Source organism: Alexandromys fortis, unplaced genomic scaffold (genome assembly GCF_014885135.2).
Source record: "Alexandromys fortis isolate MF-2015 unplaced genomic scaffold, M_Fortis_MF-2015_v1.1 scaffold_56, whole genome shotgun sequence".
Classification (NCBI taxonomy): domain Eukaryota; kingdom Metazoa; phylum Chordata; class Mammalia; order Rodentia; family Cricetidae; genus Alexandromys; species Alexandromys fortis.
Genome location: NW_026067935.1, coordinates 5,549,959 through 5,797,414, shown reverse-complemented (window position 1 = coordinate 5,797,414; position 247,456 = coordinate 5,549,959). Strand labels below are relative to the sequence as shown.

Genomic DNA, 247,456 nt, shown 5'->3' with positions numbered 1-247,456 from the left:
TGCCAGGGACTGTGGGGGCTCAGGGGCAGGTGAGGAAGAGCACCCAGGGACTGGGGGGGGGCTCAGGGGCAGGTGGGGAAGAGACCCAGGTATGAGGGAGGAGGCTCAGGACCCTCCTGGTAAGTGGAGTCCAAACAGGACAAAGATGGGTGGATGGGTACGTGCAGCTCTCTGGTGGCACTGTGCCCAGCTCTATTCTCAGGACACACCCAAATTCACTGTCACGTGTCCCTGTTCTTTGTTCTCATTGACGTTTGGCACCCTTGCTGTTGGCCTCTCCCCGAGTCTGTTAGCTGTGGAGCTGTCTCTGAAGGCCACAGACTGCCAATCTTCCCTGCCTTACCTGTTTCATGACCCTCTGGGACTCAGTGACAGCCTCACCCCGCATCCATCAGAAGAGTCTGCAGGCTGGCTTCCATGGCTGTGTGACCTTGGGCCGGTTGTTTAACCCCTCTGAGCCTCTAGGACTCCATCTACTTTATCTAAGAATGCAAAAGCAAAGTCTCATCTATTGTCAGGGCTAGTGTTCAGGCCACGTGTGTGTCCTTGCGAGAGGCCCATGAGGGCCCAGTCCTGCCCTAGAAAAGGTCAGTTCAATGGGGCTTGGACTAAGAGGCCTGTGGTACCCCAGAAAGAAACCATTTGTCTTCACGCCCTAGCGGCTTGGCCTTTCCCTCTGACAGCGGTGAGTTCTCCCTGCAAAGCATCCAGGGAAGAATTCCAGGCACCTTCCCTCTCCTAAAGGGGTGTGTGTATGTGGCACATGTCAGGAGCACCCCACTTACCCTTCCTGTGACATATTTGTGTCCCCCATCATTTTCTTGCCTCCAAACTTCCCTCTTCAATGTTGGAAGTGTTGGATCCACTCCCAGCTCCTGCTTCAGAACCTTGAGGTCTGGAGCAGAGTGTGGCACGCTGGGCCGTCGCTGGCCTGCTTCACCCCTCGCTGCAGTGCTGGTTAGATGGGGTGCTCAGACAGTGACAAACCTCATTTCTAGCCCCCCACAAGATCCTCGGCAGCTGCGGCTGAGCCAGCTCAGCTCACAGAATCTACGGAAGCTGTTGCCCTTTTCTTGCCTCTGACATCTCCAGACCATGTGGCCTCGGGAGGAGTAAGTGCTGGCAGCTCACAGAATCTACGGAAGCTGTTGCCCTTTTCTTGCCTCTGACATCTCCAGACCATGTGGCCTCGGGAGGAGTAAGTGCTGGCAGGACCGGCTTTCAGTGAGCAGCAGCCCCAGGCCTGTGGCTGTGGGTCCCATAGGTCAGAAGTCATGGCCACAGTCACCTGCGTGGGCGTTCATTTGGCATTTGACATTTGGCATGAGGCTGGGCTTTTCCTGCCCATTGGTGTCCATGCCTCTTCAGTGTTACCCAGCAGAGTTTGGGTCCTTCCATGTGCTGGTATAGGGAATTTTCCAGAAGTCAGCCTGCATTGTCTTGAAAGAGTCACTGATGGAGGAAGTCTCTGTTCAGGGTGAATGGGTCAGAAGTCAGGACTGCAGGAGGCGAGGGCTCAGGCCTGCATCAGAGACAGCAATACAAATGTCACTGTCAGATTTAAAAGTCAAAAACAAATGTGGACAATTAAAAAAAGCCACGAGGTATCAAAAGATTTTATATTAAAAGATTTTATTATAAATTATGTGCCCATGTGTGTCTGTGTGTAGGCTTATGCACACTGAGTGCAGGAACCCATGGAGGCCAGAAGAGGGCGTTAATCTGAAATTGAGTTACAGGTGTTGCCAACAGTCCAATGTGGGTGGCGGGATTTAAACTCTGGTCCTCTTTCAAAAGTGTGATGTGCTCACCCACTTCTCCAGCCTGATATCCAAGTTTAAAGCAAAGCCAGGGTCTGTTGTACAATGTTACTTTAACTAGGCAAAGGTGTGCTACATTGGCTTGTGCCGCCTTTGTTTAACTACATAAAGATGTGTTACATTCGTTTGTGCTGTGTTTGTTTAACTATGTAAAGATGCATTACTTTTTCACCTTGCCTGCCTAAGGCACCTGGTTGGTCTAATAAAAAGCTGAGCAGCCAATAGCTAGACAGTAGAAGGATAGGTGGGGCTGGTGGGCAGACAGAATAAATAGGAGGAGAGAAGGAGGGAGAAAGAGAGAGATGCCCAGGGCTAGTCAGCCAGGCAGCTGCCAGTCAGACACAGAGGAAGCAGTGAAAGCAGGATATACAGAAAGAAAGAAAGGTTAAAAACAAAAACAAAAACCTTCAGGCAAAACGTAGATGAAGAGAAACAGACTAAATTAAGTTATAAGAGCTAGCAGAAAATGGGCCTAAGCTAAGGCTGAGCATTCATAACTAAGAAGTCTCCATGTCTCTCATGATTTGGGAGATGGTTGGTGGCCCAAAAGAAAGCCTGGTACACTGGTCCTTAACTTGTACTCAGCTCACCTTCAGTGGCTTCCAGAAGGTTCTTTGGGGCTGTTGAAAGTTTGAGGGCAGGACTTTTTCTAGCGAGCCAGTGGTATCCAGTGAGCTCCAGCACACAGCACTGGGGAAGGCCATACTTTCACATTCCGGAGAGGACTGTCAGCAACTTTATCCTGTGGAATTCAGTGACAGAGACCCATTCCTGGTCACGGGGCCCCTGGCTGAAGTTTCTTGTGGGTCCCATTCAGGCAGCCAAAGCCCCAGGTTCATTCCTAGATGACATAGACATGGGCCGCATGCTTTTCTAGCAAGAGTTCATCCTGCCACGCCACTGTGACAGCCTCTGGGGGCACCCTGCTCTCTGCCACAGGGCCTTGCATCCTGCTGTTCCCTCTACCTGGATTTCTGCTCAAGTGTCACCTTGTCGTCTGGGAGGCCCTCCCTGATTGACCGGCACAACCACCTCTGGTTATTCCCGCTGGTGGTACCTTTGTTGAGCCCTAGCCTGGTGTATCTCCCTGGTTCACTGAGCAGATCTGAGGAGAGGCGGCTGCACCTGAGTCCAGGTCTAGGCACACCTACAGGCCAGAGGACTTGGAGGACAAACCTCCAGGGGCCACTCTGAAGCTGGGGGTCTCTCCCTCTGTACAGCAGATGTGTCAGAGATCTACTTGCCCTGGTCGCTTGCCCCCTATGCTGTGTGCCAGCCTACCCAGTAATCTGCAGGTGTCTGGGATCCTGTGTCCAGATGCAAGACTGGAGGCAGGGTGATGGGATGCCCTCCAGTCCCTGCCAGAAAGGCAGAATGGGAGCCGTGGGTTCAGCTCCTGTGGGAGATAAAGCGGGACAGGGTGGGCAGAGTTCTGTCCCTGAATAAGACTGTTTAGAGCAGTGGTTCTCAGCCTGTGGGTTGAGACCCTGGGGGGAAGGGGTCAAATGACCCTTTCACAGGGGTCACCTAAGTTCAGGTGTTTACATTATGATTCATAACAGTAGCAAAATTAAAGTTATAAAGTAGCAATGAAAATAATTTCCACATGAGGAACTGTATTAAAGAGTCAGCATTAGGAAGGCTGAGAATCGGGTTTTAGAGAAACCCGGCAAAAGCAGGTGTTGGGGGCTTCTGGAAGTACACACACACACACACACACACACACACACACTTCCCCACCCCCCAGCTTCCTAACCATCTCCGTGCCTCCACTTTCTCCAGAAAATGGAGATCAAAGGCAAGCATGCTTTCACAGGCAGACTTGGAGAATTAAACACAGTGGTGGGGAGAAGGGCCAGGTACAGCCATCTACACACCAGGTGTCCTTCATTACCTGGCCCCAAGTGGCCCCGGGCTTCCCTACCCAGACACATACACAGAGGACTCAGGTGGTCCCTAGGGCAGATCTTGATCCTGGGTCCTTTGAGTAGACAGCCCCCACTGTAAGTGTCCCCCTCCCCCACTACCCCCTGCCGGTTGCTGAAGGTGCTTTTTCTCGGAGACCCAGGCCAGGTGAGGGAACCTGCATTGGCCCCGCGGGTGGCTCAGCGTTCTTGCTGAGTTGGCTGTGGACTCAAGTCAGCATTTAACACCACCAGGGTGGGATGGTGGTGCCTTCTGCAGGCTGGGGGACCTTGCAGTCCTCACCCTGCCCTGACCGGGTGGGTGGCCGGGGCGGGAGCAAGAGGCACAGCAGGAGGAGGGCGGGGAGGGGGCGGCGCCTGGGAAAGGAGGCTCAGCTGGCGGCTGGAGGCGGTTGCCTCGGGAGCGGGTCTTAGCTGGAGCTGCAGGCCGTAGCCTCCTTGTCTCCCCTCCGGTCCAGTGGTGGCGGGGACCCGAGCTGCTGGGGCCCGCACTCCGCGCCCGCCAGTCATGGTGGGTCACCTGCATCTGCAGGCCATGGGGGACACGCGGGAGCAGAGCCGCGACGGCTTGCTGGACAGTCCCGACTCGGGACTGCCCCCCAGTCCCAGTCCTAGCCCGCCCTTCTACGCCCTGTCGCCGGGCACCCTGGAAGCCCGTGCCACCACCGAACCCCCAGGACCCAATGAGGCGCCAGCGGTAAGACGTGGGGACCCGGCAATGGGAGGGCCATGCAAAAGCCAACATGGTCTCCTCCCTCCTGAGGCGGACTGGAGTTGCACCGGACTCACCAGGACCTGTAGGCTGGGAGTTTCAGGGTGGGTGCTGGTGGGCTAAGTACTGAGTAATGTCCTGGAACCCCCAAAGTCTACCATCTACAAAGGGGCCTGTTGTGGCCCTCTGTCCGTAGGTCCTATCTGTGCTGCCGCTGCTGCCGCCGCTGCTGCCACTGCCACTGTCTCCTGCCCTGTTGACCCATCCCAGGGCTGCTAAATGGAGACATTTTTGAAAACGCAGCTAGCTCTGCCTTGAAAGCCTTCAGGGACTTTGTCTCGTGGGTTGTAGAAGTGGAAGTGTTCTCGGAGCTGCGACTTTAGGGGCTGCTGGACCCGCTTTGCCTGGATTGCTCTGGGGATGGGGCAGAAGGAACAACTTGAAGAAAGGACGGCTGAACACAGTGGCATGACCACGTCTGTGGCTTGATGGTCTCCACTGGGTGTGCTAAAACCTTTCCCGCCAAGGTGTGTGGAGCACAGGGAGCATTTGAGGCTCTTTAAACAATCAATGCCCAGCCTGCTTTCCCCTCCAGGCACTGACCTAGTCCAGGGCACAGTTTGGGTATCTAAACTTTTATTTAACTCTCCCCAAGTGACTCAAGCATGCAGGGAAGTTGGAAGCTTATCTTGAATTGAATTTGCGTCTCTCTTTGGGGGGTGTGGGGGGGTGGTCAAGGTCTTTCAGAGCAAATCCTAGTGAGCAATGCTGTCCTCAGGAACCTTGGAGACAGGCCAGCAGTGTTCCTGCAGCCGTGGGTTACCTGGTGTGGGCTGCGTGGCGGGGAAGAAATCCCAGGGCATATTCTGAGGGAGATCAGAAAGAAGGGAGCGGGAAGATGTTGCTCCAATTCTGGGTGACCCAGAAACCTCCTTCTGCACGGAGCTCTGGATGCTTCCCATGCCTTCTGGGCCAGCCATAGGCGCTGTGAGAACAGCAAGCCGGGCTCGTTAGCCTGGCTCTGCAGCTGTTACTGTTTCCTTTGCTGGCTAAGTAGGTGCCAGCTACGGAGCTGTACTGCCATGCTCTGTGACTTTGCCTGGGCAGGGAGACCCGGGGCCGCTGGAGCCCAGATAATGAAGGACACCTGGTGTGTGGATGTCATTTTCCTCAGGGATGGCTCTCCCCACCAACGTGTTTAATCCTTGCAGTCGGCCAGTGAGTGCTTACATGCCTCTGGTCTCCATTTTCTGGAGGAAGCTGAGGCACAGAAAATGGTTAGGAAGTTGCCCAAAGCTGCCCAGAACCACCTGGTTCCAGTGTGCATGTAAACCCGTCCTGGTTTTCACTGCAAGGCGAATTAACGGCTTTTATGTTTTTAAACAGAAAAACAAAGCGTGTAGCTACAGGGTCGAGGTGCTGCTTTTCATAGCGAGAGGAAGTTGTAGCCCTGGCAACCTTGCCTCAGGTTTGGGGCCCCAGTTGTGGCCCCGCCCATCCGTCCATCTACCAGTCACCACCCACCAGGATGCCCATCTCCTTGAGATCTCCTTCCTTCTGTACTATATGGTTTAATGGCCACCCTGTTCCCCTGCTTGGGCAACTCCTAGGCCCAGGTCTAGGCAGGCTGACAATTGCCAATCAATTGATTGATCTGCTGTGTGGGATAAAAGAAGGCTGCCCATGACTTGGGGCCCTAGTTTCAATTGTGCGAGGAAGAGGCTGTGGGAAGGAGGTCACATGCCCCGGCTCCCTCCCAGCCTTAGTGTCATGGTGAAGAACTGTCATTCTAGTGGGGGGGGGTACAGCCACCGCCTTCGTTGTGCAGCACAGCGCCGGGAGAGATGGCAGCCGTGTGGGGTGACTACCACAGACAGGCAGGTCGGGAATGGTGCCTCAAAAAACCAGAGTGAACCAGGGAGCGGAGTCTAGTCATCCGGGGCTGAGATGGATCTTAGTCTAAGAGGGTGGCCTGTACCGATGTCCTGTGGCAGAATGTGGAAATCAAGAGAAGTCTAGCTCCAGCCCTGTTAGCTGAGGCTGGGAACTGATGCTCTGGTTTTTTAAAATAGGTTTGTGTCTTTTCAGTTCCATGAGCCCCCCGGACCCCGGATTAGAAACCTCAGGCAGGGATGTGACTGAAAAGTGGGTGCATGGGGTACAGAAGTGGCCTTGTGTGTGTGTTGGGGGTGCTGTCCTCCCAGGTGGCTCCTGGAGAACAAGAGGCATTGATTGGAATGGGGGCTGCTTGGCTGCTACCTTCACCCCAGAAATGCTCAGCCATCCAGACAGGGCTAGATGAAAACAGACTGACCCTAGCTCTGCCACTCTGGGCTCCAAGCTGGACTTCTGCACCAGGTGATAACATCGGGTGCCCCCACTCCCTGAATTCCATCACAGCTGTGGTGCGTGGGGCAGGTATTCAGGGAGCCAGGTCCCCCTGGTTGAGGACAGACAGGCTCCCAGCACTGACAAGGAGTTCGGGCCACTACCCCATAAACCCCCCCCCCCCCCCCCCCCGGTTTTATTGCCCTCAGAGGACTGCAGGTGGTTTTCAGGATCTGACCCAGGGGCCTCTCTGGGTGTTAGGTGTTTGCTTAGACACCCCCCCCCCCCTCATGTGGAGGTCAGGCTCACTGCTGAATGACAGGAGGTGACAAGAGGCAGCGTGGGGATTCGCTGCCTGGGAGACTCCACCTCCCCATTCTCTCCTGGTTGATTCATGAGGAAGTCTAGGTTCAGCAGTGCCGGGTAGACTGTGCTTCTGACGTCACTCTGGACTATCCAGAGGGGCGGGCTTCCTCCTCCCAGGTGGGTGCAGAGCTGGGCTCTAGTCCAAGTAGAGCGGGAAGGACATGATATGGGTGTCACTCTTAAGGCCTCTGCCCTTTCATTTCTGTGAAGGCTGGTGTGAAGTGAGGGGGCTGGTGCCTGGAGTCAGGAAGGATGGGTGGACAATGGACAGATGGACAGATTGAAGGGAAAACGGGAATGGAGATGGATGGACGGAACGGACAATGGATCGATAGGCATAGGGGACAGGGCTCAACAGAGCCATGGTCTAGGTGAGGTGTCTGTGCGGGCTCTTGTGGAAGGAAGCCAGTATGGGAGGTTAGTGGGTGGAGTCTGTTTGCAGAGGCAATAGGGGAGGCAGGCAGATCTGCCGGGGCCTCCTTCCACCTGGCTGTCCTTCACCTCTCTCCAGAGCCCAGCCCCCACGGTTGGGGCACCTGCCTAGAAAAGTCTCACCTGGAGTGTGAAGAGCAGACAGGACACACCCTGACAGGTGTCAAGGGAACCGAAAGCAGCCACCTTCTGGGGAAAGCACCACAGATAGGACTGGCTGGGAAGGTGCACAAACAGGTGGTTTAAACTATGCAGGCCACACTACCAGACAAGGCCTAAGGAGGGCGCTCTCTGACTGGTGAAGATGGTGAAGTTTATTCCTGGCTTCCAGTGGTAATCCATCAATCTAGTGACAATCTGTGGCTTCTGCTGGGAACCTTTGGCTAGGGTAATCTGTGGTACTCTAGCTTGAGATGTCCCCATCTTCACCCAACTCTGGTCTTGTGTCTCTGTTTCTAAGGACGCCAGCCATCCAGTTAGTGCCCACCCTATCCCGGGGCGACCTCACGCCTCTAGAGACCCCATGTCGGCTAGAGGTTTCATCCATAGCAGGGGATTTGGAACTCAACTATCCTTGTGGGGACAGTCAGCACCACCAGTTTTCTGGCTTGCGGTGGGGACCCATCGTGGGGACCTCTCCTAATTGCTCTCATGACTGTTTCCCAGGTTGTGCTTCGGTTATCTGCAGCCTAAGTTAGGCCCTGAGGCTTCAGGACCCCTTGGGGGTCTCCTGACTTCTCCTAAGCAGGTGGCATTTTCTGCCTAGTGTGGCAGACTGGAGGGAGAAAAAGCTCCACTGCCCACCGGCCATCAACTGCCCTGGTCTCTTGCGGGGAGGACAGGAACTTGGGCTGCTATGGCCTCTTAGCTTCCTTTCCTCCTGGGCCAAGGTTAGAGTCAACCCAAGCCCATCACTGGAGCTCCTGGTCGCAAACATATTTGACACACAGCTAATGACAATTAGAGCTTGGGAGGATGAGACAGGAGGATTGCTGGGCGTTCCAGGCTTGGTCGACAGAGTGAGACTTAGTTCAAAACAAACGAGAAGCTGCCGAAGGTGTCTTGCAGAAACCCATGTAACCCCTTGTAAAGTATCCACGTGGGACTGTGGGAGGGGGGTGGCACAGCCACGGAGGTCCTGGCTGTCTGGTCCCTCCAGCAGCAGCTAGTGGGGCGTTCCTCTTCCTCACTGATGGGTGTTTATTGGTCTAATGATTTCCATGGGCTATGGTGCTATTTTGGCCCTGTGGCTGTACCCAGGGTCTTGTTCACCTAGGCCAGCACACTGTCACGTGGGGCTGTCTCTGTATTGTACCTAGCTCTCTGCCACAGCACAGTATCGCACTCCCTGTGGCTTTGGGTTTTCCCAGGGCGCCAAGGCTTTCCCATGTCGCTACACCTCCAGTCAGCCATGTTTACATGGGCTGGGCAGTCAGTGACCATTATTCTCAAAACTTCAGCCCTGGTCTCTACTCTACCCCCATCTGCCCAGATGACCAGTAGTTAGCCAGCTGCTCTGGGAAAGGGGAGGCTAGGGTCACGGCCAGCAAGTGGGGGTTGGGGGGGCGTGTTGGAGTTGGTAGAAGATGGTATGGGGGAGGATTGACCTCTGCCCTCAGCCTTCCTTCCCATCTATCCTGTGTCCCAGAGCTGCCAGAGGACGCTGAAACCTAAGGGACTGGCCAGCCTTCAGCCCAAGTGTAGGTTCTACACGCAGTTTCACAGTTCAGGTCACAGGCGCACACTGAAGCCCTGCAAGCTGTAATGGGAAGACTCAGATTTACCTTGTGTGTTTATGTGCGCCATGTACATGTCCAGTGCTCACAGAGACCAGTAAGGGGCACTGTTTGTGAACCACCATGTGGATGCTGGGATCTGGGTCCCCTCCAGAAACAACAGTATGTGCTCTTAACTACTGAGCCAACCTGCAGCGTCTTGGACAATCACTTTAGAAGAGAACAGGGCCCTGATCCCTGGAAAGTCACCTTTCTGGGGCTTTCTGTGCTCCAGGAAGCCTACTGAGGCAGATACTGTGGTGTGAAGACCGCAGTGCATATAAAACCTCAGGATACCTGCCCACCCTGCATGCCCCAAGGGTGCTAGAGCCCCCCACCTCCAGTCACCATGGGGCTGTAACCCAGCTTCTAGGGGGGACACTGTCTTCCACCCAACACAGCTGGGTTTTTCCCGTGGGCTCTGCAGGCCAGCTGGAAGGTGAGACATTCTCAAAACAACTCTTAGTCAGGGTTTTGACTGCAGAAATCTACAGGAGGTGGCTAGTGGCTGCCACCCAGTTCCCTTCCCTTCCAGACCTAGAACCCTTGGTAGACCCCTTGGGTATGTTATGGCCAGCTGCCGTGTCCCCAGTGGGCATCTGGGCTCTGTTCTCTCTCTCAGTGTCTGCACTCCCTGGGGGCAGCTGAACTGTTTTTCCAGTGGGGCCTTTTGGAGAGCAGTACCCCCTTCCTCCATTTGAACTGGGGAGCAGTACCCCCCTCCTCCATTTGAACGGGGAGCAGAGCACCCCCCCCCCGCCTCCTCCATCTGAACTGGGCTTTATGTTCGACTGACCGAGTCACGTGGGAAGTCTGACTGAAATGGGGCTGCACAGGTAGCAGTGTTGGGTCCCCTCTTTTTCCATCTTTCTCCAGGTTCTCTCTGTGCACCCGAGGTTGGCCTTTAACTCTTGAACCTCATGACACCACCTTCTGAGTGCTGGGGTTACAGGTGCGCCACCCATTTATGGGGTTCTGGAGATGGAACACAAGGTCTCACACAGCCTCTAATGCCTGAGCTAGTGCCCCAGTCCATTGGCTGATTTTTTGTTGTTGGTTTTATTTTTTGATTACAGGTGAATCAAGCAGGGGCAATGGTCCCCTGGTAGCAGGCTCACTCGGTGTTTTAGGCTCTGCAATGCTCTGTACCATGTAGAATACACCCACCTCTCTGAACTGAATGCTTAGTTCTTCAGCCTTAGCCTGGGTGCATGTTCTCCCTCCTCAGCAGTCACATGGGACCCCGTGCTGTGCCCAGGGCACGACAGTTCCTCGGCAAACTTACCTTGTACGTGTGGGGGACGCCAAGCTACAAACAGCCTCTCTGGTATTATTCCCATAAACACCTCATCTGGGAGTTTGTGACGGGGTCAGTGATGAAGTCACTCGATACCGAGGTTGCCTGGGGTCCCCTGGGAGCTGGGTGCATCCACCTGACCCAGGAGCTATCTATCCCACCTGGGTGCCCATGCCCCACCCTCATGGGGTCACGCAGACAGGGATGTGGGGATGTCTGTCCGTCTGACCCCCTGTTCTCAGTACTGGGGGTAGTGTATAAATCATGACCCCCCCATTTCTTCACATAGGCCACTTCCCTCTTCCAAAGTCCCCCAGCCCAGGAGATGAGGCCCCGTCTGATGCCTGTATTCTTTGGAGAGAGCATCAAGGTGGACCCTGAACCTGCGCATGAAATCCGGTGAGTTGGCCAAGAATCAGGTGGGTGGGTCCTCTCTAAGGGGTCCTGCCTGTGAGGGCAGAGCAGCCAGTTTGGGGCTCAACAACTCTTACCCTCTGGTGCTGCCATGCCCCCCCAAGGCCTTCTTGGATCACTGACTGGTCCCTCTGAATGGTGGCATCACCCACCAGCCAGGGCTGTGGGAACCTTCATAGGCTTTCCAACATAACAAAGTTGGGAGTAGACCACGGGAGGCACCTGCTTTCTTTTCCCATGTGACCTTACCCATAGTTAGCCTCTGCCCCCCCAAATACTCCAACATAGATATCCCTCCATGGTGACAATCCAGGGCCACAAAGCCACTGCCTAAACAGCATCCATCATCCCAATCATGTCCTTTTTAGTCTCCTTCCAACCCCCAATTTAGGGTCCAGCTGGGACTTTGACCCTTCACAGTCAAGGTCAAAAAGAGGGTTCTGTGTAAGGCTAGCCCACCGAGGCTGGTAGGCTAACCACCTTCGTTACCTACTGTCCTCCCCAGCTGCAACTCTGAGGTCACCTACGCCTCAGAGAGGTACTTCTGCGACAAGATCTTCTACGCTCCGGTGCCTACAGTCACAGCCTACAGTGAGACCATAGTGGCGGCACCCAACTGCACGTGGCGCAGCTACCGCAGCCAGCTGACCCTGGAGCCACGCCCACGTGCCCTGCGGTTCGGAAGCACGGCAATCATCTTCCCCAAGCTGGCCCGCAGCTCTTTCCGCACCACGCTGCACTGCAGCCTCGGCCAGCCACGCCACTGGTTCTCCTCCAGCCTGCAGCTGCAATGGTGTGGGGAGGCCGTGCCCAGTTCCCACAGCCTCGAAGTACTCTGAGGAGCCCAGGGTTGGTGGGAGAGGAGCGGAGTCTGGGAGAGGTCCTGGAAAGACGGACAGATGGATGGGGGCTCGGCCTGGAACCTGGGCCCTGTGGTCTGGACCAGCGAGCATGAGGCTGCTTCTGGCAGTCTGTCCCCACCACAAGCTGGGCTGACTGTGCCTCAGCTCCAGCCTGGAGGAGTCTGAATGCATCTTTCATTACCTTTTATAGCTGCCAGGCTGTATGGCTTCGGGAGCAGGGCCAAGCATGTCCTGGTGTGCCCTTGAGGCAGAGACAGCCCTGTGTACCACAGGACACGGGACCCAGCCTCAGTAGTGGCCCAACTCCCAACCTCCTTCTCAAAGAGGAGCGTTTCCAAAACAGGCCATTCAAACGTGCTCATCCCTGCCGAGAACCCTAGGTGCGGAGGGCTGAGCTGGCTTCCCTTGGGCTGAATTGGCAAAGACTGTGGCCTCTGGCTGCCCAGACCACATCCTTCGCTATGCAGGGTACTACCCTCCAGGGCAGCCCCAAGTGTCCTTACAAGACACATTCCCAACTAGCTTTCTGGCGGGTGCCCAAGGAGGCTTCAAGGCTAATGATGGGACATTGCCAACACCTGCCTATGGCTGGCTCTGGTTGAGGTTCTGAGCCATGCTGTGGATTCGAGAGGAAGTGTGTCAGCTCCTGTTGGCCTTCATTCTCACCCAGGACGGATCCTCCCGTGACAGCATGGTTTCTGAGTACCAGGCTCACCCTTCACCCTTGCATCTATGGTGTTGGGAAAGAGAGCCTTGATTTTGCCAAACAACCTGGGGCTGGCCCATGGTGCCCAGGCTAAAATGATCCCCCATTTTAAGTCCATAGAGGTAAAGATGTCCCTTTGGCCTCAAGTGTCCAGTAGCTGGAAACCTACCCGCTGTCCCTGTGGTGGCTCAGTGGAGGGAAGGGACACCCTTCGTGGGGCAAACAGAACTCAAATGGCTGACAGATTCCCGTCTATATAGCTTATCAGAGAGGGGCACAAGTTGTTGGTGACTTATCTTAATAAAACATACACAGCCAGGAGGATGCCTTCAGTTTGAGGTGCCCTGGGGCGGGGGAGGGGAAGCCCACCTTTCCTCCCACTAGCACTGCTCTCTGAAGGACCCTGGCTCCCCTGCTCCTGGGGGACAGAGAGGACCCATGGTCTCTGTATGTGCCAGCCTGGCCTCTGGCTAGGCAAGGGCCGTATCAACAATCTACGGTCACAAGTCCTAACTGGCTTTCCACACTGATGGCTCTCATCTGTTTGAGAATATAGGGGTCCCCAGGCTTCCAGCTTAAAATTTGGGGAGCTTGGAGAAGCCCTACACCCCAAGTTCCCCCTCAGCAGATTACCTGTCCTGTAGTCCCCAGGGGACCTGGAGATGGGGAGAGGTGCCAGGTCTGGATAGTTCCTGTCCCAGCCCTTGGGGCTCTCCACCCAAAGGTCATGTTCCCAGTTGCCCTGCCCTAGGGTGCTTTGTGTTGGGCCTTTCACCCGGCCTTGCAGTACCAGGAAGGGGAAGACCCTGTAGTGGCCCTGCGGTGGCACCTGCCCCCAGGGTGCTAAGGTTGGCAATAATTGGAAAGTGTTGGGAGGCACCTTTTTATTTATTTTTTTTTTGAGATCTGGCCGACTTGAATTTTGGGCTGACCTTGAACTCAGAGATCTGCCTGCCTCTGCCTCCTAAGTGTCGGGATTAAAGCTTGTGCCACCACGCCCAGTTTGCAGCTAACTTTTTTCACGCTGCAAAATGGGGGGAAATCTGCAGCACCCTTACCTGGAGTCAATTTGAATCCCATTTCCGCCAGCCAGACTCATGTCCTGCCTGGCCTCCTGCAGACACCCCACTTCCTCCGTGGGCAGGATGGAGAATCTTGGTCCCGAGCCCAGGACTATTGGGGACACTTTTCTCCTTTTGTCCATTTACCTTGTTATCACAGTCCCCACAAGAAGCAGAGAGAAAGTGCCCAGGAAGGGTGTGGGCTGGGAATTCAAGAGGTTCTGATGGAGGTGACAGGTGGGTCCTCAGAGCTCCCTGGAGAATCTATACCAATTGAGTGAGGCTTCTTTGTTGGCCATCTTAGCTTCATCTGGCATGGCCTCAGATCCCTGGACCAGCTGCCAAGGATGAGGGACATGTCGTCCTACACAAGCCACGAGTGGCTTTCTCCGCTCACACTGGCACCCCGTGCACCCAGCTGACAGAGCGTATTGCCACTGAGTGGAGCACTCTGCTTCAGCCATCACCACGGGTGTTCTACAGAAGGGCAGGCCACTGGAGAGACACCCCATCGCTAGCGGCTGCTTCAGAGCTTCTCAGCACAACCCCGCGCCCTTGCGTCCTGCCGACCTACCTTGTAGAGTGTTCCATGCCAAGCTTGACCCAGTCCTTTCCCACCACCCTCACCGCTGTCGCCCAAACCAATTTAAAGAACCAGCCATGGCCTTCCTCACACATTCCCGGTCCCCACCCTGGTTTCCAAGTGTCTCTGGCTAGGCCGCACCTCACTCTGCTCAGATGGGCTGTGTCCGCCACAGCTCTGCCTCTCTCTTGAAGGCTGTCATTTCCAGGAAGTGCCCCTGACTGGCCTGGTCTGTGTGTTCCTGAGTCAAGTCCAAGGAACCGGGCATGGCATCCAACCTGTGGGCAGAGCTCCCCTTTGGGGAAGGGGTCACGTTATAGCTGATGTCATGTAGGAATACATCTCTTTGTATTATGAGAGCCAGAGAACATGGGGGTTTCTAGAGCAGGGTGTGCCCCAGCTGGACTTCATAGTGTCATCTTCCTGGGATGAGAAGTCACATGAGCCTCCATTTTAAAGACAGAGTGAGGACAAGCTACTCACAGGAGACAAAGACTCGAAAGGCATACAGAAGCCACAAGCTCTGCCTCCACATTGTCTGGGCCTCTCAGAAACAGACAAGGAAGAGACACAGTTTCATGTCTGAGAGGCAGAGATGGGGCTGGGCTCAGACCAGCTAGCTCTATTTGGTGGCCGACAAGGTGGTCTGACAAAGCAACCTGCCTAGCCTAGTGGAGCTGGTTATGTCCAGGGTGAGGCCCTACAGCGCCACCTGCTTGCTGGCTTTTGTATTGCAGCCTGGACACAGGCTGAGCCCTACCAAGGCTCCTATGTTCTGGCTGGCATAGTACAGGCCTGCATGTGACTCCCAGGTTTCTGCTCATGACTGTTCCTGTAGTTCACAGATAAACTCAGGGCAACTTGGAGCCCCTGGAGGATGCAAATGCCTCTCCCCACCCCAGCTTAGATATCCCAGGTAGCTGGCACCGGGTGCTTGGGGTGCACTGGGGAGGTGGTCCTGGGGTCAGCAATACCCACCTCCTGTTGTCCACTTCCTCTTTCCACTCCCTTCAGCCTTCCCAGCTACACCTCTGCCCAGGGCAGGTGTGGCAGGTATGGCAGGTATGGCTGCTTTGGATTCCCAGGCTGCCCCCCGCTATGGAATCTCTTTCCTTCTGGCAGACCCACTCACCCACCAGTAGAACCAAGGTGGGCTTCCTTCTGGATGTCTGTCACAGCATCCTCGGCTGCCTGGGTTCGGAGTTGAGGTTTGGGAGAAGGCTGACTCCTTTAGTGTAAGGCAGACACCCTGGCAGGTGTGTAGTGCAAGGCAGGGCTGAGCTCACGGCTCTGCCCAATGTGTAAACTCTCTTTGAGTGGATGGCCTCTGGTGACTCCAGCCAGCACCATCCGCAGGCTATGGTATGAGAGGCGCCCAAACCTGTCATCTACATGGGTAGGCCAAGGGAGTTCAACCCAGGTCAGTGCTGGGAAGTTGAAAGCTAAGAAGGCCTCTTCCCTTGAGTTAATTAGGCAGTGGGTGCCAGAGGCCTAGCATCCCATCCCTTCCCTTGGGAAGTCCCTCAAACCAGTTCTGGAGACAGGTGAAGCGGACAGGTAGAGGTCAGCTGGACCGGTTGGTATCGCACGTAGGGCTCTGCTGTGCAGAGGGCATGTGTGGGCGTGAGGGGCGCCAGGCTGCAGGCTCAAGGCTACAGCAAAACACACATCTCCGTGTGAAGTCCGGAAGCCCCCTTGGCCCTGCTGTGGGAGGGAACTACCAATGGTTGGTTTTCATGCCACCGTGTCACAAATCCTCACCTAAAAAACTGTCCTGATGGTTTGGATGTGGCGAAGCCGACCATGATGGTGGGTGGCACCTTCAGGCAGCAGTCAGATAAGGAGCCTTCGTCAGGAAAAAGGTCATCTCGCCCTTTGCTCCCCACATGGCTTTGCCTTCTCTGGCTGACCTGAGAACTGGAGTTTCTAAGCTTGCATCATGCAATAGGGACCAGCAGACTCCAGAAACCTTCCTGGCTCCCAGATGCCAGGCTGGTACTATGGATGCACGCCACCTTGTGGACTCGGTGACTAAGGGGTGTCACCCCTGCCCCAAGTGAGAAGCAAGCTGTTCCGGGACATTCGAAATGTTGAGGCATTCAGGATCTGGCTCTTGTTACGATTTTAAAGCTAACTTAAGGAGCCAGAGAGATGGTTCAGTGGTCAAGGCATTGGCTGCTCTTCTAGAGGACCTGGGTTCTGCTCCCGGCACCCACAATGGTGGCTCATAGCACCCGTAACTCCAGTCTGATCTCTCTGGTACCAGGTAAGCACATGGTGCACAGATGTATATATGGATCAAACATCAATGCATATAGAAAAATAATACAAATATTTTTTAAAAAGCTTATTCTTAATAAATTCTGATATCTATATATACAGATAGATATCAGAATTTATATACACACACATATATACATACAGAATATATATACATATAGAAAGATAGAAAAGAAAGGAAGGAGGGATAGAAAGGGAGAGGGACAGGATGAGAGAGTGTGTGCACAGTGGATCTCAACCAGTGGTCATGACCCCTTTGGGGGTTGAACAATCACAGGGGTCATATACCAGATATCCTGCATATCAGATATTTACGAGTCATAAAAATAGCAAAATTACAGTTATGAAGTAGCCACGAAAATAATCTTATAGGTAGGGTCACCACAACATGAGGAACTATATTAAAGGGCTGCAGCATTAGGAAGGCTGAGAGCCACTGGTCTAGAGGACACTGACTGAAACAGACCACCAAGGTGGCGACATGGCTCTTTTGAGCCTTTTAATGCTAAACCCAAATAAAGATGTAGGGTCAGTCATTTTGGTTAAGCCAAAAAAAAAAAAACCAACAACAACAACAACAACAAACTAACACCAACACAATGGGCCAGAAAAATAAAATAGTTCATACCAAGAAACAAGAGTCGCCTAGGACACCCTCACCACAGGTGTGACAGACACACCCTTGTCGCAGATGTAATGCTGGACATTTACACTCATAAGCAAGAACACTAGAAACCTCACTAAGGACAAGGACCCCATGCCTACTTTAAGATAGTAATCTTCTCCATGTAAATGATGTGTGTACGCTGTCACTATGAGTGAGAACACCTGCCACCTTCACAAGCATCCACCCAAGGCTCCCATTGCAGGTGTGAATGTCTGACACTCACCACAGGTGTGAACATCCCACAACCTTATCACAGACTCAACTACTCAACCCCCCCTCCACGCAGTGCAAACACCGCATGCTGTCAACACAAGTGTGAACACTCCATGCCCTTACTCCAAGCACAAACGCCCCACAGTCACCGTGGTGTGAACACCTAGCAGCTTCTGCACAGGTATGAACACCCCTGTACAACCACCATGGGTGTAAATACCCAATGGTGGCTTGCCCATAGCCGCGAACACTGGATGCCCTCTGGTGGCACTCTACCTGGGGTGCTACGGTCGTTCCGCCCCACTGTCCAGTGAGAAGCAGAGTGGAAGCTTTGTAACTTGAGTATAATTTGCTTTTTAATTGGAACAACATGTGTAAATGACAGAATGCCGCCGTGCACAGATGGCGGCCACAGAATATGCATCAAGTCCATTCTGCCCAAGGAAGGGAGGAGGGAGGGTGCAGGGCTGTGTGCCGGCGCCCCTGCCCCCCAGTCCTGCGTATAGTGGGGTCACCGCCTTGGCCGGCACACGCCTCTGGAACGGTAAGCAGAGGCCAAAGCGCAGCAGCAGTAACACGAGAGTCTCCTTCCTTGTGTGAAACGTCTGAATTAACTCATTGAAGGTATCAAAAATATACCCTGTAAGCCAACACCATTTACACCTGCCTTCCCTCCATCGCCACAGCGACGACGGCCGGAACGGTCCAGTTCCAACAAACATCCGTGCCCCAGGCCACGCATGGACCCTTGTGCACCCACCTGTTTGATGGGTTCCCAGTCTTGTGGGCTGGGTGGCCTTTGGGGGGACTGCGATGACAGCACTGGGGCAGGATAAGCTGGGAACGTTTGTCCAGAGCGCAAGCGAGCGGCTGGGGGCAGAGGGAGGGGCGGGGCCACGAGCTCAGCTTAGACTTTGGTTCCAAATGCGTTAAGGGGCGAGGCAGTGGCGTGGAGGTGCCTGGTCATCCTGCGTTGGGTCCCCGCTGCCCCAGATGCATGCGTGCAACTGACACATGATCGCTGTACCCCCGCCGGGCCCTCTGTTCTCCGCTCCTGTGCACTCCCCTCTCAAGCACCAGGTAAACATCCCCTGAGTAAGGTCACTGCGCAGGGCCAGCCCAGGGCGGGAGTCTTAGTTAAGGCTTTAGACAGGCAGGATGCCAGCTCTGGATGGACAGATGGGTGGACGGACAGATGGACGCGCAGGCAGACTCAGGGGCTCCTTCCTCAGTGGGGAGAGTCGACAGCTGCCTGCTCCATGCTGGGCTGCTTCTGCCTCCTGCAGGGACCTGGCACTGCTCCCCTCCAACTTAGAGTCACTCGCTGTCCGAGAGTGTCTCATACTGTGAACACAGCAGTGGCTTGGGCTCCTCGTCCCAGGCGTGGTGGGGACCAGCCAGGGGCCCACTGCCTGCGGCCAGACCGGGTGGGGGCGGGGAGGCCATGACACCTGCCTGGAGCCGCATAATCAAAGGGTTGTAGGGGAAAGGCGTGGACCCTGTGGGAAAGATGAGAGCACTGGAGAGGGCTCTGTGAGCAGCGTAACCACCCCGGGACCCTGCTGCCATACCAGGAGCCAGAGCCTGGGTCTCCTGGGCTGGCACCATGCAACCCTATCCCTTTGCCTCTTCACTGCACAGTCCTGCCACCTTTGGCTTAGACTGTGTAACCTTTCCATTTCTCCCTCTGGTCTGCCTTCCACTGCCTTCTGCTTTCCTGCCAAAACCCTACAGTGCTTGATAGGCATAAAAGGATGCCAGGCTCCTCTGCAGAACTGGTCTGGCCGGCTGTGCGGATCCTCTGATCTGTTGCTTCCTACACCCTTCCTAGCTAGGGGGGCCAGAAGACCACCTCTCCTGGGTGGCCGCCTTACCCCTTGTCTACACCCTACCCTGCAGACACGCACCTGCAGATGAGGGCCGGTCCTCCCACACCCGGTTGGTGAGGGGTGTTCGGCGATTGCAGTCCCCTTCTGAGTGTACTGAGGAGACAGAAGGTGGCCGGTCTCCGGACCCCAGGCCTGGGGCTGGGGACTTGGCTTTTCGGCTGCTGGGTCTGCCAGAAACCTTGGCTTTCCCGCCACCACCTGCAGGGGACAAAGTCCGGAGGGGATGAGTTAGATGGTGCTGACAGCAAGATACCCACACCAACACTGAGGAGGGGCAGTGGGTGGGGGACTTTAGCCTTGGGGAACCACCTGCCTCCTAGGGCTCCTAGACAGGAAGCTAGTGTGAGAAGCCCTGAGCCGGGAGACTAAGAGTTCACCAGATGGCCCAATAGAGGAACATTTTAAGGAAGGTTGGTGACTACCCTTCTAGGTGCCCCTCCAGGACTGTACCCCCTCAGTGAGAAGCATCAGATCTTGGCTGAATGACATACACTGCCCAAGATGGCCCTGGGCTATGCTAGACCTGAAGGCCTCTACTGAGAGGTCCAGACCTCAAGGCTGACCTGACTCCCGAAGCAGACAGCCGAGCACCTCTTTGGTTGTGCCCTTGCTTGGGGACGGCAAATGCTAACAGGCATTGGCCAAGTGGGAGCTGACCGTGTGCTGTCTGACCTTGAGGGGTCACATGCACACTAGACTCCTCCCAACACATGGTGGGCCTGGCCACTGCCATCCCTGACCACGCAGCAGCGGAGGAGGGGGTGGGACGTGGGTAGCAGTGTGAGCACGGGAGAAGCAGCAGTGCTGGGGCCGAGGGGGCGCCCTCCACAACATGGGGTGTCAGACCAGTTCTGGATTAGCAAACTAGATGTCAAACACGCACAAAAATAAGGCTCCCAAGCTCGAGGAGGGAGGTGAGAGGATTAACGACACCGGGGTGGGGAGGGACACAGCCGGGCGGGCGGGGGCAGGCCTGCAGACCTGGCGAGGTGAGTGCGTGGTCACTCCGTCCGTCAGCAGTGGTTATGGGCATAGCGGCAGCGGGCAGGCTGGCACTGGCATTCAGAGGGTTAAAAGCATTGGCGCCGAGCGGCGGGGGCTCTTCCCACTGATCATATTTACCCATGAGTGCCTTTCTAATAATGGCCTCTAGCCCCATGTTGGTGCTGGCGTGTTCTTGCACCGCCTGGCTTCTACAGGTCATAAGGCCTGGGAGAGAGACAGACAGACACACGGGGGCCGGGACCAGGGAGCCAGAGGGCGCGAGAGAGAAAGGGGAGGGAAGAGAGAGAGACACAGTGAGACACAACTGCAGTGTTGTTCATCCCGCCCGCCCGCCCGCCACTCTGCTGGGTATTGAAACTGCTTCTGACGGTCCCTGCAGCTCATGGCTGCTCCAGGGAGGGGGTCTGGGGCAGCTAGAGGATCCCCAGCCCCATTCCTACTCTGTCCTCAGGAAATCAGAAGTCTTCTCTTTACCCCAATGCCAGCTGAGGCTGTTTACTTAATTTTGACTACAGTGGGTGGCCTAAGAGGAGGCTGTCAAGCCAGAGCTAGGTGCTAGGGACGAGGGGAGTGGGGTAGAGATCCAGCCATGGTGTTCTGGAGGGTGGATTCCAGCAAGGACGTGGGGAGGGAAGGTGACCAGAGGACCCCCTGCGCTCCCCCCTTTCCTCAAGGGGGTTAGGGACCTCAGTTTGCCTGATCCCCCAAGCTGGGCTTGCCTCCCCTGCCCCATCTCTCCCCATAGGAGCCAGAGGAGAAAGGTATAGAGCTGGGCACAAGGGATGGGGTCACAGCCATGCAGTTATGTGCGTGCGAGGACAGGGCAGCGCTAGACAGGTGTAGGGCCACTCCACCTGAGCCTCTGCAAACCCTCTTTATCTGGCCCCTCCCTCCCTCCCTCCCTCTCATGAACTGTGCTCTGGGATGTTTTGCAAATGCCAGGCTGGGCAGACTCAGGATGCTTCCAGAACCTCTTGAGGGCTGGAGCCTGATTAGCAGGCCTGGAACCACAGCCACTTAGGAGGATAACAAGCTTGAGCTAGCCTAGTCTACAGAGTGAGTTTAGTCCAATCAGTGCTAGCCTGCACAATTTAGAGATAACTGACTCAGAGTAAAAAGGAGTAAGAGGATGGACAGATGGTCACTCAGGGTCAGGACACTTGCTGGGGAAGTACAAGGTCCTTGCTTCTATTCAAATGCCAAAAGAAATCCTTAAAATCCAGACAAACAGAGAACAATGGAATAACCAACAACCACCAAACCAACCTCACCCCAAACTAAACAAACCAAACCAAAACCCCCAAATCGTTACCAACAACAATAAAACCACGAACAACAACAACAAAACCTTATCTGCAGGATTCCCAGCCTAGGCCACAGGCCATTCCGTGGAGTCCTGTGAACCTCCAGGCTGCCTGAGCCTAGTGAAAAACCGCAGGGCCCAATATGCTAGCAAGTCCCTGGTTTGTAAACTAGCCAGGCTCCTGAGAATGGGAGGGGCAGTCACTTTCACAACCCCACTCCAGGGTGACTCTTGGCTCCCTCTCCTTCACTAGCATTTCAGGCAAGCTTGGGGCCAGGGCCACTCACAGCAACAGGTATCTTCCCTCAGGGCCAAGTTACCAAAAACAAAAACAAAACAAAAACAAAAGTGACCTTCCCAACAGAGGTAAACATTAAAAAACACAACCCCAAATAAACAAGCCCCACCTACTCCTCCATATCCAGAAGAAGGCGGAGGGGGACAGGGGAGCAGGGTGTCGAGCTCAGGGCTCAATGGCACTGGGCACAAGCATGACTTTCCCCATTTATCTCTGGCAGGATATCAGTGTTACCGGCCAGGCCTGGAAGCATGTCTTGGAGAACTAACATTTAAGGGAAATTTATGAGTAGGTACACACACATACATGCGTGCGTGTGTGTACTTGTGTTTGTGTATGAGACAACTAAATTAGGCTTTAGTACAAATCACTCACTGTATTGCCCTATGAATTTCTTTATGTACATATACCTGGGTGTCTAGCATCTATATCAACATTTAGAACACTCTAGAAACATTCATTTCCAACCAATTATTGCCTTGATTGAAATTTCCTTCTGCCTGGGGCTCAGCAAAGTAACCAGTATGTTTCTGGGCATGCGACATTCCCTGCCAGAACCCGTCCTCCCTTCCGCTTTGCGGCTCCTATGGTCCTCTGCAAATGTCCCCACGGATGTGTCTGACCACCTTGTTTGCAGGGCCCAAGGCTCCACACCCCTTGTTCCTCTGGCATGGAGTGCATGTCTCCACAGACGACCCTGGGCCTCACTCAGTCCCCTTCAGGTGTCACCAAGCCCATTTGGTCCCACCCAGTTTTTTTCACAGGAACAATAGAATTATAGCCATGGAGACCCTGGCCAGGAGCCTGGAGCTCCCCCCTCAAGACAATCTAAGTCCCAAGCACCGTAAAGAGAGCCTGCAATTTCTGCCACAAACTGTGAGTTCGACACCCATTTCCGTTATGTATCCTCATTTGATTTCAAGGCTGAAGCTCCCCCATGGAATCCCCAAATGGAGACTTTAGTATGAAGGATGCCTGTGTACATTCAAAGTTCAGTCCACCTGGTTCACATCTGATGACACTCTCCAGCCCCAGCAAATGCGCAGGTGTTTCCAGGTGATGTGTACCTGACCACTGGAGGAACCCTGACCTTAAACCCCAGAAACTCCTCACATGGGGAAGACTCTAGGCAGCGGAGGCTGGCCGGCCTGCTGTGTCACTCTGGGTCCACTGACCCGGGAAGCGGGGTCAAATTTGACCCCGAACCAGCAGTTGGGGAAGAGAGCTTGCTATGCAGACACGCGGGAGGGTTACCTGCTCCTGTGATGGCGGGCATGTTGAAGATTTCCGTCCCAGGCTGGCCAATGTCTAGAGCAGGGTGACAAGGTAGGCAAGGTCTGAGTTCACCGGTTCTGGGAGATCTGCACCCTACCTGTCCCCTGTGCAGTCTGAGCTGAGCATCTGGACACAACCAGGGACCTAGTAAGCTCCAGGCTGAGTCTGCCAGTTGGCTACCAACTAGGCCTGTGCTACCAGCACGGGCTTCTATAGTCAAGCTCCGGAAGGGGAGAGCCTTGCCCATCTGTCCAAGCCACCCAGGAAGGGAACTACTGCTGGGAGGGGATGGTGCAAAGCCCTCACTTGTGTTTTCAGTGCATTTTCCTAAGCATCTGGTCCATGTGACCCTGAGCTAAGGATAAAGGTCCTTGTCCACCCACGTCAGTCCTGGTGAATGGCGCCCTGTCTGTGGCATGATCCTGGAGCAATGTGCTGTGTTCCCTGGCACTCGGGTATTTGCACAGGCTTTACTGAGCGCCTACAGCGTGCAGGGTATTATTGTCGCACTACATACCGAGCCAGTTAGTACTGGCAGAATGTAGGCTCCTCTGGGGTGGGGCTTAGAGTATTAGCTTCCTCCCAGTGCCAGTCCCAGCCCTGGCTTCCCCTTACTGTATTCTGGCTCGTTCCGGTTGTGGGTGTTGAGTTTCTTGTTGATCTCCTGTTTCTTCGACTTCACCATGGCGGAGTTGCTCTCAGTCAGCTTACTGAAGAAGGCTGGCGGCTGGGTGGTGTTGCCTGGAGACTTGGAGCCCATTCTGAGAGAGCATGAGATGCCCGGGGTCAATAGGCTGGCCACTGCCCTAGCAAGCCTTTAGCAAGAGGGAGCTCAGCTTGCCACTTGAGTCACAGTGAGGTGCTATAAAGACCAACCATTTCCCCATTCCAGGCCTGCTGGGATCCATACTTAGCCTTGGTTTGGGGTAGCTTGTGAGCGTCCAAGGTGTTCTATGAGTTGCCCCAAGAACCTCTTGCAGCCAGTTTTGACACAAGAAGCCCCAAGGACACACGCTCCCTGAGGCTGGAAGCCTGTCCACTGTGTCCCCATTCACCCCTACCCTGTCTGGCCTGGCTTAGTTTACTCTCAAATCCTCAGCATGAATTAGGCTGAGATCCTAGATGGGTCAGAGTGCTGCCACTGAGTCCCATGATGGTTTTTCAGCCTGCTGAGCTGTGAAGGGGCTAACAGCCGCCGCAGTAGAGGGCTAAGGCCCTGGTGTACATAGAACTGAAACTGCCGCCTCCGGGCAGGGTTTGTGCCCTGGGTACCTGGGCTCGCCCGGCTCCCCGTCCCGATACAGCAGTGGGTATGCAGTACTCCGAGGGTGTCCTGGCTCGGTCAAGCCCTCTGGTGGGGACACGGGTTCAATGCCATCCTCGCTGCTGCCCAGAACTGATGTTTTGCTGGGTTCTGGGGACCTAATGGAGACAGCATCAGCTGAGGGTAGAGCTCTTCCCAGTAAAGGGGACACCCCACTGCCCACAGCAGGGCTCCACTATAAGGTAAAGCCCTACGTGTTTCCCTGTGAATGGCCAGAGGGTGGCAGCTAAGATATGGAGTCCCCTGGGCTGCTGAGACTGGTCCGTTGGAGGAGCTTTTGATTTTTGTTTATTTTTGAGTCGGGGACTTGCTGTGCAGTCCAGGCTGGCCTGACTCTGCGTCCCCAGAGCCCCATCACCTGTGCTTAGCGGTGTGTGCCACCATGCCAGGCTGTCCAGGGTGTTCTGACCCTGAGACACCCATGCCAGAACCTCACTGTTCCCGAGATCCCACGGCCTATACGCAGGCCTCTCGGAGGCCTCGCTCTGGTCCTGAGCCAAAGGCCCACCTATTCCCATGCCCGGAGCACCAACCCAGCCAAGGTAAGAGTGTATGCGTGTACACGGTACGGGATGGCAACTCGCTTCTCTATGCCTCAGTTTCCCCACCTGCTCAATGCTGAGTGATATGTCTGATCCCTGGCTGAGTTGGTGTATATGGGGTACACAGCTGGCACCCTACTTTGTGCTGGTTCTGGGACTTTAGTGAGCTTTTACTACCCTGAACATCAGTTTCCCATCAACCCAACACCCCGTTGAGCTCAGCCCCACCCCACTGTCCCTCAGTAGGCATCTAACGCAGATGTGAGTATATCCTCACCTCTTGCCCCCTTCACTGTGCGGGGATCCCCGGGCTGGGGTGCCATGTTCAGGGGGTGGGAGGTAGAGGTCGCTAGGCGGGCGGCGGAGATCCAGGACAGGGCAGCTGGCTCCAGGGAAAGAGTAGAGAGGGGCGGGCAGGGGGCCACTGAGCTGCTGCGGGTGGTGACGCGTGTAGTCCTGTGTGATGACCTCCTGCGGAGAGGGGGCAGTTCAGGGGCCAGCCTGGGAGGGTAGGCAGAACCCTGATGCGGACTTGTCTCCTGAGTAAGTGTCCCCATGTGGCCTTATGGTGATGGCCCCAAAGGACTGGGTGTGCTGGCCACTGCATGGTTAGCACCTGTCTGACTCTGGGATGTCACCCTCATACCCACTTGCTCTCCCAGCGGCAGGGACAGAGACAGGCACTTACACTGATGTGCTGAGCCAGGGTGACCACCCTCTGGTGACCTTTGATGCCTGGGGCAGTCTGGAGGAGTGGGCTGGATGAGGGTTGGCTCTCGGGCAGTGGCCGCAGATGTGGGAGGTGGGCAGTGTCCCCACTGAGCTTCATGGGGCCTGAGGACACAAGAGAGCTGTCAGGGGCTGGGGACAGCTTGGGGTCGCACCTCAGTTTCCCCACCTGACGCTCTCCTGGGTGTCACCTGGCTGCTTGTGTCGCAGATCCCCCTCCAAGTGGCTCTTCTCTAGCTCCTCCAATGGTTTGGAGAGCCCCTTGTCATGGGTCAGGCTGGGCGAGCTCACAGGGCTAATGGGTTCCACCCCATCAGGGCTGTAGCCAGCTCCACCGTGGTAACCTGTAACAAGCGGGCTGGAGTCAGAATGCGGCATGGGCCTGGGCTGAGGTGCTGGCTGTCTCCCAGCCACTCCTCCAGATTGGCTGGGCCTTAGGATGGAAGGACATGGTATCAGCCTAGGGGTGGCCAGAGAGGCACAGACACACCCAAAGGACTGTGGGAGTCTGGCTTGGGCAGTGGGGCTAGGGTGAGGAAAACAGACTGGTGGTGGTGAAGAAATGGGAGGGCGCATGTGTACAGGGGTGGGGTGGGGGCTCAGACTGGACTAGCCCTGGGTCCCCTGCCTCCTCTGACCCAGCGCATAGAACCTCATTCTCTCTGGGCTGGATGCTGGCGTGGGAAGGAGAGGGTGGACACCCAGCCTTCCTGGACAGCCTTCGCCCTCTTCTCTCCCACCTTATTCCCTGCCTTAACTTCCTCCATGAACAGGGGCAGCAGTCAGCTGTAGCCCCCACATCCCCACCCCCCTAAACGAAGGTGCAGGTGGTGGCAGGAGATGGGAGGCGAATCGGAGTCCAAACCACAGATCCATTCATTAAAGGAAAAAAGGCGAAAAAATCCAAAAAGAAAAAAGAAAAAGGAAAAAAAAAAAAAACAACAAAACCAAAAAAACTCATGATGAAAGGATGTGCAGATGAGTGCCCCGTGCGGGCTGGAGTCACCACAGCGTGTGAACGACGAGGACGAGCTCAAAACAAAATACCAAAACCAACCAAAAAAGGGGAGGAAAAATTAAAAGCAAAGATCTGAAAATATCTTTAGGCCACAGATGGGGTAGGCAGGCGGCGGGCCGGAAGTCTTACCGTCGCCTGGGGAGTCGTTGGCCAGCGAACCTCCTTCTCGCGGCCCCCTTTCGTGAGCAATTTGACGCGTGATTATTGCGTCTATGAACGTGGCCGCTGTCAGGGTGGTCTTACCCAGAGAACGGAGTTCCAATTCCTGGATGGAAAAGGGTTTACTTTGAGTCTTTTCTCGGTGCAGATCTGAGGCCGAGGCAGGCGCCGGCGGGTCCGGACTGGCATGGTGGGGTGCAAGGCTCTTTGCTGGGGTGCGGGCGATGGCTGTGTGGCTGGAGCTGGGGGGTGCTAGGGATCGGGGCTCAGAGCTCTTGCTGGGTGAGGAGGAAGGCTCCCGGGCTGGGGGCTTGGCGAGGAAGGCATGACCAGTGTCCACACGGGGCCGCTCAGGCCGGGTAACCCGCGAAGTTTCCTTGGGTAACAGGACGGGCTCCATGAGGGTAGGGTAGACCCCTTCAAGGGTGCCACCGAGTGGGCAGTGGGTAGCAGGTGGGAATGTGGCAGCTGGGCGGACAGGTGACGAGGTGGAAGTGGACCTGGAAGGGAGAGAAAGAAAGGTTCAGAGAGCGTTGGCCACCCCCTCGGAGCCCCTGCCGATGACTAATAGATGCTCGCACTCTGAGACTCCCAAATAAGCCTGCCCTCCTGACTGACCTATGCTGGCCCATTCAGTCCCTCTTGCCCAAAGCTTTTCACTGAGTTCCTACCAGGCACCAAGTACCATCCCAACCCTGAGAATTCAGCACCAATTAAGGCAAGGATGCCAGAGCTTCTGAGAAGACAGCACCCATACAGGAAAAGACAGACTATTCTTTCCCAAGGATGGCCACTGCCGCACGGCCAGATGCGATGGAGGTGAGCAGAGGGCAGAAGCCCAAGCAGGAGGCGCTCCTAGAAGCTGGCACAGATGCATAGCCTCTCAGCAGCAAAGCACACGAGCCAGGGGACATGGGACTGGTATCCCGGGCAGCACCAGCACTGCAGCTCCACTAAGCCCCCTGTTCCCTTTTCTTCAAATTGGTCCTCCTGAGCCTGATATACTAAGTACCACCAACTGACTCATGCTCACAGCCCATCCGTCCGTCCACTCACCCACCGTCCACACTGCATCCATCTGCTCACCTCTCCATCACATCTACCCATCCATTCATCCATCTCCCACCCACCTGCTCACATATGCACCATCCAGCTGCCCATCATCCACCCGCCCACATGCCGGCCCACTCAGCTGCTCATTCATCTATGTTTGCCTACCTGTCCATCACTCTGCTCTCATCCACCCATCCATCCACTTACCACCTACCCATCCATTCATCTGCCTCCCCTCCAACCCATCCATTCATCCACCTGACCCATCCATCTGCCTGCATTCCCACATATTCATCCATCTACCCATTTGCCCACTCATCAGCTTGCCATCCACCCATCCATCCACCCACCCACCCACCCACCCACCCACCCATCCATCCCTCCCCCTGCCACGCAGTTAGCCATCATTCTTGCTCTGTCCACCCATATACACCTGTCTACCCAAAGCATGCTCTATCCACCATACTCTGCCCAGCTACCTGTACATCTCATCTACCCACCGCATACCCTTCTCTGAGCCATCCTCCACCTGCCTCAGCACCACCCATCTACCCAACTCTCTCATAACATTCTTGCCAATACATTCCTCCACCCACCTACCAATCCTGCCGTCTGCTCGACTCTCTACCCATCTGCCCATCCACACAATCCCCTCCCACTCAGCGCATCCATCTGTGTGCCCTCCCCCCAGGCTTGTTTCCCCCCGGTGCCAACCTGGCCCACCTCAGGACCGTGGGCGTGCTGGGTTCCACGGAGGTGACCACGCCCTTCATGCTCGTGTTGTGCAGCACACTGGGCCTCTGCTGCAAGGCGTCCTGGGTCCGGGGGGAGATGGGCGAGTGCTGGTGGGTGTGGGAGGCGGGGCGGCTGCTGCCCCCAGCCCCGCTGCTCTGCTCCGTACCTGGTGACAGGCCGCCGAGTCAGGGGGCAGGCCCAGGTGGCCCATGAGGACCTGGGGGTGGGGCGGGGTCTGGGGTGCCCTACCGGGTCTCCAGATGGGTGCATGCTCCACTGTCGTGGTAGAGGTGAGGATGGATTTGTCTCGTTCTCGCTCACGGTCCCGTTCCCGTTCCCGCTCTGACGAGGATGTGGCAGTTGGTTTAGCCAGGTGAGTGGGGCCTCCTGGAAACCCCAAGGTCAGAGTCTGAGCTAGAGCCCAGTGGGTGAGCATTTACCCAGGGAGCAAAGGAATGAGGCACGTACCCACCCACCCACTTGGTAGGCGCACCTGGGGACAGCGGTGAACTGCTGTGGCGGCTGCTGAAGGGTGGGGGCGCCGTGGGGAGGTAGGCAAGGCGGTCGATGGCGGTGGCAGGGGTGCCTGGCGTTGGTGGCACCAGCACGGGCAGGTGTGGCACTTGGGACAGGTCGATAATACCTGTGGGGGGGGATGTCAGTTGTAGGAGCCTGGCCGCCTTGGCACGTAGTACCTCTCAACCAACATTTCCTGAGCCAAAGCACTGCCTCCCCCTTGCAGACAGCCCTGTCCTACAGTCAGCTCCCTGCATTCAGGCCTCACCCCCACAGCCCCCAGAGTGGCTTCAGGATCTACAATGTCATCTTTGAACAAACCTAACAAAGGGACCCGGGCTGTTTGAAGACTCTAGGAATCAGTGCTCCAAACAGCCTCAGACTTTCTTTTCTCTTTCTTTTCTGTGATTTGTATTGAGAGCATATCACGTAGCCCAGGTTAGCCTCAAACTCTACGTAGCTGAGGCTGGCCTTGAACTCCTGATCCTCCTGCTTCTAACCTCCTGAGTTTTTAAGAGTAGAGGTGGGCAATACCACACTCCCAGCCTGTGTTCTCATCTCTCGGATGCTGAAAGATCATGCACACGGGCCCACGTCAAGGCCCATGTGCACGACAGCAAGAGATGCCGCTACTCACACTGTTGCTAGATGTGAACTGATACGAGAAACATCGCCCCTCTTCCCCCAAGTCCACCCAGCCAACCGCCGCACTCGGTGGCATCCACGTGGCCCGTTCTGCTCACCTTGTATAGTGCAGGATACACAGAGACACTAGTATCTTTTGCACACCACAGCACAGGAAGGCACAGGACAAGGCCCTGAAGAACAGTCCTAGGCCACTTACCTCGTGGGCCAGCGGCATAATTGAGGGCCAGCGAGGACTCTCGTGGCGACAGACCCCTCAGCATATCAGCGCGCTGGGCCATGGCAGAGGCAGCATTGTGGTGCATTTGCTGCGAGGTGATGTAGTCATTGATGATGGTCTGGCGGTTCTCCAGGGCCGCGGTGTCAGGGTAGCCGCGGATGAGGTAAGGTGGGTACAGGTGTGGGTAGGCGGGGCTGGGGGCTAGGTGCCGGGGCAGGTAGTAGGCCGCGGCTGCTGGGGAGAGAGGGAGGGTCAGGTGCCCGTGCCTGACTTTGTGCTCCCTTTCCCCGTGCACCCACATGCCACGCAAACGTGCACACAGAGCTTAAGACACGCTCCCTGATTGTGTGGGGTGTCTGCTGTCAAGGCTGTGAGAACCACTCCCAATATACATATCAAAATATAGGTCTTGACACCCAAACAACGGAGCCATGAAAATGGCTGTGCATCATGGCACACACTGGAGCCCTCATTTAAGACACCTGCAAAGCACAAGTAAGTCCTGCAGGAAAAGAAGCCCACTGAGAAACAGGAGACCCAGCCTGACCCCTAGAACCTGCTGGTGATCTCAGAGCTAAGCCTACCCCACCTCCCTCCAGATCCTGAATGTCCTACCCGGGGAATTATGACCGCCACACCTGCAGGCCTAGGGTACCCACCTGCATCCAAATGGATCCCTCGGGGTATGGAGGCGGGGTCAAAGGCCAGCGGGATGTGGCTGCGGTACAGGTCCACACCACTAACACCGCGGAGCAAGTGTTCATAGGGGGAGATGGGGTGGGGGTGGTGCTCGGGCACAGTGCTGTGTGGGGACTTGGCGATCTCCCGGGGTGTCGATGTCAGCTTCCGGTCCTGGGATGCCTTGCTGGACAGAAGGCTGCCTGTGGGGACAGGTCAACTGGTCTCAGCCTTAGAGGAGAGCCACTGGGCTATGCTGGCCTCTGTGTGACTTAGGAAAACATCGATTCTCCCCATCACTGCTCATTCATTCATGTCATCAGCCTGAATTCTCCATGGGCTGGCAGTGCCCATGATGAGAAGAGGGATCACCCCAAGAACAAAGCAGACAAGATCGCCGAACCCCGAGGAGCCACTGTCACAGGTAAGAGACGGATGACAAGGAAGGGAGCACTGGCTGGAGGTGGCACAGCCTCCCCAGGCTCTGACATTTGAACAGGGTGACGAGGGCTACCACATGCAAAAGCTGCATGTGTGGAAGGAGCTGAGAATGGCAGGGGAAGTCAAGGAGGGGGATGGGCTGAAAGAATCAGAAGTAGAGTGAAAGAGGGGACCCACATATGGCGTTTAGACCACTAAAGAATGGGAACGTTTCATTTAAACTATTACTATTGTAAATGTTGTGTGTGTGCACATGAGTGTAAGTACACACAGGCCATGATATGTGCGTATGTGGGGGGAGGAGGGAGGGATGGGGGTCAGAAGACAGCTTTAAACGTCCCCACTTTCTGTCATGGCTGAGACGGGGACTGCCCTTCAGGGGCTGTGGCCTTCAGGAGATTCTATCTTGGCCTTCCATCTCATTGCAAAGCATGAGGATTGTCGCGCCCACCCTCGACCAGCAAGGAAAACGCAACACCCGGAGCTCTTCTTGCAGCAGTTTTCAGGACTTTATTCACAGTAATCTTTTCCCTTCCCTCTTTCCCTCTCTCTCTCTAGGCAAACCTCTCCCAGCACTTAAGTAGGCATGGGCTGCCAACCCCGAACTGCCAGGTGGGCACTGCCCATAGGTTCACGCATATGCAGGCAGCTGATAATCACTGCGTGATCATAGCATAGGTCAGGCCTTAGCCATCTCAGGAGTTGATTATACATCTCCATCAGGTGTGACACCATGCAGCTCGCTACAGAGGACTGCAGTTGTGCTGAGTGTGCCTGGCTTATGTGGGTGCAGGGAGTTTGAACTCAGGTCCTCATGCTTGTGCAGCAAGTACTTTAGCCACTGAGCCTCTCCTCAGCCTTAATGGAAATTGTTTTAAAAAGGTTGGTAAGAGGGAGCAAAGAGGCTATGTATGCCGTGTGGAGGCAGGGCAGTAGACAGACTGGCTGTGGCAGGAGCCAGTGGCTGGCAACCTGTGGGAGCGTTACTCACCTTCCTGAAGACGTGGCGTGGGCTCCCGCGTAGTCACAGGTGAGCCACGTGGCAGGTGGCTGGTGAAGGGCGCCCCATGGTCTTCGTAGGTCAGTGGGCTTTGCCGTGGCTTGCCTAAATCAGGCACGACGACTGGGGCTCCACGTGTGATGGAGCCTCCTGCACTGCTGCTGGTCCCTGACCGGCTCTTTAGACTCTCTTCGTAGCAGGCACGCTCCAGTGCTCGGGCGTCGGCCATCATGTCCAGCGGATGCAGGGCAGGAAAGGGCCGGCCGGGACTGCCGATGATGGAACGCACATCGTGTTTTTTGGTGCCAGTGGAGGGTGGCCCAGAGTCGTACTTGAGCGGTGTGCCCTAGGAAGAGGGTGCAGGTCTGTACTGGCTGCCCGGCTGCTGCCCTTCCTGTACTTCTTTCTGCACAGGACAGGGTGGTGTCTTGGAGCCTGGCTGCAGCCCCAGAGCCGCCCACTGATCCAGCCAGAGGGAGGCCAACTGTGGGTGAACACAACCTTCCTCACCCTGTGGACCTCCACCATCCTGTAACACTACAGAAGTGTAAGCCAGGCGCACCTGTGACCCCAGGCTGCAGCTCCAGTACATTCACTATTGGGGCTCAGAGGGCACCATGGAGAAGGGAACTGTGCGCTGGACATCATGGAGACGATCCTATGGCCCTCGCCAGGCTGGAAATACTGGGCACAGTTAGGCCCCAGATCTCAATTTCTACTCAGTGTTTTTGATATTGTTGAACTTTAAAATTTTGGGGAAGGGTATTAAGCCTGAGTATTGCTTTGTCTAGGGTAGCCTCGAACTTAAAATCCTCCTGGCTCAGCCTCCCAAGTGTTGGAATTCAGCAGGGCCCAGTATTTTGGTTAATGTTCTAAAAGAGGGTGGCACCTTGATGTTCAAAAGAATTCTCTAGAACCATTCTAGTCCGCCGCTGGGTGTCCTTGGCATCAGGTGACAGTCCCTCCCTAGATGCCTTTGCCCGGCTGCTTTGCCTTTCTCTTTCCCATCAAGCCATGGCCATGGGTGGGACAGTGGCTCTAGGGGTGGGACCAGTTCCCCAGGGAGCCTCTTGGTGCGCAATGTGCAGGTGGAGATGGTGAGAGTTAGGGGTTCATGACTTGGGTTTCACAAATGCCATCAGCCACCCAGAGCAAGCTGCCAATCTCTCTGGGCCTTAATTTATGCACCAATGCCACGGGGTCAGTATGAGCGCATCCTCAGGCTCCTCCTATGTGCTCCTAATACCTGGGTGATGGAACCCTCCTTGAGAGGCCGTGGGGCCAGGGGCAGTTCAGGTGTGCGGCGCAGCTCCTCTCGCGGGATCTCATGGATAGAGCGGCCCGCCTCCTTCACAGTCGCTACCACACCCTCGTGAGCTGGCTTCAGCTTCAGGGGACCCAGAGGGTCCAGGGGCCGGGTCTTGTAGGGCTCGGTCAGGTCCCGCGGTGGGGGTGGGGGTGGGGGTGTGCCCTCTCGCTTCAAGAGCTTGGCCTCCCGACGTAAGTAGTCCTCCTGGGCCTCCACATATGACCGCGGGATTCCTGCCAGGCAGACAGCATTGACTCTCCATGGCCTTGCCTGGCTCAGTCTGGGGGCTCCCCATGCCTAGATCTAGACTGCCTGAGTTCAAACCCTCTTTTCCTGTGTGACCTTGGGTATACATACTGACTTCTCTGAGCCTATTTCTTCATATGAAGTGAGGGCACTAACTGAAACCACACTGTGAGGCTCATCACAGAGACAGAGCTGAAGAGTCATTCAGTCTGAGCCTCTCCAAGCGCAGCAGCTGTAGTGACTCCACATGCATGGGGGAGGCGCGTTCCCTGTTCCCAAACTCCCAGCCTCTATCACCCTGTGCACAGAATTGCACCAAGGGACAGGGGTAGGGGTGGGGGTGTACCTTGTGTGATGGAGCCTCGGATGTGATGTTGCTCCTTGAGATGGGGGCTGTGCTGCTCGGGGATGGCACGGCCCATGAGTCCTGGAGAGGGAAGGGATGGTGTTACTTACCATAAGGTGTCCAGAGGGCTGGGGGTCACCAACACCAGTCTCCTCCTTCATGACATAAGACCCAGCAAGTAAGCGTCCCTTTCCCTGGCCCTGCTCTACTCTAGGCTGAGTCTCAGTTTCTCGGTCAACACTGGGCCAACATCGAAAGGCTCCCTCCAGGAATGTCAAGATGTCACCTTTCCACCCCAGCCTGGGTGTCTGGGAGGCTCCTGGGACAGCAGGCCACTTACCCTCGATGCTGGCTGAGGTGATGGTCCTGCCCACACGGCCCTCCATCATATCATATGTGCGCTTAGGGGCGGCAGTTTCATGGGGTGGACCCGAGCTGCTCCTGCCGTCTTCCTTGGAGCACTGTGACACGGATATACCACCTGGGACAAGAAAGAACATACAGTGTGGGGTGGCTGTAGGGTGCTGGCACCACAGGCATGGGGTTTGGCCTGCAAACAGGTAGAGCAAGGAGGAGGCCCTGCCATCCCACTGCTGGGAGGCAGGCTGGCTGAGCCTATGAGACCCTGGAACCAGCTCAATTGAAAACTGAGAGCAGGGTGGTGCGGCCCACTGTTGTGTTGGTGGGTGTGCATCTGTGCCCATGGGTATATCCTCACATTAACAAAAACACATCAACACAGTTTGTGTACACAAGGAAGCTCCCATAAGCTTCTGTGTAGCTGCGTGTGCACAGATGTGTGTGACCACGTGAAGCCATTTTACACTAGCATGCCCAGCAGTGAGTGGCTTTGCTTCAGTAACTTGGGATATTCTGAGACACGGGAGGTCACAAGGAGAAGGCTGGCAGCTGGAGCAGGAAAGAAGACGCACCCTGAACTGCTTCAGACCCACTGGGCCTGGAAAGGACAGAGGGCATCCAAATCTCCACACAGACAGGCTAGGTCACAATCTGAGGCTGTGGAGGCTCCCAAGCTGTGACTCAGGGCTCGGACTAGGACCTCTGTCAGACAGCTCTATCATCACCAGGGGCTGTCAGAAGGACATGCAGCTGGCACTGCAGTCCTGGTCCCAAGACTGTGCTCCGCAGGCAGGTACCAAAGCCACACGGGCCCACTTGTACCTCCAGGACTAAGAGGCTGTGGGGCTCAAGGAATAGAGAAGCTGGCAGGTCCCAGACCTGCAGTTGGTAGTACAGGGGATGGGTACCTGGCCATTGGGAGATACTTCCTCAGGCATAGGTTCAAATCTCGGGCTGCACTGGCCACTTTGTATGGCCAGAGAGCAGTGTGTCACGGCTCTGCCACAGGTTTTCCCTGTCATGGCTCTTAAAACTGCTCCCAGCTTTCCCAGCCTATGCTGGGGAAGCCACCAAGGCCAGCCCTGACCTGGGTGGTATGCCTGCAGGACAGGAAGTCACTCCCTAACTGCTTCCCGGTATTACCTTAGCTCTACCTGCGGCTAAAGATACCTCTACAAGCTCCACAGCTCCTCGCTAACCAGAGCTGCCTTGTCCCTCCAGGGCCAGTACTATCTCCTCATATGGAAGTATATCTATCTCCTCAACCTGTGAAGCCTACCTAGAGTAGCATAGCACCAGCTCCAAAGGCACCTGCCTGCCTTCCACCCTACCTGCCAGGACCTCCGCCTTTCAACTAAGTGTAGACATGCCACAACTGGCTGTCTGGGGATGCATCTGGCGTCCCAGCTTCATGCCTCCTAACCAACACTGGGTTTCCAGCATAGCCCTTGCAGGGGCATCCCGAGCTGGCAGACAGGTACTGTCTGGTGTGTTCTTGTTCCCAGTCTCCTTTTTATGTCTGTCTTGAAAACAGAGAGCCTGGAAATGGAAAGAAAGGGGGACAGGCACAGCCACCCCACCTAACTACCACTGCCTCATGGCTGTCTGTGGTCTATACTGACCTTCATAGGACAGAACGTGGCCCTTCTTGCCCTCATAGATGACATGGCCTTTGGGCAGGGTGTCCTCTCGTGCCCGGTCAAGCCGACTTGGGCTGTCCTCCCCGACGATCCTGCTGATGGTTCCCTTGTAAAGGACATCAGCTGGCGTGCCCTACAGGGAGAAGAGGGATGAATACCCAGATCTGTGGGTGACTCTCACCACCCACGACTCACTCCGCCACCCTGCGAAGCATGGCAGAACACAGAGACAGACCCTCACTCAGCACTGATGCCGGCGTCCCTCGTCACTGGCTTCTTAGTGCCAGCGCTGTTGCTGTTGTGAACACCCTTCCATAGAAACTATCAATAGTATTACACTGCTTCATAGAGACAAGGTCTCTCTTTCTATAGTTCAGGTTAGCCTGGAATGCACCATCCTCCTGCCTCAGCCTTCCGAGAGCTGGGACGACAGGTCTGAGCCACCACATTAGGCTAGATGCTATTACTCTATCTACTTCAAATATGGAAACTGAGGTATGGAGCAGTTATGATCACTCAGGAAGCTTTAACCAGCCGCTATTGACTCAATACTCCTGCACCCTCTGTCTACCCTAGATGCCACCTGGTGTCCCTGAGGACAAGTCTGACCAACTAAGAAACACTGATTTAGAGCAGGTAAGCTCCCCACCAGAAGTGTCAAACCAACAGAATTCAGTCTCGTGGGGTAGGATCCACCTTAGGTGACTTCTGTGAACATGAACGGGGTCACTGGTGTAGCTCTGGAGCCGGACCTGATAACAGGTCACTTCGCTTTTCTGAGAATTCGTTGACATCCACATAACGAGGACTCTGGTTTGGTTCTCAGAGACCCCAACAGAGTGCCCCCAAATCCTGAGCTCTCTCCTGCTGAGTAGTCCCCATGGGGTAGGAGCAGGATGGGCTGATTCTGGGAGCCTCCCCTTACTCAGAGTCTGGTTTTCTAAAGCATCTGATGGGTGCTTGCCAGGCCAGGTGTATGTTAAAAAAAAAAAAAAAACCCAGACAGGCTCTGGGGAAAAGGGAGGCTCTGCTGTCTGGGGGCTCCGAGCATGGCAGGACTGGCCTCTGAGGACAGAAATACAGACAGACTGTGGTTTTGTTCTGCAGAACCAACTGGACAAAATCCAAAGAACATGGGGAGCCACCATGACCCACTCAGCCTGCTCCAAAACCTGAGCGCAATCCTGGGAGCTGAGCAGAACATGGGACGGACGGCATGACCTTGGGCTCCAGGGTAGCCAGACAACAGCGGGGTGCATAGTCTCTACCTGCCCCCCATGTGGGTCCTATCAACACCTTTGCACTGACTCTGTCCCAAAGAGACAGGCCCCAGAGCACAGATCTCTCTCCCTTTAATCAGTGGAAAGGGTCTCCAGCCTTCGAGAGCCAGCACCCTCTGACCTGGCCCGGAAGTTCTGCATGCTGACCTTGTGACCTTGCTGACCTATGACCTCCTTGGAATAACTCTCCTGGTGATAATATTTTTCTCAGAGGGGAAACTGAGTCAGGGAGGGTCACTGGTGCCAGAGCATATGGCCGAATTTTTGCCCCTCAGCTTCTGCTCTTTGCCTTCAAAAGCCCTTGATTTCCGAACAGACTCCAGGGAAAGCCTGGGGCATCAAAGTCTGTCCCGGTATTGAGTTGAAAGGACACTATGGTGGGCAGCCTTGAGGCTGGAAGCCCTCTGAGGGGGTGTGCTTGACCACGCCCAGTGGTACTACATGTGATATGCCAGGAGTCAGCTGCCGACCCTACTTCATGTGCTTCTTCTGGCCATGCTAGCTGACATCACTTGCCTCTTCCTGGCCCTGGGGACTTTCTGAGTCCAGGCACTTCACTGTATTGTGACTCCTGACACTCTGGTCACCCTGCCTGTATCCCTATCTGTGGCTGGTTTCTGCCGCACCTAACTGCCTGAGATGTGACATTTGTTCTGTTTATCTCCCTAGACCTGCCCCCACCCCCGCACAGCAGCCATTCAGTCTAGCATCTCCCTAGACCTGCCCCCACCCACGCACAGCGGCCATTCAGTCCAGCATCTCTCATCTGCTCAGAGATCATCCCATCCCAATCCGTTCTCTCTGCCTGCACCACCCTGCCCCTAGCACCTACATGGGTGATAGAGCCACGGTAGCTGGGGCCGTCTGCGGCCCGCGTACTGGGGAGGCCCTTGGTGATGCTCCCACTGGCGGTGGAGCCCAGTGCTGTCCCTGGAAAATGAAAGACACAGTTCTTAGGGTCCCAAGTCTGAAAGTCACCCAACTATCCCCTTCAGTGTCTCAAGGGTAAAGAGACAGCCATGAAGTGAGCTTTCGGGGTCTCTAGGAGCTGAAGATGGTTGGCTGGGTCTTACCTCTCAGCACAGAGGTCTCCTGAGCAGTGGGTACTCCCAGACTCTCAGGTGGCCCAGTCTGACCCCGTGGGGACAGCTGTTCCTGCTTCACTCCACTGAATGGGGCTGGGGAGACAATACACAGAGGTCTCAGGCTGCCCCTTCCACCGGACTCCCTAGGCCAAGACTGCCCACCCCTCAGCAGAGGTCACAGGAGCCAAAGGGTCATAGGCACTCACCCAGCTTCTTAGGGTCCACAGCAAGAGGCAGCCCCATGGTGAGAGGGCCCATGGGGGCCTTGGCATGCTCTGAGTGGGGCACTCGAAGCTGCACAGACATTCCCTGCCAGGGCAAGGGAACAGGTCACAGCCAGACTCAGACTCAGGGAGAGCCCTGCCTAGGACCTGAGGATATACTGGTCAGGGACATGGCTCTGGCCCTCTCAGGTACAGGGCTGCGGACAGACCGACACCGCGATGCTCACATAAAGGACACAGACCGACACTGCGATGCTCACATAAAGGACACAGTGCGAATGCTTGTAGGGCAGGCAGGCCGGCCGCAAAGGCAATCAAAGCTTACCACACGACACTCTACAGCCTCTGCAGCTACAGCTCCCCACTTAATAGGGTGAACTGAGACCCAGAGATGCTGAGTCATTTGCCTGAGGCCCAACAGTGGAATGCACAGCCTCATCCAGACAGCCCCATCGGCTGGTCTAAGCAGCAGGCCTGAGTGCCAGTCACCACCCAGCACCATGGCTTGAAAGCTCCGGATGATGAGGAGGCCCGGCCCAAGAGGCACTCACCTGGGAGATGGCACCTAGCTGCCTCTCAAGTACGCCGGGATGCTTGGCAGAGGAGATGAGGGGTGGGGGATTAGAGATGGGGGGACGTGGTAGGACAGGCCGGACACTGTCGTGGAGGTTCAAAGGCAGTGAGTGACCTGCAAGGAAACATTAAGTTTATACGGATGCACCTCCACATGCTTCTGCTTCAGTGACCTGAGCCCTCCACTGGAACCCTAACGTCCTGGACCTTCCCTCCACACCTGCACCCCCACCTCCTGTTCCACATCCAGGCCTCTAAGCCAGCGCTGCATTTCCACTCCTTCCCTAGGATTCGCCTCCTTACAGGGGTCAAAGGGGCTTTTCCAAAGCCAGCAGACCAGACCATCCCCTCCCTACGCCATGAGCCTACGATGGCTCCCCACAACCTCTAGGAGAGTCACCTACAGCACGGATTTCAGGGTCATGTGACTGGGGGTCCCTGGGTTGGCTGGGTGGTGACTCTGCTGTGACAGCTTGATCTGGTGCCAAGAGCCTCTACTCTCTGGCCTTTTGCAGATGTTATTCCTCTTGCCGGGCATGCCTGTCCCACTCTCCAATCTCCCTTGGTACACTCATCCTTCAGGGTCAGCTCTACCTGGGCTCGCCCCTGCTGATGCTGATCTTTGTGGCCGGGTTCCTTTTAATGGTAGTGAGGCTCTCCAACTGTTCTCACGGCATGTCAACAACCAAGGCCACCCCCCACCCTCCCACCAATACCCTCAGGCTTAGTCACTGGTGGAAAGTATCGCCCATGCTAGGCCTCCCTGTTGCCAGCTCAAGCACCTCCCATGGCTCCCTATGGTCATCAAGATAGTATGGTAGCTTTCCCAAGTCTCAGGGGGTCCCCAGCTTCCCAGTACTGAGCAGGCCAAATCTGCAGCCTGGTCTCATCTGACTAGGACCCTTCACTATGCAGTCCTGTGCCAGCGCCAAGAGCTGGTTGCCACTGACTGCAGAGACACAATTAGCGGTGTCATTACTCACCGGGAGGCGTGTAGGAGAAGGCAGAGGGGTCTGGGACGTGCGGGGAAGTCTTGATCACTTCCCGTGGAGGGATGGGGAAGGGCAGGCCCGATGTCCAGCGTGGGGGCTCAGTAGATAGCTTCGGGCCTTCAGTAGGGAAGGCCGGAAAGAAAGAGGGTTTCTCTGCTGAGAGAGCGAGGAAGTAGGCAGTCAGGGAATGCTCTGCCATCCTTGTGCCTTGCGGCCCCACTGGCCAGCTATGATAGAACTCCAAACCACAGGGGCACAGGGATACGGTAGGGCAGGTGTGCTGCCATGCATGTCCCCATGACACTTGCTTGGTATGGGACTGGCTCACTGCATGGGCCACAGGGCTCTGGGATTGATAGTCCATCTGTGGCAGGCAAGAGGGCTTGTAAGACGCCCTCAGGCAGGGTGGCACTCACTACTTCGGTCATCTCCATCCACAGAGTTATCATCCATAGCAGAGCTGAAGAGGCACACCAGAGGGCCTGTGACAGAGGGCTAATCTTTGCTTCAGGGCTCCCTGCAAATGCCACCAGCTGGGTGCACAGGACCAAGGTGATGGATCAGGCTGGCTGATCAGAGACGGCAATGGACGTGGCTGCAGCAGCCGCTCCAGCCGACCACTGGTGCAGAGGCTGTCCGCATACCAGCCATCTACTATATGCTGGTCACTGGGCTGCGCCCCAGCCAGGCATTGATAAGCCTATATGGGTGCATACAGGGGACAGTGAGCAATCAGACCGAGACCAGTGATGAAAGAGACCTCTCCAGTCAACTGAAACTCGCATGGCTACAAACAGCAGCAAAAAGTAGCACTCTACGGGATGACACAGTCAGTTTGTCCCTTCACCCTCCTGATGAGAAGACTGAGGCCCTAGCTGCTGAGTGCAGGAGAGAGCTGGGAACGCAGGCAGCTGGCGGCAGCCCAAGACCTGTGCCTGTCACGGACATACCCTGTGACTCTTGGGTCCTGGATGCTCAGAGTCAGGTCAGCACTCACCAAGGCTCCACAAGTTCTCGTATTAGCTGCAATGTGTTCTAAACTGCAAGCCCTAGTTGAATACATTCTGGGAATCACAACCCACCCAGAAATTGTGGCGGACAGGAGCCCCAGCCTCAGAAGAGGATGAACTTGAGCTACCCCCACATAATCCTAGATTATACTGAAGGTAAGATGTGGCAAAAGCAGAAGTCCAAGTGTTACGGCCCAAATCTCCCCTTAGGGAAGGTTGAACTCCCCTTGAACTCAAACCCCGGGGAGGTGATGGCTACAGAAGAATTGGCAGGGGATTCACATCCTCTACCATCAGGAAGTTCAAACACTTGGTGTCCTGGCTCCCTATGTACCTTGGCTGCCCTGTCTAGCTTGGCTCTGAAGAGCTAGGGGACAGAGATGAAGTCGCAGGCTGGAGGGAAATGGGGTCAGACCCAGTCAATGCAGGCAGGTGGCTAAGAGCCAGGATGGACAACCTGTTCCTCCAGCAGGGCCTAGGGATCCCGAGAGACCTTCCTGGCCTGGAGGTTCCCTGCTGGAGCCAGGACAGAAAGCTGGCTTCCTGAATGTTGGGTTCATGTGTCTCCTGGGGAGCAGAGCTATGGCCAGACACAGAGAGACAGAGCCTGCCGCCAGGTGCAATGTTCCCCAGGGAGGAGCCTAGGAAACAAGGCAGCCTTGGCCCCATGGATGGGCCCAGAACCAGCCTCAGGGACCATGGGCTGCTGGCTGTTTTCCCAGGGTCTGGGGCCCCAACTCAGCAGGACCTGACTGGCCCTGGGTGGCTTCAGCCCTACTCTTCCACAGCTGTCTAGCCTGAGCCCGACCAGTGAGTCTCCCTTCCCCCTACTGCCACTCCAGGTTGTCATTCTGAGTCTGGCTGGCTTCTCACAACACACTTAGCCCCTTAAAACCCACCGGTCACTGTAGTGTGTTCCGGCCCCAGCTCCAAACAGACAGACACCTCTGTCCTCATACCCCATGGGTCATCACTACATCCCGCTGGCTTGGCCTCAGGAACAAACGCAAGCCTCCCCTTCCTCCCACGTCCAAGGCCACCTGTCACGTCCAGGCTGCCCCAGAGCTGTTGGGAGGAGTGCTTCAGCCTGCCTCCCACCCTTGCCCTACTCCCGTCCGCGCTTTCTCAACAAGAAATCAGGCACTGATTTTTTTTCCCCAAAAAAAAACCCTAATCAGATGCCGCCGACCCCCCCACCCCAGCACAGTCGCTCAAAGCCATTCTCCACCGTAGCCACACAGTCTAGACCCCATTTCTCTCTGACTCTTCTGCCAGCCACAACCTCCTTCAGCAATTCTTAGGCCCTGAAGGATCTTTTCCCGTCATCCCCTACCCCCGCCTTGCCTTGCCAGATCCTTGCTGGACACACAGCCCAGACTGTCCTGCCCCTGGCCTGCCCCACTTGTTTCTCATGCCTGCCACCGCCAGCTTAGGCAGCGACTTTACCTCCCTCTGACAACCCTAGTACAATGTCCAAGCGCCACGGAGCCCTGATGGATACCACCCATTCCTTGTACGAAAGGCTCTGCAGTATGTGCTGAAGATGAAGGGGTGCGGACAGTGGGCAAGCCATGTGTTAGCCAGGGAGTCTAGCCAGTCCAGCTCAGGTCAGCCCTGCTCTTGTTCCAGAACAGAGATCCCCACAGTTCCCTCAGGGAGCCCAAAGATCACATGCAAACTGATTCACACCAAGGAGGAGCTGGCTACATATATGTTCGCATGTACATATCTGCATGTGTGCGTGCGGGCACACATACATATACCAGGAGTCACCAGTACTAGACTGCCTCTGGTTTCTCAAGAGCCCCCAACCCAAGCTGTTTCTGGAGCTTGTGGCTAAGCCCTGTGATGTGCTACCTTATCTATGTGCCTCCCCAGCCTGGCCCGCACAGCCACGGGCGCTGAGTAGAGAGAGGGCTGTCCCTCATTTTCAGCACACCCATGTTCAACACTCACCCTCTTTCTCGGTAGGAGGTACCGGGCTCCGGCTCTTGCCACGTGGACTTCCTCCCGACTGCTGAGACACGTCACCCTCTGGCTGTAGGTGTTGCGTGGGTGGAGGCACAGGGGGAGCTGGCTTTGGGGGTACTGTGTCCTCCCGAGTGGGTTCATGGACCTTGGTGACCTGCTGGGGGGTATAGGGCAGGCATGATCATCCCAGCCCCATGTCAGAGGCTGACAGGTTGGGGAGTGGCCGTGTACGGCCAGCACGAAAGCCAGGTACAGAAAAGCAGCCACATAATTAAAGTCTCCATGTAGAGGCAGAAAGAGTCTTAACATCAGATATAGGGGTCACCACCACCAAAGAAGGGCCTGTTTCATCTGCCCAGAGCTAGATGTGTACTGGGATCCACTCTACCTGACACCCTACATCACTGGGAATCGGGAGTAAGAAATGGCCATGTGGGCTTTGGGGGGGGGGGGCCCGCTAACAGTGAGACCGGCACACATGTCCAACATCAAAATGCCTAACAGAGAGGCCAGCTTGGATCTCCATGAACTCCTGCCTTCAACGGAAAGGCCAAGCCTAAAATCTCAAAAGGGAAATGGCCGAAGAGACGACAGTCAGCCAAGTGTCTTTGGAAAACGGCACGTTTCCAAAGGCCACAAAGACAGACCTGACAGAGCCAGGGCATTAGTTGGCTGAGGTGTCGTTGGGGTCTGGGGGCTTGCTGGCAACAGCTGCCTGCCTGGGACATGGGAGAACCTCTGGAGGGCGATTGATCAGATTAGCCTTCCCGATAGATCTCCCATCTCCTCCCAGCCTCCCTACCCTACCAAGAGTCCTGTGTCTAGAGTCCCATCTCTGGGAGCACCTGGCCTGGGAAAAGCTCCCACCCGCACTACTGAGCACACAGAAGTCAAGGTCAAAGTGGGCTACCTGGATGCAGGGTTCACTCACAATAGGGGGGATGGCGGCCGCTCGCTGCTTCAGCTGCTTCAGGTCCAGCGGCTTCTGGGGCGAGGTACTGGCCCGGGGATCGCCGGCTGGGGTAAGGAGGCTGGGCCTTGGTGACAGCAGCCTGGGGAGGGACAAGCGTCAGGTCAGGCTGGAGCATCAGCCACAGGCTCTCGGAGGGCCTTCCTGGGAAAAGGGGCTGTCCTGCGTCCATGGCTTCTCCTTTGAGTCCTAGAAGGTGGGGCCCGCCAGCGAGGCCCTTAGCCGAGGTCTAGGTGCCCCGTCAGCATACACTGCTGGGCAGCAACACTCCTCTGGCCCCCACACACCACTGTTCCAACGTGGCCTCGGGGCAAAGAGACAGCTGAAAAGTCCTAACGGGCGCCTAGGCCACAGGGGCCCTCAGGGAGTGGCCAGAAGGACACAGACTCAACCGGATCAGGGTGGAGGGACACGGAGAGATTCCCTGGAGATTATTCTCGGCTGGGCCCTGGGAAGGGGCTGAGGACTCCACTAATTGGAGCCTGTGTCTGCTGGGCCCAAGTATGGCTCTGGGCTCAGTCCTGTCTAGTGATGGGGGCTGAGCTATGGGCTACAGCCCTAGAATTAGGACAGAGGACAAATTTGGGGTGGGTCCTTGAAATCACTACGGTCTGTGTGCCCCTGGGTACTGTGGCTAGCCTGACTCCAGCCACATGAAGACACACAAGCTGGAACTTTAGCCTTTGGGGTGAGAACTGCTGACAGCCGGGGCATGGTTAGAGCCGCAGGGGGCAGGGCAGAGGAGAGCATGCTGCCATCCACAGATGGAGGGGCACAGGCTCTGCTGTGACAGGACACGCATGCGACAGGCCCTGCGGGTAGCAGCCTACTGCCCGCATCTGCCACACGCTCAGCCAAGCGGGGAGAGCAGACAGGATGACGCCTGCTGAAGCTGCCTGAGGCGAACAGGGGGGACAGGAAGAACAGGTCACCCTGAGTCCTCCAGCCCTCCTGTCCCACCTGTCCACACCCATGGCAGGGGCTCCTCTGCTGCTGTCTTCACCAGACACTTGGCCCCTGTCACATCTGGCTCCATCCTGATATTTACCAGCATATCCCGATATCCCGTCATTCACTTGTCCCTAGCCACCCCCCCCCACACACACACACTTGGTATTTCGAGACAGGGTTTCTCTGTTTAACAGCCCTGGCTGTCCTGGAATTTCTTTGTAGACCAGGCTGTCCTTGAACTCGGACATCTGCCAGCCTCTGCCACCTAAGTACCGGGATTAAAAGTGTGCGCCACCACCACCCAGTTGTGCCTAGCCATTTTAATGGCCAGCTTTGGTAAACTTAAACTGAAATAAAATACTGCACCGGCTTAGGAAGATGAATGGACAACTCCTCTAAAGGTCATGCCCAGACTGAGTATGGTGGCAAGACACCTGTCATCCCAGCACTGGGGAGTCTGGGCAGAAGATTCTACAAGCTCAAGGCCAACCTGGGCTACGTAGTGTGACCCACTTACAAAACACAAAAAAACAAAATCAAGGCTACACCCACTAAATCCACACTGAGCTAAATCATACTCAAGAGGAATGAAGACACGCACCCCAGAGCAACCCACTCATGAGTGTACCTGACAAACTGCTTAAGCCACACAGATATGCACAGACTAGAGCCATCTAAATCACGGAGCCCTGACCCTCATCCCCCAACAGAAGAGCCCCCCAAAACACAGTGCAAGAGAGGTCGGACACAGTGGCCATATCCCGTTCCCTTCAGAGGACACTGGACCAGAGCATCAGTGGAGCACAGCTGGGAAGGGGGTCGAGTCTCCTCTAGGGCGATGGCCTGATCCGTAGTGACACTGTGAGACACTGAAGACACCAGTATCGCAAGACTGTGCGCTGTACGTGGCATGCTGTTGAGCACGCTGTCACAGCTTTCTGGGGCTACAAAGAGGAAGGTGGGCTGTGATGGAGGGGACCACCATGACACAGCCCTTGTTTCCCAGGAGCGGTAAAATCTGGGGAGCACCGTGTTCCCTCCATCTGTGTACAAGTAGAAAACAGTTCCAAGTTCTGGTGCTGGCTGAAACTTGGACCTCTGTGTGTGTGCAAATCCATCTCTGCAGAGACGCAAGCTGTGATGCTAGTATGTGACGGTATGTGCCTGGGAGCCAAGGAACCACGTGCCTCAGTTTCCCCATTCTCTCCAGGCAGGCATAAAGCTATAACAGTATCCCAGAGCTGGAGAGATAGCTCAGAGAAGCAGGGTTTGGGCCCCAGCACCCAGCTCCTAACAGGCCTCAATTCAGCACCAGAAGATTCCATGCCCTCTTCTGGCCACTGTCCTCTGTGGTGCCTGCATGAATGTGGTACACGTATGCTCAGGCCGGTGTACAGACACACATAAATACACAGACAGGAGAGATGGCTCGGTGGTGCACTGCTCTTGACTGAAGTTTGATTCCCAGAACCCATGTCAGGGGGCTTACAACTGCCTGTAACTCCGGCTCCAGGGATCAGATGACCTCTGGCCTTCGCATGGTACCAGAACTCATGTGCATATACTACACATGGGCACATAACTGAAAGTAATAAATCTTAAAAAAAAAAAAAAGAGCTCTGACAATTTCTGTCCCTGAGACAAAAAACCCATTGGTCCCCACACTCCCTACTCCAGGGCTCTGTGAAACCACTGAACATTGGCTCAGATGGCACAGGGCCTTTGTGCTGGCTCTCCTGTGCTCAGATGGCTTCCCCTCCACCCTTCACTAAGACCAATGACCACCTGCAAGCGCTGCCTCCTTCAGAAGGCTCACACACACCATCCTTTCTTCTCACCTCACCAGCCTCACTAGAACTGAGCACTCGGTAACTAGGGCCCTGTTAGTCCTGCGCCCGGTACCTTCAGGAGCCGCCCAGTACACGCTGCACCAAACACCACAGGCCTGGCCCCTGGGTCCAGGGTCGGACAACAAAGCAACTCTCGGGATACATCTGTGCCTACTGCAGGCGGGGAAAACGACCTGGGTGGGGGCGGGGTGCTTTCCAAGGCCAAACCCTGCTGGAAAGCACCAGGCTCCTCCTCTGGAGGTGAGGGGACTGCAATCCAAGCCTCCTGGCAAACTCCAGGCCAAGCTCTCCCAGAGAAGCCGGAGTCAGGCCGGACGGGCTCACCCGGAGTTTACAGACAGCAACCCAGGCTGGTGGGCCGGCCGATGCCCTCATTCTCCTGCCATCCCTGACCTTCCATGGCGTGGCTGGTGAAGGACCGGTGGTAAGCTTCTATCCAGGAAGTCTAGCTGCTCCCTGAGAGCACAGGTGAGCCCCAGGGCAGCGGACTGTAGATCCCACAGGGCCTGACCAGCCAGGTGTCCTGAGTTCCAGCCCGGAAGTTAAACAGCAAGCAAGAAAGCCACCAAGCACCAGAAAGGGAGGAAAGGCCACTCACTACTGGCTGGTGCTACAGGAGACGGGACTGGGACTGAGGGAGCACCAGCCTAACCAGGGCCTACACAAGTCTGAGGAGGAGGCTAGTATTCAGGGTGGCGCCCCCCAGGCCCAGTTCTGTGACCTATGAGCCTACCGTCCAGACACTGCAGGAGGATGCTGGTGCTACCTGCGGCTTTGTGGCACTCTCACCTCAGTAGAGACCCTGGTGGTACTGAAGCTGACACAGGGCCATGTGTCCCCCACTGTGCCTGACAGGACACGGGGCACTCAGAAACCCGCCGGTCAGCTTCTGCTGACCATCTGTTGCCCATCTGCTGTATGTGGGCCCTACCAGTGGAGTCCTCGGGGAACACGTAAGGCCCACAAAGCATCCACTTCAGATCTACCAGTCCCAAGGGGAAAGGAGAGCCAGGGGAAGCAGGAAAGGCCCTGTGTGGGCCGGTCTGAAGGTCATGGTCTCCTCCTTTGCTCTGCCGGAATTTTTCAGAGACTTGAGAGAAGAGAAAACAGACTTTGCTGTTTGCAGTCAAAATAAACAGAGCACACTGCCTCATCACAAAACATCTCCTGCAGCTGCCCAGAGGCGGGTGGGGCCATCCAAATGTGATCAGGGAAGGGTTCCAGGCCTGCCCTTGAGTGCCCAGATGGTCCCACCTAAAATACTGTGCCCCTGGGGCAGGGAGGATCCAATCAGAATGCTCCCCAAAGACCAGTTATCACTTCATGGTCAGGGGCCTCCAATGTCTGGGCCCTTAATGGGATCATGTCAATCACTGCCCCTACTGCTGGCATCTTCTCTGCCATCACTGGAGGACCTGGTTCACTTGCTCCTACCCCGGGCCTTTGCAACAACTGTTCCAGCCACAGAAGGGAAGAACTGGGTCCCTCCCTATGTCCCAGACCTAACCCAGGGCCCTGTGCATGAGACCTGGTTGGGCAGCTATGCTGATGCTATCAGAGAGAGACTGGCATCCTTGAAGGAAGTAGGAATTTGGACAAAGAGGCGGCTGGGATCAGAGTGCTGTGTCTACAAGCCAAGGGCTCCAGGGAACCATCAGCAGTGAAAGATGCTGGATGGGTAATTCTCAAAACACCTGGACGTGGACCTTCTGCCTCCACTACTGATTCTTCCAGCCACCAGGTCCAGTTCACAGCTGGACACCAACACCACCACTAGCACATTCTGCCCCTGAGCCTTCTATGGCCACCTCACTTCTAGATCTCAGCTCCAGCGTACCCCAAACGGGTCTTCCTTCCACTGCTCCCTTCTAGAATGAATTCCCTGGTGTTGCTCTGATAAGAATGGTTTCCATAGGCTCGTATCCATAGCTTGACTGCTTAATTCTTAAGGAGTATTCCTACTGGAAAGGATTAGAAGGAGGTGTGGCCTTGTTAGAGGAAGTATGTCACTGGGGGTGGGCTTTAAGGTTTCAAAGGCTGAGCCAGGTTCAGGCTCAGTATCAAGTCTGTGTGTGTGTGTGTGTGTGTGTGTGTGTGTGTGTGTGTCTGTCTGTCTGTCTGTCTGTCTGCCTGCCTATGGAGAAGGATGAAGCGCTCAACTACTTCTCCAGCACCATGCCTGCCATGCTTGCTGCCATGATCCCCACCTTGATGAACGATATGGACCATACTCCTAAAACTGTAATCAAGCCCCCAATTAAATATGTTCTGTTCTAAGAGTTGCCTTGGTCATGCTGCCTCTTCGTAGTGATATAATAGTGACTAAGACACCTCCACTTCTGGTCTCAGTCTCGTGTTGGTCCCCACAAACCAGCCACAGACTTCAAGGCAGGCAGGGCCACCTGTGTTGTCTTGGCAGATGGGGGTGCTCCCTGTGTTCTCTTGGCAGATGGGGGGGTGCTCCCTCTGTAGGCAGAACACACAAGGACCAAAGCTCACAGCAAGGACTGTCCAAGGTTCTCACCTGCCCTTGTCACCTCCCTCAGGCTCGTCCACCTCATCAGCGCTGCAGGTGGCACTGGAGTCACTGTCCTGGGGGGCACCCGAGCTGGAACTCTTGGTTGCAGTAGCCTTGCTTCCAGCCTCTTCCACCTTGAGTGGTGGCTCAGACACAGTCTCGACGGCCTCTGTGCCCTTGGCCTTGTCCTCGGGCTCCTCCTCAGCCTCCTCCTTGTGGTCACTCTTCACACTCCTCGGCGGCTCCTCAGGGGCCTCGGGCTCCTCTGCCTTTCCCACATCGATCACCTCTTCCCCCTCAGATTTCTGCTCCTTGGCATCCTCTGTCTGAGGAACTGCAGCCACCTGGTCTTCTTGTTCGTCCTCGGGAACAGCAGCCGTGGGTGCGGCAGGTGACGGGGGAGCTACTGGGGATGGTGGACTACTGGCATCAGGGGCTGGGCAGGGCTCAGTGGGGGCCGTTGCAGGTTCTTCTGGCGGAGGGATGGGTGGCTGGGTGGTAGCAGGCAATGCCTCAGTGCTGGTGGGCTTGGGCCCATTTTGCCCAGTGTCCTTGGTAGCCTCCATGCGTGGGGAAGGGACACTCTCAGTATCAGAGCTGTTGTTGACAGCGGCTATATGCAGAGGAAAAGCAGAGGGGGATGAGCTGCTATGTGGGAGGTGACAGTACTCCCAAAGAATACCAGAACAGCCCCGGGTTCCTATACACCTAGGTGAGCCTTGTCTCTCCCACATCCCTAAAGACCCTTCCCGGGCTGCCCAACCTGCAACTTCAGCTTCTCCTTCCTCTGTTCATAGACTGGCCAACCCGACCCCTGGTCTCTCCAAAAGTGAGTGCCCCTACAGGGCCAGTCCAAGGACAGCCTCAAAACAGGCCTTCATCTAGATCTGAAGACATAATCTGACCTCCATTCGGCTCAGGGCCCAACTTTTGGTACTCCCATGGGAAACTCAGGGCTTCTCTCAAGCTTCAGTTTTCCCATCCACAGGACAGGGAACCAAATGGCCATGGAGGCCAGAGAGCAACTGAATAGGCCCAGGGACCATAAGTCCATCACAGCATGGCTGACAACGTAAGGACAATACAAGACCATTGCATAGGAACGCCTCGAAGGAGCATGCCCACTGCTCCGCGGGTTTTCCACACTGTGTGTGTGTGTGTGTGTGTGTGTGTGTGTGTGTGTGTGTGTGTATACACGCCCGTTGGACTAAAGCACCAGAGACCCAGCTGCAGCCCTGACTCCATAGCTTTTCTCATCTTTGGGTCTCATGTCCCTCCATTTTCTGTAAAACAGACACCTGGGAACAAGGCTGGGGACAGAACAGGGAAAAGGACCTGGAGCAAACCCAAGAGAGCAGGGCACGCTGACCATAGCACGGGAACAGACACTGCACAGAAAAATGCAGAGGGCAAAGCAGCACACAGCGAGGCACAGGGAGAGAGACATATGATCTCGGACACCCCACTGTCCCTGCACCCCAGCTCAGCCACAGCCACATTCTTACCTGGGCCACTGCACTCCCCCACTCTGGGAACATCATTGCCAGAGGACTGTAAGGCTGGAAAGAGAGTTAGAGAAGGGTTAGAATTGAGGTGGCAATAATCCTGTGGAAAGGGAAGGGGTGTGGCTGACAGAGGGCAGGGGGCCCACAGCAGTTTCCACAGGACCTCCTTGCTCAGCTCCCAACGGAGGTCTTGGCCACCCACAGCTACGGTGACCTGCAGCAGCCCGCACAGGCAAGGTATGTCCGTCCAGGGTCAACAGAGCCCTGGCCAAGTGTCAGGGACACAACCCAACAGGAGTTTCTGTGGCCTCCAGCCTTGTCAGTCAGTCCCCAGGCTCTTTCGTTTGTCAGTGACTTTGGAGTCTAGAGAAGGACACCCCTCCCAGAAATGGTGTCAGTAACATCAACAGGGAACTGGCCATGGGCATGCAGGGCATGTGACCCTCAGAAACCTTAAGATTGGGGTACTCCTTAGCACACTGACAGGAATGGAAACAGACACAGAGAGGTAATCAAGCTGCCTGGGCCACAGAGTGCATCTGACCTCTGGGCTTCCTCCTCACGACCCAACAACAGGACACAGGAGGCTGAGGCCACTGAAGTCCTGTGTACAAGCAGACGGGCCCCTCTTGTCTGTGGGTGTCTACTACTCGCTGTCAGGCATGTCCACACCAGCAGCCCTCAGTCAGGCAGGGGCTGTGACAGCTGTGGCTGGGCCCCACCCTAAGTACTTCCCAAGTACTAGGAAGGAGTAGCTAAAGGCTCCGCTCTGCAGGGGGCCAGAGACACCGACTGGGTACTCAGAATCTGACACAATGGGCACTTCATAGCCCCTGACGGAAAGAGCACAGGCCCCTTCCCCTGGATGGAGGTCACAGAGCATAGGTCTGGGACCAAGCTGCCAAACCAGGTCTCAGGAGCCCCGGAGTGACTTCTTCACTCCTCAGTCTCCGGTGCTCATGGTGTCACTGCCTCCTTGGGCTATGGAGACAGAGATGAGCCTATGACTCCCATGACCATTACCACACAAGGAGGTTCAACTGGTTCCTGTCCTGCAAGGGCAGGGCCTCACACAAATACTTGCTAGACCTAAGTCACATCATGGTCCCCAGGAGGGTGTTTCCCCACACTGAAGATAGGCCCAGTGCCCTTGGGTGTGAGAAGCTAGCTGGAGCCTTCCACACTGCTGTCCCAGGAATTCCCAGATGATAAGAGAGGCCTCAGAAAGTCTGGCCCTGCTCCTAAGGAGGTTGTGACCTCCCCCTCCCCCAGTATCTGGGGCTCAGTCACTCCCTACTCTTGCAGGCAGTTCTGTCTCAACAGTGGCCCCTCCATGCTATGTCCACCTTGCTCACGAGGATGACTGGGAAGGCATTCAATAAAGGACTCGGGCCTTTGTCACCAGCCTAGGGCCCAGTCTGGGTGCTGAGAGGACTCGTGGCCTGGCCGCCCGGGGTCACTCCAGGCCCGATGGTGAAAGCATGTGAACTATGGGGAGGCGAAAGCGAGAAGCCTAGTCAGGGCTCCTCTGTGGTCAACCCCAGGCCTGGCCCAGGGAACCAGGAAATGCTCAGGAAGACAGACACAGAACGGGGTGTGCATATATGTCCACTCCCTCCCCTCTGAGGAGAGCAACTTCACCTTCCGTCTCTTCGGCCAGCTCTTCCTCGTTGGCACTGGCACCAGATGCCTCCATCTCCTCGTCCTCGGCGGCAGGTGGGAAGGCCGTCTCCTCATTTGCTGCCGCTGGGGTCTTCTTTTTCTTCCTCCGTGCATTCCTCTCCTTCTCCTGGGACAGAACAGCAGTGGTCAAGGCTGGAAGCGAAACATGCCTGCGGCCCAGTCAAAGCTACCAGGGCAGGGAACCTGGCTGCGTGGCTGTACAGGCAACCTTCCCACTCGGCCCATCAGAGTGGCCACACAGGCTAGGGCTATTTTTATCATAGAGGCTTCATAGTGCTGTGTGTCCCAGTGGGACACTGGGCACGGGCTGGGCCAGCATGGGAAGGCCACAGTGTCACAGTGCACACTCAGGGCACCGTGGTTGGTAGAGTAACTGTGAATACAGACTCAGCGAACACAACAGGGCCCCTGCCCTCAAAGCCAGTGACACACGCTAAAGGACTCGGGACTGACCAGGGGCCACGGCGGGACTAGACAGGGATAAAGAGGGCACAAGGCCAAGTCAGCTGGACGGGTGATCTGGTTTCTAATGGAAGGTGACACTTGGAGTGCAGGTCTGAGCACAGAGGCATCCAGGCAAGGTCCTGGGGTGGGGATGACCATCTTCAGTCTTGCCTTTCCCCAGCCCAGCAGGGCCCAGCTTTTCTCTCCCAGCAGGGGGGCATTTAACATCTCCTCCAGGCTGAACTTGTGTGCCCTACCCCGAGCTGGGCACAAGTCCAGAACAGACAAGGCTTCTCTAGGCTTGGTGTGCAAAACAGAGTCAGTGCACAAACAGGTCTCAAACTGACCAGGATTGCCTGTGGGGGACACTCTGCATCTACCATGCTGCAAACCTGGTCTGGTATAAGGGAAAGGGTGTGGTCTGAGGGGCCAGTGGCACCCCTGGTTCTCACTGACACCATCCAAAGGGAGTCCAGGTGGGGCCTTCACAGATACAGTCACTGAGGAACAGACTAAGTGGGAAGAGGGGTGTGGAGGGCAGAGACACAACGCAACTGAGGATCTTCTCGGGGAGAAGACTGAAGACAGGAGAGGGGAACACAGACCAAAAAAGGACAACGTCAGTAGCTGGTGAGAGACAACAGTTCTGCTTGTCTGGCTGGTGACATTCTGTCCTGGAAATACAGCACACCCATGCTCTGGGGCGAGGGCCTGCTGTCTCCACTGCCACGGAGCACAAGGCTCTGAGGTACAGACGTGCCATCCGAAGTCCCAGATACAAGGATCCTGGGACACAAGAACAAAAGGGGAAATGCGTGCTGCCCGCTCATCACCACCTTTAGGCTTGTCCTGACTACACACAGACCTCATGGGACATCTGCCCTGCCACCCACACCCACACAGGGCCTGGTCTTGGCACCTCCCAAGAGGCCCAGGCTCCAGTCTGCGGGCACAAGGATGTTGTGGCATGTGGCTGGGGATCCCCTTCCTTTGTCTATCTTTAGCAACAGGAACTAGGCACCAGGTTGCAGGGATACTCACAGGAAACGGGAGCTCATTGGCCCGCCAGAGCCATGGGTAGACGACACAGCACACCCTGTGTTTTTAGAGCCTATGGAAAACCCAGCCATAACCTCAGCACCAAGCGGCTGGTAGGTAGGCCCGTGAAAGTGACATGTTGGAGATACAAACACAAATTATACCTGGCATTTACTAAGTACTCGGAATCTGCAAGGCGTACAGTCACTTGACTGCACAGAGCTACCCTGCCAATCAGGGTGTGTCGCCCCTGCTTCTAAGACTCCAGGCATTCCCTAACACCTGGACTGGGCCCTCCATCTCTAGTCCTGCCACTCTGCACGATCTCAGTCTGCTTCTCCAGCCCCCATGCCGGCCCCAGGGACTTTGCACAGGCCGTTCCCTGCCTCAACACCCTTTCCCCTGATCATGGACACTCACTTCCTCAAATCTTTGCTCCAACGTCATCTCCCCAGAGGCCCTTTCTGATCTCCCTGGGGGAATTAACCAATGCCCTCCAACCCTCACTCTCTCTAGATCCCTGCCTCAGTAGTTTTTGACCAGACTTAACTCCTCATCAACTGGGCCTCTGCCTGCTTCGCTCCCACACGTGGAGTAGAGCCAGGCACTCCATAACCATGTCATTACACAAACAATCCTCAGAGACAATGACAGCTACTCGGCAAGGCAAAGCTCAGAGCTAAGGAGGGCTGCCTGCTAGAGTTCAAGTACATCCCTGCCCGGAGCGTCTCCCAGCAGCCACAGAGAGAAGATTGCAGAAGGAAGCCAGGCCAGCAGGGCCGAGACCCAGATGACACACTGAGCAACCTGGAGGCCGAGCCCTGAGGGCCAGGACACAGACAGAAGGGCAGCCTTCGGCCACATGGAGGGGGAGGGAGACCTCAGAGAGGACAAGGCTGCCAAATATTACATAACCTGCGACACAGGGCTCCGCCCAAGCTCCCGTTTCCTGATGAGTCTCCAGCAGCCATGTGCAGGTCAGGCCTGGGGTGAGCGGGAGGGGACACCCACTGACCTCCTGTCTCCCTGCCCCCACTCCCTGGGTGGCCAAGGGTATGTGCCTTCCTGCACTCAGATGGTGCTGGGCCAGCAGCCACTTAGGACTCAAAGGTACAAATGACCCTCTTGTTCTTGTGATTTTCCTTTTCAGACAGTGTCCTATAGCTCAGGTTAGCCCTGAACTCCTAATCTTCCTGCATCAAGCCAGCTGCGTGCTGGGACTATGGACACGGACCATGCCCAGCCTGACCACTGTCTAGGGGCAGCCGGATGTTGAAGGAGCGGGAAGCAGACAGCCCATGTCAGGGGTTTCTACAAAGGCCAGTTCACATACTCGCACAATGGGGTGCTTGCCCTGGACTGGGTTATCTGCTCTTAAGGTTGGCTGGGGAGGGAATCAGGCAGCTTCTATAGGCAGCCACCAGGGCAGCTACCTGAAAAAGACAAAACCAGGGACAAGGACCCCCTTCCCGAGCACCTTCTCAGCTCAGTAGCTCACCCCACAATCAAGTAGCTAGTTCCTTCGGAAACTCCAGCCACTAACTCTGTCCTACTCAGTGACCTGGGCCAAATGCTGGACTTTCCACAGTGGACGGCACTGGCTCCTCACATACTCTCCAGTAGGTGCTTCCCCCGTCCTTGTTTTATTTATTACACAGGTGCAATGAGGCCTGGAGGCCAAGCCGTGTGCCCTGAGCACCAGCCACAGGACAGCAGAGCCAGGGAACAGACCCACCGGCCACAAGCCCACTCTACTTTGGAGAGAGTAGCTCAATGCACGCATGCACGTGTCCATCTGGGATAGGCACAGGACACTTAGAAGACACCTGTACCCTGAGCCTTCTGTCATCAGCACCCCAAGACTGGCAAGTCGTCTCACGGCCCCTTCTAAGAACTGCACTGAAACTTCTGAGGAAGAGCCCCCTCCCCAGAGTCCTCGGAGTCTATTGTTATCCCTCCCATTTTAGTCAGAGAAACTGAGGCACAGAGAGGACAAGACACTTGTCCAAAGCCACACAGCCTACAAGTGACAGACCTTAGATTCACACACACAGGTCTCCTGGGCAGTGTCTATCAGCACACAGTCCTTAGTGGCCATAGCTGCACAGTGACTGCAAGGGCCTCACATAGCCAGAGGACAGGGTTGAGACATAAGTGGTAAGGAGTATAACTCACAGCAAGAGGCAGGAAGCCCCCACGAAGTACTTCCCCTCCACAGGCACCTCCGTTCTGACCCACAAGACCACCTGCAGTCCCTCACCTTCTGCTAGGGTCACACAGGTGCCCAACTCACAAGCTCAGATCTAGCTTCTCTCTCTAATCCACTGGGTACTCAGGTCCCACTGTCCCAATGGGGATCCCTGGGGGTAGAGGGAAAAGTCCCCGGGGAACGTGAAGAGTTGGGCGGTCATACACTCAGAAGAACCTGAAGTGGAAGCCATGGACCATGAGGACGGCCACTGCAGCCCTAGTGGGCTTCCGCACGGGGCCAGAGGAGAGCTCTGGTGGGCTGCCGCTATCTCTGTAGCATGCCATGCCGTGGTACTGCCATGCAACCTGCTCTGGGCCTCAGCAGGCTGCAGGAAGAGCAATGCATCTTCAGTTGTGTGGAAGTCCGCATGACTTTAAACCCATGGAAGGATGGATGCAAGGCCCTCCTAAGCCTCTGACCACAAGGGACGTTGAAGGCAGGGGTGGCTGTACACTTCTACTTAGGTGGCTAAAGAGCCTCGCCAGGCACCAGTTTTTCCAGCCCTAAGATGATGACGATCACAAGTGTGTCCAAGATGAGAGAGAGAATAGAGGGATGGCGAGAAGGCAGTGAGGTCTCCCCAAGGCCTTCCTGGCCGTGGCTGCCAAAGATATCCTACATGTACCTCGCAGTTTTCAGTGTGGGATGCGTCTGGCCCCACGTCCTCCTCCGGACTCTGAGTCTTGGGACCCTTTCTCTTTCGCTGTAACCCTAATGCCCAGGGGCAGCCAAGCAGAAGCCAAACTGCTTACTTAGGGCTCTTTGGCCTCTGGGTCTCCAACCCAGGGCCCAGCCCACCCGTACCTCCCCATGCAGGCGCCAGGCAGCCAGGGGCCACAGAGGGAGGCCTGGCTGTCCACAGTCCCCAGGGAGCCCAGCCCAGGAGTTCTGGCCCAAACTCACCATCTTTAGCTTGTGCTGCTGAAGGATCTCATCCAGGTTCTGCCTCTTCTTGTAGTTGAAGTAGAAGTTCTTACACTGGGACACGGTCTTGGATCCCACCATGCGGGCGATGGCTGACCAGTTCCTCCCATGTTCCAGGAGGCCTGTGGGTGGAAGACAGGTGAGGGCTCATGCCAGTCCAAGACCAAGGAGCACAGAGCACGGACAGGGATCAGGGAAATGACGACGGTGACAGGCATGGCCCCAAGTGAGGCCTCGTTTAAGATTCTAGGGGGCAGAACACAGAAGTCCCCCTCCCCCCCGTCTTTCCCTCCCCCATTGGGCGGGAGCTATGGTGACCCAGCCCCGACTCTGCACAGCTGCAGAGAGGCCTCAGGAGAGCGAGGCTGTTTTCCGGTCTCACCGTAGGTGAAGGGGAAAAAAGCAGTGGGAGAGCAGGAGCTGGAGCAGGGCCAAGCTGAGGAAGGGAGCAGGGTGAGCTTGGGCCCTCACACCTAAGGGGCCACACCAGACTCGGGGCCCACCTGGCCTGGCCGAGCTCAGCAGCCAAGGATGAATCTTTCTCAGACCACACGGGGAAGAAACTCCAGCTCGCAGGCCTGCCCAGCCCACCAAGGCCACAGACCTCCCTGCCCACGAGTTCCGAGCTCCATATGGAGTGGCGTACACCGTTCAGCTCTGAGGCCACAAACCCTGAGCTGGAAGGCTATTTGGACCCTCTGTTCACACCTCAGCAACCTTCAGTGGGCCCCAGCTTCCCTGAAGGCAAAGCTGGCCACTTTCCCATGGCAGTGACAGAACCTGCCCCTGGGGGTGGAGGTTAGGCGGAATGACAGCGCCGGAACCACTCTGTAATAACGCTCAGATGCTTTCCCATCACTGGGCTTCAATCATTTTCCTCTACACAAGTCAAGTTCAAGCTCAACACCGGGCTGTAACCGTAACTGCTGGGGGGAAAACAAGGGGGAGGGTGGACACAATGACTATCCACCCTTACCCACCCCCTCATTCAAACCCCAGTTGGTGGTGGCTTACAAACAAAGGAAACAGCAAAACCCCACCAGCAAGTGGCCCCCTAGGTCTGCATAGTATTGAATGAAGTCTGTCTTGCCCTGCCCCCACACTCTGGTCCAGACTGGGACTGTGAGTTTCCCACCCACCTCAACCCAGCTCAGAAGTGGGTCTGAAGCCTCCGCTTCCCACTGTAGCAGCCTTAAGGGCCCCATGGTATGGAGGAGGCACCGGACAGCCAGGCCACCTGCTGGCCTGCAGTGACCACAAGAGCCACGTGGCTCCATAGCTGCTTCTCAGGGATCCTCAAGGACAGGAGGCAGGGAGGGCCAGGGCTCAGGATCAAGTGTAACTCAGCCCCTGACCTTTCCCTCCACCCGCGCCAGCAGCAGCTGCCACTTCCAGAACCTGGCGGCTGGGGCTGCGTTTATTTATATTTCCCGAGCGCGGGCCAGGAGGGCCCGGCAAACACGTCAGGCTGCGAGGGATCGCAGGCCGGGAACCCCAGGGCAGGTCTCCATTTGGAACTGTTGGGGGTGGGGTGACCCTGGGGAACAGACATTTCCAAATTCAGTTAAGTCAACAAGGAGTTGGGCAGCTGGGTCCCTTAACTAACTCAGCTTATAGAAGTAAGAAACGGACAGGGTGGGGGATGACACTCAGCTGTTCCTGAACACATGTGGTCATCAAGGATCACTGGGCAGAGGTGTTGGGGAGCCCCTCCCAGAGCATGCCACACAGTCCTGGGAAGACACAAGCTTCCTCACGCTGGGGTGCCGTACACAGCAGCATTTCACACCCACAATGTGAACTCAGCCTAGCTGTTCTGTCTACCCCGGGGAACCCTTCTGAGAATGCCCCAGTCAAGCCTGGAGCCCAGATGAGTGCAGCCTCCTTCTAGGAGACCGTGGCTGCACCTAGAAAGGCAAGAAGAGGCACCAGGGAAAGAGGAGCTGTGGCCACGGGTTCAAAATTCCAAGTCCCCCCCACCACACTTCCAGCCACAATTTCCCGTAGCCTCATCAAAGTCACTGTCACCAATCAACCCCACCCTCCAGCCTGATCCCCAGCCAGGGGCCACTCACATCCTCTCATCTGCGTCTCCCCCTCGGCCAAGTTTTCTGGAAACATCCGGCTAGAAGGATGCTCCAGGGAGTGGAGCGGTGATCAGGAGGCTGTGGCAGCAAGGCTGCTTAGGGCTTCTTGCTGATATGCCCTGGCTGTAGCTCCGATCACATCCTCAGGAGCAGTGAGGGTGAGAGCAGGCACTGGGGGCGGGAGCTGCTCACCGCCCCACGGGACCCAGGACTCCTCCAGCCGCTGCCACCAGCTGCCTCAGTGAGTAGAGCGGTGCCCTTCCCGCTTGGGAGGGGGGTGAGGGCAACGACAGCGGGAAGTTGTCAGTTCTGTACGCTGGGTTTCTCTGTGCCAGGCGTCACCAGTGTGCACGCGGCATCCGCAGTTCTTCCAGGCACCAGTGTTCTCAGGGAGGACACTTGGGGAGGGTGCTGGCGGGGAGCCCCCAGACCCACCAAGCCACATGAAATCCAAAGCCCTGGGCAGGACGAACCGGACAGCTGTGTCCCTAAGCGGCCGGGCTGTGGGACCCAGGGCTCCGTGCTGAGCTCTTCTTGCTGCCTGACCCAGCGAGCCGCGTCAGGACTGAATGTGACCTCCAGACGCAGCAGGCGGGGGCGGGCGGGGGCCGGGCACAGGCCCAGGTTCGGCTGGGCGGGCCAACTGGCATAGGCTCCCTCCCTCTCTCCCCATCCGTGGCAGCGTCAGCAGCGGTAAGAACAGACTGAGGGATCCAGAAAAACAGAGCTCCCACCCCCGGCAGGCAGGGAGCAAGCAGCCTCTTCCGGCCGCCCGCCAGCCAGCCTTCCCCGCCAGCCAGCCGGTTCCACCTGCGGTCGCACCCCCCTTCCTCACAGGCCCCCAAAGCCTGGACCAGCCTCCCAGAGGGCTGTGGGTAGCCAGGGCTGGCTAGCTTTCTATGGGGTTGGGGGTTGGGGACTTGGAATCTGCTTGGGAGTACTCTGACACCACCAACCATTTGGGGTGGGGGAAGGACCTGGGGGCCCTGGCTGTCTCCTACATCCTCTCTTCCCCGAGAGCACCTGCTGCAAGGTCCCAACAGCTCTCTGGAGGACAAGACAACCGAGCTGCTTCTACAGCAGCATCCGGTCAGGCTGACTTCCACAGCCAGCTCGTCCCTCTAGCCCTTGCCCTTCCATCCTGCTCTAGAAGCCCAGAGGACAGGGACAGGCAGCTCGGAGCTTTCCTGTATCCCTGGCCCTGTGTGCTCAGTCACATCCCAGGCCAGCTGGCGGAGAGATCCCCAGACTGCTGAGAACCCAGGTCTTTCCCATGGAATCCCACTGTGCTCCACAGGGGAACTCCAAAGGGGGCCTATGAGAGCATGCCCCCTGTGGAAATGTCAGTGTGTTCCTGGAAGGAAACCCAAAGGCTCCTATCCCAAGGTTGAGGAGCTCCAGAAAACAGACAGTTCTACTGCTCCCAACCACGAGAAGGTCCCAGGACATTTGCATGTGTCCAGGAAGCATTCTGGGCCCTGCCGCTGGCCCTCAGAGGGGTGTTTCATCTCCATAGCATCGACTCCCCCAGACCAGCTCCTCTGCTGCACCCTTCCACCTATGGGAGCTGGGGCTGCAAGAGACACTCAAGAAAAGAACAAAGCTCTAGACACCCGAGTGTCTGAGTCTGGGACCCATGATCCCAGTGTCTGAGGCTGTGGTCAGGCCTGGGGAGTCCTGAGTTGGCTCAAGTGTCCCCAACACTGGGCGCAGTGGCCCCACGTGCTCAGTGCGACTGCTGCTCCAGTCTGCCTTGCGGTCTCGGGTTCTCCCACTCCACCTCTAATTTCTAAGGAAGGAGTTAAGAGGCAGCTACTTAGGAAGTGAAATTGGCCAAGACAGGAAGTGAGGCAGGGGGCCTGAGGCAGGGCCTGAAGCTGGCAGAGACTGAAGGAGCCCAATAGCCACAGCGGGGAGGAGGAAATGGTGGCCATGGTGACCCTTTCTCATGTGCCACCTGGGGCCCATAAAGTGCTCCAGTGGCTCAGGGGCTGTGACTGTCCCAGTCTGGATCCCCCGCACAGGGGTCTGTGTGTAAGCATCCAAGTGCCTCTCCTTCCATGTGTGTCTTGGGAACATTGTAGAACGCTCACCTCAACAGCACATGGGAGGACTGACTCTCCCATAGTCCCCCAGCTCCTCCCAGGAAGAAGCTTAGGAGGTTACCCCACCCCAACTCCTAACCTCACAGCAAAACAAAGCCTTCCCAGAGCAAGAAGTGAGAGAAACACTCTCCCTGTCTGTCCTGGTCCTCCAGCCACATCCTTCTTCAAGAAGTGTTGACACTGTGCTGGACGCAAGGGATGTGTGGTCTCTGAGCGCCAGTATCAGCTGCACAGGCGCTCAGAGACCTCCAGTGTGCCTTGTGGGGCATAGGGAGTCCTGTGGGGGCATCAGGGGATGACCTCCCCCTTGAACCTGCCCTAGCCACCTTCTCATCCTCCAGTCTGCTTAGACCCACCTCACACCTGAGATCCCAGCGCTTCTACTTGCCAATTACCACTACAACAGAGGTACTCTATACCATGCCAGACACTTGTGAGCTAGTCAAAAGGGCGTCACCACCTAAGGCCATCTGCCCACTTCCAGAGCCACAGGAATACCCTGTCTCGAGTGCCTTGGCCGGCTACACACCTGGGGAGGGATGTCTCAGAGGCATACTCCTCAACCATGCCGCTTTCTCATGGGCAAAGCAGAAACTAATTGTTCATGGGAACATGGGGTCACTACCTGTCTCTTCCTGACAAGGAGTCGGATGCTGGCCCAGAGTGAGGGACGGCAGGAGCTGACCACATCTCCTTTAGGACACTGATGAGGGGCGAGAGTCTGGCAATACCTGAGTGCACACGGAAGGAGCCCTGCTCTCTCCATGGGAATCATCACAACACAATAGGCCAAGAACCTCCAGACATGCTCCTCCAGGACCACCTCCATCCTGCCTATGGAGAGCTCATCCCCTCACATCATCTGCTCACGTGGGCAACCCCAGCCCTGCACTCGTGGCCTCTGAACTCAGCGTACCAGCCACTGGCTGGGCACACTTGACCAGGCTACCTCACTGCTGTGCACAGGGCGCCCTAGGAGATACACAGTGTATTCTTGGAACAGTCAGTCTGGCCTGGCATTGGGGACAGCATGAACTTTGATAGAACAATGGCTAAGCACCTCCCCACCAGGTCTAGGTACTCAACTGTGAAAACACTGAGACTGGACCACATCCACCGGCAGGCAGGGCTCACATGGCAGGGTGCCTGTTGAGCAGAGCTGGTAGGAGACACTCACCTCCACTGCCTGCTCTGGAAACAATATGCAGTGCCCTGGTCTAAGCACTGTAGGGGCTCCCTATCCTCCAACCACTGGGTCTGCCCAGGATCAGAACTCCAGGACAGATTAATGTCTCCCTGGGGAACTTGAGGACATTGGCCCAGCCCTGCAGGCCCCTCCTTCCCACTGTGGCCCTTGTCCCTGAGTATAAGGGATTCCTTAGGAGGCAGCTTCCTGTTCAGGTTCAGGCTCCACCTAGCATGAGCCCAGGAGGGCAGCCCCCTCAGCACATACACCACACAGAGACGCTGGTTGCCAGATTCCAGTTCTATCCATTCTCTTCAAATAATAGCCAAACACCCCAACCCCACCATTGTCATCAAAGTCACTGCAGCTGTCCACTGCTGCCTGTCACGTGCTCATTGTCTGGGTTCCTAATCGTCTCACTAGAGTGCACTGCTCCCTACACAGGGCTATCTGCTCCACTGGCTGCCCTCCCTCCCTTCCTTCCTTCATTACTTGGAAAAACAGTAGCCCTGGGGACCAACCGATTTACTCTCCTCACCACTCAGTCTTGCTCGGCAACTCGAGAGCCTGGGTTCCAATCCCAGATGCCCACTTCTCAGCTACGTGATCTTGGGTAACACACTCAACATCTCTGGGCCTCTTTCTTTATCTGCATAACAGCAGCTGCCTCAGAGCAGAAGTGAGATGAAGAGCCTTCCTCCATGGTAAGCTTGCCCTCCACTTGTGGCTCGACAACTCCAGCCCGTGGGCTGACCTGCAGTCTGCCACACTGAGTACCCACCGTATACCAAGGACTGCACACGTCTGGCTCCTTCCACCTTGGTGGGAAACCTGGAAGGCAGATCTGCCTGCCTCTTTTTAGATAAAGAGCAGATAAACTGAAGCCGAAGTGTGGAGGCCACCAGACCAAGGAGCTGCAGAGGTAAGGGGTGGGGTACAGGCCAATATGCCTAAGGCATCAGGATCTGATACCAAGGCATCAGAAGGTTAACTATTCACTATTTTTTGATCAATAAAGTCACATGGATGTGGCTGGGCTGAACAATGCTCCCAATGTAAGTTTTGTATCTACCCAGAAGTTATGCATAGGGAAAAGGGCCTGTGGAAGCAACAGAGTGAACACAGGGCAAGACGGCTGTTCTGATGGGTCGGGCTCACAAGAAGGAAAGCTGTGTCTAGGTGCGGTGACACACTTCAGTAGTAGCTCTCAGGAGGCAGGGGTGGGAACTTCTGCAAGTTCAAGGCTTGCCCAGGCTACAAAGAGAGCCAGTCTGAAAGGAGGGAAGGAAGGAGGGAGGGAGGGAGGGAGGGAGGGAGGGAGGGAGGGAGGGAGGGAGGGAATCTGGATATATGGAGAGAGAGGTGGCCAGGCCATGAGAGGAGGAGGCCAGTCCTGTGAGGTCATCACCTTAAGTGGGTGCAGAACCTTCCCTGGGGCCTTAGAAGGAACATGACCCTGCCCCCACTTCGACTTGACACCTCTAGCCCCGAGTAAAGGAGAGAAACAACTCCCATTGTGTTGGAGTCTGCAACTAGTCACAGAGATGAAGAAAGTGAGTGGTCGGAGATCACACACACAGGAAGTCCAACTGAGTTTGTCTTAGGGCTGAGTTCTTCTGCAGCTGTCCTTCACAGCTGGGCTACGAAGGATGCTCGGTGGTCTGAGGACACCTGGCTGCTTACCTGCCTGGGTTCCCCCAGGGCCTGGATCACTGTAGGCTCTTACCCCACACTGGGCCAAGGATGGGTAAGTACCATCTGCCTGGGACACAGCTTGGCGGGGGTCATTTTCCTCTATGAGCTGTCAGCACTCTCTCAGCAGGGTGCTCTGGAACATTCTTAGCCTCTCACCCCCACAGGCAGTGGAAAAGGAGCTACCACGGGCTGTGCGCACCTGCCTCCCCGCCCCCGCCTCCGGAACAGCCATCAGCAGCCACTGTGAGCAGGCATAATTGTCCAGATTGCTGTAATTCACAGCAGCAGCCCGCGCTGGCGCTCACGGCGCTATTTCAAATGTCACTGAGCAGGGCCGGTGCACATGGGCCCCAGGATCACTGGGGACAAGCTCTCGGCCCTCCCTGCAGGCCCTAACCTTGAGACAGTGGCATCAGGGCGCCCCATCCCAGCTGGTGAGTCATCCCACCCTCCTCCCACCTCCTGATCTGCCCTTCCAAAAGGAAGAGAGAGCGAGCAGCCTCCTGGTGTCAGGCAACAACAGCTATGAGCCGATGACATAGAGAATATGGAGGGATGTGGGGGAAGGAGGGCACCTCCCCGAGCAACTGCATGGTCAGTATGCTGAGCCCCACATGTGGACAAAAGCAAAGGCGGTCACATGACGTCCACAGCAGCGTGCACAGCCCAAGGCAGGGACAACCCACCACTCTGTCACCAGGTGAGCCCACAGGCAAAGTGTGTGGAGGGGGGAGGGGTGTCACACTCCATGTGGTTCACGTAGCCCTACAGCCTTCATAGTTTTATGAGGAACTCTGAACACAGTGTTAAGTGAGTGCAGCCAGGCGTAAGGACTACAGCGGCAGGAATCATTCCTGTAAGTGTCAGGGCGAAATGACTTCCAGCCACAGACCGGAAGTCCATTAGTGCTGCCTCACCCTTGGAGTGATGGGCAGGAGGGACCGATAATTGGTATGGGATTTCCATCTAGGGTGTGGGAAGTTGTAGCACGCCATTGTGGGTCTTTGTAGGTGCGTTTTGTTTCGCTGTTTGTTTGAGACAGGGTCTCATGGTGCCCATGCTGGCTTCCCACTCGCTACATAACCTAGGGTGACACTGAACTCATGATCCTCCTGCCTCTGCCTCCCAAGTGCTGGGATGGCAGGCGTGCACCACCATGCCCAGGTTAACAGACTGCTTTTCAGTGGTCAAGTCTGTTACACATACTTTTCAGAGATTAAACCAAGGGAATCGGACCATTACGTAAAGACTCTTTAGAATTCATACCACAAACCACAACGTAGACATGCACACACAAAAAAACCAAAGAACTGGCAACATGGCCCCTCTGGGGTGACGTGTATATGCACCCAGCCGGCTAGAGACACTGTCACAGAGTCCCATGAACAGACTCCCACACTGTGCTTTCTGAGCAACGGTCCTGCCCCCAGGCCACGTCCACCTTGGCTAAGAGAGGGTGCAGGCCAGCAAAGACGCAGGTCCAAGTGAAGAATCAGGATCACTAAGAGCATCCTCCTGCGCTCAGGTGGTATGGACACTCCTACTGACCCTCAGCAAACCCGACGAGTGAGGACCAGGGCCACAGGTGGCGGTGGTAGCGGCTTTGTTAAAACTCCAGAAGAAAGCAATTGGTTCGCATTGCCCACACCACAGACTGAACAGCTACCTCGGTCATAGGGCAGGGCCTAGGCAGAGGCAGGGCAGGGGCAGAGCGTGAAGGGTGAGAGGCCTGGGCTAGCTTCTGATCCTCAGTGTATCACTTCTGGATCTATGGGAGACCTTCAGCCTCAGCTCCTTATCCATGATAAGACGCAGGGACAGGAGCGACTTCTCAGAGAGGAGTCAGGGTAAAAGATGGCTGGCAACTAAGGCAGGAGCCAACTGCGGTGCCACACTCAAGTAAGCAGGTAGCTTTGTGTCTCTCAGAATACACAGGGGAAGTAGGGACAGATGCTCACAGCTGCTAGCTCTGGGACCGTCGGTAAAAGTTGCCTATCCTGAGACCCTTAATGCCTGGCTTTCACTCTTGCAGCCATCCTGGATGGCACTCCTATCTTAGGAATAGGTAAACTGAGGCTCAGAGATAGGTCACCAAGCTGGAAAGTGAAGGCCTCAGCCATGCTGAATGTAGTTTCGGGGAGCTTTCGATAATGTTACCAGGGCCTCAGGGGTATCCTCTCAAAGGCTGGGTTCTAGTGTCAGGGCTCAGAGAGAGGCTGGCGATAGGGGTCTTATTTAGCCAGCAGGGTGGAACCGCAAGGTGACAATCTTAGAGGGTATGATGGCCTAGCCCAGCATGTCACAAGGTCACAAGCAGCTTAACACCAGTTCAGGTGACCCCTTGAATTCAGATGACCCCCCCTGAATTTGATGTAGATAATTCCATGACTGTCCCCACGGCTGTAGCCCCACACACTGCAGAACACATTACAAAAAACCCAGGCACAAACTCCAAATGTTCACAGAGCCCAAACCTGCACACAGCATGGGAGTCCTTGGGGCCCCGTATGAGAGCCACGTGCACACTTGTGTGATGACAAGAAGACCTGAGTGCCACTGGCGCTGTGGCCCTGTCTTGACAGCCAGCGAACTGCCACTCCACCAGGACCTAGTTCAACCACTGTCGCTGGCGACTCACGCACTCAGCCTGCAGGCTCCTGAGCCGTTCTAATTTCAGGTACACCCTTGCCCACCACTCACAGAACACACCCAAACTCTAACAGATCCAACTGGGGCTCTTGAGCCCCTGATCCAGGCCAAATGCATCAGTAGTCTTGCATGGCACTCTGGTGCCTGGGACAAACTCAGGCACACGGCACAGCATCACGGCACCTTACCTTTCTTGGCTGTCTCCATCTCTTCCTCAGTCCAGCGAGAACTCTCGTTCATCTCCATGGTAGCTGAAAGGGAGAAAGGCAATTGGTGGAAGCCCCATAGATTGCTTTCCCTGCAGTTGGCTCTGAGCCAGCAGAGGCCTAATTCAGCTATCCCTTAACATAGTGCCTAATCCTCATGCTAGGGAGCCGGGTGCTAAGCACAGGTAACCACACAGTGCACTGTGGAGAGGTGATCTGCTATCCACACTTGTAGACAAGGACACTGAGGTGCCTAGGGACTGGACCACGGCTTCTATCTCCACATGCACTTTGCTAGGAAGGGAGTGGCCCACCTGGGGACGTGGTCACAAGGGTAAGAGAGATGATGCGCAGGAACTGCAGGTAGACAGGGGCACCACTGTGCATAGCAGGCATGTCACGCCTCCTTGGGTGCGACCTTCTTAGAATCTAGAATCTAGATACCCAAAGCCTACTCCAACCATGACCATCAAAAATAGCTCCTCAGCATTTGCCCAAGACCCACGAGCGACATTGGGACTCCGAGTGTGCTGATGACTGTTACAGTCTTCCCAGTTTGTCAGAACACAATGAGGTACCTCAGGAGGGACAGTCAGGCACACGTGGGGCAAAGTGGCCTTGTTTGAACTACACACTACTCTCCATCCGCTACACAGGCGGCCTGCCCAGAGCCCAGCTACGAGTCCCTACTGGCAGGGGAGAGTTGGGAACCCTATACAAACTGAGGGACAGAGAGTCCAGCAAGCAGATCAAGGCCTCATGACAATCTCTCCATTCCTGCTGCTGAGCCCTGCTATCTCATGGACCTCACAGGATTCCGCTTCCAATGGCACCCCCAAGGAAAGATAATTCTGGAGCACTGAGAGATGCCCATGGTGTGTTTTCTACCCTTCAGCTTCATCCTAGCATAGGCCAGGCCCTACAGGACTCTCCTGCACATGAGGTGTGCCTCTGGAACACTGCTACCCAGTGGCAGCTGACACAGGATCCGTGATCAGTGGGGCTGAGATTGAACCCCAATTATATCAGCGATGTGGGTAAGGAACACTGCCCTAGTAGTTCATATAATTTATGAAGTAAAGGCCCAAACCAACTCTCTTGGTTTGAGGAGTGAGGACTTAGCACAGATCCAGGGAGCCCCTAGTAGGGTCCATGAAAAACAAAACAGGGTCTCACTATCATTCCATCTGGGAAGAGACCCAGGAAGCCAAGATGACCTGCAGCAGAGGGTGGACATGCACTGCTGCCCCTGGTGGCTACCCATGGAACTGCAGCTCAGCTCTGTCTATTGGCCCTCTTTTTAGCAAGAAGAGACAGGATTTAAAAGCCCTTCTAGGTCAGAAAGGAGAACCAAGACCCACAAAGGAAGGTACAGGTACCGCCAAGAAACTGTCCTCTTAGCAGGTAAATTCACCCAGCTCATTACCACCCAAGGAAATGGCCACACGGCTCAATCTTCTGATTTAAGACAACAAATGGGGCCCAGGTGGGGGAGGGGTGAATGTTACAGCCTCTTCCGGGTCCTAAATTCTGCCCGTGTCCAGGCTACTGGAATCTCTAATGTTCTTTTTGGGTGTAGCAGTGAGAGAATGAATGCCCCAGGTCACAGTGAGCTCAGCAGGCAAACGCTTAGACCTGAACTCCAACCACAGCGACCCACAGTTCACTCCAACTTCAAGGAATCCTAGCAGGAATCTCCCTGTGTCCCAGCTCTTCCCAGCCTCTCCTAGTTCCCAGGCCTTGCTTACCCAGCTCTGAATTCTGCTGAGGGGCAGCAGCCTCCTCATGGTTGGCCTCGTTAGCCATGGAGCGGGTGATGCGGCCTTTGCGGCGGCCTTGGCTGTTGGCAGTTTTGCGGCCTTTGGAGGTCACAGTCTCTTTCTCATCGTTGTCCTCCCCAGAAGTGTCATCTGTCTTCTCCCTGCAGTCATGGAGGGGAGACCAGCATGCATCAGCTAGGGCTGAAAACCTCAGGACAACTGGAAGAGACCTTTGGGTCTCTCTCTCAGAGCTGGTGAAAGGGAAGAGGTGATGCCGGCCAAAAGAGGGCACTGTGGGCAGGCAATGCAGTGGGCAGGCAGCCCCCTGGAACGCTACCTTAGCATCAGAAGGGCAGCGGGAGGCTCTACAGGTCTGGGGGGGGGGCGCAATTGTTGGGTAGTCCGTCATTTGACTCCACAAATCACCAGTGGGACTCACTGACACCACACAGGGGGTCCTATTCGAGGCCTTTGAGACTCTCTACAGTCTCTTCACTAGCCAGAGGACTTAATTCTGCATCCCTACAGAGCAGTCTACCAGGGTTCCCAGCACTGCATGCCTGGGGAATAGCAGTCCAGCCCTAGCTCTCTGTGTGTGCGTGTGTGCTGGGGTTGGGGGGTGTGAGGGCGTGTCACATGACCTGGGCACCCAGCTTCTCAGAAGCAACTGGGGCAGATTTATCGCCTCTGTCACCCATTCATCTTCCTGAAAGACGCTAGCTGGAGCCGTGGAGACAGGGAAGGGGGAGGCACTGATCCGCACAGGCCCATCACAGGCACCTGCGGCCCCTCCACCTTCTCCCCCAGCTTGGAGTTGTCAGGTGCTAATGGGAGTGACTATGGTGGTGGGGGCTGCCAGATGCTTGCATCCCTGTGTCCTCCCGAGGCTCTTCAGCCCACTCTCCCTCTTGGATCTCAGGGGCTTTTAGAGGCCAGGCTGAGCGCCAAAGTGGCTGTCTGGATTTACGAGTCCAGGAGCAGGGCTCAAATGAGCAATCAGTCTTCTAGGTCTCTGGGGGGCTGCAGAGAGGGCGGGGGATGGAAGGAGCAGGGGCTGAGGTTTCCGGGAGGAGCAGCCTGGGAGAACTGACTAGGGCTCCAAACTGGCGCCAGGCACCGCTCCCCAGGGCCCAGGTGTGAGCGGAGCAGCTGCAGGGCCTTACTTGCTGAGCTCCTCTTTCTCGTTATCCACATCCTGCTTCTCCTCCTCCTTGTCGGTCTCCTTCTCCTTCTCCTTCTCCTCCTTCTCCTCCTGGCTGCTCCGTGCCATCTGCTGCTGCTGTTGCTGCTGCTGCTGCTGCTGTTGCTGCTGCTGCTGCTACAGCCCAGGGAGCAGAGGCAGGAGGGAAAACGGGAGACAGGTGAAGCTGGGGAAGGGAGGGACGGTGAACACAGAGGCCGGGGCAGCTGGGAAACCAGCCAAGTGGGAGAGGCAGGAGTCAGAGGGAAGCGAGAAATGCACCGTGCCCTGACACAGGGGCTCAATTCCTGGCTTCTCCACTAAGCCCAGTGGATTGACACCTGCAGAAAGGCCTGGAGTGGGGACAGTAGGCAGGGTGCAGGCGGGCACGCCGATACAAGGTGTGGAGAGAGAAGGCAGGAAGGCGGTCCTCTTCGCCTCCATTGTTCCTTCCTGGCAGGAAAACACAGCCGTCCACATGGCTCTAGGCCTTGTCTTTTGCGGGACTAGGCTACACAGCGGATAGACAGGGACATCGCGGCAATACTGGTACGAAGAGCAAGAGCCTGACTTGTACAGTTATCATGTGCTCTTGAGGCTACACTGTTATTCTGGATCCCCAGAGTCACCCTCCCCACCACCAAGAACCCCATGTTCTCAGAGAGGAGGGGCCAGGGCAGCCATGCATGACTGCTGACTCCTCAGCTGGGCACCAGATGTCTGTCAGCCAGTCCGGGCCCTGCTTTCAGATCCTACCCCTTCATGAGGCTCAGGAAAGACGCCTCATTCTGGCTGACAGAGCTCCCTGAAGCTGGCACTGAATGGGCTTTTGTCAGTTCAACAGTGTCCCTTTTACATGCGCTCAAGGTGAGTGCCATGGAAACCAGGGGTCTGAACTCAAGGAGATGGAAGGCAGGAAGAATTTCTGTGCCTGGCCTGCACTTCACAGGTGTCCGCACATGGGGCCTGAGCTGTCTCCTACAGGCATGTGGTACCCAAGCCACTCAGCTGTATCTCCCACCCCTACACACAGGGGCTGCGGTCCAGTGTCTTTGGGGGCTAGGGGAGAGCGCTGGAACCGAGTCTAGGAACTAGACCTCACTGCCCAGGGCAAGAACCTTAAGAGGTGTTCCTGCAGCCCGGTCTGAGCCCTGTGGATAGGAGTGACAGAAGATTCACTTTTATGCATAACAGTCCCTTGGCCTGAATGAAGCCGTGTGCTTGGCCCCTACTGGCTCCTGGGAGACTTGAAGCGGGTGCTGGATCCCTCTGACTAGCTGCTTGAGGTTGGTGAATCACAGGCTGGTTGGCAGCACCAGCCTAGGGATCTTGGGCTTGCAGTGATCACATGGGCAGCTGTAAGCTGTGGTTCTTGGTGCCCGAAGGCTGCTAGACCCTAACCTCACCAAGATCACCATGATCCCTGGCTAGAGGCAGCATCAATATCTGAAATTCCCCAGCTTAGTCAGAAGCAGTGGAATACACCTGTAACCCCAACACCTGGGAAGTAGAGACAAAAGGATTGCAGCCCAAGCTACATAGTGAGATCCTGTCTCAAAATAAAACCATTCGAACAAAAATAAAATCAATTCCCAGGTTGCTCCAGGACATTTCCAAGTTGCAGACTGGAACCTTAGACTGACTGGCAAGTTCTTCTCTAATGGCTGGTGAAAGGACTTCAGGCTGAACCCCTAGGTTCCAAGGCAACCAGCTTGGTGTTGCCACTGTGTGAACAAATGGGAATGCCATATGACAATAAAGCTTTAGTTACAAAAGCAAGTGAGAGGCCGATTTGACTGTAGGCTGACTCTAGGCTAACCCTGAGGCTCCCTATATTCACCTAGTCCCTTGCAAGTCTACTGCTGGAGTCCTCAGATCAGAGTGATGGAAAACTTCAGGCTGTTTGTATCCCATGGCAAAAGGGATGCCTCAGGAGACTTCAACCTCAGCTTGGAGATCAAATGCCACCATCCGCCATGACTCCCAAGCTTGCAGTAGTAGCAAGTAACAATTTATCAGTTATGGTCAGGGTAGCCATATATGTCCCCCACCCCCAGATCACAACACTATGGACACCCTGAAAGGCTCTACAGTGAGTTGCAGGTGTCCAGATCTGCTAGAAAACTTTTTTTTTCCAGAAAAATGACAGCTGTAAGGATAGATGCCAGCTGACAACGTGCCTAGGATGAGACTGTATCCTCATGTCACCTTTGAGCTTCTTGTTCTTCCCAACAACCCTGATATTACACCTGTTCCAAGGATGAGAACAAGACACAGAAGTCAAGCAACCCATCTGAGGTCACAGAGCACTCCCAGCAGAGCCTACAGCCAGACGGGACCTCCAGCACAGCCCCGGGGACTCTGGGTTCCTCCAAGTGGAGCTGTGGCACCTACTTTATTCCTATCTCAAACAAACCCTTGTCTACAATGGAACACCAAGGCCCCCAAAGTGTGGCGCCCACCCCTACAGAGCATGCTCTGAAGACGATGAGCCCAAGAGTGAAGTGTTCCGAGGGACAGCAAAGTAAGACCTTCAAGGGGCACACGCAGCCCTGCCTGGCATGTATCCCCAAGACCCCCGTGTGTGAGGAAGTAGGCCTGGTAAGACCCAGCCTCTGCACCGAGTCTTCAGTTTTGTGGTAGCCAAGACCAAAGGAAGGCATTTGGGATGCCCTGGGTTCCATCCCAGCACTAAGTTTAAACTTGACAATTCACAGCCATACTGACACACATTCATTCATTCATTCATTCATTCATTCATTCAACAAACACTGTACTACCAAGAACTGACAAACAAAACGCCCCAGCAACTGAGCCCTGAAGGCTTCCCTGTGCAGGGAAGGGAACCTGAGGGGTTGGGTCGGGTGGGTGAACAGGAATGGGGCGTGGGACCAGAGGAGAGGAAGTGCAGCAGCTGGGTGTACCCCATCCCTCCCTCCCAGGGACACACAGCAGATGCAGGCTCAGCCCTCAGAGGTGTGCTGAAGCCATCTGAGTTTGTGGAATACTGAGGGTCAAGCATGAAGCATGGCCACCTTGTCATTAACAGAAACGTACGCCTTGTGGTTGGTGTGAGACGGAGCGGGGAGGAGTGTTACTGTTTTGTTTTGAAGACAGGGCCTCATTTTGTAGCCATAGTTAGCCTGGAATTAGCCTGGAATTTGCTTTGTAGACCAGACTAGCCTCAAAATCAGAGACAGCCTGCTTCTCCCTCCCAGGTGCTAGGCTAAAGGTGTGTGCCACACCAGGTCAGAGGTCAGCGTTTAAACAGGCATGTGGCCACCGTGGGCCAGCCGGCCTTAGGACTGTCAGGTTCCCAGCACTAGCTGTTCACACTCTCCTGAGCTATCTGCTGGGACACACTTTCACCCGGGCTAGCCGAGTGCTGGAGCCGTGTGCTGCATATCCCCAGCCCTAAAGGTCCCATTTTAAATCAACTGGGGGCTGGGGTGGGACCTGGTGGGCGTGCTGGCTGGTTTGGCACAAGCTTGAGTCACTTAGGAAGAGGGGATCTCAATTGAGAACATTAGAATGGCTTGTGGTGCATTTTCTTGATGACAACGTAGGAGGACCTAGGTCACTGTGGGCAGTGCCGCTCCAGGATAGTGGTCCTGGATGCTATAAAAAAGCAGGCTGAACAAGCCAGGGAGAGCAAGCCAGTAAGCAGCATTCCTCCATGGCCTCTGCTTCAGTTCCTGACTCCAGGTTCCTATCTTGAGTTTCTGCCCTGACTTCCCTCAGAGATAGACTGTGCAAATGAACTGTAAAGCTGAAATAAATCTGTTTCTCCCAAAGTTGTTTTTGGTCATGGTGTTTATTACAGCACCAGAAATCCTCACTGGGACAGTGGGCAAAGAAAGGCGCTTGCTGTGTAAGTATAAGGACCTGAGTTCAGATCCCAGTACCAACATCAAAAGCTGCACATAGCTGTGTGCACCTTTAACCATAGTGCTAGCGGGGAGGGAACGACACAGATGACTGGGGTTTGCTGACCACCAGCCCAGTTCCAGGTTAAGTGGAGACCCTGTCCCATGGAAATGGAACAGAATAACAGAGGGTACACCTCTCATTCTGCACGAATGCACACGCATATGTGCGTACATATGTGTATGTACACACGTACACACACACTTCTAAGCAGCCCTGCTACCAAAATAAAATCTGACCTGGGACATCCATTCTGGGTCTACCTCCACACATTAGCTTGCTCCCATTCCCCTTTTGCCTTCAGAAGAGGTCACTTGGAGTCCCTTCATGGGGTCTTTGCACTCACTGTGCCCTTTGCCAGGCCAGTTCCTTCTTATTGCTCAAGTCTGGCCTCATGTGCCTTCTAGAGAAGCCCTTGGGGCCAGATCCCTGAAAGCTACCCTTGCTCATGTGGGCCCAGGACTTGAGCAGTCTTCCACACCACCTCAAAGCTGACGTCCAGAGACCTCATGTGTCTTGCTCAGAGTCACATCATCAAAACAGACCCAAACATGCAGGCCTTCCCCCGTGGGCGACTCCCAGTGCTACCGATCTGGTATGCAGTAAAGGGTCATGTCTGTCCGAGAGATGGATGGTGTCCAAGTAGCACCCACACTCCCACCTCCAACGTGGTCAGTTTGGGTAGTGGGAAGAGCTGAGTCTTCTGTGTTGTGTGGGTCCTGGCCCAGGCAAAGGTCTTGAACCTTTTATCATTTCCCACAGAAGTGACCCAGCTTGTTCTACCCACAGGGCACAGCCTCTCCAGCCTCCTGGGCTCCCCAAATGCCAGCACTGAGCAGATTCCCTTCTTGGCAAGGAGCTGGGCAGGAAATCAGGGATGTCTGCTCAGCTGGCCCTAAATTGGCACGGGTCTGCCTTGCCCAGAACACACTCAATGAAGCAGCTACCCAGCCTGCCACAGGCCCTAGGCTGGAGGCCTTCTACTAAGGTCTGAGACACAAGCACATTCCCAACCAAATGGCCTAGCTAAGGGCACCATGGTTCGGTCTGACCCACGGGCCCTGGTCATCAACCCCTGGTGACCTCACAGGCAAGGAGCAGCTAGCTGGTCCTCAAAGAGTGATACCATACACTGGCCAGCCTGTCTGGTGCTGCCCTGGAATAGCCTGCTGGTCATACTGTTCCTGGCCAGGCAACCTGGGCCCTGCCTGGGAACAAGGTCAGCTGCCCCTTGGCAAGCAACCAGAAAGAAGCGTGTGGGTGGGGAGGAAAGGTGGATGGAGGTGAGATGGGGACAAAGAGGAGGTGACACAGGGTCACAAAGACAAGGATAGACAGGAAGGCAGACAGAGAGCAGGAAACAGGGCCAGACAGAAAGGGAAAAGATGAGAGCCCAGAGCGGAAGCCATGCACAGAGGCAGAGAGTGAGTAGCATGTGTGGCCAAGGCCGGGAGGAGCAGTGTGACAGAGGGTGAGAGGGGCAATCGACAGAACACTATGAGCCAGGATGTGAGGGCTGACATCAGTGAGGATGAAGAGCCTCTGCCACCAATGTCCCCCTCACTCAAGAGGGGCTGGCCTAGAAGTCAGGAGTCCAGGACAGACTTTTCCTAACTGTAGAAAACCGCCCCAGAAGACCTAGCTAGTCTACCCTTGGGGACACGCCTGCTCAGTCACAGGTCCCTCACAACATCTGCAGGCTCCGGGTTTAGGATGGAGAGACCACAGTGGTTGTGACAGTACAGCTGTGACTCTCCTGGGCAGATCTGGGCGAGGGACCAGGAGTGGCCATCAGACCACTACCCGGTCAATGGGGCAGCTCGGGGAAGGTGCCAGAGAATGGTCCGAAGAACGAGTGAGGAGGTCACTGTCCCCAGAGCCTTCCTCACCCTGGGCAGAGACCAGAGAAGCTTCTGGAATGGGAGCCACCTTGTTAGCTAAGCAGTAAGGTGAGCCTGCCACTCCAAATGGCTAGCTACACTCCTCGCCCACGGGAAGCTGAGGTCAAGGAAAGCCTCACTTTCTCGGCCAGAATAAAGGCAAGCACTGCCTGGGTGGGCTGAGAACTGAATGTCACTGGTGGTCACTGCTGGTATCCAATGGCTTCCGTGAGGACTTTATAACCTATAGGTTTTGTCTGTTTGCTTGGGTTGTTTTTGCTGTTTGTTTGTTTTTTTGGTTTGGTTTGGTTTTTTTTTTTTTTTTTTGCTGTTTTTGGTTTTGGTTTTTCGAGACAGGATTTTTCTCTCTGTAGCTTTAGAGACTGTCCTGAAATTTGCTCTGTAGACCAGGCTGGCCTCAAATTCACAGAAACCCACCTACCTGCCTCTGCCTCCCGAGTGCTGGGATTAAGGGAATGTACCACCAATGCCCGGCTACCACTATGTTTTTTAAGTGTGACCACTGAACAAGTACTGACACAGGGCTGGTGGGGTCCAGACAGGGAAGGGCTGGCTGTCAGGTTCAGGTCAGCAGGGATGCCTGAGGGCAGGTGGAGGACACTAACAAGGTAAATACCTCCTCTTGACCTGGCCACACAGCCCTGCAGGGAAGTGCTTGTTACCCTGTCCTTAGCCATCTCAGCCCGTGTACAGACACTACAGAAAGGGTCCTGAGGGTACCTGAGGCTCTCTGTTTGGGTGCTAGTTCCTAGGGCTGAGGTTCTCAGAGTCACTAACAGCAAGTTCTGAAGAACCCGAGAGCTTTGGCTTGGACAAGCTGGCCACCAAAGGAGGGAATAAATCTGAGAGTCCACTCTCCACAGACATCCATCCCAGCGTGTTCAGAGGGGTATGGGTGCTAGATACCCAGGTGTCCCCAGGCAGAGATGGAAAGAGCATGTGGGGAGGGGGAGGGGATCATGGGACACCTGCGTGGGCTAGGAAATGTCACTTTCCAAGGTGGTATGCAGGATGTGGAGCGTGGAGAGGGGGAGGACCACTGGCACCTTAGCCATCTGGGAAGTCCCACCTGGTGTCTTGTCTACCTTGAAGCTCTTCCCTGGAGAATCTGAGAGAAGGAATGGCTTGCTGGAATCCCAGTGTGTTCCTGAACATATGGACTCCCCTAGAATGGTAGTTCTCAAAGCCTAGCATCATCCAGTAAGCATTTAGTACATGCCCTGATGAGCACACACATCTGTGCACCAATCAGCCACCTCCGGGGAGCCCTCTGCATGGCACTGCTGTGCTGAGATGCAGAATGGTCACTTGTGGCGTCCCTAAGCAACAGTGTGGCTTGAAGTCACAGGAACCACACCAGGACCACAGCATCTACAAACAGGGGCCGCCCCAGCCAATGGATGTGCAGAGATGAGGAACAGTGTGAGGGGGGAGACCAAGATGGCAAAGAAATGGACAGAGAGAGATGGCTTAGCAGCTCCTGGAGGCACCAGAGGGAACAGGGACCAAAGAGCAGATAGAGACAGAAGCAGCCGCAGCACAGGCACACTGGGCGGGGCCACCCTGAGGTGGGAGCAGGTTTCTGCCCTCAGCCGTTTCAGGGCATATCACCACAGCAAAGAGCCCAGTTAACACAGTCCCTAGAGTTCACAGCTCAGCAGTAGAACTTAACATGATGCATTAGCCATGTTCCCTATTCTTTCCATTGTCACTATGGCTACGACACCTCTCACCATCATGGTCACCATCATCACCATCACCACCATCGCCAAAACCAGCATCATCACTGTGGTGGCTTAAATGAAATGTTCCCCATACTCTCAAGCATTTGAACACTTGGGTCCCGAGTTGGCAGCACTGTTTAGGGAGGCATGGGAGGTGTGGCCTTATGAGAGGAAGTGTGTCACCAGCTTTGAGGTTTAAAAGTCACCCACTGCCCCTGGTTTGTTCTCTCTGCTTGGTGCTTGTGGTTCGAGATGTGAGGCCTTGGCTTCCGGCTCCTGTCACCATGCCTGCAATTTGCTGCCACACCTCTCTGCCACGATGGACTCTTAACCCTCTGGACAGTAAGCCCAAGCAAACGTGTTCTTCTGTAAGCTGCCTTGGCAATGGTATTTTTATCACAGCTACAGAAAAGACAATCACCGCCATCACCATCATCACCAACACCATCATCAACCACTATCACCAAAGCCCCATGATCACCAAACCCATCATCTCCAGCAGCAGCAGCAGCACTACCACCACGGCAGGCAGCAGCACCCCCTCTACTTTCTACAGCTAGGAATTGATATTTAAACAGGGTCCCATGTCTCCATAGACCCAAAGCCTCCCAACCTCACCATGCCTTCTACTTGATAGCTAACTGACCTTTTGTCTGTTAGTCTAGAACATTCCTGGACACAGCAGCAAGACCTACAGCATACCCACTGCTCTGTGCCACACAGCTGTGGAGTCACACATCTGTCAGAAGTATGAGTAGGCCAGCCCATCGTGGGCACATAAAATGAGCTGGAAATCCATAGCCACAGACCAAGTCCTGGGTGTTTCACTGAGTGTGCACATACGAGTGTGTTTGTATCTGTGTGCACATATACATGGAAGCCAGATGAAAACCTCAGGTTGCTCAAGAACTGTCCACCTTGTATTTGAGACTGGGTCTCTCTTTAGGACCTGCAGCTTGTTGATTAGATAGGTGGGCTGGCCAGCAAGTCACGGGTCCCTATCTCCACCTCTCTTCCACTAGAAACATTACAAGCATGTGCTACAGTACCCAGCTTTTGGTGTGAGTTCTAAGGACGAAACCCAGTTCTGACGCTTACACGGCAGGGACTTTACCAGCTAGCCAGGCAGTCTTTCTGGGGTGTTCCACTTTACCGACTCGCCAGGCACTCTCTTTCTGGGGTGTTTCACTTGTCTCAGCAGACTGGCCTCCCGGACTGTACTCTGCTTAAGTGAACTGGAAAGCACCTGTTTTGTGAGGCAGTAGCCCCTACTCTTGATGGTCCAGCCCAATGTGCCAGGGGACCTGGCCTGGGAGAGGAAGATAGCCAGCACATAGCATCTCTCCACCTCCCAAACACCACAGCCACAGAATCCAGGGACCCATGCACTGCCTGTATTTACTTAACCTCTTCCAGAGGTCAGCCAATTTTTCCTAAAGGTGGACAGTGACGTAGGCTATGCAGTAATGGCTGTGTGCCAATAAAGCTTTATTTACACAGAGGCAGCGAGCAGAACTGCAAGCTGCTGGCACTCTAGGCTCACTTGAGACACCAAGGCATGAAACGGGCATGGTGACAACTGGGTAGTTCTCCCCTCAAATATCCATTAGTGAAGAAGCAGAGTTATGAATGTTTGGTGGTTCACCCCATTGTCCCGGGCAGTCTAGACTCTGAAATAGTGCTCCCCACCTTAGAAACTTTTGTGTGCATGGGTCTCTTTTCTGCACATATATCTCAGTACCATATATGTACCTGATATCCATGGAGACCAGAAAAAAATGAACCCCTGGGACAGATGCCGTGAGCCACCATGAGGATCCTCTCTAAGAGCAACCAGTGCCTGCCTGCCTGCCTTCCTGCCTTCCTTCCTTCCTTCCTTCCTTCCTTCCTTCCTTCCTTCCTTCCTTCTTTCTTGACAAGATGTGTCTGTGTGATCTTTGCTGCCCTGGAACTCTGGAGACCAGGCGGCCTCAAATTCATAGAAACCCACCTTCCTCCCAAGTGTTAGGATTAAAGGCATGCACCACCACGCCAGGCTGCAGTCAGTGTTCTTAACTGCTGAATCATCTCTCCAATCCTGAAATGTGGCCTTTTAGCCATAAGGACTATGGACGGATAAGCCATGCGCCAGGGATGACCCAGCTAAGACAGAAGCAGCAGTTTGTTCCCCAAATGCACTGCCAATATCTCTCTTCAAGTCAGATGCCATAAAGGGAACCCTAACTGTATGGTTTCAATCATGTGGGACCCTACAGTGCAGTGGCCCAGGCCCCAAAGCCAAGCAACCCAGATCATCTCTTACCTGACTTTTGCCTCGGCGCCGGTAACTCCGCCTCACCAAACTCTTGTAGTTTTCATTCTTCTTGGTCAGGTAGTAATAAAGAACACACTCGGCTACTGTCTGTGGGACAGAGAGAAGACTCTGAGGAGCACGCAGGGTGAAAAGATTCAGAATAGTAGCCAGGCGTCAAAAGCCCGAGTTCAAATCCTAGTTCCTCCAATGACAAGCTGGGTGACCCTGGCCAATCTCAGCTTGTGTGTGATGACCACACTGATCAAGCTACTAACGTCGGTTACTCTGAATGAGAAACACACAGGACAGAGCCCGGCATGGAGAGACGGTAGAGAGTTATGGGTTATCAACATAGGTCCTGTCCTTGCAGCTGTAACAGGGCTGGCATCCCAACAGCTCAGCTACCATGAAGGCTTCAGGCACATACAGCTCCACAAACCCAGCCTTTGCCACACATGGCCCTGTGCTTACTCCCCGACACCTGGAGTCCAGAACAACCTCCCCCAGAACTTCGGCATCAGAGACAAGAAGCAAAACTGGATGTGTGTAGTGGCGGTTGTGCCTGAGATATCCATTCCTATATCAAGACAAAGACCATGAGGACTGTGGGGTGGGACAGACCCCACCTGCCTATACATCAGGTCACCCCTGGAATGAGCCATGAACAGACACTGTGCCCCCAGGGTCCCCCAAGCCAACTCTTGCCCACACCCATGGCCCAGCAGAGAAACTGCCCTTCAGCCCAGGGAGGCTAAACTTCCTCCTGGTCTGACAGCGAGTGGTGAGATGACAAGTCTGACCTGGATGTCAACCGCATTTGCTGTCACACTGCCTGGGCCTACTGGGCATTAGCAGGAACCTTGTGTCCTAGAGGTTCGGGCCAGCCTCATCTAGGCCCTCTGAGTGCCTCTTCCCCTCAGAGTCCCATCCTCTTCCCTCCCCCGCAGCCTTGCTCAACCTCCAATTTTGAGCCACCCTGACTCTATGGAGCCCTAGCCTTAACCTAGGACTGTTGGGTCGCCCACACCCAGCAGGACACGTCACCAGCCAGGTAGGCCATTTATAGGGCTGATTTCCAACACTGGTTCTTCAGGTACTGGATCCCAAAGGGTCCTAGAACATAACACCCCCCACGGCTGATGTCAGGAATGGTCATTGCATTTGAAAATGGCTGTCTGGATCCCATGTCCCACCTCCCACCAGCTGCCAGGAGACCTGGGACTCAGGCCAAGGGGCCAGCCAGGGTGGCTGGTGGGCATCCCATTGCTGAGGGACTAGACACATAAACTGTGGCCCTCAAGGGTTGGCCATGGTAGTCTAAGGTGCTGGGCCTACAGAAGCAACTCCAGCACAGAGCCAATGCTGCTACGTGCCCACGCTAAGGGCTGTCCATGTGCCATCAGCCAGCCTAGTGTTTGAGTGAAGGCCACATAACTGCCCTCGGGTGACAGTTGTCAATGTGACTCCTTGTCAACAGGAGGCAGAGCTAGAACAGAGTGCTCGAGGCTCAGGTTTGGGGGACGGGTGGGGTTCAAACATCAATCTGCAAGAATGTTTATTCAGAATGATAGAGACACTTTAGCCGCACACTGGAAGTATCTGGACTGTTAGGAAGCCCACAATACTCATGGACTCAGAAGGTCATTCCGGAAACACAGTCCTGGATGCAGGCCATACCTGGCCACAAGGCCTCAGCTGGAACGTGGCAAAACTCTCTAAACTGGCGCCTATCCCTGTGTACTGGGCAAATGGCTGTGTGATGCCAGTCCCCACAGCTCTGCCGCCTGGGACTGAAGCCCGAGGCTCCTCCCCATCCCGGGTGGGGCCTGCATGGCTTTTCCCCCTGAGGAAGGAGGCAGAGGCAAGAAAAAAGATGGAGCTGGCCAGGGAGACAGAGGAGGAGCATGCACTCCACCCAGCGCAGATACCGGCCCTGGGGAATGGATGGCGAGCTGGCTTAGTACCTAGCACTGCCAGCCAGGAATGGACGGACACTCACCTTTCTCTCCAGGAATGAGGCGATCAGGCCAAAGTTCTTGGGGTGCTGCATGAACCTGGGGGGCAGGGGAAGGGGGAAGAGAGACAGGCATTGAGGCTAGGCGAGACTGAGGGAGGTCCCGCAAGACAACCAAGTGCTGAAAGTGCCCGGGCGCCTGCCACCCCAGCCTGGCTTGGCGGGCGCCGCCCCGCTAGCAGATCTTCAGGGCGTGGGAAGGGCTGTGGGGCAGGGACCAGGGTCCAGGGCGTTCCTCTGAGTGACTCACTGGCTGTAATGCCTTTGAAAATACATTTGTTTGTCTTGCCGCAGGCTTCCAGGAAAAATGAGGACACGGCATTCAGCTTGCCAGTGGGGTCCCCCCCACAGATCTGCTTTTGTGTCTTTCCCCAGCTGGGTCTGAGAAGCTGGGCCTAGCTCAGCCCGGCCTAACTCAGCCTACGCCAAGCCTGCCTGAATGAGGCCAGGCCAGCCAGGCGATAAGGCCTCCGGAGTGCTGGAGCAGAGCCTCGGATGCCCAGGAAAAGCCAAAAGTGGCTAGAGCCACAGGGGGTGGCGGGAACTGGCGCCAAGCCACCAGCTTCCTGTGAAGACTGAACATTACTGGGAAAGCCAGCCAGCTGAAATGTCAGGGCCAGGCAGCCGTGGGGGTAGGGACAGGGTCAAGGCCCGCTCACACTCAGGGGTGCTGAGTGGCGTCACTGGGCCTGTCCCCTAGTCTCCAACAACTTGCCACCACCCGGTATCTCCTGGGGCAGAAATGGCTGCCAGCAGTACCAGGCTAGTTCCCACCAGAGCCTAGCCTGTGTTGGGCTGCCCCGCCTGGCCTCCAGGTGGCTGGGCACAAGGCCAGAGGCCTCTCCCGCTCCCCCCGCCAGACACTGGGGAATCCGGAAGGGCCTCTTAGCTCTTCCCAAGGAAGCCATGGTAGCAGGGCGGCAGGATGGCGGGCTACCCTGCCAGGGCTCCGCCCACCCAGGTGGCAGGCAAGCCTGGGGCACCTACCACTCTTGCCCTGCCCCTATACCTTCTATAGGGTTTCCTCTGGCAGTAATAGGCCCCAGGACACCAGGAACCAAACCTAAGACACTTTAGGGCACTTATCCCTCTCCCCGTCATCAGTTCACTGGAGACAGGTTAGAGTCAGGATTGATGACACAATCTGCAACCCAGCAACTCAAGCGGCTGAGGCAGGTGGACAATCAGACTGGGGTAAAGTGAGTTCCAAACCAAACAGGGCAATTTAGTAAGACCTCATCTCCAAAGTATAAAAGAAAAAATTAAGCCGTGAGGCTCAGAGGTCCTCAGAGGTGGGCATACATGAAGTCCTGGGTCCAGCCTGGCACTGGGCACATCATGCCACTGCCGAGGGGGCATTTGTGGGGTTCTACTAATCACAGGTTAATAAGGCACCAAAAGGAAGTCAACCGTAGCAGCACATAACTAGATTACCAGTACTATGGGCTGAGGCAAGAAGTTTCAGAGTTCAAAGCCAGCCTGCGTTGCATAAAGGCAGGCCATAGTGGCTCATGTTGTGATCCCAGCATTCAGGAGGCCGAGGCAGGAGGGTCGAGACCAGTGAGTCTGAAGCCAGTCTGAGCTATGAGACTCTGTCTTAAAAACAAAGCAACAACCACCGAAAAACAACCAGACAACAAAAGTTCTACACAGACCATCTGGGCCTATGGAAAACCATATTTGGTATGGCCGTGTGACTATCCCCCAAATAACACCTGAGTAATGACTGTTCATGTGGACTTAGATTACATCTGTTGTTGTGACCAACCCTGAAATAAGAATGGGGACACACAGGCCTTAGGCAAATCATAAGGGACATAAGGGACAGGGTGTCCAGAGTTTTTTGTGTTGGGGCAGAAGTAGCAGCCAGCAATACCAGGCCGGTTCCCACCAAAGCCCGGCCTCTGTTAGGCTGCCCTGCCATGGAACCCTCACGGGCACTAAGAGAGCACTATATGGCCATGTCCATTTTACACAGGAGGAAACTGAGGCTGGACGGAGACTGGCTTGTGCAGGGTCAAGCTGCTGTTAAGCGGTAGAGCATCTGCCATCAGCACCTTGGCAGGTGAGGCCTCCACAAAGGCTAGGACCCTCCAAAGACCCACTTAGTATGGCAGCGTCCTGCACAGACAGAAGATAGATCCAAAGTAGATACCGGCTATGGAGGATCAGAGTAAATCACTATACCTGAAGAGGAATGGTTCGGCCACACAAACACCCACACAGTGCTCATCCACTAAAATAGCAAGCCCAGCAGGGGACCTGGACACACAGGGCCTCAGTCACCTCAGGACCCAGGACTGTCCAGACCAAGGACTAGATGCCCGCGGGAGCAGCTCCTCGGGGTACATCCCCTGCTGACCTGTACTAGGGATAGGAGACCTACTCTATCAGCCCTCTGAGAATGTTTTGTGTTCCCGTGGCCAAATGCCACTCTGCAGCCACTCTCCAAGCCCTGTGCAGCCAACAAGAATGATCTGGAGCGGGGCAGTCTATTGTTGTACAGCGCCCTTCATAGGGCAGGTACAGTCTGACCCTAGACAATGGCTCCCGAGCAGGCATAAAGACAAAGGCCTCTCTGGAAGGAAAGCAGGTCAGCCACTCCGCTCAATGAATGACCGCTGCACAAGAACCTCGCTCCCAACAGGCCCTCCTGGGCAACATGCGGGCCTCCGTCCCCACTTCACTTTCTCCTTTCCTGCCTCCCGTCCTGGTCCTCTCTCTGAGGAGGGCTTAGGACACTGTTCCAAATAACATACCATGAGACCCACCACCCCTTCCAGGGCCCCCGAAGAATGTCTCTTTCTGCCTAGAGACCACCCCTCGGGTCCTCGCCGTGGGCTGAACTGGGCTTCCTCTACCCAGCAGCTCCACACTCATCCCCCTGAAACTGTTACCCAGAAACCTCCTGATGTTCCTTTTTTTTTTTTCCCCCATTTCTGAGACAAGATTTTTCTGCATAGCCCTGGCTGCCCTGGAACTTGCTTTGTACACCAAGCTGGCCTCTAACTCAGAGATCTACCTGCCTCTGTGTTCCTAGTGTAATCCTCTAGTGTCAGGATTAAAGGTGTGGCCACCACACCCAGCTGAGCTTCATCTCCTACCACCCCTGGTTCCTGCCCTGGATTATCAGTCTGTCCATTCCAGCTGGACAGCTGCAGCCTGCCTCTGCTATGCAGCTCTGTGCCCGTGAAGTGTCGTCACTTCTCTGCGCCTATGTGGGGGGAACTGCCTGACTCAAGGCTGTGGAGAAGGAAGAGGAAAAAAGGACATAGTTCCCATGGAGATGGAAGCAGAGATAAGAGGCTAAGGACCCCAGGATACCACTGGAGCAGGGAGAGTTCCAGACAGACTGTCCCTGTGGCTAGGGTGTGAGGACAGAGAAGACGCAGGCAAGGCTCCCAGGCAGCCATGGAGGGCACTCACTTCTCACGGAACGTGTCCCTCTCCTGCTCACTCCACATGTTGGTAACCTGGCGGTCCTTGTACACCTTCATGGGATCGTCCATGAGGCCATTCATGTTGATGAACTTGATCCTCTGCTGGTCTGCATCGTATAACATGGGCGGGATCACTGCCAGCTGACGCATCTGCTTCTCCAGGTTCTGCAGCAGAGCAGAGGGTGGGGTCAGAGGGCAAGTGAAGGACCTAGCAGGTAAGGAGCTAGCATCCTGGGCCTTGGACATTTCTGGGGTGGGGGATGAATTAAGAGCCAGCAGTGGCTGGCGCTGGTGAGGATTTAGAGGCGTGGGATGGCAGGAAGGCAGAGCTATAAATTCAGTACAGAGTATGAGGCCTCATCTGCAGCAGCAGAACCCATGAAACTCGGGGCCACGAAGGCAGTGTAATAAAACACGGTGAGGGCAGGGACGGGGCACGGCCCAGCCCGGCTCCATGCACTCACGGGGTGGCACATGCCTGGTTCAGAGCCAGGAATCCAGGGCACAGCACAGGCATGCAGAGAGCCTAGCCACCTACCTGCCAAGTACTCACAACCAGCATCCCCTGGGGACTCAGCCTGCCCTGCCTTTCTGTGGCTGCTCATCCACCCGTGTTGGGGAAATGCCACTGACTGCTGAATGTCTCCTGACCAGCACTTTCTGGTTCTGAACCAGACTCTGCCTCCAGCCTTCTCTGGGAATGTCTCCCCCAAGGGGTGGCAGCAGCAGCACTCTTGTGTGTCTAGGACCCAGGGAAGGGTACAGTGTGTGCGTGGACAGAGACACCTTCCTGCTTCCAGAGGAAATGAAAGCCGTGTCCACGTCCTAGAGCTGCTGGTGAAGCCGCCACATCAGTGCAACAGGTACTGGACCCAGCCACATGGTCGCCAGCCAGCTCCAGGGCTGCAGCTGGTGGCTTTTCGAGGTCTGCTTTCTGTCCCCAAGAGGAGGAAGGTTTTCTTACAAAACTATGGCAAAAGGACATCCCTTCAAGACCAGGCATCTGGGCATCTTACATTGTGCTGGGGTGCCCGCCCCAAGCCAGTCAGGCTGCTAGGTGCTTGGGGCTGTCACCGCGCACAAGGAGACAACTTAAATAGCCATCTGTGGTGCATGGGCGGGGACTAGGCTCAGAGAACAGCCACAAAGGTGTCACCAACTGCCCTGTCCAGCACCTCATTTTAGTGTCCATGTAAACAGCCTCAAGGGGTTCAAAGGGGATGGGGTGCTCTGGCCACATCTACCTGTGAGCAAAGCCACTGGGAAGGAAGCAAGGGTTCTGGGACATGGCATTCTGGGTCTACTGTGGCGCTGGCCATTGGGGACAAATGTCATACTGGACACTTGGTCCAGAGACCAGAAGGGGGCAGGCCCTGAGAAGGTGATTATAGGTGGAGTCACCAATACTGGCACTAATGTCCAGGTGCTCCGGGGAAGACCACAGGACAACAGGCTGGAAGACAGGCTCCTATAGGATGGTCCTCAGCTGCTCCACCTCATCCCACTTCCAGGCTCACCTGCTACTTCTGCCAAGGTCAGTCAACAGAAGGCATGAAATGTGGCAGTGGGAGAAGAGTGAGGGCTACCTATCCCTATCCACCACCCCAGCCTTCTCATGTCCCTTCTGGGCACCAGGGGTTGCAGGTTAGTGAATTTCCTCAACTCTGTCCTGCCAGGTCATCTTCCAGTTTGCTGGCATCTCTATCAACTCTGCACTCTGGGGGACAGGCACGGCCTGGCAAGGCCACTGGTTACTAGTGTGCCCACAACACCCAACACTGGTTCTAACATGTGCCTACCACCAGACTCTGGACTGAAAGGCTCAGGGTGGCTTCCCTTCCTGTTGGCACCTGCCTGCTGTGGCATGAAACACATGTAAGGGACACGCAGAGACAGTGGGGTACCTATGGCATCATAGTGAACTCACCTCCTGCTCAGATAAGCCATCAATGATCTCGGAAACCTCGTGTTCACTGCGGGCAGCTGACATGGAGAGCCCGCTGCCACGCTGGCCCACTCTGCTGGAGACCAGAGAGACATAGTTAGGGTCAGCCCTCCTACTGAGAGGCTAGGCTGGGTACAGGGGGCAGAACATTCTGGAGGGTAAGCGTGGGAAGTTAGGGCTAGGTCTCCCACCTCATAGGCCTGGAGCCCCTCAGGAATGCCAACCCCTGAGGCTACGGGATAGCAGCCCACCTCCCATGAACCAATCTAATAAGGGACAGCAACCCACCAGGAGCCCAGTGTTGTCTCCAGCCTGAGGGCCAGGTGCAGGTCTCTGGGCCTCAGGTCAGTTCCCAAAACCTATGCTGCCATGGGTGGGTGAGACAGGCCTGATGAACCTATGAATGCAGGTGACCACTACCTAGCCTCATTCACTGAGAACAGCCCGCCCAGGTTGTGGCTTCAGTAGGGACAGGCACACAGCTAGGAGTTGAGTGAAGCCACCCACCAACCACCCTAGCTGAGTCTCATTCAGCAGCTTCAGGGGTGTGGGATAGAAGGAGAGGACAGCAGGGAGACACTCATGAGTGTCTGGGCCCAGCAGGTGCTAAGAAGGAACCCTAGCTCTAACCAGGAAGCCCTGTGGTGTTGCTGTGACACAGGCCACCAGGGGCCCAAATGGGCCAGCACAGCACTCAGCTCCACATGCACTTGCCTCACATGTATTTTCTTACATGGGCTCACCTCAGTGCCCTCACTTTCACACGCACTCAGTCCTGCATGTGTTCTAACATGGGCTCATTTCTTCACCCTCACACCCTCACCCCTGCACACGCCATCTCTGTGGCACCCTCACTTCTGCATGCACTTGCCCCTGCATGTGGTCCCTCTCTAACATGGGCTCCTCTCTTCACCCTCACCCCTGAATGCACCACCTCTGTGGAGGGAGCCCTTACTTCTGCATGCGTTCTTGCAGCTCCCGCTGCTTGCGGATCTCCGGGAACTGTTTCTCGTAGTACTCCCGCACCTTGCTCTCCTTGGCCCTCCTCCGTGGATTGTTCTCAATGCGCTCTACCTTCTTCTCCCATGCCTCCATGAGCTGGTCATAGCGCTGGCAGAAGCGCTGTTCCTGAGGGAGCACGGACAAAGAGCAGAACGTTGGTGAGGACCAGAGACTGCCCGCTGTACTCACACCGACAGACGGGGGATGGACAGGCTCACTTTGTCACATCACAGAGCTCGTGGCCCCTGGAAAGCCATGGGTGCCCCATGAATGCTATGGCCACTCCTTCCCCAGAGCCGGGTCTCCTCATCTGACTTGGAAGCCACCAGGCCCACCAAGTTCTTATCTCAGTCACACAACCAAATGAGAAACAGCCCTGGACCAAAAGGCCGGGCTCATGCCCTCTGCTCACACCGGCCACCATGGACCCTGCACAGTTCAAGCGGGGTCCTACTACTTCAGGAAGTTGTCCTGGGCAGCATGGCTCTGTAGAGCTCTTATGGCCCAGGAAAGAAAGGTATTCCCAGGGAGCATCCACTTTCTGGTAGTTCTTCCTCCATCATCCAAACCTAAGAACCCAAACCCTAGGAGACATTGAAAAGAAGGCTCTGCCCTCCTCCACATATCTCCCAACCAGTCAGAGCACAGCCACATGCCCTCTGTAGATCCAAGAGAATCATTTAAAAACCCCACCTCTAGCAGTCACAGGAGGACCGGAGACATGGTCACATAGCAACCCGGTATGTTCTTGTGCTCCAATGCTACCACAGTATGTTTAACCTTTGACCAGAGCACCCTGTGCCCGTGGCTCAACAAGAGGTGAACGATAGCCTGGGGTGTGGGACCCGCAGCAGAGGGAATGGGGGTGGACACCACCAGTCCAGTCTAGGCCTCTTAGCTCCCACCAAGGTGCCCAGGGGAAGAAGAGAGAACACTCTACAGAGACCAGAGGATGGAGACAGCGGTGGATGCCAGAGCTGAGGTCAGTCAGGAGCCAGCAGAGGGCCAGGGCTGTAGCAGACAAACAACAGGGCCCCAAGACCTCATAAATATCCCACGTGTTCCACAGCCCCAGGTACCAGCACAAAGTTTCAAGCAGCTCCCCTGGAGGAAGCTCTGTCTAAAACAGGACTCTCGAGGTCTAACCACATGTGCCTGCTACAGTCTGTGTCTGCATCTACTAGGGAATGTGTGCACCTGGTCCAGGGCGTGTCCAGGGACAGCAGGATACCATCCACAGGGAAGGAGGCTTCGCCAGGGGAAGAGGCAGACCTCTGTCAGCCTGCCTGATGGGAACATGGAACATGGCCGACAGGCCTCCAGTACACTTGTTCCGACAGGAAGGAGTGAAGCAGGCTCCTCTCTGGGTAGGAACCGGCCCCAGCCCTGAGGTCTGACTCGACAAGGCGAGTAAGCAGAGCTTTGTGGGGAGGCCCACGGCCCAGCTCTCCAGACCTTGCTGGAAAATGAGAACGCTCTCTGTGTCCCTTCCTGGTGCTGCGGCATGGAGGCCTCCTGTCCGTAAGCTGGGCCAGGTGGGCCGCAAAGCCCAGGACTCGGGGGCTTCTCCTTATCTCTAAAAAAGCAGTCCCCTCCCTCCACAGCCCCAATCACAGAGAGTTTCCTTATGACCCCAAGCCCACCCCAGATTCTCCTCCACCTCACTGGCTCCTTGCAGGAGCCACAGGGACCTCTGATATGGGACATCAGGGCAGACTGCAACGAGCACGTAGCGGTGACAAGGTGCGACGGCAGGAGCCTTCTCACCACAGCAGCAAGGCCCTTCCCTTCCTACCTGCCCTCACGCAGCAGAGATCTGCACACGACTTCCTGCCCTTTCTTGCTCCTTGCATCTAGACATGGCCACTCCTCCTCTGCTGCCCAGGACCCCTTCCTCACCTGAGCTTATCTGAAACTCGTTTTGTCGCCCTTGAATTCAGGGCAAGCCCTGCCTACCCAGGTGGATCTGAACACAGACTCAGGAACCAGGCAGCCAGACACCAACCCAAACCTGACTACTTCTCAGCTTTGTGACACGGGGTAAGTGCCTTAGCCATTCTGTCTCAGCTCCCCTGCCTGACACACAAGGCTAGGAAGACAAATCCACCTCAGTGCCTGCAGCTGAAGGCATCTAACTGGTGACCACCCTCCTCTTCACCCACAGTTTGGACTCGAGCATCAGCAGCCGCTTCAGTGTAAGTAGGGCCCAGCTGCCACCTCCTGTCGACTACGTACCCGCAGGCTCCAGGCACCACTGAGTAGCCCCGCCACACCAGTACCAGTAATACCAGTAGTACCAGGCCGGCCTGACTGAGGAAGGAGGTGGGGACCACCCCGCAGCCCCGTCTGACACGGCTTCAGGAAGGGTCAAGTGCAGCTGAGCAGAGCCTTGAGGCCAGCCTCCGCCCTGCCTGCCTCCACCGCTCTCCTCACCAGCCTCACTTCCCCACTGTCTCCCAGCAGCCCCAGGCTTGAATGGTTTATTTAACTTTATTTTTTATATGCATTGATATGAAGGTGTCAGATCCCCTTCAACTGGATCTTCAGACAGTTGTGAGCTGCCATGTGGGTGCTGGGAATTGAACCTGGGTCCTCTGGAAGAGCAATCAGTGCTCCTAACCACTGAGCCATCTCTCCAGCCCCCCCCCCAAGCTTGAATGGAATAGATGATATCCAGTCAAAGCCTGACGCTGGTTCAGTGCCTAACCATGGCCCGCATGCAGAGAGCCCAGGAAGGGCACCGTTCCCCAGCTCAGGACCACAGGACAGACACTGACTGTGTAGACATCCTGATGCAGGGAGCTGAAGGCACCACTCTGATGTTGACCCCACAAACTTCTTAGCTTCACAGTTCTGGCACTGTGCAAGTAGGCATGATGATAGGGTGTCGCTCTGCCTGGCAGCTTAGCCGAAGACAGGGACCTGGCCTCCATCCCTTAACCCTGGTCTCCCGCGGGTCAAAGTGCAGCTGCTCAGGGCTCCTTACACTGCACGCCCTGCTTCAGGAAGCAGGACCACCGCCCACCACCACAGACCAGGGGCCTGCTGCTTTCCAAGGGTTGCTTTTTGACCTGGCTGGGGATGGGGAAGGTTCATTTCTCAGGGCCCTCCTGCCTCCATCTCTCCCTAAAATCTCCCTGGGCACAAAAGTCCATGATGGGTATATTTTAGAGTGAATTGAAGACTCCCTTCTTGGGGCTGAAAAGATGGTTCAGCAGTTAAGAGCACTGGCTGCTCTTCCATAAGACCAGGGTTCAATTCCAAGCACTCACATGGCAGCTCACAACTGTCTGTAACTCCTGTTCCAGGGGATCTGACACTCTCACACAAATATAGATGATATACAGATATACAAATAAAAAAGAAAAAGAAAAAAGAAAAAAAAAGACTCCCTTCTGAGCTTCATTGGCTCCCCATTCCAAGCACTGGGAAAGGGGTTAGGAGCCCTAAGCCCCCATCACCACAGCAGCCAACTCTATGGCTCATCTACAGCATTCTGTTATAACCCAGACAGCCATTCCAACAGCTGTAGAGCCAACAAGGACCTCGGGGTCTGACTAGCCTGGCCTGAAGAGGCCCTGACTCTGGGATGGCCATGGGGGCACAGGGCCTCATCCACTACACCAATGGGAAAGAGGGGTTAGGGATGGGGATTTGGAGAAGGGCAGAATAGAAGCAGGACACCGCTGCCCACGGTGTTGAGGAGACCGAACAGGACTCACTGCTTTCATATGGCATGGAGGAGACAGGACAGAAAGGGACTCACTCACACACTGCTTGCATGTGTATGGAGGAGACAGGATAGGACTCACCCACTGCTTGCGCGCGTGGTTCCTCCGTTTGAAGTACAAGATCAGCTTCTTCCGCATTGCCTGGTTTCTGGAGAGCACAGACAAGGGTCAGAGATGGCAGCTCTCAGCTTGTCCTCAGTCAGATGAGAGCCCGGTTTGCCCCACAGAGCTCATAGTTCCCATCCCTCAGTCCCGACACATGCCAACCTGCATCATCCTTGTCTCCTGAGTCAGCAACGGGTACCAACCAACCAAGTTTAACCCCTGGGCCCCTTGCCGCCCGGAGGCAAACAAGTCATTGGCCTGGGGACCCTGTCCTGTGAGTGGCTAAAGGCATCAAGGGGTCTCCAGCTCAACACAGACAGACAGCTTCCACTCAGCACAGAGCAAGCAGCCTGAGCACACAGGCTCCACAAGGTTCTGCAAGTACTACTGAGGAAAGGGGTGGGGAATTCCAAGGAGAGAAAAAGAGGGGCGGAGACGTGAGGAGAAGGACAGGAGAGGGAAACTGGGAGAAGGAAGAGAGAGAAGAGAGGAGATCAGAGATTTACCTCAGAATGGACAAAGATTTGGAAAATGGAGATAGAGGGTAGAAAAAAGACATAGGCAGGCAGGAGGGTTCAGACTGCAAAGAGGGAACACAAATCCTGAGGGAAGGCACAGCAGCCATGGCATACAGGACTCTGCCCACCCTACCCCACCACTGAGCATCAGAGACCCCCTACTCCCCATAACCCTACTACACTGAGCTAGGTGCCGTGACCAACGTCTGGGTCCTGTGGGAGACACAGAGAGGCCTTGGGAACTGAGCTTGCCCTCTCTAACCCGGGCTCATAGCTACATCACTTTTCTGGTGAGGGACCCCCAACTTCCCCATAGTGCCAGCGTGTCCCCAAGCCACCAAGAGCTTCCACTACTGGGAGTCACCTTGGAGTGAAAGCCTAGAGGTCCCAGGCCTGTGATCACAGATATGGCTCGGTTGGTAGAATGCTTGCCTAGCAAGTACAAGGCCCTGGGTTCAATTCCCAGCACCACATGAAATGGGAGCAGTGGTCCACACCTGTAACCTCATTATTTGGGAGATAGAGGCAGAGGATCGAAGGTTTAATTACTCTCCACCGTGTAGAGAGTTTGAGAAGATTCTGGACTGAAGGAAAGCAAGAGTAAAAGGCGACAAGAGGTGTGGGGGGGAGGAATGCAGCCACCTCCTCCTCCTCCTGGAAGAACGGAACCACCACCAATCCTGATGCAGTGGTGTACAAAAAAGAAAAAAGAAAGACACAAACTTCTGCGGAGAGACAGGGGAGTCAGCAGCCTGCTGATAACAGACACGAAAGGGGTTGAGGGTACCTGGGCTCCAGGGCTTGGCAGGACAAGGTGAGGTTCAGGGAGGGTGTGACCCCACCTTTGCCCAACATGTGCCTGGTTAAGCTGAGGACCAGGTGTTAGAAAGCCCTTGCGTACTGTGACAAAGGAGACCAGCCTAAACCAATGTGGGGCAAAGCAACATGACTGTCTGAGGTCACCAGGCGAGGAACCTCCTTCTAAGTGTCAAGTTGGGAGCGTAGGCCCCTTGCATCTATCCCAGCCCCCAAGCCTGGTCTGGACTCCAAATCCCAGCAGGCCAGGTCCTGACCCCTTCCTGGGGGTGGAGTAAGGACCACTCCCCAGGGTATTTAACTGAGCCCCCAAAAGAGGAACACATGGTTCCTTCTCCTTCCTCCCGGCTTCCTGGTTTCCCCTCGGGGCCACCCGAGAGCACAGAACTCCTATTAAACCTGGATATTTCTTAATTTGGCTTGTTTTGATTTGGCTTGATTGGGAATTTTGTATCGGCAGGGAGCTCACGTTAAGAAATATTCCTAACACTAAGCCTGAGACCTGAGGACCAAGGCTGCTCTGGCAGAGACTGAGTAGGCACACAAAGCCAGTGACTTGGGAACACCAGGAGGCCGCTAACCCAGGCTGGGTGGTGGCTATGCAGCCTCACCCTGCTCTGAGACTCATCTGCCATCCAGTCATGGATGCTCCTGATGGTCTCACAGTGCCTGGTGGCCTCCTGCACGGCCCTCTGCCAGCATGACTTGGGGCCGCCTTCCCTCTGCTAGCAGTTCGAGAGATCCAAGCCCCTAAGGCCAGCCTCCCAGTCCAGGTGGCAGGTTCCCTGGCATTAGCTTGGCAGCTACTGACACTCTCCAGGGCAAGGCAGAGGAGGCAAGAGGCGCACAGGTGACCTCCACAGGTCTGAAATCACCCACACCAGGAAGCCAAGCATGAAATTAACTTGAAAGTCACGGCCAGGCATGCAGGCAGAGAAATTAAAATGACAGGGGCCAGGTCCCCAGGGAAGGGAGCCTTCCCACCTCAGCAATTACAGCAGACAGTCAAGGAGCAGTGGCAGCTCTGCTCCCTGGGTGGCAGAGCTCCCCACCAACCCCTCGATCAATCTCACTGTCCTTGTCACAGCTGTCACATCCCACACGAGAACTGAGCTTGCCTGTCTCCCCATCTCAAGTGGGGGCCCGTTCACGGCTGTCTCCCAGGAACAAACAGTGCCTGGCGTGGATCAGGTATAGAGACATATTTGGTGAATGAGGATTGAGTGAATGAGGAAATGTTTGGTGAATGAGGACTGCATGAATTAGGAGTAACCGTCTCTATGGTCAGGGACTCAGAACAAAACCTCCAACACCCCTCCATGTGCGGGGTCCAGATGTCAACTTGGGTGAGGGTATTAACTCAGTGGGTCCTCAGTGGCCCCCAGGGCTAGTCCCACCTTACAGATGGTGAGACAAGAGGCCCTGCTCTCAGCACCCACACAAGGCAGATCTTGGCTTTCCAAGTTTCCTACCTGCCACGTGCCAAACCAGACACCAACCTATGGCACTCTTGGCCTGCACACCTCCCAGTGAAGGGCCACTCTGACAACACTGTTTTATGCAGGGTTTGTCTGTCTATCCGGCTAACCTCAACCTCACTCTCTCAGCCTCCTGAGTGCTGGGATCACAGGCACACCCCTGACCTGACACCACTCGGTCCACTTTATCAGAACTGAGTCTCCACAGAGATGTGACGCCAAAGGTCCTGGCTCCTCCTTCAGGGCATTCTCATTTGCCCTAGTGACCCCACCCCCCACCCCTAGGGAGCTGAGCGTTCTGGCTCTTTCTCACCCAATTAGGCAGTAGCCCCAAAGGCCCCCAGGCCTCAGCCAGGACCTTATCCTGCAGGCCTGGGAGCTCCTGACACTTCACCTGGGTAACACGCCTACTGTCTTCCCAGCAGTTTCCGGGCCCTGAGTCTCATCATGTCACTGAGCAAGCCACCCCTCTGGGAACAGCCTCAGTCCAGAAGAGACTACCCACACCTTCAGAACTTGGTGCACCCCTCCCTGCCTACTGTACCCACTCCAATGCTATGAGCTACTGGGACAGCCCATCCCCCATGCGTGAGAAATATCCAGAGAGGTAAGGGGCAGGGATAGGACAAGGGAGGGTCTTTGACCAGGAAGAAACAAAGAGACACCAAGATCCCCGAGTGATGCTGTGTGGTTAGACCCATGTTGATCGGCTCACACCTCTGTGGTCTAGTAAAAGCCAATCAGACTTTAAAGGTGAACTGTATGAAAACTCTGTTCAAAAGCTATTTAAAAAAAAAAAAAAAAAAAAAAAAAAGGTCAGGCGGTGGCGGCACACACCTTTAATCCCAGCACTCAGGAGACAGAGATGGAGGCCAGCCTGGTCTACAGAGTGCATTCCAAGACAACCAGGGCTACACAGAGAAACCCTGTCTTGAAAAAAAAAAAATCAACAACAAAAAACAGTAACAAAAGCAAACAGATGCCAGGAACCCTGTGTTCCAGTCCCAGGCTTCATTATCCCTCAGATTCAACAACAGGCCACACAGGGCAGCAGGATTGGTCAACAGAGCCAATGGCCCCATCTGAAGTCCCTTGGTCCCCAGTGAGCAATGGTACTGTTTTACCAGTCAAGACGCGGCTTTACGGTATCACATATTGCCCAGTCCTGAGCTGGGAACCATGGACGCCAGGCCCTAACCCTCCATACCTCACTGCCCACAGCTCTTCAGGGCTTTCCCACGGTGTCCCGGGCCCTTTCTCCCAGTGGCCATCAGGGTGAACCTGAAGATAAACCTCCCAGCACAGCGCGTCCCACAGTAAAGGCCACGTCTTTGCAGATGATGACCAAGCTGGGAGGATAAGAAGCACCCTCCTGGGCCTGACTGATCCTGCCTGTGGCTGCGGCAGTCTGTGGTCTCAACAAGCTCAGCACAGCCCCAGGACCTCTGTGCTTCCCATCTGCCTGGATGCTCCACACGGCCCAGCAGCTGCTCAGCCTTCAGCCGGCACATCCTGCCCCAGGTCTGCTAGCGTCTCTTTCCCCTCTCCTATGACTCCATTTCCTCTCTTCTCAGGACTCCTTCACAGCGAAAGATTATGTGCATTTAACAGCACAGGGCTGAAATGGGCAACGGTGGCCATGATGTTAAAGGCACCTACGTCAAGCCTCAGCGCTCCAAGCTCATAATACACTCACATATGAACTTGCCAAACAGAAAACTGACTGTATTTAAGAAAGTTCACTCCATCAGAGCTATATTTTGATTAATACCTAGAATTGTGCGGAGGGGTGGTCACCCCAACCAGTGTAGACTCTAGACCAAAGCCCCCCTCCCATTTCTTCCTTCTTTGTGTCTTCAAGTTTGTTTGTTTAAAGCCACTGGGGTCTTACTTTGTAGCCTGGTTACTTTTTACTCACCAACCTCATACCTCAGCCTTGAGAGCACTGGGCACGCAGGTCTATGGCACCATGCCCAGACAGATTCAGTGCCTAATAGAGCCACAGGGGCATCTAAGAAACCCATTCCATTTCTACCCTGGTAAGTGAAGTCACAGTTTAGCTATGGCCAACATCACCTGTACTGCCCAGGACACACACCTCTATGGCTTGAATCCATGGCTGTTTCCACAACTTGGAACATTCCATGATTCTCCCTACAAACATCACATACTTTAAGCAATACAAGCTATACAAAATCATTGGCCAGTTATACAACTGTCAGCTGCATCATCTGTGTATGCCAGCAAATCCTGGAATCCCAGAACTAAGGAGGCTCCAGTTTAGCCAGGAGACCTTGTCCACCCACTGAGACATTGGCCCAATTCATCCTGCCAGGCAGTGGTAGCACACGCCTTTAATACCAGCACATGGGAGGCAGAGGCAGGTGGATCTCTGTGAGTTCGAGGCCAGCCTGGGCTACAAGAGCTAGTTCTAGGACAGGCACCAAAGCTACACAGAGAAACCCTGTCTCAAAAAAACAAAAAGAGAAACCCACTCCAGGAGTGCCAGGGCATAAAAGTTGGCCTGGGCAAGCCTCAAGTGAGCAGAGGATTTCTTGGTTACCGAACCCCTTCCTTTCCTCTGCTGCTCAGAAAAACCAAAGCAGGGAATAGGCCCATGTTGTCCAGACTCCACGGGGTGGGAATAGAACTCGGTGACATCAGCAAGTGAATGAATGAATGGGTGAATGAGTGCGTGAATAAATAAATGAATGTCCCAGAAGCCAGGCTTGGTGGTACCTGCCCCCCACCCGCCGTGACCCCAAAGCAACTATGACAAGCCCCTCCAATGGCCTGTCACCATCCCTCTTCTGCAGCCCCTTTCCCATTGAGGACCAACCAGCTGGGCAGGACCCACACAAAGGAGAAGCAGGACGATTCAGCCCTGGGCAGTGAAGGGACCCAAGCCAACAGAGACAACCATGGCAGCAGCTGGGCCCAACACTGCAGGGCCAGTGCAGGGCCCACAGGGTCAGTACTCCAGGAGACACAAAAGGTTGGCCAAGGTGTGACCACATACAACTCCAGAAGCCACACAGGGACCTCCTAGAACCCATCATCCGTGACATGAGAACCAAGAGGGACACTAGCTTCCTGAACACTGACCAGATCGCTGTATCGCCTATCGAGTCCACCAAGCCACACTGAGGCCACCAGTCAACCACCCATGTAGGCCTACTATTCCAATCATCCCTCACACCCTCACCTCCTGCCCTCCCCAGACCTGACACCACCATGTGCTCTGGATGATGAGAGGCCTCTCTCCTCCACAGCCCACTGATGGGAGTCACTCCCATTAAAGCAACGCACAAAGTAGGCCTCCTGCCAGGAGTCCTACCTTCCCCCAGCATAAGGACAGCAGCCATCCAACACCAGCAGAGCCTGGCATCCCTGCTGCACCCCACTATATGACACCTAAGAGACATGGCTCAGGAGGCCTCTGAAATAAAGCTTACAGTTGCTTCAGGCACGAGTGTGCTCCACAGAAGTCCACAGCTAACGCTTCCCCATGCCTAGCCTGTCTCCTGACACCACAGATTCCTGCCTCCAGTCTCTGTTCCCAACCTGCCACTCCTTCTGCCCCAGGACTGCTCTGAGCCCTAGCTTGGGCTTGGCTCAACTGGGGACTTCCACCCAGACTGCCTACTGGTATCCTGATCCCCAGAACTGGCTGGTCCACGGCAGCAGTGACTCACATTTTGATGTTTTCATGGTACTGGCGTGTGTCGGACGGCTGGTTGTACAGTGGCTGTAGGAGAAGAAAGAAGTTTATCAGAGATGGATGGAGTGAGTGACAGAGTGGCGTGGGGCTAATGTCACCAGCCAGAACCCAGACCATGCACCCTCAATCCCAGTAGCTGTCTGCTGGCTGGATAATCAAGGCTACAGAGAAACAGAGGATCTGGCCAGAAAAAGGCTGAAAACTGTGTTATCAGGCCCGGTTGCAGGCCCATCCTAGGCAAAGTAGTTTATCTGCAAGATGCTTAGGGTTGGCTTAGTATTTAGATCACCATGGAAACCCACAGCCGTAGTGCTAACAAGGCCTTTTTCCTGGACCACAAAGACCAAAACAAACCAAGAGTGGGAAGCTGAGGGCAGCGGGTGGCAGACACAGACAGATACACACCCTCTGCAGAGCCCAGCTCCAACTGCCAAGAAGTGACCTCTCCCCAGTGGCCTGAGATGCCAGACACCCATGAATACTGGGTCATGTACACGTGTGCACACAGTGGCAACAATGGCAGTAGATATAAATCCGAGAAACATGGAAGGAACATAGGTGGGCCTCATGCTGAAGACACCATAGGCTCCCTCAGCAGGGACCCACGAGCCAGGGCCACCTACATGGGAGAACGGAGTTTCAAGAGCAAAGCAAGGGCAGTGTACAGTCATGGGACCCACCATGGGTCAGAAGCTGCACCAATGGTCTGTGTCCTCCATGCAATGGCTTCCTCTGTCCACACAGCCTGCTGGAGGGACATGGAGAGGCCACAGATAGAAGGGGGATCTGCCCACTACCTCCCCAAAGGTCTCTGCTGGCTTCCAGATTGTAGAGCCAAGGCCACAGGTGTCTAGCTACAGAGTGATCGCTCACAGTGCGCCCACTGCACAGATGGGAAGCCTGAGGACAATGGCAAACATGCCCACAGCCTGAACTCCACCCTACTCCCCCGGCTGCATCCTGCCCCTGCCTCCTTCCATGCCCTTTCCTTACTATACATCCACACCTACAAGAACCTTGTCAAGTCCTGGGTTCCTGGGCAAGACAGAGACACATAAGGATCTGTGGGAGAATTTCCACAGGTGGCAGACACAGCACTAGATCAGTGTGAGAACCACACCAGCCTCCTGCCCCTGATAGACCCCTACCGCTCAGAGACAAGGCCTGTCACCTGCACCCAGGCCAGCATCAAAAACACCAATTCTCATATCCTATGGCAACTCACCAGGGGCTCAAACAATCAGGCTCACTGCTCTCCTGGTGATAAGAGACCATGGACCAGCACCTCCTATGGGCGCACAGCCTGAAATGGGGAAGCATTCCTCGTCTAGGAGGGGAAAAATGGATAAAGCAACAAGAGGACCAGCAGTCAGACTCACTGCAGAACTGCCCAGAGGGGAGGAGGGGGCTGACAGCGATGAATGAAGAAGGTTGCAAGGCCACATCTCAGGAGCCAGGGGCCCTATGAAGATGCTCTTTCCTGGCACTCAGGGTAGCAGCACCTGATCCTCTGTGTCCCCCGAATGCCAATAAAACAAAAGCCAATGTGAGTGGGCATTGCTTAAGAGCTCGGGCTCCAGGGACAGATAAGGCTGGATGTCCTCATGTAGAAAATGGGTACAGAGCAGAGGACCCACCTCACAGGATGTGCGAATAGCCCAGAACATTCCAGATGTACTGACAGGTTTGCCATTGTTTGGGTTTAAAGATGGTGAGCTGCCTTACTGGGGCAGGAAGGGGTGGAGGCTATGGTCACTGACCCCATGGGGCAGCGAGCAAAACGTGTTCCCAGCGTGCAAGGACAAAGGGAACACCCACGCCCAAGAGGGCAACAGGGGACAGACCCCAATCCGTCTTCTGGGGAGTGAGGACAAAGCTGTGGCCCTAGGCACTGAGGGGCTCGGCTGCCCCAGTGAACACCTTTTAGAGAAGCCACCAACGGAGTGCAGCGCTGGGACAACACCCTCAGGCCATCCTCACAGAGGACTGGACCCAGGGAGGGACAAGGACAGCGGGTGGCTGGCACTCTGCTGCAGCAAGGACATGCCTGCCCTCCCCATTAAAGACAATGGTCACAGCTGCACAGTGGAGCGCTGGCCAGCTGTGGGCGTAAACACCCTGCAGCCTGGCTGCAAACCAGCTCTGGGGTGACCAAGCTTGTAAGAGATTGAGTGACAGCCCAGCCCACAAGGACACTGGGCTCTCAGAATAATGCGCCTCAGAGCAGGAAGGAAGCAAGTGACTCAGCTATGCAGAGGGGAGGCCCCAGCATCTCTCCACCACCTCCCACCTGGTCGGCCTGGTCCCTGCACAGCACAGGGCCCTCTTGGGATACACTGAGCTGTAGGAGTCATGGACACAATGCCTACACAGATCTCTAAACTGTACCCTGACTCTCAAGGCAGAGACCCTGAAGCCCCCACCTCCCTCTCCTCTCTTTCTCCCTCTGGGACACAGGGCAAGATGATTACTACCTTGTCATTGCTGTGCCAAGGTTCCCGGATGTATTCAGTAGCTGAAGACGGTCTGACTGTCCTGATTTAACTTTGTCAACCTGACACTACCTAGGGTCATCTTGAGAGGAAAACCTGTCCCCTATAGAGGAGACTGCTAACTGATGCAGAAAGGCCCAACCCACTGTGGTCAGCATCACTCCCGAGGCAAGTGGTCCTGGGTGTGTATGGCTAAACAGGAACTTGTGAGAACGCCAAAAAAGCCAAAAGAATGTTCCTCCGTGTTTTCTGCTTCAAGCTCCTACCTGAGTCCCTGCCCTGACTTCCCTCAAGGATAGATTGTGTCATATAAGCTGAAATAAACCCTTGCCACCCCTAAGCTGCTTTTGGTCCAAGTATTTTATCTTAGCACCAGATTCATGGTGGCCCAAGTGACCAAAGTCTAACCAACCACCAGCACCCTGGGAGGCCAGTACAATGTTAGCCTTGCACACACATGGCAGCAGCCCCATGAAGACCTGGCCACACTCACAGGGGACACACATCTTCCCAGTGAGGGGGGGGGGGATATGTTGGGCAAAGCACCACGCTTCCTGAGCCTCTTCCAGAAAATAAGGTGGAATACCCAGAGACCTAGCACAGCAAGTGCCCACTAGCAGGTGCCCCCACCAGTCCAGATACCAACACCTCCAGGAACCAACTGCTACAAGCATTAAGCACAAAGGTCATGGACCCCTTCCTGGATTATGTCCTCAGGCCCGACACATACAAACACACACGCACAAACATACACACACCTGGTCCCTGAAATCGATCAGAAATAAAGAGGAAAGAATGGCAGAAAAGAGAGACAGGCGAGATGCACTCACTGGTGGGAATACACAGTGGGACAGCCACCTTAGAAACCAGCCAGGAACTTCCATAGGAGAAAAACAACAACACAGGTGCCAGCTATTCTACTCCTAGGCACAGACTCAAGAAAGACAAACGCTGCTTGCTCCTGCTTTTGTGGTGTGGCTTCATTCCCAGAAGACGAAAACAACAAAAGGTCACCCAACGTCATCAACTGAGGACGGAAAGATAAAATGCAGTCCAGAAACAATGGAATATGCTGCAGTTCTGAAAAGGGATGAAGGGCTGCTGCTGGCGACAGGGTAGACGAGGAAAGTGCCAACAGTGTAGGAGAACACGAGCACCCGATGCTGGGGCTGGGGGAGGCAGAAAGGAGGGAGAACAAAAGGCCATGGGGCTGCATGGCTCCATTCAGGGCTCCAGAAGGACCAAGAGCAGTGACAGGGCTCCTTTGGACCACAACACACAACTGAAAGGCTGAACTGTGCAGCGGGCGGCACAGATCGGTGACGAGTGTATGAAGAAAGCGAGAGACCCAGTGGTGGCACAGCAGCACAGGTCCCAGGTGCAGGATGGGGTCCCAGAGCCCACCACAGGCAGTACAGGAGCTCTGCCCCCATCTGTCTGCTCCAGATTCTTTAGGAATAGACTGTGTTAGGGTGCAGCATGGACCCAGCCAGGAGGTCCCCTCCCCCAGCCTTCAGCAAGAACACAGTGCCCTTGACTCATGTGTGCCCCGTGTCCTTGCACACACCACAGACCCACATCCACCCCATGCACCAATGCACCAGCAACACCTGCCACCTGCAGCCGATGTGATCCAATGCTGTACCACCGGGTGCAGGTTTAGGCAGTAGGGGGCAGCCCCTTCTGCACCACCCCCTCCATCAGTTCCCCTGAGGCTGGGCTGATTCCCACCCTGCTACGACACAGTTGAGACCAGCAGGACGATGATAATAATCATTGCAGTCATGGTCACCCTTTCCACCACAGGCAGGCACTGTCTCAGGCAGAAGCACTGAGACGTCAAGAGTCTTACAGAGGGTTACATAGCCATCAAGCTCAAAGAAGGGAATCCAGACTAGTCAACCACTGCATGGGCTCTGATGCGGGGCTAGAGTGGCGAGCCAGCTTCAGGCTTCAGAGGCAGGGACAGGCTCACTGCCCAGCAGCCACTCAGTTATCTGTCAGCATCCTTATCAGGAGGTGTTGCTTCCTGCCTCCCTCTGGGGACAGTGCTGGGCAGGACATGACTTCCCCCTCCTCCTTCACCCACCCAACACCTGCTGCCAGACCCCATTCTTCCATCCCACTCCTCCCAGCCTGCCCAGCCAAGCCACCAGCTCACCAGCTCCACCTGGGGCCCCAGCCCTTCCAGGATCCGATGTGCAGCTTCTGCTTTCTTCTGCAGGGCAAAGAGAAGAGTGGAATTAAAAGAGGACTCGGGGCAGACTGGTACCAGTGCCTCTGGAACGCCCAATCTGCATGAAGGATCCCCATTAACCCTGTAGGAGTCCCTGGGCCCTCCCAGGCTGGCCCCAGCTAGGGGTCTGACCAAGGCTAATTAGGCTACAGCCTCACCCGCTACCTTCTGCCAGGCTTGGATGCCTCGAGAGTCTGCTGACCTCAGAGCCAGTGCAGTGGAAGGGGATAACGGAGCCGTCTAGGATCCCGTCTCACAATAGAATGATTATTTCTGGCCTATGTCCCCTCCCTTCACAAACCAGGACTCATTAGGAAAACAGAAGCGTGCTGCAGAGAGCCCCATGGCTGCTGTGGGGGCACCCCTCAATAGGCTGGATCTCGTCTCCTCAGGCCAATGCATGAAGACAACATTGTGCCTCTGTCTGGCTGTCTGCCCAGACTGGGACCACCAGGACCAACTCACAGGAAGCGGGGAGTGAATGGGGGGGCACAGGGGCTGGAATAGGGGATACAGAAGCGGCTGGAGAAGCCTGAACCCATGTACCAGAAACCAGGCAGGTGTTGAAAGAAATTTGGGGTGCTATAGAAGTCACCATCATTACCCGAGAGCTGTACCCCGCAGAACCAGCTGAGGCTAGACAACCTCAACCTACCAGCACCCAGCAGGGGCAGTGGGCTGTGGGTGGGCTTCAGCTGACAACTAGTCTGACCTCTGCCAAGAGCTAAAGCCCAGCTAACCAGGAACAACACCCCATTCTTGAATCCTCTGTGCCAATCTGGGACCCAAAGACCAACAACCTCAGGGTGTGGCCAGGGCACAAGATCAGGGGGCTGAGCTAGCACTGGTTCGGCTACGGTATCTTGGTGTGTATCGTAAAGCTCTGTGGAAAACAGCAGGAACTGTTCTGGTAAAAGGGGTGGCACCAAACACAGAGAAGCCCCCAGGAACTGTGCTTCACACAGCTGGAGCAGGATCTTGGATCTGGGGGTTCTAGGCAACCCTGTGCCCTATAAACCATACCCACTAAGGTGGTAGACCCACAACTTGTACAAGGGGCTGAGGGGCAAATCTGCTGTCCTCGGGGACAGGGGACACCCAGGAATGGTGGCTGGGAACACAGAGGCAGTGACATACACTCACCACCCCAACTCTCACACACTCCCTCCCTCACCATCTTCTGCCACCCTGGGAGCTGAAGCTACCCTTCCCCAGATAAGACGGCTGGGGGTCCTGACCTATGGCCCTGCTTATCCCCAGCACTCCAGGTCTCGACACTGCAGGCCCTCCTGCTTCTTCCCTGCTTGCCATGCTGTCCCAGCCACCTGCCAGGCTCTTCCATCCAGACAAGCCTCAACGTCCCCAAATCCAAGACTACACTACCCTCATCTGACCTTATGCCTGGTTTGCCTGCACACTAGACAGGGACAGTCACGGGATGGGGGCTCCAGGGAGGTACCTGCCAGGTTCACCCCCCTGATCAGGATAAGGCAGCAGCCTAATCAACCAGGCTTCACTGAACCCCTCCCACCTGCTTCAGAACAGGACCACAGGGCTCTCAGTGGACCTACAGTGGCCTGCCTTCCCAGGTCATCTCCTAGCCGGGCTCCCCAGCCACCTCACCACACTGGCACACAACAGGCACTCAGCTGCCACCCCAACACCAGCCCTGGCATACAGCAAGTCCTTAACAGCATTACCTGTCACCCTTATGTGGAGACGAGGCCAGGTCACTGCAGATGCTGGTACACACTCATTAGAGCTGAACCAGCTCACCCAAGGGTGATTAGGGCAACCCGGAGGTCTAATAGGCCAGCTTCAGACTGCAGATGCCTGTTGGCCAGGAGGTCTGAGGTCACAGGGACACAATCCAATCAAGGAAGGTAAACCAGCACTGGATCTGGCCCAGCCCCTGAGCCAGCTCTGACTACAAGCACACCTTGGGCAGCCTGGCCACCAGGACAGAGCATTAGAGGCAGGTCCTTGTCCTGCCTCTTTGTGGGAAGGAAGGGGGATTAAAATTTAATCCTATTGATCCCAGGGAGCTAGGCCCTGCCATTCCTCAGGGGAAGCTGGGGAGGTAAGGCCAGCTCCAGGCCTAGCCCAGGCAGAAGAACAACAGGAGTATTATAGGTGGTACGTTCCCTGCCAAGCCCTGCTGTGCCTGGCTGTGATGCAGCCCTCAGCGAGTACAAAAGCAGGAACAGGGAGGTGTTCTTGATTAGAGAGAAAATGCAGAGAGACCTCACTTGAAGCAGGAAAGCTGAGCCAAGGGAGCAGGAAGGTAGCCTCAGGGACATGTGTCCATTTGTCCAATGGATGGCTGGAGAGAGCCACTTCTCTGATCACCTCTCCTTGAGCCAGTTCAATTTTAGTTCTTTGTCCCAGCCCCAAATCTAAACAGCTGTGCAATCTCAGGCAAGGCCCCTGCCCTCTCTGAGCCCCAGGATCTTCCTTAGCAATAAAGAACTCCTACCTACTTCCTACAGAACCCGAGGCACGAGCCTAACCTACCCAGGTCCCTCTGGCTTTGGTTCCCTACTCTCAGATACAGAGTTGGAAGCAGTCCAAAGGTCTCCAGAGAATCAGCCAATCAGAGGGCTCCAGAGGGGTAGAGACACAGGAGCATCCCTTCCGCCCACCAGGTGTCAGATGGCAGCAGCTCACTAGCAAAGCAGAGGGGACTGTGGCACAGAGGCCCAGGCTGAGAATCAAACCCAAGCATGGTTCAAATCTCATGTCTACCACATCCCAGCTGTGTGGCTCTGAACAGGTCACTCCCCACGCCCCCCTCGCCCGTCTGAGCCTACCACGCACACCTTCCTAGGACTGGCCAGGCAGCTAACTATCAGTATAAAGATATTGCTATCACCAAGTGTGTCACTGGATCTGCTGAGCATGTGGCAGGTGACAGCACATCTCTGGGACCAGCTGGTCCCTCACTCTCCTCTCGCCTGACACCTATGCTGTGCAGTGTCCTCTCCACCCATCTGCTCCTGAAGGGCATACCCGGTTCTCGTCGTAGATGATCTGGACCAGGCTGCGGTGCTTTGATTCTATGGGTGGTGGTGACACCGGCTTCTCGGGCTCGGGCGGCTTGGCGGCCTCCTCCTCCAACTGTTGCTGTGGGGAAGGGGACAGTGTGAGCGGTACAGGCCGGAAGCCGAGGCGCTGTTCCCCCCCTTGCCCGCAGCCACACACAGGAAGTCAGGCTGATCGCCATTTCCTGTGAGTCACCCAGGGACTCTGTGCCCTCCTTGGCCAGACTCCCTGGGCTGTGCATCCAGTTTGGACCAGACTTTCTGGGTCCAAATCCTGCCCTGGAGATGGAGCGGGGATGGGGGTGGGGGGAGGTGCACTCTTCCTCAATTCTCCCCTGGGCTGCAATGAGGACTAATGAGGCCACGCAGGTGGAACACTGCTGAATTTGCAAGGGGCAGCCCCTCTTACTCACTACCACCACACTGCGAGCTCCACGGCTCCAGGAGATGCTGCAGAAAGAGTAAAGCCCTCAGCCTGGAACACTACTTCTGACCCTTACAACCACGCAACCTTGGGGTGCTACATGTCTCTGAACCTTCCAGTCCTCCCTTGGGAATGAAGATACCCTAAACTTCTGAAGGCTCAAGCAGGAGGTATGAGGAGAGTGCTGGGGGAGGCAGAAAGAAGACTCGCCAGACAGAGCTTTCCATCACACCATGACCACCACCATCATGGCCACACCATGACCACCGTCATCATGGTCACACCATCATCAGTATCATGATCATCTTCATCACCATGATCAACACCATCATTGCTACCACCAATACAACTACAACCACCACCATCATCACCATCCCCATCATCACCATTATAGCCACCATTCCCACAATCGTCACCACCATTATTATCATTACCACCATGATCATAACCACTGCCACCATGGCCATCAACATCATCACCACCACCCATCACTATCACTAAGACCACCATCACCAACATCACCATTGCTACCACCATGATCACTATCATCAACATCATCATCATCGTTACTATCAAAATCATTATGGTACCACTCTCACCACTACCATCATACTTATCACCACCCTCACCCATCACTACCATCATCATCATCACCACCATCTTTATTACCATCCCAACTATCACCATCATCAGCACCTCCTCCTCCACCACCACCATCATCATCATCACCATCATCATGATCATTGCCATCACCATCACCACCACCACATCATCATCATCACCATCATCATCACCACCACCACCACCATCACCACCACCATCATCGTCACCAGCACAGGCCTGTGTCTTCGCACTGGACCTCTCCTTCATTCCCTCATACCTGCCTTCCCTTCCTGTTGCTGCTGTCAGCTTTGCCTCAAAGAGAGAAACCAAAATCAAAGAGTTCAAGGCACAGACCTCAAGCTACACAAGAGGCTCATTAATGCCTGCTGTGATGACCTATAAAAGGAGCCATGGATGCTATTGGAGCATGCTCCATTCTGCCTGTGTGCACACATAAAGCTGGCATGTTCAGTCACATAGGAGCAGAGGTTCATGGCCCCAACAGGGAGAAGATGAGGCAGGAACAGTGAGCACTGAGCCAGATGAGCCAAGCTGCTTTAGTCCTACAGTGACCCCTGGTGGTGGCTCTCACATTCTAGCCCAAAATTGAAACCAGGGAACCTAACAAGCAGGAAGTTCCTCCCCAGGAACCAGAAGAAAACACTAAGACAGCACACCTCTCAAGCCTGAGGTCAGACCTTAGTCCCATCACTCTGGGCTCCAGAGTCACTGCACCCCTCTGGCCCTCAGTGTCTCGTTCAGTGTGGCCTGGCAGGGACGCTGCAGAGTTCTCCATCGGCCTGGCATGGCTGACCTGACTGTACCAGGACCCAGCCTTACCCTGGGATTCTGAGCCACCATCTTGGGAGCCCTCACTGCCCTGCTCCCAGATTCCACTCATCTCCTCATGCAAGGAACAGCCTAAGGCTCCTTCTCCACCCTGGGCAGTTAGAGGTGCCTCTTCCAGGAAGCCTTGGTCCCCAACAGGCTCTGGACTCTGCTGGAGTTCAGGTGTGTTAGCCTGATGTGCCCAGTCCAGGGGCTTCTAGACACGTCCCCCAAAACCAGCAAACCACGTGGCTGAGGGCACCTGGGGATGTGGCCCTTGGTCCCTGCCTCCACTGGAGTCCCCCTCCCGTCCTCACTACTCACCTGCTTCTTCTTCAGCTTGGAGATCTGCTGCTCCACCATGGTGATCTCACGGTCCACGCGGTCCATGTTCTGGATCAATTCCTCCTTGGACAGCCGAGATGGAGCCAGATCCAGCTCGGGATCAGCGTGAGGCGGACTGGGGGGTGACACAGGCTCCAGCTTGCCCGCCAAGCTACGGTCCTGTAGGTGGACAGTAGCAGAGTGTGTGTGTTCACCCAAGTGACCCCGACACCTCTTTTCCAGCCATGACTTCAGGCTGTAGCACACCAACTTCCTATTCCAAGCAACCACAACTCTGTATGTGAAGGCTGCCTTCTTGTCTGGTCCTGGCCACCCTTCCCATGGCATGTTCTCTAAAGGCAAAACCGAGGAGGCTGCCGTGTCACCTGAGCAACATCAGTCTCTACCACCTCCTCCTGGTCGTATCCCTCCTATTCCCCCAAGAGAAACAAGACCAACAGTGACCCCTGGGCCCAGCTCCACACGCTCTCCACAGACGCATGAGAGTGTATGCAGGCCTGAACTGGAGCATCAGTCAGCTCTTCAGAAAGCACACCGTCACAGCACACAGGAGCACCATCACAGCACACAGGAGCACCGTCACAGCACACAGGAGCACTGTCACAGCACACAGGAGCACTGTCACAGCACACAGGAGCAGCGGAGTTGGAACCTGGGTGGGGCTCTAGGTTTGCTAAGCGAGCATCTACCACAGAACTATTACCTAAGTCATTTTTTACTTTCAATCTTTTCAAGATTTGTTTTATTTTATGAATGTTTTTCCACATGTATGTATATGTACCACATGCATGCCTAGTCCCTCTGGAGGTCAAAGGAGGGGTCGGAACCCTTGGAGCTGAGGGTATAAACAGTTGTGAGTCACAAATCCTCCTAGCTGCTGAGCCTTCTCTCCCTGCTGCCCAGGACATCCCTTAACTTGAGATCATCCTGGCTCAGCCTCTCCCACCCAGGGATGCCGGTCCTGTGCTCTTTTTCACTGTGGGAACCTTTCATCGGGGAACTCCTCCCTGAGGCTGAACTGTGTACCTCACACATGGCCCTGCACCTGGCTCCTCCACGGTTTCCTCTGTTCTCTAGCTGGAGTCAGGGACCACCCAGGCTGAACCGGATGCTCTGGGAACAAAGGGGTCAGGAAAACCGCCCAGTTCTCTTCTATATAACACTGGGCTCAGATCCCAGGCCTACTCTATAGGACTCAGCTCTGTGACCTCGGATAGTGCGTGGGTGCTGTCTGCCTCAGTGTCCTATCTGTACAATGGGGAGAGAGAGACAGCAGTAATTTCACCTCCTCAGGGAGTTGTGAGCCTTGGTGCATCCAAAATGTCAGCCCGGAGTCTGGCACAGTTACCTCTGAACAGCACAGGCAAGAAAACTGTCCCTACCCTGGCTTCCAGCAAGGCCAGCCGCACCCTGCTCCCCTCTAGGCCAAGGCAGCAGCTGTTGGCAGACATGGCCAGGCAAAGCCAGCGGCTGCTCCCCACCCCCACGCAGCTGCACTCTACGGACACAGGACGCTTTATTCCTGGGAACAACTGCAGCCTGGGCAACCAGGTGCCCCACCTACCCCCACCCCTACCACTCCTGCGACTAGAAAGGCCTGCAACTCCTATGTGTCCCCCTCCTTAGGGGTCTCCGTCTCTATTAGCTCGCTCCCATCCCAGCACTTTGCCCCTGGCCTCATGCGGCCAACTAAAACATGAGGACAGAGGGACACGGCTACACTGGAGACTCCAGGCCCTCCTCCCAACAGAATCCTCCAGAGATCTGTCTCAATATTCATCTCAAAACAGAAGGTGATGGCAAGTATGATCCTGAGCCAGTGACCACATCATCCTCTTTGCTGTTCCCCACAAGCAGAAAGGGGGGGGGGGGAAGAAACCTGAAACCATGGACCAAACTCCTTGCAGTGCAGGATGGGTTCCAAAGCCAAGCCATCGACACAAGGCTCTGTCTGACGCAGCACACTTAGAAGACGCAGCAAAACACCAGCCATGCACTTCCTGAACCTAGCCCATACCCCCCACCATGCACACACACACAGCAGGTCCCTGTCCCTGATCTAAACACTCCCACATAATAGGCCACAAGAACAAAGGCCATGGACTGTGAAACACAATCACAGAAACATCCAGAGGCGGGGAGAATCCACCCACCAAGACCGTCTACAGGGCTGGGAAAAGCCATTCGAATGACTCCTTCACAGACGTAGGGATCTTTCCAGGAGGATGACAGATGGGGTGGGGATCGACACCCTGACCAGTAGAAACTATCCCACTGCTTCCTCAACAGATGCAGACCAGTGCCCAGCATGCCAAGATACACTAAGGGCAGCTGGCAGGGCAGCCTCTAAATGTTAGGTGACTTTGCTTGTTCACCCTCCCGAGGACAGACAAGCCCTGAACTCAACAAGAAACCAGGTGGCAGTTTAGTTCTCTCCCCAGACTCTCCCCAGTCCGTCAGTCATCTGTCTGTTGTCAGTCAGAGTCTCCCCAGCCAGGCAGCCAGACTCCACCGAGTCAGTCACTCTGCCTTGTCCCATGCCTAGGCAGAAAGCTTCAAGGGAGCAGTAAGACATGTTCGGTTTCTGACATAAAGACCTGTCACAAAAGGCCTGGGAAGGGGAACCCAGGGCTGATTTCTTCCAGTTCCAACAGAGGTCTGTGGCCAGCCAAGCCAGACACAGCAGCAGGTTCCAGACCAGAGTCAGGGGAACAACAGAAGTGGTTGGAACTGCGGAGCAGGGAAGGTGGGCTTGCTCTCTGCCGGTCTTGAACCTACAGGGGGTGTGGGGTGGGATACTCAGAGTCACACGCTGTCCCTCAAGCACTCTAAGAAGCATGGACCATGGTGATGGCAACCACCTGGGCTGAGTTCAGCCTGAAGCTACCAAACCTGAATTTCATTACAGGTGCCAGAGTTTGTGCTTGTGCTGGTGTCCCAAGTCCCAACAACCCAAGGACCTTTCCAAGAAGGTTCTCAGTGACATACTGAAGTCCCCTAAAACAAAGCTCAATGAACTCCCAAACACTGGGAAGACTAAGCAGGAGGGCACTGCCAAACAGTGGGGAGCCAGACACTCCCTGCAAACCCTGCTCCTGCCTCCAGCTGGACTCCACACAAACCACGTTTGCGTTTGCGCTGAAGAGCCGTACATTCCATCCACACCCACCCAGTCCCCCTGGAGCCTGGCTCCAGCCCAGCCGGGGCCCAGGCAGGGGAGAGAGCAACAGATGGTGGGATAGAGACAGGGACACACAACCAGGCAGAGAGGCGAAGCAGAGACCCGAAAGGGGGTGTATGCTGGCTAGCTTTACGTCAACTCGATGCAAGTTATAGTCATCTAAAAAAGGACTGTTGATTGAGGAAATGCCTCCCTCCGTAAGATCGGCTGAATACGAATCTGTGGGGCATTTTCTTAATTAGTGATTGATGGGGGAGGGCCCAGCCGTTGTGGATACTGCCGTCCCTGGACTGATAGTCCTAGGTTATATGAGAAATCAGGCTGAGCAAGTCATGGGAAGCAAGCCAGTAAGCAGCACTCCTCCATGGCCTCTGTATCAGGCCCAGCCTCCATCTTCCTGTCCTGCTTGTTCTTATTCTAACCTCATGTGATGATGAAGAGCGATGTGGACCCATAAATCGAATAAACCCTTTCATCCTCAAGTGTTTCATCACAGCCACAGAAACTGTAAGACAGGGTAACAGGAACATCTGAGCCACAAGTGGCCTCACTGGGTGACTGTGAGGACAAGATCCTCAGAAGAGCCCGAGGCTAGGACTGGGACAGCTGGTGACAGCAAAGAATGACAGTTTCCCATGGATATAAAACCCAGAGCTGGTCCTGGGACTCCCACCTGCTACCCAGTCATGGAGGCCATGCACAGCCCCTTCTCCTGCCCGGGAGAGCGAGCTCAGGGGCTCTACGATGGGGAGGAAGAGCCTCTCCCCAGGAGCTGCCTACCTGAGTCCCATCCCCCAATTCTAGCTCTCAGCCTAGTTCCAAACAGGAAGACCTTGGCACGTGACAGATTCTGTAGACACTCAGTGCCAGCCTTTCATCCTTGCAGCCTTCCTGAGCATACCTTCTCCTGCTGGCCCCATACAGGACCCCGCCTAGCCTGTGGATGCTTGACTCACCCTCTTTGGGTACAAGGCAGCGAGAAAGACCTCACCCTACTGCCCCAAATGGCCACTCTCCCTCTCAAGCCTAGTCCCTAGCCGCCGCCACGCCCATAGTGGTCAGATGTCCCTCCCAGCTTCCTGGCAGCACTAAAGGACATGGAGACACCTAGACTGTCAAACACAGAACAGGAAATGGCCATCATAGTGGCACTAGTCACAGGACTCAGGATCTGTGGGGGGAGAAGGGATAGACAGAGGGTACAAGTGGGTGGACGGACAAATGGAGCAGCAATGGGGGGGGCAATATGGCAACAGAGCATGTGCGGAGGCTGGATGGTAACTGGACCGAGCAGGTGGGAGGTGGGAGGTGGACAGACAAAGGCACGGCAGAAGGGGAAGGATGGAGAGAAGGGGGCAAGCACAGGGTAAAAGGGATGGTGGGAGGGAGGGAATAACATTTGGGCAAAAGAGATGCAGGAGAACAGAAGTTGGAGCGAGCAGGTCACCACAGCACAGAGCTGGAGGACAGCCCAGTGGCCACACCTGTCCCAAGTCCAGACTCAGTATGGTCAGAAGAGTTCTGTGCCAAGGAGACGTCACAACATCCCATCAGGGGCTCCCAAACAGCTTTGGGTACCCACTGCTACCAGTCCAGCAAGCCTTTGAAGGAAACACAGGGGAACCAGGCACACAACAGCCAGTGTCAGAGTCTAGGGGTGGGGCCGGGTCAGGTTTGAGAAACCACAAAGATGAGCAGGAGGCTGGCCTGGAGAGACAATGTCAGGGCTTGGCCACATCAGACCTCTTGGCCATTTGAAAAAGAGCTGAACTTTCCTGCCTGGGAAAGGAGCTCTGGGACCCAGACAGCTCCATGCTGTCCTCACAGGACCCAGTGGTGGAGTGGGCACAAGCAGGCAGCAGGGGCAGGTGAGACAGGCCACTGCCAGTTAAGGTAAGTGATGATGCCCCAGAGCAACTTAGGCCAACACAGGCTAGACAGTGGCTAGACCTGGCGTCTGCGTGGCAGGATATGGGTGCTGGCAACAGGATGAGTGGGTAGAAGAGAAAGCGGAGAAGGGGGTTCTGGAGCAGCAGAGAGAAAGAGAGCTGCCTGAGGTAGGCGAGTGTCAGTCTGTAACTGACAGACGTCTGTCTGTACCTTCCAGGGATAGTTTGGGTGGGTAATAAGAACTACCTCAGTGAAGTGAAGCGAAGCCCATGTACATCCCCCTAAGATCCCAGGTACCTGTCTGCCTCAAGTCACCAGAAAAGGTCACAGTAACCAATCAGCGCAGGGCTGGGGGAAATGGGCCAAGAACATTCCAGAGCTCATGCCAGTGCCTTTACTCTGCTACAGAGGCTGGAGTTTGGCCCCGTCACCTGGTCCAGCCTTTAGGGGTGTGTGCAAGGCTCACAGCTGAACCCTCTATCCAGCTGGCCCGAGTCATCTACTACAGGGCCTGACTAACAGGAGCAAGAGAGGCTCAGAGAGGCCCTAAGCCCGGGGCAGCACAGCAACAGCGTGGGGACAAGAAAACAGACAGAAGACTTAGATCAAGTCCGGCCCAGAGTCACAGGCCTGTCATGGGAGCTACATGCAATGCCTGCCTGGGCTATAAAGTAAGTTCTAGACCAGCCTGATTTAGCAAGACCCTATTTAGGAAAACTAAAAACAAACAGAAAAAATAAACAGGGCTGAAGAGACAGCTTCGTGGGTAGAGTGCTGGCCTAACAGAACAACAGCGGACAGCGCCAAGCTCCACCCCCAGCACAGCCGGGTGGGTGAACACACAGGACGGGGCTGAGAGGAGGACCACGACCTCACAGAGTACGAGGCGTCTCCACAGAGACAGGGCCCACCCTGACTCTGCTCTGGGGCTCCTCAGGCCCACGTGGCTGCAGATGTAGACCCGTCTAGCCTACCTAGTACCCAAGAAGCCAGTTGGACCTGGGCGGCAGCAGTGTTGTCTGTCAGTTACCAGAGGCCCTCAACTCCAGGCCCTGACATGTCAGGTACCACCCCCCGCTCCGTCCTGTCTCATGGTCAGGAACACTAGAGTCCCCTTCCCCAGTGTTCAAACATGGGGCAGTCCTGGCTGTCCAGCCTATTATTATATGAAGCCAGGAGTTCCAAGCCACTGTGTCATACAAGAGGTTACCTACGCAGTCCAGTACCAATGGGGCAGAGATAACGTGCTACAGTGGACACGAGGCTGACTTCAGGGCAGTCAGTTCCTGGCTCTCTGCTCCACAGCTTCGCGGGCCCTCAATCCCACTTCCCAGTAACTCCGGACAGTGCTAACAGTCATAAAGGGGGTCCTGGCACGGGTCTGTGCATACTCCTGCCGGCTAGAGATACCTTTCCCAATTCTTCCCATCACCCATGCCTACTCTCCTTGCCTGACTGCAGCCCCAGCGCTCAGTCCCACTCACACTCATGCCAGAGCTGACCTCACTCCTTTTGCCCAGCCTTTCCCTGCCTCCACCCCCAGCCCCTTTCTTGCCCACAGCAGCAGTGGCAGCAGAATAGCCCATCAGTCTGGCTGGGGTGTACCTTGGTAAGGTCTTCAGTCCCACTGGGCTGCCCAGTGGCCAGCAGGGGCGATGGACGCAGCAGGGTATCGGGTAGTAGCTCCAAGCGTGGGCGCTTGCTCTCTGTGAATTCTATGTCAGGTTTGCCCAGCTCAGGCAGGAAGGTGCGAGACTCGGGGCGCAGGTGGAGCTCCTGAGACCTGTGAGAGGCCAGGGACACACATCACACAGGAGATAGAGGCTCGAGATCAAGACTCCAGGTGTCCACCTAGCCAGGTTCTCACGAGGAGCCTTGTTACTTGTTACAATATTCTGTCTTCCCTAGCAGGAGGGGACATGATTCTGATTCATGAGACCTTGTGGTAACTGCCCAGCCTGAACCACTCATTGCAGCCTCAAGTCCCCACAGACCCTCCTGAGTTGAGCTACTAAGAATGCAAAAAGATACAGGCCTGAGAAGCACTATGGGGATCGAGCAAAGAACAACACACCCAACTCTATTCCTTCGCAGACATCACTAGCTGATCACAGAACCTCTGCTGTTACACCTGGTCTAGCCAGCAGGTGGAGAGCTTGGAGTTTCCAGTCTCTTAACCAAGCTCCTCAACCCTGGGTCATAGCTGCCTCTTCCTCCTGCAAGTTCACAGCCCAGGCTCCTGGGAGATCACAGCCCTGTCATGGCTCTAGAATGCCATCAGGAGCACATGGTACCAGGAAGGTCTGGACCCCCACCCCCACCCCCGGCAGCTTTACCCACAAAAAGTCATCATCTACCTGAGAGACACCACACCAAGACAAGGAGCCACGGTTTCTCCTCACCTTTCACTCCCAGGCTGGAACTCAGACAGCAGTGAGGGCCGCCTCCTCTGTGGCTGGATGATGGAGCCAGGTGACAGGTGAGAGGCGTAGTCACGAGGGTGGTGTTGGTACTCGAGCAGCCCCACGTCCTGCGGAAGAAACAGAATGGTAAGCAAGTGCAGGAGCAGCAGCAGCAGCTTCCTTGCCACCCTGCACCAAGAGGCTCAGGTGCATTCCCAGCCTACATCTTTCTAGACACAACTGCCAGAGTGATGTTCCCACCATGCTGAGTCCTGTCCAGCTGCAGGGCTGAGAAACCATAATGCTCAACACTACACCTCCCCACAAGGCTTCACCAGGACCTGTGGTGCGCAGGTATTACCCTGCTGTCCAGCTGGTGCACTCAAGCCCGGGGGAGGGGGGTTAAGCATGGCCCCTCCAAGTCCACAGCTTGCAAACCCCACCTTTACCACTGCCCACAGCATTCAGTTGCTGGTTTAGAGAAAGAACCACAGAGAATGAGTCACTTATCCCAGGCCCTGCCTACGGACACAGGGCTGGGAACTGCCTAGCGAGGGACTGGTTGGCATTAAGTACCTCTTGAGACCCCAAGTATCTTTGTGGATGGGGATCCCTGTGAGAGCCAGGCTCAGGCACCCCAGGGAAGGGAGGGCTAGCCAGTGCAGACAGGGCTAGAATGATGGCCTATAAACCCAGGTCTCAGTCAAGTAGCTGTTCTAGAGCCCTGCCCACCATGGGGAAGAACAGCTGGCACACACAGTATGGGGAGGGAGGGAGAAGCTGTGCCCTCTCACTTTGAGCAGTGCCAAGATTTCACAGGTCTGGCCAGGCTTGGGTCGTCATGGTCCATGGACAAGGCCTCGACCCTGGCCTACCCTTGCAGCAAGAATGCTGGGGAGTCAACACTGTTGACAAGTTCCCCCAGCCTTGACGTCTGAACTCAGTGTCGGGCTCCCGCGGCTCACTAGCATCCTCAGTCTTAACCTGGATCCCACAGTCCCTAACTAAAGCCTTCCTACATTTTTCACAAGGGCCAAGATCACTTTATCTCTATGGGAAAATGAGAGAGGAGGACGGGGGGGGGGGGCGGGGGGAGGGACAGGGGAGAGCAACTGTGCACATCTAATTGGAAAAACAAGACAGCCTTCCAATCTGTGCTGTCTGCCTAGACACTTGGTTACATTGCATGGCAATCGATTAGTAATGTCTGACTAGGTGATAGCTACAGAGAGCATGGACTATAGATAAGTTAATTTTCCTTTATCATATTTTCTTCTCTCTCTCAAGACAGGGTTTTTCTGTTTAGCCCTAGCTGTCCTGGAACTCGCTTTTGTAGACCAGGCTGGCCTTGAACTCACAGAGACCCACCTGCCTATGCCTTCTAGGTGCTGGAATCAAAAGCCTGTGCCACCTTACCCCACCCCCCAGCCTTTTTTGTCCTTATTATTTTGTTTGCTTTAGATTTTATCTTTAATTATGTGCTATGTATATATGCACTTGAATGCAATGTCCACACAAGTCAGAGAGAACACTGGCTTTCCCTGGAGCTAAAGTTAGAAGTGATTGTGGAACTGCTGGAAGTGGATGCTTGAAACCAAGCTCAGATCATCTGAAAGAGCTGCACAGACTCTCAACTGCTGAGTGTCTATCCAGCCACTGGCTGTGTGTCTTAAAGCGGTTCTTAATCAGTGGCACCAGTCAAATGCGCTGAGGGTACAGAAGCAGCTGGGTTCCTGTTCGGGAAGAGTGAGCAACCTTAGAGACCAAACTGCAAGGGAAGGAGCTGGGGGGACCTTGCAAAAGACCCCAGAGAACTGCGGGGTCGAATCCATGGGAAGGACACGGCTACCAAGACATCCTACAAGGAGGACAAGAGGAAAGTCCCAGAGAGGACCCTGAGGGGAAGACTGTCTCAAGTTACCAGAGCCAAGCCCTCCACACTAGTGGACTGACTAAAGTGACCCCCGAGGCAGTCACAGAGGGGGAACACGGTGGGTGGTCTGATGGGCCCAGGGAGCAAGAGCAGCTCCTCCAGGTCACAGAGCAGGGAAACGGGACAGCCACAGGTGGCAGGCCCTAGTCTACCCCACAGATGATTACAGCAGGCCTGACTCAGGAGACAAGGGTCACCCCAGTCCCTGTATATTTTCACAGCAAACAGAACAAGTGGGGAGCCCCAAGAAGCACACAGTACTCCAGAACAAGTCCAGCAGAGGGAGGCCACTCCTGTGAACCCCAGATCCATAGGTCACTCCTAAACAATGCTCATTCCTACAGAGCCTCACCTCGGGGCTCTCACTCGGCCTGGAGCACTGCCTGTCCAGGAGGAGCCTAGCCTGTCCCTCCTCTTGGACATTTAACTCCATTGTCAATATCTGGCTCCCCACTTAAATATGCCCCCCTCACCTCATCTTCACTCACTATTCCCCAAGAGAACGTCAGCTCCCCAAGGCAAGAGGGTTTCTTTGCCTTCACAGCTTTGTCCCCAGGGCTTTGAAGCTGGCAGGTGACAAACCTAACCAGCATTGTTGAACAAATGAATGAATGAGAAGTTAACGAGTGAGCAAGGGAGTTAACGAAGGACTAAATAGAGGAGGATCCTAAGACAGAGCTGTGACATGTGCAGGTGGTACAGGACCCCTTGGTGTGCCCACACACCCAGGACATCAGCCCAAGCCAGCATCCAGTTCCACCATGCCCTATGTGGCACAGCAGAGTTTGTGATCAACTGGACAACAACCCACAGGTCCATCCCAAAGCAGAGTCAGCCAGCGAGGCCCAAGGCCAAGGCTAGGGACAGCCAACTTCATCAGACGTCCCTGGCACACACCTTGTCAAGCACTGACCTGCAGGTACGTGGCTCTTGCACCCCAACGCCAGCAGCATGGAGCCAGGGGTGGGAGTAACAGACTGTGGGATATGGGCAGCAAAGCCTGAGGCTTACAGGAAGCATGTTACCCCTGGATGACAGGAGGGGACTAACTCTCTGATGCTGGGGGGGGGGGGGGGGATCAGATCTACAGTCGGGGCTCCTACAGTAGCATCACACAGAGTTCAGCTCATGTCCCAAGCAAGATGTAATCTCAGAGAGAACCCCAGCATTTTATAAAGCACCTCACCTGTCTGAAGTGAGAGGACAGAGCCTCCAGGAAGAAAGGCCTACTAGTGTATGTATAAATGGCCCAGACCCAAACATTATGTTCCCCAGGCCCAAGGAGCCACAGACTGAGTTGGTCATCACACCAGGGCTGAACACAAGGCTCCTTAGAATGTTGTTTTCTCCTTTGGGGCATCAGCCTTGCTACGCCCCCATTTCTCCTGTTCTCTGGCCTCTCTTTCCCAAGACGTTAAGTGTTAAGCACAGCACAGTTTCTCATGGCTGTGCTCTACCAGCCTTTGGGCACAGAGAGGGGGAGGAATGGGTTGGGGTGGGGAGTGGAGAGGCGGCTGACTTGAGGAAGGGCCTTGGGGAAGACTTGGGAGATGAGGTGGGGAGGCTGAAAGAAGGGGCTGCAGGAAGGTTGGACTAATGGAGAAGGGGGGAAGGAATGTGGGTCAGGGGAGGGTCATGGGAAAGCTACAAAGAGACCAGGGACTCCAGATCACCGACCCCAGCCTTTGTCAAGCCAGCAGAGAGAAACTAAGAAGCCTGGATACCCACTAGAAGAGACCCTCATGGTCCCCAGGGATCAGCAGAGTTCTGCTGATGGCCCAGCAAGGGCTAGAGGCCAAAGAACAAGCATGTCCCCTGGAAAGGAGCACGTGGGCCCTACCAGGGGACAGACATGTTCCAACCTGTAGCTTTCCCATCAGGCCACACTCACCCCAGCGGGGTTAGTAACCACTAGGTCCTGCTGGTGGCATCCTGCGTCACCAATGGCCCAGCAGGAGATCAGAAGGTGCCTAGGGTCAGCTAGTGACCCTAAATGCTGGGGAAAGGTCACAAATGGGGCAAAGAGCAGGAAGGCAGGTGGGAGGGAGAGGGCTACAGCAGTTAGAAGACACCCTGAGACCGGGCATGCACGGAGAAAGTAGATGAGCAATATGAATGGAGGAGGACAAGAAGGAAGCCCCAGGCATCAGCCTGGAGGGCAGGGGGAACCCCAGGCAGGGCCTCTCCAGGAAATGGCTTGAACAGTATCAAGTTACGGTGGTAGTAGACAGCCACATGAGGGCATGCACAGGTATTCTTGTGGGTGCTCTCGTCACCCTACTTTACAGGTGACAGAACTGAGAGCCCCTAACATTAAATGGAAAATCTGGGTTCCCAGCTGACCACTGGTGATGGCTGTGAGGCAGGACCTCAAACAGCAGATGGTAACTCATGGTGGCATATAAGCTGGGGCCAAGGAGTGCGGGATCCCAACACTGCAAGGCCGCCCCTGGGTGATGGCAAGGGCTTGCCTCCCCCCCCCCCCCCCCTCTGCCAAGGCCCTGATGCTCCGAGAAAGCCGTCTGTGCACTACATGGCAGACACCCTTCACCACAGCTGCTCTACACCTAGGCCCTCAGTTCTTGGGGAGCCACTGTGCATGGCACCTTGAGGCCAGGCCCTGGGGGCTCAAGAGAAAGCATACTTGACTCACAATTAGAGATATCTCCCACACAGATACAGCTCTGTCACAGAAATGGACCACACCATCCAGGAGGAACAGACATGAGCCTAGAGACACATACACACACAAGTCAACTCCCAACCAACAGGGGCTTATACAGCCAGGAGCACGGTATGCAACAGGCATATAATAAAGGCCCACAGAGAAGACTCGAAAGCTCAGCCCCCTGCATGCTCTTCAGTAAGAGAGGGGGGAAAGGACCCTGGCAGGGGCAGACACTTGGCCTCAGCCTTACAGTCAAATAAGCACCAAGACCTTGAGGGTTAGGAAGAAGGGGGTGTGACCTCAGTCTCCCTCCTCAAAACCAACTCAGTCCCAAACCAAGCAGAAACGAGTCTGACTGGGAAAGTGGTGTATACCACAGGTGCCCCACTGCGCATGCCAACTCCACTGTCAATCAAGATACAACAAAGCGTCCACTCAGTCTAGCCCCAGCCTAGACCGTCCCACACTGGAATAAGGACTTGCTAATGTAACCCAGACTGGTCTCAAAGTCACAATCCTCCTGCCTCCACTTCCACAATGCTGAGATTACAGGCCTGCATCACTACCCCTGGCTGTCACCAGTGTCCCTACTGTGACCAAAGCAGCCTGGTTTCAGAAGATGCGTGAGAGCAGCAGAAGTGGTACTGGGCAGACGTGCCCCTTACCGTGTGGGACCGGGCTATCTGCACCGGGTAGGAGATGCCATGGGGCGGATAGCGGGGTTCAGCAGCCCGCCATGTCTGTGCCACAGGCTGTGTCGATCCTGACATGGTGGTGGGGTCCAGGTAGCCTCTGAAGCTCAATACACTCTTGACCACAGCTAGGACTAAGGACTGGTCTCGGTCATCTGATGGCAGGCGACCTGGTCACAGGTGCCTGTGGAGAAAAGAGAAAACAAGTTGAGCCTGAGGCAGCTGGTCCACAGCCACAGAGGCCTAGTCCTTTCTCCTGCCTGAGCCTCTCCCCACTGACAGCCCAAAGCCACAATGCCTTGCCTACCTTCCTTTCACAAGCCATAACCCCACTAGCCGGGGCCTCGACCAGCAGACTTGGGGACCTCCATTGTGGACAACATACCCACAGCCATCCGATGGCTCCCACACCCACCTCCGTCAGCCAGCTCACTCCACAGCTGGGACTTTCCAGGTCTCCAGGGCAAAGTTCTCCAAAAGCCCCTGGCAACTCCAGCTCACAGCTGCTGGGCCTGTCCCTGGATCGTGCGCTAGCAGCGCAGTACACACCAATGACCTACCATGGGTCACAGGGTGACCCAGGCAAAGCCTGTCTGCCCTGTCGACCTCAGCCAGAGACTGCTGTGTAATGCGGACAGAACATACATGTGGTTGACCCGGTGCCACTAGGAGTCAGGGAACTGGATGCTGAGGATCACAGCAGGGACATCCGGGACCAGACACAGGCGTCCGGGACAGGAGGGCACCAAACAGGTCCAGGATGCATAAATGCCACCTTCCAGGCCAGAGTCTCCAAGGCTAATAGAGGAAAAGCTCTGAGAATATCCCAGTGGTCTCAAGGATGGGAACCTGGAGGCTGCAAGAGCCAAGAGTGTGGGAAGACTGAGCCCCTCCCACGGTCCTTCCCTTCCCTACCTGTCCCTCAGGCAAAACTCCCTTCCTTTTCACACTGCACCCCAGAGCAAGGCTGGGGCTTGGACAAGGGGTCAAGGACAAAGAGACTGACCAGTTCCCTATAATTTCATCCTGACCCTTCCTCATAACTGCCCTCCAAGCAGCAGATGGCCGACATCAACCAGTGAAAGGTCTCATGTAGAGAAACGAAGCAGGGAAGGTGAAGATGGCAGGTCCAAAAGACACAAGCCTCCAGTCTGGAGGTCCTGACTACATACCAACCATGTAGGTCGGACCCAACCTACCAGTGTGAACTTCACATTCAAACCCTGACTCCTAGAAGGGTCATGTGACCCAGACATGCCAATCAGACTGTTGGGGAGGGAGGCAGCGGCTGGCACCTGAGGACCCAATGGAACGTCATCCCTGAGCTCCCCGAGCGGGAATTGCTTTACTCAGAGGCCCTGGCTGACTCTGTCACCTGCTATCAAGAACTCCGACTCACACAGACTACCTACCACCAAAATGAGACGTGTCACACGACACTGAAGAACAGAAGAGCAGTGAACATGGCAGCTGTACTGTGCCTTAGGCAAGATGCTGCCTTGGGAGGGGCGGGGCAAACAAGTCTACACCACACCTCCACCAGTGCAACCCCACCCTGAGGCTGACCTCCGTCCTGTGTCACACAGACACCATGAAAGGCCTCAAAACCGCTATTTGATTTGGGGATACGCAGGAAGGCTGGGAGGTGGAAATGACCCTCAATGTCTATTTTCTTTGCCTGTGGAAATATAGGCACGGAGCCCACAGGCTCTAGAGGCTGAGAGAATGTCTCTCTAGGCCACCTCTGGGGAACCTCATGCCTCAGCCTGGCTTGGCTGGCTTCCACCCCAAAATTCATAGGGCATCCACTGAGAACACGGGAGCTGCATCATCCAGCGTCATCCGGCCAACCCCTTTCCAGTGTCCCCACATAAAGGGCAGCCCCAAAGCCAGAGACAGTAGGGACCCCATCCCATGAGTTTATCTGACCCACACTTCACCTCTTTTACTCTCAGCCTCGTTTGTAGCCAGATTGGAAAACAAACACAAATTAGGAAGACAATTTGGCAGGTTCTCAAATCCTGAAATACAGAATTACTGAGGACCTGCAACCCCGCTTCCAGGCACCCGAAGAACTGACAGAGTCAGACAGACACATGCATGTTTAGAACAAACCCGTTCTCAACAATCACAAGACAGAAACGCTCACCAGCATGGCCTGCCCATTCGGTGCAAGCGCTATTTAGCCAAAAAATAAAATCAAAATAAAATAAATAGACCGGGAATACTGACATAGAGCACACCAGACGACTGCAGGGTGTTAACATTCAGTAAAGAGCCAGACACATAAAACTAAATACAGTGTGTGACCAAGTCACACAAATGTCCACAGAGGCACAGCGCAGGTCAGAAAGGAAAAGGGTGGGTACCCAGGTCCCAAACGGGTTCCAAACAGGCTTTGGAACAGTCCTGAGAGGAAGGAAGCAGAGTGTCCATCCAGGTGGGGCGCAGCATCACCACAGCAGGAGCCCAGAGGGGAGACTAGAAGTTGTGTATCTGAGAAGGCCACTGAATTAGATGGAGGGAGGTCACTCAAGGCCCCACAGAGAGATTCTGTTTCAGAAGCAATGGGGAGCCCCCGACAGGGCTGAGGGACAGCACAGCGTCAGTGTTTTGTCATGGGTAACACAGCTGTCAAGCCACTATAAACGTCCAAGCTAGAGACAGACTGTGGGATGGGGCGGCAGCGACAGGGAAGGGAAGTGAGCAGATGGCACAGCATCGGGCAGGAGGCAGACAGAAGCCTTACAAGCTTGCAACAGGGAAGGGACATCTTCACACACCTCATGGCGGAGTGGCTGCAGCCCGAGGACAGCAGGTTCCTGGCGGCACAGCCTGCCAGGAGGAACCTGTCTAGGCAGTGCCAAGGGAGGAGCTTGGAGGGCAACAGGCTCTCAGTAAGGCAATCTCAACAGAGCAGCTTCTGTAGAACAAACAATGTCACCCTACAAGGGCAGGGACTGGCTGAACCAGGGGTGTGCGCCACTACAATCAAAGCCTATGGCAGAGACATCCTCCAAGGCCAACCCTGGGCAGCACCCACCTTAGGTGACATGTATGCCCACATCCCTTGCCCACTTCTTTCTCCTCACGGTGCTGGCTGGCTGGCATAACCGGTGCTCAGCAAAGGACTGTGCCCAGCAGAGGTGGGCCAACTCCAGTTTTGTAAGGGCCCACCTTTGTTCCCACCCCAAGGCAGCAACCTCCCTATAGGACTGCAGGCAGGTATGTGGCACTTGGGGACACAGCCTGTCAGCGGCCTGGCTCAGACATGGAGATGGAACAATGCGGAACAGCAGGACAGCAGAGAGAGGCTCATAGGACGCTGTGTGTGGCACCAGCCTGCTGCTTCCTGCTAACAGACAGCATACAATGACACCAAACTTACAGCAGGACAGGTGGTGACAGGGGCTCCCCAGAATTGGAATGTGTGTGGCAGGCAGAGGCCAGGGCTCACATCCACCACAGGAGCCAGAGTCTTTGGGTAGGTGACAGGTTCTCTTGGCAGGGGACCCCAGGAGGACATGGTATAGCCCAGTTTCCACAGACGCCAAGAGCCTTGTGGGCAGGAACCACAATGGCCATCCACCTGTCAGATTTGCCTCCATGCTCCCGTGTTTCTGTGGGAGCCAGAGGCCCCCAGGCCACACCACACTGCCACATGAGGAGTGTGACTTCCAGCGATGCCTTCTATGGGGGTTTCTGAGGCTCCTGATCAAACCTAGTCAAACCTGGTGCAACTTTAAAGGCTCTGACCCCATGCCCCACCTCCTCCCGCCACACAGGACTCTTCCTCTCCAACTCCAGCCCCAGCCGGGATCAAGCGCATAGCCAAAGCAATGGAGAAGGAAGGCCAAAGCACAGTCTCTTGGTCACTAAGTAGAAATGATGCCAAGAAAAGCCGCCCAATCCTAGACAGTTTCCCTTTCGACAGAACCACATAAACTACTGGCTAGAACAGGTTCTGACACCAACTCCACCCTTTATGCTGCTGTGCAACCTTGAACTGGGTAAAGACTTCTCTGTGCTTAGCTGGGAGGCTTCGCGGACAAGCTATCTATGAAGAGGTACAGGCCCATCTTTACCTCTAGAAACGCACTGTCCACTGTCGGGGGGGGAGCCTCCAAATCCCCCCGCTTCTGTGTGGCTTCCCAGGGCCCACTTCCTACACTGTAACAGCTAGTCCCCATCATGGCCCCACTCATGAGTATGAATGTGGTGAAGGCTATGAGCCTGTAACCAAGCACACCTGAACCATTCAACAGATGGGGAAATCAAGGTACAGGGAGCAGCTCTCCTCTGCCCAGGATCACACAACACCCTCCGGCCTCGGCCACTTAGGCACTGAAGAAATCTAGTTAAGCAGGCCACAGATTCTGGCCCCAGCTTAGCCACACGGGTGTCCCTGGGCTGTGGCTAGCCAAGGGCTCCTGCCAAGGCAGACAGAACCACTTCTTCCTCAGGGCTTCCCTTGCACTTAGTTTGATTACTGTGCATGTCCGCACACACAGAGACCAGGGGCCAAGCTTGGGTGTCATCCCTCCTTGGGACCTGGCGTTCCCCAAGGAGCTAGACCCATCAGCCTGCCTTACTCCCCAATGCTGCGATTACAAGTACATGCTATCATGCCTGGCTTTTCTCCATGGGCTCTAGCGATAGAATTGGCAAGACAAGCACTTCACTGACTGGAGCACCTCTCCCCAGCCCTACTGAGGGCAGCCAAACCATAGCCAGTAATTCTCAGGCATGCCATTCTCAGGCCCCCACTCCAGGTCCCCAGCCACTCTGGGTAGCCTCGGGTTGCTATCGGCCCTCTCCTCCATCTGGCCATGGCGGTGGCCACTTTGCCCACAGAGAAGAATCGGACAATGGGCTGGGGTATAGATGTGGCGGGGTGGGGTGGGGGCTGGGTAGCGACACTAGCTGAGGGGCTCCAACAGTCTGCCTACTCTAAGTTCTGGTACAGTGACTGCCAGGGAAGCAGGTCACTAGACAGAACCACTTGAGACATAGGCCTGTCTCTCAGCAGGGACACAGCCTGAGACCCAGGTCCTTATGCACAACAGACTCCAAAGGGACACAGAAGCAGGTGGCCAGAGATAAACAGTACCAACTAGAATGCGGAAGCGAGGAGTTGAGGAGCATGGGGGAGGGGTTTCAGGACAGAATTTCACAGGGTGAGAGCTCTGGAGATCAAAGGCACAACACTAAAAAAGCGTTCAACACTTCCCAACCATGCAATTCAAAACACTGAGGTAATTACCACCGTGCAGGCGCAAATACACACACACACACACACACACACACACACACACACACACACACACACTAACACCTCCTCCAGGAGGCCCCTTGATGGAAAGCCCTGTATGCCCCAGAGACTCCACGCCGAGCACAATGAACACAAGCACCCCTCTCCAACTCACCTTACCCAAGGTTGGCTGGGCCTGTCCAACAGTGTCTCACCACTTGCTGGGCTGCAACCCATCAGCTCAGCTTGCCATGCAGGGGGCCAAAGGGGCATCAGAAAGACCTAGGCTGGGAGGAGCCTTTCAGAACCTCTGACTTCAGCGTAAGCCAGAGCCCCACATGCCCACCTGTTCACCTACCCGCATATTTGGCTGCCCAGCCACAGCTGTATAGCCACTGTATAATCTGTCTGTTCTTCCCTTCTCCTCAGGACGCTTCTGGAGGAATCCAGGAGAGATCATTGATGGCCTGAAGGGAATAGCAGACAGCCACACGTGGATGAGGACCAATGTTCCAGCTGGCTACTAGCTGCCCAGTGGTAGGACTCCTGCAATTCAGTTCCCTCCCCCAGTCAGCCCGGGGCTGACCACAGAACTACCTACCCAACCCTCCCTGTCAGCCAGGGGAGAGACCTGTGACCCTTGGACACCCAGCCAAGGGGACACCCACTTTGTATCAGACGGAGCACATACAGTCACCAGTGATGGCCCCAACAACTCAGCAATGATCAACGGTAGATCTGAGGCTGGGCAACCACGAAGGGTCTGGAGGCCCTGTGGCCAGGAGCCAAAGGCAGCACCCAGATAACACTAGTCCCCAGAAGCAGTTCCAGGTCTTAAGCCCACTGGGAACCCCAGAGTGGACAGGACCAGCTCACCTGGGAAGAGGGCCTAGAGAGACTAAAGCAGAGTCCCCAGACCCCAGAGCACGCAAGCCAAGAGAGATTATGGGCAACACAGATGAAGGGCTGGGCTAGGAGGGAACGCTGGCCCAAATACTCTAGGCAAAGCTAGAAAGTTAGCTCAACTTGGGGACATATGCCAATATGGTCTCTGAATAACCAGTATACCAGCCTGTCACCCAGACACAACAGAGGCCCAGAGAGGCCCAAGCCAGACGGGCCTGTGCCTTCAGACAACCAGAACAGCACCCGGCATGGGAGCAGTACCTACAACTGGGGGAACACCATGCCAGGCTAGGAGCCCTGGTGACAGTGAGCCTTCTTCTGAGCCTCATTTACTGCAAAGAAACACACTAGTAATCAACATCAGGCCAGTTAGGGGTGTACACTGGACCCCGTGGAGACTGCCAGAGGTGGTGACCCGGCCTCCTTGGAGCACACCACCCCTTGTCTCACTGGCAGCCTCCCCACAGCACCCTACAATTAATTAGCCCCAGGCAAGAAGCAGGCCTGGAACTCACTCCGTGCCTGAAGATGACCTTGATTCTGAGCCTCCTGCCACTAGCCTTCACAGGTGGGTGTGTCCCGTCACTGTCACCAGGCTCCTTTGATGGCTCTCCCGGCTGTCAGGGCAGCAAGCTCTCCTGCACAGGGCTGATGAGTGCAGTTCCAAAGAAATAACATCAAGCGCCTGGACTCAACTGTGCCTGAAGCTCTGTTTAGTTACTTGTAACTTCTGTACTAAACACAGGAGGAAGCAGAGTCCACCCATTGCCATGGGAGACCCAAGTGCATGATATCCAGACACCAACTGCTAAAGCTCCATAGAGTCAGATCTCCAGCCTACAGGTCCCTCTTCCACGCAGAATGGAGCGAGAAGGAAGTGGTCAAATGAGCAAGCATCTGAGTAGGATCCCAGCCAGCCTAGCCTCCTAGAGCCAAAGCAGGCGTGCCCAACTCCTCTCCCCGCTATTGGTGGCTCTGACGGGGACAAAGGCCTTGTAGATGGTGCTTGAGAATCTGGGTCAGTCCTTGGCAGCACATGAACTCCACCGCCTGGCAGTAACTGAAGCAAGCCTCCATGAAGGTTCCACAGGAACATGGCGGCCTCTGAAGGCATGCCTGATCATTAGATGAGGAGCCCAGAGCCGGTAAGAAGCCAGCCAGGCCAAAAGGACCACGGATAGTGAGTGAGTGGGTCGCACACCTGCCCCTACCATACCCGAGAGTTTAGCTTCCTAGAATTTAAAAAAGGGGTCAGCCGGGCATGGTGGCACACATCTTTAATCCCAGCACAGGAGGCAGAGGTGAGCGGTCTCTGTGCATTCAAGACCAGTATAGTCCACCTATGAGTTCCAGGAAGATCCAGCCCCTGGTGGGGACAGGCAAGACAACCTACAGGTATCCTTTTCCTTAGGCCTCTCTGTTTTTGTTCTCTAACTGTGTGCCTGGGACAGCTCCATGTCTCACAGTGGAGGATGAGACTCTTTCCATAGGGCAACACTGCTTCCATCCCAGGGTCTAAGTGGTCACCATGGTGACAGACTAATAGGAACAGCCTCTGCCATCTCTGTAGCTCTGCTGGCATCCTACCCAGCCATCTAACCACCTGCTCAGAGATCCCACTCTGACAACACTGTGGAGGTCGCAAGCACAGATAAGCCTCCTCCACCCTAAGTGGTCTAGGTGTCCTTACTGTGGTAGCCATGGTGCCCTATCCTGCCTCCTTCCCGAGACTCCCCCTTGCTTATAATGGCACTGATCAGGGATGGGGCCAAGACATCCAGGGTGATCCTATCTGGAGTCACCCTGCAAAGACCTATCTTCTAAATGCTGTCACGGATTTGGGGTGCCCACACTTGAGCAGATCCTTGGGGTCCTGCTTGCTCTGCTGTATCACAATCTCTTCTGAGGCTCTCTCCTAAGCAAACTTCCTCAAGCCCACAGCTAGGCCCTAGAGAGTCCCCAGGGAGCATGAAGGTACATGCAGGGACACCTAGGGGCATGGTCATGGCCCAGTGGCCCCTCTGGCTGGCAAGAAGCCAGAGTCTCATGCCCCAGGCTCTTGGGAGAGGCCAGCTCAATGACTCATCCACTCACAGGCCAAGAGGCTGGAGGTGCTTGGGGAGAGGAGAGAAAAACTCAAAAGCAAAGGACCCGGCTGGGATTTGTACACAGAAGCACAGACACTCATACAGACAGACAGACAGACAGACAGACAGAGACAAACACACACACACACATACACACATTAACCCTGACCTTGAAACCTTGAAAGGTTCAGGGGTGGCCCAGTCGTGTGACCCACACATCAGTCCTTCCTACCCTGCCAGGCCCCACACTGCCCATCCGCCTGGGACCTGGCTGTAAGGGCCTCCCATGACATCACAGGTGAAGGAACTGTGCTGGGAGCCTGGAGGAGACTGGACCAAGGGACAAAGGGTGCATTGTCAAACACAACTGGAGGCAGGGGAGGATCTTCTGCATGTCTGGCTCAGTGCAGCAGGAGAACCCACCCCCAGTCTTCCAGAACAGGGCGGGTAGCCTGGGCAGTGTCTGTGCCAAGAAGAGAGCTCAGTCTGGGAAGTGGGCCTCCCAGAGCTGCTCAGGGCCTCCCCTGAGCCAAGGATAAGAACAAGGCCTTGTGGGAAGGAAGCAGGATAATCCCCTAAGCACTCAGCATCACCCTGAAGGCAGACAGACACACAAATACCATTCATCCCCTTCACACTGTGTGCCAGTGTGTGCCACTTACCCTCTCTGAGCCTTACATGACAGGGTGATTCTGGGCTCAACTAAGGTGTGCAAATGCTCACATCCCCACCCTCTCCAAGGCAAAGCTGGCTGTCAGCACCCACACCCACACCTCAAGCCAAGAGCCCTACTTTCCTTGATCCCAACCCCACACCTCCAGGACTTCTCTCAGGAACTAAGCACCCAGCACAGAGAGTATGATATTCCACCTTCTCGAAGTGCCACAGGCCCGTCAGGCCCAGCCACCGTGTCTCAGGATGGAGGAGCCCGTCTCTAGCCAAGGAACATACATACACTCACATACGTACCCAAACTCATACCCTACACACATACATACAACCTACACATGCCACACACATATATCACACTACATACACATAAACAATAAATAAAATTCTCTATACTTTTTTCTCTTTCTCTCTCCTCCTACACCATACACCTACATATATACACACAAATACCACTACATGCTGACCCCCCAGTCTAGGGACAGGCCTGGGATACTGTCCCTTGATATCAAGTCGGGTAATTCCCAAGAGGCTCTCTGTGGGTGCTGCAGGCACAGCTGAGGGAATCACCGGGGCCCAGCCTGAACATCTGTGATCCACACACACACACACACAAGCTCATACACTAACATCTAAAAGTGAAGTGACGGCATCAGGAGGGTGGAGACTTTGGGAGGTGATGAGGTCATGAGAAGGACCTGCGTCCTTGCAACAGAAGCCGCCCATAGACAGCTGCCTGCACCCCTCCTCGGAGTGAGCCTACAGCTGGGACAGACCAGCCCTACCCAGGACAGCACCCGACCTGACCTCCGCCAGTTAGCATCTTGGTGGTGGGCTGACAGCCAGAGCTGAGAAGAGCGAGCAGTAGCTCAAAGGCCCCAGCCTGTGTATAAGAGCTCAAAGGGCCTCAAGGAGGTAGGCAGAATGGATACCTAGAAACCCCAGCTGGGAACAAAGGCACAGGATCAGTCAAGCACAGACAAAGGAGTCAGCACAGTCTCTCAAGGGCTCACTGGAGCAGGTGGGGCGGAGCAGGCGGGGCAGAGCATCTCAGGAGAGGCAGGTGCCACAAGCTTAAAGGTCCTGACACAGGACCATGGCTGAGGTCTACAAGCAAGAACAGCCTACATGCTCAGGGGGAGTGCTCTCCACCCCTCACTGCCTCTTCAGTCTCTGCCCAGGGAAATAGAAGACCCTAAACTATGACCTCTGCCCAGAAACAAGCCTGAACCACCCCCACAGGATGGCTGCCAGGGCTTGAGTGTGAGGCAGCCCCTGGGTCTGAGCACTTGGTCTTAGCACTGCTGCTTTTAGGGCATGGAACCTGGTTAGAGGAAGTAGGTCACTGGGGGTGGGCCCTAAGGTTTCCTTTCCTAGTTCGGAACTACTGCCCGTCTGCTCTCTGCTTTCCGACTGGATGCACTGTGACCAGCTGTCAGAGCTGCTCCACCCTGATGGACTGTACCCACTAAACTGTGAACCAAGACAAATCTTCCCTTCCCTAAGCCACGTCTCACTGGGCATTTGGTCACATTTATAGAAGTAGTACAGATGCAGGTGGAAAGTCTCCTAGCCTAGTCCTGCAGGGTGCTGAGGAACCTAGGCAACTCTAGGCACACTTCGTCATCCTGACACAGGCTAGGGTCATCTGGGGAGAAGGAACCTCAATTGAGAAAATGTCCCCATCAAATTGACCTGTAGACAAGTCTGTGGGGTGTTTCCTTGATCAATGATTGATGTGGGATTGGGAGGGCCCAGCCCATTGTGGGCGGTGCCAACCCTGGGCAGGTTATCCAGAGTTGTATATGAAAGCAGACTGAGTGAGCCACCTAGAGCAAGCCAGTAAGCAGTATTCCTTTATGACTTCTGCTTCAGTTCCTGCCTCCAGGCTCCTGCCTCAGCCTCCCTTGGTAGATTGTGACTTAGGGATGTGTGAGCCTATAACACTTTCCTTCCCAAGTTGCATTTGGTCATGGTGATTTATTACTAGAAACCCCACCTAACACAGAACCACCTGGGTACAGATGGAGCAAGCTCAGCAGTATACCCACTTTAGAGAGTGGCCATGTGTGGGGCTCTAGAAGTTTCCACCCAGAACCAACGACACCGTTTTCCACACAGAGACCATGCCAACAACACAGCAGGAGAACCAGAGATCACACCAACAACAGAACAGAACCAGAGAACACGCCAATGACAAAACAGAAGAACCACAGAGACCACGCCAATGACAAAACAGGAGAACCACAGAGACCACGCCAATGACAAAACAGGAGAACCAGAGACCACGCCAACGGAGCGGGAGAACCACAGGGACCACGCAAACAGGAGAACCGCAGAGACATCAATGAAAAAACAGGAGAACCACAGAGATTACACCAACAAGAGAGCTGACAAACCAGAGACCATGCCAATGACAGACCAGGAGAGCTATGGAGACCACACCAAATGAAGACCAGGCCAACAACTGAGCTGGCAGACCATGGAGACCGTATCAAGGACAGAGCAGAAGAACCAGAGACCATGCCAATGACAGAGGAGGCAAACCAAGGGACCATGCCAGCAGAGCAGGAGAATCACGGAAACCACGCCAACAGCAGAGCAGGAGAATCACCAAGACTATGCCAACGACAGAGTAGGCAAACCACAGAGACCATGCCAGCAGAGCAAGAGAACCACGGAAACCATGCCAACAGCAGAGCAGGAGAACCACGGAAACCATGCCAACAGCAGAGAAAGAGAACCACAAAGACTATGCCAACGACAGAGCAGGGGAACCATGGAGACTATGCCAACAGCAGAGCAGAACCAGAGAGACCATGCCAATGACAGAACAGGAGAACCACGAAGACCACACCACCAGCAGAGCAGGGGAACCATGGAGACTATGCCAATGACAGAGCTGGCAAACCATGGAGACCATGCCAATGACAGGGTAGGAAAACCATGGAGATCATGCCAATGACAGAACAGGGGAACCACGGAGACTACACTAACAACAGAGCAGACATATCATGGAGACCACACCAACAACAGAGCAGGAGAACCACGAAGACCACGTCAACAACAGAACAGACGTATCACAGGGACCACAGCAATGACAGAGCTGGCAAATGATGGAGACTATACCAAAAACAGAGGAAGAACCACAAAGACCTTGCCAATGACAAAGCAGACAAACCACAAAGACCACACCAATGACAGAGAAGGCAAACCACAGACCACACCAACAACAGAGCAGGCAAACTATGGTGATCACACCAACAACAAAACAGTTGAACCATAGATTATGTCAATCATAGAACAAGCAAGCCATGGTGACCAGGCTAACTACAGAGAACAGAACTGATCACACCACTGACAGAACAGACAAACCAGGCAATTACACCAAGAATGGTGGAAGGCAAACCACATGACCATGCTGACCGCGGAGCAAGGCCATCGCACTGATAAACAGGTGGATCGCAGCAGCCCCCCCACACACACACACTATCTGATAACAAGAAGGCAGTCACGTTGCCGGCAAGATGACTGAGCAGGTAGGGGCAAACCTAATCACCCAAGTTCCAACCCCAGGACATCCTCTTAGGAAGTAGAGAGCACACACCCCCAAAAATGATGTAATAAAAACCTTCTTCTTGTTGTTTTCAAGAGACAGGGTGTCCCTATGTAAGCCTAGGTGTCCTGGAACTTATTCTGTAGACCAGGCTGGTCTCGAACTCACAGAGATCCACCTGCCTCTGCCTCTTGAGTGCTGGGATTAAAGGTGTATGCCACACACACCTTAAAAAGCTTAATAAAATCTTTTTAACAAGTACTCAGTTCAGGGGACTATGACCTAATGGTCACATAAGCCTGTCAAAGTACTGACCTCTCACCCCAGCCTACAAGGTAGATTGGGGTACAAACACAGGACAACCTGGTTCTGGGAGCCATGGTCCTTCCTTCACATTTATTCTAAGGTACATGGAGACTTGCAAGCTGTTCTTAGCGAAACCACTGCAAGCCATGATCTCGTGTGCCCTTCCCAGAGATGCCCCAATGGCATGTGCTTGAATCACTAGAGTTCAATTTATCAGGGTCAGAACCAGGGAAAGGACACTGAGCCAACCAGCCTCAGTCACACCTTCAAATACTTGCTGTGCACATAAGGATATATGCATATAAGCATGCACACATTCAAGTATGTATATGCACAAGTGTGTACTTTTCTTATGCTGCAGGCTCAGTGGCCACCACCTGATACAGCAAACCTTGCTCTGGGCTTCCAAGCAGGCTTCTCAAGAGCAGGGACAGTATCACTATTCCCACAGGACAGGACAGAGGTGGCCTCCCTCAGCTAGCACTCTCCAAGCAGACCAGAACAATAGGGGCATTACAGGCCACACTTCAGGACTTTGGGAGGTCCAGGACAAATGGCAGCAGGCAGCTGGCATAGTGGCCTAGACAAGAGAGAAACTCCCAGCTGACTGCTGCTGGCCAGACAGGGGAGGCCCGGAGCCAGCATCCAACATCGGCAGCATCCGGTGTCACCTACAAAGAATCACTGCCACCGTCCACAGGAATACTGGTCCTCCCACCCAGGCCCAACCCCCAGGCCACACTGAGCAGTGTCAAGGACCCAGGCTCAAGGGGAAATAGGTTAACAGTCTTGCAGTGAAGGTCAGGTGGAGGCCTACCCCATGCCAGGGTCACTCTGCAGAGTGAAGGGAGTGTGGGGAGAATTACGGGTCTTCCCCTGGACACTACTCAGGACTGCTGCCCTACTGGAGCTTCCATTGCTCCCTCAAGGCACCTGGAGGCTAGGGAGTTCCAGGGCTTGACCAAGGCCACATGTCCTCCAAGGTTCGGGCTGTATCTTGAACCTTAGTCTGATCCCATTATTTAATTCTCCTACTTCAAGATGGCATGTACCACCCTCAGTCCAGGAAAGTCCACTATCGTCATCATTATCATCACTGCCAACCACAACCCCTAACCCTGAACCAAAGACCCATGGCCTCAGGTCCTTTAAACCATATGACTTGTTAATGACCTCTTGTGAGATGGGAAAACTAATACTCCAAAACAGGAAGTGGCTTGTCAGGGTCACCTAACTTGAGACCTGCCCCAGAGCCTCACCTGTACCTGTAGGTGCTATTCCTCCTCCCTTCACCCCCACACCCACAGGGCCCTGTGGTTCCACTCTGCACTCAGGGTCACAGGTCTTAGAGGTAAGATGGCATACTGGAGGCCACACAATAGGAAAAGGGATTGAAGGACAACCAGGGTCTTCAGCAAACAAGCCATACCTTCTGCAGCTCCCACAGCAACCTGAACTTGGGGGTCTCGGGAGCCGCTCCCAGCAGCCCCAGTACCAGGCCTGGAGGAGTTCCTCCCCCACCCTGGGCTTGCTGCCGCAGGCTGCTGTAAGCTCAGGAAGCCTTTCCAACTTTCCAATGTTTACCCCTCTCTTGCTGCCAAGGCCCTGGGCAAGCCTGGGCCGGTGGCCCTTATTTCAAACCAGACAGGGCACTGAGCCAAGTTCCACTTCAGTGGGGAGGCAGGCTGGGCCCATGCTGCCTGCTGCACCTGGCTCCCCCTAGCCCAAGTTCCCAAGTCCTCAGGCCCTGGTCCTATACAGTCCACAGTCATCAAGAATGCCCTGCCCCACATCCCAACTGCACTGTCCAACCATCCTGCCGCACACTGGGTGGGCGTGCTCAAGCCAAGCAGCACAGTGCCTGAGCCACACAGGCCCTCCCAGGGCCACCAGCCAGCACCCACTGCCTCTCAGGATATCCACAACTTTTCCCAGTAAGATAACCTACTGTCCCGAGACATATGTCCATCCTTCCAGGGGCCTCCCCATGCACCCAGCTGGCTGACAGAGACCATAGGAACCAGGGCCACCATACCCGAGCAAGTCTGGGCTAACCAGCAGGTAACTCCAGGGGTCCCAGGGCAGTACCCCTTGCCCATATACTGCAAATCACAGTCCTCTGGTCTGTGGTACCATCCCTAAGTCTAAGGATGCAGGCACCCTGAGCTAGGCAACTTCTCTTACCAGTGCATGGCCAGCAACAGCCTGAGTGGGCTCCACACAACTTGCAGGAACTCTCCCATACAGCAAGGGAAGGCCAGCAACATGCCGGCCCAGGTTAGCATGTCCCGCACCCCAGACCTGGTCCATGAGCATCTGGGGGCCAGCTCTTGGCCAGTGACAGGGCCATCCTCCGTCCAGACCAAGTGGGCAAGGGGCGGCCACACACAGTGGCCGCACCCCTTCCCGCGAGACTTGGGCTCCCACTCCAGTTGGGGAGGCGCCGGTAGGGACCAGGAGCTTGCCAGTACCCTAGGCTTCTGTCCTAATGCCCCCCCCCCCAAAATCAGGGCACTGGAGGCGTGTCAGGAATACCCTGGAGTGGTGTGACCCACTGTGAGCCGCCACCAAGACGCAGGCCCGGCTCTGCGTCCGCCACCCAGGCCTATAAACACGGAATTACATAAGTCCACTCTTGTTCCAGAGCCAAAAGTACCGAGCTGCTAGCAGCCTTGGCAGTCGGGACTAATTCCTCATCGCCATGGTAACCCTGGCGGGCTTCCAGCCACTGGGGCTCAACACTGCAAGGCCTTTTTATAGCTTTCGAGAAGCCCTCTCCCTCATTGCTGCTAGCAGGGGGACCAGCGCCAGCCACGACCCCTCCTTTAACCATTTCCTCCCAGCCAGTCCCGACATCCTCCAGTCCTGCAGGGCCAGATGGCCAGAGGAAAACGCTCCCGTCCTTCCGATCTCAGCTAAAGGAAATAGGACCTGGGGCTCAGGGCCTGGGTCATCTTGGTGGCAGGCCCAGAAAAAGACAGAGCCAAATGCACACAGAGGCCAAAGGAGATGGCCGGATGCTCGGGCAAGCGTCAGCACTGGCCGTGACTTGCTGGGTGACTCACCTCAAGCCCGACCTCCTCTGGGTGTGGGCTGTGCATCTTCTCAGGGCAGGCTGGCTCTGCAGCTGTGTGGCTCCGGGCAGCAACACTGGGGGGTCAGAACAGTGGTTCTCAACCTTCCTAATGCTGAGACCCTCATGTTGTGGTAACCCACAACATAAAATTATTTTCACTGCTACTATAACTATAGCTTTGCTGTTATGAATATTAATGTAAATAGCTGTGTTTTCCAATGGTCTTAGGTTATCCCTGAGAGAAAGGCGGTTTGACAACCCCAGGGGTCGCAACCCACAGGTTGAAAACCATTGTGTAAGGGAAAGCCTCAGGGTCTCAAATAGCTTCTACTTCCCTTCCCCCCCCCCATCCCAGCACCCAGGAGTCAGGCCAACAAAGTGTGCCCCAAAGGCACCATGCAGGATGCCCAGGTCATGTAGACAGCCTGTAGCTGGGCCAAATGTGGAGCCAAAATGGGAACAAGGAAGGTCTGATCCATGAAAAGATGAGGCCAGGGAGGGGTCAAGAGGAGGAGTGGAGGAGGAGTGGAGGAGAGGAAGGGAGAAGGGAAGGAGGGAAGAAGGGGAGGAGGGGAGGAGGAGAGGAAGGGAGGAGGAGGGGAGGAGGGGACGAGGCCTCCAGCCAGTGTGCTTCAGTTGTAGACACACTCCCGCCTTCACCCATCTCAGGAGCCACTTAAGATGACTGACAATGCTGTGCCCAACAGCTCAACCATGACCACATGAAGCAGGGAGCCCGGGCCCCTGCTATCCCCACAGCATGACAGAAAGTGGGCACACTGTTGAGCCCAGGAGGAATTTATGCAACCCAAAGGAAGCAGTCCCAGACAGAGACTCCCCTGGGACGTGAACCAGGGTCTTGGTGGGTACCCACAGTGCCACAGTCAACAATAAGCCTCCAGTCAGCTTTAGGACTAAGGCTACATAGAGCAAAAGCCTGTGCCCACTGAGATTATGAAGAGATCAACAGTTACACAGAGACCAGCAAGAAGATAGTCAGGCCCTCCCTTGCAGACCAAAAGATCCTGCCAGCCCTCCTGCCAGCCCTGTGATGTCAGTCCCAAGGAGGATGTTCAGGTTTCTGTAGACGCAGCCCCCTACAGCAAAGGTAAGGTGCCCACACTGCAGCCATCTTTTACAGGAAGGGGAAACTGAGGCATTAAACAACTAATGCCTATCTTTTCAGCTAGGATACAAAGCTGTCTTCCTGTCCCTGGCTCTCACTGTGACACCAAGAGACTGAACCATAGTCATGCCATCCAAATGCCACCAGGAAGTTGTGTAGGCAAGCAGCTGGCCCACAGATGTGCCCCCCCCCCCCGTTTTCCAGTAGAGGCTGCAGGAGAACCCTACCTTCCACAAAGGCTGCCCTGAAACCCACAAGTACACTTTCAAACCCCAGTGAGCCAGACCAAGGTGAGGGCAGGCTGATACCCTGGCCATGTACCTTCCATGGTCATGCCCACTGCTGTTTTCTTGGAAAATATCAGGCAGCTCAGTGTTTGTTAAGTGACTTACTAATCATCAGAAACCAGAAACAACTATATGCAGGGCCTTCCAGACAGCGTTAATTGCTAAAACTAAGTTCAGGGTCACAGTGAAGCAGCCTGTGGTCTTCTGGGCAAAGGCATCACCATCCTGGCCGGCAGCACCACCAGCCAACATCTACACCACACACACCATTCTCAGCAACCCGGCTGCTTAGTGCAGCTCCATGTGATGGGAAAAGCTGGTAAGGGCAGTCAATTCGAGTCAACAGGAACCAAAATGGAGACTGGACACGTGTGCTCGGCTGCCCCGCAGGGCAACTACTTGTGGCCTGTGAGAGGACCAGCCAAGAGCAACATCGGGGAGATCTGGAACATCAGAGGACCATGGCCAGCTCAACATATAGAACTTAATCCCCCAAGCAAGCTGCTTCCTGGTCAGTCAGGAAGTGAGGCAGGGACAATGAACTGGAGAAAACTAGAAACTGTTGCTGCCACCTCGTCCCATGCTAGCCTCAGTTTCCCCATCTGCAAGGCACTCTACGGCTACATCTCCACACAATGGAGTCTAACCACAGAGTGGTAAAGAATGAAGACCTGGACACACTGTAGCATAAACGGACCTCAGAGCAGAGTGCCCCGAAGTCAGAAAAAAGAATATATCTGAGACTCTATCCAGAGACAGGATAGCCACACACACAGCCTGGGGCTGAAGACAAGGGCAACGCGCCCCACAGGGCACAGGGTCTCCCTCTGGACGACAGAACAGTTCACAATCAGACAGAGGTGGCCAAAGCACAATTCTGGGTGCTTAGAACTGATACACTGATCACGCACTGAAAACAGTTCATCTCAGGTAGAGTGGTGGTAACCTTTAATCCCAACACTTGGGAGGCAGGCAGGCTGATCTCTGAGTTCAAGGCCAGCCTGGGGTCTCACTAGGCGTGGTGGCGCATGCTGCAACCCTAGCTAAGGCAGTAGAGGCTGAGGCAGGAAGATGAGGATTCCACAACTTTGAGGCCAGCCTGGGATACAGTCTGCGTCTGTATCCCAAAGGCTAATCTCACCAGATGTGTTGGCAACCACAATCACAATCTCAGCACTTGGAAGGCCGAGGATGGAGGACTGTTTTGAGTTCAAGCCATCTGAACCACAGAGTAAGTTCCATATCAGTTTTAGATAGTAAAACCCGGCCTTAAAACAGCAGCCGAGATTCATCTCATGACTCTACCTGAATGAAAACCAGAGGTTGAGCCTCTGCTAGGCACCCACACCTCTGAAGAGACCCCTGGGCCCAAGGCCTGGAGCTGTCGGATATTCCAGAAACATGTACTGAGCCCCTACTGTGTGCAAGGAGCACTGTGCACACGGCAGCAGTCACAGAATCTAACATAAAAACAGTATGTATAGTCACCCGCGTGGCTGCAGTGACAGGTGACTAGCTACTGGGGGAAGATGTGAGATGGGACCTCATTCCAGAGGCTAGAAGTTCAAAGCCAAGGTGGTATAGGGCCCTTGTACCCCTCAGCTCCTAGTGTCCTGTGGCCTTCAGCTGCTGCAGCATCAGCTACCTAATGCCTCCAGCCCACAGAATGCCGTTAGTCTCGATATTCGTCACTGGGTCCATGTCCACCTCCATTGAAGGCAGCCCACCAAGACCCTCTACTATTCAAAGATCACATCACATGACTCAACTGAACACCACAGTTCAGACTTTCAGAGAGAGGACTGTGCTATGGCCTCTCTCCCTTCCCCATCCCCACCCCAGTGCTGGGCACAAGGGAGCCAACAGTATAGCTATACCCCCTCAAGCCAAAGGTAAGCCACAGGACCACATTACTGGACAGGGCCTGCCAGATCCAGTGAGACAAAGACCATGGAATCCAAACCCCTTCCAGAGAGGCATGAGGCAGCCAGCTCTGCCTCACAACAGAAGGGTATCCTGATGTAGGTGGGTCTTCTATCTATCTGTTGCTTTCATTGGTTAATTAATAAAACTGCTTGGCCTGATAGGTCAGAACATAGGTGGGTGGAGTAGACAGAACAGAATGCTGGGAAGAAGGTAAGTGAGGCAGATGCAATAGAACCAACCACCAGGTCAGACATGCTTACTTTCCCGGAAAGCCACTACCTCGTGATGCTACACAGATTATTAGAAATGGGTTAATCAAGATGTGAGAATTAGCCAGTAAGAGGCTAGAGCTAATGGACCAGGCAGTGTTTAAAAGAGTAGAGTTTCCGTGTAATCATTTTGGGTAAAGCTAGCCGGTGGCTGGGAGCTTGGAGGCGGGAAGCGGCCCACCGCTCCTTCTACAGTACCCTCACCCCTGTCACCTGCTCCAGGAACAGGGGACTTCTCACACTGCACTAGAATACCCTTGGCCCACTGGCCATAGCACAGCAAGGCCAGGGCTGTGGTGCACTATCCTATACCCAAAGGGGCTACCTCCTCCACCCAAGATACCAGCCACCCAGGCCTCCCCAAGCAGCAGCCACAGCCACAGCCATGAAAGGCAGTAGCCACTGCCCAGGACTCTGAGAACCCACACCCAGGCAGAAGTAACACAGAGATGAGGCACCCAATACTCCCACAAGGACTTGACCAAGCTAGGACACAACATCCCCAAAATGCCAGGCACCGGACTACAGTCTACACAGGCTCCATGGTCCCTCACGATACCCCTAAAGGCACAGCTATCCCGGTGTCACAGATGGAGAGACAGGCAGTAGGCTAGAGAAAGACAGCAAAACAGCCAAGTCTAGTCACTTTGTGCTCTGCTGGCCCCACTGCACATGAAGAATCATTCTGGAAAGAAATGTCATCGTCCTGGGCCCCAACTTTCTCAAAACAGCATCTGCAGAATGTCAGACATAACTTCCCCAGACTTGGAACTTTCTGGAACAATCCAAAGACTGTCCAGAAAGGGGGGGGGGGGCACACTCTGAGATTAAAGTCACAGACTCCAACAGAACGGCTCTGTCTAGCTTTCTTTGCTCAAGCCCCAGTCTGGGCTCACTCCCTTCCTTCTGGAGTCTGGGACACCCCTGATCACATCACCACCCTTTAGTCACCTCTCCCTACCGGATAAGAAAGGCATTGAAGAATTCACTGGGGAGAAAAGAGGCAGGAGAGGGACAGCCTCCCGGGTTCTGGGGTGGCAGGAGTCAGCTGGTGACAGGAACAACCACCACAGAAGAGCTGAGACAATGGCAGCTCCCCACGGCAATGTCTGTACTCCTGGATCCAGCTGTAGCAGAACAAGTCCTCCTCTCTGGGCTCTTCAGTCTGAGCACCATCAGTTCCCTCCCTCTGGGGTCTAACGTAACCTCAGTGCCCTTGCGCCTGACCTCAGGTCCCCTAACTACTGCCCCTACCTGACCTCACCTCCCACGGATGAACCTCACCTGCTGGCCTTCATCACCCTCAGCAAGCAGCACTTACTGAGGAAGCTGATACTCCGAGGCCACTCACAGAGCCTGACCCTACACTGTCCAGAACATTCCACATGTTCAGGTGCAAAGAAGATCCTAAAGTAAGAAAAACACAAGGAACAAGGCTGGATTTCAGCTCCACGTGCGGAAGGCAGCTCAGACCTATGTGGGTGAGGCAGCTCTAACCTACACAAGGCTGAGAGGCCTCCAGGCCACCCTGAAAGTCACCCCCACCACGAGCTCTGCTCCTACACCAGAGGGCTGAAGATAATCAGAACCCCTGGCCCTTCCACCTGCTGGCTGTGGGAGCCCATGCGGGTCCTCCTCCCCAGCCTCTACCTCTGTGGGGTGGGTTCAAAGATGGCTACCACCTGCTAGCTGTGGGAGCCCATGCCGGTCCTCCTCCCCTGAGCCTCCATCTCTGTGGAATGGGTTCAATGATGGCTACCAGAGGGAGGAGACACAGAGCTAACTTTGTCCTTAGTGAGATGCAAGGTCATCAGAGTAACGTCACTGTGGATGCAAGGCCATCATGCAAAATGACAAAACTGCTCCCACTCCTGCTCAACACTGCGCCCACAGCAGGGAAAATACTCAAGATGCCCACAGAGGATAACCCAGAGGCTGAGGCAGGAAGGACCCAGGTCTGAGAGCTGTGTGACTTCAAGCGAGACACTAAACCTCTCTGTGCTTGGGTCTCCTCATGCATAAAGAGGGGATGATAGCACTCGAGAGGTTTGGAGGTTAAATAAACTATCATCAAGTGCACTGTGGGCGCCATTACAAACCCCACTGCTATTATCATCCCTGTCACTGTCCCCGCTCAGTGACTTCAGATCTGAAGTCAGCTTTACAAACCCCACTGCAGGAACAGAGCCAAGGCTGGGGACCCCACCCACCCACCTGGGCCGCACAGGGCCCCTAAAAAGCCACCAGCCAGGGCCAACGACCGCTGCTAGGTGGAGGAGACACATGTCGGAGCCGAAGATTAAAAACAAGTACAATTATCGGGCAGGCATCCATCCGTAATTACGACTCTGATGTAATTAGGCACCCCGCTAACTTCATTACTTATTTATTTACGGGATTGCTTATTTGATTTACGGGCCTTCTTCCCCCGAAAAGTCGTCTTAGCTGACACCCCCTCAGGCAAGGAAGGGGGGGTTGTAAGGAACAGGAGATCCCCCTTCCCCCCTGCTGCCACCACTGTTCCTGGGCTTCCCAGCATCAGGCCCAGGCCTCGCCCCCACAACAGCTCCTCGGAACTGTGTGTGTAATTTTGCTTAAGACGGCAGGCTAGGTCAGAGCAGACCCTTGGCAGACCAGAGCCTGACATTCACTTCCCAGTGCAGGGTGCCAAAGGACAGGGCTTAACCCGGAGGCCCAGGCTCTCCTCCACACCCTTGGCTCTGGAGCACAGGAAACCCTGGACAGAAGGCTGAGTTCTTGGCACGACCCTCCAGGCTAGCGAACACAGAGGTGGAACTTCCTGACACAGAGGAGAAAGTGTGTAAGCCCAAGTCCTATGTGCCCATTGTCCTCACATGGAGAAATCACCTCATGCGAAGAAACCATGTGTGCCTCAGTTTCCTCCTCTACTAACCAGGAATGTTCACATCGCCCACCACCTGGTAACCCTGAAAACAAAGCGTAAGTGGATGCCTCTACCCAACAACGCACCATGGTCCTAGCCCACACAGTAAGACAAGAAAAAGTAAGTAATCGCCTGGGACTAGGAAGAAAAGACAGAGCCAGTCCTGGCAGGTGTGTGACTGTCTCACCCATCCAAGCTTTCCACCATCCACCAGGTGGCCAGACAGAACCAAAATGCAGCCAATGTTGAAGTGTAAACGAAAACGCGACAGAACTCACTCAGGCAGCCAATGGAGCAGACCGACAGTAGCAAGTGCGGGCTAGGAAGCAGGGCAACCGCAATCCCCACACCCTGCGGGTGAGACAGCGCTTGCTTCCCTGGCGGCTCCACACTTACCACGCACCTAGCATCCCACTCCTAGAAGTGTGTCCAGGAGAAACAGAGCCGCACTCACAGACTCAAGCAGGAATGGTTCAGGGGAGTTTCCTCAAAGCCACAGCTAGGAGGACCAGCGCAGCAAGCTGCCGAATACGACACACTGGCACCATCCCTGCCTGGCAGGATGAACAGATGAGCCATTTCTTGTGCAGAAATGAGAAAACTCAAAACCGCCACGTGGAAAGAAAGAAGCCAGGCACAAGAACATGCACACTCTGTGTAAACATGTGCATTTACACACACACACACACACAAACAGGTGTGCACGTGACAACGGGGGTAAAAACTCTCATCCCTTAAGATGGCCGCCATCTCCAGCAAGCTTGCCGACGTTCACTTTACACGTGTGACAAGCAAACCACGCGCGATGCTTGGCTAAGGCCCAGGGGCCATTTCCCCACCTCGTGTCAGGGCTCTGGGTTGTCCTGACATAAGAACAATGGGTAGGACTGGTCTGAGCTCAAAGTCACGTTTATGTTTCTCTCATTAAATCATTTCTCTTAAATCACTTTAGTTTCTGTCCCCTCAGTTTCTTCATCTATAAAAATCAGAAAATGGGGCTGGCAAAATGGCTCAGAGAGGAAAGGAGCTTGCCACCAAGCTGACAAGCTGAATTCAATCCTGGGGCCCACATGGCAGGAAGAGAACTGACTCTCACAAACTGTCCTCTGACATCCTCCTGAGAGACAATGTGCATGTGGGTGTGTACACACACACACCACACACACTGTCAAAACTGTTTTCAAGTCCTAAAACGAAGCAAGGTGAAAGCACGGACTGTGGGCCCTGGTATACAGCAGGGGCCTTATCATTGCTGCATAAAATGATGGCAAGGCAAGCCCAGTGTGGGCAGGGCATGCTGGGATTCTTTTAACCCTGGCAAAGGCAACAGGCAGGACTCGGCTCAATAAATGCCTCTAGGTCCCCCAGGATCAGGCCAGGGATCTGACTGAGAGTGGTTGTCCAGGGTAGGACAAGGGTCTGGTTCCATGGGAGCCCTCTTCTCTCAGGAGACAGTTAAATGTAGAGGCCTGTGAGGAAGGCCCCCGGTCACCCTAGGGTCACTTCAGGCCAGCATCAGTTCTAGAATAGGACATGTGAGGAGAGGTGGGCAACTGGAGTGTCCCCATCCAGTCACACTCACTGGAGCACAGAGAGGTCAAGCAGAAGTCTCCCTGATGACAGAAAAGGGCAGCCACAGAGGGCAGACACAGGGAGAAGCTACAGGGCTGGGGCAATTCTGCTGCCTCCCACAGGTCTCCCACAGGCCTATGGGGCTGGCCCTGATGACCCAGTGAGCAAAGGGGAGGGCACGCATAGAACAAGCAAGAGGGGGGTCCCCTGGGCCCGATTAGCAGGGCAGCTGCAGGCAGGCGGCTCAGCTGTCAGACTCCGCCATCACAGGCACCATTAATTGCTGTCATTTGAGGGTGGCCCTGGGGGAAGAAGGGGGGAAGAGGGGAGGGCAGAGAAGGAGGGGAGGGCAGGGAAGGAAGGCAGAGGCCTGACCAAGGTTCAGCACCCTGAGCTGGGAAGGAGTCAGAGGATGGAGGGTACTGACCCATAGGGAAGGAAGGGGGAGTCCTGTGCTCCTTGGCCCATGATAGCCACAGCCAGGGCTTGAGGACAAAACCAGTTCCACAGTCTAGGTGGGGTACACAGCACAGAGTGTGAGCCCACTAACCACACCACCAGAATTCATCCACTCAGCCCTGAGCACATGTCTGCCTGCCTTGACTGTACTCCTGAGTATCCCAGCCCCCCAAAACCTCCCCGCAAATACCAGCTTCCCCTCTGCATCTCCCAGCATACCTCTCAGTCAAGGCTCAGGTAAATCCCATCCCCCACCCGAGCCTAAAACTCCAGCGGCAGTGGCCCTCCTCTAGAAAATCCTAGAGCCCCCCACTTCCAACTACAAGGTCAGGACAGCAGGGCCAGGCCCCCCACGGAACCCAAGGTCCTCAGCAGTGCAGAGCCATGCTGGGACTTCATCTTAGCCTTACTGCCCACATCTGCAGCGCAGGGACAGTGACATGGCACTTTTCAAGAGCTCTGGGGATTACATAAGGTCATTCCACAAAGCATTCAGAGGGGACCTGAGGGTATGCAGGTGGCCAGCTGATCATTCAGACTCCTGTGCCCTCTCCCTCACCAGATCACCCACCCCAAGGGGTCTCCAAAAGGCCTCATGGCCCTCTGCCCACTGGGGATGGGGCTCAGGACATTCCTAGCTTGTTCCTGCAGCTCCCAGACAGCCTTGTCTTAGCCAAGGAGACGCCTGGGTCCCTGGCTCCCCGCCCTCCCCCTCTGTCTGCTCCCCTCCTCCCGCAAGCATGATGGATCGCCCCAGTGGAGGAAGCTAAGTGCTTGCAGACAAAAAGCCCTTTTATCGTCCTCGGGTGGGCCACTGGCGTGACAGGCAGATAAGTCAGGCTGAGGTGGCTCCCCATTAGGCGAGATGCGGATGGATGGAGAGCAAGAGGTTGGGGGGGGGCAACCAAGCCGTTCCTTCCACTCTCAAAGACCTGATGGACAGCCCCACCCCCACAGACTCATGCCCACCCTTTCCTGCCTCAGAAAACCATAGCCTATGGCTGCAGAAGCGGCTCAGTTGGTAGACTGTGTGCCTGGCGTGCCGTGTTTTAGGACCGCACAAACCAGGTGTGGTGGCACATATCTGCAGTGCATGAACGGTGGAATCAAAAGAACCAGAAGTTGAAGGCTGCATAGCAAGTTCAATGCCAACCTGAAAGAGCAGAACTGGGGGGGGGTGTCTTCCCCTCCTGACTATTGGGGCCTCAAAGGCTCAAGACAATGAGGGGTATCCTAGCCAGACACCCCACAAGTGAGGCAGTGTCCTGCCAAGCAGGCAGCCCCATGCCATGTGCACCATCTGCCTAGATACCCTCCCCCAGACATCTCCCTTCCCCCTTTCTCAGGCCTCAAACAAACACCGTCATCTTTATTTTACATGTATGAGTGTGTTTGCCTCCAAGTATGTCTGTGTATCACATGTGTGACTGGAGTGTGTGGAGGCCAGAAGAGGGAGTCAGATCCCCTGAAACTGGCGTAAGAGATATGAGCTACCACATGGGTCTGTGAAACTTGGCCAGCTCCTCTGGAAGAACATTCAGTGCTCTCAACAGCTGAGCCGTCCCTCCGGCCTCAGATGCCATTTTCTTGACACTCCATATGAAACTGTACCCCACCCCACACACGCACCCCTTCTTTCCTGAGCTCATTCTTCACCCATCAGCACCTCACATCAGACTGGCTGACTGCCGGCTGTGCACTAAGGACAGGACCCCTGTCCAGCCTGACAGCCATCTCCAACACCCACTGCACGGCCTACACACAGGAGGTGCTTCACAAAGAGGTAACAGTTCAAGGAGCCAGGCCTGTCATGCCAGAGGCAGAAGAATCTCCAGTGCAAAGCCTGTCGGGGCTATGACGTGAGTTCAAGGGGAACCAGGTCAACTTAGTGAGACCCTGTCCCAAAATAAAAAGGAGCTGGAGGGCATGACTCTGTGGTGGGTACCATCCCCAGTACCACACAAGAAAGTAAATAACAAATAATCGAAGAATGGATAAAGAAGGAACTCTTCCAATGGGAAGGGTAGAGAGCTCAGTCCCCAGCTGCTTCCTGCCCTGCCTGGAAACCCTGAGGGACCTACCAAGCGCCAGTCCACGCCGCTCCCGCTGGCTAGACAGACTCTGGCTCCACAACACTCCAGGCCAGCTTCCACCAGAAAAACCAAGCAGTATGGGCCCCACACACCCCAGACAGAAAATAGAAATAAAGATAAACCTACCAGAAACTTCCACCAGGAGGCTGCGTCCTCAAAGACTCAGGAGAGCTGTGGAGAAAAAAATGGGGTCTTGTTACTAAACATCACAGCTTCCCCTGTAGATAGGGATTTCCCACAGAGACCCTATGAGGGAAGCCCCTTAACAGGCAGGGACAGAGAAAAAAGTCAAAGAGGCAGGCTCAACCAACCCAAATTTCACTCCTACAACCTCTGCGTTACAAAGGGACAAAGCTGAGCTTCCAACCCCAACCCAAGACCATCATGGCCATGACCCCTGCCCCAGCCACTCCCCCAGGACCTGAGAAGCAGCAAGAGTTGACAACTGATGGCGGGCACATTTACCACCAGCACTCAAACCCCTAACCGAGTAGTACCTGGTAACAAGCATGCCACCCCAGATACATGGGGGGCAGGAAAATCATGTATTCAAGGCTGGTGAGCTACCGAGTAAGTTCAAGGTCAGCCTGAACAATTTAGTGAGATTCTGTCTAAAAATAAAACGTACAAAGAGGGTTTTGGAAAGGTATCTGGGTGGTAGAACTCCTGCCTAGCATACATGAGGCCTGTAGGTTCAATCACCAGTGGCACCTAGTCAGAACAAACAGAAGTCCTCAACCCAGTCACCATATAAAGACTGATACAGCCGAGAGCCTGGATCTAAACCATCCAGAAGGGGACGATGGCCAGTGGCCTAGGGCAATACTCCCAGAGTGAGATGTTTGCTGTGTGACATCAAGAAACAAACAACGGCCGGGTGATGGTGGCGTATGCCTTTAATCCCAGCACTCGGGAGGCAGAGGCAGGCGGATCTCTGTGAGTTCGAGACCAGCCTGGTCTACAGAGCTAGTGCCAGGACAGGCTCCAAAGCCACAGAGAAACCCTGTCTCGAAAAAAAAAAAAAAAAAAAACACGAATCATGATCCCAGAGAAGCTAGGCTAACCTGTAGGCACCATCAGAGACACCCATATAGTCACACTTGCATCTGCACCCACAGCCTCATGTTTTTTAATGTTTGAAACAAATATTTATTATGTAATACGTACTGGCCTGAAGCTCACCATTCTCCTGCCTCAGGATCCCCAAACACTACAGTTACAACCCTGAACAGACATTCAACATTCAGGAATTCTTTACTGCGCGGCAGAAGGATGAGTAGGGACAAAGCACAATTGGCAGCGCACCACACAATCCAAACACCACTGCCAGCTGGGACCCTAGGCACGGCTGGCATCCCGACCTCGGGCCTCCCTCAGAAACAAGCTGTCCCCAAGGTCATCTCCAAGACCCCTCACAATGCACCAATATTTCGGCCTCAAGTGGAGTTTGAGAATCCCTGTCCCTAGCCAAAGGCAAGAGGCCAATAAAGGGGAAGTACAGCTTGTCTAGGCTCTGGAGCAAGTACCCCAGGTTCCCAGCTCTGCAACCTGGAGGCCGGGAGCTTCCCTCTCTGTGCCTTCACATGCATCTCTGAAATGTTCGCAGTAGCAGAAACATCAACCTCACAGGCATGCTGGAAGTGAGTGTGTAAGGAATCAGGATGTGCACACCCTGCATGCTCCCATGACTGCTGGTTGGCATCGCCAGGACTCAATCCAGGACTCACAGGGCTCACAGCCCAGCTCCAGGGCCTACACTCCCACACTGCCTGCCCTGGCAGGCCTCTTAAACTCCAGGCATGAAGGGGCAGCTGCAGGCAACTCACAGGGGACCATCCAGTCACTTCTTTCTGCCCTGTGTCCTCTGTAAGCCTTTGTTTGCTGTGATGCCCCGGGGCTTGGCACCGGGTCCTGCCATCTGCAGCAACTCCAGAGACAGGCCCTGTGGGAAGCTGGAATGGGGAGGACGGGCATGGCTCCCGGAAGCTTCAGCAGCCAGCCACCTGCAGCCTGTCTGTAATGGGCTGGGCAGCGCCAGGCCTCAAAGGCGGGCACCCTCCCTCCCTAGCAGTAGGAAGACTGACCCCTACTCCAGGAGGTCAGCTGGGAAATGGGGCCATCCCCTCCAGGTCCTCACTGCCTGCGAGCCCTGTTTGGTGATGGCAGCATCAGTGGGTCCAAGGGAGGTAGTCCCCATTTAGGGAGCCCAGCTGGACTACCGAGAGAGGCAACTGCCACACTGGCTGGAATTGCCAGCAACACAGACAGGAGACAAAGTGAGAGCCAGGGTTCCATGCAAGGCACTGGACAGGGCAGGCATGGCTGCCCACAGAGGGACAGCAGGTAAGGTTCAGCCTAACCAACAAGGCCTTCAGCCAGGTCTTGGCTAAGGAGAAACAAGCTCCCATGCTGCTTTGAAGAACAGAGTGGAGGCGGTGGGAACATATGAGGAGGTGAGAAAGCAGGGAATGACACTTAGCAGACAACCGGGTGGGTGATCCAGGACACAGCACCACCGGCGGCGGAATGCAAAAGAGCCTGTGGACAGTTCAGAGTGGGGACAAGAAGATGGCCCGGTATCGCGGCCCCCATTTAGTTCTGAGGTGGGTGTCCCAGCTGCTCAGACAGGAGGCTGAGGCTGGAGCCCAGAGCGGTGGGGCACCAGGATGGACACAGGCCTTGACCTACTTTTCATTGTCAACTTGACACAACATAGACTCACCTACGACCAGAAGGGACCTCAAGTGAAGGGTTGCTCCTATCAGATTGGCCTGATGCCGTGTCTGTGAGCCTGCCCTGTGACTGATGTGGGTGGGCACAGCACACTGTGGGCGGCACCAACCCTAGGCACCTGAGCCTGGATGGTATGAAAGCCAGCTGAGCAGGAGCCAGAGTGAGCCAGTAAGCAGCGCTTCTCACGGTTTTTGCTTCAGTTCCTGCCTAAGCTCCTGCCCTGACTTCCCTCAATGGCAGGACCCGGAAACTTTAGGCAGAAATGAACCCTTTCCTCTCCTGGTTGCTTTTGGTAAACATGCTTTATCACAGCAACAGAGAGCAAACAATAACAGGCACGCACGCCAGGCGGTGGTGGTGGTGGCGCTGGCGCGTGCTTTTAATCCTAACACTTGAAAAGCAGAGGCAAGCCAATCTCTTAGTTCAAGGCCAGGCTGGTCTATAGACTAGCCAGGAGGGAGAAAAAAAAAAAAAGACAGGCACATACAAGTGTATATAAGCGCACACATATTACCCAGAGAGACAGCTGAGTTCCCGTGTGCAGTACTCTTAGCATGGGGCTTTGCCTCCAGCCACAAGGAGCCCTCCAGGCTCCAGGATCTCCCCAGCACACTTGGCAAGGCAAGCCTCAGCACTCTCCCTCCACTGCCGGTACTGTCACATCCACTATGGCCTGTCTGGCTTACAGCCACTCCTGTCCCTCTCCCTGGCCAGCCAGCTCACAAGCACACAGCATGCAAGTGCACTCCTCTCCATCCCCTGTGCACACTTGGCAAGCTATCTGTGCACACTTGGCAAGACATCCAGGCCTGCATGTCCACCACTCCTCTCACCCAAATGCACCCCAACAGCCCTCAGCAGACACACTGAGTGTGGGGTGTCCCTCCTTCCCAGCTAACATCCAGCTGCCCACTTCAGCAGCTGGAGGAAGTTCCAAGGGCTCCTCCTGCCCCCTGGGGCTTAGAAGTCAGTTCCCAGCAAGGCCCCTGGGGGAGGGGCACTTTCCAAGGCACCTCTCCCAGGCCTCAGGCAGAGCTGGCCTCAAAGCCAGGCCCATTAGCTGCCTGTCCAGCTCTGCCCCACACCCCATCCCTGTCTTCCTAGGAACCCTGCACCTTGCACCCTGCTCAGAAACAAAGCCACAGGACAGCAGCTGAACCCCCTGCTTCAGAAGGTAGAAATGTGACCATAAACAAGAGGACAGATAGACATGACTAGCCATACCTGCCCACACCCTACAGAGCCACCAGGAAAAGCAGCTCCAGGGCCATTCAATGAACCCTCCAATAGGTTTGGAGGCAGCAGGGGAAGGGGGATGCAGAAGTGGAGCTGCAGTCAGGCACTCAAGATCAAAGACCAGCTGGGGAGGGGACAAGGGGAAAAGCGGGGGGGGGGGGGGTCACGAAGGGGGGGGGGGGGGATAGACACGACTTCTGCGGAACCTGGAAAGGACATAGCTGCAAAAAGAAACAAGGGACACTGACCTGCTCAGCCTTGCAGGAGTTACAGGAGTGACAGGGCCAGCCTGTACACCCACCCAGGGCAGTCTCTGATCTTGAGGCAATGCACCTCCCTAGACCCTATCTCCCTCCCTCCCACGTGAAGAGCTAAACAGTCTGCAGCAGGGACTCAGTAGCAAAGCCCAGCTCAGCGCTCAAGGCTCCAGAAAAGCCACGCCCATGCCTCCCAGTTCCTGTGTCCCTGGACAGATGACAGAAACTGTCCACCTATGATGATCCCAGGAGGCGCTTGGCACAAATCCCCATTACCTCCCAGCCTCTTTCTGGCCAGCAGTCACACTCTCCATAGGACAGATGACCTCAGTCCCCAATGTAGATGGGCAGGAACTCTGGAGTCCAATCGTAAGCCCTGCAGCCCACACTCCAACCCGTACCAGCACTGCTCCAGTGTCTGGAGCAAGGCATTCAGCACCTAGTTCCCACTCAGGACCCTCAGCTTCCATAGTGTCCCCCAGAAGGTGCCCGAAGAGACATCTCTCACGAGGAGCCCTCTTTCCTCCAGATGACCACCAGCACCTCCGCCCCAAGCTCTATAGCCAAGAGGCCCATTTGGAGGAACACCAAGAGAGGCAATATCCTAGAGAAGCCCTCAGACACCTATCTGGCCCGGCCCTCATGCACGTGATGCACACACCCCACCCCACCCACCCCATTCCACCTCTGCGCCAATCCTATACACTACTGCAGCTTGAGGACTCCGAACTACACAACCCAGCTGCCCAAAGCTGGGGCAGTCAGAGCCCCAAGGCTCTGTGGGAACTGGGGGATCCCCCACCCTCCCAGGATAGCCCGTCTGGGTACACCTTCCACACCAGGTAAACAGGAAGCCTACCCTGTCCCCAAGGGGCCTGTGTCGCTGTGGGAGCCAGCAGCTGAGACAGCCAAGCAAAAGAGGCCGCTCCACCGCCCTTCCATTTAGAAGCCACGGGGATATTTTATTTTCCCTCTCAAGTGACAGCTGAGACGCCCGCCCTCGGCAGCTCTCCTTGAAGCTGCAGAGAAGCAATCACAGGGAGGCCACCAAGGTCTCAGCTCTAGCAGCTTGGCTGCCACAGACACGGCAGGGGGTGGATGGCAGCAGCCTCACCCCTGTAGCCCTCCGGTGAGCAGGGCAGGGGCTGTGAAACCAAGGCCAAGAGGGCCAGCAGCTGGGGGGGAGGGAGGGACATCACATGACAGAACCTTGGCGACAGGGCGAGGGTACACAGGATGTTCCCAAGGAGATCACAAGGTCAGGAGAGATATATGTAAAGCAGACCCCACTGTCACAAGAACCCATGGCCTCTAAGTACATTTGCCTGGGTCCCCAAGACATCAGGCCTCTTCAATCTGGGTATAATGACAAGGGGAACTCACGCCACAGGAACCATAACCACAGCCACCATGTGGGCTTCATACCAGCCTTTGTAGTGTCTCCTCAGCCCTGTGAGCCCAGCTATCCCGACCCCATCTCATGGATGGAGAAAAAAGCCCTATCCCCAGAACCACAGAGTCAGAGAGAGCTGGGGGGCAGTCCTCGATCCTCAGGACTTGGTGTCTGGCCCTCCACCTACACCCGGGAATGGGCTTCTCAGAGCAGCCATCTAGCTTCTCACCCAGGGTGGGGGGAGGGAGGGCGGATCTACAAAAGGCAGAACCAGAGGGAGCAATTAGAGGCAGAGGCCTGGAAGAAGCCGCATCGACCGCCTTCCCAGAGAAGGGGCCTCTCTGTGGTCAGAGGCAGTCTGGCTCACAGCCAAGTATAGGCCAGGCCAGGACAAACCAGGCCGGGAGCCCACAGAGGCCCAGGCAACCCGACCCGCCATCTGCTATCCACCTGTCCATCAGCACTCTCCCACATGGGCCCCAGCCCCATGCAAACCTTCACCCAACAAGCCCCACTCTGGTTTTATTATTATTAATTTTGGTTTTTGAGCAACTAGGGGTGCAAACCAGGCCCTCGTGTATGTCAAGCAAGCACCCCCCCCAAGTAAGCCACCACATCCCCCAGCTCATCTCCTTGCTTTCCAGATGGGGGTAGGGAAGGGGGAGAAAGGGGTCAAGGCCCCACCAAGGGGACTTCACCTCCCCAGCTGTCTCCACATTTCCCTGGCCTGGGGAACAAGTAGGGCAGAGATCACAGGAAGGGATGGGGGTGCTGCCCTTGGGACCCATCTGCAGAAAGGACATAGCAGGGCTGCCTAACAGACCCAGTGTGGAGTCAGTCACCAGGTTCAGCCTGGAGCCGAGTAAAAATCACCAACAATCTCCATCATGTTTGCTCTAGGAGGCTCAACCCAGAGGTTGGGGAAAGCAGGCTTGCTGCAGAGTCTCGGCTGCAACCCAGGAGCAGGGATAGGCCACTAGAGGCTGCATGTGCTGGGCCAGGGGCTAAGGCGAGATCAGGGCCACAATCGATCGCCAGAATACAATTAATTGCCTGGGTCAAGAGGCAGATTAAAGAGATCTGTCACCCAGGGCTCAGGGGATACTCAAGAATCCTGCAACCCAGGATGGAAGAGGCAGCAGGCATTGAAGGTGTCATGGGGGAGGCAGACCCTGGCTCCCCACACACCATTCACCAAGTCCCCTGTGAGTTGACACATTGTCCACACCACAGTGCCCAGGAAGATCCAAGATGGAAGTGCCACCGTCTCCCCGGCAGACAGTGAGGCTCTGCCCTTTGCCCTGCGCTTGCTGCCAGCCTGGGCTGAGCTACCCTGAGTCAATGTGTTCAGTTTGTAAAATGGGGTACACCTCATGACCCCTTCACCCTCCAAACCACCACCCCAGCCTTGCTGACCTCCCTCTTGGACCCATCACACAACTGTAGAAACTGAGGCTCAAGGGGCAGGGGGGGGGATCTTCAGACACTAGTCCTAGAGGTCCTTTTCAGCCTAACTCAGCCTGCGCCTAGAAGCCAAGGCCACATGGGAGAAGGAGAGGACCCAGCCTCTACTCCAGAGTGAGGATTACTGACTGATTTCACAGCCTGGTCCAGTTGGAGATTTCTGTTTGGTAACAAGAGCCGGTGACTCTCCCAGCCCCACTGGGGTGACAAGGTTGTGTGCACTGTGACCACGTCCCAAGGACTCCAGATCACAGATATAAACAAACAAGTAGGCCTGCCTCTCACTCAGGGCAGCACTCAGGGGTCACCCAAGGGCCCATTCCCAGACAGCAGCTCGGCCCTAGAGCACAACTCTTAATCTTAGAATAGGGCGAGGCCCCAATTCAAATTCCTCCACTACCAGTTCCCCGCTGACCTAACATCTTCTCTCTCCCTTAGAGTGTCAAGCTGCTGAGCCAAGCAGACTAAAGAAGAAAAATTGAAGCTGCTTAGTAAAGAAACATTCAGGCCAGGGAGATGGCTTGGCAGTAAAGACTCTTGCCACCAAAGCTGACAACTGGAGTTCAATTCCTGGGATCCACATGGCTTTAGAAGAGCTGACTTCTGCCAGTTGTCCTCTGACCTCCATACACGTGCCGTGGCAGACATGTGTGGTACCCCCCCACACATACACAATAGATAAATGTTTAAAGTGTCTATTTATAGGTGTTTTTGCCAGCATGTATGTCTGTGTACCACTTGTGTGCCAATAACTGTGAAGGTCAGAAGGAGTCAAATTCTCTTTAATTAGAGATAAAATGGTTGTAAGTCACTATGTGTGGGTGCTGGGAATCAAACCTGAGTCCTCTGTAAGAGCAACAAGTGCTCTGAACCACTGAGCCATCTCTCCAGCCCCCAAAATAAAAAAAAAAAAATTGAAAAAATAAATCTTCATTGGTTTTCCCATGTATTTATTGAGTTGAAATTCAAGAATCATGAAATGACAGAACATGAAATGAAAGGACAACGGGGATAATTCAGGGGACAGCCATTATTATCTAGTTCCACAGCAGCCTGTCACCCTAGAAGTGACCCTGTCCACAATGAAGTCTCTCAAGCACCCTCCCCACTGCTCCTCTGCACCATGGTTTGTCCTTTCTGGACGTTTCCGTGGCTCACACACCTAGAGCGTTAGCACACCCCTTCCTTCATTCCATGTCACTCCATGCCGCTCCATATCATGTTGGGGGGCGGGACGTGGTGCTGCATTCCATTTTGTGGCTGAGTGATATCTGACTGTGTGGACCGGTCAATTACATCATTTTTTTGAGATTTGTGTTTATTTTATGTGCATGAGTGCTCTGCCTACAGCATGTATGCGTACCACATGCATGCAGTGCCCATGGAGGCCAGAAGACGGCATCAGACCCCCACAGGTGGCTCTGAGCTGTCATGTGTGTGCTGGGAACCAAACCTGGGTCCTATGGAAGCACAGCCAGGGCTCAACGGCTGAGCCATCTATCTTTCCAGTCGCATGGCTATATTTTTAAATGAGGTAAAAGAAGTGTTTTAAGTAACAGCAGGGCAGGGGAGACAGCTCAGTGGGTAAAGAGCTTACTTCCTAAGTGTGGGGACCCGAATTTGGATCCCCACCCATACGAAGTCGGGTATGTTGGCATGCACCTAGGCACCTGTGCCCCAGTGATGCCCCAGTAATGGCAATTATGGGAGGTTCAAATAGGTGAACCTCCAATTCCCTGGCTGGCCAGCCTAGCCTACTTGGTACATTCCAGGTCCCAGAGAGGAAATGGCTAAAGACAATGCAAGAGGAGCCTGAGCAGGCCTCTGAGCCCACACGCACACATGCACCCTCAACAGCACGGCAAAGTGTACAATGTGAAACTCACACACACAGAAACGTGAAAAAAATTGTTAACTGAATAAATAAACCGTTTCCTCAGAACTAATTTGTAAAATTACAAACCAAGCCTAATGCCTGTAATGACACGGAACCTGGTCCATGGAAGGAGCCAGCCAATGGGTGGGCAGGGTTTGTGGGAGCCAAAGGCCCCACCTTGTTCTAACTCCCCAAAGCCCCGACTACCTGAGGCTCCTGAAAATGCCATGAGCTGGCAGCAAGTAGACACCATACCTGTCTCTAGGGAAAGGCTTCTAGGCAGGTGGAACAGCATGTGGGAAGGCAGGCCCACAGGGGAGAAAATGCATCCAGAGATGGGGAAGCCACCGGTGAGGCAGCATAGAGCCCCTCACTGGCCCTCAAGGAGGACTGTATTGGTGGTAACTGAAACTGGAAAAGAACCTACACCCCAGTGTGCTTAGAACAGTTCCAGGCTTAACCTACAGTCAGTGGTGGTAGCCATTCCTGTTACCTACGAGACACAGCAACAGGGTCTCCATGCCCAACACTCCTACCTAGACATCTTAGAAACTGCGAGGGATGCTCGTGGCTTCGTCCATGAGAATCCCACACCAACTAAGTCCCCTTGCCACACAAGCTTTGAAGGACTGGATCATTAAAGCTACCCCTGCTGAGCAGGTACCAAAGGCACGGGCTCTTTAGGACTAAGGCACAATGCTTCTCTTCCCTGAGTCTAGAAGCTTCCAGTCAGCTACTGCCAAGGGCTGCTGGATACACTTGGGCAAAACCACTAACCTCTCTGGGCCTCAGGACTTCCTACACATGGGGACATGAAAACTGAGTATGTAATTAGATGTAACTCAGGCTTCCTCAGCTAGGCACAGGCCTCAGGCTGCCCCACGGCCTAGTCCAGATGCTGACAAGGAATGCCAGCAGGGAAGCTCTAGGCCCCTAGCAGGGGAAGCGGAGAGTGGAGGATAGAAAATCCTGCTTCCTCCGCAGGCCAGGTGGCTCATGGCCTACTCAGCTTTTATCTCAGAGGAGATAAGCTGCCTGCTCAAGTTCACGATCAAATGAACCCACTTAATCCCGGTAGGGATCTGGGCTGAGCCGCTCCCAGGGCCTGTGGAGAAGGGCTACTGATGCCTGACTTTGCAGAGGGGCCACACACACCATGGGTGCCACATGCTGGGCAAAGCCACTCACAAAATCCTAAAGGAGCACAGAGCCTTTGGGGGGGGGGGGTGGTAAACCCAGGCTGACTTCCCTCACTGTACCACCTGCCCCTTCAGAATAATCTGTGCCCCCCACACTGAAATGCCAAGACAAAAGTAGCAAGGTCAGGGCATCTGCAGTGCCTGGCAGACATTGAAAACATTTCAGAGACAATCTACAAACAGGCCCGGGCACCAGCATGCTCAGCTGCTTGAGACTTCCTTGCCCTAGAAGACACAAAGAGCCGTGGGAGGAGTGCCCTAAGGGCACTGGGCCATCTGTAGGCATTTCTGCTGTCACAAAAGCGAGCACCAGTTTACAGAACCAAACACTGCATATGCTGGACCTACAATGCCCGCCCTAGGAATGTGAGCTAACCTAGGCTTCATGAGACACGTCTCAAAACACGTAGTGAAGAGGGAATGAGACCGAGAGCCCCCCTTCTCCTGCCCACCAGGAGTTCCCTCTAAAGGCTGGGCTATGCTCAGACTGTCTCTAACTTCCCCACTTACAGAAAACATGGCTGCCAAGGCTCAAGCCCTGCCTGGCAAAGGCATGCCCTGGCAGAGTGGCTGCCTCAGCACAGGAGCAGGCACCTTCCGGGAACTCCCCACACCTATTTCCTTTTGTTCCCCAGTGTTTGCAGGAGGGTTCAGCAGCCTCTTCCCACCATGATCTGCCAATCACGAGACACACTCTCCATGACAGACACTACTCAGATGACATCAACCCACAAGTCACAGATCTCGACACCAGTCTAATGACGATGGGGACAATTACTACAGTCAGTGGCTTGGTTCTCAAGTCCTAGCTCCACAAACAAGCCAAGATGGGTAGCACTGTCTCAGCCCTGTGTTACATACAGGGAAACTGAGGCAGCATGATTTAAACATGCTGAGGCTATGTGGATGTTGGTGAGAGAGGAAATTCCGAGATTCCCAGAGTGCCATGGGTTCTAAGGCCAATCTTCTTGAGCATGGGAAACAACAGGCTGGTGGCACATAAAGCTGTCACTGTTCCCCCACTGCTGACCTACAAACCGGCAGGGCCACACGGCTCACTGTGACAGCAGGCTACAACATGTCTCATGCAGAATGACGAGACCCATGAACTCTGCCACAAGGACACCGTGGAGTCCAAGCCAACAGGGAAATACACCGGCCTGAGGAGCAGAAAGATGTGGGTGAGAAAAGCCCACACCCAACCGAGGCAGCTTGGGCTGGTCTCCAGCAAGGGAAGCTGGTGGCGATGTCCTGTGATCTTTATTTGACCAGCACATCTCCTTATCTCCTTGCCACCTCGCCCAGGCTGATAGAAACAAGGCACTTCTGCCCTACAGCCTCTGTACCCAACCCCACGAGGGCACCCCCAGTCAGCCCAACCTCCAAAGTTTGCCTGGGGGGGGGGGGAGGACACACACGACACTTACGTAGAAGGATCTCATTTCATTTCATCGCTGCTCTAGTTTCTGGCAACCGGCCCAGAGGCCTTGGGACAGGAGCGGGCAATTTCCGCCTTCCTCTGCATCTGGGGAATTGGCCTCTGGGCACTGCCTGCAGCAGAGAACCCAGGGCACCTGCCCCTTGGAGACAAGGCCATGGCTGGGGGAGCGCATCCTAGGGAACCAACCGAAATTTGTGATGGGATAAGCTAGGGACACACTGTTCCCTGGCCATCCACCAGAGCTGGGTACACACTGGGTTTGAGAGAATATAATACAAAGAGAGAACATGGGACCACAGACCACCCCTGCCTCCCAGCCTCCCCCTTCCTCCCCCACCTGCCTGGCCACCCCAGCCCCCAGATCCCAGGACATAATGACCACCAATGTCCTGGAGGTCAGGGACAGCCATCATCCCCAGTCCCAAGCGAGCAATGGCTCAGTATGAGCTTCCTCTTTGGTTATAACCAGGCAACAGATAAATCCATCTCCACCCTCGTTTGGGGGCGGGAGCCCCAACAATAGAGCAAGGGGAAGACACTGGGTGGGGCTGAGCCACCCATAGCTAGGGACCCAGAGCACTGCTTCCCATCTTCAGCCCTGGCCTCCAGCCTCTTGGTCATGAAGACCCTAGCACCCCACCCATTCCCCAGGCTCCAGCCGACTTGCTCCCAAGTCCCACCTGCAGCCTCCACTCTCCTTTGCCACTTTTCAAAGCATACATTATCCAACACTCAGCATCATTTGGAGACTATTTTGCTAAAAAAAAAAAAAGGCTCCAAAATAAGTGCATCAGAGCCTCGAGAACCCCCAAGACCACACCCCACAAACCCTAAACTCGAATTTCTGATTTTGGTGCCCAAGTAATAGCCTCTCCATTTCCATAGAGCACAATGGACATGCCCAGATCTGCCACCCATATGATAGATCCACCCCAGAACATAGCCTAGCCTTTTATGAAAATGTGACTCAGATCGAGCCTGTCGCTGGAGACCTGGCTCTAAGTTGACAAGAAGTAACTATCAATCAGTGTTTTGGAGGTTTGGGCTTTTATTTTTGGGCCAGTCATGAGACCCAAAGGAAATTTTCTCCTCCCCAACCCCTGTCGGCAGAGCTGAGGCCATAAGAACAATACTGGCACCAACAAAGCCTCGAGCTTCTGTGAGCCCTCCAGGTATCACAGGCCAGGTGACAGAACTCTGCAAGGCACAGCTGGGCAGCAGAGTGAAGCATGCATGGGAAGCTCCCAAAAGGCCAAGTGGCTGGCAGGAATGAGGACTGTAGAGGTTGTTAGCTAGGATGGGGTCTTACAGCCACCCAAAGATACTCAGACAAGTCTGGCCCTTGGACCACCAGGGAACCAGGTCCCCTATGGCAGTACTGAAGGGACAAAGGTCAGCCATGGCCTGTGACAGGAACTGAAGGCTGACCCAGGGCCCCATAAAACAGTCTCTTGCTTCAAAACCCTTTCTGTCACCTTCTGTCCAGAAAATGGGGGAAGCACTGTCCAAGGGTCAGAGAGGGAAGATGCAGCAAAGGAGATGGCCTCCGGTGCCAAGACCCTCCCACAGCACCATCTTGTCAGCTTCCCCTGCCCCAGTTCAGCAATGTCCCCATCCATGCCAGCTCCTCTCTCCTGGCCGTACACATCTCAATGTCTCCCAAACACCCAGAAGTACTCTTTCCAGAACTTGGGGGGCCCAGATGACCAGCCAAGGCAATCAAAGCACAGGGAAGACAGCACAAACGTGAAGGTCACACAGCACACTTGCAGTATGGTCCCACAGACCTGTGACAATGGAGGAGCAGAACCCAGGTGCCAGGTGACACAGTAGGGGGGACACAGCTTCCTGTCCAAGTAGGGACTGCTTGCTATTTATAACACGCAAGAAGAAGCCAAGAGAGCAGGGTAGACCTCCCTCAGTGCAGAGCCAGCCAAAGACACCTTGGAGGGTGACCCTGAGAGTACAAGCTGCAGTGACCAGAGAGGCACTTGAGGGCAAGGAACTGTTCCTACCCAATCAAAGGGAAGGATCCCAAGGACAGACTAGGTCCTGCCAAGGCCACCTGCCACCCAGGAAGGGGCACAATGATAACGTGTACCTCAGTTTCCCTAGCTGAAAAATGGGGAACTGGGCACTCTAGTGACTGAGGCTTAGAAGGGTCAGTCCAGGACAGGCACTGTAGAGTTCTGATATCCCCAACCAGCTCTGGCACCAGAGCAGAGGGAGGCCTCTGGACACCACCAGGCACACCTGTTCCTAAGAGCCAGGCAGGGGCAAGCCAGTGGACACAAGGACGACAGTCACCCACACACGTGCCATGCTGTTAAAGGCAGTCGGCCACTGTACAGATTCAGACACAGGCTGGGCAGCACCTAGGCCTGCACCTCAACAGTCCAGAGCAGTCGTGGTGAAACAGAGAGGGCTGGACTCCGGCACTGAAAGCCTGGAAAAGGCAGCAGACATGAGGACAGATGGGAGACTCAGATCTCCAGCAGTCCTGGGACAGGTGCCCTGCACCCAGCATGCAGTCTCGCCATTCTAGAACTTGGGGTATAGCTGGGGGTGACAGACAGCAGCAAGAGACAGCCAATGCCAGGCATCAGGACTAAAGAAAGGGGGCTCAGCCCGGTGAGGGTGTAACATACTGACAAATCAGGAAAGAGCCCTTGGGACAGGCGATGTGTGAACAAAACTGATGTATGGGGGGGGCACACCTCAAGGGGGAACACCTCAAGCAGAGATGTGCAAAGGCCCTGGGGTGGAGGCATATATAAGGAGAGGTAGCTGAGACCAACGTGGGGAGCACAGAAGGAGCAAGGGGCAGAGGCAGAGATCAGCTGTACCTTACCAGCCACTGTGAGGCCTGGCTCTACCACTGAGCCAGCTGGGTCGATGTGACTGGATTGTGTTTGAATGTGGGTGTGTGTGTACACAGGCATGGGGAGGTCAGAGGACATCTCAATGCTGTTGCCCACGTCCTGACTACCTTGGTTTTGGTTTTTGTTGTTTTGAGAGAGGGTCTCATCCTGTGGCTTTCCAATTAGGTCAGCCTGGCTCGCTAGCAAGTCCCAGGGATCCTGTCTCCATCTCCCAAACAACTGGGATACAGCAGTGGTTTCCCCACCTTCCTCATGCTGTGACCTCCTTTCAATACAGTTCCTCATGCCGTGGTGACCCCCAACCATAAAATTATTTCGTTGCTATTTCAATAACTATAATTTTGCTGTTATGAATCGTAATGTATGCAGGATATTGGATAGGCGAGCCCTGTCTAAGGGTGGTTGAGACCCACAAGTTGAGAACCACAGGATTAGACGCTCACATGTCTATGCCAATTTTACATGGGTTCTGGGGACTGAACTCAAGTCTTCCTGTCTGTGCAGTGAGCACGGTACTGACAACGCCTGAGTTATTGTTTGTCTGTCTGTGTGTGCTCATGTATAGGGAGCATGGGCCATAGCATGTATGGGTAAGCCTAAAAAGTCAATTCTCTCCTTCTACATTTACATGGGTTCCAGGGATCAAACTCAGGTCACCAGACTTGTTAAAACAAGCACCTTTACTTGCTGAGCCACCTCACCAGTCATGGTGACAGGCCCTGAATCTGTGATCCTTCTGCATCGGCATTCCAGTGCACAGATTCCCAGCGCGCACCGCCGTACCCAGCTGACTGAGGTTTTAAGGGCACCTATGGCGTGGATGGCTGGGGCGACAGCTGAGAAGCAATCCACTTCCCAGAGTGAGTAGAGAAAGGAGCAGTCCCCAGGTGCTCACAATTCTCTGTTGTGGGAGCCAGACGGCCAAAATCAAGAGCAGGGCTGGTCCTTCTGGGAATCCCAGGGAAACTCATCCTTCACCTTCCATGTTCCCAGGAGTCTGCAGTCCCAGACAGCCCTGCCTCCATCTCTTTCCCATCTTCTGTCCACATGCCTTCATGTCAGCCCCTCCTAAGAGGACACCATGCTGCATTCAGGGGACACCCCTCTGCGGTATAATGTCACCCTAAATACTGATGTCCAGGGTGACTCTTGACACTAAAGGTCACAGGGTTCTCCAAAGGAGAACTTGAGTAGGAGACACTGGTGAACCCAGGCCAGGAAACGGTCCATGAATAGAAAATAGATGGGGACAGGAAGCTAGGAAAGGTGGGCCAGGCAGACTGAGGCCACAACCTCAGCCTCCCAAGTTGCAATAGGGACCACCCAGGAGCTACTGTGCTTACAGAGAGGCTCAGCTGGCAGAGGGCAAACCTCTAGGGCCTGAGGGTCTCCAACCTCGTGGCCAGCTTAGCCTCCCCCAGCACGCTGATCTTGGTAGCCAGTGTCAAGCATGGAGATACTGGGGATTGTCTCAGAGTGGCTCAGTAGGCACTGCAGAGACCAGCATGAAGACAGAGGGACCGGAGACATCTCTAGGCCTGGCTCTGAGACTTAGGCCTTAAAGTTCCCAACAGAGGACATCCACAGACAAGACCAAAGAAAACTCCAGCCCTGCCCCCACCCACCAGCACTGGAATGTGGGATCTTCCCACAAGAGTGGGCAGGAGAATAGACCTCTAATGCAGTAAGTGAGACAGATATTCAGGAAGTAGAGGGACCTGTGAGGTCCCCTCATATCCCTCCACTTGCCTCAAAGAAGGGCTCTGAGCTAGGAGGTGACAGCAGGCTTCAGGGCTAATGAAAGGACCTCAGGGACGCTACCTGAGTCCTACATTAAGAGCAGAAGCCCAGACTATAAGGGGGTCCCTGACTCCCTCTTCGTCAACTTAGATCCTGGGATGCTGAGACTCTGCTGAAGACGGCAAGAGGGGCATGTACTCCAGCTCATGAGCTTGGAGCAGCTGGGTCACGCCTGTGGGGTAAGAGCTCCCTGGTTCCTTTCACCCCTTCACACCCTGCAAGGTCCCCAATCTGCTCTAAGTCCACAGCAGCCTGTCCACACCTGGGCTTGAGCAGATTTCCTCAAGGGTCCAAAGTCACAGAATACCAAGTGCACCCAAAGGCAGAGGGGAGCCCAGTCACCAGCCCGGGGACAACTGGCCATGGGGGTGGAGGTGGGGAACATAGACGGATCCTAAGGACACCTGCACAATAGAGACTGACCCTGAGGGCCACCTGCCAAAGAACAATTAACCCTGGAGGCCACTCAAGCCAGTAAAGACTGACCCTAAGACTACTTTCTCAAAAGAGACTGGCCCTGGAACCCACCCAAACCAGGAAAGACTGACCCCAGAGCACCCGGATGCTGCATTCCCTCTAGCAGACAGCCCCACACCAGTCCCAACCCCAATCCCAGCTCCAGCCACACCTGGGGCTCTCAACCATCTCCCTTCCCAATACAGTGCCACACAGGTAGGTCAGAGAAAACGGGAGGCACCTGAAAGCATCTGGGGCAGTACCCCAGGGTCCCTGGGCACCAATAGGTGACATACCACCCCAGGATACATTCTTACTCTATCGCCAGACAGGTGATGGTAGCGCATGCCTTTAATCCCAGCACTCGGGAGGCAGAAGCAGGCGGATCTCTGTGGTCTACAAGAGCTAGTTCCACGACAGACTCCAAAGCTACAGAGAAATCCTGTCTTGAAAAACCAAAACCATAAATTAAAAAAGAAAGAAAGGGGGGCTGGAGAGATGGCTCAGTGGTTAAGAGCATTGCCTGCTCTTCCAAAGGTCCTGAGTTCAATTCCCAGCAACCACATGGTGGCTCACAACCATCTGTAAAGAGGTCTGGCACCCTCTTCTGGCTGTCAGGCATACACACAGACAGAATATTGTATACATAATAAATAAATAAATATTTAAAAAAAAAGAAAGGAAGGAAGGAAGGAAGGAAGGAAGGCAGGCAGGCAGGCAGGCAGGCAGGCAGGCAGGCAGACCAAAACCAAAACCCAAAATGAAAAAAAAAAGTCATTCTGTCAAACCCCCAAGGTAGACAGGTGCCCAAAGGTACTTGCTCAGAGTTTAACTTGCTAACCCACACCCCAGTCAGCCTCAGTTTCCCCGAGGGAACATTGGTGGAAAGAACACCCTCACCCCCACCGCACTCGGGAGACACGTTTTTTATAGACACCCCACTTAGCACCTTCCTCCTGGACCTCAGCACTGAGGCAATTCTTAGGAATCCCCACGATAAGATAAAAATCAATGCTGGAAGCCAAGACAAAGGAATCTGGACTCAGGGAGATATGGATGAAAAACCCAAACACAGACTCATGCTACTAAAGGCAGGCTTGCAGAGCTGCGTGGGAGCTCCCAAGCCAAGTCAAGAGGAAACAGCGGGTTAAAAACGGGTGAGAATTCTGAAAACCATCAAGTCACCCAGAAACTGCTCAGCACTCCACACAAGTAGTTAAGAAGCAAATGGACCGGGCCCAAAGCCAGTGACCTCCTCATTTCCCCACTGATTACAACTGTCAGGTACCACTACCAGCCCAGGTGACTGGGCTAGGACCCAAGAAAGAAGCAGGAGTCTTGGAAACATTCGATATGACTTCTAGACCCTGTCCAAGGCCTATGTCCCCAAATGCAAAAAAGTCAAAGGGGTCGAAGTACAAAGAAGTCAAAGGACTCCCCAACACACTGTTCTAGCTGTGTAGACCGGCCTTCCAGAGTTGGGAGTCAAACAAGTATTTATGGACCCCACCCAAAAGCTGCACTTCACAGAATCATTTAAAAATAATAATAATAATAATAATAATAATAATAATAATAATAATAATAATTGCAAGCCTTTAATCCCAGAGCTCAGAAGGGAGAGGCAGTCAGACCTCTTGAGTTCTGACTGGTCTGAGTTCCTTGTTCCAGGACAACCAGGCAACACAGTGAAACCTGGTCTTGGAGAGGATGGGGATCGTGCAGCCGTCACACCAGCCCAAGCACCCAGAGCACCAAGCAGCGGGTGGTACCCTTGTACTAAGTATGCCAGAACACAGACCAGTAAGGACCAGGAATGACAGACAACCAGTATGCAAGAGGGTAACACATACAATGTGTCACCAGGGACACACAGGAAAGTGGCTGGTGCTCCGCCAGCCTGCACAACCCAGTATGACTGCCTCAGGAATGGAACCCCGGAGAGCTGTCAGCAGCAGTAGGTAGCCACCCCACACTCCCCGCTGCCATCGTTCTTCCCATAGGCCCCGGCGGCTCCTTTTATAAGAGTGCTTTTCGATGAAGCCCAGAAACTTCCGCAGTTTACAAAACACAACTTCTTGGAGCTTTTTCTTTTCTCTTTTGACAAATACACAAAAGGCAGCATCAGCCACCAGCCTAAGTGAGCCAGAGCTGTGTGCAAACATGTGGCAGCCAGCTGTGATGACACACGCCTGTCGTCCTAGCACTCACAAGGCTGAGATGCGAGTGCCAGGCCAGCCTAGGCTACAGATGAGTGAGACTCTGTGGTGGTGTGAATGACGACGGCACCCACAGGCTCAAAGGTTTGAAGGCTTGGTCCCCAGTGAGTGGAACTGGGAAGGTAGGAGGTGTGACCTTGTTGTAGAAAAATATGTCACTGGGAGTCAGCTTTGAAACTTCCAAGCCCACACCAGACCCTGTCTCTGTTTGTGTGTGTCTCTCTGTCTCTGTGTGTCTGTGTGGTGTAGGCGTCTGTCTCCTTCCTCTCTCTCTCTCTCTCTCTCTCTCTCTCTCTGCCTGCTGCCTACGGATCTGGATACAAAGCTCTAGTCTACTGCTCCAGTTCCATTCCTGTCTGCTTCCCACCATGATGATCCTGAACTAAACTTCGGAAACTACAAGCAAGCCCCCAATTAAACACTTTCATGAGGGCTGCCTTGGTCATGGTGTCTCTTCACTGCAACAGAGCACTGACTAAGACAGACCCTGTGCCACCCCCCACCCAAAAAAAAAAGGAGAAAGAAAAGAGTCTTTGCCATATTATTTCATAGCAAAGAAAGTCTCACAGGAGGCAGGTCCTCCCCAGAGGACCAGAGGAAATAGCACACCAGGGTCCCGGCTAGGTCAGCGACCACCGCATCACCGTGTGCCATCCAGTGCATAAAGACAGAGCCACCTAAGCACAGTTCACTCCAGCTGCCTGCTGAGCCTGAGAAAGGGGAAGCGGAAGGGTGTTGAGACCTTGACTTGGCAGAGCCTTCCTGCACACCTGCTCCAGGAATTCCTGGCACTCCAGCCATATTACCTGGGCCTGGGGCTCCCTGGCCCACCAGTTTCTTGCTTCTCTCATCATGAACGGTTAAGTTCAGTAGAGCCTGTCTTCTCAGCTACTCTGGAGATGGAGGCAGGAGGACTCCAAGTTCAAGACCAGTCTGGGCAACTTTACGAGTCTGTTCCATAAATAAAAAGGCAAAGAGAAGCAGGATGTGGCACAGTTGATAGAGAACTTACCTAGCTACACAAGGACCTGGCTTCAATCCTGAGGACTACAAACCAAGAACAAAATTATAATCATTCCTGTCCTGGGTGGTACCAATCTCACTACAAAAGCTCAGAAGCAGAAGACACAATAGAACAGTGGTTCTCAAGCTGTGGGTCTGACCCTTTGGAGGTCATACCTCCTTCACAGGGGTTGCTGAAGACCACCTGAAAACACACATCTTTACATTATGATTCATAATAGTAGCAAAAGTACAGTTATGAAGTAGCAATGAAAATAATGTTACAGTTGGGGTCCCCACCACATGAGGAGCTGTATTAAAGGGCTGCAGCGTTAGGAAGGTGGAGACCACTGCTCTAGAACATCCCCACCACTACTAACTTTCCAGCGCCAGAGACTGTTGAGAAAAGGAGGCCATAACGTGGGTACCCAGGCAGTAGGAAGGAGGCTGAGAACAGGGGAACACTGAACCACACATAGACAGGCAGACCTTCAGGATTCAGGACAGCATGGAGCACAGAAAGCTGGCAGAACATGGGGTGGGGAATGAGATACTTGGTGCCAACCTTGCTCCTACATCCAGCTCCACCCCAGTGGCCACTGTGCACAGGGCAACCAGACAGTCACCAAAGCTGTTTAAGTGAACTAAAATAAGGTAAAAGGATGACAAAATGCATCCAGTCCAACCAAACAGCAAGTACAAAGAACACGAATCCCCATGACAAATTAAGTCTTCGCTCTCAAATGGGGAAGCTACATACAGTGACAGCAGATCCGAAGCCACGTGCCATCTTGTATGGTCCTCACAATAGTAAGACCCCAGCAGCAGTAGCGGCAGCAGTAGAAAGGATGGTGGTAGCCCCATCTTACAGAGGAACAAATTATCAGGCTCAGAGAGGTTAAGTAACCTCCCCAGGGCCAAACAGACTGTGCCGTTGCAGTGCTGAGCACCAAACCTCGGCCTCTGCAATCCCTGCTAGTTTCCACTGGTGGGGGAGGGCAAGGTTCCAACGAGACAGATGAGAACTACAGGTCCCATAGGCACCAGCCTGGCGCACCACTGGTGAGCCAGAAAAGACTGTTTGGAAGTTTTACAATGCTAAGTCAACCAGCAGCTTAGTCAAAGCGGATCAGGCAGCCTATCCCCTGCCGTGCTTCCATGATCCTTTCGGCATCTATGAACCAGAAGGTCGTGACTAGCCAGGGGCCCAAGGGCAGGACAGTGTGGAGCACCTGCTCTACCATAGTGATGGAGGTGACTTCACTCACCACCACCACGGGTACACAGTTCCCCTGTGACCTCAGGCAACTGCACCCTCTGACCTGTGGCACTCTCAGGAGCAGGACCTCTGCCAGCACAGGTATGTCCGCAGGCAGATTCCCCAGGGAGACACCCACAAGAGCTGAGCACTCCAGGCAGGATACAGGGCTCCCCCTTGAAGCTTCATGCCCTGTTAGACACCATGCTAAATAATTCAAACCCCTGTTTTCATTTCAAAATAAACACAGCACTGTCGCCAAGGCAGATGCCAAAAATTTGCATGAATGTTTGAGATAAAATGAGACTTCAAAGAAATGCCAGCCTGCCGCTGGCACCGCCCCCTCTCCAAACCCTGGGAGAACGAGTTCCCAGTCTCCAAGCTGCCCTCCTCCCACAGCCCTGCAAAGATCAGCAGGTGCCACCTCATGAGAAAGGTTGGTTCCTGCTGCCATCCTCCCTGCAGCTGGCCAAGGCTGTGTCCTACATGACCTGTGAACAGTCCAGGTGTTAGTTCCCACTTCCAAGGCCAGGCGTCAAACCTCTCTGGGCCTATGTGACACCATCTATAAAATACGACAGTTACGTCCCCACAGCCCACCTCAGAATGTTCCAGAAGATTCATGTCTGGTGCACACACAAAGACAATTTCTAAATGCTGGCACACACAGTAAGCACTTGCTGGATGTCACCATTTTGCTACTGCAATTGCAAAGCTACCAGTTCAGAGAAGAGAATTCACCTGACACAACAGAAAGTGGATTTTTTTTTTTTTTTTTTTTTGGTTTTTCGAGACAGGGTTTTTCTGTAGCTTTGGTGCCTGCCTGTCCCGGAACTAGCTCTTGTAGACCAGGCTGGCCTCGAACTCCCAGAGATCCGCCTGCCTCTGCCTCCCGAGTGCTGGGATTAAAGGCGTGCGCCGCCGCCACCACCACCCGGCTAGAAAATGGATTTCTGATCAGCCTCCTATAAAGAGGTTCACCTGGCCCTTCCTTCCTCCCCAGGGAGGCAGATCTTCTGAACTACCTTCCCCCACCTGGCTTTGTGTAGCCCTGCCCTCCCCAGACAGTTGTCTCAGCTCACAGACAGACAGACAGACAGACAGACAGACACACACACACGCACGCACGCGCGCGCAAGCAAGCAAGCAAGCAAGCAAGCAAGCAAACACTGTTATCCCCTGGGCACCTTAAGCAGGAATCACCAGCTCCTGCAAACTGCCACCCTTGCAGGGAACTGTCCCCAAGGTATCACCTGGGGAGGCTACTATATGGTATTGTAGACACGAACAGGAAACAGAGCAGGGAAAAACGGCTTACAGAGGTTGAAAAAAAACCAGCTCCAGCCGCTGCTGATATAGCTTGTGAATGCCAGCTGCATCAATCTCCGGTCTAACTGGGTGGTGAGAGGGTGCCGCCCCCATCTCGGAAGATAGCACCAGGTTCCCCACCAGCAGCTTTGGGTGGGACCCAGCTAGAAACAACCGGTCCATTTCCAGCCAGGACTCCAGGGTCCCTGTGGAGAAGGGGGATGTGGAGTCGCAGCACCTGCTGGCCCAGAACAATCCCACATCCAGTTGTGTGGCAGCTCAGTTCCTGTTCGCAGAGCTAGGAAACCTTTGGGAGGCCCCGGGAGTATTCATTGGGAGAAAAGAAGAGATTAAGCCATGAGCCTTCACTAAGGGGGGGAGGGGCACAGCCCCAGGCGGGGTCTCCATCCCTCACCAGGGCCTGACAGCCACATTACCACGGACATGGGTTTATCAATAGTATTGATTCCTGGGTAAGCGTAAATAGCTCCGTGGGAAGAGGCCAGGTCTGGACACTCACTCCCACCCCCACGTCTGGACCTGAACACCGCAGGCTCCCCAGGCACCCCAAGATAACAGCGGTAAATTTCCAAGCAGGGCCATGGCAGGAATGCAGGGAAGCTAGGCAGTACCCGAAATGCCCTCACTACCCCCTCCGCCACTCCGCAGCTCAGCTAGCTGCCAACTCCGTGTTTGCCTGTGTTCAATGGGCTGAGGCCTGGCCCTTCTCCATCCTGTAGGGCTCCTCCATCCTGGGGGCCTCCTCCATCAGACCTTCCCAGCTCCCAAAGATGAGGCGGACACTCCCCATGGGTTTCCCCGATCTTGACTACAAACAGAGCGAGGATGACAATCCGGAAATAACAGTAGTCATAGTAACCTACCCAAGGACCCTCTCACAGACTCAGTTCACGGAAGCACCCCAGACCTGGGAACTGATTTTTTTTTCACCCTCACTCTGCAGAAGAGAAGACGGAAAACACAGACAGGTGAAGTCATCTGCCCCCATCAGAGCCACCATCTAAGATTCGAACCGACGGGCTGAGCGGCAGACCCAACAAGAATGCTAAGGTCTCAGGCCACCTCAAGCTCGCCTCAGGCTCCCTAACTATTCTGCCCGCTCAACAATTCAAAAAAAAAAAAAAAGGGCCACCCACGAAGTCCCCAGCAGTGGCCTGAGATGCCCCCCCCCCCCCCCCCCCCCCCCCCCCCCCCCCCCCCCCCCCCCCCCCCCCCCCCCCCCAACCCACCCCCCCCCCCCCCCCCCACACACATACTCTCTGTCTCATTCTCTCTCTCTCTCTCACACACACCCCCCCCCCCACACACACACACACACACACGCGCCTGGCCTCAGAGCCCCTTTCATCAAAGCAGCCGCAGGGACCAGAGCAGGATTCAAAAGGGCAAAGTCAAGGCCACTCTAACATTGCCCACAGAGCCCCCAAGGATCCTCTCTCTGCCTCCCACTTCTCCCTCCTCCCTCACACATCCCTCCATCAAATCTGCAAGGATGGGAAAAAATCGTAATCGTAATAAAACCAGTTCTCACCAACGGGGGAGTGGGGAGGGGAGGAGAAGGGGAGGAAGGGAGGAGGCTAAGATCGAACGGATCCGCCCCCGCTGCCTGCACCAGACTCTCGGGGAGGGCGCGCGCACGCCGGCGGGTGGACCTGGCTGCGCGAATAAAGCTACAATGTAAAGATTTTGCAGCCGTTGCTGCTTGGCGCCCCCAGCTCACGGGGGCCTCCGGGACCGCCCGTCTGGACGCCCGCTTCGCTCTCCTCCCGCAAGGTCGGGAGAGGAGGCCGCTTCCCACGCGCGTGCGGGGGGCGCTGGGGCTCCGGGCCTCCCCGCTAAGCTCGGATCAGTAACTTCCCAAACTAGTGGCATCCGAAGTATCCGCACCGCCAAGGGGAGGGAACAGGAGGCGGCGCCGAGTCACCGGAGGGGGAGGGGGCGCGGCCGCCCACAGGATCCTCGGGTCCCCAGGATGCGCCATCCCCAAGGGTCCCAGATCCTGGCCTGCGCCACCCCGAATCCCCAGGGCAAGCTGCCCGGGAGGGGCCCCAAATCTTTGGACTGCGCCAGCCACCCTGAGAATCCGAGTCCTCAGGCTGTGCCACAACAGAGGGTCCACGGGTCCCCGCCTGCTCCACACCAAAAGGTCCATCAGTCAGTCCTCAGACTGCGCCACTCTGCAGGGTCCCCTGGGCATGGCCTTCGACAGACCGGAGAGTATTGGGGTCCTGGCCTAAATTGCCCGCAGAGTCCCCGGTTCCTGACCTGAACCATCCGTGAAGGTTCCCAAGTCCAGGCCTGCACCTCCGTGCAGGGTCTCCGGGTCTTAGCCTGTGCCATCTCAGAAGGTCCCCAGGTCCTGGCTTGTACCACCCCAGAAGAGTACTGGGGTCCTGGCCTGCTTCATCCAAGAGGGTCCTGGGTCCCGGCCTGCACCTCCTTGCAAGGCTCTCCAGTTCTCAGGCTGTGCCACCCCACAGGATCCCCAGGTCCTCAGGCTGCGCCACCCCGAAGGTACCCGGGTCCCAGTCTGTACCGCCTGGTGGGTCCCCGGTTCTTGGCCTGTTCCATCCCGCAGGGTCCCTGGTTCTCGGCCTGCTCCACCCGGCAGGGTCCCCGAGTCCTGGCCTGTTCCATCCCGCAGGGTCCCGGGTGCCCGGGTCGCGGCCTGCACCGCCCTGCAAGGTCCCGGGAGTTCCCGAAGTTCCCGCGCCCCCGCGCGCGCCCCGCCGCGCCGCCTGTCCCCTCGGGGGCGCCAACTCCGCCGCGTGCGCCGCCCCGGCCCGGAAGCCACCCGCTCCCCGCCGCCCTCCGCGCACTCGGCCCGACTCACCTCGCCGGCGGCGGCACCGGGCGCTGGAGCCGGGCAGCAGCGCCGATCGGGCTCGAGGACGCGGCGGGCCCAGGCAGGGAGCCTGCGGTCTCCGCCCGCCGCGCTACGACGCGGGGCCCGGGCGCGCGGGCCGCTGCGGGGCGCGCATGGCGGGCGCGGGCGGCTGGCGCGGGGACGGGGATGTGGCCCGGCCTGCGCTGCCCGCGGCTCCGCTCCTGGCGGCTAGGGGGCGGGGCGAGAGGCGGGACCTCGTGAAGGCCCGCCCAAGCCGCCTTAAAGGGCCCGCGTGCACGCCTTCCAGGCCTGCGCACCCCGCCGCCGTGCGCGCACGGCAAGCAGCGTTTCTGGCCGGAGGAAGGCGGAGCAAGCGGCTCCCCGCCCCCTCCCGCTCCGCGAACCCCAGAGACTTCACGGGAATCGCGTTTCAGCTATTAAATTATAACTCAGGAGTGTCCAGGGGATGCGGAGACGACGCCCCGGGGAAGGCCACCCACGGAGCCCTCAGAGACGCGTGCAGATGCTCAACGACGCGCTGGGCCTCGCCTCGGAGATCAGCCCTTGGGGAACGCTCCGCGGACCACAGTCAGTGGCGAACAGGTTTAATGACTAGCATAGCACATGAGATCCTGGAGAGACCAACGCTAGTTCACAGCACGCGGGTCTCGGTGCGGTGCCCTGTTACCGGGGCTCATCACGTCCAAGAGTCAACACCCATAGGGAATTTTCCAGGACGCCTGCATAGGCTGCGCTCTGAGCTTGTGGCCCACCCTTGGACACACAGCCAGGACCATTCGACCCCAGTGGGAGCTTGCCCACTAGCTTCAGAGGCTCACTGACACACACACACACACACACACACACACACACACACACACACCACAGGGGGCCCTCTCAGCCTCTGGTCTCAACAGCAGCCAGGCGGCAAGGGAGCCCAGCCCTGCAGCCGCCTCCTCCCTCCTCTTCTGCTTTCCCTAGACACGTTGGAGAGTTTGAATTTTTTTTTCAATTTAACTTTCCTTTTTTGGAGTGAAGTCTCAGCAGATTCGGTTCTGCCGAAGAGAGAGCCTCTTGGGAGCTGGGGAATGGCTGCGGCGGGAGTGTGGTTGCCAGGGCAGGGGCCTCTTCCTCAGGGGTGCTGGGGTTCCTGCACCCATGCAAAGGGTTCCCTCTCTACCCCTGAGCTTTGAATGGGGGGGGGGTTTAAATGGTGAAGGGGAACCGAGTCTAAGAGGGGGGGAAAAAAAGGAAGTGTACGAGTGGGCGGGTGCCCTTTGGAACAGGAGTCATAGGTCAGGGGCACACGCCCATCTCGTTTCACCCACTCTGGCGGTCCTGTCCAGCTGACAGTGTAAAAGCCCAAAACCAGAGCTGCAGAAGGCCGGTTGAATCTGCCAGGGAGAGGGAAGAGACAAGGCTAGCCCTCCCATTCCAGCCTTCCTACCGGTCCCCTGGAGTCATCTGGGGACACTCCCTCATTTGCATCCGTTCAGGTTTCTCTCTTAGGCCCCAGAGTCTTAGGGAAGCCTCAGCAGGAGCCCTGGAGCAGCTTCTCCACCCATATCTTTGTAAGGCAAAGCCGCTGAGGCCAGTGGAGGGCACAGCCCTCAAGGGGACTGGTGGCTTCTTGCCACCGTCTACTGCTATAAACTGTGAAGCCCTGTCCTACTGAGCCACAGGGAAGGTCAGACACACTCCATGGTGACTCTGAAGCTTCATTCCAAAGGCCTGGCTGAGTCTCCTGTTGATTCCCCATGACCTAATAGTAGGCCCAAGTCTCAGAAACAAATCTGCCCTGCCCAAATGCCCCAGCCACAAATTCCCAATGGGTGCTCCCACACAGGCTCTAAGAGAGACATGCTGGCAGCAAGAAACCTCAGCTGAGCTGAACCCACCCCATCCCTACACCCTGGCAACCCGACAGCTACTTCCCTCATGACGCCCCACCCTGTGTGCTACTGGGCACTTGGGGGTGGGGAAATAAGGGCAGTTGATAGGAAGGCAGCTTCAAGCAGTGCCCAAAGAGCCTGGATTTCAGAAGTGGCTCAAGGATATTCTGCGGTATATCCTGCCTATTGATGCCCCATGAACACAAGAGGAAGGGGCTGCTGCTGTGGCCCAGTGGTTAGAACACTCGCCTAGCACGATGCTGCCTTCCTGGGTTTCAGGTGAAGCACTGCGTACACAAAGCATGATAGTGCACACCTGCAATCCCAGGACTCAGGAGTTTAAGGTCATCTTGGGCCAAATAGTAAGGTTCAAACCCAGCTTGGAGCCTTGAATCCAAGAGACCTTGTCTCAAAACAAATTACAAAGTAGGGAGAGATGGCTCAGAGGTTAAAAGCACTGGATGCTCCCTCTGAGTGACCCAGGTTCAATTCCCGGCACCCACATGGTGACTCAACCATCTGCAACTCAAGTTCAGATGACCCAACAAACCCTCTGGCCTCTGCAGGAACCAGGCACACCCCTGGTGCACATACATGCAGGCAAAAGTACACATAACATAATTTTATTTTTGGTTTTTCAAGACAGGGTTTCTTTGTAGCTTTGGAACCTGTCCTGGCATTCGCTCTGTAGACCAGGCTAGTCTTGAAACCACAGAGATCCGCCTGCCTCTGCCTCCCGAGTACTGGGATTAAAGACATGGCACCACCACCACACGGCAAAATAATTTTTTTAAAGTAAAATAAATGAATCCAAGTGAGAGCCTGGCCTGGTGGTACACACCTGTCCCCCCAGATACTTAGGGGTGATCACAAGTAGTAAGCAGGCAGCCTGGGCTACAGAGTCAATTTACGGCCAATCTGGAAAACTGTCCTAAATTAGAAATAAAAGAGGACTGGGGACATAACTCAGTTATAAAGTACTTGTAGCTCAATAAGAGTGCTTGTAGCTCAGTTGGGCGGTGGTTGCACACGCCTTTAACCCCAGCACTCGGGAAGCAGAGGCAGGTGGATGTCTACAAGAGCGAGTTCCAGAACAGGCTCCAAAGCTACAGAGAAACCCTGTCTCAAAAAAATAAAATAAAGAGTGCATGTAGCTCAGTGGTAGAGTGCTGTTCAGCATGCGTTAAGTTCTACCTTCAATACCCAACAACCTAATAACAAAAACCTAAACAAATAAATCCATTTCTACCTTCTAGTCATTCTGTCATTTCTCCTTAAGTGCTTGGCAAATTACTGAAGGTCATTTGTGTGTGGCTGTCTCTCAGCCAACCATCTTCAGCTCCACCCTTTGGTACCATCCCCTTCAAAAGCCCTTTTCGGACCTCCTGTCTGAAAGCAGCCAGCAGCAGCAGAGCGCCTTCCAGTTCCAGACCTGGTCATTTCCTTCATCCTCCACCACCTGAAGCTCCCGTGGGCGTTTGTCGCTGAGGTATTGTCAGTGAGAGTGCAGACCGCAGCGCAAGCACCAGACACTCAACAAAGATGGGCTGGGTGCCTTGCTTTGACGGTGCAGGCCTGTCACCCCACCACTCTGGAGGCTGAGGCTGGGGAGTTCAAGGCTAGTCTGGGACACACAGGGAGGCCCTGCCCTAAATAAGATAGTTCAGGGAAGGAACAAATCCATGAATAAGGAAATGAGTAGATGGGAGAGCAAGAGGTGACTGGTCCTCAAAGTACCCTGGGAATCCAGAGGATAAAAACTTGAGACTTGGAAGGCAGAGGCAGGTGGATCTCTGTGAGTTTGAGGCCAGCCAGGTCTTCAGAGTGAGTTCAAGGACAGCCAGAGAGCTATTACACACAGAGAAACACTATCTGGGAAAACAACAAGAAAAAAAACCACTTGAGTTTTTCAGAATGTATCCGGTGTATCTCACGTTCATTTCCAACTGCCCTCATTTCAACCTCTGAGCAGTGAAGACTCCTCAGACTACAGCCTTCTCCAGTAATCTACTCAGGTTAACAGTGCTCAGCCACCAAGCTGTCAGACGAAGCCTCTGGTTCTCCTGGGCTACTCTAGAGAAGCCAGCATGACAGGCTCAGAATTAATTCAGCTGAGAAACCAGAGCCCTGCCCAGCCACCTGAAGGACCAGAGCTAGACATCACAGCACATGCAAAGGGTCTGTGGTATGCTGTCTATACTGAAAGGTGCCAAAAGGCCTGGGGCCAGGTCTCACACATAGACAGAACTGTTATCTGCAGAAAATTACAACCCCTCTGGCAAGTTAAAAGTCCTCAGGCCTGATGTTTTCAGCCAACCCTAGTCTGGAGGACAAATAAGAGCCAGAAGCTTGCTGCATACCCTACACCTGTCCCTGAGCCTGAGGACACCCTGCCTCATGTCACACATTAAATACTAAATGACTTGGGAGGGAGTGACCCGCTGTACCTGCCTGCCCCACCCTACCCCACCCCCAAGCATCAACCAATGGGAAGTGAAGCCCTCATTTCCATCATTTCCATACATAATAGGCACTAGCTCTGTATTAGGGTCCTGTAACTGCAGCAGTGAAGAACAAGCCTACAGGGGCATGGGGGGCTCACAGCCACAGGGTGAGCCGCCCTTCTGTCCTCGCAGTCCTGGGAGAGCATCTCTGAGGATGTGGTTTGGAGCCCCCAGCCTTCCCCCCACACACATGCACACACTCACACACTTCACCACAAGAAACTGCAATGTTACCCGCTTCCTCGTCTGTCTGGACTTTATTTGTAGCTCTGCCAGCATTTCAGAAGGAGCTGAGCAGGGAATCATGAGAACCACAGTGCCATCGTCCTGGCTGTCAGGAACCAAGGCACCCAGAGGCTGCCTCAGCTGCTAGCTTCTGGAACAGCAGGACCCTGGCCACAAGCCCTGAGGTCTAATGCAAAAGCCCCATGCACAGCATGTAAAATCAGGGCTGGATAGTCACATCTGTATGTGTATGTCTATACAGGGACGTCTGGAAGGATAGTCACTGCCCCGGGTACCCGCTGTGTGCTGTAACCTTGCTAGAAGGACAAGGATGGGCAGGTGCTTTGTTCTTGTTTTCTTTTGAACCCAGGACTTTGAACACAGTAGGTAAACAGCCTTCCACAGAACTACATCCCCTGCCCCAAGTGCATAGTTAAACATAAGTAAATATACCAGAAGCCAGGCTAGGTGGTATGTGCGCTGAGAAAAAAGGGGTTAAAAGGGAATCAAGAAGGCAAGCAGAGCCCAGCAGTGGTGGCACATGCCTTTAATCCCAGCACTGGGAAGGCAAAGACAGATGGATCTTCATGAGTTCGAGGCCAGCCTGGTCTACAGAGTGATTTGCAGGACAGGCTCCAAAGCTACAGAGAAACCCTGTCTTGAAAAAAAAAAAGGGGGGGTACAGGTGGGGCAAGAAGGCAAAACGGTGTGCTGAGGGGTGGTAGGCCAGGTCTGGAACAACCCAGACAACCAAAAGCAACAAGCTGTGTAGAGTGCCAGTGCAAAGGCCCTGGGGTAGCCCAGGAACAACAGAGGGTCCGTGGGAGAAGAGTGGGTGGAGAAGCCATGAGGTCTGGGTTGCAATCCCAAAGGTCACAGGAGAAACTGATTCCAGGACACACCAACAGGTCATCTGCAAGGACCACAGGGATGCAGCTTTGCTCTCTTGGGTCTCAGGGACAACTGAGGGGCCTGGGAGGTGGGGGAAGGGGAGCAGGAACAGAGGAGGGCGTGGGGCCTGGGAACAGGGCTGGAGGGAAGGAGAGTCTGGCTTCCACTATATCCCATGTGGAATCTTTGACGATGGGTCATGAAAATTCCTGTTTTTCTCCCAGCATGGACATCTGGTTCTGAGCACACTGTGTTAGTTTCCTTGGGTCTGGAGCTGCTGCGTGAGGCAGGCTCCCCTTGCATCTCTGTGTCACATTCCCAGCTTCTCGGCTTCCTGGAGAATGTCGGGAATGAATCCCTGGGTGGCCTGGCCTCCCCACTGGGCCTGGGAAGGCAGCTTTATAGTTGATGGAAAGCCCCCTCCGCTACCCCAAACCAACAATGGGCCTGGCTGGTTATACTGCCTTGGGGTCCAAAGCAGCTCAGAGTAGATGGACACAGAAGAGCCATCTAGAGCCTGGGCCCAGGTCAAGACTAAATCAGAATCCAGAGGCTAGGCAGGATGTGCCCATGAGCGTTCCCTCCAGTCTCTGCTGGCCACTCTTGGGTTTAGTATGGCAGTCTCTGAAGAGTCTGGAGGCACCAGGTGGTGGTGACACACGCCTATAATCCCAGCACTCTGGAGGCAGAGACAGGCAGATCTCTGAGTTCAAGGCCAGCCTGGTCTACAGAGCAAGTTCCAGGACAACCAGAGCTACACCAAGAAACCCAGTCTTAAAAATAAATAAATAAATAAATAAATAAATAAATAAATAAATAAATAAATGAGCTAGAAGCATGGCACTCCAGATATCTCAAGGACCTAAAAGCTCACCAGGCTGAGGGACAGTCTCAAGCACCTCTTCCTCAATCCCAGACAAGGGCCATGCAACAAGAAGCCATCCAAGATGGAAAGGACCCAGATTCCAAGGGGACACATCTGGGTTTTCGCTCAGCTGAGACTCCATCAAGCCATTCTGCTGATAGAGAGGGAGCTGGCCTGACTCCCGCACGCACAGGGAGCCAGCCCTCTGGCACACCTGGGAGGGGATAGCACAGTGGCCAGCGTGCCCAATCTGTCATCCTCATCCGGCTGTCACCTGGCCCTTCGAACCCAATGGGTCTGTTCTGCAGGCTCCCCAGCCTGAGGTTTCCGAGAAGAGCCTTCTTCCAGCCACCCCATCCTAACACAGGGAAGCCGTGGTGTTTTACATCCATGTGCCGATCCTCCTGGGACAGGCCCTGGCCCTGGACTAGCGGGGTAAGTACTGGCCTCACTGAGAGGGTAGCTTCATGCCTCTGTGGAGCTGTAGCCCCTAAGCACCCGGGAAGCCACTTAGCATCTCTGGAGATGTGGCCACTGCAGAGAGCATAGCGGTGTCAGGAAGGAAGCGCAAAGACAGAACAAAGTGAAAGTGCCACCCACGGATGAATGGCTGCCTACGAGGCAACTGCCCAGGGATCCCAGTGGCTCAAGAGAAGGGAGTGTCTAGGGGTGTCTCGCTAAGGAGTTGATGTTCAAGATGGATGCAGCAGCCTTCTGGATGGCGGTAGCAGGGAACCAGGAAGGCATGCTTGACTGCAGCTTCCCCCTAACACTCTCTTCTAAATCAGAAAGAGCAGGGGCCACACCCAAAACTTTCCAGCTTTGCATCTTACAGAGGTTATTGGTCTAGAGAGCGTGTGACGTGGTACCTGGGCATCTATACATACCACTAAACTGCTAGCTGTGCAACTTCTGGCTAGTCACTCAACCCCTCTGATCTTTGGTTTCCAAATCTCACAGCTTACTGTGGGAATTGAATGATAAACTATGCTGCCGAGTCTGCTGGGAACCTGAAGATGGCACTATTGCTGTCATCACCATACAGGTGTGGAAAGTGAGGCTCAGAGATGTGCATCAGGACCCCGATGTTATCCAGCTGAGAAGCAGTTGTCTTGATCACTTTTCTATTGCTGAGCTGAGATGCCATAACCAAGGCAACTTATAGAAGAAAGGGTTTATTCGGGCCTTGTTTACAGTTTCACAGGGTAAACCCATGACCATCATGGAAGGCAGCAAGGCAGCGGACAGGCAGACATGGCGCTGAAGCAGTAGCTGAGAGTTCATATCTTGAAACACAACCATGAGGCCTAGGGAGGAGCAACCTGAAAATGGAACCTTGGAACCGTCAATACTGCCTCCAGTGACATGCCTCTTCTAACAAGGCCACACCTCCTAATCCTTCCTAAACAGCTCCACTAACTGGGGACCTAGCATTCTAACATATAAGCCTATGGAGCCATTCTCATTCAAACCAGCAACTGTTACCGTCAGTACACAGCTGCTTGGGACACCAGAGCCATAGGAACCACTGCATGAGGTCCAGGAGGCAGGGCCCTGACTTCCCTAAGGAGGCGGTACACCAGTGCAAGCCATAGCAGCCCCAGATGTAACCACACAGATGAGCATCGGTCAGCATTGAGCTGGTGTGGGGCCCTCTTGTCATGCATGGCACCTGCCACCTCAGGGCCAGTTGGAACCTCCCAGGTTGTGTCAGCGACAAGGAAAGCAAGCCATGAGAACAACCAAGAGAGAAAAGGGCTAGGCAGGGAGACAACCCAGTTCCTACAACTCATCCCTCCCCCAAACCACCCCCTCCAACACTTCTACCTGGGCTTCAGGACCCATGAGGAACATGCCTGGCACTCAGGACTATCCCAGAAAATCTGGGCCACTGCTCTTCACTTCCTGGGTGTGCTTCAAGAAACCTGCACTTTTCACGGCCCCCGGTATTCCCCTGTTTCATGTTTAGAATGACTTGTCTCACTTGTTGAGTCGGGGTGCTCCAAAGCCCCAGAACCAAGAGAGCGTGTGATATGACTAGTGAAGACAGATGATTGACAGATTGGGAGAGAGATACATAGATACACACGCAGGAGATAGATGATGGTCAGATAGTCATATGATAGATAGATAGATAGATAGATAGATAGATAGATAGATAGATAGATAGATAGATGGATAGATAGACGGATGGGCGGACAGACAGACAGACAGATAGTTGACAGGTAGAAAGAATGGTTGGTTGATAGAAGATAGATTATATATAAATGGCAGTAGATACATAGATCAATAGATAGGCAGATAGACAATCAATGGGTAGCGTCTTACGACCTGGTTGACATGGTCATCAAGGCCACAAAACTCAGGGTCAACAGTTTGCCAGTTGGCAGTCCAGGAAGCTGAGTCTGGACCTGAGACCCAGGCCAGCTGCCATGAGCTTTCCATCCAAAGCCTGGAGGCCTAAGAGAAGCTGATCTTCCAGCTCAGACCCACGGGGAAGGACGGAAGGACACCTGCTGTTCAGGCTCTCAGGCAGTCAGACAAGGAACTTCCTCTCACTCCCAGGATCCTCAGCTCTTTCTTCTCAAGCTGCTGCTGTCCAAGAAAGTCCCACCCACACTGGGGACACCGTCAGCTTGGTTCATTCTGTCCACTCACTCCAGAGCCGGTGCCTCCAGAATCATCCAGAATAATGTTTGGCCAAAGGTCTTCATACCATCCTACCTCCTGATAGGGCCTCTCTTTAGCTTACGTATTTTGTTGGTTATCTGGCCCTTCTGACGTGTGTGTAAAATTGGTGGGAATGTGGACCTGATCCGTCTTGTCCACTGTTCTGTCTCCAGTACCCAGAACAGCACTTAGCAAAGAGTTAACGCTGATGCAACGGTTCCTGAATGGCTGCATGAGTGTAAGGAATACAGATGATATAGGTGTGAGCTTCAGCTGGACGCTGGTGATGCTCGCTTGAATCCCAGCACTTGGGAGGCAGAGGCAAGGTGGAGGATCTCCAAGTTCAAGGCCAGCCTGGTCTATGGAGTGAGTTCCAGGACAGTCAGGGCTACACAGAGAAACCCTGTCTTGGGAAAAAAACAGCAACAACAAAAAATCCTTGTGGGTCAGATTTCTAGGAAGGAACAGCTGAAAGGATTTGTCCTTTAGGCTCAGGGTTTCAGAGGGGTCAATCCAGGGTCACTTGGGAGGGGTCATAGTGACAGAAATGTGTGGAAGAGAAGGCTGCTCTCTCTATGGTGGACAGGAAGCAACAGAGGGGATGCAGCCAGGGACCCCCAGTGACACAGTTCCTCCATCAAGGCCCGCCCTCTGGCTTCTACCTCCTCTCGACAGCGCCACCTGCTGGGGTTGGAGCCTCAGGGAGCTACTCAGATTGATCCCAGCTTCTTAGTGTCTAGATCCTTGCGTTCTCCCTGCCACACGAGACAGGGGTGATCGGTGAAGCCAGCAGGAACTGGCAGGTAGGGTTTGACATCGGACTAGCTCACAAAAGGCCTTGTGGATTTTGTGTCTCTCACGGGGAAGGCTACATTCTGGAAACACACAGGTAGGTCTCAGAGATGTCCCCAAGATGGGGAGCCAGGGCTTCCTGCCACTCACTACATTTAACAGGATAGCCACAGGAGGTCCCAGCATGACCCTTGACTTCAAACTTGAGAGACCCCCAACTCCACTCACCTCCAAGCTACAGCCCAGCTAGGCTACGCTGGGGCTTCAAAGTAAACTGAGGCAGGCCGAGTTGGAGATCACAGGACAAAGTGCCAATCCTTTCCTGCTGTGTACCCCAGCTCTGTGGCCTCAGGACAACTACAACTCCGAGCCTAGGCTTACCCAGTAGTAAGAATGGCCAGCCACTCCCCCACTGCCCATGCAGGTCTGAGTGGGCCAGGCAACTGCAGTGCCGAGACACTCCCCACCTCACCACCCATCTTGCTCCCCCACGGCCTGAGATGAGGGGGCTCTGACAGCTGGTCTTTAGACCCCACATCGGGAACCTGCAGTGGGGGATGCCAGAGTGCTCCCTGCTCACTGCCTGTGGCACAGGCCAGCAGGCCAGGGCAGGTCCGCTTACCTAGGCAGAACACATTCAGGCTTTTTCCCCTCACCTCAAGCCTTTTCTGAGGCTTGAACAAGGTTCACTTTGAGGTATGTGGTGACCCGGGCTTCGTGGGGACACACTATGTAGCCAGGTGTCCCATGGGAGGTGGCCTGATTGGGGTGGAGGGGGGGGCAGTCATATTGCTCCTGCAGGGCCCATTCAACTCTGAATGGGTACATACCCACCATCTGCTCCAAGCCAAGGTGGGCAGGGCCGGTAAGGTAAGAGACACTTAATCACAGCCTGGAGCTGTCCCAATGCAAGCCAGGAACATGCTGTAGGATCTTCTGTGGCTATGATAACCGATAACTATGCTACTTGTCCCCATGGCTGCCTTAACAGGTTGCAATGAGCACCTATCCTATGAAACTTAGAGATGCAGCCCAAGATGCTGGGGCTGCTTGCTATGTAGCAGCAACTTCCTAGGCTCAGCTCCACCTAGCACTGTCTAAATATCTCCATAGCACTGCATAGGGACTATGGCACACACAAAAGGCAAAGAGAGAAACTAAGAAGGAGGACAGAGCTGACACTGAGCAGACCTAGGGCTCTGCTGAGATCATTTATTCCTTGTTCTTATGGGACCTGTGTCCTAGTGAGGGACACTACACAAAGGAATTGGCATGCGATGGTGGTTGTAGAATATGGTCCTGTGTGTACAGTACTTGCTGTGTAATGAGCCCAGGTCCTAAGTTCGATCCCCAGATCTCATGTTAAAAAAAAAAACAAGCTGTGCATGCTGACACACTGATCCCCATGCTGTGCATGCTGACACACTGATCCCTATAGCTGTGCATGCTGACACACTGATCCCCATGCTGGGGAGGTAGAAAGACAAGCAGATCTCTGGGGCTCAGTGACCCCCCACAACCAAGTTACTTTGGCAAGTTCCAAAGCTGTGAGGGGCCCTGTCTCAACAATAAGTTCGAGGCACATAAGGAATGATGGAATGATGCCTGAGGTCCTCCAGCCTGCACACGTGTGTGCATACTAACACGTACACAGCAAAGAATAAACTGGAAGTGAGAACACCAGAGAACACCAGCCTTTGGGGGAGATGGCAAGGACACACCGGCCTCTTCTGTGGTGGGGATATCCACAGAAAGGCAAGGAGAACGGGAAGTGCAAAGACCCTGAGGCAGAACAGGGAGTTTGGTCTCTACAAGGTGCAAACTGTCCATCTGCCCTTCCCTGTGCAGCAGGGAGTCTGGCGGGTTTCCATCTCAGCAGGCCCTGCAGTCAGTTCTCCCTTCGTAGGGCATGCGCGCGCGCGCGTGCGCACACACACACACACACACACACACACATGACAGGGAATATGATGTGAGAACTAAAGGTCTCAGGACAGAGAGGTGGCAGAGCACAGTAGGGGACGGGAAGGTGACAGGAGACCCAGTCCCCACCCTGCACTGTACAGCAAGAGCCCCGTTGAAACTCAGTGGTGAGAAGCCTGGGCTTGAAGGAGCAGAGCCCATTCGTTCCAATGAGGCCATCAGCTGTGGTGGTCATGCCAAGGCAGAACTGCAGAGTTCCTCTTAACCTCTGCACACTTTCTCCCACACTGTCCGATTCCCCGCATACAAGCTTCTCTGTAAAAAAGGTAAAGTCTGGGCCAGGATATAGCCAGAGATAGAGCGCTCATGTAGTACCTGTGACGCCTGGTACATCCTCAGCATCACATGCACCTGTGCATGCACACACACACATATACACATGTGCACACACTCGCATGTGTACGCACACACGCAGGATCACTCACACAAGTGACAGTATAAGGTCTTTCGGCCACATGGGAAAATTCCATCCATCCTATGTGACCTCCCGTCTATCCCGTGACTCAACCTCCATCCTGAAAGAATCCCTTGAGAAAGTGTCCCTGTGCTTAGACAAGCAGGCCGAGGAGGTGACTGCAGAAGGGCTACCCATGTGAAGATGCTCCTCAGATGCCTGCCCACATGGACCCTGGAACAGAGAAGCCTGGTGTAGTCATTGGCCAAGGCATCTTATACAGCAAAGAGAAAGAACAAGCCTTAGAGATGGGGATGAGACCAGACACAGAGACATACAGCACAGCAGGTTCTGTTGGCTTAAAGGATCAGTTTGGGTACAGCCACCCCCAGTGGGAAGTGAGCATCATTTAGGGGCAGCTTATTCAGGAGGACTCTGGAGTAAAGGCTAGGGCTGGGCTCACAATACTTGTTGAGGTAGGACTGACTACAGTGATAAGGTTGTTCTGGGAACATTCCTAATCAGGACTGGTGGCACACACCTGTATCCCCAATACTGAGGCAGAAGGATTGCAAGTTCGACACCAGCTCAGGCTACATAGTGAATTCAAGGCAAGCCCTGGCTACTACACTATGGAAGTCTGTCTCAACGGAACAGAACAACAACGACAAAGGCAGATGGCTCAGTGAGTGAAGGTGCTTGTTGCCACACCTGACAGACCTCAGTTTGATCCCTAGAACCAACCTGGAGGAAGGAGAACCCCCGGCAGGGTGTCCTCTGATCTCTACACCTGCACAGTGGCAAACGCACACACGCACACTCAAAAGTTTCCCCAGGGAGGTCGGTGCACTTTTCTGAATGCATACTGGATGTCAACAGAAAGCTTTCAAAAGTGTAGCAACTTGGGAAGAAACATGGGCTGCCCAGGAGCCACTGTGTGTGAGGGTGAGGGGCACGTGAAGGTGTCTGAGGCACCATGGAAGCCGAGACCAACGCCACCTACTACCGTAATTATCACACCCGCGGTGGGGGCTGGAGTCGGGGGCACAGTTGATGCTTATGTGCAGATGGAGGAGCTGGGACAGTGTTGCCTTTGGGTGCCATTCTAGAGGGTTCTGTTCAGCACCCAACAGAAGCACATGTGTCCTCGGTCACTGGGTGGTCTTCATCATTGATGTTGCCTCCTTGAAAGCTTTGATAGGACCAGGAAACATCTCAGCAAATGCCGGCATGCCCCGTATGCTTACCATCCTCCATCCTCTGCTCCCAGCACAGGCATCACTAATTGATGCCAGCACTTTCGTCCTGCAATCCCAATTCTGTCGTCTAATTCCTTACAACCATTCCAGAGTTCCTGATCTAAATAGGCCTACTCATGCCTCAAGCGGGAGTCCCTTGGAGTTGCACCCAAAAGACACTCCTGTTTACAGACAAAAGGCCAGAGAAGCGTCCTTCAGGAGCTGCAGCCAGAGTGAACTCCCAGAAACCAGCGCTCTCAACGCCCCCACCCCCACCACCCATCACAGCTGCGGCTCAGAACCCCAGCTCTTCCTGCTGCCCCCATCAACATGTGGGCCTCATGGGGTTCACTTGGGCAGCCCAGAGGTAGCACCGTATGAGACTATAATCTACCACAGGGTTATCCAGAGTACCCTGCTCTGACCAGCTTTTTTTTTTTTTTTTCATTATTTAACTTTATTTTATGTGCATTGGTGTGAGGATGTCAGATCTGGAACTTGAGTTACAGACAATTGTGAGCTGCCATGTGGGTGCTGGGAATTGAACCTGGATACTCTGGAAGAGCAGCCAGAGTTCTTAACCACTGAGCGATCTCTCCAGCCCCTCTGACCAGCTTTTAGTACCAGTGGTGGGACACAGTGTAGGGAGACAATTCCAGAGCATTCCAGTTAACTCCAGGGCCTGTCAGGCCACACCTCTCTCCTAAGACATTTGCATAACTAATCATAAACTGACTAGAACCATGGCTTGCTCTGGCCGGGACCATCCCTCCCTGCCTAATAAAGAACATCTCCAAGTCCCCAGAATGCCATCACCTCCGCACAACCTCTAATGTGCTCTCTATGGAGGAGCAGCTCAACTCTGGTTCGGAGCCCTGCCAATCAGGGCCTGGATATGGGAGTCATCAACTCAGAGGAGCTCCCCTCCAGCTCAGGCTGCCACAGTGACAGCTGCTGCAGCCCCACCTCCCCACTCCCCCACCCCCCACCTCCCCACCCCCCCGCCGCCCAGGAAATCCATGTCAGCTGCTGTTACCTCCACCCCATCCCCCCACCCCCATGAGTGTGTGCAAGCACCCAGATCCAGCCATTCCTGAAACTGTAACTTGATGAAGGCTATTGGAAGGGGGTTTCTTCCTCTGGGCAAAAGTCTGTTGACTAATACAGGTTATTAAGATAAATCTGACTGGCTTTACACATGGAAATTACCTAAAAACTTGTCTGTGGGAATGACTTGGCCAGACAGAGTGGGTGTAGGGCTAGGTCACAGTTCCCACAGCAGGGACAGTGAAGAGAAATCCAGAGGCCCTGGGTACTCAGAAGCCATCTGGGCTACCAGGGTGGTCTCTCAGGAAGACAGGAAATTGACAAGGCCCCCACAAGTGAGCCATCTGGCCATGCCCTGCTCTTGCCACCAGCCCCCGCCCCCCGGGTTCCCAGAATCCACACTATTTTCCCTTCTGTAAACAGAGGAACTAGGAATGTGGCTCATGATGGCTTGCCTGTCATGTATGAAGAACCGGTTCCGTCTCCAGCACTAAACTGGGCATGGTGCTGTGTCCTGTAATCTGAAGACTTGGGAAATAGAGGCAGGAGGATTGGTAGTTCAAGGCCATCTTTGCCTACATATTGAATTGGAGGCCAGCCTGGCTACATGAGACCATACTTCCCAAAAAAGGGGTTGTTTTTTTTAAGGAGCTGGAGAGATGGCTCTGTGGTTAAGAGCACTGGTTGCTCTTGCAGAGTATCTGGGTTTGGTTCCCAGCACCCACATGGTGGCTCACAACCACCTATAACTCCAGTTTCAGAAAATCAAACATCCTCTTCTGAATTCTGAGGGCATCAGGCACACATGTGGTTCACACATGTGCATGCAGGTGAGACACACACATAAAATAAAATACACAAAAAGTAAAATCGGGACCTGAGTCCTGACCCATTTCAGGCTCCACTGTGTTCTAGTAAAGTCTCCTGGACTGCTATTGGGCTTAGTTGTCGTTCAAAACAGACTCTCTCCTGGGATAGAGAGGACATTTGTCCTCAGTACAAAGGCTGAGCCTGGCACTCCTCCCGACATCTGACACACAGCCTCCTTACTGCCCACGCAGCAGGGCCTGCCAGTTCCCAGTACTCTCAGATTCTTTTTCAACTCACCTGGGAGCTGTTTGCTTCCTTAAAGCAACATGCGCATGAGATAAAACACCCCACAGATTCAAGTCCGTTGCTGACTCCCCAGCCCCGGTTTCTGTTCCCAGCAGCAGGCACAGGTTGGCTGCTTTTGCTGGGACATACTGGGCATAGTGCACACAGGCATGCCCGACGGGTCTAGAATGGTGGCACAGCTGGGCTGTGCATGAGGCTGAGTCTGTCAAGGGCACAGCAAGCAACAGTAAAGAGCAAATACAGAGAAACAGACAGAAAAGTGTCATTGGGGCTGGAGAGGTGACTCAGTGTTTAGAGCACAGGTTGCTGCTGCGGACGGATCAAGGTTCAATTCCCAGCACTCATATGGTGACCACAGCCATCTATAACTCCAGTTCTAGGGGATCCAGCATCCTCTTCTGGCCTCCCTAAGCACCAGACCCATACCCGGCACACAGACATAATGATTTTTTTTTGTGGGTTTTTGTTTTGTTTGTTTTTGTCTTTTTGAGACAGGGTTTGTCTGTGTAACAAGAGTACCGGATGGAGTTAAAGGAAGGTCGGGTGGTGGTGGTGCACACCTTTAATCCCAGCACTCAGGAGACAGAGGCAGGTGGATCTCTGAGCTCGAGGCCAGGTTGGTCTACAGAGCAAGTTCCAGGACAGTCAGGGCTACTCAGAGAAACTGTCTCAAAAACAGCATCATCAACAACAAAAACAAAAACACAGGCACCCAGAGAGAGGGAGAGAGAGCCCACATGGGACAAACAGCACATTCTCAGCCACCACCACATCCTTCCTGATTGTTTTTGTCACCCCAAGGGGAAGCCTATACCTGTGAGCTGGTCACCCTCCTGCCTGCCTCTACCGGCTATGCCCATAAAAGTCTGTCACAGGAAGTTGGTATAGTTGGTCCATTTTGTTTCATTACAATGTGTTTCTTTTCATCACAAAATGTGTTTGTGCGTGCGTGTGTGTGTCTGTGTTATGTGTGTGCATGCACGTGTGTATGGGGTAGCTCACCTATGAAACTTGGAGGTTATAAATTGGGGACACCTATCTTCAATCACTCTCCGTGCTGCTTTGGAGGCCGAATCTCTCCCTGCACCCCCAGCTCACTGGGCAGGCCGGCTGTCCAGCAGTTCTCCTGCCTCCACCTCCCCAGCACTGGGGTCACAAATACTTGCCACTGTGGCTGTTATTTTAAGTGGGTTCAGGACCTCATGCTTTTTTTTTTAATTTTTTATTGACTGTTGATTTATTGATTGAGACAGGGTCTCTCTGTGTAACCTAGCTGGCCTGGAACTCACAGAGATCCTCCTGCCTCTGCCCCTGGAGTGCTACAATTAAAGCTGTGCCCCACCATATCCATCTTATTATTTTTCTATTTATGAGTAAGTGTGTCTGCATTGTGGGGGGAGGTTCCCATGGATGCCAGAAGAGGCCTTGGATGCCCCAAAGCAGGAGCTGCAGGAATCTGTAAACTGCCTCACATGGGTGCTGGGAGCTGAACTGGTCCTCTAGAGGAGCAGCAAGCGCCCTTTCACCACTGGGCCATCTCTCCAGCCCCTGCTTTGATCTTCTTTTTCTGTTTTGTCTCAGCTGTGGGCTCCTGCACATGGAGCTGAGGCGACAGGGTCTCCTTAACATTCTCTTTTGTTGTTGCTTTGTTTGTGTTTTGAGACAGAGTTTCCCCGTGTATCCCTGGCTGTTCTAGAACTTACTGTACAGTCCAGGCTGGCCTTGAACTCAGAGATCCACCTGTCTCTGCCTCCCGAGTGCTGGGATTAAAAGCATGTACTACCATGCCCGACTTGATTGGCTTTTTTTGACCTAGTCCATTTATCAGGTCCTATTGGGCCCTGCATACCGTGTGCAGGGCTGAGTGAGGGTTTGCTCCAAGTATACACAAAGGTTTGTGGTGGTCTGGGGGTGGGGACCTAGAGGTCAGCCTCCACACAGGCCCTGATGTTGTGGCTGCAGCCCGCCGTCCTTATAGCTCCCGGAGACGCTGTACCCAGCGGCTGTCCTGAAGAGGTGTCACTGCTCTGACACCACGGAGTGAGTCCTGCCTCTCAGGACATCATATAAAAATAAAAGCCTTTGGACCAGAAATGCAAGCTGTGACAGGACCAGAGGGAGAGCTTTGGGGACAGGGGTCTGAGAAAGTGTTGGCAAAGTTCTGGGGATCCAGCCATGGGGGGCTCACACCAGTCAGCCATGGGGGCTCATACCAGTCAGCCTAGCATTTGGGAGGGAGATTGCTGAAAGTTTAAGACCAGTTTATACTACATACTATACAGTGAGTTCAAGGTTAGCCTGGGTTACACAATGAGATCCTGTCACAAAAATATAAATTAAATAAATAAACAAAAGCAAAAGGTGGCTGGAGAGAGGGTTCAGCGGTTAAGGGAGCTTGTTGTCCTAAGAGAATACCTGAGTTCCATTCCCAGCACCCATGTCAAGCCAATCACAACTGCTCCAGGGGGTCTCATACCCTCTTCCAGCGGTCTCCATGGATACTCAGAAGCAGCTAGGGGACAATTTGGTCCAATCATGCCACAGGTTGCCACTTCAAAGTATCAAGAAAGACCACCTGAGCTGGGCCAACTCCACTGTTGGCGAGCAGGGAGACTCACCCCTGCGGAGGTAGGGCTGGGGCCTGCCAGGGGCTGCCACCTCTATGCCATCTGTGAATGTGACTGAGGCATGTTGAGCCTGCCTGAACCCCGAAGATAAGGCTCACTGGGACCCCCAGAGTGTCATCTTCTTCCCGTTTGCTCTCTTTGGCTCCACCCCAGGGCTTCCTTACCACTTTCTTCACCGCCAGAACTCTTCCCTTAGATAGCCACTCAGTATCTGCCTAAAGGTCAGCGTCCCTTCACACGGAACCAGGCTGAGGTCTGGCAGGTGACAGGGTGCGAGGTGTGGAGGGTTGGTTTAGAGATCCTTCTTCCTCCTAAGAGGCATTACAGTGGGACCTGAGCACCCGTTTGGTGACTGAGCCCCAGCCGCATCCCTCATCAGCACCTTGCTGGGCTCTCGGTCACTCGGCCAGCTCCCACCTTCACATTTTTCAGAGTCAAGTATTCTTGCAAAAGGTCTCCTGTGAGCCCCACAGTCTCACGACGTAGATCCGTTACATAGATCCCATCAGACTGCAGAAATGGAGGCATGAGGATGTCAGAGAACCTGCCGCAGGACACAGAGCTGGGGCGGTATTTGTTCAGTTCCCTGGCCTGACACTCAAGGCCAAAAGCTTTTCTGTTTTTTGTTTTGTGTGGTTTTTTTTCATTGTTGTTATTGTTTCTGGGGAGTTCCATGTGCTGAAACCTCAGGCTGGGGTGCAGTACCCTCCCTCTGTCACTTAGTTCTCACAGCTGACACCAGAGGTCAGATCAGGGTCAATCCAGTGAAACCCAAGCAGACCGCCAGGGGCAAGAGCAGAGCTAGCGGAATACTTTCCAAGGCTCCTCTTTGCTCTTCTAAGGCCGGGAAAGGTCATTGACCTGCAGGGGTCATACAGCCAGTCACAGGCTTTCCTACTCCCTGGACAGCTGAGCAAGTCCTGTCCCAGGGCCTTTGCACACACCTGCTTCCCAGCCTGCTGGTTTATCCTCAGGGCTCCTTGGGTTATCTCTACAGAATCTTCCCCAGCACACCCAAGGCTGTCCACCCGCCCTCACTCGCCAGGAGGATTTCCTGGCTCCACAACAAAGTTCCCCTGTCCCTCCCTTTGATCTCCAGAACAAGGAACTTGCCTCTGGAACCCGCTCTCCCCTCCCTGGCATTTGGTGGGAGCTCAGCAGATGTTGATCGAGTGAATACTTGACCCCTAACACAGAGCCGAAAGGCAGGTTTTAGATGTACATTTTCAAGATAAAGGAGCCGAGGCTCCTGTAGTAGATCATACCCAGAGCACCTAGAAGGAAGGACCCATGTCCGCTTGATCTCTCCCAACCCAGAACACCCCAGGGATGGCTCTAAAGGAGACCCCGCATGCCCCCACTCTGCTCTGCCCCTCCTCAGGATCAGTGCTGTGGCTGGCAGCTGTGTCCCCTGAGGCTCAGCGTCAGACTGTGGTGGCAGGATTAATCTGCCCTTAGGCTGAGCTGGCTCTAGTCCCAGTGAGGTGGTGATTGTCACTCTGATAGAATAGGGCGCCTCTCGCCATGGCAACAGGGACGTCACAGGAGAAGTGTCTGCGCATAAAAGGGGGAGTCAGGAGACACCCACAGGCTTAGGCAGGAACGTGGTGTCACGGCCTCCGTCTGCGGGGACAGCTGCAGGGAGGCGGCCTGTGATGGCCTTCCCAAGAACTACCTGTACCCTGTTCTTCCTGCAGTAGGAGGGAAGCCGGTGGGGAACACCAGAGCCCATAGGTGCCCAGCCTCCTACCAGGCCCTCTGAAGTGAGCCTGGCACCCAAGAAGGGACAAGAGAGGCACGGAGGCCCCTCAGGAGCCTCTGAACTCACATCCCTGGATTCTCACAGGCGGGTCATGGTGGCCTCTAAGTGTCAAAGCCCTCCTTTGTACTGTCACTTTTCTGTCTGTCTGTTGCTACTGAGGCAGGGTCTCCCTGTAGCCCAGGCTAGCCTTGAACTCATTATTCAGCCAAGGATGACCTTGAACTCCTGATCCTCATTCTGGGATCGAAGGAGGTGAACACCGCTGTCCCTAGCTTCCTATCTTCTTCAGTGAGTGACTTAGAGTTCTTAGATTTTGTTGAACCATCAAGGGCAACACTTGGCAGAGGCTCCATTGAGCCACCCCCTGCCCCTGAGCCTCAAGGGGAGATACAAGCTTGTGGGGTCCAGGGCATCTTGGCTCCTAGAGGATGACACCTCCTAGAGCTGACTGGAAATTTGTCATCTCCTCTTCAGCTTTGACCTTCCTCCTTGAGGGTGGCTCAGGGTCCCGGCCTCACTGCAGTGGGTAAGCACACTGGCATGGTTTGGGGCCACCGTTAGGGATGCTAGCTAGATTCTTTGACAAGGTGAGAGGAAGAGCTAAGACTATGCAGGCCCCAAAGCTCACCAGCAGCCCCTCTGGGTCCACCAGAAGACCCATTGGCCCCTGACTTGGCATAATCATTTATTTTGAGTGTTTTTTTTTTTTTTTTTTTGTTTTTCGAGACAGGGTTTCTCTGTGGTTTTGGAGCCTGTCCTGGAACTAGCTCTTGTAGACCAGGTTGGCCTTGAACTCACAGAGATCCGCCTGCCTCTGCCTCCCAAGTGCTGGGGTTAAAGACATGCACCACCACTGCCGGCATCCTTTGTTCTTTTTCATGGATGAGCTGTATTCCATGGTGTGATTACGCAGCAGAGTATGTGTTTGGTCATCGGCTGATGGCCTTATGGCTGTGTATATCTTTCTGCTGGGATGCTGTGGTGGACATCTGTGTGGTGGAGGATGCGGTCACAGCCCTTTTCCTGGGGGTAGAACAAGGCGTGAGGGCTCTGTCACATTCCAGTCATGCTGCACTGCTGGGCACCATTTCTTTTTCTGTTTTCTTTTATGGTTTTTCGAGACAGGGTTTCTCTGTAGCTTTGGAGCATGGCCTGGAACTCGCTCTTGTAGCCCAGCGCCAACGTGTATTGAGCGCCAACTGTATGCCTGTCACAAATCAATTAATCCTGTGGGATTAAAAAGAAAAACCCATCAGAAACCAAGCATGTCAATCAGAAGTGGGTAGGTGAGAGCTAAAGAAACCAGGTCCAAAATGCAAGCTGGGAGTGGGAGGGGTGGGAAGGGGGTGAGGGAGGCAAGATGGCTCTACTGGGGTGGGGTAGGGTGGGATGGGGCAGCGGAGTATGCCTGCCACCAAATCTGACAACCCGAACTTGCATTCTGGGACCCACATGGCAGAAGAGGCCAATCCCTTCCAGTTGCTCTTTGACCTCCACATGCATGTACATGCATACACAATAAACCAATAATGTCATAAAATATAAAAATAATTTAAAAACATATAAGCAGGATTGGGCTTGGGGAGGGAGTGGAGAGCGCATACAGATACCAAACTCCGCAGAGTGTCTCCGATCTATTTCTTCATTCCCTTCAGTATCTAAAGTCTGGTGCAGTTCAGTGTGACTGGCTTGTGGTCACCTCCGGCTAAGGAGGGTGGTCCCTTGGTTGGCAGTCCTTTAGGGAGACGGGTGCCAAGGCCTTTCCCTGTGAAGGCTGCATGGATAGGCACAGGGTGGTGAGAGCAAGGGAAAGAGCAGGTGGCCACACTCACCGGAGACTGTGTGTGGACATCCAGCAGCTTCTGGGAGAGGTAGGGGCTTGGTGGGCTGTAACCCATGTGTCACCGTGCTCCAGGCCCACAAGACAGAGCTCAGCCCCAAGGTCCAGGAGCAGTGAATTCTGTATCAGTTTGTGGCTGGAGGCAGCTTAACTGGAAGGTTCTGCTTGGTGTTCCTAAATGAGATGTGGTCAGGGGGTCCGTGGAGGCTTCATGGTGCTGGAGGATGCATCCAAGATGGTACCGTCTGCAGCAATGGCTGGTTTATCTGTTACCTGTTTCACGTGGTCAGGCTGGGATTCGAACCTAAGCCTGAAGCCTGCTTCTAAGCTGCAGCAGTGTATAGCTGGCTGTTAGGGTGTGTCCCGAAGCCACCTGCCAGGTCACACATCCCAAGGCAAAGCAAAGAAGCTGGTGTGGGTCTTTTGGAGGCAGCTAATTCTGGAAGGGTTGTGTGAGCGTTTGGGTCATGTGAATGGACCATTGTTCCCCCACCCCAGGAAGAGAAAGAGTCCAGAGCTTCCTCACTCTCCAGGAAACACCAGAATTCTTTAAATCCTAACACTAGGGAGGCAGAGGCAGGCAGATCTCTGAGTTGGAGTCCAGCCTGGTCTACAGAGAGAGTTTCAGGACAGCCAAGGCTACACAGAGAAACCCTGTCTCAAAAGCATACATACAAACAAACAAAAACTAAAAGAAAAAAGGAATTCCATTGTGCCCACACCCTGATCCTGGGAGACCATGCTCTAGATTTGGGGAAATCTTACCCACTGGATGAGTCTTTATTAAAAACAGACAGAGATGACAGCCAGGAATGGCGTTTTCCATGGTGGGACTAGCATGTGCTAGGCTAGAGTAGCTGGTGGGGAAGACTGGGATGGGCAGAGGGTAGAGCCCAGGAAAGCCCATCAGGAGCCCAATGGCTGCCTCGGCCTCTAGTGGTGGAAGGACACCTCCTGGTGTCTGCTGACAGGGTGTGGAGTCCTGTGTGGCTCTGTCTTGAGTACATACCTTCTCCTTCTTCAACCCTGAGGAGCCTGCCTATAAATCACGGAGCCTTGGGGGCATACTTGCAATTCCCTCACCGGTGAGTGGAACTCTGGGGCTCACCTTGCAAGCTCATCCTTGGTGCCTTCTGTTCTCAGGGGGGACAGGGATTGGCCAGCCTGGCTAGGGGAGACCCAACCCCTCCCAGCCCACAGGCCAGCCAGTGTCATCTTCCTTTCCTAATCCATAGCCTTGATTTCACACCAGCACTAAAGAGCAAGTAGGCGAGGCTCCTTTGGAAAACCGCCCAGAAGCCAGAGGGCAGCCAGAGCCAGAGTCCGGGTTCAGCATTGCACCTTCCCCATAGGAGCCGAGACTCATTTCTCATCGGGCCTTCTTTGTATCCCGTGTTGGCCACAGTGATGTATCTGAGACCCCACCCTGGCCTCCAGTGGAGTGGACTATGGCTAGTGTCCTCGTCTCTGGCCTCCACTCTCCAGGACTGAGGTCGGAGGATCTGTCCTCCTGTGGGTGGCCTTGCTCACACCCGCCACCGTCGACTCTGGAGACCTGGGAAGTGACCCCCACAGCTCTAGGGTTCGGGCCAGTTATTTTGTAATCCAAGAGGTCTGAGGTCTCTTGGAGGTCTTGTGGGGGCTAATTCAAGGTGTGGACAGAGCCGACTTCCTCTAGAGGCTCCTGGAGATTCCATCTACCCCTCCCCAGCTCCTGGAGCCAGCCCTACCCCCACCCCATCTCCTTCCCCAGAGCAGGTGCAGCATAATCTCATCCCTCCCCACATCTGTTGTTGTTGTTAATATTCTTTTAAATAATTTATTTATTTTTATTTTATGTACATTGTTGTTTTGCCTGCATGTATGTCTGTGTAAGGATGTTGAATTCCCCGAAATAGGAAATACAGACAGTTGTGAGCTGTCATGTGGGTGCTGGGACTTGAACCTGGGTCCTCTGGAAGAGCAGCCTGTGCTCTTAACTGCTGAGCCATCTCTCCAGCCCCTAGTATTTTTAATTTATTTATTTCGATTTTTTGAGACAGTGTTTCTCTTGTAGCCCTAGCTGTCCTGGAACTCACTCTATGGACCAGGCTGACCTCAAACTTGGAGATCCATCTGTCCCTGCCTTCCAAGTGCTGGGATTGAAGGAATTCACCACCACCACCACCCCCACCCCCACCCAGTTTGTTATTATTTTTAAGGTGAGTCATATAGCCCAGGCTGGCCTTGAACTCACTATGTAGCCGAAGGTGATACTGAACCTCTGATCCTTAGGCCTCTAGTTTCTCCAGTGCTGGGATTACAGGCATAAGCCACCATGCCCCAACCTGGGCCACCCCTGGTGGGAAGCACCTCTCATGTTTGCCGGTATCATTCACCCCACTCACCAATGCCTCTTGCCCCCCTCACTGACCCTCCCATGAGCTGTCCCTACCAGAGGCCACTAGCCCAGACAAGGATGGCGCTGAGATCTAAGGGGGCTCACTCACTCGGCCTGACGCTGGCTGATTGAGATGCTGAGTGTTCCTTCGTAACCACTATTTCTGGTTCCTCCTCCTAGTCAGGAACTGCGTGTTTTATCTCATTTTCACCATCTACTAGCCTGGCTGTCAAGAAAGGATTTATGATCTATTATTCACTTAACAAATATTACTGTTCCCTACCTAATGGGGGTTTGCGAGCAGATGGAAAATCTCACACTAACCTGTCCCCAGGTCCTGGAAGCTATCATATGATGTTACGGGATCCCACGTCATCCCAATGTTGCAGTGTCCTCTCTGGTCCTGCAAGAGCACACAGGAACCAGGGAGGTCCAGTCCTGGTCCTCAAGGTTCTACGGTCCATGAGGAAACCCCTGGTGATGTTGTAACCATGGAACCCAGTACCAGGCAATGCTAGGTACAATCATGGAAGTGTCCCTCCAGCTTGTGTGCTAAGGGCTCACTGTGCGTGTCTGGATTGCCACCCCCCACACAGGCTAAGGAAGGATGGCTCCTGATGTCCTAGCTGCTAGGCTCTTCCCCCTGCCATAGTGCCCTTTCATGCTGGAGATGTGGCCCCACCAAAGTTTGCGCTGACGCTCTGGGTCACAATGAAGACCTGCTTCTGTTAGCCTGAGCCCTGGCCACACTTGTATGGGTTTGACCTCTAGGGCAGAGTCTGAAGACCAAGAGGAGATGAGTGACTGAGTCCAGCCATATGGGACACCCTGTGCTGCTGTGGCCGATCCCCAAGTCCTGAAGGCCAGATCCCAGCTGAGCATTGCCAGCTGGCCGGTCACTGTACTGACGGTCACCCAGGCTTGTGAGAGAACAAATCAATGGTCGTGGCTCCACCGGGCAGGATGCCTGGAGCTGTTTGCTCTGACCTCCCCTTCTGCCTACCCTCTGCTGTTCTGTCTGGGGAAAGCAGCTGCTTGGTGTTCTTTGTGGCACCGACAGCAAGTGTGGCCTTGGGAGCCATGACACAGGCTCTAGAGGGCCTTTACCTTAGGAAACGGAGCCCAGGGGCACAGACACTGGCCCAGCCGTGTGTGTGACCAGTGTGTGAGTTATAAGGGAGCAGGACAGATATCAGGCAGCTTGGATCCCTGCCCCAGAGCTACCAGATGTGGGTGTGGCGGGGTCACCACTCCACCTAGCACACCGGGGAGGTGGCAGGTCTGATCAGAGCTGTGTTCTGCTCATGGGCCTGGTTTTGAGACAGGGTCTTGCTATGTAGGTAATCCTCCTGTTTTCAGTCTTCCACGTGACGGGATAACTGACGACTATTATCATACTATGCTTAAAAACTTCAAAATAGCTAGCTACCTGTGAGCCAGAGATGGCTCAGCAGTTAAAAGCACTTGTTACTCTGACAGTGGACCCAAGTTCTGTTCTCAGCACCCATGGTTCACAGTCACCTGTAATCCCAGTTCCAGGGGGATCTGGCGCCCCCTTGTGGCCTCTACTGGCACCGTATGCACATCACACACGGACATACATGCAGACACACACCCAGACACAATAAAAAAAAAAAACAAACTTAAAAGCAAAGCAGCTAAGCCGGGCAGTGGTGGCGCATGCCTTTAATCCCAACACTTGGGAGGCAGAGGCAGGCGGATCTCTGTGAGTTCGAGGCCAGCCTGGTCTACAAGAGCTAGTTCCAGGACAGGCTCCAAAACCACAGAGAAACCCTGTCTCGAAAAACCAAAAAACAAACAAACAAACAAACAAACAAACAAAAAACAAAGCAGCTAGCTGTGGAATAGAGAATTGACTCAGTGGGTAAAGGCGCTTAGGGTACAAATCTGGTGAGCTGAGTTTGACCCCAGAACCCACAGTGGAAGGAAAGAATTTTCTTACATATTTTCTGGTGCCCAGCAGGTACATCTTAGTATGTGGGCCGGTATTCATACACACACACACACACACACACACACACACACACACACACACACACTTTACATTTTCTTTTTTTAATATTTATTTATTTATTATGTATACAATATTCTGTGTGTGTGTATGCTTGTAGGCCAGAAGAAGAAAGCACCAGACCCCATTACAGATGGTTGTGAGCCACCATGTGGTTGCTGGGAATTGAACTCAGGACCTTTGGAAGAGCAGGCAATGCTCTTAACCTCTGAGCCATCTCTCCAGCCCCCACAATTTACATTTTCTACACAAACCTCTCACAGATCACAGATGTGTTACTTTATACATCAAAGTTGGAGTACGGGCAGGCAAAGGGCACAAAGAGGCTCCAAGAGGGTAGGTAACCAGCCCGAGGGCCCTCAGCTAGGAAGTCATGGATCTGGCTCCACCTTCTCACCAGAGAGCCATAATGAGGACTGGTGACCAGGCCACTTTCAGGGAGTCCAGATAGGGAATGGCACTTTCTGATGTCATCAGAAATCACTTGAGATGTCACACCCAGGCGGTACCTGAGAACTGTTGGAAGGTCGAGGACCATCCACTATCCTGGACCCTGGGGTCCCTCTTTCAGCTCTGTCTGCATGGGGTGTGGTATGCCCCTTCTTCCTGGTCCCACCCTGGCCTTGGCCTGTGCTGCTTCCCTGTCTGAGGGTGAAGTTGTCTCTTTAACATCCTGGAATAAGCAGCAGCCTCACCAGGAAGCTTGCTCTAGCCATCACCTGTCAGCCAGCACTGATGGGAGCCTGTTAGGAAACCTTCTCCCCTCTCCTGCCTCATTCAGGGTGCCTTTATGGGACAGTTCTACCGTGCCTGCCTGGGACTGTCCCAACTTTGCATCAGCTGTCCTGTGTCCTTAGAATGCCTCAGGCTAACTGGAGTCACCGGGATGGTAGGAAGCTCTCTCTCTGGGGTATTGAACCAGTGACTAAATTAGGGGGAAACAGGCAGAGCCATCAACACCTGGCTGTGGGAGCAGCCACTTGTGCCCAGCTCCAGCTGACCTTTGCCCTGGCTTACTGAATTGCTGCCCTGACCTTCTGGATCTTTCTTTCTCCAAAAGACATCAAGTATACAGTTCTTGCTGCAAAAACTTTCATTAAAAAATAATAATATACAAAACTTCTTCAAATTAACACAAAGAAAAGCAAGTCAGGGAACGGAACCGTTTGTGGATACATAGTCAAGATTGACCAGACAACCACTGTTCCCTTCTAGGGCAGAGAGGACTCCAGGGTGACAGGGCAGAGATGGTGGCAGTAGACCAAAGCCCAGAAGGGTGAGATGTCTGCTTAAAGGGTCCCCACACCCCAGGGACCTCTTTCCTCCTTCGCTCGCCCACCCCTCTCACCCAGGTGGCCAGCAGCCACCCCTCACAGAATGCGGTGTGTTTGTAGAAAGGAAGCAAACAGGCTGCTCTGCCGCCAGCCCTCGCCAGATGGTCCCCCGCATCAGCAGCTGAGGCCGCTTTGTGAGGCTTGCCTGCCTGCCTGCCTGCCTGCCTGCGTCAGAGAGTGCACCCCCCCCCCCATTCGCCAGGCTTCCTCCTGCTCTGGGATCCTGCTCCAACTCCGCAGGTTTTTCTTGGCCCACACACAGGAAGGCTTATTCAGCTGGGAACCTTCTGGGATTCCTCACCCCCACAGCTTCATCCCCCTGTGACCTGAGCCCAATACGCTGGCGTGGTTATTGCTAATTGTTTTCAGACAGATGGCTTGGCCCAGACTCTTAATTCCCCAGGCTAGGGGCCCTGACCTTGACTGTGGGCATTCTTGAAGAGACTGTTCAATCCACGCTGGGCAAGGACCACAGGCTTGGAGACAACAGCTTGGACCTGGAGAAGGGAGGCTGGGGCTCTCGGAAGAGCTTGGGAATTAAGGCGAAGTCATCTACCCTGGAGCCCCCAAAAATATGAAACTGGGAGGGTCATGGCGTCTCTTCCGTGGAGCCCTCTGGAATTGCAGCTTCTGCCAAATGGACCTAAATAGAATTCTTCCCAACTGGAGTGGGCAGGGCAGAAGCCGGGCCTCCTCTTTGAAGTAGGATTCTGAGGGAATTTGAAGACTGGCAGTTTCCAGATCCCAAACCCGCTAATCATTCAGGAAGATGCCAGATATAGACGAGGGTACAGCTACCCTGAAGTCACAAGGTCCAAGCTCAGAAGTTCAGCGGAGTGTCCTGCACCTGCTGGGGACATCAGTGGCAAGCCTCATCAAGCCCTTGACCTTTTGGGGGTTTCAGGTTTGTGGGAAGCGGTGATATTGATTTATACGTACTTCAGAAATGCCAGGAATGTGCCAGGAATGGTGGCGTACACCTTTAACACAGCACTCCAGGGGCACGCAGATCTCTCTGAGGTAGAGGTCAGCCTGGTTTATCCGTAGTGAGTTCCAGGCCACTCTGGGCTGTATAGAAGGTACTTATCGAGAGAAAGAAAGAGAGAGAGAGAGAGAGAGAGAGAGAGAGAGAGAGAGACACAGAGAGAGAGAGAGACAGAGACAGAGAGAGAGACAGAGAGAGAGAGAGAGAATGAACTGAGAGGCACAGCAAGCAAGGGTCCTCATGCATCAAGAGCAAAGGCCTTGAGGTAGGAACAGCTTAAAATGATTTTAATGTTTGTGTTCTGTGTATGGGTGTTTTGCTTGCATATATGTACACCACCCACATGAATGGACATATTAAAATGATGTGTTTTGCAGGCATGCGTGTGCACCACATGAATACAGTTTCTACAGCGGCCAAAAGAGGATGCCAGATTCCATGGAACTAGAGTTACAGAAGGTTGTGAGCTGCCATGTGGGTGCTGGGAATTGAACCCTGGTCATCTGGAAGAGGAGTCAGTGCTCTTAACTGCTGAACCATCTCTCTGGTCACCACTCCCCTTACACCTTGTTTTTTGTTTTTGGCTTTTTGAGACAGGGTTTCTCTGTGTAACAGCCCTGTGTGTCCTGGAACTAGCTCTTGTAGAACAGGCTGGCCTCAAACTCCACCTGCCTCTGCCTCCCAAGTCCTGGTTTAAAGGTGTGCACCACCATGCCATGCTTGCTCTTTGATTTTTAAGCTAGGGTTTCTCACTAGGACCTGGGGCTCCCCAGGTAGGGTAGGCTGTCTGGCCAATGAGCCCCAGGGATCCACCCATCTCTGTGTCTCCAGTGCTGGATTATAAGCACACTCATCCGTATCTCTAGCTTTTTTTCCCCTAGGGTCTGGGGTATCAGACTCGGATCCTTCTGCTTATGTAAACATTACTGACCCAGCTACCTCCCCTGAGCTCCCAGAACCATTTATAAAGTAGTTCTCACAACTACATCAGAACTGGGGCGCGTCACATGACACCAAGTACCCAGAACTGTATGGGACACAGAATGTGTCCGTGATGGCTGTTGCTATGGAGACATACCTGGGGCACCAGGCCAGACCTGGACCACAAGGAAAGAGCCAGTGGCTGGTCGGAAGCCTCATCCTATCCTGCCCCCTCTCCCCAGCTCACTTGTGGCGCCCAACTACAATTAAGCCGGACTGTTGATTTAAGGTAGCTATGAAGGTGCTGAGCATACCTGCTAATTTAAGCTTACATATTTTTAATCTTCCATTAAGGTGATTTAGAAGGGAGCATGGATGGATGGCCGCGATGAAATTAAAAGTCTCTGTCACCTGGTGGCTGGCTGCGGCTCCTAATGACAAGGACACAGGTTCCCCCCACCCTGCTGGTGGGCCTCAGACAGCTGTAGCCGCGTCTACAAGGAGCTGAGTGCTTAACGGCCCTGTAATTAATGAGCCCCTTTGCACTGCGACAAGACACAGGTATGTGTCCTCTGTGCCTACGGGGAGGTGACCTGCCTGTGCCTTTGGAGTCAGCTGGTCCCCCCCTCCTGAGAGAAGTCTCCAGGGCCTCTGCGGTGCCTGCGCCTGCGCCTGCGGGGGAGTGCTAGTTTCCACCCCATGGCAGGGCGCAGACAACGAGTTAGGTGCACTCAGCTGGAAATGCGCTGGCTCCCAGCCAGCTGAAAACCTAGCATGCTGCCACCAAAGGAGACATAAATGGGGCAAGTGTGAGAGGTGAGGCTGCAGGCTCAGGGCCAAGAGTCATCCGGACCTAGGACGCTGGCCACATGTCATTTCAGCACTGGGCACAGAGGGCTACAGTGAACTCCTCGACTGTCAAATAGAAGGCCAGGACCTTAGAGCCCAGAGAGCCCCATAGGGAACTCTCACATAGGCCTCAGAGCAAAGGAATACCACAGACACCATTGCATAGAGCAGAAAATACAGAAACACAGAGTGAGCAAGCACTTGCCCCAGAGACACACAGCCAGAGACGAAAGGGAACGGAGCTCTGTGGACTACAGAACTGGCGCGTTATGTAGAATGTGACGGACACCTGGCCAAGCGGCTGCCGGTGTGTGGCCCGTGGGTGGCCAGGGAACTTAGAAGGGCCTGCAGTGGTGTCTACATTGCCAGCCACACCTTCCCGTGTCCCCACTGAGTCTGCAGGCTTCCGGGCCTCATCTACATGCCAACTGCAGGCAGGCTCACAATGCCTGAGGTCTTGTGGGAGCAGGGGTGTCCCCGTGGCCATGTAAGTGATGGTTACCAACAGCTCTTGCAGGGGGTCCAGGGCATTCTGGGAGTCCAGATGTGTAGCGCCAGCACTACGTGACGGTACATGAACCTGGAACTAGGCTGGAGACTTAAAAACACACGCACACAGATGGGGACACGGGTCATCCTTGATACAAGAATGCCAACTTTATTGTGCTCAGGGAAGATTACATAGGGATCCTTAACTGATAGCCGCGCCCCAGCTCTTGGGATTTCAAGCTGTAAAACCCACCAGAATCCACTCCCCTGCCATCAGGAACTCATGATGGTCTCGTGCTCAGAGCAGCTGCAGGCACAGGTAAACAGTTGTTATGCTCAGTTCACTCCAGCAGGCAAAGGGTCTGGGGCAGGCAAAGAAAGTCAAGGGGCCAGGGGTCTGCAGCTCCCAACACAGACAAAGTCAGGATGAGCCAGGGCCAGATTCCCATTTCAAGCTTGTTTCTTCAACATCTAAAGGTCTTCCTGGGACCTGAGCCTCCCCGCCACCCATGATCCCTGGGTCCCTCTAACTCCATCGCTCGTTCTCAGCTCTCCTTCCCTTCACTTGTCTTTTTCACTCTGTTGCGTCACCCACATCCACTGCTCCAACCCCACCCACATGTTGGCACCCTCCAAAGGCATGCCATCAGGTGGATTACCCACAATGCCTCACTATTGCACCCATTCATCTCAGATGGCACCCAGCATATCTGCAACTATCTCCTGCCTGGAGTCCAGGCCACATTACCAGCTCTGAGGGGTGTGACCTCTCTGGTACCTGCCTGGGAGGAGACCTTTCTCAGTACGGACACGGGACCATGCGTCCATGCTGTGCCTATCCCCCACAGATGGTCCTGGATGCCCACTGTTCTATAACCACTGTCCCTCCCTTGCCTGCTTGGAGTCTTACTACTATTTTCTCAGCACACATGATGTGGTAGGAGGAGCTGGGCACAGCAGAAGCTAAAGCAATCTCTCTGCTCACGGGTGGGTCTCAGAGCCGCAGGGCTGTGTGTCTTGCAAGTCTGATGCCTGAACTGTGATGGAGACAGCGTGTGGCCCCACATGTAAGCCTAGAGGAGACACTGGTGGAGACACAGGAATCAGGGGACGCTCCAAAAACCCAGCATCAAAAAAAAAAAACCCAAACAAACAAACAAACAAACAAAAAAAAAACCAAAAACCCAGCATCCAGAAGGAGCTCAACTTGGCTAAAGGCAACTAGGTCAGGTGTGGGTAGAGAAAGTTCTGGTGATAAGAACAGCCCATGCAAAGGCCCTGAGGCAGGAGAAACAGAACCTTGGGAAATGAGGGCTGGCTGGGTAACAGCATGTTGAGGCTGGCTCCCTAGCCCTCCCATTCCCCACTCCCTACCTCCTGCTCTGGGAGAAACAGACCCATGAGATACCAGCCAGGACCATCTGCCACCTATCCATTGCTTCTACTGTCCTGACAGGGGACAGTGCAGGTGCCAAGAATGGTGGGGATCTCTGCGTGGCCAGCACGGAAGGTAACACAAGTGAGGTGACAGTGATAGCCTCAGGAGACAGAGAAGGGAGGTGACAATGAAGGGTCCCGGCAGGAGGAGGTGTAGCCCAAGCTACTTTGTCACTGTCCTCAAAAAGTAAAAAGAAGGGGCAGGAAAGATGGCTCAGGGGTTAAGGATGCTTATTGCTCTTGCAGAGGACCCAAATTTCTTCCCCAGGACCCCCACTGAGTACCTCATGAGATGCAGTAATTCTAGCCCCGGGGGATCTAATGCCCTCTTCCGGCCTCTGCAGGCATCTGTACCTACACGTGCACACCTCCCCCCAGTACACACATGCATATAATTAAAAATTTAAAAAATTAAAAGAAAAGAGGGAATGGGTGTAGCTCAGTGGTAAGGCCCCTCCCTAGAATCCCTCAGTGAGCGTCTCAGTGTGACACAGAGGTAGGGCCCCTGCCTAGAATCCCCCAGGAAGAGGTTGAGGTGTCTGGTTAGCAGGGTTGAGGTTCTAGGTTCATCAGCACCACAGAAAAAAATGAAATGGAGTTTTGTAGGACATCGTTATGACTGGCAGCAGGGGCGTAGCTTTCCTAGGAACCATGAGAGGCCTGTGAGCAAGCCTGAATCTTCTATCCACTCAGGCCCCATTTGGCCTTGGCCGAGGGTATTAGAGTGTCCAGCAGCCAGGCTGATCCAGAGAAGGCTTAGCCAGCGCTACCAGCGACTACCTGCACATCCTCTCATCCTTCCTTGACTTGGGTGCTCCAGAACCTTCTAGCTCTCTTGCCATCCCAAGAGAGAGTCACTAAGTTCTGACAGCGCCCAGCTGCTGAAGTAACACCAGCAGAGGATAAAGGAATGGCTCAGCAGTTAAGAGTGCTTACAGCTCTCACAGAAGACTCGGCTTTGGTTCTCAACACCCACATCACGTGGCTCTTAACTGCCTTGTAACTCCTGTTCTGGGGGATTTGGTGCCCTCTTCTGGCTCCTGAGGGTACCAGACATATCATATGTGTGGTGCATATAAACTCTGTGTGCCTCTCTCTCTCTCTCTCTCTCTCTCTCTCTCTCTCTCTCTCTCTCTCTCACACACACACACACACACACACACACACACGTGGATAAATCTTTGAAATAATACCAACAGAAGCCAGCTGCTGTCAGATGGTGGCAGTGTCTGCCTCCTCTCCTTCCATCTCTTTCATGGCTCTGAGGATGTCACTGAGAGCACTGTGACACTGACCTACATCTCCTCCAATCCCATTTTTACTCTTTAAGATGTGATCTCTCTAAATTGCCCAGACAGGCTGTGAGCATATGTTGCCCCTGCCTCAGTCTCCCGCAAAGCAGGCTTGGAGCTGGATGCGACTCATCCCCTGCTGATAGACTGGAAGGCAGCTGATGCTCGTATACTTACCATGCATCCTACAACCTTACTCAGCTGTCTACTCACACCAGAGGGCTTTGTTTTGCGGTTCTGGCTTGCTTTTACACTTGAGTCCCTGGGATATAAAGAAATTTTCCCTCTGTGAAGACAGTTTTATGCCTTCCTTCTGGTGATTGACAAGCTCTGGAGTCACCTGGGAGACACACCTCTGGACAACCCTGTGAGGGAGTTTTTAGGTTAGATTAGCTAAGATGGGAAGATCCGCCCTAAATATGGGTAGTACCATTCTCTGGCTGGGGTCCTGGATGGACTAAACAGGAGAGAGCAAGCTGAGGACTAGCATCCACCTCTCCATCCCTGACTGGGGCAACAACGTTCCAGCCCCCTGTGCCTTCCCGCCATGATGCACTGTATCTACTCACAGTGCATTAGCTGGGCTTCTGCGTGACTCAGAAGAGGGGTACAGTGGCCTTCTTGTCTCCTTCACGATCTTTAGGGAGCAGGACCAAGCATCTCACAGTGGGAGAGGTACCAGCTATTGGATCTTTGTGGATGTTATTCATCATGCTAAGGGATTTTGCTGAGCATCTTTTCCATAGACAGACACTGTAGTTTGTCATTTGATTTCTCTATTTCTATTAATATGAACATGTGATTTTTTTGATTTTTGTTTTTTTTTTTTAGCTGAGTTTCTCCTCAGAGGTAAAAAAGAGATATCTGTCTGTTCAAGCCACTGATTGGCCAACCTTGTGCAACTAGCAGCCAGCAAGCCCCCTCATTGAAGTGAGACACTCTGGGAAGCAGAGACCATGGGGATCAAAGGGCTGAACTGCCTTTTCCATGAGTGACCCTGGGACTTAAAAACTGGGTGTGTTTGTTGCCTCTGGCTGCTATCATCAAGTCCCACAGGTAGACTGAACAGGGTGAATTTACTTCACAGCTCTGGAGCCAGGCATTTGTGGTTGGGGTGTCAGTAGAGTGGGCTCCTGGTGTGAATGTGCTCTGGTCCTCTTTCCTGACTTCTAGAGAGCACCAGCCATCTTTAGCATCCCTTGACTTGTAGACACAGTATCCCTAGTTCCACCTTCATGTTCTTAATTTATTCTGCCTGTATGTGTGTGGCTGGGTTACCACTTCTATTTTTAGAAGAGCATCAGGATTATTGGACAGAGTCTTCTGTCTTACACAGGGACCTGGGCATGGGTGGGGGAATCACTAAAACCCGCAACGGTTTTTTGGGTGCCTGGAAACAGCAAAAGCTGGCTGAGAAGAAGCCACAGAAGGTCCAAGAGAAAGAAAAGATGTGTATAGTCTCTGAGAGGCTGACAGTGGTGATGGACGGCACCTTGGCAGCCTCTAGGCGCACTGAGGCACTGAAGTGGGGCCTCCTTCCCCTAGGTAGGCTCCACTTCCATGTGCGAAGCGGCTCCCATGCCACACTCAGCAGTAGAACTGAGGCTTCTTCGCTGGCAGCTGGCCACCTTTGAGCAAGCAGTGGTGGCCTCCACAAGGGCCCAGTGTGTTCCTGTCAAGGGCTTGGCTGGAGTTCTGGGGCCTGCTACACACAGACGTGCTTTGAAGACTGGATGAATCGAGCCCAGTGTCTCCTCCAGTGACTGGGACTGGGCCAGGCAAGAGCGGGTTCCAGAAACCAAGGAGAGACAGGAAAGCCGTCTTGGCCCCTCTGCCCATGGCCAAGTCTGAGCTACAGCCTGATCCTGACATTCTAAGCTGACCACCAAAGGGTTGAGATGGAGGCCAAAATGAGCCTTATATGGGAATGAGGGGACGGAGTTGGTCTAAACACGCATTGTCGTTTTTAAATAATTGTGCATTTATTTTAATGTGTGCTAGACAAAATTTAACCACCTACCTCATGAATGCTGTATCAGATCATATTATTTATTTATGTGCATGATTGCTCTAGCTGCATGTATGCCTGCATGCCAGAGGGGACATCAGATCTCATTATGGATGGTTGCGAGCCACCATGTAATTTACTGGGAACTGAACTCAGGACCTCTGGGATAGCAGTAAGCGCTCTTCACTGAGCCATCTCTCCTGCCCTAGATCATGTTATTTAGGACAAAGCAACATCCTTTGAAACTTTAACAAGGGGCTCCTGGGAAAGGTCACTATATCTGGTCACAGACATGTCGTGATGTGTCCGTGTAGAGAAAAACCATGCAGCAACAAGGACAGCCTGTCCTGAGCCACTGGGTTCATTTCCTGCTGCCATACAAAACACCGTGACCCAGGAAACTTATAAATGAAAGCGTTCTCTGGGTGAGGTGGTACACGCCTTTTGTTAAAGCACCAGCACTTGGGAGGCAGAGGTAGGTGGATCTCTGTGAGTTCAAGGCCAGCCTGGTCTACAGAGTGAGTTCCAGGATAGCCAAGACTACAGACTAGAGAAGCTTTGTCTCAAATTTAAAATAAATAAATAAATAAATAAATAAAAGAAAGAAAGCATTTAATCTGGAGGTTTTCGATTCAAGGGGATTGGAGTTCATGATCATCATTCCAGAGAGCAGGGCAGCAGACAGCGCTGGAGCAGCAGGTGACAGCTTAGGTGTAGAGACAACAACCTCGAGGCAGAGAGAGAGAGAGAGAGAGAGAGAGAGAGAGAGAGAGAGAGAGAGAGAGGAGGGTAGGGAAAGGAAGGGGCAGTAGAGAAAACTGTGATAGGCTTGAGGTTTTGAAATCTCTAAGCCCACCCCAATGACACACCTTCTCCAAATAGGACACACCTCCTAATCCTTCCCAAACAGTTCCACCAGCTTTCTGACCTTGTAAACACCTTAAAAGTCCATTCCTACCAGGATCAGTCAGAAATCAGATTGTACAACAGCTCCCACAAATTTCCCAAAGTTGAACTTTTGTCCAGTAGACAGGGACTGAGATTGCGTAAACCCAATTCAGAGAGGGAACACATAAAATACTAACATCTGTGACGAGTTTCCATCCACTTGGGAAGGGAAGTAGCTTCCACCCCTGGGGCCCTTCTCATTCAAACAGCCACAGTCACACTCCAGCATGATTCCCGCTATGAGTGCCCATCCCTGCTTTTGTTTTTGAGGTAGGCGCTCTCTCTCTCTCTCTCTCTCTCTCTCTCTCTCTCTCTCTCTCTCTCTCTCTCTTTCTCTCTTTCTGTATGTAGCCTCAAGTAGCCTGGAGTGTACTATGTAGACCAGGCTAGCCCTGAACTCACAGAGATCTGTCTACCTCTGCCTTCCAAAGTTTTAAAGGACAGGGTGGCGCTGCCTGGCCTCTCTAAACAGAGGGCCTGATACAAAGGCTAAGATGCCACCTTCCCGGCATCACACCTTGTTGTGATCAGGTCCACTGTCCCCAGTGGTGTCCTCAATTACTCCTATTGTACCATTATTCTATTTCTGCTTGGACCTCACTTTGCATGTGGTCTTCCCAGTCCCGTCGGGACAGATGTCCAGGGGGCAGAGAGATCCGCCTTGCAGAGAGTGACGATCTTCTGCCACCTCTTGGGACATTGGCTTTTGAAGCTCAGACTACACGTGGTGGCCTCTACCCAGCTGAGGTTCTCTCTGGCAGCTGGTACTACCCCTGCAGAGAGGCGTGGGTGGAGCAACCCCAGCCCAGCAACCATAGGCCTGCCACTGCGTCAGGATCCCTGTTTGAGGACTGGCTGGCTAAGGCCAGGCTGACCGACACTTCTGCTGGTGCCAGCCCTCCAGAGGCTCACACTCAGCGACAGAAGAGAGAAGATAGGAAGACTGACTCCGAGCAGCTGCTGCCATGGCAATGAAGGAGAGTCCGTGCTCACCACGTCTCCTGAAACCACCCAGTCACCTTCCTGCCATGTTCCATAGCCAGCGATGCCGAGGGGCAGAGTGGCCCACGTACTGTGGGGACAGACATTCCTTGTTCCCTAGAGGCATGGCCATCTCAGCTCCCACTGTCAGGTGGGTGGAATCTGTCACTTATAAAGTGGCCACTAAACCGTGGGAGTAGACTCTGCCACCCAGAGTCCCACAGGCACATCGCCGAGACTGGTGGAGGAGAGAGGGCAGCCGCCATTGCTCAGCGTTGCCCAGCCTCGCTGACTCACCCTGTAGGCCAGCTACTTGCAGCAAGCTGCCTGGAGAGGAGGTGACGTCATGAGAAAGGGAAGAGGATGCAAGTAACGAGGTCCTTTGAAGGTGTGGTGAAGCACACCACTGGGGACTCTACGCTCAAGTGGTGCCCACACTCAGCCTTCTAGCATCAGAACAAAGCTCCACCCTATCCCCACCCACCCCTGCTAGCTATGCAGACAGATCTGACATTGTCCACTTGACCCCCTGTGGCTCAGCTGTACAAACCCTCGTCTGCTCTCTCCCCACAAAGCAGTGGTTCTCAACCCTCCTTACGCCACCACCTTTTGATGCCATTTCTCAGGTTGCGGTGCCCCCCAACCGTAACATTTTTGTCCCTACTTCATAACTGTAACTTTGTTACTGTTATTTATCTTATGTATATGAGTGTTCCATCTGCATGCACGCATTTATGCCAGGAGAGGTCATCAGATCCCACTGGAAATGGTTGTGAGCCACCATGTGGTTGCTGGGGATTGAACTCAGGACCTCTGGAAGAGCACAGTGTTCTTCAGCACCAAGCCGTCTCTCCGTCCCCTTTGCTACTTTGTTATGAATCGTAACATAGGCATAATTAGTCTGTGTTTTCCGGTGGTGTTAGGCAATCCCTGTTAAAGGTTCATGACCAATATCTGTGCACAGACCTCGATGTCCACATGAAAGCCTTATGTTGCCTTGGGCACACTCAGACACACGTGCACACATGTGTTCTCATGAACTATGTTCTCAGTAATAAACAGAAAACGAAAGTCAACTGAGCTTCATGAGTCTGGATAGTTCTGTCCCCTTCTGTACCTGCCTGGTCTTCCACTCAGAACTCCATGTGCCTGTGTGCGTGCACGTGTAAACATGCTTGAGTCCTCCAGGCCCACCCTCCAGCTGCGTGGAGTCCTGGGATGGGCAGTTGGCACCCTCAGATCTGGGGTAACCTTGGAGCCCCGAACACCCTGATCACTTGCTAATACCTGCCAACCTGCCAGGCATCAGTCCAAATGCAGACCCCACACAGGGAGCCAGCAACCACAGGTTTCGATGGAGCCTCAAGAATCTGTCCTCGCCTTGGAGCCCCTGTCCAGCCCAGCTGAGCCGAAGACATCAGCATGGTATGGACTGGTGGGTACGGTTGCCGGCCTACTCCTGAGTAGCCAGATGGCCAGCCATCTGCAGCTCTCCTCCCTTCCTTCCCCACTTCTCCCTCCATACCCTCCTTCTTCCTTCCGCTCCTCTTCCTCCTCCTCTCCTCATCTCCACTCTTCAGGCCCACAGAGCTGGGCTGCTCCAGAGAACCTGCTGGGGTCGGGTGTTGCAGGGCAGGCAAACTCGGCCTGGCAGGAGAGGGCCGCTCCCCAGAGAGGGAGAAGGAGTCATGACAGTCAGACTGGGTCTATCCAGGCCCACTTCTCCCCACACTGCAGCCCCTCTGTTCTAAAACATTCTGGGCTTGGGAGACGCAGGTTGTCTGTTCATCAAGCCATTCATTGAGTAAACAGCCACTGTCTATTAAGTGCTGGGTGTCAGAGGTGAGCAGGAAAAGTGAACTAGTAGTTATTGAGTGCCAACTGTATGCCAGTCACTGTTCTAGGAGCTGAGGACCCAGCTACACTCAAATCAAATATGTTAGACACTGTACTTCAAGCTGCGGACTGGTGGCGTCATCCATCAGGTAGATGCTGACTGACCCATCTACTACACTCACTTCTGGCTGCTAGAGAGGGAGCAGAGAAGGGAACCACCATGTCCTAAGTACCTCCTGTATGCCAGACACCAGACGGGCCATGGTTAGACCTTCCCAAAGAACTAACTCCAGGTCGGGGCTATGGCAGACGAGTGACCCAGGGCAGGGTCTGAAGTATGGGAGATGCAGGAGATCCCACTGTGTGATCCTCTCAGATGGGCAGCCAGGGAGAACACCCTGGGCAATGACCAGGAAGCAGAGCCCGGAGGGAAAGGGGCCTGGTGGCCAGGAGCAGTGAGTCCCTTCCAGTGACAATGGCTCCCACCCGGAGGTGGCTTGGGTTGAGAACAGAGCTGCGGGGGCTCTCCTTTGAGTGCCCACTTGGTGTGGTATCCCTGGGTGTCACTTAGCTCACTCTGGTTCTGCCCGACACTCTGCCAGGGGTGAGGAGCCGGTGGCAAGGACCCTGTCCTCTTGTTTCGCTGTGAGCTCCAAGGCTGTGTCCCCGGCTGACCCCTCTGCCCAAGTCTGGAGCTGTCAGCCTCGAGTCTCCGTGCTTTCAGCTGCCCCACACAAATGACATTTATTTATTCCCTCGCTTGGGAGCGTGGCGAGAATTAATTATTTAGCACGAAAGGAAGCACTTTGAAGGAGGGAAATGCCGAGGAGGCTCCGACTTCACAGAGCCGGGGGTGGTGTGCCTGCAGCTCCCACGGCAGTGATGGTGAGCCCAGGGTCCCCACTGCTGGGGTGGGGGGCTGGGTGAGGAAGGAAGAGGCAGTGGGAGAGGAATCTAAGTGTTTGCTTTGTTCTAGGTGAGGAAGGCACCTTGTAGTTCACAGAGTGCCCTCTTCCCATGAGTCCCCAGGACGTAGAGGCAGGGCCATCAGAGCGAAGGCACATTAGATTGAGGCCCAGAGGGGCCCAAGTCTGGTGTAAGATGGCACAGCCTGAATGCAAGGGTCAGTGGTGGCAGTGACTGGTGACTGTGTGTACATGCATTTGTATTTGCACACATACCCAAATATAGTTTTGCATGTTTGCCTGTGTTCATGTCTCTGTGTGAGCACAGCTCTTTGAGATGACAAGCCCCAGATCAATGACATTGGAACCTTAAGGACCCACAACACAGGGCTATAGGGCAGAACAGGACAGTGGGGACCAGAGGTCAGTGGAACCCCAGGCCAGTAGGGCCCGAGGTCAGTGGAACCCAAGGCCAGTGGAACCCTGAGGTCAGCAGGGACTGGAGGCCAGTGAGACCCAAAGTCTGTGGAAACTTGTCTGCCAAGATCCAAGGCCAATCTCTGAACTTAAACTTTGCCAGGATTCTCTCTGGATGAGGCCTGAGCCATCTGGAGAATGAAAGGGGGTTGTCGGCAGGGAAGTTCGGATTTGATTATGTGAAATTGACCCAATATCCACCACTGGGTTGGAAGAAGGCAAGGGTGATGAAGCCAGGAGAACATAGTTTCCAGTCACAGGCATTAAGTTGCGTATGTTCCCTTTGCCACAGAGAAAAGGACTGTGGGTGTACTCAAGCCTTTTCCCTACCAAGAACCAGGAAACCCCACAGAGTTGGCCATTGGGTAGCCTCTGGGATCTCAGCTTCTTCCTGCCTATGGGGACCTGCCTTGATTTACCCCCTGCACCTAAGTGGTCAGTGTGATGCCTGCATTCAGTAGATGCTCAAGACCTCCTGTGCCTCAGTTTCCCTACCTGTGACACAGATCGAGGAAGTAGAACCACACTGTGGGGATTTAAGGGCCTGTCTCTGGCACATAGCAGGTGGTCCAGCCTGGACTATCACAGGTCCCAAGGCCAGGTAGAAGCCTACACAACCCACAATGTTCTCAGCACCATTCTAGACAATCCTACCAGACCGTCTCATCGTTACCACACAGGTAACGAAAAATCCCCGAAGGAAACTCAAGAGATAGTTCAGAGGTTAAGAGCGCTGGCTGCTTTTGCAGGGGACCTGAGTTCAAGTCCCAGTACCCACATGGTGGCTCACAATTGTCTGTAACTCCAATTCCAGGGGATCATATGCCCTCTTCTGGCCTTCTTTGTTACCAAGCATGCACATGGTGCACATACATGCAAGTAAAGCATGCACATGGTGCATACATGCATGCATACATACATACATTCAGGTAAAATACCCATATGCATAAAACTTTAAAAAGTACATCTTTAAAACACGCCGAGAAATGAAGTCCCATGCCCAAGGCCACCAGCTAGAAGGTGGCATGACTGACCGAGGCACACACCTAGAAGGGACAAAGGACGGAGGAAAGAGGGCCAGCCTGTGTGCTAACCTGCTGGGGCAACTCTGAATGCCTTGGCATGGTGCCACCTGGATTTTAATAGCCCACTGTGTGCCTGGGGCCAACAAGCGTTCCCAGTTGAGAGGCAGGAGGCTGCCGTGGGCACAAAGCCCAGCCACCGTGGCAGCTCTCACAGGGAACCGGGTGGAGCTGCAGCTCCGTGGGCAGCTGGCATACACGCTGGAGACTGCTACCATGGTGACAGGGCTAGGCCCACTCCCTGTGCGTGGGCCACATCCTTTCTCTCTGGGGACTGCAGGGCCAGGGCTCTGGAGACGCCGCTCCCTGTTCCCTGTCCCAGGGGTCATCTGGGGGTCCCCATGGATCCCTGGCCAAGCACAGGCTAGCAGGGCTTTAAACAGCTCAGGGCCCCGACCCCTTGTCTAACCTCAGACACTGAACCAGCTTGTCAGACTATCAAGCATCTTCATTCCTATGATAAGAAGAAGTCCACAGGGGAGGAGTGAGGGGCTCAGCTCGTTATTACCATCGTTATTACTTTATTAATGGATGCTGGGCTTTTAACCTTGTGCATAGGAGGCAAGCACACTAGGACTGAACCATATTTCATGTGTGCATATGTGTGCGTGTTTGTGTGCAGGCGTGTGGAGGCCAGAAGATAACCTCGAGCTCCATCCTTAGGAGGCATTCGCCTCCTTTAAGACAGGCTCTCACTAGCTTGGAGCTCGCCCATTTAGGTCAGACTGGCTGGCTAGGAGACTCAGCAATCGTTTTCTCTTAACAGGGCTAAGCTCACAGGTATGTGTGTGTCATGCCTGGCTTTTCATGTGGTCTTCATGCTAGCATGACAGGCAATTCACCCTCTAAGACCTTTACCCTAGTCCTGTTTCTCCTTCTCTCTCCTAAAATCATGTTTATTGTTTTTCTATGTATGTATGTGCTTGTATGAGTTTGTGCATCATGTGTGCAGTACCCACAGAGGCCAGAAGAGGGCATCAGATTCTCTGGACCTGGAGTCACAGGTAGTTGTGAGCTGCTATCTGGGTGCTGAGAACTGGACCTGGGCCCTCTGCAAGAGCAGCCAGTGCTCTTAACCACTGAGCCATCTCTCCAGCCCCTGTTTCTCTTTAAGAGCAAATAAATATCCCACAATTTTCCCTGGGGAAGCCCTTCTCATTGGCTAGAATTGGGTCACATGAAGGGAAATAGGGACCTTTGATTGACTGACACCAAGGCTTAGTAAACTACAGTTTGCTGGCTAAATCTGGCCCCTGGATTGTTTTTATTAATAAAGATTTATTGCTGGATGGTGGTGGCACATGCCTTTAAACCCAGCACTCAGGAGGCAGAGGCAGGTGAATCTCTGAGTTTGAGGCCAGCCTGGTCCCTGGGGCCTCACATTCGCCCTCTCTCGAAGCCCCTGTACTACGATGGCCAGGTAACACAGGGCTAGGAAGAGAGGCAGGCTGCTCTGCCTACCCCTCTGTGGCCCTCACCAGGCGGCCACAGCACCAGCTGAACTCACCTCAGCCTCCATGTGGCCCCCAGGGAATCCCAGGCTGTGGCTTCCCAACTTCCTGGCTGTTAACTGCGAAAGCAGGACAGAGCTCAATTTCTTTTTGTTCCTTGTTTAAAAAAAAAATGTGTGACCAAACCCATTTGAACAGCTGTGGAAAATCCCAGAAAAATCTCAGAAGTCCTGTCCCCACCTCCCGCTGCAGCAGTGATAGCCACAGCCAACAAGGCTGGAATCATTGAGGAACCCAATCCTAGGGACAGCCTACATGCCTCCAAGACTCTCTCTCTCTTTCTCTCTCTCCCTCTCTCTGTCTCTCGCTGTCTCTCTCTGTCTCTCTCTCTCTCTCTCTGTCTCTCTCTCTCTCTCTCTCTCTCTCTCACACACACACACACACACACACACACACACACACACACTTGTGCCCATCACACAGACTGACAAACTGAGGCTTCTAGGAGAACATTGCCAGCCAACAGTAAGACAGGGTCACAGCCAATCATCTCTATATCATAGGCAACCTTAGGTGGGGTAAATTTCTGTCTCCGTTGTTTGCTTTTGAGAAAGGGTCTCACGATGTAGCCCTGGCTAGCCTGAAACTCGCTACATAGACACACTGGTCTGTGCATCTACAGGGAGGGGGAGGGGAATAAGATGCACCAGAGGCTAGCCCACAGGCCAGTCGGTGGGGACATTTTCTCAGTTGAGGTTTCTTCTTCCCAACGCACCCTAGCTTGTGTAAAGCTGACATGATACTAGCTAACAGGGGGCGGTGGAGAGATGGCTCAGTGGTTAAGAGCATTGCCTGCTCTTCCAGAGGTCCTGAGTTCAATTCCCAGCAACCACATGGTGGCTCACAATCATCTGTAATGAGGTCTGGTGCCCTCTTCTGGCCTACAGACAGACACACAGACACAGCTGGGAGACATCAATCTGAGACTGAACCTAGGCAGCCCATGGTTCCTCAGCAGTTACTAAATAGCAAGGGACTGAAACTCAGTAGGGAGGATCTTACTTCCTTCTTTCCTTCCTTCCTTTCCTTCTTTCTTTCTGTCTCTCTTTCTCTTTCCCTTCTTTTTGGTTTGAGACAGGGTCTCTCTACATAGCAAGCTGGCCTCAAACTCACAGAGATCCACCCGCCTCAGCTTCCCAAGTGTTGGACTAAAGATGCGCACTACCAAGCCCAGTTGGACTCAGGCTTCTTAAGGGAGATACACAATGGCGCACGGGTGAATCAGCCTCTAGTCCAAGACGGCCACACCCCAAAACAGACTGGGCTGCTCTCAATCACACGACTCAACAATGGCCTATTTCTGGCAAACTTTATCTCCACTCAGGATGGAGCTCCGTGCAGGCCTGAAGTACGAGACAGCCAAGACAGTTGCCCCCTTCCCCAGCAGCTGTTAACAGGGACCAGTGCTTCCTATTTCCTGGGTCTGGAAAGTAGGAAGGGACTCGGTAGCAATCCTATACAGGACCCCTCATGGGGTCACCCACAGCCAAGAGCAGAGGCAGCTGTCCCCCCCAATCGGGTCTCCCATCTCCAAGTTGAAAGCACAGGCTCTCAGTCCCAGCCTCTGACCCTACCTACCCTTTTTTGTTTTTATAACTCGCTATTGTTACAAGGTGCCTGCTCCATCTCCAGCATTGCATCTGTATCTTGGCAGAAGGAGCAGACCAAAGTTTCCTGCTAACTTCTCCCCTCCCCCTTCAAAGCTCCTCCCAGTGACACCCTCTTCATCTTCCTGGCTGGAGCAGTGTCACAGGGCAGCCACTACATGCAGAATCTGGGGAAGGAGCTTACATAGGCCACTATGGTGTTGAACAGAAATAGGGGTTTAGGATTCAGAAAGGGGGGCTGGGTGTGCTGGGGTCACTGCACAGACCAGACACACCAACCTTCTCATTCACAGGAATCCTAACTTAAACTCTGTTTATCTTATGTGTGTGCCTCTGCCTGAGTTTATGTGCATCTGTGAGTGCAGTGTCCTCAAGAGGCCAGAAGAGGGTGCCAGATCTCCTGGAGCTGGAGTCCCAGATGGCAGTGAGCTGCCATGAGGATGCTGGGAACAGAACCCAGGTCCTCTACAAGAGCAGCCGGTGCTCCTAACTGCCAAGCCATCTCTGCAGGCCCAGGAATTCCCACTTGGGCTGGTGAGTCCTATAACTGAGTGGAGTCCAAGGTCCCTGGGCATCTGTGTCAGAACCTGCTGCCCTTCCCACTAGACCCGACAAGGCTGGGCGTGAGGATCTGCTCTGGGTCTCTCTCTGTCAGTGCTGGGAACAGAACCCAAGTCCTCACACATCCTAGGCAAGTGCTCTACCAAACAAGCTACATCGTCAGCCCTCTTTTTTATAAATTTATTTTAATATTTTGTGTGTATGATACATGCATGTCTCTATATCAGTTACGTGTATTGCCCATGGGAGCAAGAAGAGGGGGGTCAGATCCCCTGGATCTGGAGTCACAGACAACTGTGAACCCCCCAACCTCTGTGCGTGGATGCTGGAAATTCAACCCAGGTCTGGAAGAGCACTCGGTGCTCTCAAACTGCTGAGCCATCTCTGCAGCCCGAATTCTTATTTTGATTCATATCTCCCTAAGTTGCCCAGGCTGACCTCAGACTTATTCTGTAGTTCTTGCAGCCCTTGATACTGAGATCCTCCTGCCTCAGTGTTGAGTATCTGGTTTGACAGGCTATCACAAGACACTCTCGTCAAAGCAATGCTGCCCCGGTCCTTATGAGCTCATCTGCCTACTGTGAGAGTCCATTACCACCGTGCCTGTGGGCTGTGATATTCTGTCCTAGAAGGATGAGGCGTGGAGGACCACTGGACCTTCCCCTGAGGTTCCCTCTGCTCCTCTCAGTGACTGCATGCAATTCTTCACTGATTGTCTGTGGTCAATTCACACAGGCTGGGAAAAGTTGACCACGGAGGCTCCAGGCAGCTATACAGAAGCCTTTGTTCACTCTGGGTGCAGACTTTAGGGTCCCTCACGCTCCTGTCAGTCACCCCTTGCCCACACTATGTAGGGAAGCCCAATAAACTCACTTGGCTCCCCAGGGTGGCTGCGGTGGAATTGTATTTTGTCACTAGGGCCTTTTGAGGGCTGGATAAACAGGAGCATCTCCTCCGAGAAGGAGTTTTGTCAACACAAGCCAGTGCCCTCAGACCAGCTGGACTCTGCCTTTCTGACTAGAGGGTATTGAAGCAGCTGCTCCTGCACCATGCCACCCTAAGGACTCCTGCCCTGCAGCCACCCCAAAGCAGAGATGAGCAGGGGACAGGAAGTGGCCGTCACAGGATGAGAGGCCCTAGCAGCTCACAAGCGATCCCCAGACAGTCCTGATGCTGAGAGAACTACTCACTCAGCAATGAAACAAGTTCTTTCTACACAACCCTGGCTGTCCTGGAACTCACTTTGTAGACAGGCTAGCTTTAAACTCCCAGAAATACGCGTGTCTCTGCCTTCAAGTGCTGGTTAAAGGTGTGTGCCATCTTGCCTAGCCTAGCCACTCAGCTACTATTTGGCATGGCCTCATCCACGATAGGGAGCAACTGGGAGATGAACAGAGATCTGTCCTGTCTGCCTCGCTGTTCAGCTGAGGCAGGAGGATCCCGGGTTCCAAGCCAGCCTGGGGGCTGGGCACTGCAGCTGATAGGCCAGATCAAGGACTCCAGTCTTTGTCACAAGGACCCTGCCAGCCAGCAGACCCAGGGGATTCAGGGATAAATACTCAGTGTCTTTCTCTGCCCCATCTATAGTCCCCAACAAGGTACTAGGGGGCTATACCTGCGGTATAGCTCACAGGGGTCCCCCAGATTGTGCAGAGTGGAAAGGGGTTGACAGGTGGCTTCGGAGAGGCAGGATTATAACCTTCCACACAGACAGCAATGTGACAATGTACAGAAGCCACAAGCTGACTAACCTACAGTCAGTTCATTCCCTCAGTGGTTCCTGGAGATTCCGTGTTCTACTGAACCCTGTAAGTACTGTCTGAAGCAAGGGCTGGTATGGTGGAGACATGCAGACCCCGTCACAGGCACAGGCATGCTGGTGACATGCAGACCCTGTCACAGCCCCAAGCTTGCTTGCTGCCCCCAACAGATCTCACTTTCACTCACAAACTACAACCTCAGCTTTTATTTTGAAGTTCAACTATTGGAGCTGGAGAGATGGCTCAGCAGTTAAGAGCCCTGGCTGCTCTTCCAGAGGACCTGAGTTCGATTCCCAGCGACCACTTGACATCTCCCAACTATCTGTGACTCCAGTTCTAGGGAATCTGATGCCCTCTCTTGGCCTCTACAGGAATCAAGCTGGCATGTTGTACACATACACACTATACACATGCAGGCAAACACTTGTACACATGAAATAAAAAGGTATTTTTGTTTTAAAGTTTAACTGTGGGTTTTATAACAGCAGAAAAGCCACGCTGTCATAGATCCATGTTCCGAAGCTGAGTGACAGGCTGGAGACTGGAGGTGGTGATGTGACCGGGGCGAGACGTGGTGACGCTCTTCCCTGAGCTTCCGTGCTCCCCACCCGCCCTGGTGCTCCTCCAGGCTTAAGCACCTGTTTCACACAGACCACTGACCATGGGGTCTGGAGCCAGCACAGCCCTCACTACCAGGAACCGCCTCGCCTCCGGCTCAGGGGCCGGTTATGCAAAGGAGGAAGACACAGGTGTGACACAGGTGGGATCAACATCCTCCTCCCTTGCCAGACTTAAACAGCTTCTTGAATTATTGCTTTGGACAAGATTAGGAAAATCAAGCTATTGCCAGAGTCACTTGTGAGCAAACACAGGGACTGGCTTCCAGGGGGCTGATGCCCAGCAAGGATGAGGCTGTCATGAACGCTGTGGTCAGGTCTGTGGACCAAGTGTGGATCAGAGGGCAGACATGGGCTGGGCGGGGACAAGGGATGACACCTAGCAAAGGAGGCTATTCCATGTCCCCTCGTCCTGTCCGTCCTCCAAACATCCCACAAAAAAAGCTTGCCTGGCTAGGGTTTATTTGTCCCCTCTGTTCCCCTCTGCCTTTTCTTTCTTTTTTTGGTTTTTCGAGACAGGGTTTCTCTATGGTTTTGGAGCCTGTCCTGGAACTAGCTCTTGTAGACCAGGCTGGTCTCGAACTCACAGAGATCCGCCTGCCTCTGCCTCCCAAGTGCTGGGATTAAAGGCGTGCGCCACCACCGCCCGGCCTTTTCTTTTGTGTTTCTTTGGGGTTCCTTTGTTTTTTGAGATAGTCACAGATAGTGAAAGTGACTTTCTCCCCACCGTGAACTGTGTGTGTCTGGAGGTCAGAAAACAACTCTGTGGAGCTGGTTTTCTCTACCCCTTTCTGTGGACTCCAGGAATTGAACTCAGGTCACCGGGTTGGCTCAGTTCAGCAGGTGCCATCATTGCCTGTTAAGCCATTATGGTGAACCCTTTCCACACTCCTTTTTAGTCTCACTGGGTAGCCCTAGCCAGCCCTTCAAGGTGAGGTCTTCCTCAGGAGCCATTTCCTTAGGCTAGAGACCTCCAGCCTCAGCTCCACGGTGTGGCACTACCACTGAGCTTAATTTAAAAAGCAACATCCTGGTGGTGGCGCACGCTTTTAATCCCAGCACTCATGAGGCAGAGGCAGGCAGATCTCTGTGAGCTTGAGGCCAGCATGGTCTATAGAGCAAGTTCTAGGTCAGGCTCCAAAAGCTACACAGAGAAACCCTGTCTCGAAAAAAAAAGAAAAGAAAAATTTTCTTTATAGTTTTGGAGAAAAAAAATTAAGTACCAAACAACACAGGTTTATTTCTGATTTCTCTGGCTTCTCAGTCAGGGTGGGGGTGGGGGCAGCAGGGTTTGAGGAAGGAAATCACTTTAGCCCTCCAGAATGGCCATGTGTGGTCCATCCTAACAGAGACCTTACCAATGGGGACTGGGGCACCCTCCACGCCAGACAATAGGGGGGATTGTCTGGCTGCTGACCCTGCCGACCCCAGTAGATCTGAGTGGGGTCCCAAGAGGCAAAGATCCGGGGTCACTTGTGTGACATTCTTTTGGGTGGTCACAAATGCTGGAACCCAGGAGTCCTTGGGGGCATTGGAGCTCCCACCCTACTCTCTGACTGGCCATGGTGGGGAACCATCTGAAGCACCCATCCTCAGTTCTCAGCCTCCCTCAATGCTGAGTTCTGAAGAGAGGGCAGAGGCCCCTGTGGATCCCTCAGCCACTCAGGAATGTCAGGGCAAGGTCACATGTTCCAGAGTGAGGCCTTTGCAGCCACAGAATGACCTAAGCAGGGAGGGGAGCCTCCTCAGCTACCAATGTCCCTTGGCTGGCCCCAGGCTCGGTTTTGACTGGGCCTCTGTCTTCTGCCTGGCCTTAGGCCATCCATTTACCAACTCCTTAGGCGGCTTGGAGATGGGCCTCTCTCACAGGGACAGCCCAATTCACCATCAAAAGTCAAACTAATCCAACTAATTCGCATAGGAGCCCCTCCTTCCGGCCAAGCCGGGTTTACAGGGACATTCAAGCACTACCTGGAGCTGAACTGGGACATGACTTCCTCCTATAAACCCTGTTCCAGCCGGGCCCTGTAGACTCAATAAGAACTTTGACAACCAGGGCCGTGCATGCTGTCGGCACTCAATCGATGCAGACTTTACCCTGTCTGAAGTGACAAGGTGAACCTGGGCTCTGGGTGGCCCCCTATGCTCCCAATGCTCTGGCCCTCTGCCACGGCCCTTTGCCACGCCCCTCCCTCTCCAGACTCCACCCCTCTGCCTCGCCCCTCCCTCTCCAGACTCCACCCCTCTGCCGCGCCCCACTGCCCCCCTCCAGAGACAGCAGGAAAGAGCTGTATTAATACATTCAAACCTAATCAAATCTGGGTAATTTCACTAGTAACCTTCTCATAATTTCATCAGTGTTTAAGGACCACAACGGCAACAAATGAAAGCAACAGGCACGGATTCAGCTGCCCAAGAGGAAGATGGAGGTTGCAGTTTATTAACCAATCTGAATTAATTTGATTCTGAGCCATTGTTAAATACCCATCACGGCTCGGCAGTCAATAGCACAGCCTGCAGGTGGGGACCAGTGAGGAGCCCCAGTGAGCCAGGGCTCCAGGCCTACAGAGAGCTGTTTATTCTGAGTCCTGGGCTGGGCCTTTAGAATTGGAGGGATGGGGGACCAGGGGAGACTCCCAAGAACATGGGTTCCCAGCTCTATTCCCAGCCAAACACTTGCTTTCTCAGTATTGGGAACCAGCAAGGAATGGCTAGCTTCAGGTCTAGCTGGATCTAAGCACCCACGATCCATGAGAACTGGCTTTTTTGGGGGGATATGTGCTATTCTATTGTTTCCTTCTATGTAGAGTTGGTTTATAAGCAGGGTCTTCCTCATGGGGAAAATGAGGGACAGACGTGACCACTTTTATATTGTGTATTCCATAATCTTCATATCATGAGAAACAAACCAGTATGTACGGCTATTACTAGCTTAGCGAGAACACATTACTAAGGGTTGGCTTGCTTTGAGTTGCTACCACACAGCAGCCCAGATGACCCCAGCTCAAGGCTGGTAATAGGCAGATGCTGGCTAAACAGAGCCTGCTCAACAAGGTAACGGCCTTCTGGCCCAGGGGCTGGCAAGTGACCCTTCAGGTCAGAGTCCAGCAGGGACAGGTGATGGATAGTGTTAAAAGCGTGAAGTGCATCTGGGGTGAATGTGTAGGCCTGACTCTCCTGCTGTTTGCTCCCAGACCGGATCTCCTCTGGGCAGCTGAGGTGCCCCCTGGTAGTGGCCCAGAGCCTGGTCATGGTGAGCCAGACTGTGCCAGGCTGGGCCAACAAGAACCAGGCCACAGTGAGCCACCATGGATGTTAAGCCAGTGCAGAGGAGACACAAGGAGGTCGGGGAAAGCCTGGGTTCTATGGGGTCACCCCTGCCTCCATCCTCACCCAGCAGAATGTGGGTCTGGTGAATTCTCTGGAGCATTAGATGTTTTTAAATTAAAAATTTTAGGGGCTGGAGAGATGGTCCTGAGTTCAATTCCCAGCAACCACATGGTGGCTCACAACCATGTATAATGAGATCTGGTGCCCTCTTCTGGCCTTCAGGGATACAAGCAGGTGGAACACTATATACATAATAAATAAATAATATCCATAAATATAAATTTAAAAAATTTTAAGGAATCTGTCAAAATTTAAGGAAGTGTGTGTGTGTGTGTGTGTGTATGCATGTGTGTGTGCATGTGTGTATGCAGAAGCCCACGGAGCTCAAATGAATGACATTCCCTGTATCTGGAGTCCTGTAAGATACTGGGAACTGAACTCAGGTCCTCTGGAAGAGCAGGAAGAGCTCCTAAGCACCGCCCCATGTTTTCAGCCTCTCCACGAGATAGTAGCAGCTATCAAAACTTCCCGGGAGCCGGGCGGTGGTGGCGCACGCCTTTAATCCCAGCACTCGGGAGGCAGAGGCAGGCGGATCTCTGTATGTTCAAGACCAGCCTGGTCTACAGAGCTAGTTCCAGGACAGGCTCCAAAGCCACAGAGAAACCCTGTCCCAAAAACTTCCCAGGTTCTACGACAACCTGCTGCATGCTTTAGAAATCACAGCTAGGGGGTGGGGACCTGGAGAAATGGCTCAGCAGTTAAGAGCACAGGCTGCTCTTCAGAGGACCCTGGTTCAATTCCCAGCACCTCCATGGCAGCTCACAACTGTCTGTAACGCCAGTTTCAGGGGATCTGGCAATCTTACACAGACCATACATGCAGGCAAAACCCCAATATACATAATAAGTTAAAAATAAATCACAGTGGTCGGGGACTGGGCAGAACCTCTTGCTGTGTGAGCTTGGCAACCTGGCTTTAATCCCTGGAACCTATGAAGAGGTGGAAGGAGAGAATCTACTCCACAAAGTTATCCTCTGACCTCCAGGTGATTGCTGCGCATGCATGCAACCCCGCCCCCATATGCACGTCATACACATGCAATAAGGAATAAACAGCCAGGGCCAGGCCTGGCGATGTAGGCCAACATTCTCGCACTTGAGATCCTGCCTGGGCTATATGATGAGTTCAAGGCAGCCTGAGCAGCTCAGTGAGGTCCTCCTTAAAATAGATAGTAAAAGAGCTGGGTGCTGGAGAGGTGGCTTAGCGATGAGGAGCGCTGGCTGCTCTTTCAGAAACCCAGGTTTGATTCCCGGCATCCACATGGTGGCCCACACTAGCTGCAGCTCTAGCTCCAAGGGGTCAGACGCCCTCTTCTGGCCCCTGTGGGAACTGCATGCACATGCCACAAACATACATTCAGGCAAAACCCATACACATAAAATAAAAAATAAAAGAGTGGGCCATAGTTCAGTGGTAGGGCCCCTGCATAGCACAAGGCTGTGGTTTTCATCCTCAGCACCAGAAAAAACCCACAGCTCCAGAGGCAGGGCCAGAGAGAGGGGCTTCCCAAGGCAGGCTCGTGTCCTAGGCTGCTCCTCTCCTGCACTAGAGTCTGCCCTGCACTAGGGTCTGGCCATCGCAAGCCAGGCTGTCTGGAATGTTTGTGTATGCATGGGCGCATATATATGTGTGTTTATGTGTGTGTGTGCACATATGCATGTGTGTGCAATGTGTATGTATTTGTATATGTCTGTGTATCTCTGTGGGTGTGCATCTGTGTGTGCATGTGTATGTGAGCTTGTGTGTTGATGTTTACGGTGCAGCCATTGTTCTGTGAAGTCATCCCTGCCACCCCCTCCCAGAAGGTTTTCATCTCCCTCAACAGCAGCTCTGCTCCCCCCCGAGCTCCACCCCTCCCTCAGCCCTGGCACCCAGTGTCCCGCCTCCCATCTGTGCATGTGACAGCTGCAACCACCTCCCACGGGGCCTCTTGCCATCTGGGGGCTGGCTGCTTCTCAGCTGAGTCTCCATGTCAGAGCGTGTGCTACAACTCCGTTCTCTTCCCCCGTCTCTCCATGTCTTAAATAGATTTCCTTTTTCAGAGCACGGGGACCCACAGCAGAGGCGTCAGCCAAGCCCAGGGAGAGGGAGAATACCAAGGGGCCCAGGATGTGGGTCAGGGTGGAGGACTGCGTATGGGGGGGGGGGGAGACAGGACCAAGTCCAACAGGTGCAAAGGCCCTGTGGCCAGAGGCTTGCTCAAGGAGGAAGAAGGCTAGGGAGCAGGAAGGCCAGGGGACGGAGGCTGAGCCTCAACTCAGTCATTGCAGTTACTATCCTTGGGCACAGAGGCACCACCACCTCTGTGAGGACAGGGCTTGTGATAGTAACTAGACCTCAGAGTCTCCGCTCTCCCCCAAATCAAAGATGATGTTGGCTTTATAGCCACAGAACGTGACACCCTTTGACTTGTCAAGTGAGCCAGGAGCACATTCCCAGGTCTGTGTTTCTCTGCTGGGTCTCCTCTCCTCCCTGGACTGGGGGAGACTTGGGAATGGGATATGCGCCCCACCTGGCCTCATGATCATCCATGACAGTCCTGTGCTGCACGAGGCTCAAAGAAGTTGGGAAACTGACCCAGCATCGTACAGCACCTGGCCCTGGAGCAGACTTTGAGCCAGTTGGAAACCACACAGCATCCCTGGTCCTCTTCCCGGATCCCAGCCCTGGCCATATAGGAGGCCACACTGGGGAGGTGTGGGGAGGAGACTGGCTGCGTTCCCGAGCCCAGGGCTTAACTGTATGGACCTTGAGCCTGGTTTCTACTGGAACCCAAGTCTTACCCCCCCATCCACCCTTAAGTGCCTGGCAAACCGTAGGCGCAAATGTACACATTCGGTAGAGAATCAGAGAGACCTCTTGTGTGCTGGTCTTGTTCTGGTGACAGACCATAGTCGGAAGCAAGACTGGAAAAATGCAGGGTGGGGGCAGGGCACAGAGGGACACCCAGAGGCTTTCAAGCAAGCAGCAGGAAGGCTCAGGCCAGGAGAACTGAAAGAGGTAAACTCCAGCCGTGACCAGTTTGGGATGTGGAGTGGCGTAAGCGAAGGCCCAGAGGCCTGGCTGCCTTTAAGAACCCTGGCAGGATCAGGAGGCAGATGTGAACAACAGCAAAGTATGAGGGGAGGGGAGGGTGTCACCGGTGTGAGGGGAGAGCATCCAGGGTCTTTGCTCTGAAGAAGGTGGGAGACAGGGGAGGTTTTAGAGCAGAGACGTACCATGCTATAGGTCTTAACAGATTTAACAGGCTGCTGCGTGAGAAATGGAGCTGGTGGAGGAGGTGTGGCCACTGGAAGCCCAGAGAACTGGATTACTGCGTGGGTCTAGGCAATGAAGGTGGCTGTAATTTAGTGGATCGGTTAGAGGACAGGCTGGGAAAGAAGCAGCCAGGGGTGACCCTGAGTCCTTAGTCCAGCACGGCCAGATGGTTCAGCTTGGCAGAGAGATGGGAGCTGCAAGAAGTGGGCCCGAGGCCAATCTCCAACAGTGGCAAGTTCAAGATGCCATGAGCCATCTGCCACCCCGCAGCGTTCAGTTCCCTCCTGGGACTTCTCTGCAGGAAACAGGATGCGCTGTCTGCCTGGAGAATTCAGAACCTCTGCTCATCTCGGCTCGCCGCAGGCTCCGTCTCCTCTGGGGATTAAGCAAGCCAACCGGATCTTTCTCGGAGCTCAGTGAACCTCTAACTGCCTTTGCCTCACGCTGTGGGGAGGCTGGCGTCATAAATCAGCCGCTGTGATCCCCAGCCTCGGATGCGTCTCCTGGAGCGGCTCAGACAATAGGCAGGATTGGGATGAGCTCACGCTGTGGCGGGCACCTTAGACAAGCCATGAATCACGACACGGGACAGGAAGCCACAGAGATCTCAGTCCCTAAAAGGGAGTAAGGAGGGGCCCCCAGCCCCATCCTGCGCCAAATTACCATCCTGTGTGCAAGCAGGGTGGTGTATTGTGCACGCATGCATGCAGGCATTCGTGTGTGTGTGTGTGTGTGTGTGTGTGTGTGTGTGTGTGTGTCCCAGAATAAGAGATGTATCTAGAGGAAAAGAAAAGATTAAGGCTATTTCATTTGGAGACAGGGTCTCACTATATAACCCTGGCTGACCTGGAACTTGTTATACACACCAGACTAGCCTCAGGCTCACAGAGATACACCTGCTTCTGCTTCCCAAACCCTGGCTTAAAGGTGTGTACCACCACACTCAGCAAGTAAAGGGTTTCTTGAGGACCTAGGGAGATGTCTTTGCTCTGTGTCCTTAAGCAAGGCAAGCGACTTCTCTGGGCCTCCTTCATCCCACAGCAGATGAGGGTAGCAGTTTGTAGAGGTGCTGGAACGAGCCCCCCCCTTCTGAGTCCCTGGACAGTGAATCATGGACAGAGGAGGTAATGCCATTTTGAGAAGGACTGCTAAGCTGGGTGGCGCAGTTCATGCCTATAGCCTAGCATTTGGGGGGCTAAGGCAGGGAATTGTAGGTTTGAGGCTAGCCTGAGCTACATAGCAAGGTGTGTTGTGTGTGTGTGTGTGTGTGTGAGAGAGAGAGAGAGAGAGAGAGAGAGAGAGAGAGAGAGAGAGAGAGAGTAAGATTTACTTAGGTTTGTGCCTTGAGTGTGGGGTTGTGCATGGGGTTAGCACATGACAGCCAGAGGCTGACATTGGTGACTTTGTATCACTACTACCCTGTGTCTTGACACAGGGTCTCTAAATTGAACCCAGAGCTCACCGATTCCAAGCTAGCCTAACTAGTTGCTTGCTCTAGGGGCATCCCCGGGCTCTGCCTCTGTGTGCTGGGATTCCAGGTGGGCAGTCAGCACACACGGCAGGCTTTTACCTGGGTACCAGGGATCTGAACCCCCATCCTCACAATTATGTCTTGCCCATCGTGTCCTTAGCTCTCGTCACGTCACGGCTCTCTGTCCATCAAGAGCCCAGCTTTCTGCTGGGCCCACTGGCCTGCAAATTAAATGCATCATGGTCAGCATCCGGTAACCTGGGATTTGGGGGTCATTTGTTACTGAAGCAAAACCTACCCTTTCCTGACTGAGGTCAAGATGAGTGTGAACACATGTGCTGCTTAGACTACAGCTGTGGGGGAGAGAAAGGGGGAAGACTTGGGGTACATGGCCCGTAGCGGAGGGGATTGCCAGGGTAAGTGGCTTTGTCTGTGGTGGCAGGAGAGTATACAGCTTCTCACACCTTGATGAATCAGGACAGAGACCGTTCTGGCCAGAACCAGAAGGGCACACAACCGAGGCCTGTCCACAGAGAGCCGCTGCTACCGGCTAGGCCACAGGTTTCACAGTTTCTCACAATAGCATCCCCAACTGGGGGGCAAGAATTCAAACACATGAACCTGTTGGGGGCAGATCCAAACCACAACAGTTCCATCTCCGAACAGCCACATTGGATGTCCTAGAGTTGGGGCCATGGCACTGTCCCCAGAGGTTCCCAGACTTGGCAGCCCTGGAACTGTCCTGGCTTAGAGTTAGATACCTCATGGAGAGGCTTCAGCAAAGTCTAGTAATTCCATCCCTGTTACCCTAAGAGGCCCTTGCATCCACTGAGTCTACACACACAGGGGGCTCTCAGCCTACCTAGGAGAACCCCAAAGACCAAGGACCATGATCGCCTCATTTTATAGACAGGAACTTGGCTCAGGTTAAAGTCAGAAGTCTGGCTCATGAAGCCTTGTGTTGTATGGCAGCTCAGTAGGACCAATCCTCGGGGTCCTCCGCACAGGCGCACTGCCTCGCTGAGCGTAGACATAGCGCTGACGCAGACCAGAGACAGAAGACAGCTTACTGTTGGCCATCTGCTGCTTGCTCAGCGTTCCTGTTGAGCCTAAAAAAAAAAATCCCTGAGCATGTCAGTCCCTCTGCAAAGGCCCCAGCCAGTCCTGATCAGCCACCTTAAACCAGGCCAGACGGAGGGAGAGCAGAGAGCTGTCTGGTTTTGGCCCCTGGAAAATGACCCTAGAGTTGGGGGTCAGCGCCTTCAAGCTGAGAAGGTGGCCAGATTCACCCTGACCCTGTGAAAACCAGGGCTGATGCCAGGAGAAAAGGATCCATGCTGGGCGATGGTGGGGCACACCTTTAACCTTAGCACTTGGGAGGCAGAGGCAGAACGATCTCTATGGGTTCAAGGCCAGCCTGGTCTACAGAGTGAGTTCCAGGACTGCCAGAGCTGTACACAGAGAAACCCTGTCTCAACAAAACAAAACAAACAAAACCCAACCTCCCAAACACAAAACAAACAAACAAGCAAAACAGAAAGAAAAAAAGAAAAGGAACCAAAAATGGATTTGAGCTGCAGGCCCCCCCAGAGCATCCAACCCCTCTGCCAGCCACCCTCATTCCCCAAGCCTGACGCCCTTGGCTGTCACTATTATTGTTACCTTCTGGCTCCCTTTGGGCTTGGAAGCCCCAATAGAAGATTGGAGAGAGGCTCTGGACTCTCTTGGGCTTCTAGAATTTCTCTTTTGGCCCAGGGATGTCCGTATCTCCCTCACTGACAGCTCAGCACCTTGAGTGTACCCTCCAGGAACTGCCCACCTGAGACTTCTAGCTTCTCTTAAGATTTTTGTTCTTATTTTGTGTGTATGAATGTTTGCCTGCTTGTGTGTACGTGTACTACATGTATGTAGTGCCTTAGGTGGCCAGAAGAGGGCATCAGATCTCCCAGAACTGGAGTTCACGTGGTCATGACCCCAGGTCCTCTGGAAGAGCAACCAGTGCTCTTAACCACTGAGCCATCTCTTCAGTCCAACCTCCAGGTTCTGATCCACCCTGGGCTACTGGCCTTTCAAACTGCCCTTTCTTAGCCTCCTTCTGCAGGAACCCTGATGTTACCTGAGGCTTTAGGCCATTGAACGGGAAGACGAATGTTCTAGAAGCAGCCCGCAGGACAGCAGTGCATCACTGGGAAGGTGCTCAATGTCATGGAACTGGCTGTTTGAAAACAGCCCCCATGACCATTTCCTGTTGTCTCTACTGTGGCAAACCACAGTTTTTAAAGCAAATTTAGGAAGCCAGGGAGCCCAGACCCTGTCAGCAACATCCTGGTCTGATTCCTACCTCCAGTTGGTGGTACCTGCACCTGGAAAGCTGGCTAGCAGCCAGTCTTCCATGCCATATTGATCACATCTCCTAAGGAAGGACCCTGCAGGTCCCTCCTAGTGGGTCTGACCTTCAGCTGCCTCCAGGCCTCATGCAGCCGGCAGAAAGACACACGTTCAATCAGCTGTGAGCAGGTAAAGAGCCGGGAGCTAGTGGCCAGGCTGTAGACAACCTTCTGTGGACTCTATGGATGACAGGCTTAGCACATAAGGAATCCTGTGAGGACACAGGCTGTGTGGAGAAGGGCCGGCAGCTGGGTCTGCCTGTGAGCCATGGGCACAGCAGTTATAGCACAGACCTCCGTGGGCAGGGTTAAAGCACACCAGCTGCCACACCAAGAAACAGGAAAAGGCTGGACAGTGGCGGTGCATGCCTTTAATCCCAGCACTTGGGAGGCAGAGGCAGATGGAGCTCTGTGAGTTCGAGGCCTGCTGGTCTACAAAGCAGGTGCCAGGATAGTCAGAACTGTTACACAGAGAAACCCTGCTTCGAAAAACCACACACACACACACACACACACACACACACACGCCAGACAGAGAAAGACAGACATCAGGTGCAATGATTTCAAATTCCTCTAACCCAATTCAAACCCATAAATTACCATCTGAGTTGGATCCATTTAAAAACTGTCCCCCAGGGCTGGAGAGATGGTTCAGTGGTTAAGAACACTGACTGTTCTTCCAGAGGACTGGGGTTCAGTTCCCAGCACCCACATGGAGGCTCACAAATGCAATTCCAGTTCTAGGGGATCTGACACGCTCACACAGACATCCATGCAAGCAAAACATCAACGCACATAACATAAAAAGAAATAAATCATAAAAAAATACCCTAAGGCTTTCACAAGTGTTTGTCCATGTTAAGATTTTGGAGTCTGTACATGAAAGCTGCCCATGGCCAACCCCTACAACAGAAATCCCAGGGCCCAGGGCCCAGGGCCCACAGCCCCTAGGAGACCAGTATCATCGGGTGTTTATAAGACTATATACAGCCAGTGGCGGGGAGGCAGTGGACTCAGCTCCCAGCAGCTCATTGGTCAGCCAGCCTAGCTGAGCAGGTGAGTCCCAGGTCCAGTGAGACCCTGTCTCAAAACAATACGATTGATAGCTCTCTGGGTGAAGCTCCTCGTTAAAGAGTCTGACACCTTGTGTTCCAGCTTTGGGAATCACGTGATGGGGGAGAAGCATGAAATCCTAGCGCTGTCCCCTGGTCTTCCCACGAGATGAACAAATGGTGCAGAGTCATGTGGGTAGGCCCCGATTTCAGCCTCTGGCCTTCATACTCGTGTGTGTGCACACACAAAGGTGTGCACTCACACACACACATGCACACACACACACACATGCACACACACACACACACAGAGGCAACTTAACATACTGTCGCATCTTCCCTGGGGCCCAGGTCTAAAACATCCTTTTTTTTTCAGTATTCCCATCCACCTCACCGAAAGGACCTTTTGATACAATTTTAATGGAGGCTGGGTTTGGTAGCAGCATCTTCCTCTATACCCCAGGATGGCCTGAATTCACAGTGATCTTTTTGCCTCCGGATCTCAGATTCTGGAGCATTGTGTGAGCCATTGTTGACTGCGGCTTTCTGTCCTGCCCAGTTCCGACAGTTGTTAAGTCCCAAAGAAATCACACAGAGGTCTATATTAGTTACAAACTGATTGGTCTAGTATCTCAGGCTTCTTATTAACTCTTACAACTTATATTAGTCCTTTATTCTTGCCTACGTTAGCCACATGGCTCAGTACCTTTTTCAGTGAGGCAGTCACATCTTGCTTCTTCTGTGTCTGGGCCAAGACTGCAGAGAGAAATTGGCTTTCCTCTTCCCAGAATTCTCCTGTTCTCGTTGACCTGCCTCTACTTCCTGTCTGGTTGTCCCACCTATACTTCCTGCCTGGCTACTGGGCAATCAGCATTTATTTAAAATATGATTGACAGAATACAGACCATTGTCCCACACCAAGCCATCACATGTGGACTCTTTTACTTTTATTCTGACTCAAATTCGTTAAAATGAGGTAAAACATAAAATTCTTTTTCTCTGTATTCAAGTCAGAGTTCAAGGCCTCTATCCATATGTGGCCAGCAGTTGTGACCTTTATTGATAGCGTTGTAAGTAGATGATTTGTGTGCTTATATACAACTATTCTTGTCAATGGAGCCATGCCGGTCTCTGTCTGACCTCCTTCATTCTTCTCTGCCCCCTACAGGCTAGGGTTTGAACTCAGGATCTCATATATACTATAACAGCTTGCCTACTTTAAGCTATGTCCCTAGTTCTGTGTGATAGCTGAGGCTCATCCAAACTGGGGTGTGTTCAGATGGACCCCATGTGCACACAGTGTGAGGGTTATGGAAAGGGTCTACTCAGGTCTCTTTGAAGAGTAACACTTGGGCCAAGGCTGGGAGGGAGCAGTGTGTTCTGGGGTCATGTCTGGATTTGGGGATGTGTGCACAGCCAAGACAAAGACCCTGAAGCAGGGACTCTGTTTTATGTTCAGGAAGCATGGCAGAAGCTAGGACAGGGAGAGCAGGAAGTAGACCTGTGAGGTCTTGGGGACAGACCAGGTGACTATGGTATACTCTAGGGTCTTGGTCTCTTCTCTGAGCTGTCTACGCTGGCCCTGTCTGTTCTCAGCTCGCTGGCTTCTGTCATTCAGCCCGACGCCGTGGGGAATGGTCCACTTCTCTCATCCTGGGGGGGGGGGGATCAACAGGTTTACTCCTTGGGGCTGGAGAGATGGTTCCATGATTAGGAGTACTGGCTGGCTTTCCGGAGGGCCCATGCTCAATTCTGGGTACCTACACGACAGCTCACAACCATCTATAACTCCAGTTCCAAGGGAATACAGTGCCCTCTTCTGTCCTTTGAGGGTACTGCATACATGTGGTACACAGACTTACATGCAGGCAAAACCACTCAATAATAAACACAAAATAAAACACAAGTAAAGAAACGCTTAAGAAAAAGTGTTTCCTTGTGTCCCTTTGTGGGAATGTCATATTTTAGAATGAACTGGACAGTGAAAGTCTGCAATGGAAGGCCGACGTGCAAGCCAAGTCTGTAAGCATGGGCCGGGCCAGTGTGGGCATACTAGTGGGTCTGTGGTACACGTATCCACAGAGTTTGCATGGCTTGAGGGCTTGAAGTCTCAGTCAAATGAAGCAGGAGGAGGCAGACTCTGCCCAAGGACCAGTAAGTCTATTCACTGTTCTGCCCAGCAGCACCAGCTGGTGCCCTTCTAGCCAGCTTGGCAGGCCGAGACAGGGTAGTCAACAAGGGACCTTAGCAACCAGAGGCATCCAGGGGTACCCTGGATCTGCAGGAGAGTCCGGGTTAGAGTTGGGTGAGGTTGGATGATAATGCACCTTCATCATTCCATCCCTCAGAGGTAGAGGCAGCAGCAGGGGTCCAAGGAGTACCTAGGATCTGGGGGGGCTTGGGCGGGGTGGGGGATGGAGCACAGGACAGCCCCCACAATGGCGGACACCCTCTTTGCACCACACTTCTGTCCTCTGCAAACAAATAAGGCCTAACTGCGTCCTCACCAGCTGCTGGCTGCCTCTGGGAAGATGGGAGGGTGTGCTGAGGACAAGTGGCCGAGGAGGGATTGCAAAGCACCACCCCCCCCTTCCCAACAGCCAGCTCTGATAGAAGCTTCCGGTGCAGGAAGGGTGCCTGGCCTTTGCCAAGCCAAGCTGCAGGGAGAAGCCAGCCTCTTTGGCCCAGCCTCAATGCTTTCCTACTGTGGGAAGCCCAACCCAGAAGGTCCCAGCCCAGAAGGTCACACCCCATCCTTTGAAGTCTGAGTCAGCAGCAAAGATTCCATTTCACACCCAGATAAAGGCAAGCCTCTGAACAAACTCTGAAGGCAGGAGCCACGCCAGCCCAGCCAGGCTCCTAAGCTTTCGGGCAGCAGAAACAAGCCAGAACCAGTTCAAAGCCAGTACAAGTGTTCCAGGATGGTCCCAGCCCAGGAAGAGGCATGGCTGGGACTACTGATTAATTTTTACTGATGAGAAAAGGAGGACCAGAGAGGTTGTCCCATCTACCAAAGGTCACACAGCTCAGAGCCAGGAAGCTAGGGAAGGACTGGGGGGCCCCCATGGCCCTCCTTCCCTCCTGCAATCTCACTGAAGCGTCTGGCTGCCCCACCTCCATTCGCCTTTGGTTGGAGCACAGTCCAGCGTCTTCTTTACCTGCAAGGACCTCCAGCCCTAGTATGTGGGTGGTCTTCATCCACTCAAAGACCTGGTCAATCACAGCACTTATGGTCATGTGATTGTCTCAGAGCTGGGCATGTGGCCCAAGCTGGTTCCATCTAGAATCACTGGGGACAGGACATGGGCACTGAAGGAAGATTGACTTTGGCAGGCTCACGGGTGTGGAGACATGGCAAGTCTGATGTGGAGGGGTCCCCACTTAAGATGTCAACAGATGTGGTTGCCGGGGTTGCAAGGCATGCTGCAGCAATGGAGAATACAAACGGTGGAGTCCTGCACTGCAGGGCAAAGGAATCCTTGAAAAAAGCATGTGCGCGCGTGTGCGTGTGTATGTGTGTAATGACTTACGCGCGTGTGTGTGTAATACTTACGTGTGCGTGTGTTTGTGTGTGTAATGACTTACATGTGTGTATGTGTAATGACTTACGTGTACGTGTGTATGTGTGTGCAATGATATGTGTGTGTAATGACTTACATGTGTGTGTGAGATACTTACGTGTGTGTGTGTGTGTGTGTAATGACTTACATGTGCATATACTTTTGTGCAAGAGCTGGTCTGGTACTGGCAATGTGGACCAGGCTGGCCTTGAACTCACAGAAATCCAACCGCCTCTGCCTCCCTCTGGGATTAAAGGCGTGCGCCACCACTGCCCATGCTCATCCTTTTAAGTAGACTCTGGGATTTCACTCTAGGCCTTATGCTGGTGCAGCAGGAGCTTTACTGATCAGCCACCTCCCCAGCCCCTAGGAGATGTTTGGAGTGCCTGGATCAAGCCCTACCTGAAAGCATGGACTTAATTTTCCAGTCACAAGCTGATCACCCAATTCCCTCTGGCCTAAACTGGCTTAAGGGTTTCACTCTGTTTAACTGCAAACAGTCCAGTGGGGCTGGATTCTTTGAGAGAGAAGACAACGCCTTTGCTGTGTGCCACAGCGCCTAGCTTGGCACCTGCACTAGGAACGGACGAATGCGGAAGGAAGATTGTTGACTGAATAATTTACTGATTGAACAACTGAAGAAACACCACCCCCATGCCCTCTCTAGCTGCTGCTACTGGAACATGGGGACAGAGGAACCTCTGGAGAGTCTCCAAAGGCCAGTACAGCCCCCTCTGGGGGTGTGACTTTTCAGATAGAGGCCCCTCAAGACCTAGCCTAAGCCCGGAGACAGGGGAGAGATCCTGACCTTGGCGAAGTGCCGCAGGGCCACATCCTGAGCCAGCATTTCCAGATTAATCCAGGATGGCAGCTGCAGCGCCCCCCTCTCCCCCTCTTCCCCCCTCCCCCCTCCCCCAGTGAATCCATCTGAGTCATCTCAGGGCAGGAAGCGGCTCGTCTGAGTTTGTAATAAGTCACCGGGGTCCTGCTCAGGAAAAGGCAGACTCGGCGTTTTCCACAGCTGCAGGCTGTGGGGAGAGCTTCACAGAGGGAGGAGACGGAGGGGAGACCCCCCCCTCCTGACACAGCCTGCTTGTCCCCATCTCCAGTGCTGACTGTCACCTCAGACAATCAACAAGGCTTCTGTGGGGCTGGTAAACCTAGGCATCTGCCACCTGAGACAAGACGAGACCGTCACCTGCTGTTTTCACACTTCCTTGGTCCTCTGTTCACCCCTAAGGTGTGAGCACTCTGTAGTGGCCAGATGGCACTGCACCCTGTCCCAGCCCACGTGCCCGGGGGCAACCTCTGTTCATGTCTCTCCTCCCACCAGGAGCACTGTTCTCTACGTGGAGGGAGACTGAGCAGAAATGAAGGCCTAGAATCAGCCTGCAAACAACCCCTGAGGGCATCATGGGTAGATACATAACTTACCTCACTGTCACCAAAGGCCTAGGTTTCATGAAGGAGAAACTGAGGCACAGGCAACAGTGACAGGACAGAGCTGTCTCCCAGGGGCCAGGTGCTCAGACCACACCGTACCAGCTCCAGTGTCCCCCACACAGGCTCCTCACATCCACCCCCACATGGAGGGCCTCTGCCATCCTCCTGGGGGGGGGAATGTATCAATACAAAAAAAAAAAATACCCGTGTAGCTGATGTTGAGCCCGAATACTTCTTGTGCCTCAGTTTCTCCTGAGTGAAATGGAGTAACGAGGACTCCCCAGACCCCTCTGACAGCAACTCTGATGAGGACTTCAGAAGTGAGCTGGGTTCTAAGCCTCCTTCCGAGCCAGGTGAGGTGGTCCACCCTTATCATTCTGGCACCCAGGAGCAAGGCAGAGAGAGGGAATCACAAGTTTGAGGCCAGTCTTGGCGACATGGCCAGCCCCTGCTTTGAAAGCCAAAACAAAACAGCAATAAAACCCAGAGGACTGAAGAAATAGTTATGAATGGGAACTGGCCGGGCTGTGGTGGCACACACCTTTAATCCCAGCACTTGAGAAGCAGAGGCAGGAGTTTGAGGCCAGTCTTGTCTACAAAGTGAGTTCCAGGATTGCCAGGGTTACACACAGAGAAATTCAGTCTCGAAAAAACAAAACAGACCAAAAAAAAAAATGGGTACTGATCTTGCAGGGGACCTGAATTTGTTTCCCATCACCCATAATGAGCAGCTCAAAATTGCCTGTTACCCAGCTGAAGGAAATCCAATGCCCTCTTCTGGCCCCCATAGGTACTGCACCCATGTGTACACACACACACACACACACACACACACACACACACACACACACACATCTTGGAGGTTGGAGGAATGGCTTAGCAGTTAAGAACACTGGCTGCTCTGGCAGAGGACCAGGTTCAGTTCCCAGCACCTACATGGTGGCTTACAACCATCTGTAACTCCAGTCCTAGGGGATCTGATAACCACTTCTGACCTCCATGGGTACTGCAAGTACATAGTGTCAGATATGCAGCCAAAACACACATATACATAAAAAATTAATGAAACCCGGACAGGAACCAAAAAGCTACGGAGAAACCCTGTCTCGAAAAAATCCAAAAAAAAAAAAAAAAAAAAAAAAAAAAAAAAAAAAAATTAATGAAAAAAAGTCTTTAATATATATTTATTTGTTGGTGGGTAGTAAGTAGATGGCTAGATTGTTGGTGGGTGGAAGGGTGAGTAGTCCGTTTGTACCAGACAGTTCTATGCTGTATTAAGAGTAGATAACCAGGTGATAATGGGGCATAGTGATGCACACCTTTGATTCCAGCGCTCAGAAGGCAGAGGTGAGCTAATCTCTGAGTTTGAGGCCAGACTGGGGTTTACAGAACAAATTCTAGGACAGTCATGGCTACACAGAGAAACCCTGTCTTGAAAAACCAAACAAAAGAATAAAGAAAAAGCAAACAAACAAAAACCAAACCAAACCAAAAATGAACATGGGTGGTCTGGGATCTGGGAGGATCCTGGCTCTCACCATAGTCTACGGCTCCTAGAATTGGCTCTCAGAACTCATGCAAGGAGTACAAGGGTCTGGCTTCCACAAGATAGGCTCAAGATAGCAAGGGAACTGGGGCCTCATTGAGGGAAGACCTGCCTTCAGCCTCAGGGTCCCTAATAGCAAGCTGATCCTGAGGGTCCGTGGCTTTGTTTGCATGCCTCTGAAAACAGGGACCTCACTTCTCCCTGGTGTGTGTTTCAAATCATGGCCTGAGAGTGGTCCCAGCCCCACAGACTGCTCACCCAGCTGGGCACTGGCACTTCTGCCCTGTGCCAAGGTCTGCCTGCACATCTGTACTCTGGCTCCAGGTGGATAACATCAGATCCCCCAGAGTTCCCCAGACCACACTATACCACATCATGCCACGCCATGTCATGCCACACCAAGCCACGCCACACCATCCCATACCATGCCATGCCACGCCACGCCACGTCAAGCCATGCCACACCATACCATACCATACCATACCACGCTGTGCCACGCCACACCACACCACAACATACCATACCACGCCATGCCACGCCACACCACATAGACCCTCCTTCTTCCAGCAGTTGTGTTCTGTAGAAGAGACAAATACTGCATGGATAGAGTCAAAGAAGTCCCTGGTCCTTAGTAGCTATGATGTGGGGGAAGCAGCAAAGGAAGGAGACACCTCAGATGGGAGTTTCCCCTCCCAGTAGCCCAGGATACCCTGGGACAGAGGATTTCCTCCCAGAAATAGAAAGAAAACAAGAGGGCTGGAGAGATGGCTCAGCAGCTCAGAGCACTGACTGCTCTTCCAGAAGACCGGGGGTTTAATTCCCAGCAGCCACATGGCAGCTCATAACTGTTGAAGAATATTTGTTTAACTATGTAAAGCTGTGTTGCTGTTTTACCTTGCTTGCCTAAGGCATCTGACTGGTCTAATAAAATGCTGAACACCCAATAGTATAGGTGGGACTTCTGGGCAGGGAGAGTAAGTAGGAGGAAGAATCTAGGTTCAGGAAAGAAAGAAAAAGAGATGCCAGGGGCAAGACAGACAGACACAGAGGAAGCAGGAGGACATTCAGAATGAAAGAAAGGTAAAAATCCCCGAGGCAAAACATAGATGAAGAGAAACAGGTTAAATTACATTATAAGAGTCAGTGACACAAACCTAAGCTAAGGTCAAGCATTAATAATTAATAATAAGTCCCCGTGTCTTTATTTGGGAGCTGATTGGTGTTCCAGAGAAAATTCCAGCTACAAACAGCTGTCTGTAACTCCAAGATCTGATACCTTCACACAGACATACATGCAGGCAAAACACCAATGCACAGAAAATACAGGAAGGAAGGAAGAAAATAAGGAAGGAAGGAAGGAAGGAAAGAAGGAAGGAAGGAAAGGAGGGAGGGAAGGAGGAAGGGAGGGAGGGAGGGAGGAAGGAAGGAAGGAAGGAAGGAAGGAAGGAAGGAAAAAAGAATGAGGGGGGCAAACATTGAACTCCATCTTACAGCCACCATCAAATGTTGGGCATCCCAGTCAGGGCCAGATCTTCCTGGGGCCTGGGAGGAGGGAGTAGAGGAGGCTGTAGAAAGGAAACTAAGACTGTTTACCTTATCAAAAGATCATAAAAACAAAACAAACAGCCTGGTGAGTGCTGGGGCAGGAGGATTGATAGCTCAAGGCTAGCCCAGGCTACAATGAGAGCCTGCTCCAAAGCCCAAAATAGAAAACAACAACAACAAACATACATCAGACACCTCGTAACCCACAAAACCTCAAACAGCCACCTGTCTGGGCCTTCACAGGAGTACATTGTCCCCAGGTCACTTGGAGCTCACCATACTTCCTGCATGGGAAGAGGCCAAGTCAGGAACCCAGTGACTATTTATCCTGCCCAGAGAAGAGGTCTGGGGACAGCAGGAAGACACATGTCCCCACATGGAAAGAAGGAAGTCCTAGATGGCCTCTCTCAGTCCAACTGCTCACCAGCAATTTAGAAAGCAAAGAACTCATCCTAACTGTCCGCACGCAGAGTCTATGTGCAGGGTATCCACGTGCAGAGTGTCTGTGTGCAGGATGTCCGCGTGCAGAGAGTCTGTGTGCAGGGTGTCCACGTGCAGAGAGTCTGTGTGCAGGGTATCCACGTGCAGGGTGTCTGTGTGCAGGATGTCCGCGTGCAGAGAGTCTGTGTGCAGGGTGTCCGTGCAGAGAGTCTGTGTGCAGGGTGTCCGCGTGCAGAGAGTCTATGTGAAGAGAGTCTAAGTACAGGGTGTCCTTGTGCAGAGTATTCATGCACAGTGTCCACGTGCAGAGTGTCCATGGGCAGAGTGTTCACACACAGAGTGTCTACACAGAGTGTCCACACATAGAGTGTCCCCGTGCAGTGTCCATGGGCAGAGTGTCCTGTAGAAGGAACTGCGGGAAGGGCTGTTTTTCGTTCTGCCCGGCTCCCACATGGTTAGCTTTACACCCGAAATAACAACACGGAAACTGTATTCTTTTAAACACTGCCTCGCCCAATAGTTCCAGCCTCTTACTGGCTAACTCTCACATCTTGATTAACTCATTTCTATTAATGTGTGTAGCACCACGAGGTGATGACTTACCAGGAAGATTCTAGCCTACATCCATCTTGGTTCGGAGCTTCATCGCGTCTGACTTTGAGAGGAGAGGCATGGCATCTGCCTGACTTCCTTTCTTCCCAGCATTCTGTTCTGTCTACTCCACCTACCTAAGGGCTGGCCTATCAAATGGGCCAAGGCAGTTTCTTTATTAACCAATGAAATCACCTACATCAGTGTCCACGCACAGAGTGTCCATGCACAGAGTGTCCATGCACAGAGTGTCCATGCACAGAGTGTCCACACACAGAGTGTCTACACACAGAGTGTCCACCTGCAGTGTCCATGCTCAGAGTGTCCACATGCAGAGTGTCCATGTGCAGTGTGGGAACTGTCTTGTGGAATGTGGGGAGTGAGGGCCTGCCCCTCTCTCATGTCCCTGTCAGGGCCTGGAGTCCTCCAGCTTGGCACTACTTGGATCCAGGCAGTCACAGTCCAGCACAGGCACCAGCAGGACTCACCATTGCCATTTCTTCTGTTTTGTTTGGGTTTTGGTTTTTCTAAGAGTCTTGATGTGTAGTTCTCCTGCCTCTGCCTCCTGTGGGCAGGGACTACAGATATGTGTTGCCATGCCTAGCTCCATCTTGGGTTTATTCTCAGGAAAGTATGAGGAAAGAAGGTGGAAAGGAAGGGTATACGGATGGATAGACGGATGGATGGATGGACAGATGGACGGATAGATGGGTGGATGGATGAATGAATGGGTGGATGGACAGATGGGTGGACAGACAGATGGGTGGGTAGTAGGTAGATGGATGAGTGGGTGGGCGAGTGGGTGGAAGACAGAATCTTTTCAAGACCCCAGCCTTCAGTGGAGGACCAAGAGGCTCCAGGTTTCTTGAGGGTGATATCTTGCGAAAGGGACTCCTAGCCCACAGGGAGGGTGGAGCCACAGTAGGAGAAAGACAGGTCAGCCCTGCCAGATCCTGGTGGCTGTGCCAGGGACACCATGACCTGAAGCCCTGCCCTTGCCTGCTTGGATAGAGTCTCCATTGTATGTGGGCAACCGAGCTCCACATCCCCTTCCCAGCAGGTGAAATGCAATCTTCTGTTTTTCAGAGCCACCAAGAGCTACAGAGCTGTGACATTCATTGGCCTAGGCTGGACGTGGATGAGAGCCACCAGCTCCAGCTGGCTGATCCAAGGAACATGAAAAAAACCAGAAAGCGCCTTAAAAGGCCTCCTCTTCGTGTGGTCCAGGCCAGTCACACCCGTGGGAAGCAGAACCTGGCCCCAGTTTGAGAATTCAGTCTAGAGGAGGGGCTGGGCCTGGCTTCCTTTCTTTTAAGCTGTAGACCTTGGACCAGTTGCTGGACCTCTCTGTGCCTTCCCGTTCCCATCTGTTAAGAGCCCAGGAGAAGAGCCAGGGCACGACTCTCCATGGTTGGCACGGAGCAAGCTCTAGATGCTGGCCCCCTTTCCCTGCCCCTCCCCAGACAAGGTTTCTTTGTGTAACAGCACTGGCTGTCCTGGAACTTGCTTTGTAGTTCAGGCTGGCCTTGAACTCACAGAGATCCACTTGCTTCTGCCCTCCCTGTCCCGCAAAGGGGAGTGAGGATCTTGTGCCTGGATTACAGGGTATCAGGCTCCCAGCCAGCTGCTGGGAGGGAACCAGGATGAAGGTGTGGGATACACGTGAATAACTGCCAGGGGCCACCGGCCATAGCAGGGTGAGGAGACAAATGTCCCGAGGCCACGGGCAGTACTGTCATACCATGCCACTGAGCACGTCTAGACAAGGAACCTGCAGCAGCCAGAACCTCCGCAGATGTGACTACAGCCCATGAGATGGGAAGCCTTGAACTTGGCTCCTGCTGGATGACAGCCTGACACCTGAGGGCTCTGTACCAGCCTTGCAGGGAGCAGGGACAGGAGGGCCCAGACTCGGGACTCCACTCCCTAAGAAACAGGAGTGGTTACCTAGTATCCCTAGACTCGATTTCCCTATCTGTAGAATGGGCGTCAATAGCAGAGTCAGCAGGCAGTCTGCTTGGCTGATCTCAGACACCTCTCCCTCCCCCCACCTCAGATTCAGAGATTGTAGGGCACCAGAGAACCATGCTGATGAGCAGTTGAGGATGGAGGGGCTCAGGGAGGGGAGCCTGGGGTCCCTACAGACTTTCCTTCTGTCCTTCATTCCCCTCTTATTTTGCATTTCTTAAAACCTATTTTTATCACGATTTTATTTGTACGGATTGAAGGATGTGTGTGGAGGTCAGAGGACAGCTTGCACCATCTGCCTGCCCTCCGTGTCTTGGCACCCACAGCCACGCTGGCTGAGGTGTCAGCTGGTTTTATCTCCTATGTTTATTCTTGCTGTCTTCTGGGTGTGTGTGTGAGACACTCCAGAACGTCCTGGAGATGCAGAAACAAGAATGGAGCTTGCTGAGTTCATACTGGCCTCTTCGGGATACCAGCCCTATCCTTGTGGGTTTTTGTTTTGTTTTGTTTTTTGTTTTGTTTAGACAGGGTTTTTCTGTGTAGCCCTGGCTGTCCTGGAGCCCACTACAGAGATTCAACTCTACCTCCCAAGTGTGCCTCCCAGCATCCTCCTTGGTTACCCATCTGTCCCCTGACCACTCCCTTGTTCTCTGGAAATGTTTCTGTCCCTGTGTGTTAGTGTGAGTTCTCAGTGTGAATGCAGGAACCCAGTCTCATGCTTAGTGTATTCACAGCACCCCAGAGGGCTGTGGGAATACCAGATTCAGAGTCACCCAGGGCCCTAGAGCACTGCTAACATGTCCCCAGGGGATGCTTCTGCCGATCTGAGGACTCTGAGACAGCGTAATAAACTGTGTGTACTCTGCCTTCCCAGCAGGGTTCTGTGTGCATGGTACCATCTGAAGTTCCATGTGTTTACCCTACACCGATGAGGTTCAGCCAGAGGCAATGTTGCCTCCAGGGACCACTGGAACACCAGAGCTGGGCAGGGCAGTGTGACAAAGGAGAGTGATCCAACCCCACGAGTCAGTGGTCTCAAGAGAAATACAGCCATGGGAAACACGAGAACAAGGCCAAGCGATGGTGGTGCACACCTTTAATCCCAGCACTTGGGAGGCAGAGGCAGGTGGATCTTTCTGAGTTCGAGGCCAGCCTGGTCTACAGAGCGAGTTCCAGGACTGACTCCAAAGCTACAGAGAAACCCATCTCAAAAAATAAATAAATAAATAAATAAATAAATAAATAAAAACATCCCAAAGTCACTACCCACTCCCCAAGAATGAATGACACACCAGACATGCTTCTTTCTGTGTGACTGGGTACGGTTCCTACTATGCGGTTCCACTGGGATGGAGGACTGGAGGCTGCCATGGACGGGGAGCAGGCCTGGAATCAGGGCCTTCTTTTTGACAGTGACACCAGACTGACATTTACAGGAACACACATGCAAGTCAGACTGAGTCTTGGTGGTGGATCTGACAGAGTTCCCCCCCCATCTCTGATAGAAGTGCCCCTATAATATTGTTATAACCACCAACCTCAAGGGGTTGCGGGGAGACACCAAGGCTGGCCTGGCCCACTTAAACTGAGCAGCTGCCCCTCCCCCTCCCCCTCTCTGTGTCCCAGGCAGGCGCCTGCAGGAGCTCAGCAACTGCTTCCAGTGAGCCCAGGGTGGGAGGGGTCCCATTTAGGAAGCGTGATCATTGCTTCTGAGATATTCATGGATGAAAGCCCCTAAGGGGCTTTTAGAACTCTCTAGAAAGCTCTGCTGATCAGGCCTGACAGACCTCGTAAGCTATGGTATACTCACAGATATGGGTCTCCTTGGTCATCCAGAACTCTCCACCACCCAGCTGCTCCTCCTGACCTTGTGTGCACCCCCTCCAAGCATACAAAGCAAGGATATACAGGACAACGGCCCTTTCCTGGGGCCAGGTGGATGCAGGCCATTCCAAACCTTAGTTTTACTTAGAATGACCATACTGTGTGTCTATAGAGCAGTGACTTGACCTCTCTGAGCCCCTGGGTCCCCATACAATAAAGCTGGCACTCAAGGTCTCAGGTGTACACCCAGGCCACAAACCCAGACCTGGTTTGAGTTTCTTTCCCACTGATTAAGCGCCAACCTCAGACCCCTGTTGTCTAGGGTGGAGGGCAATTCTGCTTCAGCCTTGGTGTGGGCATTTCTACACATTAGGGGTCAACACCAAATATCCCAGGCACTCTGCTGGTCACCGGATCCTCTGGGGTCCCTGAGACGGCTGTGATCAGAACCATAGGCCAGAAGAGCCTGTCCAGCAGCCTTGGGGACAGAGTCTAGGTCAGGGCCCTGGTTTGGCAAGTGAATCTCAGGCCTGGGGTGCAATCTTTCTCACTCCCTGGATCCAAACAGAACCAGTTCCAGCTTCTCAGGAGCCCAGCTGTGTTGGCCATGATAGGGGTAGGGAAGTGTGGGGGGACTGGGGGGGAAGCGCAGCCCTGATGGCACCCAGACACAATCAGATCTGTCTCCATCCCTTGCTGTGTGCAGCCTCCTCCAAAACAAACCCTGGGCCCTTACGTCCCCTACCCCAGGCTGCGTCCATTCTATGGGGAATGACTTCACCCCAGAGATGACAGAAGAGGCACATGGGGGGGCCCAGGTCCCCAAACAACAGTGAGGCAGACTCCCACTGTCCCTGGCCTAGCTACCCTGTGGGGATCTCATGTCACAGGGAAATGAATCTTTATTCACTCTAACCAGAGTGCAGGGTTTGCTTGTCACAGCAGCTGAACCTGAAGCTGACACACACACACACACACACACACACACACACACACACACACGAGAAAGCCGTCTTTTGGACCCTTCAAATCTCGGCCCGGCAAAAACAAAGCTCAGGACACAGGTTGAGTGCCACCTTTGAGAAGAGGAGAAGAAATTACAGTGGGGGTAAAGAACCCTCCGCATGCCCCTTCCTTCCGAGTGGTTTGCAGTGGGAGGGGCCTGGTGTAGAGCCAGGGAGGCATCGGGCGAGCACTTTAGTGGGACTCCCTGGCTCAACATCACATCTCCAGGGCACATAGAGCTAGGTAAGCCATTTCACAGTCGCAACACGCAAGTGTCAAATACTTGCTGCATGTCAGGCAGGAGAATGCTGTGGATACTGCTGGGTGAGAAGCACCAAGGTTCTAGATTCTTCATGCCTGACTTGGCTCTCTGGTGAGGAGCAAGCATGAGGTCCCCAGCAGACAGAGAGATGTGACAAAGACCAGAGGAGTGGATTAGTCCTGAGTGGGAGTAGCTCGGCAAGGCTGCATTTTCTCTTAGGAACTGTTGCTTCGCTGTTGATAACTACCTGGTAGGGCTTCCCACATCCACGTGAGCAGAAGTCAGGCATGGCCATGTGCCTGACCAGCATAGACTATAAAAAGGAGTCAGGGGAG

At 54.2% G+C, this 247,456-nt stretch overlaps 2 protein-coding genes across 28 annotated transcripts; one reads left to right on the top strand and one right to left on the bottom strand.

The window, feature by feature from the left end:
- Window positions 1-4,128: 4,128 nt before the first annotated feature.
- Window positions 4,129-12,939, top strand: Rflna (refilin A). Its single transcript, XM_050146519.1, has 3 exons — window positions 4,129-4,442; window positions 10,945-11,054; window positions 11,575-12,939. Exons 1-3 carry the CDS (start codon window positions 4,254-4,256, stop codon window positions 11,906-11,908), a joined length of 633 nt encoding a protein of 210 aa, XP_050002476.1. The 5' UTR covers window positions 4,129-4,253; the 3' UTR covers window positions 11,909-12,939.
- Window positions 12,940-17,780: 4,841 nt separating this feature from the next.
- Window positions 17,781-173,694, bottom strand: Ncor2 (nuclear receptor corepressor 2). 27 transcript variants are annotated; one of them, XM_050146233.1, is made up of 51 exons: window positions 173,527-173,693; window positions 148,275-148,319; window positions 137,501-137,585; window positions 127,270-127,378; window positions 121,634-121,844; window positions 116,368-116,495; window positions 115,571-115,748; window positions 108,874-109,053; window positions 106,663-106,776; window positions 103,579-103,635; window positions 98,900-98,952; window positions 92,369-92,435; window positions 88,510-88,682; window positions 87,537-87,630; window positions 85,596-85,774; window positions 82,155-82,209; window positions 80,165-80,263; window positions 70,294-70,448; window positions 69,119-69,291; window positions 67,353-67,415; window positions 57,422-57,564; window positions 52,744-52,891; window positions 51,103-51,156; window positions 49,604-50,210; window positions 44,219-44,360; window positions 43,294-43,465; window positions 40,319-40,483; window positions 39,314-39,450; window positions 38,745-38,847; window positions 38,527-38,631; window positions 38,286-38,383; window positions 36,156-36,306; window positions 34,514-34,654; window positions 34,174-34,254; window positions 33,519-33,814; window positions 32,264-32,618; window positions 30,813-31,034; window positions 30,133-30,387; window positions 29,266-29,415; window positions 29,022-29,159; window positions 28,752-28,938; window positions 26,955-27,484; window positions 25,999-26,151; window positions 25,767-25,912; window positions 25,356-25,549; window positions 24,485-24,634; window positions 23,828-23,973; window positions 23,192-23,245; window positions 20,313-20,540; window positions 19,350-19,529; window positions 17,781-18,941 (listed from the first exon to the last, which is right to left on the bottom strand). In XM_050146233.1, the coding sequence occupies exons 5-51, from the start codon at window positions 121,736-121,738 to the stop codon at window positions 18,760-18,762; spliced, it is 7,686 nt and encodes a 2,561-aa protein (XP_050002190.1). In that variant the 5' UTR covers window positions 121,739-121,844; window positions 127,270-127,378; window positions 137,501-137,585; window positions 148,275-148,319; window positions 173,527-173,693; the 3' UTR covers window positions 17,781-18,759. The 27 variants fall into 27 exon arrangements, with proteins under 27 accessions (XP_050002190.1, XP_050002192.1, XP_050002189.1 ...); XM_050146235.1 differs by lacking the exon at window positions 127,270-127,378; XM_050146232.1 differs by lacking the exon at window positions 137,501-137,585.
- Between the last annotated feature and the right edge of the window lie 73,762 nt (window positions 173,695-247,456).

What these genes read in the sequence shown, in the direction of transcription:
- Ncor2 (XM_050146233.1), bottom strand. Translation starts at nt 121,738, where the DNA reads ATGTCAGGATCGACACAGCCTGTGGCACAGACATGGCGGGCTGCTGAA. An exon ending in CCCTGGCTCAGCACATCAGT is followed by an intron (nt 25,550 to 25,766) that starts GTAAGTGCCTGT and finishes CCCTCTCCGCAG; the next exon opens with GAGGTCATCACACAGGACTA. An exon ending in GCCCGCCATCACAGGAGCAG is followed by an intron (nt 20,541 to 23,191) that starts GTAACCCTCCCG and finishes TCTCTCTCCCAG; the next exon opens with GCCTTATGACCTGTAGAAGC.
- Rflna (XM_050146519.1), top strand. Translation starts at nt 4,254, where the DNA reads ATGGTGGGTCACCTGCATCTGCAGGCCATGGGGGACACGCGGGAGCAG. An exon ending in GACCCAATGAGGCGCCAGCG is followed by an intron (nt 4,443 to 10,944) that starts GTAAGACGTGGG and finishes TTCTTCACATAG; the next exon opens with GCCACTTCCCTCTTCCAAAG. An exon ending in GAACCTGCGCATGAAATCCG is followed by an intron (nt 11,055 to 11,574) that starts GTGAGTTGGCCA and finishes TGTCCTCCCCAG; the next exon opens with CTGCAACTCTGAGGTCACCT.